The sequence below is a fragment of the Rhopilema esculentum genome, chromosome 6 (assembly GCF_057945365.1).
Source record: "Rhopilema esculentum isolate cy_ngs chromosome 6, ASM5794536v1, whole genome shotgun sequence".
Classification (NCBI taxonomy): domain Eukaryota; kingdom Metazoa; phylum Cnidaria; class Scyphozoa; order Rhizostomeae; family Rhizostomatidae; genus Rhopilema; species Rhopilema esculentum.
The window spans coordinates 10,705,049-10,966,019 of record NC_142820.1 but is presented as its reverse complement, the minus strand read 5'-3'; the positions used below and the strand labels follow the sequence as shown (position 1 = coordinate 10,966,019).

Genomic DNA, 260,971 nt, shown 5'->3' with positions numbered 1-260,971 from the left:
CCGAGCCAAGAACAACAGGTGTGAGAGTACCTGCGTTACTATGGTTAAAAGCAAAAGCAATTCACTTTCCTTCACATAAGTATTCTGCCAGAGACTGCATCAAGACATTGATCTCTTTGAAGCCATCAGAAGATCATCTATATAAAAAGGCCATCAGAAGTTCGTTTAGAACCAAGCCGTAAAACGTTCGTTAAAACGAAGCCGCGAGGTCATGCTACAGAAATCGCTATTACATACATCGAGGGATGATGCTTTCTACTTGGTTAGTTTTTTATGAAGATATTATTGATATTTCTGAATTGAGGGAAGAAATTTGGTCAAATTTTGGCCTTTTTTTACTTTTATTTTTATCGTAACATATTTTGCCATTTCAGTTTCAATTTCCATAACCGTTTTACTTGATGTTTTTGGTCACTGGCATTTTGTGCTAACGATTTTATGAGATCCCGTGTGTTATAGAACAAATTATATTTAGGTAACTTGGTACTTTTATTGAGTTTAAAAACCATAATCAAAACGACACACGCTCGATCAAGGGTTTTCTGGAGTTTCAAGATTAACAGATGAGGAATAATGTGGAGTTTTTTTAGGAATTTATTAGAGGATTGATCAGTTTTCTCTATTAGCACTGGCAGCGTTCTACCGTTGTAAGAGCCGAAGTTAACTTAAATACAGTAAGTCGAATTTTTCTGGAAAGAAAATTCTTCTAATTTTGAAAAATCTTATAAATTTGAAAAATTTATAACTAACCAGGGGAATTTTCGCCATGATGGGAATTTCTTTGAATTCTATATGGCCTGGTCTTTTGTTAATTGTGAATTTTTTTGTTTTACTTAAAATTTCATAGTAAGAGTTTTAAGGAAGGTACTAAGGAAGGATTGTTTTTCGTGAGGACCCCCCCTATTTTAGACGTCTTTTACTGTTTTAGACTGTTTTAGACGTCTTAGACTGTTTTTTCATGAGGACGCTCGCAACTTTCATACGTCTTTCTTTGACCCTTTTCGGAAAGATGAAAAAGAACTCTTCTAGAAGGGGTTTCATTGTAATTGGGGCCCAACTAAAATCTTAGGAACTTCAAAACTTTACTTTAGTAAGGGGCAATAACATTTGAAACACAGTGATCGTATCTCTTCTGACTGATATGACCAAATCACACCGACTAAATACGACCATGGTCACTAATGCCGCACAATAACGCCAACGTCTGTTTGGCGTATTCTACTAGAAATGATTTTGTAGACCTTTCCATATTTTGAGTAAATCTTGCACTTTCCACCTCCGCCCCCTCAAAGCATTGTTTTTTGTTGAGATATTGTGAAATAGTCGTGAATCGCGCATGCAAAGATCGTATACAGTAACAAGATCTCAACAACATCGCTGGAAAGAGAAAGGGGATTAAGTACCATTCTGGTAGATTACTTTCGACAAATTTGCTTTGATATCATTTCTGGTCTCAAAATATCTTTGATAGATTTTAGGTAAGGATGCTCACTTGCTTGCGCTGGAGCTTAAATTTTGAGTGAATATGTAATACATTGCAATGCAAAGGCTGAAATAATTTCTGCAGACACTTTTTAAAGGCTTATTTGAACTGTTTTCTCCTGACAAGCTGAATTGGATTATCTTCACCAAAATCGAATCATCTCTGCCTCCTCTCCTAGGGGACCTTTTGGCGGGTAAATTATCAAAATGGTAGCTGCAGTCAACAAGCGTTTCTTGCTTCAAACACAATGTGTACTCAAACTTTGTTTTTTACTCCTATGTGAAGAAGGTTGGAGGAAAAGCGTCATTCAAAACGAAAACAGGTTCTTGATTAGGAAAATGTATCACTAACGCCAGGTATCTGGCCAGTTCCACATATTGTTTCATGCACGGAAGCTGCACGACGGAGAAAGCTCTTCCCTCCAAGTCGGAGGGGGGGGGGGTAGTCTTTGTATTCCCTAAGACTTTATCGTAGAAAACTGGATAGTTTTGAATCTCATTCATAAGAGTTTTATCATTAATATTATCCTGTTGCTGCGCCATCCTCCGCACTGACAACAAACTGCGTGTAACTAGTTACCATGGCGATTAATAATGATTTTCATTGGCTAGTGCAGGTCATGTGTCCGCAAGATATCGCTGACATGTCAGCGATGTATTTTTCCAATAAATTTTAAGTCATCACCGAGGTCCCCAAAAGAAAAAGTTGAACTAGATTCAGCTTTCCCAGGGCATCGCCTACAGGTCAGCGACAACTTTGTGAGAGTGTTTCCATTAGAACTTCATTCGTCGTCGGCCTGTCGGCGATGCATCGCCGATGTTTCGCCGATGTTTCGCCGATGCTTTAAAGTTATTTGGAAGCCAGGTTTAAGTAGTATAGTTTCTTTGAGATATAAACTCTTTGAGTTTCTTTGATATATATTGTTTTTTTATTGGTAGTTATTCATAATATAGTTTGGGGAGATTGTTACAGTTTGAAAAATTTTTATACGACATTGAATTTAATGAGACAAAACACACAGAAACTCGAAAATAGCATTTTTGCGAGACAGAAGTGTTCTTCTCTATAGAAATAAAAATTGTTTAAGCATTTCCAGAGAAAAAAGATTAATCAGACAAAATGAAATATAGAAATTCTTTATTTTGATAAATGAGCTCGGTTTGATGAGTCAATATTAAAAGCAAATTTTGTGCTATGTCTTACATTTTAGTAATACAATACAAGGGCTCAAACTTATATGGTTTTTTTGTTATAAACATCATAATTATACCTTTTTAAAAATGATCTTCTAAGATAAACGTAATGACATAAAAATCATTTCGTGCTGGGATTTTAAAAAAGCATGTTGCAAATTTACAGCTGTATGCCCAATCTAAAGCCGAAAACCCACTCCGGAAAATGATCCGCGGATCGGATCAGATCGAGTTGATCAGATCCGAGGGGCATTTCACTTCAAAAAATCTCGTACACCTCCTCTGAAAACCCGAAAATCCTTTTGAAATCCAAAAATCTCTGCAAATCTTCTTGTGATCCTAAATCTACTCAAATCTTTCAAAAGTTCCATTAGTTACGACTTTCTTACCGAATCTTGGCAGAAGTTCGGGAGGTCTACGGCTAAATGGTGCGAAAACTTCAGCAATGCTCAATAAATACAGCAGAGATGTAGAAGTATAAAGAGAGGGTGCTAATATTGAGTTTGCTGCGCTGGAGCTTTTTTGGTTACCATAACTACTAACAGAGGTGCCCCTAGACAGAGCTGGTCCTATTTTGACCTTATGTGCCCCCCCCCCCCGAGCTAAGTTGAATGTTGATTAGGATTTAAGGCAGGATCTGCTAGTTCCTGTCGTTAATAAAAGAGGGGGCATAAATTTTTGCAGAAATCTTGGCAGAAGCAAACGAAACAATCTGAAACATTTCTTAGGGTAAATATTTTGCCTCGTGGAAGTATTAAGTGTGGAAGATGGAGAAGGGGTCTAAAATATCTTGCCCAAAGTTCTAGAATGCTTCCTGCCTTTTCTTTTTATTCAAAAGTAACAGCTCCCTAAGGTGATAAAATCCGAGAAGGGAGGGAGCAAAATAAGAGGGCTAAGATGGTTCGGAAGTACCCTATTTTAAAATATCCACTATACAATTCAATGCCATACACAACAATACAATACAAACTATAACAATACAAAACAATGCATACGATACAAAACGCTACAGACGATACAATACATGACAATAAAATATAGTAAAGACAATAAAACACAATACAAACAATAACAATAAAAACGATTCTGTTATCAAAGTCGTAGTCCCATGCCTTAAATTACATTTTTATCAAGTTATCAAATGATGACGTCACACAAATTTGGTGCGAGATGACATGCACAAGCTATAATCCGAGACAAAATAATTTTCAAGTTAAATTGATGTGTTCCTTTTCCTTTGAAAAATAGCTGATACCCTCCCCCGATTCAATGTTGAATGCATGATTTTGAAGCGAAAATGATAGAGCTACAATATTGTTTTGGGAGAAAAAGGGTGATTTGAAATTAAGGAGCAACGTAAAGTAGAAGGTAAAAAGAATTTAATTTTGTCTCAAAAATTTTGTCCTTGACAAGGCTAGTTTTCCATTAATTGCAGAAATCTCTGTAATTTTGTCTCTGTTCGCAACATAGCAATCCTTTTGCAAAATTCTAATCTTTCATTTGCCATATTTAACCCATTGCTATATATTTAACCGATTTTGCTTTTCTTGGGTATTTCATGCTATTCTTTTAGGTTATGCAGTCAACATTCAATAATTCTAGAAATATAAATTTTATGACGTCAAATTTTTTAAGACGTCACACTTGAGAACTTTTTTAAACGTCGTATTGTGTTACTCAGAAGATAAACGATTAGTTTACGATACATTTACACATTTTTAACGGTATTTAAGAATGTGTAACGTCCATGAAAATCCCTGGAAATCGTTAAAAAAACCAAGAAATCCAGAAATCCCCATCAAATTTTAAAAATCCCAAAAATCTCGTACGCTATTTCAGGTAGTGAAATGCCCCTCGATCAGATCACGCATCTTACATGGGTGCGAAAGATTTTTACGGAGAGAAAGTGGAAAGGAGAGTGCTAATAAAAGAATTGAAACTGCACGACCATGAGTTTTTTTATAAACAATTCCGTATGTCTCCAGAGAAACTTGAAGTTTTGCTGAATTCAGTTGGCCCCGGTGAAAGGCTCTGTATCACACTCCGTTATCTTGTGACTCGTGATTCGCATGTGATAATTGCAGGTAGCTATCGTGTTGCCCTGCGTGTTGGTATTACAACAGTTTCACGGATAATAAAAGAGACTTGCAAAGCTATATGCTATATGGGAGAGCATGCAAGAGGGAGGGGTTATAAAGGCACCGGACACACATGATGAATGGCTCAAGATTTCCGAAGGTTTTGAGATTGATTGGGACTTTCCCAACTGCAACTGCGATTAACGGCAAACATGTTGTCACCCAAGCACCCCCAAGATCTGGCTCCTCCTTTTATAACTATAAAAAGACCCATAGCATCGTATTGCTAGCAGTTTGTATTCACAAATATGAATTTACTTTGGTTTCAATTGGAGATACTGGTAGGGAGAGCGATGGCAGTGTTTTTTCTGCAAGTGGCATTGGTCATTCTTTAACAAATAATTTATTGAACATGCCACTCCCACGAGCTCTCCCAAGCAGTACTATCGAGTTACTCTTTGTTATTTTTGGGGATGAGGCTTTCCCTTTGAGAGTAAACATGATAAAACCCTATGCCTGTGCAGTTCTAGATGAAAGGAAACGAATCTTTAACTATCGTCTGTCGAGAGCCGGGCGAGTGATAGAAAAAGCTTTTGGGATAATGGCTTCGAGGTTTCGTATATTCCGAAGGCCTATTATAAGTTCGCCCAAAAAAGTAACCCCCTTTACTAAGGCAGTTGTTGCCTTGCATAATTTTTTGATTGCTGATAATGGCTACTGTCCTATGGGGTTAGCAGATACAGATGTTGAAGAGGTGACTGGCGTCAAGACATCTACGGATATCAAGGTTAAGTACCAGTTTCAAGAGTAGGTTTCAGGCACCCCGTAGCAGGGGGGGCTGGGGGGGCTTTAGCCCCGCTTTTTGCAAAAAATGCCAAATATTAAGTATCAAACTACCAGAAAAGCCTCTTTTTATACGGTTTTAGCCACCCCTCCACTTTTTTTAGACCCCCACTTTTCTCAACGCTCCGCGGTGCCTGGGTTAAAATAACTGTATGGACGACGCAAAGCTTGTCAGAAATAATTTTACTGATTATTTTAACTCTGAATAGGTGCAGTTTCCTGGCAATGGGATCATATTCATCGAACATTCGACAGATCTGACCAGTAAACAGTTTATATCTTTTAATGTCTTTAGCCAGCAGATAGATAGGGAAAAAATGTAAACGGTATATATGATTTGAAATTGAAAATGTAAACGGTATATATGATTTGAAAAACACAAGTTTTACAAACTTTATTCAAAGTTAAACAAGCTTAATTTTCGAATTGCAGTTCGTACAAAACTTGTTGTATTTTAATTTTTGCTAGAGCGTTTTTCTGTTTTGGCAAAGCCTTAAGGCTGTCTACCAAACTCAAACAGAAAAGTTCATCAGCATCTTTAGTGTCTTTTGGTCGGTTTACCCTCTGCAAAGTTTGCGCCAGGGCGGTGTCCAAAATTGACAGTTTCGATGCCTCTTCGCTCTTCCTTTTTTTTACACTTGGAGGATTGAACTCCATAACATCTTGTGTCTCATCTTCTTGAGAATTTTGTTCGTTTGGGATTGCAATGTTGCTTTCATCTTCTCTATTCACTAGCGTGTCTCTTAGAAAAGAGAGTTGCTCGAAAAAACTGCATGAGGGAAGCTTGCCCCCTCCAGCTCCTGATCTTAGTTTATATTCCCTTTTTTTTAAACATTTTCGATAGTTCTCCCTTAGCTTTCCCCACTCGTTTTTTACTTTATCAATCGGCATTCCAATTTTCGAACCTATTTCCTTCCAAGCCTGCTCTTTCATATTTATATATTTGTACGATCGAAGTTTGGTATTCCAGACACATGGATAATTTTGTACAGTTACAACAACTGCCTCAGAGAGTTTTTTATAGTCATCTTGTTCCTCCACGGGCCTTGGCGTTGGGGTTTGTGCTGGAGGAGGACTTGCAACATCGGATAATGGTGATGCAGGTGCCAATATTTGCTGTGTTGGTGTACATCGCTGTTGCAACACATCTCTTGCTGCTGGGTATAGTTGTAGATGCTTCCAAGCAGTAGAAATCGGCAATCTTGAGCTTGGTTGGTTGATTTCTTCGTCAGAAGGTTTCGCTTGAGCTGAAAAATTTTGAGGACTCGACATGCTTATTCTTTGCTGAAATTATTTTGCGCTTATCCGTCCTTCCTATCTCAATTCACAGTGTTTGTTTAAGACAATACACTATTGTACCTCTTTTGTAATAATGTAATAATGACCCCCAAATTCTCTCAAAATTTATATAAAGCCGAAAACCCAATCCGGAAACTGATCCGCGGATCGGATCAGATCGTGTTGTTCTTTCGATCCGCGGATCGTTTGAGATTGGAATACACGTTGACATTATCTCCACGGGATTCTCACCTTATGACGCAAGTGCTCTATTGTTTAAAGGGTTCTAATTTGATTTTGATCAAAAGAAAACTACTGTACCGGAACAATTGAAGAAAAAGTTGAAATGATTTCAACTTTTTTTTCGATCCGTTTCGATCCGTAGCGGATGAGTCATGTGACCATTTTTGCATCCAAACCGCGTGCACAACACAAAATTTGATCCGACCCACGGATCATTTTCCAGAGTGGGTTTTCGGCTTGAAAGATACATTACATCATCCCAGCTGGGAATCGCTCTTACCAAGAGGCTGAGGTTGCGAAAGTGCAAAATTTTTAGGTTTTCATCCTTTTTTATAAAAATCCTTCTGTTTAATGACGCTAAAACTTCCTAGCAACGTCATATAGCTATGCTATCAAGAGAATATTGATCCTCTGTTGACTACCGACAAACACAGTTTTCAATTAGCATGTTTTAATGAAAACATCGTTTCAGCAAGGAAAGGACGTTGGCAGTTGACAATGCGAGTAGCTGAATTGAACAGAACGCCCACTCTCCAAAACTGTCGCTAGTGTGAAATGAGTCGATTGCTATCTTCAGAAGCTGTGAGGTTTGAAAAGATTGTGCATGAGTTTTTGCTCCGTAACCTCTTTGTCATCGGCCTGTTTTTCAAACCGCAATTTTATAGTTTTGCTATTTCAAAACGTTTTTGTATGTGGGCTTCTTTCATCTAGTTTTACTTGTTCATTGTATTTTGATTTTTTTATGTAGGGGAAACAAGATACAAGATAAATTGTTTCTGTTGCCATAGCTTATAGCATGTATTAATCTAAGAATTTCATTGATTGGAATTCCACGTAACTGACCAGCTATGTCAGTTACGTGGAATTACTTCTACCTAAAGCGAGATCGTCTACGTAAAATTATATTCAATCAGGGGCATCAAAGATTTTTGACTCGCAGTTCTAAGCATTTAACGAATAAGGTATGGAAATGGAAAGGCTAGGAATATTATTTGGTGAATATGCCAGAAAAGTTAATGGGACGTGTGAAGCTTCCAAGAGTATGAAAAAGAAAGACTAAGGACATATCAAGGCTCGTGGCAATCAACATTGGTGCTAAAATCAGTGTCCAGGTTATTAAAACGCGTAATGTAATGGGAGATTCAAATTTTGTGTTCTGTTTAGAAGAAATGCATCACGTAACATTAGGCATGCAATACACCTAGACTTCACACAACGTATGTTTATATTCTATATCATTATTATACGCCATTAATAACACGCTGAATTGATAAAGTCATCCAATGCGTACAAATTTGTTAGGAACTGCATACTGTCAAATATAGGTATAAGACCAAGTTCAAAGTATTTCAGTAATATCCCTTCATTAGCACTAACGATTCTCCTTAGAATAGCAGATGATCAAACGCTCATTGCAAAAATAAAATTGACATGTTCCTTCCTTAGAATGTTTATGTAAATAATGAAAGTTTTGTAGTTCTTTGCTTTCAAACGTACGTAGAGTCGCGCTACTGTCCGGAAAGTGTGGATAAATTTGCATCCACCCCATTCAAACCTTTTTAAACACTCATACCAATTCACAAAAATATTGACAATGATAGCGTAGGTTGAAGTGAAAATCGATAAATATTTACATCAGAATCTGATGTAAATGCTTCCTTGAAGGAAATTTTTTAAGTCTTGGTAATTTAATTCTCCCGGTTTGTCTATCGGAAAATAGAAAGCGAATGCCCATTACGTTGGCTGTACTTCCAATTTCTGTACTTCTTGTCCCAGAAAATTCGAATCAAATTTGCAGCAGTATCACTACGCATTTTGCAGTCTTCTGAAAAATACTGACATGAATTGACGCCTCATTTGTCGATTAAATGCGATGAATACGATGGCATTTATGCACGATTTCAATAAAACAAACTGATACAACCAAGCACGAGTGGTCGATTGTCTCTCATTTATATAACTGTATTTGCTTTTGACGTAAACGTTATATGAGATGAAAGGCAAGTAACAAACCATCATTGAAAGAATGACAGCGATAATGCTTTTCATAAGTTGCAGATCGGGGCGGCATCGACTTGCTAGCTGTGAAGTCTCAACACGATTTCGAACAGCTACAAACATCTTTTTGTATAGGACTATGATGAGAGTGAACTTGATTGAGTAAACTGCTGTCATGAAAAGAGTAATGTAAGAAACATAGCCTCTAAGAGTAACAAATAGGTACAAAATTCCCATTGTAACACTTAGACCAACGATGCTACATATCAAAAAGTAAGATTTTCTTTTTGTCATGTGAGCATTGTAAAAATTCAAATATTTCAAGTGAAGATATCGGTCGAAAGCTATAGCAAGTAGCATTGATCCAGAGAAATGACCAAAAGCAACATAGACTGGTTCGAATGAATCACGAAGTTTTTCGGTCCCATTAGGCCTCAAAAGGTTTACAGTAAAATACGTTACCAGCATTGGTTGCACAATTGAACCAATACAGATATCACCTATCGAAGAACTCAAAATGAAGCGATATCCAGTGCTTTTATGAAGGCCAAGTTTGTAAATTCCACGGCACAAGAATGTGTTCATCGTTATGTTTACGACTAACAGCGTTACATTTGATACTAGCAAGGCGACGAGGTTTATGTTTGAGTATTTCGGCATGACCGCCTCTCTTATACGATGCTTCTTTCAAGGAAGTTAGTTAACGCACGTTTTACAGATACCTTTTTGGATTTCTTCACCGAACAATTTTTCTGCAGCTGCCAGTTGAGCGTCCTTGTTCCAAGACACCTATTATAATCTTTGCAATTGTTGCCGACAGCTAGTTTTTATTAGAGTCTTGACAGGTGATCTGATATCAAAGAAAATCGCCCGGGAACATTTATTGTTTTGAAAATCATCCAAAAATTACCAGAAATCTTTCAGAGAGAATTCCGATGTTTGTCAAACAATGATTATATACAAAGCCGCTGAAAAAGTCATCAACATAAAGTGAGAAGTTATAATTTCAGAGAACCCCTAATGACGATGTATAAGCACGATTAATACATTGTTCATGTCAAATCTTTGTTATAATACCATGGAAGATCTGTGTTTATAGCTCATGCCTACAATTTGGCGAAGTAAGGTTTGACATTATCCCTTTTTTATTTGATTTCCCCAATCTTCATTCTAATTTCAAATAATGTTTTATAGCATTGCACGATATAGATCAAAGGAAATGGGACTCATTAACCAATAATCATAGCATTTGCGTTCACGTTCCAACTTTTCCAAGCGATCATCATAGCATATTGCGTTTCCAAGGGACCGCAAGAAACAGTTTCAATTGGAACTGCTCACCGAGCCTAAGTGGTTCTACTTTCGAATTAGACCCCAATTGGAACAGTACTCGCGGAAACGGGTGGAACGGATCCTATTGGGTACGGATAGAAAACGAGAATCTTGGAAAATCCTCTCTTTTTTCTCTATAACTGGGTACTGTTCTATAAACAGTGCAGTCAAATCTTTTGCAATAAAGAATTGTCTCCCAGTCTTTTTCCTCATCAAACTTTGCAGTTTTGTAGTCGAGGGTTATCTAAGTAGGGGAGCTGTTTTTCCTTCCACACAGCTAAAAGCTTTAACTTGGTTTGCCATGCTGATTGCTTTTCGATTATTGGTCTAAATGAACAAAGCTCGAAGAAAAGAAATTGGGGCACTTGGCACTTTTGCCAGAATCAGTTCCAGAGGGAACAGGCCTCGTGGAAGCGCAAGGCCTAATCGTACCGACTTTGATACGGTTCCAAACAGAACCGTTTCAAGCGGTTCCGTGGAAATTCAGCCTTAGTTTCCGATCATTTTCGGTCATCGAGCACGCTTCTTACTTCAGAGCTTACTGGTTGGTAGAAATCGGAAAATGTTGTCAAATTCAGCAAAATTCTCAAATGACAAAGAATATGTCTAGGCTGTTTTCCACGTTATTGGTTTTTTAGGCTTATGCAGTGTAGCTTTGGCAATTTAATATCAAGATTATATTTGCAAAAATGATTATGCATAGACAAAGAAATTGAGGACAGTTATTGTATAATGTCGTACAAGCTACATTTGAAAACCAATCAATTAATTTTCCTTAAAACTCATTCAAGAACAAATACTTTACACAGCTGTATTTAACATTTTTCCTTTGCACAGACATGAATTGAAGCAAAAAATTATTGTTGCTCTATTTCAAAACAACTATTGTAAAAAGCCTCTTATATCAGCTTTTCTTTAATCTCAAGATCGAGTAAGAATAGAGGGCAATAGCCCAGGGCCCAGATGTGCCAGTTATACTGGGCGGTCAGTAGGGCCGCAGAGTGGGGAGCCAAGGGCGAATTGCCACAGGGCCTTAAGGTCTAGAGGGCCTTAAAAAGTAATGAAATCCATTTCAAGAATGGAATTTATCAAATGTAGCAGGCGTATGTCTACAAAATGTTAAAATGGTTAAATCTGTTGCAAGAAAATTACTGCAAGGATCATCTGGAAAAAATCGCGGTTCTGCCCCATAGCCTCCAAGATCTGTCAGCGCTGGCGGCCCTTGCCAAAGCTGGACACAGGTTTTCTAAAAGAAGAAAATGGCATCTACGGTTGGTTACTGAACCGAGATGGCCACGTTTCTGACTCATGTGCCAGTCAGTAAACCGAGGTCCAAGAAAGTGAACAAAGAAAGAAGGAGAAAGGAAGTGAGGGTAGTGTAACAAAGTCAGTAAATACACAGGCGAGCTAGGCAGTAAGTACACAGGCAGTAAATACACGAAAACATTACTAGGAAACTAAAACCAAACACTCACATACTAAAATGAATTGCATAAGCAGAACCCAAACATAAGACAGAATGTGGTGAAATAATATAAAACTAATCAACAGGAAAACAAAACACGTTACAGTAGGGCTCAGCATATCCTATCGTATGCTGCTCTACCCTGTTGCAAAGTAGTGTATCTTACATCCCTTGATGTTCCAGTGGAACTTAAAAAATCTATTATGTCATTGCTTTTTCACTATCTCGTATTACTTCTTATAAATCTGAGTTTTCTTCTTGCTTTAAATGGGATTTTATCTGATGCTTTCAGATTTTTTTCTGTTGATTTGATTTTTGACTGCTCGATTTTTAATTTTGATTCTTTTCATCATTTCTCTCTAAATACTTTGATATTTTCTATGAAATCTCTATAATTCTTTATGGTTTTTGGATAAAACAAGAATCTGCTCAAAGAACCAACTTTTATTGTACGATTTTTGGAAAAATTTACTCATATCAAAGCCTAAGCTTTTCGCCATTCTGGTCACAGAGCAAAGCTCCTGTTGAATATTCGACTATCGTGCAGACGCCACTACAAGGCACGAACTGTAGAAGTTTAATGTCTGTAAGTAGTATACGGGGCTCGGCGTATTACGACCAAAGACGTCCAACATTTAAAACGAGGTTATAGTTAGTGTGAATATATATATCGTAAAATAAGCCAATTGGGTGACTTACACAACTCGATAGTACAATGTATGATTCGTAATTGCTAAAAAAACCGTTCGTTGAGTTCAAATGTGGCCACAACTCCCTGCGTGACCGCTCCGTGTATGTTCGATTCTTGACTCTCTCCCCTCGACTGACCACACTTGTCCGAAGTAATAAAAAAGATAACAAAATGCAACAGCTCCCTAACCCGAGGGGCAATTCATTATCGAAAAAAGCATACGAAAATTCCATGAAGCCAAAGAACTTCAAACAAACGATGAGATTTCCTCAAAAGTTGTATGATTTTCTTATAGAGTGTTTATCCAACGCATTAAATCTGCCCAGTAGCCTCTTTTTACGAAAATTGCTATTCTTGTGAATTTCTGAAATAGCTACAATTTGATAATTATGTCACATCGAAAACGGATAGCCGTTGTATCAACGCCAATTATAGATAGAAAAATTAAAGGCGTGGTTATTTGTTTATTTTTATATACCCATTTCTTTTGTAGATATTTGGCCGCTTAAAGCTTATTAGGAACAGCTGTCCTCTCATCTTAAATCGTTGCACTGTGGTTTATGAAACCTTTCTAACGTTATATGTATATACGTATGTATGTATGTATGTATGTATGTATGTATGTATGTATGTATGTATGTATGTATGTATGTTTCATATCTTTAATGTACATAACAGGTCTAAGTAAAATACTTGTTTTCAGCCTGGTTTACAAAAAAGGGTAAAAGGCTAAAAAAATTAAAATATGTACTGTAAGTATAAAAATTTCAATGCAAATGAAGAAAATATTAACAATTACAAAATCCATCCATAGTTAAAACTGTCCATTTTAATCTTGTCCATTAAAAAGTTTTTACATGCCTGTTTAAAAATATAGCCAACCAGACATAGCCAACCAGAAATTTTTTGTTATTTTGGGCGGATATTTTTTGGCCGGTAATTTTTAGGGCGGTTATTTCTTTAAGTTTGAAAAAAATTTGCTATGAAGCGCCATTCAACTAAATTTTGCTCGCGCCCTACTGCCCGTGCCTATATGATGCAGTTCCTCATTGTTTCAGACAAACGGGTAGAATTAAGTCCACAAACAATAGGAATGTAGAGCCGTCTCCCCAACAAGAAAAAATAGGGGTTTTCTATTGCATAACATTTTTAGTCTCATTTGTTATATTGTGTTTTTATGGAGATAAGAAATGCTTTGCATTGTGGTTGTTGTTGTAGCATCGTTTAAAATTCTGTTGGGAATTGTGGTTGTTGTTGTAACATTTTTTGAATTTCTTTAATGGGTATAGCAAAATTTTGTTCTGCGTATTTAGTATGAAGTCGATTCTTAATGACAATTTCAATGATCTTGAGACTAGAAGTTTTCCATGTTAATAAATTCTTGAATTAATACTAAACTTACTACGAGATATGAAATGCATCTGAATCCGGTTTACTTGTTCTCACGACAACAGCTGGTCGATTCCACAACGAAATACTCAAAGTGTGACTGTTTCGACAACATTCAACTTCCTAACTGCAATATTGACGTAAATTTTCTCTCACGTAATGGGAATGCAATATGGCAGGTTAATGAAACTCCACAAACCTCCATCAACCACACCGGAAAGATCTCGTAGGAGTTGCTTTGGCCTTTAATCAAGTTTTCCATACAACGAAGTTCTTTTTCGTCAATTATATAAAAAATCTAGGTCATTTATCTACATTGGTCGTTGGTAAAAGCACTGAGGAAGAAATATGAACCGCAAAATGCAAATTAAATGACGACAAAACATCGAAGCATCTGAAAAATTTGTCATGAATTGCAAACTTTATGTCGTAATTCTTTAACAATATCATGTCCCTTAAACATGAACCATGAAACTATCTTTTCTTGAAATTAGCGCGACAGTCGCAAAGCATCATGTGTACACTTAAGGAAACCTATATGGACTACTTTGAACAGGTTGCAGTGTATTGCAATCTAGACCCGTCTGGAACATAAATTTATTACTTATAGATAAATCAAGAGAGGTAAAACTTTTTAGAGACACAACGTATGTTTGTGTACATTCCAAAATACTAATCATCTGATGTAATTATATATAATTGGTTATAAAAGACCATGTATCAAAGGGGCAACGGAATATGCAGAAATATATTGACTTACTGCTCGATTTACCAATTCAGAAGAAAGAAATTGGACTGATATTCTTATTTTGAAAACGGAGGGACAATCTGCGTTTTCCAAAATTTCCGAATACGCAGGGACGAATTCACCGCCGGGTGTAGGGGATTCGACACCCCCTAATAGTTTTGTGTCCTTCAGTTAAAATTTTTGAGGATTCGATAAAATGCATTTTTGGTGGACACTAGTAACAAAATAATGCAAAAATTATCTTATCTTCTTGACCTCGAAGTTAAAATGGGCGTTTCCAGCAATTTCCTGTCACCAGAATGTTGTAGCACCAAAATCCAATATTATATAACGCACATCCCGAAACATTGCCGCTCCAATCCGTCCCTACGGACACGTGGAGACGGACACTTCAGGATTTCTATGTTTGTGTCATTCTTTTGAATATAGCATTTACGCATTGGTGCGCAACTTTGAAAATAACAATCAATTATTAATCATATCGCTGGAAGAATATTCAGTACGCTGTTGTTGCAATTTGATTGAAGAAATTTCACCAAGATGTCTATTATCCTATCTCTATTAGTATATCTGTTATTGTGGGCAGAGACAGGGCACTGAACAGGAGGCTGACCGTTCCATTGTGTAACAATTGTTCCTGATGCGTAGGCGTCATTCTATAAACGTGAACATTAGCAGAGGGTATTTGGTAAGACGTAAGAAGGATCGCTGAGTATTTGTTTACACCAGGGTATGTCTAAAGGTTTCAATTATCAGAAGTTCTGCATCGTTTTCCTTGTTTGTATTTTAGGATAATGGTTGCTGGATAATTGGTTAAGTGCAGAGGAAAGCTGAACAATATGCTTCCTTATGGAGTTTAAATAAAGGATCTTTACTTTTCCAAGAACCTTATGCTACAAGCGAAGAGTTAACGGCCGAGCAGAGTTAACGAAAAAGCATCATAAATTCTTGACTTCATCAGTTCGCTTTTTCGATAGAAACAAACTTTGTTTGACATCTTTGAGGCCTTAGCTGGATCGAAACAAGAAAATTATGCGGTTTGACCTCGAAAACGCACAAGTTGGCCAAGTCTGTCGCAACCCTTACGTGGAGCTTGGGTCCGTAACAGGTATCCAAGGGAAAACACTTGTTACGCGAACAAGATCGGAGCCACCGTACTTGTCAAAATGGGGTAAACCCAAATTACGAGATGTAAAAGGGTATCTTGCTTCCTATAACGACGAACTACTCGGATGCGGTTCAAGTGCTGTAGCAAGCTATGGTGTTGGAAAATTGTTCCCGGTCATGCAAGATCCACATGAGAATGGCAATCCCGAGTATCGAAAGTCTATTATAAATCATGATGGATCATACCAAGGTCACCCTAGACCTCAGGACGAGCACATCCACGCTGAAAAAGCAAAACCCAAGTCAATGCGTTCGAAAGACACCAAGCCCCGCCATCGACGGAGCTCATCCATTACTGAACGTGAGTTGAGAAGAAGAATTTCGTCTCAAGAGCATTCCTTAATCGGACGTTTCCTTACAAGCAAAAGTTCAAAAGTGGCAAAATCATCTATCTTACAGCGTGGTAGTTTTTCAAATGCAATATTTGACTCTGGAGTTAATGAGCAAGAAGCAATCACAAGCCAGCCAGTGTCTCTCGATGCAGAATTGAAAGACCGCTCAGAAAGGACACACTGTTCACAAAAAGGCACCCAAAACAAAGACAGGTGTTTTCGATGCCTTAACAGACTGAAAGATACAATAAACTGCTGCACTTGCATTGTTTGCTTCGATGCCTTTTGTTACCATTGCTTCAAAGACGATGTCGGCTATTCAAGTTGGTTCCATGAAATGATAACCTGCAGTGGAGTTCCTTCAACAAATTGCAAAAGGTGGACGCTGTTTGGCCTCGCGACAATCATATTCCCTTGTATTTTGTTGTACCCTGCATTTGGTGGTGCTGTGAATCAATGCATAAAATGCAGACTACAAAAATCACAGTTGAAAGATTAACTTGGGACATGATTCACATTAACAGGACTAGGACGTAACTAAGACTAGTATAAAGCCAGGTGTGACCCACACTTTGGCGTTATGATACACCCCTCCCATATTCGCAATTAGCAATTGACAATCGTTCTTAAGTTCACTCGTGTACTTTAACAAGCACTCAAAAATGCATTTTTAAGAGGGATGTAGTGGAGAGCTGCAAACAGATATTTGGGGGAATTCTGTTTTGCATTTATCCCCAACCTCTCCCCAATAATGTTCTCTATGTCTCTAAACTGGAAATTACTTTTTGTTGCGGATATTAAGGATCTTTTGCTATTATAAAAGGGCTGTCCTAATGACTGTTTTAAAAATGAATTATGAACATAGAAATAATTGCAAAATGTTGTTATAATCCACGACTTTGTCTTCAGCGGAAGGAAATGTGGTATAATGAGCAAAGTAGTTAGTCTTAATTATCAAATTTTGAATCGCCTGACAATACACCCACTACAATGTCTAATTCGAATAACGTACGAAAATTCCTTCTAAATAATAAATAGTGTAAGAAAATCATGAAATGTTGTCTTTTGCCAGCATATTTTGGCAGGCCTTTTTAGAAATATTATCTGTCTCCTTAAAGTTAGAATCTCCTAGCCATTAAGTTACATTTTTGTATTTTTTCTTGAATTTTAAACATGTCTTATTCATGCACTTGGAATTCAAGAGCTCTCTTGATACAAGTAAGGTCACTTTGACCACGGATAGTGTTTTAATCGAATATTATAGAGGGAAAAGACATTTTACCGCAGTAGAAATGCCAAAGCAAATGAAAATGCGCCTTGACTAGGCCCCAAAGTAAATTGACTATGCTCTTTTCCCCATTACAAGCCACATCAACTATTTAAACAAGGAGAAACACAAAATTTCACAGGAGAAATTTTTAACTTAAAGTCAATTTTTGTGTATTTTCGCCAGCTACTGTGTGTACGTGCTACAAGTGATTCCCTAGTTCATGGATAAATAGTTAAGTTTAAAAACAAATCAAAGAGATTGAAATGTGAAGATGAAGGTGGCGAGAGGTTATTGATGGTTTTCTTGCTATAAAGCAATCCCTTATTTCACCAAGAATCAGAACTGGCTTGAACTTTAGTGAAGGTACACACCAATTTTGTAATAAAAGGCACATTCAAAAACGTTGTTTTTAAAGGTGAAGCACGCTGGAAGTTCTCACATCATTATGTAATTTTTACCCAGTCAATAGATATGCTGAAAATAGATTAAACTTGCTGCCAAAATAAAAATAGTTTGTATTTTGCATGTTTCCCAAAACACTCCGCCTTTTGGTATACCAAAGCGATAAACAACGCACAATCTTGTTAAGTATTAGCAAAAGAAGAAAAGGAGGCCACTTTTATACCTAATGCCCCCCTCCCTCCCTTACGAGGCAAAACATCCGCAAACTACCATGCTCTGACAGCTTCTGTTATGCATATTTTGATTATTTTGGACGTATTTTATTCATGTTTATTGATAATACATTGTGATTGTATTTAAGAGAGAGCTTTCTACTTCAAACATGCAACTCGAGTAAACAAGTAACACTTACTTTCAAAGCGTTTGATTAAACGATTATAAACACTTATGTAATAAGAGCATAAAAATGATTCTGCAGATGGATCGATAGCTTGCAATGCGTTTTTTGCGAAAGCTCCTTCATAATTGTTGACTAGATATGTTAAAATATTATCTACAAGAAAAAGCAAACAGAATTAAAGGCATGAATTGTTTGTACCAGCTTTTACTGCTAGTGACAACAAAAAATGTGCTTCTTGTAAAAAAACCGTGAGATAGTTCATCATTGCTAGTGAAACTTCTTGTCCTGTGAGGCTGAAATGGCCCAAAATTTCAGAACGAGCCTGACCACAAAAATGTGCTTCTTGTGAAAAACCATGAGATAATTCATCATCACGTACTGTAACACATAAAAGTGTTGTTTATAACTGCAAATAAGCACGTAGTACGGGGGCGACCGCCCTCAGGTTTTAGCCTGCATGTGCAGCGAGGGCAATATCTAGTACCAGGGTACCAATCTTCATAAGTTCGACGTCAGTAGTATGCAAGTGAAAGTTTAGTTTGTATAGGAATTTATTCCATAAAATATATCAAAGCAAAGACTCAGGGGCAAGGCGGGGAGGGGGGGGGGATGAGGACAAACTTGTTGATGGGCACCAAATACTTGCAAAAAAGTACATGTTTGATTACATATTTCACTTGATTAACTTTTTGTTGACACTAGGTGAAATTATTCTGAATGGGATTATGAACATTCGAATTTACTAAAGGGCACATACTGCCCTCGCTGTACCTGTAGGCTAAAACCAGAGGGCGATCGCCCCGTGCTTTTTTGCAGCTACACTTAATGTGCTATACAGTTTTTAATGATATCATGAAGTATATTTCTATCTGAAAAGATACGGGATATGCCCTTCGATTTTCTGCCTATCTGATAGAATGGTACTGTTCAAAATATACGGGAATTGACCCATTTGACCAACTGTATTAATTTATAGTAAAATTGTCGCATTCGTTAGATAAAAAATCATTTACTCTGCCGTAGAGTGTTTTCATCATGTCTATCCACTATTAAAAGCATTTTAAAGCTGCCTTTTGGATCTAAATGTAAGTTTAGATTACACTCTTTTTATAAGAACCAGTAAATTTAAGTCCAGGCTGACTTTTCTTAATTTTTTCTGATTCTTAATTCTTTAAAAATCAGAGGCTGAATTGTTCTTATACTTAGGTAACTCGTTCAGTTTATAAACCATAATTAAAAAACACACAAACACGATCAAAAATTGTTCTTAATGAATGAATTGTTCCTAATTTGTTCTTAAAGAAATAGGGTGTAAGCAGTGTATTTGCTAGATTTTTCGCTCTAGGCAAGTGTCCAGGCTTCATTTGCCAACAAATGAGTGCGACAACCTTCATTTTGGAAATTCATCGAAAAGCACTCACACATGGCTAAAAATCCTCGTTTTATGAGATGAAGCGTTGTTCAAAATTGCTTTTTACAGTAGCTTAGCCTCAGTATGTTCTTAATTTGTTCTTAACGTCCGACCAAAAAGTGTATTTCTTCAGTAATGGCCACACAATATACGCATCCCACTGTTTTGCTAAAATGTGTACGGCCAGCAAAAAGACACCAGTCAATGGTTGACTGACCAACTACTGCATTTAAATCTTAATTCAAGCAACTTTTTGGAGTTAAAATTTTAGGCATAGGGTACAGTTTTAGTTTTACAATGAAGTTTAGCTTTTAGTTAGCTTAAAGTATTACTTAATTTTGTTTCCATGCAAGTCACATGAAAATATAATCCATAACTTACATCATTTTCTATTACATCACCATTGTCTCGTGAGGAAAAAATTCGACCTTGAAAACCGGTATAAGTTCTCCATTTTTACGCTCTTAACTTTCTCATTCTTTTTTATATATATTTTCGCGGAAAATAAATTTCTTCAATTTCAGACATGATGATAATAACAAAGATGGAAATTGACCATTGCAACTGAATTCCATTCCCTTCAAGTGCTGACATTTCAGCCTGATTTACAATCATATATGAAATCTTCTCTAACTAACAAATCCCCTTCGTTCACAGAAATTGGGTATCGGTTGTAAGCTGACGGCTGGAATATCATAAACACAGTTTTGTGTCTTATTATACTTAGGAAGGTAACTTAAAAAAAGCAAAAAAAATCAACAATTGTAACTGAACTACTGAAATTTCACTTTCTGGTTTCTATCCCAGGGATTAGCCAATGAAGAAACTCAAAGTCTTTCTTTGTAAGCAACGATGGACATTTAATTGAGCGACATTTTAAGAGCAAAGTAAAAGAAAAGAAAACAGTTGAGTTGCTTTCATCTAGTAAGATAGCATCATACAATACAAAGTACCTAGTCATTCTCTACCAGAAATTATACATTATTGACTGAAACCCATTCCTCCTGGCAACTCTGTTTATTTACGAAATCAACAACAAAATGATTTCAAAGCAAATATGAAAATAATACAGTGATTGATTTTATTATAAAGATGCATAAGGATAAAACAAGGATGTTTGCAGATGGCTTAATGATGGAACAATTCTCAAGATTTACACCCCCTCCAAAAAACATAAGTGGCCTTTAACAGTAGCCCAGAATGTTACATAAATTTTGTACCAAATAATGATGGCCTATCCCTTGTAAAGAGCCTTATTGAGAAAAATCTAGATCTACACTCCCTTCCTTTTAAGTTGGACATTACTTGCACAAGTAATGATAATTATAATGGGAAGTCAAAACATTCAAAACACATCCTCTTTTACTTCTTAGCATAAAATCTATTAGTTGTCCATTGTCCTTTTTCTTTTAGAAGAGCAAAGTGCTCATTCCACCCATTTCACTCTGTTCCTTTACAAAGATCTCAAAGTATTGGTAGATGATAGTGACAGCCAAAAGTATACCAGTACCTGAACCAATGGCACCTAAGAGAAGAAACAGTCAATTGGTTAAAATGATATTCTCAAAGTTTGTTATAGCAAAACCAATTGTTTTGTTCAATCAAAATAAATAAACAAAAAATGAATGTGGCATGAGGTGGGCTGAGTCTTGTATTTACTGAAATACATTATTTTCCTGAGAACAATATTTTACATTTTTAGAGAAGGATTGTAGTTGTGTAGATAATGATGTAGGTACAGATGCAATGACTTATGATTTATGATGATGATGACAACGATGATGATGGATGATGATAATTGATGATAAGTTTGTCCATGAAATCTGCAATAATACATACCCATGAAATCTGCGATAACTGAAAGTGCTCCTATGCAGAGTCCACCAAAAGCAGCAGCAGTTGGAATGTATCTGAAAAGATTAAATATAAAAACCTTTCACTTTTGATAATTGGAAAAAATCAAATACTTCTGCACAATCCAAGATTCAAAAATTGTCACATCTGATTAGGAAATAAGAAATGGTTGGCCCACCGTGGGGCTAAATTACAAATATTTGTGTAACAAACATCCATTTTTCATATCAAGCTGACAAGAGATCTCCGTAACTGCCAACCAACTAAGGGTTTGTTAATTTAGTGTAAGTTCAAAAGTATGAGAGGTTTTTATGGGATGAATTAATCAAGTGAAATCTCATTCTTTCTTTAATAACAAATCAAATATATAAGACACCAAATAAATATTGCAGCAGGAAGAAACCAAAAACACAACAGTTGACTTGATACTTCAAAATATCTGACAAGAAGATGACTTATTTCATGTTAGATTTTCTTTATTCTTTGAAATAAAAGTAATTTGAGCACAAGGAAATATCTTGTTAAAAAAAATTCATATCTTGCACAAAAAACAAACATTTGCACAGGTGAAATAATAGCCCTTTTCAAAAGCACACACCTGTTACATTTCAATTTACATTTCACAGGTATCCCGTACCATTAGGATAAAATTCAGCATTTGGTAGCAAAAGTGTTTACTAAAGGAAAGAGCTTAATTCTACTGAAACATGTATTCTTTTTAACAATTTGATCTCTAACTTAACAAGAACATTGCTTATGCAATAATTGCAAACAGGAGCCAATAGAAATGTTGCAGAAATGTCCTATTAGCTATGATTTAAATATCAGCTGTCTCTTTATTTAAAAAATATCCTTAATATGAAACCATTAAATCATTCTTATCAATAATTTGGTACATAGAATTGAAATATCTAGGTTAAAAAGTAGACAATTAGGTCCAGGTGCATTTTACTGAAATGAAAAGAAGGTGGGGCTATGGTCAGCTAAAGCAATTTTGTCCTAAAGACACAAACCTGTTAAGCTCATGGATCATAGACTTCTCTCTGTGACCACGCATAACCATTTGCTGTTCTTTTAGCTGCTTTGCAACCTGAAAGTTCAGCAATAAAACATAACTACCAGGAATAAATTGAGTTATTCTTGACATCAAGCTGCAACAATTCTGTCACTCATTATTGTTAGGTTAGTAATTTTGAAAAAATATCAAATGTCCGTAAATCTTGTGATGCTGACTTTGTCTATAAGATTCATTCCTGTTCTTTGAAAGTCATAGCACTAACTACTAAGGTGAACCAGTACAAAGTAATTACAAAATTGAAGTTTCCCACTCTGACAGATACTGAAAATGAAGAGTAACAAGGTGCATAACAGATGTTACAAAATTTTTCATATATATATATATATATATTAATGTTTTTGATATAGCAAATCAAAGACTTTTTAAAACTCTTGCATCCTGTCTCTAGGAGACAATGTTTTCTTCTATGAGCAAAACAGAGTTCTTCTGCCATGAGACTTTTAATAACTCAAGCATTGTTTTTGTTCCACAAGACTCCTAGATTCCTTGATACAGTAATACAAAACACAAGACGTGCAATTTTACTCACATCTTTGGCAGAGGATCCAGACACATCAATCCATGTCTTGGAAAAGAATGCACATGATCCCAACATGAAAAAAATATAGACCATCGCATGTACAGGATCTGTCGCTATCTGACCAAGTGTTTCAGGTGGTGACAGATAATAACACATTCCTCCAGTTGGGTATGATCTTGATGGGCCACCACCATCCTACAAGCATCAGAAAACTTTGTAGTTTTGTATCATTATTGGCACACATCATAATATGAAAGATTAAAATGTATTTTTTTACAAAAGTTTGAGTTTGAGTTTTAAATCGGTCAATGGACCAAAGTATTTTCTATTGCACATTTCAAACTAACTTATGATACCATTTGAAATAGTTAAACTATGCTTAGGTTGTTTAGGTATACAATCTTTCTTTGAAAACATTGTAAGTGTGCAACAATCTTTTGAAAAATTAAATAGAATTACCTCCCAAGTTCCGAGAAGGTTGACCAAGAAGTTTCCAGCAAACTTTGCAGATAACATTTGTGAGATGATGTAAATGTTTGAAACCAAGGCACTCTAAAAAGCAGATTTGGTTATATCGACAAAAAATTAGATTTAGAATGTTGTAACTTGACATAATGTTTAGTCTGTCTTAAACAGTAGCTTTCTTCAGTAAACCTTCAACTTAGTCGAAAATCAAACTAGAAGCACCTCTTCTTGGCCTTTATGTACAACTCCAGATACTGAGATTGCTGATGTTTTTTTCAAATTAATTACAGGATAACCTAACTTAAGCCTTGCATCAAAACAAACAAAACACAAGCTTTTATGCTCTTTTGAAAAACTGGAATTGTGTTGCATTAAAAAAGAGAAAAACAAGACTACAGAAAACTAAACAAAACATAGTTTGAGAGATAAACCTGCATGTATAGAAATAAATATTACTTGGATGGAGACCATTTAAAGTACAAAAATCTTAGGTAATTTTTCATTTCAAAATATCTAGATGTGTGTCCATTCAGACAAATATATAACACAACAAAATGATTTACCTGCAGAATGATAGGGATATTGGAAGTGTAAAAGAGCTTGATGGGGTATGAGCTGTATTGTCCTCTGTAGCGGGCTGATTTGATTGGAAGATCAACTCTGAATCCCTACAAAGAATGAAAAGTAAGGTTTAGTAAGGTAATCACAATGCATTTTCCAGACATCATCATTTAGTATGAAAATGACTATTTGATTATGTCTGAACTTTGAAACAAAGCTGTTTATGCTGAATAGTTTTGACTTGATGCCATACTTATCAACTTCCTCTACTTGATATTATGGCAATTGAAAGAATAGATCAAACATCATGTCACTTTGATAAAATAAAATCATATCAACATATATGCCAATCTACCTGGAAATATATGACAACACCAAAGATGAATATTGTTGCAAGAAGGTTCATCAAATTTGGAAGATTCTGTCTGTAGAAAGCCTCTCTGAGTCCTCTAACTTTATCAGTACGTGTTGCAAGAAGATGGAACAAAGCAATGATAGCACCTTCAAATTCAGTTCCTGAAAATTTAGAAATAAAAAGGTTGCGTAAATAATATCTAAGATTTCTAATGGTATTTTAAAATTTTGAATATATATATAATTAAAAATAGGAGGTCATAATGAATAATTTGACTTATATTGATATCTGTATGCAAAATATTGACAAGAAAAAGATTTAAGCTTTTGAATTATGGTGCTACAGTTGTTAACTGCGCATCAGTTGAACCAAAAAAGAAAACCAATCAATGGGTTCTAGAAAAGATGGTTGTAAACAAGAGGTTACTAACAACTTAACACAGAAGAAAAATGTTTTTAATTGGACACATTTTAAGACAAAAGGACATAAGCAGTGATTTATTTCCACAAATAGTTATGGGAAGAGAGGAATACCATATAATATGTCTAATGAAGAGGAATATGTCTCTTTTTAGCCAATAACTTCAGAAGCAAAGAAAAAACAAACATATATTCTATAATTACCTCTTCCAGTATTGACAGTTGCAGGGCTAAAAGCCTTCCATACAATGGTTTCACAGATGTTGGTTGCGATAAAAAGGGAAATACTAAAAGCAAGAGAGATGCAAATATAAGTAATTTCTTTGTATCAGATAGAAGTACAAATAATAATATCAATGTATACTGCTCTAGCAAGGTCGTTTTCTATACGGCAAAAAATATTATTTACTATCAGAATGCAATAACTTACCCTGATCCAAGTCCATAGCCTTTCTGGAGAAGCTCATCAAGTAACAAGACAATCAAGCCAGCACAGAACAACTAAGGAATAACGCAATTTAACATTTATATATATATATTTAATTGTTCATCCATTTGTCAAAATTGTTTTCAAGATTCAAGGAGATGACTACTTTAGCATCTTCTTAATATAACATTTATACAAACTTCTAAACAAAACACTGCATAGCAACAAGTCCTCAGAAAACAATAAATAAACATTTGATTTTAATCAAGCCAGCATGAGGGATAAAACAAGTTGTTCTAAAGTTAAAAAGTTCTTAATCAGCTTGGCCTGGTTTAAGCAGCTTCTTAAATAACTTGGTTTTTAAACCACATCCATATTAAAGACTGAAAATAATTGCAGATTGATGGCAATGATAGCAATGGCAGCAGAGAACAACTGGTGACAGTGATTTTCATAAATGTTTATTTTTGCTCCAAGCAAAATATATATATATAAATACCTGAATAATGATCAAAAGACAAATGCCAGCACCAAGATCAGATGGGTCACCATACATTCCAGTCATCACATAAACAATGGATTGACCAATTGTGATTATCATACCAAATACTAGATGAGAGAAGGCATAGTTTTTAAAAAATTAACACATTGACAATATATTTATAAAGAGTAAACCTTCCTCAATTGAAGACATGAAGTGTCCTTTCGCTTTGACTTAACTCCAAAGTGCACTAAAAATACCTTCCAAATAAAACCAAAGTCAAATGTTTACTTTTATTTTATACATTTGTTAAACTTTCATCAGTAGTTTAAATAAAATGTGTATACAAAAACATTTAATTTGGTAAGAATAAAGGATAGATGCATAGCATGCAGTTTGGTTGCTAAAGACTGCTTACATTTTTGTGCTCCGTTGAAAAGTGCTCTGTCTCTGGGAGTATCACCAACTTCAATGATTTTGGCACCAGCAAGAAGCTATCAACATGAAGCAAAAAGATCAATTAACAAAAAATTGATGATGGCTGTTGAGTTCATTTAAAATCATCTATATAATTAATTTTTGAAATATATATACATATATATATATACTTGCTAAAAATAGAGGTTACCTGCATGATGAGTCCTGATGTAACAATTGGTGAGATACCCAACTCCATAAGTGTTCCTAAGATGCAATGCAATTAATAAAAAGCCTGATTACATATAAACAGATCATGATATTTTTTGGGTATGTAGATACATAGCAAACTACTTTGCTGGACTGCTTTGATGACCTTAAAAATTTGGGAATAGAAATAAACAGCTTTAAACATACAGGCATATTTATAGAGGGCTGAACAACATGAGAATGAAACTGAATAAGAAATACAGGGTAACAGCCAAGAACACAGACAATATATATATAGTCTATATAATGTCTATATAAATATATAAACTTAAAACATCTTTCTTACATGTTTCTCACATTTCAGTTACAAGCAAATCCGCTCCATGTATATATAACATTTTAGTAGCAATTAGACAAAAATTTGACCTACCCCTGTTTGAAGCCATGATAACTCGCATCCAGTAAAATGGATCAGCAGAGTCAGAGGACATGATACCAAACAATGGGATCTGTATTTCAATTAGAAGAAGAATTATAAAGAGACATATAACATCAATATAAGGCAATGGAATTCTAAATATTGATTTTTGAATAAAGAAAGCAAAATGACTTTGTATAAAAAATAAATAATAATTAAAGCTATCAGATAAATATATATATTTTTCAACATTGAAAATAATGTTCAAATCTCACCTGACAACACACTAAGAAAATGAATAATGTGATTGCTGTCCATAATACTTTCTCCCTAAATTGAATCTGAAAAGAAAGATAAACATGTTTAAAAACTGGGTAACATTATCAATTTTCCTATTCAAGCCATTTCCTTGATATGATAAACAAGTTAAAGTAATGTTTTTATAAACCTAAGTTCAGTTCAGATTTTAATACTGATCTGGCAGAATAGGATGGTGTTTACCAGAAAAAAACCCATTTCATCAAAATAACTTTTATACTTTGCTGTAGTAGCTTAAAGGGAATGCTTCTTTCTAGAATGATACTATATTACTCATTTCAGAAGATACAGAAGAAATTTTTTGATAACAAACATGATCTTTCATGTTAACATATATTCGTCTAGCCTCTCTGAATAAAAAGATAAAAATGGCTATATTCTGCTTTGTTTTGTATGTAGGCTTCTGGATTTTATGGCTTTAGGCTTTGTACACAAACATTTGACTGATACGCTTCTGGATTTTATGGATTCAGGCTTTGTACACAAACATTTGACTGATACGGACATTTATCGAGCAAGTTTAAAACATCCCAAGAAAAAAATTTGCAAAAACACTTAAAAAGAAAATCGAACTTTTTGTGAACTGCTTTTCGAGCAGTTCAATCGCGGTTGCCTTTTTTATCATTAATTTGAATCAAGTTAGAAAAAAGGTCTCGTCTAAAGGACACAAAGAACAATCTCTCAAAATTTTCTAAACGTTGGCGCAATTAAATTCGAAATAATCTCACCTTTCTTTCAGGCTTGGAAACCTCAGGCAACACAGATATAAAAGGCTTCAATATTTCAAGAAATTTGACTGAAAGAAAGATGTAAAAATTACAAAAATGTTCGAAATGAAAAGGGCCTAAGTGGCCTAAATGACACGTAAGCTTTAAAGTTGTTCAGCGATCGTTACCGATTAAAATATGATAGCAAGATGAAAACCATCGGCTACTTACAACCCATTTTCAGTTATGAATCTAGAAGAAACGTTAAGTCTTGTCCTTGATGAAGAGCGAATGTCGTCAACTGATTTGAAGGTGTCCTTGTTTCTTCAGGTTCAGTTTATTTCATGACCAGCACCAGCACAGGAAGCTTTGTAAAGAAAGATACAAGTTGTCTTCAATACCCCCGAAGGCTACGTCACGAGATACTGCATTATGGGTAATTTTGCTAGCCTCTAGTCGACCCAGATTTTCGCAAACGAGACCTTAGAAAATTAGTGATGTATTCTCTCGGGTGGCAAAATGGTGCCTGTTGAAGAACTTCTAACAATCAAATAATATTTGATAACCTTTCGAAAGACTTTATATTTTAGTCATTGAAATCTACTCAACTTTTCTTTCTTTTTGCTTTTAATCTACATGAAAAATCAATTAAAATTTATTCTCAAAACATAAAGGGGAGCAAAGGATTCTTTGGTATGAGATGGGCCTCATTTCTAGAATTTTTCCTTCCTGAAGGACTACACATTATGAGAAGTTTTAATTTTCAGAAACTTGCCTCCCACATATATAAAAGAACACACATCCAAATGAATAAAAGCCAAGGGGCTTATTTAGCAGCAGCCTGAAATATGTTTCAGAAGTATTTGAAAAATAGAATCAGAAGCAGGGACGCCTACACAAGGGGGGCTGGAGGGGCAGCTGCCAAAAATGCAGAGAATGAACAGTTTGTCTGTGACAAGGTCGGTCACATAGGGAAAGCGGCAAAGATAGTAAATGACAAACAAAAGATGTGTTCCCTCAGAAGTACTCCAGGAACCTAAGGAGGATAAATCGGTATAAAAACTTAGCGGGCAATCAAAATTTTACAACCAGCCCATTTATAACAGCTATGATTTTTATAAAACCAAAACTTGTGAATAGTGAGTGACAAAGCCATTTAATAACCATTTTCATTAATGGATAATTTCGTCAACATTTTCTTTATGTTTAGAATCTTTGTTGGTAAAAAACCCAGCTGAATGGGTGGCACATATTCAAGTTAATATTTTATTATATTACCCCACCCTCGCCCCCCTCCCACCTAGGAATGCTCGATTATGTTAATAGAAAAATTCAATGATTTGCCTTCGGCACCAACGCTGCCCCTCCTGCCTTAATCTTGTGCATGCGTCCCTGACAGAAGTATTTAAAAAAAGAATATGTTTTAATTCAAGCACTTTTTTCACACTTTTTAACAAGCATACTTTGAGCACAACAGCTAGTGACGGCCATGTCTTTCATGGGCACGAGATCAAAAGTTGGGGAGGGCTGAAAAAAACCAAATTGAGAAGAAATCCTCACAAGATTGGAAGCTTTTGATATTACTGTGAATCCCAAAATCGCTTGTCACTTTAAAATGCTTGCTAAAGGAGCGTCCGAAAGAAAGCTTTTTTAGAATTTTTTAGCGACCTGCCATGGATTTTTTTCAAATTGTTTTGTTTGTAATGATTGTACGAAAAACAAACCAGAAAGCCATCGCATGATACAGCCAGTGGTATTTCAATTGACCAAAATCTGTGTCACTTGTGTAACCTGTCTCATCGAAAACTACAAACTGTATATCCATCATTAGAATTCATTGGGCTCGCAAAAGTATGGAAACGGTAGGTCAAAATGGCGGCTCACAGTGACCAAAGGCCTACACTTACAGGTTTTTAAAACAGAAGTTTTGCGTAATTCCTAGGATTCTGAATCAAAATAAATTTGAAAGACTACCTTACTGTTTTGTGCGTAAAAAGTCAGGGGAATATTGGATCGGTGCTTCAGAAAATTTCTGGAAAATATATTCGATGGATTCAAAAATATGCCTCAAAGTAAGACCGAACTTAAAGGCATAAGGCGATTCAATTAAACTTGAAACTTAATATATGCGCCTCTGTTCTGACTTTAAATATATTACCGAGAAGATCATTTTGGCTGAGATATCAGGCTTTAGGTTATTAAAAGTGATATCAGGTGAACAATTTCTAAAACTGTCATTTAGTGATCAAAATAGCTCAAAATTTTTGATCAAGTAACTTAGACGGTTTGAGTATAGATCATTCTTTTCATTAATTTCAAAAGCATAATAAACGTTGAACGTTTTGCTTGCGTTTTTTATTGTTATTTGCTTGGATAATGAGCAAATCAGAATTTAAGATAAACAAGTCATTAACATCAAATCTAGAGCAACTCATTTTGTGTCAGTATTGAAACTTGAAAAATGTTCTTTGACTTGGGGAATTATGGGTATAGTTTTCAAAGTTTTTGCGGAAGAATGGGTGATTTTTTTCAGACATGTGCAGAATTATGGGTCTAAGGTTTTTTAACCAAATAGCAAATCCCCGTCCAAAATCAGGTTTAGTTCTCGAACAAGCTGGGGTGGACAAAAATAAACTTTCTCGGCCACGCTTTTCAGACTCTTGGAAAATCCTTTTTTTAATTTTTTGATCTATTTTGAAAATTTTGAACAAGCAACTTTCTTGAGCAGCACCTTTCGTAACGGTGTCTTTTTTCCCAGTGCGAAAATCGGGATTGATCAGATCAGCCCAACTCCCCCCCTCCCCCCCTCCCCCCACTTTCTCCAAAGGTTTTCAGGGGATTTCGAAGAATTAGACTAGAGAATCGACTTCTGGGAAAACTGGGGTGGACATGTCGTTCCTAGCCTGGGGTCTGGAGTCGTTCCCCGACACCCCGTGGCAATGACACTGCTTTTAACCCAAAACTCTCAGTGTGGAAGCATTGGATATTGCCTAATAGTAAGCAGAAAATATTTTTCTAAACACCTACCTTCGGTACCAAAAGCTTATCAACCTTTTTACAATAGAAATTATGTTTTTGACATCCTTCTTAACGTACATGTTTTTGTGTAATTTATTCAGTTGCCATCAAAATGATTATCTAATTCCTGAAATTTTTCTACTACTTAGTAAAATTTAGAAAAAAGGGAATTAACATGTTCGTCTATATTTACTTTTAGTTTTGTAATGGACAATCTGAACTTTCAGTTGTTGTAACAACGACCACAACACCACTACGGGTTGCCGAGGAACACATGATCACTTCCGGTAGTTTCCAATCCTCTACTACAAAATTTCAGATTGATTTGACTTCTGATTCGAAATAATTTGATTCGTACTACAAGTCGCTCCTGCCTGTCTTGTGGTTGTGCCCTTTAGTCGGTGGTTTGGCATTTTGCAGGTGGGTTGTTTTACCAATTTGCTGGTTCTTCAATTGGAAGAAATTATAGCGATTACGGTCTTTGTTCGTGTCATGCTCCCACCAGAGAAAACACCGTGGAAGGGAATGCAAAGACTGCTGCCTAGGCCAGTTTGAGGAATTGTCTTTATTTATTCCACACATGTCACAACAGTGAACGACATATACTTGTGAGTTGAAAACACTGCCCGATTTCAAAGATTTGAAGAAGTTTACTTGTAAACCAGTACAGCATTATCGGTAAGTCGGACTGCCTGACCAATTCTTGCAATGCGCTTTCAAAAACAATTTTGAAGGTATCCCGTCTGTTTATTAGAAAAGGGAACTGCTCCAATAGAAGTAAAAAACCCAAAACGGCTATAACATGGATGTTTCAAGAGACTCAGGGCGATATACGCCGACCTCAACATCTAATTTATCCCGCTCGAGTTCCATGCGATCGAACAGCAGAACCTCTCTCATACGGCGTAATCAGAGCATTAGTGCAAAACAAATCCGTTTTTACAGAAATGGTGATAAATATTTTGGTGGATTGAAATTGGCTGTTTCGCCAGAAAGATACAAGGAGTTCGATTCTCTGTTAGCAGAACTTTCAGTAAAATTGGATTTAGCCACAGGTGCCGTTCGTTTCATTTTCAACGCTGAGGATGGCAGCCTGATAACGGATATATCTCAACTACAATATGGTATACCATACGTTTGTTGCTCTGGAAACACATTTCGTCCATTAGACGAGGGGTACGGAAAGCAAAGTAGCAACAATTGGTCGATGAACAGACAGAGGCATGTTTCAAGGTGAGAAATATAGTAATCCTTCCAAGGAATTCAAGAAGGCAATATAAGAGAGTTGTTGTCCTCTGTCGTATTGCAAATGTAAATTCAATGAAAGTGAAATTTTTCTTTTGTCGTTTTAACGAGAAAGTGTGTAGCGCTTTCTAAATGTGCCAAAAGCTGGGTCGAAGGTGGTAATTGATATGACAGTTCATTAGTAGGAATTCAAGAAACATTTTCATTGTCAAACATCGATTGGGAAAAGTAAATTGGTTATTCATTATTTACCCTATCCTTAAACATTTCCAGGATACCCATTAACCTTTAGGATACCGAAAATTATTATTGACACTCATGAAAAATTTATGAAGGAGAATCGGAGCAGTTGGTCTTTTAATCTTCCGATTACAATGGGAAAATACCTGCAGACAAAGAATGGTTGTTTAGACCAGGCTGCCGTTGATAGACATTTTAAGGCTCCTTACCTCTACAAGGCCTTTCTACACCCAAGTTTGTCCCTTTTCAAAATAATTAGATACTTTTTATTTTGACTGGACATCCAGGTGATGATGAGTGGCTGTCAGTACAATGGTCTGTCCAGAGTTAACTCACTCCAAAGATCTGTGACAGGCTCTTAGCCTTTAGCACAGTTATAGTTATATTTATAGTATAGTAACAAATTAATGAAACAATCATCATTAATTCTTAATTTTAAATGTCCTATGTTATGTTTCAGCTTGGCATTTCTGTTGTAAAAATAAGCATGTACATGTCGAATGACTTTTAAAGACATTGAAAAACAATATTTTCCACCACTTTGTAAGAAAAGCAAAACAAATTTGTTTGCCCCTTAGGTCCACCAATGCCCTCACAAGCCTGGAAGCAAACACTCAGAGAGATGCACTAGTAAACATTGGCAACCATCGTGACTTTATCAAACCCAAACTTGTCACAGTTATCAAAAATGGGAAACCACCACAGCAAAAAGTCACCATGCTGTTAAACCAAAAGACAGCTGTAAGCTATGATCAAGTACTAGATCACTTATCAGCAAGAGGGTGCCTTGGAAAAGTAGACAAACTGTATGCTGTAGATGGAAAGCTTGTAAGTTCAGTTCACCAGAAGTCAACTGTTGTTAAATATTTCAGATCTGTGAATTTGTGTGTATTTTCTTAATAGATAAAACCAAAGAAAGCTTCATATGGTTATGATCAAGTCAACATCATGTCAGTGTGACTTAGTTTCTGAATTTTTTGAAGCTTACCAAATATTTTTTCATCTCTTTGGGTAACTTAAAGATTTCAATAGCCTTTGAAATGCATGATAAAATTTTATGAATAACAAAATTCCCTTTTGTTTCCTAATATAATCTTCAAAGCCTAAGTCCTGGATTAGCAAAAGCCTCATTGAAAGAAAATCATAAGTGTATTTTTTGAATCACTACAATGGATTAGATTCAAATGCTTTGTGGTATGGCCACAAGTCAGGATATTCAAGCATAAACATATTGTTGATTCCAGTGGGCAATGAATAACCCATATGCTTCCTCTCTTGAATAGTTGCTGCATAAAAGTCCCAATATTCTCTTGCTTACCAGGTTCCAGCTGTTCTGTACATATTGAATTGAAATGCTCAGTCTATAGATTTTGTACTTCTACCTATGACCTCGAAAAATATGGCTTTTTCTTCATTTGCCCTCTTTACTGAATGTAGTAATATAATCAGGGATTTTAATGTGCAAGGCTGGAATAATTTTTGGTCTTGGTTTTTCAAGATACAAGTAAAAAGGAGGTGCTTGTCTAAATAGAAGGAAGGCTGTATATTTGCTAAGGAGCTTAAGAACTGTCCAATTATAATTCAGATATTTTAAGGTAGCTTTTGGTTTGATCATCCATGGATTTTTTTAATTCCAATTCTGGTGGCAAACTGATTATAAATTGAATTTTTGGGCTTCTGAATGGACACAAGTTGTTCACTGTCTATGCAAGCAAGTTATAATTGTTTGTGATTAGGAGAGAAATTGGCTTTGTCAGAATGAGAAGTTCTGATAAGAAAAGTCATCTTAAAATGATCTTTTATGTTGTTGGCTATGCATAATTACACACAGGTTTTGTATAAGTCTACTTCCTATTGTGCATAAAAAATTCCCGAAATTTCATTGGTCACAAAAGTATTTTCATTGATAGTGACTGTCAAGGATAAAATTGATATCCTCTATATCGATATCACCACTCCCACGTGTTCCGCATAACAGGATATAATACTATGAGGAAATTAATTTGAAATGTTTCCTCTCTCATAGGTCCGTGATCTGCGGGATTTGTTCGATGATGACACCGTATTCATTGCATTTGCTTCGAATGAAAAGTTTCCCGAAGAAGGGATTGAGCTGGACACAAAGAGTAAGTAAACACACACTAAATTTTTTCATTGGTTTTGAATATACGCGAGTGAGATGAGCTCGTATTTTGATTACTGTCCTATGTAAATTGTTGTTTATAAACGTCTAAAATACCTTCTAGAGAAGTTTCTCGTATTTATGTAGACAGAAGGGGAGCCTTAAACTTCAATGTAGAGAGCAATCGAGTAGAAAGTGGATTGGCCATAGTGTCTGGTTGTGGCCCACCTTTGGCGCGGCGCCTGTTAATAATAAATTGATGGAATTAGCCAAGTTTGAATTATCAGGTATACATAAAGGTAAAAAGCCGAGTGCAGGACAGCAAAATTGAGAGCCTGGTTGTGATACTAATTAAAATACAGCAATACAGAATACATCGTTATATTACCGGTGCCTTGACAGTAATATCGGATTTCCTGATAGTATTGCCTATGGTTTGAAACTAATATTGACTGAAGACTGCTATTTGCTAGCGATATCGATTATTGATCGAGGTATTAATTTCCTGGTATCTGTATACGCAACACAGGTCCGATTATTCTAAAATAACTTGATTTACTTTCAATACTCTTATCAAGTATACATTTCCTGCCGAAGCCATGAACCTTTATACCCCTTTCTAATGTTTTTTTCTATTTCTTTACCCCCCCCCCCTCCCCCTCAAAGCATAATTGCTCTCGGTTTTGCGTTGCTTTGCTAAAATTATATTCCCATTACCTTACTAACGTAAAAGCACCAGAAATAACCACAATGAAAATATCAAGCGCCCGCCCCTCTTATTTAAGCACAGCATTTAAAGGCTATTTTCCAATCAGGTTTTCCTAAAAACAAAACCTCAAGATATTTCAAACCTGAAAGAATCATATCTTGTCATATCCCATAATCTTGGAAATATTATTATTCTCGTAAAATCCTCATAGATGGGTTAACCTAATGCTTTGTTTATTAAAATCTAAACAAGATACAACCTAAAATGATTCCAGAACATATCGAATAGGTCTTCTGATAACCAGAGGGAGTCTCAGTGTCTTATCGAAGAGATTTGAACAAGAAACGCCATATTCTATACAACTGCCGATAGACATGTCATCGTCTAGTGCAAATCACACTGATTCATTCTCACGTCAGCTGTCCGTTATTTACGTCACAACCAACATAAGATAAACTCATTAATCTGCGGCGTTCGTTTTTATTCTAAACATCAAGCATATTTTTGGTTTTTAGCTTATCTTGTAGACGCATTTCTTTTCAAATATAATTGCTATTGAAAACTTTTGCATGAAAACGCGCTAAGGTAAAACTCGTCGCTTAAAAATGTTAATATGGATTTGTTTTTTTTATTCCAAAAATTGAAGCCGATCCAAAGGATCTAAATCTGTGTATCACCCCTTTCAAAATTTGCACTGAACATAAATTAAGTGTTGGCATGCTGTGTAACTCGTCTAATTCAACCCCACCCCACCCCACCCCCTGTTAGCTCCCGATCGCCGAGAAAGACGCTGCCAAAGGCATATAAACTCTTAAATCCACTAAATATACTTTTATTGCAGAACCTGTCAGTTTATTTTATTTAGATAGGTTGAAATTTGAATGCTAAGTAGGTGTTAAAATGATCTAGAATGGAAAAAAATCTTTTGCAAGTATGAATCTAGGTATTTGAATTAAATTGTCAGCATTAGCTTTTCTGTTAATAAAAATTTAAATGGTTTAGTTTATAGTTTACTACTTTAGGACGAAATATTTTTCTAGTTTCTATATCGAAGTAAAGTTTATTTTAAAAGCTAGAAGGAAGCAAAGTTATTTTGGACTGCAACAAAAATGCTATCTTATTTCGTCCGGTAGTTTCGTCGTTTGTAGGTAGTTGATAGTGATATTTAGATCCGTTTGAGTCTTATTTAAAGACTGTTGACCTTGTTAACTTCAGTTCAGCTGCAGATAGATGTAGTGTAGAATAGTTTAGAGACAGAAAGAACTTATCTTATAGGCCCTTGGAGCTATGATTGGAATATTGCATATGATTACGTACCGTCAATAAGAAGGCGAACATACCAGGCAGTGTATCTTGCCGTTACGGCCATTAATGCTATGCAAAAAGCAGTTGATGAACATAAACTTCCAGCAGCAAAAAGAGTGAATGAAACTGTAGATACTCCAGAACAGACTAAAAGACCAAAAACCAAAACTGGTGTTAGCGTTAGAAAAGTCTCCCAGCCTAGTCCTGATATATCAGACAGAAACCCTTGCGATGTCGAACAGCCAGTAAGAGAGAAGTCAATAAAGTCATCATATGCTCAACCATCTGACAAAGAGCCGATGCCCGAAACTGAAGACACCCCAGCAATTAAGAAGCCAAACCCACGTGAAGAAACATTCCAACCTGCTAGGCCATCACAAATAAAGAAAGCACAAAAATCAGTAAGACGCGAAAAAATTCGTTTTGAAGAGTCAACAGCCAAAAAGAATAACTCAAGAGCTGTTGATGCAGCTACGGAAGCTGAAATCAGGGCGGCAGAGGAGCGATTTGAGGAAGTAAAGCAATCTATTGTTGCAGCCATTAACGAAGGAACAAATACAATAGCTCTGAGAAGAAGTCACATCCACAGCTTTCCGATTGAGTAATACTCTTTTAGTTGAGCAAGAAGTAGCTAGACCAGAAAGCTTAGATGCACTCTATATGCTATACGTAGTATTTGCTCATATGCTCATCTTCACAAATTTTATTCATAGATTTATCTAGCTGGTCTAGGTATGATTAAATGACTTTGATACTTTTATGATCTGATCTTTGACGATTGATCTTCTTAAAGTACTTCTCAGAGTACTCTTAAAGGGCTGGAATGCGTCTCAGAAGAAGTGCGCGCTTATACTGTGATTTTGAATGATTTTAAATGTGCAGTGTGCATCTCATTTTAAATGGATATAGAAAAAAGGCAAAATATGTGTCATTTCAATTCGTTGACATACCGACAAAGTTTTTCTTGACGTTGAAATGCTAATAACTGTAATATGCTGAGATTTAGTAAGTAAAAAAGACAATAAAAGTAACAGTTTTACGTTGGACAGCTTTAGCCGTAGTCAGCGAAAATGCAAACTGTCGCTTTGCGATTGTATTCACCAGTCTGCAAAATATATAACAGTTCGTTGATAATTTTATTTGCAAATGAGTGTAGTCCTCTAGATATTATTATAAGCTATCAAGCTAGCACTTAATATGCTTGCGGAGGAAACACCTTTTAGTTCTGACTTACCAGAACAAATAACATCACCTTGATATGATTTTTACACAAATTTTGAAGGTATTGCGAAGATATTGAGGGGCTATAGGACTAGACCGCGTTCTTGCTCTACTATAAAGGTAGCAACCTTGTGGCCAGAAGGGGCACAATTTTCTGAAACAGAAATGAATCTTTTTGCAACTCATGCAGGTGCCCCTTTTTTCCTAAATTTGCCCCCTCTTTTGGACCGCTTCCTATGTCTATTGACCCTACTTAACTGCAGAGTGCCACTATAATTATTTGCCTTGTCAGCAGATACACTAAAGTCGATTGTCAATACCTTCTTTTTTAACTTGTCAAACCATTTTAGCGTTTATTCACAATTGCGTGCCTGAAATTTGGTGTACGTTGCCCTTGTGAAGCTTTAGAATAACACTGATTAAAAGCCCCGCTGCTTAATCATAATCATTCAATTTCTCTGCATTTGATCTTTTATTGATTATATGAACAGATTAGAGATTCTGCCTTTGATTTTCTTATTCTGTTTGCGTTTTTGCATCGTTTGCGCAGATGACAATGCCGTTGAAAATTTCGGGGCAACTTTCTACGAAGTTGTGGTATCAAAGGAATCTAGAGTATCTTATTCAGTGGATTAAAGATCTAAGAAATGTTTAAAAAATACCACTGGGACTCTTATCCGGACAGGAATGTCTGCTATCGCCTTATATTTCTTTAAAGCGGTGATTTTAAGCTAGATTGAATTTTAAGATCAAAACATTCCAGTTTCAAAAATGGGTTTGTTGTTATTTGCTCATTTTAGTCAGAATGCCTCAATCATGAAGGGTAGGCGAAAGCACAAAGATGAAATCTTAAGCATTGGTGTAAAGCAGTGGTGTAGTGCTATCAAAATGACAAGGGGGCTCCTGCACAAAATGCTGCAAAAAACAATAGCAAAAGTAGAAATTTGCCAATTTTCGGCATGAACAATGGGAGCTCAGCCCCCCTGAGCCCCCCCTAGCTCTACACCCCTGGTGTAAAGACAAGATAAGGCGGATTGCTAAGAATAAATGCATATAATTCCATAGTTTTAAAGTATTTTGCGTCCGTCAATTGGTTTGTTTCCATTTTTCCTCCGCAAAATACACGTGCAGTTCTCCATGGTGTTGTAAAGCATGAGTTTATTGGCTTTATTTGTTATTTCATTCTACACGGAGTGAAAATAAGGGATTAGTTAGATTTCAGTCGAACCTTCAGAAGAACCCAGCAAGCATTTAGAAAATGTTAGTATTAGTAATATTCTAGTGCTTGATGACAAAGTTTCTGTTCAGATTTAAGCTTATAAACATGGCTTGAGCTTGCTAAGGAACTTTGCCTCTCGGCTTTTAATGTAACTTCTTATTAACACCCAAGGGCTTTCAGTGAAAACTGCTTTCAAACAAAGGGCGGTTTGTTTTATTGCCAAGCCAAGGTTATATCAAATACCCGAAAACACGACGGACTTTGCTCTGCAAACGTTGATTCAGTGCCCTATAAAGCAAATCAAAATTCTTTTCAATCAAGTGCAGTGCACTGTACTTGCGAGTACATGATCCAGCGTTACGTGGTGGACCTGTTCATTTCTTTTTGAGTTTTTGGTATATATGATTTATAAATAATGTATATATTTTTTCTAATAATGTTACAAAAGCATTTTTCAGCCACATCTTTAGCAGGGTCTTGTGACAACCTTTATTTCAATGAATGGGAGATGGGCGTGTTAAATGTGTGGCAAATCTATTACGTTTGCTTCCAGAAGCCTTCCTCTTTATGCGTGACCTAGACTCAAATTTCAAGTACCTCTGTTCTCTTTTGAAGGACAAAAAAAGAAAAATGATCCCCATATTGTGAGAAGGGAGGAAAATTTTTCCGGTTCAATTCGACGTGGTTCTCTCTCGGCATCAGATTTCAGCAGAAGCTATTCTATTCCTTAATTTTTCTATAGTCCATCGGTAATTATGTCGCAGTGATGTATTTTCTGAACTAGAGAACGATAGACTCATAGCAGCCTTCTTACGTATGTTTGTTATCATCCCATATCTGTCGTTTACAGGCTATCGAATCACCCCGTACAGAGAGTTAAAAAGGCCCAGTAACCTCAAGCGATCCAACTCACTACGATCAAGCTTGGGAAAATTCAGAGACGAAAACGAAAACATGAAAGGTAAGCTTATATTTGAAAGGAATGTCATCGTGTGGGGGACTTAACTCTTTAAGGAAGTCTGGTTGGGTAGTTAACTATTAGGTATTTGTGAAAAAGCTTAATGATATGATTTTCGGTTTAATTCTGAATTTAATCAATTGACCTTTTTTGAATTGAATAGATTCTTTTTATTCATCGAAGCCTATGTAAATACGATTGTGCGTGACTGTGATTTTTCTAACATATTTCTTTTAAAAGGAAAGGGGAAAAGTCCAAGACCAAAAAGTATTGGCCCAGGATCAAAGGTATTAAACGGCAATTTAATTCAATTTAAATAGTTTTGTATTTTCACAGGATTTTTTTCCCAGAAACGAAGTTGTTTGAAAAAGTGGTTTTTCTCATTTACCTATCGAAAGAGTACATGTACTCTTATTTTGGCAAGTATGTCTACGATGTTGGACACCACCGAAATTGCTATTTTTTGATTACAAATTTTGCTCTTATATTTCATTTTTTTTTTCTTTTTAAGTACGTCGAATCAGAAAGCATCGATTTCTAGATAAACCCTATGTTGGGTTTTTTTCTTTTGATGGTCATTAATTTCTTACTAGGGGAAAAATATCAACAAATGAATACATTCAATTTAAAAAGAAAAGCTCCCCCAGAAGACATCCCTCGTAAAATTAACTCTAATAAAATTTCATTAGAACAGCATCTAAACTGACAGTCAAAATACCAAGTCTGCCATTTCCCCGGTATTTATTGATTAAACACCTATTTTCTTGGAAAAATCCTTCCATTTGTTATTTATTCAACGGATATTTCCTATAATGATCAATACGTGTTGTTTCTATTTTAGCTCATGAATTCAGTCCCCAAATGTGAGTATTCTGATTTCTTGAATATGATTTTTAACCTCTTAATATTTTGTAATGGTTTTTAACAAATGTGTACGTTTCAACTCCTATATGTATATATCTATAAATTTTCTTTTCATTTTCCATCATAACGAAGATACATCCAATGTTGCAGATATTTTGACACTATTTCTTACTCTGACGGCCCTTAAAGCCTTTTTATCAATTGGACCCCCAATCATTGCTCTATTGATTTTTCGTAGCTCCTCGTGGGAAAGTCAACGGAAGCAAAAAGGTCAGCTCTTTGATAAAATAGTTTGACTGTTTCTTACCCAGGGCCCGCACCACCGGGGGGGGGGAGGGGCGAGGTGGCCATGCCCTCCACTTTTTTGCGAAGCAAGTAGTTTTAAAGCTACAGTAAAATGGGAAAGAAGCCTTGGGCCCCTTCTTTTGCTGGCCTTAGCCCCCACTTTCAAATTCGTGACGCGGGCCCTGTAACCATGATGCGTTTAGTAGTTGTGTACTACGGAAGTGTGTTCAACTTCCAGATGAATATCTAACTGCTTTAGCTGTTAAGTGTTTTTGTTACTTGCGTATAGAAATGACAGCGATAACGAAAATTTTGGTTAACCGTATTGAGCAGGTTGCACTACAGTGTATTCATCATTTACTCTATATAATTTATTTTCTTGCAATTTAATATAAGTTTGTAAAAATACATTTCTATCTATTTCTTTGAAAGCTGTTTTAAATATTGCATATTAGTAGTCTTGAAAGTAAACTGAAGAAAAACTCATTGATTCCGAGGGTAGGCAAATTAAGGCCTTCTTGCTGTCGTCAAATATTAAAGTCTCTGTCATGTCTCTGTTACCTGGCACGATGTCTATCTAAAACATATCTGAAATAGAGGTTTAAGTTGGGAATCAGACCTCGTAAAAAATACTTCTTTAAGCTTTTTTGTGATTTATCATAGAATCAGAATTATCCACTGTACATGTCATGGCGATATAAGCTAAATTCTGTCTTTTTCTGTCATTCTGGTGTGACTTCAAATGAAAAATATGAAAAATAAAAAATACATATTTCGTGGTTTTTTGCAGTATTAGTGATGATTTTTAATTTTTGCAACGAATTGATTCTAGTGTTAAGGATCAGTCTTTGAAGCATTTGGGTGGGTTTATTTACCTTCCGAAATAATTAAATCTTGTGTTAGCCTACGTTACTATATTTTTGTAACCAAATTTCATCATTAGTTTCATGATGTGGAAACTTATTTTCAGATGAACGGTGATGCTGGAAAGGAAGAATTGTGAGTTCCATTCTTTGATGCCTTTGTATATGTCGTTTAGAATTCTCCTCGACGACTACTAACAACGAGACAAAGCTCTCTGTGTCCCTCGAATTTATGTTTTATTTTTGCCCGTATGATTATAGCTTAACTCAACGCTTTTCCGCTCCTGCATGTGTCTTGTAAATACATTACTTCCTTCCAGGCAATATAGTATATTTGATGTAATCTTGGGTACTTTTGATGGAAATTGGGTCCAACGTGCTAATGTCTTTTGTGCCAAGAGTCATTTCATTGTATTCGGCCACAAAGTTCTAACCTGTCTTTTGGATACATGCTTCTGATCGTTTACAATATTAATTATCATAGTAGAAACATTTAAACGCCTGTCAGAAGCTCTTGAAATATCCTGTAGCTAAAGTGACGATTTTGATAGTAAACAATTAATGAAAACATTGCCCTTATAACAACCCAATAGGGCCATATTAAGCATGTTTGTAGCTGCGAGACTCAACGGAAAAGCTGAGACTTACAAATCAATGTAGTTCGAAGAAAGAAATGAATTAAACTTTTCAAAATCATTTGTACTTTCGGAATTCTTTTGGCAGGCATTTTACCCATTTAGCTAACATCTCAAAGCAAAGCAATTTTTTAAAGAATCCATCAGCTAAAAAACTTTTCAAATGCATAAACAGTTTTATTCAAGATTTCGAGCTACATTTCCAAATCAGCTTTATCCTAGACTGAACAGGTCACTATGTCAAATGCACTGTTGTTTGACCATTCAGACGTTTAAACTTTTTAATCTGTTGTTAATTAAGCCCTGATAAACAAATGTTTTTTGTATTAAGCAGTTTCCTTTTCATATAGGTATCCAACTGCGGTCTTTGAAAGGGAATCATCTGACTCTGGTAGGTTTTCCCCTTTTTACTATCTTTTGCTCTTAAATTCATACCCAAACTCTATGTTGTTGTCCATTTTATGGACCAAGAAAGTTTTGATATCTCAATTTGTTGTTTTCCAAGCAGGCAATCGTCGATAAGACCTCTATTTTGCTGCTCTAATTCGAGGATTTGAAAGTTATCGTCTTTGAACATAGTTTTGTCACACCTATGCGGCGCCTGTTCAACCGACCTGTCTAGATGTGTGAACGTATACTGGAAAATGCAACTGCTTTTAATGTTATGCAGTGGTTGGACGAACAATATATTTAATCAAAGTTGCATTGAATCACAAACTCAACCTCAAATTGTCGAGATGATGTTCAGAAGGTCACATACATGAAAGAACTTCATTTTTTCTTTAGGCCCAGAAAATACTTTAAAATCACCGAGCAAAGATTAATTTGTTGGAAAAAATTTTGGCTTTGTGGTGGTTTTCGTTTTGATGCACGTGCAAAGAATCAGTTGTTATTCTGAAGTCTGATTGTGTAACCACACTTTAATCCACACGTGCTCACCATCCTTAGTATGGTTTAGATCATCTGCTTGTGGCTAATCGTCAAATAAACCATCGCAACAGAACAAGCATCAAAGTAGGTAGAAAGCAGTAAGCCGTAAGAAGGACAAAAAACTGGTCAATATAATTAGAGTCATCGCAAATTCAAAAAATACTAAAAAATAGTTAAGCAGAATATCTCCAAATTTATCACCCAAATTAACTAAGGTTTTTTTAAAACTTAAAATGAATTCAATATTCTCCAGCTGAATCGACAGAAAACGAGATTTTTAACATTAAAGATGAAAATCAAATAAAGAAAAAAGTTTAAAAGATGAGCTTAAACTCGTAAAAATGATTAAATGTAGCACAAACAATTACCAAAACTAAAATAAGTAAAACTGTCTAAAGTTAAAATAAAGCAAAAATATAAGTGTAATTTGAATTCCCAATAAATTTCTTGCAGCCAAAAAGGTGATCCGTGGTGGTAGGAAGAAGAACAAACTAGCGAATCCGCCCATGGATATGTATAGCACAGTTTGGCTAAGTGATTACGAATCAGTTAAATCAGCTGATTCTCTTAATCAATCAGTGTTATCATCACTGAATCAAAGTCGATCAACTTTAGCCTTTAGCGAGACGACAACTCCGTTCGAGACGCCGGGCAGCAGTAGGCCTATTACACCGTCTCGTTTTCTTCCAATTCAAAATAACTCCATGAACTATTCTGTAGAAGAGGATCGCCTTTCTGTTAGTTCGCTGGGTCGGAGAAAGCTCCAGAGAACACTTAGTCTGCCTGAGTCTGAGTTCGCCACTCTTGATGCTAATGATTTGCAAGAGCGATTTACGAGGCTGCATCTCGAGCAAGAGAATAAAGATTTGAAAAGGCTTACGAACGACTTGCAGGATGCTCTCGAGAAACTCGAAGAACAATTCATAGGATATCTAGAAAAGCCTGAGAGTGATCAGGCTATGAATAGTCATGCTCTTTCCCCCGTGCCAAGATCGCCTCTCCTCGAAAAGAATAGGCTCGAATTTTCATTTGATGACGATCATGATTCTGTGATCGAATCTAAACACGAAAAGGTGTTGAGCAAAAGGAATGATGGCATTGATCACGGTTGTTGTAAAGTCCAGTAGTAATAGTGGACGCTTATTTTGTGAAGAATTATCTTCGATAATATCATAAACATCAAATGAATCTATGTGATTTTAGTGATTTAAAAGTATAAATTCAATCAAATTAATAATAAGTCGCCCAGGGGTGCAGTGAGGCCTTTATTTTAGGCTGTGCAAAGCTAGAATTTTTCTATCAAGATTTTTAAAACCTGAAAGGGGGCTAGTCAAAATGAAAATGAAATTTTTAAAGTTTTGAAAACTTTGTAAAACCATCTGCCATTTTCACTGCGCCCCTGAAACAGAAATGGAAATTCCATTTTAAACAAGTTGACAATAACATTTAAAATTGCATACACTCTTTTCTTGATGCAGGCCTTTACTCTCCTAAAAGCCCAGAGTATAGCGGGACCAGCACGGCAGCCATGTAGAGAGATCCCGTAAATGCCAGATCCACAAAGAATCTTTCAAATTGACGAATTTGAAATACATAAACAATCTGATGTAATGCGTCTCGTAGATAAAGCCAATCTTCAAGGAAGACTTTTATCCTGGCTTCTGTCGGCCGTAAACTGTAAAAATGAAATATATTAAGATTTAAGATAAATCAAATACCTAAAGGTTTTAAAAATATACAGGGTAAATTCCAGATTGGGTGGTTGTATCCATCTAATATAGAATTTGTTTTCTTGTATACATGATAAATATATCAATTATTTTTAAACAATAATGAATATGTTGCTTAAATTCTTATAAGTAATATAATCTCAAAACTATATGTATAGTGTGGTTTTAATCTGTAAGAAAGCTCTAAATGCTTTCTTCAAAAAAGGGCTTTGAAGTTAAAGCTAGAATTGATAGCCAGTTTATCTCTTAGTTAAATTAAGACCATTTTAATTAAATTGAATTTGTTAAAGTTCGTTTGCGTACCTTCCTTTAATATGTCATGTGACATAAACTTAAATTAAGAATTACAATTTATCTTTGAAATTATTAATCTCCTTGAATAAATGAGATAATCAAAAGCTAAACGTTATTGATAAACGTTTAAAATGGTTATTAAGTTATTCATAACATTGAGTTTGGATTAGGAGACATAACTCAAGATAAATTCATTGTATGTTATGAAACTTTATGTAATGTTGAAGTAAAATCATATTATTGTCTAAGTTGCAAAATTCGTTAGTAACAGATACCCTTCGTTATTCTTTTCAATATTAACACATAAAGGTCTCTAATTTTATGTCTCTAAAATCTGTTTATTAAAGACATTCAATTTCAATCATTAATCAAAACGCTAGTTTTCACATTATTATTGTGTAAAATTAAACGCTTCTAAAGGAATTCTCAAACCATAAAACTTCCTTCTAAAACTTACTTGGCAATTAATAGTTTGTTTGTATAAGGGAAAACCACGTCATGTCAACGGAATATTTCTTGTCGACAAGTTGATATTTTTTCACATTTTCACAATAAAATTCCAACCTAAATCGGCTTTCTAAGTATTCGAACAGTGAGTCCTTTTTGGAAAAATAGCTTATATATTAGTATGATTACAGCCAGTTAATGTTTTATATTATAAAATGGTTTGTTAAAATTTTATTTGGGTTGGCGGGCGTTGTGATTCGGCTGACGATTATTTTCATTTTAAAAATTCGTGAAATTTTTCAATACAATGCATAGATTCAAAAACTGGGTGAAAGAGTCTAAAAACGTCTTAACAATTGACTCACAGTGGTATGATTCTTTAAATACAAATGAAACATCTTGCTGCCAAAGATTTGCTAGCGAAATCAAGCTCATAAACAGTTATATTCCCACCTTCCAACATATTTCTGCATTCATTTTGTTTGGCAAAAGATCCTTCAAACAAGCCCTTTTGATTTGCAGAGCAGTGGGAGGGGAGGGGGCTGGATTTGTCATTGGTGTAGCTTGACTTTCCAAATAAAAGGAATACTGGTCATCAAGTGCTCATTTTACCGATTAAGACAATGATGGAGAAAAGTTTACCTCCTAAAAAAGCCAACGATTTTTGGGACCAACTGAGCGTTTACCAGCTAACTCGTGAAAAATTAAGGGGAGCACAACCACCTACAGCCACCTCCTTGTGGCAACGCTCCTGTTTTTTGGTCTAGGTTGGGTGTCTTGCTTTCGTTTGGTTAACGTCATGTAGATGTTCACGAAATTTATCCTATTCTGTTACGTATTCATCTTAAGCCAAATTTTCAGTGCTGTCACTTTTTGAAACCGGTCCGTTCCGCTCCAGAGTCAAGAAGCTGGAGGAAGGATTAGCCATTTTCTGCAATCTGTGCGTTCCATTCACGTGTGAACATACACGAAGCCTGTTTATCGTCTCCGATAGTTCAAACCCTTAAAATTCTAAAATTTTAACAATTAACAAACTGGTTGTGTCGAGTGGTTTTTGTGGGATATATGACACATCAACACGGTAAGTCAGACACATTACGAATATTCAGGATCAGCCTGCGTCATTTGTCGATTGTCGAGACACATCCGAGAATGAATAAATCTTCCATATTGATCGAGAATTAGAACGTTTGTTTGTTTCAACAAAAGTTTGCACATCAGTTTTGTGTGGACTCTTCGGTTGCTGGTTTTACAAGAAGCTAAGGTGCCAACACCGACACTTTCCTTGTTTTATATCTTTTGTTTCAACCTTCGTCAATAAGCACATTATCTGCTATGCACGTAAACATCAGAACATGTAAAATTAATGAAAGCTGCAGTAACCTTTTCATCAAGACTTCGACTGTTTGTTAGTCAGATTTCCAATGTGAGTTTATTACTTTTTTCGTTGTAATGTTTGTATCAACAACTATTCAGTTCTGCACATAGCAAAGGGTTAAGCAGATACTGGCCACTATTATATCAACAAGTGTTGGATTGGTTCGTCTCTTGAAATCGAATATCACATGAGTTACAAATATTGCCAACCTAGAGGCATTGCATGAACTAAACGATTAAGTTAATACTTTCTATTTTGCGATTTCCACTTTTCCGTGAAATGGCCGTTTCTTACTGTTCTAAAGCAGTATTCTTGTTGCACCTGGATCTGATATCATTTGGAGAAAATTTTTGTACACACTCATTGGCGGTTTATTTTAGTATTTCGTTGCATGGCCGAAGAGAGAGATGGGTAGGGGGTAAACATAAAGACATTTAAGAAGAGTTTTACAAGAAGTATAAGTAAAGTAAATTAAAAATTCTTCCTCGTTAAGCCATTAGAAAATATATTGTCATATAAATAACGAGACTGAAATTGTGTTTCAGTGTTTCCTTGAAACTGGAAAAAATGAGGCTCACTTTAGTTTGTATTGTTGAAGTGGGGGTAGTGTTGATACTGCGATTTTATGTTCTCGATCCAAATTATTTTTCAGCTCCTCCATCTTCATTTCCTAAGTCAGTCGTGGCTTTTTCATATTTAGTTGCCATTGTAGCGTGTGGTTTGGTTCAGAATCAACAATAAATGCACACCGCGCTTTCTTTTTCGGAAAGACCTCGGTATTCTCGGTATAAATATACTCATGCATGATTTATACATTGCCCCCTTTAACGACTGTCCCGTGCTTAATAGACGCACTTTAGGTCTCATCTAACTCTGAGATCGTTAAAAGAAAGCAGCGAATTTTGCAGAGCAATGAAAGACAAGATCGGAGACAAGTGTGAGTTTGCAAGCCATGTACACTGTATATATTACGCGCTTTTTTATAAGAGACCTAACTCAAAGTCTAGTTCCTCACTTCCCTTATTTTTGACCCTCTTTTATCACATGGTAGTATGAAAAATTCCTTCATAGTTCCCAAATTTTGACTGCACATTTAGCGCCCTGAAAATAGCTCAGACGCAAAGAAACGAGGCTAAGAACACAAGGAAGGCAAGAAAGAAGTTCGATTTTTTAATAGTACGTTGTCAGTCAAAAAGTAACGTCTGCTCTCAGGTAGTCTTAACTCTCATCTTTATACCTGGATCTGAATTCATGTGAGTTGATACTACATTGATGAAGATATTCAGGATTGGAAATTTGCTTATCGATTCTATCTTTAGTAGTATACAGTCATAAAATAAAGGATTTTAAAGTCTGCACTAGCCGGAACATTTTTACTTTTCAATTTCAATTTTTACCTGAGAGACTATTTCAATATTTAAATACTTGATACCCCCAAGTTGACCACTTTCCCAACAAAATCTAGTCGACAAGCTTGCCGGTATGCTCGATATTCAAAAGAAACAGAACACCGATAAGGTGTAAATTCTTTCGCTTCATGTAATTCAGAACTTTTCAGGAGGACAAAATGTTCTCACTTAAAGGATGAGGCGTTAAACTCCAGATAATTTTCTTAAAATGTTCAAGCACTGTTGACCCATTTTGCACCATACGGTGTAGCATTTTGTAAGAAAAATAGTTTCCTGTCATCCTTACGAATATTTCCAAAAACTTTAAACCACGAGTCCATTCCGTAAATAATCATGTTTTGCCTCCTCAAAACACAATACCTATTCGCGTAGCTTTAGAGATAAAGGAAGACTGCCAAAAACTTCAATTACAATGAATATAATAGTGGCCAAATACTACTGTAGGGGCAAAGTTTATAACGGCAAATAGCAGTTTTTTCGCAATGTAAACTAAAACGTACCAAATTGAAACACGCCGTATACACCCCGTTCTTTTTAACGCCCCCGTTAAAAAAGCGTCCCCTTGATAATGTTAAAATACAAAAAGGGAAAACAAAGAAAAGTGAGAAAGTGTTTTTAGAAGTAATCCGGTAAACGCCAATTCGTACAAATAAGAAGGTACTCGAGGATGACGCCGAATGACCTTGGGAAACAGTTAACTGTAGGCGCTTACAATTAGAATCAAGTCGGTTGGTGATTAGGGAGAAGAACCGCTAGACTAGAGAAGGTGGCGTTTTTCATTGCTTGTTAAAGCACGTGGTTTTATTACTATTAATCCCAATGGTACTGCTTTGAAGCCCGCAATCGGATCGTTTGGGTGCTGGACGCGACTGGCTTGAAAGTGTGATAACCGAGCTACAGCAGCATGTCCGTGGATTTATTTTAATGATAACACCAGAGATCATTGTTCGATCATTAATAATTCATCGCAGCAGTTTGGAGTGCTCGTTGTCCAGCCAACGAATGTAAGGTTGTGTGAAAATATTTGAACAGGTTTCAAAAGCCGAGGAAGGATTTGCTTTCTAACGGTCTCATATTCAAATATTCAAATGGAGCTGAAATTTTGTTTCCAGCTCCGGTCGTGAGTGTTTGACACTATCATTCCCAACAGACTGTTTTCGCTTGCTTCACCCAGTTGTTGTTCAATGGGTTTGCTAGAGAAGTTGATGTTGGCCACATGACTTAACCACGTTGGTGAGGTCAATAAGAATTTATCATTTCGTTGTCTGTAATTATTTATTCTTATCTGGTCATTTTCATGTCAGAAGTGTTTCATTCGCTGAACCTCTCCATTTTGTTCTCAGCTAGGCAATAGCCTTGAAGAATTCGGGTGTTTTATATCTAGTTCTTCTATAGGCCTAGGCCTAACGCGGCTTGAGGATAAGGGCTTGGCCCAATTTTAAATGCTTTCTGTAAAAGATTAATGATAAATTTCAACTGTCGCTAAATATTAACCGAGCAAAAAGTACAATTGAAGTAATATTGCATCGATTTTTGCAGCTTGGTTGAAATCTTTGTTGTGTTAGCTAATTACCATCTGTTTGCCAAACTTTTCTTTTGATCCGCCTTTAATGAATTTTGAATATTTGACCTGAAAGTCATTGTGTTAACATTTTAGCATCTCTTCTGCCCTTTAAATTTAAGTTTTGATCGCTATCAGTATCAAAGCTGAAATTTCGCGCAATTTTTCAAGATTCTCGATTTAGTGAATTTTACTTGTACACAAATCTGAAAATTTTAACGACTCGACCCAGTTTACGAAATTAGAAAAATATTTCTGTTGTGTACCAAAGCATTTTGACACACCTTAAAACACAATTGAGGAATGGAAGCCATCTTTTTACATCTTTTCATTCAGGCCTGACAATACTAATTTTTTATTTTCTTTTGACTTTATCAGAATTTTGATTCCAGTCCCATCTCCGAATATTGCTCCCTAAAAAAGTTAAGCCCCCCCCCCCCCCCCAAAAAAAAAAAGAATAACGGCGTTTGAACCGTTATACGCCCTGGGCTCATATTCGGAATTTTACGGTACTGTACGTTTATATCAATAACGGATGTTGCTTCACCATTTATGTTGCATGTACAAGTGAAATTATACTTTCCCTATCTTGTATTAGTTACGCCACACTTTACAAATGCCGTACTTCCTGGCTAGCGAAAGTCTCGCTTTCAGCTACCAAAAATTCGTTTTCACCTGCTGAGATCTCGCCTTCACCCGCCGCCATCTTGGCTGGATAAAATTCTCATCTCATCAGTTTTTGGTGATTTCTCGAATTTCTTAAATGAACATGCTCCAATAAACAATTTTCGTCAATTTTCCAACCCAAAATTTCTCTATTCGCTCATGCTCAAAAAAACTTAAAAATGACTTGAATTAATCCTTCTAGTTGATATATTCCTTCACTGAATTCTTTTTTCTTTTAGGTCTACAAGAAGACTTTAAAAACAGAATGCTAACGAAGCGTGAAAGACCTTCCATCCATGGCTTTTATAAAATCGGCAAGATAATTGGCGATGGAAACTTTGCTGTTGTACGAGAGTGTCGTCATAGGTGAGGTGTAAATCATTATTCAAATTTGAAAGCAACACATCTTGTTGAAACTTGCATGCCTGACTACGTTACTGACAAATTGCTAACTTTATGCATTTACAGTCTGATCGATAGACGCATGTGATAGGCCTTCGCAGGGCCATGAATGGTGATATGGGAGCCCAATCAGAATTCAAGAATATGACAATACACGTTCCTTGCTTCAGTCTCAGCCAACTTATGCTTGTAGGGCAACTGATTTTCGTAACGTTTCTGATTATTAAGTAGTGGAATATATCGTAAATGTTTTTAAAACATTTTTTGCAAGATGGTTGTCGATTGCCATTTTGTTTTAAATTCAAATTCCCAAGACTTAGGGAAATAGGCAGTGAGGCGGTGGCAGCTCAGACTAAAATTGGAAATTCCAGCAGCAAGTTTTGGGGCTCACTGCTTCTGAACCAGTGAATTCTACCTCGGTTTTTGGGTTTTCAATCAGTTAGATATTCAAACAGTCCAAAATGTATTGTGCTCAGGCTTCCAAAATCATGAAAGTGGTCTTCTTCCTTTTCAAAAGTATGAAATAAATGTTTTTGTGTTTGTAAATATTCTTTCTCTATCTTTTCTATTCTATCTATTCTCTCTTATTCCATATTCTTTTAAAATGTCCTTAGCTCTTCTAAGTTGACTACAGTCGGTGTCAATGGCATTTAATGGTTTTTTTGTGCAGGAAAAGTGGATTAAGTTTTGCCTTGAAAGTTATCAACAAAGCAAAAGTCAGAGGAAAAGTGAGTATTAATGAAATATTCAATTTATCTTATTGTATACACGACAGTCTGGTATCAAGTCATACTCCCTTTATTGCGAAGTTCTGTTTGGTACATCTAGGTATTTTTCAAAGCCAATAGATATTACCTGCTTACTTCAGATTAATACAATATATATAATATCCGATGTTTTTTATTCTTGCAGGAACATATGATAGAAAATGAAATACTTATATTGAGGAAAGTAAAACATCGACATATAGTCCAGCTGGTTGAAGAATTTGAAACACCGAAGGAGATTCTCCTTGTCATGGAGCTTGTCCCGGTTAGAATTTTTATATTCTTACCTTTAGCTTCAATGCGAAATAAAATCCCAAGTGACTAATGAAAGTGGTTCGCTTAAGTCAATATATTCGGGGTTGAACTTCTTAAGGGAAATATTTAAGGGAACGAGAATAATGTTTGAGGTTCCGGAGGCTTGAATCACAAGGATCATGCCGAAGTATTTTATAATTTGTTTTTCTTAGTTTGGATTTTATCATATGACGTTTTTGCTTCTAGCAGAGCCTAGAATGGTGTTTATACAGCCTCTTATCAAACCATTTTATGCTGTAGTTTTTGCGTGAAACTGATATCTCTTTTGTCTTTAAGAATGCGTTATTGTGAATTTAAGTCAGATTTCTCGGCTTATAATTGGTTAGTGGATTCTGTTTAGAGTACAAATTTTTCGCTTCTTGATGCCTGATGATGACTTCTGAATTATACGAGTGTTGTGTTTCACCAGGCACAGCCAATCTAAGTGCATGAGAGAAACAAATGAAGGGTCTACACTTTTTATATTTTTATAAGCCATTCAATTAGTGACTGGTACTGGAAACAACAACTTCAAATGAACCAAAGAAACACAAACAAGTCTTATTTTCTTAGTATGTACCTTGAATAGTATTTTTTATGATTCTCTATAAGCGATAATCCTATCTTGTGCATCGTCTTCAAACAGGGAGGTGACCTTTTCGACGCCATCGTGGAAGCAACAAGGTTCACTGAAAAGGACGCAAGCCACATGATCAGGGACCTGACTTCTGCAGTTCAGTATCTTCACTCTTTGCGGATTGTACATAGAGATATAAAACCAGAAAATCTTTTGGTTAGTTGATAAATATTTGGTAAAAGCAGTATCTTATCAATTAACAGCACATTGTCGTTTTTGTTTGTAAAGCTTTTATTATATTTTGTAATGTCTAAATACAAACTAATCAAAAAGGCCCTTTCATTCTCCCTAATTTCAACTTTTTCCTTTTAACAACGATGACGACTTTTACTTAAATCTTCTGGCTGTTATTTTGTCAATTTGCAGTGTTCTGTTGAACGGAATGATGAATACGGTCCCCTTGAAGCTATTCATTTTTATTGTCTATCTTTGGTTGACAATAGTAGCCTGTTCATCTCATTTTTAATATCTATTTTGTAGTGTAAAACATATACAGAAAGATTGAAGCACAGTGCGAAGTTTTTATTATTTTCTATTTTTGATTGAAACTTGCATGCCAAATTCCCGGTCAATGCTATTGCCATATTGCATTGCTGCCAACAGCACGGCATTCAACCCTGATACACTGTAATTCAAACTTTTCTTTTCTTTGTTCTTACCTTAACAAGTCTATAGCTACGACCTCCCCAAATTTCATGTTTCTTCAAATTTCGTTCAGGGTGGAGTAATTTTTCTTTGTTAAAGCACATCTTTTAAACCAGTCTTAATATTTGTTTTTTTTAATTTGTAAAAAAAATCTTTTGCTTTTTGTAGGTAGTAAATCGATCAGATGGTACCACTTCATTAAAGCTAGCTGATTTTGGATTGTCAATAGAAGTTAAGTCCCCGATGTTTTTGGTTTGCGGTACACCAACCTACGTAGCGCCGGAAATACTAGATGAGTCAGGGTAAGCCCTTTTTATTGACCATCTTATTTCGATAATATTGTAAGCCCAAATTTTAGTTCGACTTATATTATAACATACAATCCGTGTCAAAAGTCCTAAAAATGCGAAAGCCAGTTTTCAATGGCAAATTTAGCCATCTCCCTCTCCCCCTGGGAACGAATATGGTTTGCTATGAATGGAAGACGAGAATTGCTGGGTGTCCCAGGTAATTTTGGCTGGCACTATAGTATAATGTAAAAAATTATGAAAGTTCTAATGCAGAATGAAAGAAATAGAACGAGCTATATTCTTAGTCATAGAATTGTTGATTTATGTCTCGTAAGCAACTTCAAAAAAATTTAAGTTGAAATAAATGTTCTATTTAAAGGAAAGAAGATTTCATAAATTCAGATATTGATTGTATTTTAACATTATCACATATAATTTCGCACCTCGTAGTTTGAATCAATAAGACGTAATTCTTGACTCACGTTTAAGTTTTTTATGAGTAGTTTTTCCTCTAATCGCGAATAAATACAAACTAATGCGAACTTTAGCCATCATTCCTAACCTTAACCAATTATAAACGGAGTGTTGTAATCTAGAGTTGTTTTTAACTGAGCAGAATGTCTAATTCTTTCGTACTTTAAATGCTAATGGGTTAGGGTAAGACTTTTTTATCTATTCTTTACGTTTTATTTGTAGTTATGGACTCAAAGTTGATATATGGGCAGTTGGGGTCATCACATATATTTTGCTCTGTGGCTTTCCACCATTTAGAAGGTAAATTTTTTTTCGTTCTGATGAGACAATGCAATTTTTTCTTGGTGAGGAGATGATAAAATTGCTATTTTTTCGGAAGAATCTGTTAATGTTTATGTTATTGAATCTTATACAGTTCCAATGTATAGTAGACTGTAATTCGATAAAGCCATGTTGTATTAATAATGCATCATGCACAAAAGTCGTTGATTAAGAGAGCGCCATTTGTTGCAGAATTATTGAGACGGTGGCAAAAGGATTTTGACAATGTCGGGAAATCTTGTGATTTCCTATATGAGCAAAATGCCTGTTAAAAGAATTTGTTAGTGACCTATTTTTAGTGACCAACAAGAAATATTTGATGTTGTCAACAAGAAATATTTGATGATTAATTTTTTATTAGCTAGTCAGATCGCGATCAAGATGCAAAAGAAATTTACATTTTATAATGAAAACTAAAAAGAAAATATTTAATTGTTAATGGTTTGCTCAAGGCAAATGATAAAGTTTTTGTAGATTCAACTTTGCCAGGCGTAGAAAGCGTGTCTGTGTATTCCCTTTTACATTTTCAAATGTTTTTCAATATTTTGTTTTACACCTAGCCACAAGCAGGACCAAGAAGAATTGTTCGATAAAATTTTACGAGGGGATTATGAATTTCTGCAACCATTTTGGGATGATGTTTCTGAGTCTGCTAAGGTAACAACTACCTTTTAAAAGCAAAAAGACGTCTATAATTAGGCAGATGTTTCCTATTGATTTTGCGTTTGTACTTTTTGACTTTTGTCAACCTTTGAATTTGAAAAAATTAATGTTTACACAAAATATTAATATTTGAAATTCATCTGCCTTGCTCTTTTGCAAACTTGTCACAATTTTACATTATTATGAGATTAAAGAAGTATACAGCTAAAAGAATACGGCTAAAAGTACATGTCCTTTGCGGCCAACTGTTATGTAGAGATCTCCAACAAATCAATATTGTTTATCTATATATTTAAATGTAGCTGTTTATTCTATGTATATTGTTTTTTGAGCTACAATTTTCTGCTCTTCCATGAATTGCTTGTTCATATTCTGTTTTCAATGTACACAGGATTTGATACAACGTTTGCTGGTCGTTGACGTCAAAAAACGATACGATGCAGCAGATATACTTGAACATCCTTGGATCAAAGTACGTCTCTCTTTATTATGATATTTCCTTTACTAAAAAGAACAGTATTGAAATATTCTAGGTTATTAACGAGAATTTGATTAATACCTTAAACAAATTTCCTGATCTTGTGCCTGGTGTTTCTGACACTGATTTTTAATAAAAGCTTTAAGATTTCTGCCTAGGGGCAAATAACTCAATGAGAATCCCGTACACTTTAAGTTGAAATCCTATTGTTTTGTCTTATAAAATTCCTGGAAATCCTTTTTTGTTTCGTGGAAATCTCGTACGCTATTTGTAAGAGTGAATAGCCCCTCTATTTCTACAATCCTTCTGCATACTGGCTTCGCGTCTATCGAGGAATTAGGACCATAATTCAAATTAGGACCATAATTCAAATTAGGACCATAATTCAAATTAGGACCATAATTCAATTAGGACCAGAATTTAAATTAGGACCAGAATTTTAATAAGGACCAGAATTCAAATTTCGAACTTTTTTAAAGCGTGATGTGCTGTTCTGCTGATGCTCATACAACAATCTTGCTCGACCTACTGTCAACCTTATTGATACAAATCTTGGTACCACATGCTGCAACTTGGTTTTCAGTAGCATGTGATAATTTATTTCCTTTCCAGGGCCATACTGCAAAAAGCAAAAATTTACAAGAGAAATTATCAACTGAAATTGAAAAGAATTTCACCCATAGAAGAAGACTGCGTGGAGTTGCCTTGGCCATCCAGACGGTAATCTATTTATCAAACGTTATTAAGCGTAAGCAAAATCAGGGCAACGGGACCCGCTCGTGTGCTGAAATTCAGCGTAAATTTTCATGGGAAGAAGATCCTGTTCTAGAGGAGAAGCCGAATACAGCTTCAAGGAAACGCTCAGCCTCGTTCGAGGAGTCCCTTTCGTTTGATCGGTCGGACTCGTACGATGATGAGGTTCCAGCTTCTTTTCCATCTAGTCCGGTTCGAAGGGCTTCTTTAAGCAGCCGCATACCCAGGGCAAAATCAACCACCCCTAGTCAACATATTGCAGAAATAAGGAAATCTATTTCATCTTCAAACAAAACTTCAGACATTAAAGGGCAAAATTTAAAATCTAAAGACACTAGGAGAAATAGTACTTACAGACCAAGAGCTGATCAATTTAGTACAGTCAGTCTTGCTCACCAAAAGGTGAACTGTGAGACATCAAATAATGATTTAAAGCCGCAAAGTGTGACTCTACGCAACAGGCCATCTTCAGCCAAAGAGACATATTGTACAAAAAGACTAAGCGCTCCTGTGTTAGATAGTATTCCCCATACACAATCGCTTCCCTCTTCTCCTAAGCATGGGATAATCACAACCTTTGCTCCTGGAGTCAAAAAACGAACGCCACTGGCAAAGTGCATAAGTGTCGATGACAGTGTGAAGAACAAACCCTCCGCTATTCCTTCCTATATGCATGATACTGAAGCAAGTACTGTACATAGGAGAACCTCTGTTAGCGATGCAAAGAAATCGAGATACAGAGCTTCATATCCGAATCGAAGTCTCGCATCTGCTGCTGTTGAAACACTCACCGTTAAACCAAGAGGCCAAAGGAGAGGCTCTGTCCCTATAGAAGAACATGTCAAACCTGAACAACGCGAGCGGCCTTTGTCGGAAAAATCTGCTGGCCATGCGAGGAAAGGTTCTGTTGTAAGGAAGCGCCTGCCAAAGGCCATAACATCCTCGCAAGATTTGCAGCAACAGAACTGTACAAAAAGAAGCAAAGACACCGTGGATAATGCTGCAAGGACATCAACTTTGGAAACAGCGCCCGACAATTCCGATGTGGATTCTTCTAGAGATGCTGATATATCTATTGTTAAACAGTACAACAAAACCGAGAACATCAAAATACATCTTGGCAAAACTGTGGACAAATCAGTCGAGACTTCAACAACTGTTTCGGTAACGATAGACGGGGAGAAAAAGAAAGCAAGTTCTTCGAACGAAGTATCCAAGCAGCCATATGGCCTAGGCCGCTCTTTGCTCACGAAAGTGAAGCAACTTGCAGAAGAAATAGAAACATTAGCGATGTTTAATGCTCACGGAGAAGCAGCTGATAATGCATCCAGAGAAAGTTTTCCACATTCTTGCAGCATGCCTGTTCTCCATGGAGGTGACTTGGAAGAACAAATAGAATCGGATACAACATTGTCTTCGGATTCGAACTCACGTGATTTATCCTATGGTAACCGTTTGTTGTTAGAGCAGGACTCATTCAGTGAAACTGAATACCTCTCTATTAACATGAAGTCGCCAAGAAATGGAAATAGCCCGACCAGTATTGATCAGTAACCAAATATTTTATCTTCTAGCAATAGTTTAAAATTAAGATATTGTTCCAGTTTTTGTGAGGTTTGGATTTTCTGGGATAGTTGGAATATTTCATGTTTTACAAAATTTTGTTTGGTCAAAGACCTTAGATACAATGACGCTAGTATTTTTATAAAGTTGCTTCTTGTCATAATTTAAGTAAACTCTAAAAATTCAATAATTAAACATATTAATATATTTCGAAATAAATTTTTAATTAGGGTGTAAAGAACTTGCACAAAGTTAACGTATACCAACAAGCTATTTGATAATTCGATCAATTTTCTTAAAATGGTCAACTTGTTTCCCTAAAGCAAAATTTTTTAGAGAGCGATTTACACTCCAATTAAAATCTGCTTTGTCTTTATTTGATTGAAAATAAAAAGTCTTTGAAAAAATTTATAATAAATCATATACATATTTCACTTTACAACCGATATTACTTTTACTCCCACCATCGAAGCTACAAAACAAATAATTCAATCTCTTCAAGTAATTCTGAAATTTTTGTTAGGCCCAATTTACTGCATTTTTGTGTTATTTCGTAAAAATTTAATGGTGTATTTGCTAGCATAGTTGTGAATTTTTTTTATTATTTGCTGTCTCTCTATGAGAAGGTTAATGAATTTACTTTTAATCATAGGTGTTTGTTCTTTAATTATATCAAAGAAAATTTAACTATTAATTTATTCAGTATTATTTTTATGTTCTGACTTATTTATTTTGTATTGTCACAGTAAAATTTATTGTTAATGCTTTGTCAATCTTCATTGTTTTATATTTTTTGAGATTTGATAAATGAAATTGTCTTACGTTCGACTTAACTTTCTAAAGTTTACTTCATTTTGTGAATAACTTAATCCTGAATTTTTGGTGAAAATTTACAGATATCACTGGTTTTGTTGCAAAGGAGACATTGTTCTTTTAAGCAATAGCCATTTTCGATTTGTTTGCTACCTCCCATAATCAAAAGTGGATTTCCCTTTTTTTGAGCTAATCTAAAGTTAAGTTGGGTTCAGACATCGCAAATTCGTAGTGTTTTCTGGATTACGGTGGTATTTTTGCTATCTGCCATGTATATTTAATCTTTATTGATAGTTGCGTTCAAATTGTGTAAATATGTGTTATACATATGAAATTGATTTTTATACATGTCTTGTCAAGTTGCAAGAGAGTATCGTTTAAACAGAGTTTCGTTTTATCATGATATTGAAGTTTTCTGGTACAATTTGTTTTCATCTGTGTGTTTTCTAAAACCGAGTTAAAGAAAATTTCATCGAATTTAGGCCTTAATCTGGTTTTTCGTTTATGGTTATCCTTGTATGTTGTTTGTTTATGTACCGGTAAAGCACACTGTTCGTCCATCGTTGCACGAGTTCCCCATTTCACTGCTGTCCCTGTGCCTGAAAGGACGTTGCCAAAGTGTACCGTTCACAGTTTCGTAGCCATGTAACACGCGCTATTTTGTTACTGCCGCTAGAAGTGGCTACAAAAGAAACGTCATTGCGTTTGAAACAACTATCTTGGCTGCGATACTATCGTTATCAGCTTATGGCCTGTTTTGTAGAGTCACACTTACCAACGGTGAGCGGCGGATATTCGTGCAACGATGGATTCGCCGTTGCCTGATATAGAGCCCCTGTACATGTGATCATATGGTCGCGAGATATTTTAAATTGCTCTTTATGAATGAATGACTTTGATTTTTAAGAAGGAGCTAAGTTATGTAATCAGAATGATCTTCTCGATGCAATTTTACGTTCTGGCAGAGCGACAGTTGAAGCTGAATCTTGTAAATCACCCTGAACATTATCTAGAATACATGTTTAGAACGAATATATATCCAGATCAAATTTTATATAACGGAACATTAATAGGTTTCTCTTGAGTTACAGTATATTTATGAACAAAATAAATTTTAAATACAGGCAATTGCAACCAAATAAAGAACACTTTTTTTAATGCTTAAAAGTAACGGTGAAGCATGCGTTCTTTCAGACTAAAACTTTACTGCCTGATTAAATACAGAACAACGATTTATCACCAGTTTTGATATTTAAAGTCTTTCAGAATAACTACTGATATAACTACAGAATAACTAACAATAAGATAATATTTAAGTATTATTTTTGACATGACAAGAGACAACCTTTCAAAATGACTTCCAACGTACCTCCAACGGCTAATACGATTTTTTTAAAGTAAAGCTCTTTAATAATAGATCTAAACATCTTTTGCGTAACATAGGGGCACTTTCCATACAAAAGCCCTATGATTTTTCGCATTGATCTTGGGATTCATGTCTTCGGTCATTTCGTGTCTTGATGCGAGTCTTATCAGAATTCTGCAGAAGCGATTACTGGTAGGTATGTGTTTATATGTTGCATTGGCTAAGTATTGCTAGTAACTGAGGATACCATGCTATCCGTAAGTGTTCTTCAGCTTTGGTCAAAACAAGTTAGCAGATTTTCAAACATTCTGCTTATTAGAAACGTGCTTGTGTTACCCTAAACCATTTGTATCTAGATTTCAATTCAATTCGAAAAGATAGTTACAGTAAAAACCGCATAAAAACTGTTCTAAAAGATCCTTGATTCTTTTGAAAGGAGGGGCAAAGAGGGATCAGAGTGCCCATTTCATCAAAGTGCCCTTGAAACTGGCCTATTGTTATAATGAGAGAGATTCATGTGAAATTCTAGTTTCAGTGCCTAATTCATAATGATAATTCTCAAATGATTCCTTATGCCAAAAGTTAGCCAATTTTCAAGATACCCACAGAAGATCGGAATAAAACGGCAGTTAGTAGAAGGAATTAGTAGAAGCTGGGAATTATATTACAAAGGCTCTTTTACTTAAGCCTGCCCCCTTGCCCCTTGGTCAGGGTGTCAGAGAAAACCTAGGTTCTTTAATGTGGGTTTCTACTGTAGCTAGAAGAATATACTCAGTAATTTTTTGAAATTGGAACCATACTAGTCAAGCAAGCAAATGGCAAATGAAAGATCAAATGAAAGAAAGACCTTCTTTTCGTGGCAGAAAAGTCTAGACAAATCCCTTGAAAGATGTAATCATGTGGTCAAATCATTAAAAATCATTAACAATTATAAAAACTCTCAAATCATTAAATTCCATTTTCGTATTGCTGTGTTGTGTATCGAAATTTGTGTGTGCAGTTTTTCTACTTCTAACCATTTTTACCACTAACCCCTTATTATATGTTCCAGTAATTGTGTTTTGCTCTCCTAGCAGTGTCAAAAGCTGGTCCTGTTATTGTATTGTGTGTAATGTTGCTTCGTTTGTTCAAGGATCTTTACAAACAGCCTCTTGCTGAAGAGAGTGACTTGTCTCGTTCTAATGATTCTAACAAGACTAACAGCTCACAAGAATCCCTGGAGGACATTGTATTGGGAAACATGCTTTCAACTAAGAAATATAAGACAGTGCCAACAGACACAGATAAAGAATATTTTTAGGCCTTACTTGATAATGACTGTAAAATGTGTTCTGATTTATTTCCATCGGTAAGTAGAAAATATGGGAGGGTTGGGGAAACTTTAAGATGTATAGAATTGTAGATATTTTCATATTTAATATATAGAAATTTTAGCTGAAAAGTTAGTCTAGAAAGTACAATGTGTATTGAAGCCTATCTAGTAGTACATGGTTGATGCTGAAGTTTAAAAAGCTGTTTTAGTGCTTGACGTTTGGTAGAATATCACACAAAAACACTCATAGATATGGGCTTTGACCGAAACGTCTGAAAAAAGAACGCCTGGAAGGGGGACATGAAGAATCTGAATAGGATATCATGTGTGCTGGATGTTATATTCGTAGGAGAGCGTTCCCTGACCCTAGACGACCTTTGGTTTATAAATGATGTCAAAAAACCTCTCGACGTGTATGACACGAGGCTAATCGTATTCCTGACGGATAACCAATTTTGCCACCCTGAGCACTTCTTCCCAGAATTGTCCCTAAACACTAGACCTCTGTAGTTTGGTTCTCTGTTAATAACTTTCTGAATCGAGCCAAAATAACAGTAACCAATAGCAAAGCTTTTATTGGCCATATCTCAACAGATTTTTGATACGATGTGACATATTTACGAATTTGCATATTCAGAAATATTTCATGGTATGTGGTCAAAGTTCAAAAATTCCAAAAAGTTTTATGACGTCAATCCTAATTAAGAACTCTAAATTGTTCTGTCCAATTCCTCTTGTTTACATGACCTGCAGTCGCTTAAACCTCTGCAAACTAAAATCACTCAAAACTAGTCGGTAATACCCCGAAGCCATTACTAACCAATCTTTATTACTAATGCTTTTACTAACTAACGTCAACCTAACTTATCTGCTGAAACGTGTAAAAGGCACAGATTTTCTTAACCAGAATTCAACGACTGTAAGACATACTATCGTGTGGTCTCAGTGCCAGCCCTAGGGTAAAATGCAGTAAAATACATAGTATAATTTATCATAGACATTTACTTTCACAACAATAGTATTTTTAATTTAGACAATACATTTGTATCATGCTGTTTTAAAGTAACATCGAAATTCTAACTGCAGTGGCAAGATGCATTCTATGCCAACATTAAATTTTCTGCGAGGAGGTACAACATCGTGAGCAGCTTTAATAATTATCTTTTTGGATAATCATTTTTGTTAGGATTTCGTTTAGACCGTTTTTATAGGAGAGCAAGAGGTGGTGTCTGCTTAATTAAATGTGATTAAGAAAATTGGTAAAGAATATTAAGATTCTGATAAAGAGATCAGGCACTGTCATTATATTAATTTATCTGCATATTTGCAAATTTGAACAAACTAGAACTGTTTGTAAAAATTAATAAAGATATCCTTTTTATAACCTTGCATCAGAGTGACTCCCACCCGCCCCCAACGTCCGTGGGTGTCAAATCCTCCCATTCTAATATAGGTGTCGAAAATCAGGAAGTTATTGCTCCACAATTGAATGTTTCACAGAACTAACAACTTTGCCAATTGATATTCAGATTTTCCCCATGCTGATATTAATCGTTTATATCCTCCCATTGACATTCTTATTCATTTTCTGTGTAGATATTAACCACGTTGTTATTTTTCGTTGAGTGTAGTTCATTTTTACGTTCGTCCCTATAATTCGTTTTTTCTTCTGTTGCCTACGTTTTCACCACTTTTCTACGTATAGTTAGTATACAAAGACTTATAATTAGTCTTTTTCTGCCAACCTAACTGTATCTCCGTTCCAACTGCCTTTTCCATGTGACATGTCTATATACAAACCAGTCTTGGCACATATTTTGCTAATCAATTTGCAGAGGTGAGATCATAATTGAACATCATAAAATCTCGCTATCGTTTGACCCAGAACCTGAATGCAATTGAGCTTTTTCATTGATATGTTTCTATATCTTCATTAATAACTTGAGACGTCGATGACTTCCGCCGCAATGATACTGGGACCATTTCCTCGAGATCTAACTTGAGACTTTTCCATTTATAGCTTGTGAGTGTTTTCATCGCATCTCAATATCTATAATTGCTACTCGATAATTTATGTATTTTTGTGGTCCCGTCGATTACTTCCGTATTTTGAATTTTTAGGACAACTTAAAAAGAACATGAAATAACCCAGAATGTGAGATTTTCAAAGGTACAGAAAGTGTAAGAAAAAAAATATATGAGACATCGAAGTTCCATTATTTGATGCCCCAATGAAAGCAAGTTACCATGTTTTATTCACATGCTGTAAATGAATTCTAATGTGAATTATATGCAGCCTGTAGGCAGTATTTCACAAAGGGGCTCGTTTCTTGTCTAAAAGGATGAGGTCACGGCACCAATTGTTTTCAAGGACCCAGACACACTTTGGCTATTCGTTCTTATGAGTTTCTCCAGTTTTTGCTTTACATGTTTTACACTGGTTCTAATCGAGTTCTGTTTTTCTCAAATTCAAAAGGATCCTGAGCTGGAAAAGCTGTCAAACTATTTGAAAATTGACGTCAACAACAATAGCAAAAGAGACAGATGAAAGTGACAGTGACCGATAGTGATCTGAGACAAACAAACTAAGGTATGCGTGGTGTAGGTTACAAGGACAAAGTTTTTATAGTTAGACTGATTAATTCGAACGATGTTCTTCTATCTTCCGTTCTTTATAGGGGACTGCTTAGGAACAGCAACAATTGGCATGTTATGAAGTTTATTTTTTTACGCTAGGTTTTTTAAGAAAATTTAGGTAGACTAACAAGATACCAATCGAAAGGGATTTCGAGAATACGGCAATTATGCTGGCCGTTTTTCACAAGATCTTTATTCAGTTTGCTAAAGTACGGGTTTACGTCACAAAACAGCAAAACTGACAAAGAACATTTACGACTTATATATACATTAACATAGTAGACAAGGGCCAGTGACTATTCAGAATGAGAAATTTACTGGCTATACAAAAATCTTAAAAACGATACGTTATCTGGCTTTTTGCTTATTGTACGATTTTCTGCACAGAGAGAGATTTTCATAGTTATTATTATTAATGAAACACTTCCCGAGAAAAATACTGTTGTAAATAGTGTGGATTATGAGTGTTAGAGATGTTTATATGCAATGCACAGAAAAGTTTTATGAAAAGATATTTTAATTTTTGAAGTTTTTAAAATTCTTTTACTAAATTTCTAGGGTGACTTATCGTTTTTTATCTTGTTTTACTAAGACTAAATTACGTTGATAATGCCAAGTCCAACAAAAATTTTAGAGTGACATTTTACGCGTTATATCCTATTTTTCACATATTGAATGTTTAATTCATCGCCTTTTTGCTTACGTATATCAAAAAGGTCTTAGATTCTTATAGAAATTTCCTTGGCATTAAACCTCTACTAATGCAATTCCTTTTTTTGAAGAATAACTTTTTACGGCAAGTTAGAGGTCTAGAAAGTAAATATATATCTGCAAATAGGAGGCACAAGCTGGACCATTGAGTTATTTCAATGTGCACTTCATTCTTACCATTTAATGTTGCTTTAGCATGACAAATATTTTTGTCGTTGTCGTTCTTTTCTATAGGGTTTAAAATATAGTATTATATATTATATTTGTACTTTCCACGGTAGATGCTTTGGCGTTTCCAATACCTTTAATACCCCTCATTTTGTTTTGTCCTTGATAGACATTCAGTTTGGTAAAGAAACTATTTACTATTCATCTTTTATAATTTAAATATATCTTTGTGGTCAGTCACAGTTTTCTGTGTATCTTTATCATTGTTCTCTTGGATTTCTTGCGTGAACAATCTCCTAATACGAATTACTTTTATGCGCTTCATTTCTTCAAGCAAGATAAAATAATAGAACTAAAATAATCTAACTAAAACTCCTCGATTTACCTCCTTTTTCGCATCCCGATTCTAGGTGAAACGGGCTCTGTTGTCCGAAACAAGACTACTTTTGACAAGAGCAAGCCTTGCCGAGGCGAATGGGCCGCTGCTCTTGCATTTTTAGCATGTTTTAGTACGTTCTCTAGCCACCTTTTCTTAGCCAACTTTCGTGTTTTGTATACCAATTTGTATGAACTACGCCAATTTTATCTTGCTTCAAGTGACTGCTCAATCCTTTATCCTGATAACATCAAGTGATTGCTTACACATCAATATTTCATGGCTACCATGGATTCAATTTGTCACCACACATTTTCACATTTACTCCGAAACACACAACAAAACAAGGTTCGTGACGGGAATCTTAAACCTACATCTTTTAAAAGGAATGGTACTTTAAAAAGCGAAGAAGGTTTTCTAAAGTTTTAGGCCAATTAAATAATTCATTGGTTACATCATCAAAACCATTCAACCAGGACCATGTGATCCAAAAGAACATGTCCACCCATCTGGTGTCCTGTTTTGTCAATCTTTGTGATATTCCCCTTTTAGCAAGGGTTGAAGATGGAGCAAATGTTTTCAGATATCAACACTTGCTGCTGTTTTATTTTTTTATACAAGGACTTAATTTTCATGACATTGGTTTCTTTGGCTAGATCTCTTTCTTCGCATTTGAGTTTGAGATGCTACTTCATCTTAACTTAGCATGTGAACCCTTATACTTCCGAAATGTGGAACCCATATGATCTAATGCAGAATTGTTCATCAGTTTTGCGAAGATGGAGTTTTTTAAGACAGGGACTAAGACAAAACACTACATTGGTGTTTTAAAAACTTTTCTCCTAACAATCTAATTTCAAACTGGAAGATGTACCCATAATAATTTAAAAAGTAATAAATAGAGACTAAGAAATATTTGCTTTACACAAAATACTATGGAAAATATGAATAAAAAAATTGACTGAAAATGCTATAAAATGTATAATATAGATCTTGGTGCTCCAAAACATTCTTAAAAAGTTTAGTGGGACAGGGTAACGATGCATCATTTGGTTGGTTTCTATTTAGATCAATTGAAATACATAAGTTAAATGCATTACGCTACTGCTAACCCAGTCCTACGTACACATTTCTCTGTTGTTGAGCCTCCATTCTTAAGATATTTCTTGGCGGTATTCTAAAGGTATATCTTGGTGGGGAAAACGTCAGTACCTTCAAAACACTGTAGATATCAGGCGTTTCAACCTAGGAATATTGAAAATGGGGAGATTTTTAATACATTCCTGTGAAGTATTCAAATTTGGTCATTCCGCAAAAATTAATACCAGACTAAATTTGTAAAAAATTTCTACAAAAATAATTAGGTGATAAACTCTCTTACATCTAAATTTATGATGAATTTCTTCACTTTATCTTACTATATTGAGTACAACAGTTGATTGAAACTATTTTTTAATAAGTATCAACTTTCTATAAAAATGTCAAAAGAAAATTGAGATGACAAAAACATTCGAATGCACCGGTTCTAAAGCTCAAGTTGTTCTTTGTTGTAACTCATACATGCAGATTTACACATTTGCGAGGCAATTCATCAGAAAAATTTATGTTGTAGTAAGGAGTCAGGCATATTTTTGTCTCTAATATTATAGTTGGTTTTTTCTTTTGTGGCATAATTTACGGGAAAAACTGTTTTAAATCATTTGATTTTCTGAGAAAGTATATATTTTTGGTTAGCATAATGGGGAGTTGTGTTTCTTCTATAAAAATCCCTAAACAAAATTTATCTTTTCTCACGGAAAAAATTCTGCTGATATTTCCCTCGTTCGTCTCTCAAACAAGATACATTTTACCAGTTATAGATTAAACGTCAGAAATGTAATGGATACGGTAAATACGGTGACAAACTTCACGTACACTCAGGTATATTCTCTTTATTTGCACAACATGTTTTTCGAAATTGAATTTTATAACAGATTTATACTGAAAGCGGGAGGTCAGATTTGAAATCGGGAGACTCCCGCCTAAATCGGGAGACTTCTGCCTAAATCGGGAGACTCTCGCCTAAATCGGGAAACTCCTGCCTAAATCGGGAGACTCCTAACCCAGCTTTTACGACTATAAGCAATCTTTGGAGCGGAAACACGAGCGTTCCATTGGAAGAGCGTCACCACTCAAGCTCGACAGGATATGTTCCGGTAAGACATGCAGTGCAGTGTCCAACATTTTGTTCCTTTCCTCCTTTGATGCCTTGTTGAATGGCCTTTTTCAACCCATCAGTACTTAAATAAACCAGACTTGTCGCCCCAAGATGCTTTGCAAGTTCCTCTGCGTTCATCCGGTTAGCAATTAGTTCAGATTTTGTTGGTATGTTTATGCCCATAAAGCAGGGATGCTTTACTGGTGGAGAGGCTATTCTTACATGAACCTGTAACGATTAAAAACAATGTTTTACGGAATAGCACAAGGCTAGAAAGGACTGAAAAGCAGTTAATTTGTATACTGTCAACAATAAATTGATAATTACTCCATTTTATTTTCATCTTAAGGGTTGCTCGTTCTAATCTGCATCTAACTTTTTACGATGTTCGAAATCGGCTATTGTCAGGTGTTAAGTAACCGCTTGCCCTCCTTCATGCTGTTTATTTTGACTCCGCTAGTTCACTATTTTTCTGTTTTTCAGTTGTAACAACATTTCAAGTGTCATCTGATAAAATACTTGGGGGTCATTATTTAAAGAAAACGACGCGGCGTTTTTTAGGACAGCTCTCTTTTAAAAACTAGTAATGTGGATGTCTTTGCTCTTGTTTTATTCATAAAAATCATTTCTTTTCGCTTGCACAGTTGTTTGAAGCTTTGTGGCTAATCTATACCCCGTTTTAATATTATTTTAGAATACACGGAAGTAAATAGTTAGGAGTTTTTGCTGTAATGAACTACCCTTCTAAATCAATCTTCAAAGCAGTTTTGGAGTGTTGAAACAATCTCTTGGGGGTAGCTGAATCAATAGAAATAGAGTTTTCTGTACCTCTTTGGCTCCTGACTCCATAAGCAGTTGAATAATTGGCCCCATTGTATTGCCCCTCACTATAGAATCATCTAGAAGGACAACTCGTTTGTCCTTAAAGTTCTGCGTAAGCGGGCCGAACTTTGTTGTCACCCCCAGCTTTCGAAGATGGTTGCTTGGTTGAATAAAAGTGCGACCTACATAGCGATTTTTGACAAAAACCTGTGAATATGGTATCCCTGACTGTTCTGAATAGCCAAATGCTGCTGGCGTTGCAGACTCAGGAACTGTGCTTACAATGTCCGCATCAACTGGAGCCTCTATAGCTAACCGTCGACCACAGTTTTTCCTTGCTTCATAAACAAGCTGATTTTCAAAAACTGTATCTGCTCGTGCAAAATAAACATACTCAAATATGCAAAATGCAGGTAATGAGTCTTCATGTTGTCTTTGGACAATACCTAAAGATTCTATACCATTTTCTGAGAGTTTGATAATTTCTCCTGGCTTAACATCACGAACAAGTTTAGCTCTAATGGAATGAAAAGCACAGGATTCTGATGAAAGGATGTATATTGATGACTCTGTTATTTTCTTTTTGCCATTTTCGGTTTCATTTGGCACTGAAAGATCTAGCTTTCCAATGCAGAGAGGACGGTTACCATATGGGTCACGGACACCATAAAGACCATCGTTCGTCAAGATGACAATTGAATACGAGCATTTCGCTACTGTCATCAAGTGCTTGATCCTTTCTCCCCATTGTGGTCCACTAGGTTCACCACAAGGTGGCTCACTGACCATTAGTTGTGTAATAAGTTCGCTGTCTGAATCAGTTGACAAGCCAACACCGTGCCTAAGGATTCTTTTTCTCAATGATTGTGCATTGACAAGTTCACCATTATGTGCAACAGCTATTTTACCATGGATTGTATTGACAACAAACGGCTGACAATTGACAATTTCTGATTTACCAGCTGTGGAATACCTGTTGTGTCCTATTGCCATATGGCCAGCAAGATGCTTCATTGACTCTGGTCCATAAACATTTGCAACAAGTCCCATCCCTTTCTTTACAAACATCTCATTACCATTTGATGTCACCATACCAGTACTTTCCTGTCCCCTAGAACATTTAATAGCATTTTAATGTTGGTATTCATTAATGAAATAAGAAACCATTTTTCTACTTGAAAAACAAGCTTAAGAGAAATAGAAGGAATCATTGGACTTGACAAATACCTCAAAGTATTTTTCACACCAAAGGTCTTAGCAAAAAGTGCAACGATTTGAAAATTAACTTTATCTTTCTTAGAACAACCTTTGTGTAGGATTATTGAGTTTTTGGATCTATATCACTGAAAGCTTTTAAAACACTGCCTTCTGAAAATCACAACATTACCTAATGTTTGGTGCACAAAGACTCATTCCCATTTGGCAGAAGACGTTTTTATGAATATTCAGCTTTCTGAAAAAGTCAATGAAATGTACTATCCTTTCAACTAAGAGCACGGTTTCTTTATACGGAAAATTAAAGGTTAGGAACAATTGAAAATGGGTGCAACTGCCCTTTTCTAACAGGACTTGCTTGTGTTTATGGCTATTCCTGCTATACAAAGGAGAATGAAGTGCCTTGCTTTAGTGAAAGAAAAGGTTAAACTCCCATGATAACAGAATACATTATAAAGCAAATAGAAAATGCAAACACCAATTATATCTTTGCTGAAAATGTTCTGAATGAGCCTTCTATTTGTCTTATCACTGCGGGAAACAACTTCGCAGAAAAGTTATCACCCCTAGTTTCACCCCACACCTCGGCACGAAAGTGAGGCCACTGGTATTGGATAGGTTATCATTAGAAGGCAACACAAAATTAAGGGTCTGTCCAGAAATGAAAAGTTCAAAGTTGAAAAAGGCCAAATTTTCAGCTCAGGCCAAATCTATTTTCTCAGGCCAAACAACTCAACATTCCAATGCTATTTATCATCATGACAACATATTTTGTACAATAACCTTTTTCTAGAAAACTATCTAGTGTATTTCCATGCATGATTGTCAAAGGAATTGTATGGGGACTTGTACTTTAATCTACAATTCTTTGTAATTCCATTGTGTTTCTTTGGCAAATTCCTTTGCTTTGCATTGACTGTTGTTGATTTGGACAAGATAAATATTGTTGATTTTTTTGTAATAAATCACAGTCTGAACTCAGCAATTTATTGGAAGTTCCCCCTAAAGAGGTAGCAACTAGTCCCCCAGACTTCTTTTCCTTTGTTATAACTGGGCAGTGATGATGAGGCTCTTTACAAGTTTTTAATAATATCCCAGTTATTTTTGTGACTCTACAATTCTTTTTACTTGAATTATTGGTATATATAGAATACGTTAGATATATTCAACACTTCCTCCCAGGTTCAAATCAGGGCAGTGTATGCGAGAGGTTTGTGACATCCCAATCATTTGATATCTGACTTGCTATAATTGTGAAAAGTTGGTCCTTTCTAGGGCTCTGGGACCAGGTGAAAGCATCATAGGCCAGAGAGAATGCTCCACTGACAAGCGTAAAAATTGCCCAGACAAATTTTTGGAAAGAATCAGTCCCAAAAATTTGTGGAGCTTTCCTGTTACTTTTCCTACAAATCAGTGCAAAACATGGAGATATTGCGCAGAACAACTCCCTTGTGCAGAAATTGTGCAGAAATTGTTCAAAAGAAAATGGATTCCACATTTTACAACAACTTGAGTTTTTTTGCATTTCTGTAAATACATATACTCTTTAAAAATAGAGCAAAAATATTTGCTGTCCCTGTGTAAAGGACTATGCACCTGGAAGTAGTAGTCAAAAGGGCAGCCCTCAATATTCTCCCATCAATCAACCATGCCACACTTTGATGGTGATCCACTCCTTCTGGGAGTTACAATGTGCAGAAGTTTGGGTTTACCACAGACACAAAAGTTATTGATTGTGCAGGATGAAATGGAAGCTTGATCAGATGACTTTTTATACAAAATTTTACTGTGTAAGTAAACCTTAACTATGTCAGTTTTACAGAGATTTTTGCTGCACACTGATTTTTTTATTGATTGATCTTCAACACTAAAAAGGTAAGATTAAATTAGTCAGTATAACTGGAACATTTGTACACTTTCATAATTCTACCTCAAGGAGACCTTATTTTAGTATTTTTGAATTATCGGTGCAATTATCTGATAAATTAAAACCAAAATATATTTTGGGATATGCAGTAAATTCATGAGAGCAGTGCATTTAAATAGATTGGCTACAAAGTAGCTGTTTCTTTCTCAATTCTGAAATTGCTCTGGTATTTTTTGTACATGAAAAGGAAATTAAACAAAAACAAAAAAGTGGGCAAGGTCAAAGTAGGAAGCTTGTTACACATTTCAATAAACAAACATGAAAAAATTTCCATCATGCTCATTTTGAATTTTTGCATATTTGTAGAAAAAAATTCAGATTTTTTGTACAATATTGCCTTCAGTGCTGGAAAATTTGTTAACATATAGAAACAAGAATAAGTGCTTTTGAAGCCTTAGCTAATGATATAAATGCACCCTAAGTAGATAATTTATCTATTCAGCCCAGTAAAAATGAAGTAGAAGAAGTTGAAACTCAAGGTTTGTTTTTCATACATTCTTATATTATCTTTATAGGTTACAGAACGACAAGGCTTATGTAGGAAGGCAATCACTTCATACATTTTTGTTTTGAGTATCTTCTTAGATAAGTTTTGAAGAGTCCTTTCATTTCCTAAGCAAGTTGGTCTGACCTTCCTGACAAATCGCAAACTTCCCCCCCCCCTCCCTTGGGTTATTATTTGATTTGCGCCATCTTCCATTTGTGTGATGGTGCCTCAGGAAACAGATTCTGTGTATCAAAGACAGACTACAGCTGACAGATACAAGAGCCTGGGGTTTGAGTCCAGGACACAAGAAAAATGGGGTGCAGGGAACCACCCAAGTTGCTTTTTGATAGGCAAGGGGGAAGAGTGCCCTTTTCAATAAAATGCCGTTGAAATCGGCCAATTTTGTAATAATCAGATATATTCATTTGAAATTCTGAACTTCTTAAAAATTGTTCAAGATACCTACAGAAGATCGAAATAAAATGACAGTAACGTAGGAATTTTTAGAAGCTTTGAATTATCTTTCAAATGCCCTTTTACTCAAGCCTGCCCCCCCTTGCCGCTTTGTCGTTCCGGCGTCCCTGGTTTGAGTACCTAACATGCATGACCAAACTTTCACTTGGAGAGTCGCCAGCTCCCTCAAATTCCAAGCGTAAGAATCACGAGGTGTGGGCATATCATGAGGAATGATAAGGTCACTGCTCTATAAGTTCAGCTTCTCAGTGTCCTAAAAACGTATATAGTAACAAATACATAGGTATAAAACACAGGTTTTTCTCTCTCCACTTTAGCAGAGCTCTGCTTTTAGGGACTTACCTATGCTGCAAAGCCATTAGGCCGAGATACATGAGATTCGTCAAACTGAAATTGGCAACTGCCTCAGGAGATGCTACACAACCAAAAACAGCACATGAATCTCTCAGTACGTCATCTTCCTCCATCTTTGACCGATTTCTAGCAATAGCTTTTCGTTGTTCACTCTAACTGCTCTTCATCAACCATGACCCGGCACGTGAGAAACTGAAGAAGAAAATCCCGGTTATGCACAGGGAAACAGGACATCAGAAAACCTCCAAGTTTTTCTTTGACATGAGTAATGAGACTTTCTTTTTTATCTCATTCTTTGGTCATTTAAATCATTTAAACTTTTACGACAAAAAGTACCACCGGAAAATATCTTCCATCCATTCACTAGAAAAAAAGCGCTAAGAAATGGTTCACTGAAGAAATGGTTCAATTCCGTAAGAAATCATGTTCAGTCTTTCTAGAAAACATTTTTTCTAAACTAAAAGCTTTATGAAAACCCTGTTGATATCATCATAAAGTAATTTGTACCAAAAACCTTTCACGAAGTAAGTAGCAGGGTACTGGTCTAGAACACCCTGTCATAACAGGCTTCTCAAGGAAAGTTACTCGTGTATGGGATGTAACTAGGTGTGGCTTGAATTAGATATTTTAAACATATGTTCACTAAATTGTTAACACGTTTCTGGATTTTATGGTTTTGAACTTTGTGCATTGATTTCTTTTCTGGCCTTCGTATATCATAAAGGAAAAAGAGAGCTTCCCGCCAAAGCGAGGGCTTTCTAATCCTTTTCCAAGAAAAACAAAACATGTGGTGGCACGCACGGAAGGTTACACTGCATTCTGGGTAATTGATTTCCTTCACGCGTGTCTACCATACCACGCGGTCTTGTTGGCAAGGGTCCAAATAAGACGATTCTGACACGATGGCGAGCTCTGAAGGTATGATTTGTTTAAAATTACTTTATTTTGAAATTTTCTTCAATTTAACGCTTATCACTCAATTTAAAAAAATGCAGAATTCGTCTACGCAGTTAAGTTCCGCTAGGCCTTTACTCGTTATGGTGCTTTTTGCCTCGATTGATCTTTAGGCCCAAGGGCCTTTTTTCAGTTCAGGACTTTTTGTCCTAAGCTTTTAAGTTGTAACAGAACTGTTCTCCGATTTTCTGCAAGGATAATTATTTGCCTTGGAACTTTCATTTATAAAACTAGCATTTTGATTAAAAGATGATGTAACTCGCAGGGGCTGTAGGTTAGAAATTTTTTTGAAAATGTTACTCTAACCCCGGGGGGGGGGGGCTACTTAGTATATTTTGCTGACAGGATGTGCACGTCTTGCCGGGTATCATTTTCGGCAATTTATTCTAAGGCCGGGTATCTGTTCAAAGGATATAATCTAAAGCCGGTTGCCTGATTTTCGTATTTTTTCTATTCAAAAATAACAGCAAAGAGGTTTCCCGCCTATTGTTTTTGTGGTGTTCTGGCAACCATGGCAACTGGCACCAAAGCTTTTGTTTTCCTTTGTTCTTTTTTCCAGAAATTCTAAAGCCAGGTGTCATTTTTAGCTGGTTCACCAAAACAATCTTAGGAGTGCACACCCCCGTCGTTTTGGTATCCAAGTCCTAATTATATCTATTTTTATTTTAACTGATTTCTTCTCTAAATCAGACTATTTATAAATAACAAGTGAATATAAGCAAGTATTTTCTAAAAGGACAATTTTGTGGTGTTCTAAAGGGCGTGTCCTTAAAAGGTTGCACAGTGTCTGGTGACTCTTTGATGGGAGCAGGGCCACTGAGAGGCTTGGAAGGCCTGGGGTAAAACGGGAAGGCAAGGCCCCTTGTGTGCAGAAACATTCAGATTAGCCTAAAATGCATACACATAATTTTTTGTAAGGAACTAAGGTCCAGTGCTGGTAGGCATTTTTTTAAATTTTCCGTTCATTTTGCTATCAAAAGTTTCTTACATGTTAAATTTCTTAGGTAATGAATTTTTTAAACATGCTTTCAAGGTAAAGTAAATAGTTAACTCACATTCAGAGATAAACTAACAAAGTGATCAAGGGATTTTGTTTTCCTAGAATTACTAACTCTGTTGAGGTCTGTAAACAGTTAGGCTCAATGAACTTCATCAATGTAAAATTGAAGTCAAAACAAATTTTTAAATGGGAACTTCTTGAGTGTGCAATTTACTGAGAATGAATACAAACTGCATGTCAAGTGTAGTGTTGCAATATACAGTGATGTTAAATGTCAAGACTGTTTCGAGTGTCAACTTGGGAATTTACAACTGCCAATTATAAATGTTTCTTAGCTTTTTTTTATTTGGGTAGGGTTGTTTCTTAACTTCCGAAAAATGTCAGGTATTAAAATCACATGTTACTCAGATATGGCCTTCCTTGCCCTCTGTTTTTTGTGGCCCTTAGATCTTGCGAGAACCATGCACCAGCTTTAGATGATCTCCTTACAATTAAGATGAGCTGGTGCATGATAGTGCGAGAATCATGCACCAGCTCATCTTAATTGTAAGGAGACATGCTCAACCCATTTCGTAAGCAATTTTTTCCTGAATTTTAATGATGAGTTGTTATGAAATAATGGGTGTGATTTTTTATACTTTTCTGAATCAAGACAGCTATGACAAAAGTCTGCAAGAAAATAAAATATCAGAAGCACTGTGTTTGCATCAACAGTGATATTTGATGTGAGCCATTTTTTTCAAAATGGAAACCTGAATTTGGCATTTCCTTTCATTTACCAATGGAACAGTGTTTAGATCCAGGCAATTAGCCATGACATAATCTGGTGATATATGAGAATTAAGGATCATCAGGGAAATTTGTATTTTGTGAATATGTTTTGTTAACTTCCATTTTAATACAAGATTAGCTAATATTAATAAGTTTATAAATCATTATTCTTATTGTCTTCAATTTTAGAACTTAAACTTGGTAAAGTTGTCATAGAGGGAAAGACAAAAGTAGTTTATGAGCTGCCTGAATATACCACTAAGAGTTGTGTACTGTTGCAGTCCAAGGACAAGATCTCTTGTGGGGATGGAGCTCGTATGGATAAAATGGAAGGCAAGGCTGCTTTGAGTACTTCAACCACAAGTGCCATCTTTGAGTACCTCAATGCAGTTGGTGTTAAAACACATTTCATAAAACGCCACACTGATACATCATTTATAAGCAAGCATTGTGAGATGATACCACTTGAGGTTGTTTGCAGAAGAATTGCTACTGGCTCATTTCTAAAAAGAAATCCTGGTGTAAAAGAGGGATTTAGGTTTTCACCTCCTCTTCTCGAGACCTTCTTCAAAGATGATGCAAATCATGATCCACAATGGTCCAGAGAGCAGTGCCTTGAAGCTAGTTTGACACATGGAGGAGTAACAATTGGAAGACATGAACTTGACCATATGGGTGACAGTGCCAAAGCAATTTTTGAGATACTTGAAAAGGCTTGGAATAGCAGAAATTGTGCCCTCGTTGATATGAAAATTGAATTTGGTGTCGATGTTGAAACAAAGGAAATAATTGTTGCTGATGTCATCGATAATGATTCTTGGCGACTGTGGCAGGCAGGAGACAAAAGGCTCATGAGGGACAAGCAGGTGTACCGCAACTTAAAAGAGGTTACAACAGAGGCAATGGCAGAAATAAAGAAGAACTACCAATGGGTAAGCGACCAAGCCCAACAGTTGATTACTAGGCCATTTGCAAGAGTTGTGATCATGATGGGGTCAGCAAGTGATTTAGAACATGGGAAGAAGATTGAGAAGCACTTACAGTGTTTTGGCATACCTGCAGAGATCCGTGTCAGTTCAGCTCATAAAGGTACAGAAGAGACTCTCAGGATCTTGAGGTGGTATGAAGGTCATCAAATCCCAACAGTCTTTATAGCAATTGCAGGTCGAAGCAATGGCCTAGGCCCTGTCCTTTCTGGTAATACTGCCTACCCTGTCATCAATTGCCCACCAATCAAAGCAGACTGGGGAGCACATGATGTATGGTCATCCTTACGTCTCCCTTCTGGTCTTGGATGCACAACCATTTTGGATACAGAAGGAGCTGCTCTTGCTGCTGCACAGATTCTTGGCATGGAAAACCACATGATTTGGTGTAGGATGAGAGCCAAGCGTTTGAATAATGCTTTGAAACTGATGGAAGCTGACAGCAAACTGCTTTTCCAAAGCCAATAAACGGATAAAACTATAGTTGGTAAAAAATGATTACACGCACTTTTCTAATTTCAGTTCTAATTGTCTTTTTTTTATTTATATGTAGAATTTTGTAATGAGCTATGAATTAATAATGAAAATGTCCAGCTTCAAATGTGTTCAGGTTCTGTAAGTTATGTTTGTTTTGTCTACCAGCCTTTTTGTGATTCAAGAAGAATGAATTTAAAAAGGCACCTTTTTGCTGCTTTATAAACAGTCATTAATGAAAAAGAAAACTTTGTATTTTTCTTACTATTTTATTTGTCACTAGGCTATCATTGGATAAGAATCAAGTAGAAAAATATAAGATGTTGATTGATTAGATGCAGGGTAAATGAAGAATGCTTAGATTTAAAAGCTGCATAATGTCAACAGCTTAGTTGCACTTTAGAAACCATGTGCCTCGATCTTTGTTGCAACTTTCTGACTAAAAGGCCTTATTCAAGGTAAGTTAGTAGAACACCATTCCTAAACACCACTATTTTAACAAAGACAGAGTTTCTGTTTATATACCTTGTCCATTTTGGACTCTTGACCCCTTTGTAAACTAATGTGAGCCTTAAAAGACACCCAAAAGCAAAATGCAGAAAGTGAAAACACTCACAATGACAAATACCAAACAATAAAACAACAAAATAAAGCTGGCTTAACTGTGTCAGTGAGAATTCTTGCAGTTGAAAACATTGTAAAAAGTATGTAAATTCTCTTGCTTTTTTGACGAAACTTCAGCGGGACACAATTAGCATTGCGGGAGAAGTAACTAGAGTGAGTAAGGAATGTTTCCGATGAATTGGCAACCGCTGAGCAATCTGATTCGTCTGCACATGAGAGTCGCACTGTCATAAGCTTCTGCAAAGAGAAACTTTCGTGCAATTTGAAACGAATTAAGTCTTGAATACATATAACCAGTGCTGCCAACCATTTCAATAACGTAGTGTTTGCAATAAGCACGAAAAGGAAATTGGTGGAATAAACGTTGAAAGATTGCAGGATTGTTTTTTAAAGACAATAGAAACTTGAGTAACAAACTGAGTTTTTCCCTTCATAATAAGAACTCAAACCATTCTTATCGAGGCTTTAACTACGAAGTATTTTTCATTTTTCAAATTTAAGAGGGCATGAGACATTTTCTAGACTTCGATTCAAATCTTATGAAGATCTCTACTTGTTTACCTTATTACATAAAAATACCGCGATACATAGATTAACGCGAATTGAAAAATTCCTTAATTAACGCGAATCGAAAAACATCCGCGTCAATTAAACCCACGTTAATTTCATGACTGCGTAAATTTCTCATCCCTTATTAAATTACTAGCGTTAAAATAAGCCTTTTAATCGTTCATTTCATCCCACTTTAATTTTTAATGTCGCTTTTTAAAATTACAAAAAATTGCCAAGTTTTTTGTCTTTTCCCAAGTTTTTAAAAAAACATCTTTTCCTAGTTTGAGCAAGGTACAAGAGAAACTTTAAATCCACTTACCATTAACGCGAATTTTCGTGTAAAAAGGTACTTATAGATCTATGCATGTATTTATGTTTCCCTTTTTGTTAGGACAAAAATGACACATCTTAATGATACAAACATTCAATTTGTAGAAGCGTGCCACCAATGGGTTCTTACCATTAACTTGAACGGAAATTTTAGTCAAAATTGTACATATGATAAGAATCTTTGAGGGCAAAAATCCATGTGTGGATTATAACCGTGCTAAAAATATAAACAATATATTATTACGATTCTCCTCCGCCCCCGACGACCAGGGCCGCGGACAGGATTTATAGGCCCCGTGTCAAAACGAAAGATAGAAAGCAAGTGGTCCGAGGAAAATTTTTGAGACGATGGTTGCTAAAATTGCGGCTATTTTGGTTGCTGAAATTGCGATGGTGGCTATAACTTCTTTGGTAATTTAAAGGGGGCCTATTATAGGGGGGGGGGGGCAAAACCGTGCAAAAATCAACCAAATGCCGCAATCCGCAATGAAATTAAGCGCGAAGACGCGGCCGCGATAGCAAAAGAGCGCCTATTTGGGAAAATTGAAATATGAAATAATTAAAGTTTTCGGAGAGAAAATATAACTATTTAAATGTTTTGGTTTTGAAATATGAAATAACTTTGGTTCCCAGTATGAAATATGAAATAACAAAATAACTGAATACATCTTTTAATGTTGTGTTAGAATTAGCTATTTGATAACAGCATTGACTCAAGTGACTTTTGATATGTAGAGCTGTTAAGATACCATATTACGCCTGGGTTGCTCTTTTAAAATTCTCAAACTTTTTTGAGGCATCTTCTCAAAGGAGGCGCCCGCAAAAGAAGAGGCGGCCTTTCATACTTCACGATTAGTAAAAATGCCAATAGCATGGAATCTACCGCAAATAGTTTTGGCTTATATTATCTCAACAAAATAGACGGGAACATCAAATGGCATCATAAAAATGTTTTTATCTACATTAATTGTTCCACATCTTTATACTATGAATTCTTTCTAAGAACACTAAACAACAGTTTTTTAAACCATTTAAGTTGCAAAATTAATTTGCTGATAAAATCTTTCCTCTAATTCTTCAAAACTTTGAACAGATATTGTTCATTTTTCATTTTTTTTATCCAAGGCTAGACATATTCTATTCTAAACAAATATTCTAAACAGATTAGACGAAGCACGCAACACACCAATTCAACTTACAGCCTCATTTCTGCATTGAATCTACATAACACGCACAAACAATATGAAAAAATTGTATCCAGCCAATAATGACGATAAAGCCAAATCTGAACATAAAAAGGTCGTACATTATGAAGTTTGTCGAATTGGTGTATACTTGAGAGAAGCAAGTAGCCGATCTCTCATAATTTTAAAAAAATTTGTTTCTGACCATACTTTTTAATTCAATATGGCGCCAATAAACAATGCTAAAAACTGATAGATATTATGTTTTTGATGCAAGACGAAGTAACTATATTAGATCAAACTATAAGGAAAAATTATGAAAAGCCACGTGAAGGCAACCGTAAAGAGAATTCGGCCCACTACAGCTCCTGCTTTTTCACACTCGATGAGTACCCCTTGAAAAGACACCTAAAATATCTACTCTTTAGAAACATGTAGTCAATCTCTAGTATTTATAACGATTTTTTCTTAAGAACATCGAATGAGTGGATTTTGCTTAGTTTTGGCTTTGCATGAACTTTATTTTAGCATTTTTTCTTGCTATCTTATGCATCCAAGACTGCAAGTGACTAGAAATAACAGTATGACTGTAGTATGAAGAATTGATTAAACAACTGAATTTACTGGTTATTAGGGCTCTTGGCGGTTAGTAGAGCCAAAGAAGATATCCTAAAATATCCTCAAAGTTAAAAAAGTTCAGTTCTATCTGTGAACAAGCATAAGCATTTGAATTTGCAACGCTTATTTCCCAATCTTTTCATTGCATTAAGTTTGTTTCTGACTTTGCCTTCTAGTGTTGAATCAGGCGAAATATCGTCCAATAAGCTCAAATTCATTAAGTATTATCTTCGCTTTAACATTGACCAAAATAGGCTTAGCTCACTGGTTTCAATGTCCATGGAAAATGAAATTGCCGAAAAACTTGACTATAGCTCCATAATTAACCTTTTTACAGATGCAAAGTCTTGAAAATTGTTTTGTTAACTATCTAGACAATTACCAAACGCTACTAGCTCTGTTAAAGTTACATAAATGAGGTTAATACTATTGCTGCTTCTACCTTATTTTATTTTAAAGGCTTTATTTTTATTTTATTTTATTTGCGACTATTGTTTCTATCATTGAAAGGTTTTGATAGTGGAGAAGCTGAATTGCTACTTATCAACTTTTGACCAAGTTATTATCTGTGGGCCCATAAAGTCATGGGCCCCCGGGTCAGTGACCCCCCCTGACCCCCCTTTCTCCTCAGCACTGCCGACGACCAACTAGACTTGGTTAGAAAATTTTACGGTATGTCATCAGTGACAAACTTGCCCTTTTCTCTTCCCAACTCAGGCTGCGTTTACACGATGCCAATTGCTTTTCAGGTGCCCATGGTAATAAACGGCAGTGCTTTATGTGGCTTTTTTTGAAGTAGTCAGAAAATATCCTCAGTTTTTTTGAAAACTCCTTATAGACTTACTCTCATTTGCAAAATTCGTCAGAAAATACGATATCACAACTCCAGACAACTGTTTAATTATTAGTCCGTTTCTTTTATAAAGAACTTTGTATCAATGTAAAATATACTATTTTAAGCATAAAGTGCACATTATCTAAAGTTAGACAATATGAACTTGCGGCTAATCGACAAAGTAAAGTGCACAGCAACTCAGTGGCGGCTCGTGACTTTCACAGTTGGAAGGGCAGACCATCAATATTGCGATAGAAAGGTTGAGTTTGCAAATTTTTCACTGTATTCATGGTTCGATGTTGATCGTCATGGAGCGCAGAAGAAAAAGCATATATAGATGTGGTTGTTGTTTAGCGATGATGTCATTTTATGGGCAAAATTTTTCTTGCCCCGAATTCCTCCAAATAAGCCAATCACAGGCCACGTTTCGCAATGCTCGAGGTCGAAAATTAGCTTGTACGCATGTCGGCTAGGGGCAAAAAAAACTTTGCCCGTAAAATGACATCATCGCTCAAGGCACTAGCGGGCCAGAAGCGAGGCTAAGGATGAGACGGGATGGCAAGGAGCTTTTTCTAGAAGAGATACAAACTTATATAATTAACCACAGTAAGACTATCTTCAAAATTAAATATGAATATCATAGATTTCCTTTGAATCTTTTTGAGGGGGCATTGCCCCAGATGCCCATTAGCAAGAGCCGCCACTGCAGCAACTGGCAGTCAAGCTCAAGGGCCCTCAAGGAATTATTCAACAGGAACTTGATGGTATTGCAGGATAGTATAAAGATGGGAGCCCTTGCCATGATATTTAGTTTGATATGTTTTGTACTTCTTTACAATATCTGACATTTATTCAGACGTTGAATGCAGGATTTCTAACAAATATATTTGTAGCAAAATGTGAAAACGAAACTTTGGCACCATGTTTCCACTTTTGCCTTAGTGTCAACGTTCACTTTTTCAACAGTAAGAAGTCAAATGCTGACATAAGCATTACGCGCGCAAAATATTGCACTTTATCTACAATCATGTGGCCATGTGGTGTGACCCAGGACAAAGAACAGTTGGACAAAGATCATTAGCTGCTAAGTTTAAAGTCCTTTTATAAAACCTGTATGAATAAATAATTAGCAGTTAACCCATCTGCTCGCATATAGAAGTTACTGATTAAGAACTGAGCATTTCAACAGAAGAAAGAATCTGACAGCGAACCGAAGACCTTCATTTTGAAAGTTATTCTTTTCTGGCTAGGCCAGTTGTCAATCAGGAGGTACAGTGTGAGATTAATTATTTTCAATTGATTGCACACGTATGGTTTACAGTAATAGATAAGTTATTTTGGATTTAATAGCTGCATTACCAACGGGAAATTCGTTGTTTAAGTAAGGACAGAAAACACTTTTGCTATAAATTTCTTGACGTTGAAGCCTCAGTCCTAGCGGCAGGGGTGACATGGTTGGTTGGGCGTTCGTGGTTCTTTTCGCACGAAAGCTTTGTACTCATCAGCGATGCAAAATAGCAATAGGAAACCGGAAGACTTTAGATGCCATGTCATTTCGAATTTCAGGGGCTGTTGCTATTATGAAAATTGTAAAAGAAATGAATCAAGAAACTGTGTTGTTAATTTTTATAAAAGTTTAATAGAACTTCAGATAGAACTTTGACCATGTGTTGACAAGTGTTGATAACAGTATAATACACGTCATGCTAAAAAGTTAAGATTCTTTGTTCTCAAGATCTATAAATCCTCAACATAAGCACTTGTTTAGGATCACTGGCATGTTAGGGGTCATCAACAAATAATTTTCTTCCCATTTGAATAGAGCAGCTAAAGGGGGAATAAAGAGGAGCATAAGTTTGGCTGGAATATGTTAAAAATTTCAAATTTGGGACTCAATTTAAAACAATTTAATGTGTTTTATGCATATTATCAAAAAGTATTATGTAGCACCTTAAGTTCTTTTGGAAGCCAAAACAAACATTTTCAACAAGTTTTCTACAAGTATTCTAGTTAGTATGTCATTTTTTGGAATTTTCAAAAAGCAAATTGTCCTTTTGTATGTAGACCCAGTGAGCAGTAACAAAAGATTCACCCATTAAGTCCAGCTATCGACAGCCTAATTTTGTTAACTGCTACAAAAATGATATGTAGACAATCTTATAAACTGCTGATCAATTTTGAATATGAGGTTTTACCCAATAGAATCTCATATGCTCTGTGAAAGTCCCATTTGTCTCTTTGATATGGCATGTAGCAGAGGCGAATCCAGACAACAGCAACCTATGCAGAAGCATAAGTCAGATTTTCACAACAACAAAATATAATAAAAACTATCAAAACTTTTAATCAATAGTTTCTTTGGCAAATTCTTAAGCAACATCCGCCCTAGATCCGCCCCCGTTGATACCAACAATATGCAGAAGACAGCAGGGCATACACTTTGCTGACTACCTTACAGCCTCTGCACAGAAAAGTCGAGTGGCGATTTAAAGCATTTATCTGGTCCGTATTTTGAATCCAGAATCTTGTTTGTCCTCCGAGAGCCTTGCTTGACCTCTGCAAACGTCTTGTAAACCAATCAGAGTGTACTTCACCTCTGCAATCTTTGGAGGGAACATAGGTGAGATTTGATTTAGCAAATCAGAAGCCGAGCTTGCCTCTGCAGCGGTTCAGCCAACCAATAGGAATCAGAGTAGACCTATTCAATTGTTTAAAGTGGACCTATGCAATTGTTTGTTACAGCCAATGAAATGGCAATTGACAATCGCTGCTTCACCCCCTGCTAATCTGCTAAGGAAGGAACGTCTGTTTTGTGTTCTTGTGGTATGACCACTGTATTTGAAAAGTGGAGGGCCCTGGTTCGAATCCTACCGGAGTAGGTTTTCTCAATACCTTTTTCCTTCGAATTGCTGATAAATTAATCTTCTCTTTGGGAGTCATTTCCTAAGAATTCCTTTCTTGAATCCCCTACTCAATATCAGAGATAAAAATTTTATTGAGAAAAGTTTGGGTGTTTTCAGCACAAAAGGGTGTGGCTTCTTCTTCTGACAACCTTTGCATAGGTCAGAATTCAGGCTGGATCCGCGCCTGTGTAGGAGGAATGAATCAAAGGTGTCCCCTTTACTCTTTCAAAGCCTAACTTGTCAAAGTCCAAATGAATATGGATTGTCAATTGAGAGGCCAAGTCCTACTACTCGAAACCTACTTACTTACTACTTGCCCCTTTACTTGAATCACTTTTTGCACCCAGAATCTTGGCAAAAAGAGCTAAACTGATTTTACCAAGGCTGTATTTATCATTCTTGTAACCTAATATTGGATTACAGCTTATCTTAACTGTGACTTAGCTTTGAGGTAGCCATAATTCCTTTTTGGATAGCATAAATTGTTATTCTTCACAATGTTGATGATTGGCTAAGTTTCATACCTTTGTAATGCTGATGAAAACTCATAAAATTTTGTAAGTTCATCTCCAGTATTTGTTTGAGAACATTTTTTGCCACATGTCAATCTTTTCTTTCTATAGAATGGATGAAAACAGCCTTTGTCTTCATGTTCAATTTGAAGAGCAGGCAAAAAAGACACCTGACAAAATTGCAGTTGTGTCTCATAGTGGACAGGAAATGACATATAAAGATCTTAAGGAAGCTACAGATACTCTTGCTGAAAATCTAAGACATAAAGGCTGTACAAAGGATTCTGTTATTGGAATTTATATGGAAAGATCAATTGAGTTTGTCATAGCTTATGTGTCCATCCTGAAGGCGGGAGGTGGCTATTTGCCCATAGAGTTATCATACCCAAAGCCACTTCTTCAATCTGTGATTGATGACTCAACACCTGTCGCAATCATAACAACACCAGAGCACAAAGAATGGTTAGAAACTGATGCCCCAGTTATTGTCATCAAAGAAGGATGGAAAGAGAAGCTGACAGATGAGAATAAATCATATGATAAAGATATATCATTTGTTCAATCTCATCTAAATGATTTAGCATACGTTGTGTACTCTTCAGGAACTACAGGAAAGCCAAAAGGTTTGTTATGGTTCCTATAGCCACCCTAAGACACAATTTTTAAGAAACAGTGACATAAGAAATAAGCCTTTTATTAGTAGACTAACCTCAGTGATTGAAACCTACACATATCAGGTAGAATAACATCTATTGATGAACAAACACACATAAATCTATATTGCTAGAAATTCGTGAAAGCAATATTGCTATCAACACAGTATGATATGCGGTAGAAATAAAGTAGTATATGGTATATGAATAATTTGATATGCCAATATCACACTAATATGTTTTGTGATATGCCAATATGCCAATATCACACTAATGTCCAATGTCTATGTTTTGTGATTTACCATATTTAGTCATTATTTATATATGTCTTTGACATCTAATGATGATAAGTTAAGTCTGCAAGTGCTCAAATGCTTAAATGCTTTATGTATGCAGAATCGAAAAAGTTTTGATAGTTTTCATAAGTATTTAGGTTGTCTGATACTAGTTGTAGCTAGAAGCAACAGCCACTTTGAATTTTTATTCTTTTACAGGTATTATGTGTCCACATAGAGGTGCTGTATTTTCATATGCTTGGAGACATAAACATTATCCATATGAAGAGAATGAGAGAATTGCTTGTAATGTATTTTTTACATGGGAGCTGATGCGACCACTCTTGAAAGGTGCCACACTCTATGTCATTCCAGACTCAGTCATCTATGATCCCGTTTTGCTTTTGAAGTTTTTGAAAGAAAATAAGATTACAAGGGTGCTATTTACACCATCTTTACTCGGTGAGTTCAGTAGTTATTAAATGTTCTGTTATTTCCTTGCTTGAGATTCATAATTAGGTTGCAAGTAATAAAAATTCTTACATTGCTTGTATTTTTTAACCTTCTTTTAATTATCCTTCTTTGGTAAAACCAGTATATTTTGCATCAGGCTTCCAGCTTTTGCATTACATTGTACATGATATCAGTTGATTGCCAGACAACATTCTTCTGACATGTGCTTTAAACAAAAAAAATTGCATTTGAACATTCAATAAAGTATCTTGTCATTATTCTAAACCTTAATATATTTATCTTCACACTATAGTGTGTATCATAGTTTATAGTTGAACTTTTTTCTATTCCCAGTGTCAATTACATTCAATTATAAGCACATAAGTTTCAATAGTGCAACCAATGATAATTAAGTGTGGAATTACAGTGAAAACATTACTTTGTAACCTTCAATGATCATCTAAAGTGTTGGTAACCCAAAGTTTGTTGTAATTTATCCTAAAGCTAGAGCCTTGATCACACCGATAAATTGTGCAATAGGCTATCATGGTTCGTAAATCTTGTATTCATATTCTCTACAGAGACATTGCTTGATACCAAAGATGCTAACATCACTGAATGTCTTGAAACAATGAAGGTTGTGGTACTATGTGGAGAGGTGGTTACGATGGCATTGAGAGATCGTTTTGTTAAACTTCTTCCTAATGTCAAGCTGATAAATTTGTACAGTATCTCTGAGTGCCATGATGTTGCAGTGTCAGATCTGTCAGCAGGGGAACTTGAAAAGGTGCCATTATTGTCTATATTTTACTTACTACTCATCTTCTTCATAATTTTGCTGTAATAACTTATGATTCACATTTGGATCAAAATTTCTGCTTAATCAGTATCATTGTCTGATGTTTCTACTCTGGGGGGTGTCAATAAAAATGTACTTAAAAATGTCACGTTTCCCCTTTCAACATTTATTTTCATATTTTTCAGTACCAAAGGTTTGATTTTTTAGTATTCTTCAATGAAAGATGGCAAAAGGAGAAAATTTTGTCCTGTTGGAAAAGTCTTTGATGGTGTTAAAGTTATTATTTTTGATGAACACATGAGGCAGATGCCAATTGGTATGCCAGGAGAGGTAAAAATTTATTCTGATAAAAATCATTTTTGATTAATTATGGGTTTTCTTTTCAAAGAACTCAAGCAAAAGATCAAATGAGCATGGACAGTTATTTAGGGGTTTTAGAGGCTTTCTGTTGTAACAATGAATCAATTCCATTGCCATGTCTTGTGATATGCTGAAATTGGGAGGATAAAGAAGTACAGTGCCCAGTGTCTTTATCAACTGTGCCTGCGTCAGCAATTTCCCCAGCAAACCTGTGGTGGTTTCTCAAATTAAAATGTTGCCAAATTAATATGTTACTAGTTTGGTTGCCTTCTGTTCAGTTGATTTTTTTAGCACATAAGTTTAAACTCAAAGGCTTTTTTTAAAGAATGAAATATTCTTTTGGAAGATATATGTTGGTGGCCCAACCCTTGCACGTGGATACCTGAAACGACCAGATCTTACAGCAGCTCGTTTCATAATAACTCCAGAAGAGCTTTCTGCTGACGCTGGGTCTACTTTGTATCGTACTGGAGACTGGGGCTACATGCTGTCGTCAGGAGAACTAGAGATTTGTGGAAGATGTGATTCCATGGTTAAAATAAGAGGCTATAGCATCGAATTACAGGTCTGCTTTGAAACTACTTTCTACTATGTCTACGGATTCTTTAATGATATTGACTCAAGCTTTCACCCCTTTGTCAGATGGCACCGATCTGTGGAGAAAATTGGTAATGCTTCTACTGAACGGCTCAATACCGTTTTATAGTTTATTTTCTCGATAAATTCCAAAAAATTTCTCATACATCTTCCTTTTTATTCCATGATTTTTGACATCATTTACCAATTTTCAACCTTCCCTTATATTCTTGTCATTCCTTGTTATAAATATGCACGATTTTTCTCTTTCTATACTTCAGTTTGGTAACTGCGTTACGAACTGCACAATTCCCTAGCTTTTTGCTTTTGTTATTTCACGTTTCTGTTTCTATTTCTAGGCTGTTGAAGCAGCCCTCATGGATTTGCCGTTGGTAAATGCGTGCACTGTACTTGCCCATGGTGAAGAGGGCACTGACAAGTACCTCGTGGCTTATATTGTACCTAATGGACAGGTATCTAAATTTTTGTTGTTTCCAGTCAAATTATCCGAAAGAGCCCCAGAAAAGGCAGATTTGTCATGAACATCAGTGCCCGGTGGCTTCACCTCCTTTATTAGAATAAGCAGAGATTTTAAGGATCTTTTCTACGAGCTTGGTTTTTTATGACTCCTATCACGGCTATATTTTTTCATTGAATTTAGTAGCTTCCGTGCTGTACAATATAATCGAATAAAAATCGAATTTAAGTGAATTGTACTGTGAAAATTAATTAATTTTGATAACGGGCTATGCTCGAAACGTCGTAAGTGAGTTCGTTTATTTGATAGTTTTTTTCCTTGGGCGATAAAGAAGAATTAGCGGTCATTACACAGCAAATATGTATATCAATGTGATCAATGACATAACACCTTGAAAGGTCACAACCTTGCCCATTTTCATACCTTCTTAAGGTACTTCCTCTTGAAAATAGCAAGAATGAGATGTCTCTTTGGTAAAATTTTTACTTTATATTGTGTTTTGCCAATTTCAAGATTTTTAAATACAGTCTATTGCCTCGGCTTACAATTTGACCTATTCTGTTCGTAGGCTTCCAAAAAAGACATCCGTGCAGCTTTGAAAGCAAGATTACCTTTCCATATGATCCCGTCTTATTTTGTTTTGTTGACAAGGTGAGAGAATTTACTTTTTTATTTAGATGATAACTGCTATCAAAAATTGACTGTCTATGACACATAAATATTTGCATGAACTTTTTTCATCTTAGGGAATAGTAGATGTCGATCTTGCATTCTAGATTGACATTCTTGTGCTTTTAATGCCAAGATTAATTATAGCTTGTAAGGAATTAAAAATATATTGTTTTGTGCTCTTCGATTGCCCTCATTTCTCTTTGTGAGTACATTGACATCTGGTGAATAAGGTGAATACATGTATGAGAAACTACCGTAAAGGCTCTATGAAGGCCTCCTCGCTTTTAAGCCCCTTCCTATTAAGCCTCCTTTGTCAAGCAAGCCACCCTTCTCTATTAAGCCCCCCCCCCCTCTTTAAGCCCCTGATGTCAAACAAAGAAAGCATGTGCATTGAGTGTGTCTCTTGGCGGTCTGATAACGATAAGAATGTGTGCGTTAAATACGGCCCATGTAAATATTTACTTTACGCCTTGGAAGTGAGTCAAAATTTGTTTAGAAGACGTCCCAGGGGATATAAATTTATTCTGGTGACTCTGAGGAAGATAAGGACATTATAAGGACATCAAAAACTTTCGAGGCTGCTAGCGAAGTTTATGAGAACATTTGTGTGACATTTTTTTAACAAGAAATGAATAAGCACATTTTTACAACTTTTTTACATTCAATTTTTAATAATTACCCCTCTCTTTGATAAACCCCCTCTCTTTTAAACTCCACCTCTAGGAATGACAAAAACAGATAAGCCCCCTCCCGGGGGGGGGGGAGGGGACTTAATAGAGCTTCTACGGTATACGAAAAGTATATGTTTAATCGTTAAGCGATTTATGTTTTTTTGTGTTTTTTACTCCAGAGTATGTGGTGAAGAATTACCTACACTACTCTTAAGAACATGCCATACAACTTTAACCTGTTACACGGGGACGACTTACGCTTTTTTCTACTGCTTATAATTACGAGATAGAATACGCTGAAACGTGTTTGTATTCCTTATTTACTTCACAATTTGTTAGTCTGACTTTGTCCATAAAAGCGTACAGCTTGCTAGTGACAATGAATTAAAACAGAGAAGAATTTGGTGAATAGTAACATTGTAAAAAAATCTATATAAATGTACCTGTAGCCGTTGTTAGTATACGGAACCTGTCTGAAACGACAATTTGCGTTGCAGCGTGCCAATATCTGCTGCTGGTAAACTGGATAAGAAAGTTCTCCCAGCATTTGATCGGATTAAGGAACAAGAAGAAAATGACGAGACTGCACCAGCCACCGAAACTGAGAGAAAAATTAGTGAGATTTGGAAAAAAGTTCTTCAGTTAAAGTCACTGGATATTCAAGAGAACTTTTTTGATCTGGGAGGGTTAGTGTCACCTGAAATTTGAAAATATTGTGAAACACGTTGATGTTTTGTTGCACTTAGAAGTCAATCTCCAGAAATTTTAGCATCTTTCAAATCGATTACATTGTGTATTGTTTCTGTGATGATGATGATGATTTCTGATTGATGTAAGTTTGAGACCGTATAGTCGGATTAGTTCCGTGTTTATTCGAGGCCATGAAATCTACTATACACAATTATGTTCTACATATGTAAACAATATCTCCCGCCTAATGGTCTAAAACAATGTCAAAGGTCTATCCAGGGTTATTGTGTGATAAGGTATCATATTCTCAGACCCCAATGCTCCAATCTCTCTGTGTGTGCATCTTTTGTGCTATGCCAGTGGTGTTAATTTTCAAATGTTCTCATTCATCTCGGACAGGCACTCACTGTTGGCTGCTCGCATGCTGTCTCATGTCAAGGAGGAGATGTCAGTGGAAATTACAATGTCTCAGCTATTTAAGCACAATACAGTATCTGATTTCAGTGGTCTTGTTGATCAGTATTCTGGTAAAGGTGATTCGAACAGGTAATTGTCCAGGACGAGAAGAAAAGTGTATAGTTACTTGCTCGTGTCATTATAATGAGATGTTTTCTAGTTTTATCACTCTCATTTCATTATCTAGGCACATAATAGTAAAAGAGGGGACTAGTTGGTCAAGGAACCTCTCGGCCGATACCTTTTGTGTGACACTCTTCAAAATGTATTTTATGTCTATTGAATCGAAAAAATTCACTATGCAGTTTTGGAAAGATTTACTTATCACAATCTCATTTCTATATCAAACTTCTCAAAGCCATGCTAGGCAAAGATTCAAACTAATATTCCAGATATCGTTTTATCAATGATAAACCTGTGAAGATGTGATGATATTTTTAACGGTGTATGCTTTTTTTGTTTTCATTTTACATTTTGCTGTAAAGATGTATGTAATTGAGTTGCTAACATTTTCAGTAAAGCCATGAATATATTTTTACGCCTTAAAATATCCCGTTATTCTTATTGCATTTTCACTTAAATTTTAAGTTCTAAATTCATCAAGCATTTATCTATTTGTAACGTTTCTTGAATTTAAGGACAATTGTGGAGGACAAGCTTAATTTGGCTGATGAAGTCGAAAATCACGACCAAAGTTTTATAAAGTAAGTAAGGACATAAATTTCCTGTTTCAAGCTACTACCAATTTTTACTGTTCCATGCTTACCTGAATGGTCATAGTTACTGAATCATTTTATGATTTTAGTATCAAATGACATATGTAAAGTTTTCCCTGTTTATCGTATCACTGATTAAGGGTTCGAATAAATTATACTTTACGCATGCAGGGTATTTCCTTTGGTAAATTTGGCAATTTAATCTTTTTTTAATTTGGTGTGGTACTATCAGAAACTTTATATTGAAATCGGGGTGTTAAGTCCCAACCAGAAGGCCGTTTTTTATAGATAAGCACCTTATTCTATAGAGAGATCCATACAAAACTTTGAATATGTATTCAGATTCCTACATGGATTTTTAATGGTCAATTGTTTGAGATCCGGAATCGCTAGACTCTCCCTGCTAGCGACATCTCTGTTGTCATATCATACAGTTGAACTATGAATAAAATTGTCATTTTCAGTATGGACATTATGCTACGGGCATTTTGGCGTTCTTGTCAGTATGAACATAGATGGGAAAATGGCAGGGTTCTCTTGACTGGAGCAACAGGATACCTTGGTGCTTTCATTTTGAAGGATCTGCTTGAAAACACAAGGGTAAAACGTTTTGCAACCTCTCGCTCTTTGTAATGTTGCTTAAAAAAAGTGGAAGAATTTTCGTGATGTTTTCGATCTTTCTTCCTAAAATGTAAACAGATGATAGGAAAAGGGAAAGTTGAAAAAAGAGAAATAGAGAGGACGAGGAAGAGAGATCTTTGTCTTCCTTTTCATTTTTTTCTTCTTCCCTTTTTCGGGATCAGATAATAAAGTGTGTTATCCGACAGATCAGAGAACTAGACTTGGAGCATATTCAGGCTACACCTCCCCCCGGAAATGTGAATGAAGGAAGAAACTTTTCTTTTTCCATGTGCTCTATTCTATATTAATCTATCTTGGTACCCATAGTCGATATATGATCACATATTATCCATATTCTTGGAATTTAAATGCATCACATTTATTAATAGGGTTTTTTACGTTATGTTTAGCCATCAATAAAGGACAATGGCCAATGATTTTTATGCTAAGAATGGTTATCAACTTGTTTTTGTCCTTCTCAATATTACCTATGCAACAGCTTTTCTCTCAATGCCCTCAAATAACAGCCTTAAATAACTCTGGCTATACATATACTAAAGCTATGTATATATTTTCAAGTACATTATCTTTCAGGTTCATATATATTGCCTAGTAAGAGACCTGCCAGATGCCCCAGTTGAAAACAGGCTGATTAATAATCTTCAAAAATATGGGATATTGTCTTCAAGCCCTGAAAAACAGAGTGATGAACAAAAGCGCCTTGCACAACTGTTTCAGAAACGAGTCACAGCTGTTAAAGGTATGTTTTGGTGTCTCTTGGGACCTGGTTATTTTACCTGGGCTGATAAACTTCTCGGTTTGTATGCGCTATTGGAAGGCCAATCAAGCCGTTCTATTTTGTATGTAATCTTGTTTGCTCGTTTTCGACTTTGTTTTCCAATCCTTGCCAAAACAGTTGAATAACTTTCTTAAACATAGCCCACAACCCCACTTCCCCCGAAACCATATTGAATCTTTTTTAATTCTTCATAAAACATGTTAATCTTTCATAAAAATGCTTTCCAATATGCCAAGTTTTGTTTCAATTAAATAAGAATATAAATTTGCTTGTCAACAATATTTAGGGAGCGAATGAGGGTTGTGCGGTATTGGAAGTTGAGTTTTCCAATGAGATAGAAAGAGCGCAGCATTGCGTTTTTTTCAAGAGTTTTTGGCAAAGATTGTTGCTTAAATAGTTTTTTGCCTGGGCTGCCTGAGATCTTGTCTGTCGTTCCCATAAAAGATTGCGGGATTTTGTCTCAGTCCTTTACACAGGATAGCACTCATTTTTGATGAGAACAACGATTGAAAGTTACCTTATTCTCACCACTGATCATCATATGTATTTGACTATCCAAAATTCAGTTCTTATTTGTTTTTTTTTGCTTAAACAATTGTAGTGAATGTCATTATATTTTATCAGGCCTGTTTTTTTCAGATGTCAATAAAGTGTAAATTACTTTGTCTATTCATTGTGGTATTCTGCTGACTTCAGGGTACAGTATCTAGACATGGACAAGAGATAACTGCAACTGCACATGAAAGAGGCGTTTCTGAAAAGTTATTTGATTATCAAATTGCTTCAAAAGGTCCATGACTTATTTTTATCATTTAATGTTTCTCGTGTTTCTAGCCGATGTCAGTTTGATCAATTTTGGTCTTTCGGAGGAAGATTATGCTCATTTTGCAGTCGAGGTATCCCAGTTTTTCTGACATATAATATAAATATCTACAAAATATACAACTAAAAAATGTGAAAATCTAGTTTTCAACTTTTGTATGAAGTAGGAAGGTAGTATTTTGATAAAGTAGAAAAACGATGTGTTACAACAACCAAGTTGCTTTGTTATCGTTAACAAAACGCTAGTATCTCGTTATTGAAAAATCTTTTTAGGGCAAATAGCTCGATGGCTCATCTGAGTTCTTTTTATTTGCCCTAAGCTTTATTAATTGCAAGTATGTTTAATCATTTAGCCTGTATTTAAAAGCTTGAATTTATTATAGTTTAATTGAATTCTTGTACTCTCTAGATTGACTTTGTTATCCATGCTGCTGCTGCTGTCAATCTTATTTATCCATATAAGGTAAGGTTGTTTTTAGTATATTCTACAACAGTGAAGAAGAGTCAGGGATCAATCTTCCTATTCAAATTATCAGATGTATGCATACAAGTGGCACAAGTGTTAGCTGTATCACGTCCTATAGAACTAGTAATTGTTATGTTGATAATCTATGGATTGGCAATGATTTATGCATGCTTTGAGCAAAGGCCAGCTATGTATCATGTATGTGAAAGGCAATTACATTTGAGGGGAAAAGGCATAATGGCTTACCTCATTTGAAGTTTTCTTTCAATGAAACAGCCAATTCTCATTTATATTGAATCCTGACGTGGAGTAAAACGTAAAAGATTGACAAATTTTTACCATTATTTGAAAATATAGACCATAATGTTGCACACTTTGCGAAATTAAAACTTTGAAAGTAAAGAAGTCTTGATCAATCGCAATTATTATGCTGCCAAAGCAATGTCTGCATTATATTTCTAATATTCGCAGTAATGTTGCAGTTAGGTTTCATAATTCTCGCTCTATGTACATATTTATGATATTTATAAACAGTATTTAATGATTGTCTTTTATTGCAGTTTTCTAATTAGCATTTATTTGTTTATCTTCTGTTACCTTCAAGGCGCTCCACGGGCCAAATGTTCTTGGAACCCAAAATATTCTAATGTTTGCCTGCACGAGTAAGATCAAACCAGTTCATTATATCAGGTAGGCCCTTTGATATGCAGACATTCAAACGATGAGATATGTCTAGCAGTATTTCTTTACTGTTTTTTTTAAATCTAGTCATTTTCAATATCATGTTTTAAATGAATATTATTAATTGTATATATTGTTTTCTAGAATATCTTGATTATTGTACGGATACCCTTGTCGATAATTATTAAGAGCAATGCATTGTACTAAAGCAAAATTTGCTTTGTTGATTGATAATAAAGGTCAACGATTGAATCCGAAACCATTTTCGAGCTGGATAATTTTCTATTTCCTGTTCAGAAATCTTGAAAAAAATTAAAGAAGAACTTCGTTTTCTCCAAGCTACAATTCCTGCCAATATTCCTTGAAACGCCCAGTTGCTTGAGTGCTTTTGCTTAAGTGCTGAAAAAATTTATTGTTCCGCAAGAAATATCCGTCGCGATACCTCTCCCCTAAAAAATGTTGATTGTAGAGCTAAATATCATGACTACCTGACAGGAATCTATTGGACAACATCGAACCTCTTAGCATTACATATATAGCAACATTGTACGGAGGGGGGAGAATGGGGTGCAGTAGAAACTTTTTCAGAATTAAATGTAGTATACTAAGACTTTTGACAGAGATTTGCACTGGTGGTTATAATACTCAACATTGATAGCGCATATTTCGTCTTAATTGTTTACTGCCAATACTTGCAAATGGCTGGAAAAAGACACGAACAGCAACTAATTGAGATATTATTTGAGAATCATTGAGTATTCAAGGATATCAGTAGACACTGTGTGTAATGTTGTCTGAGTTCTATTGAGCAGAAGCATATGAGTATCATAGAGCAGAAGCTGATCCGAAATGAAAATCTTTGGATAAACAAGAGAGCTCTCTCTCTCTTCCATCTTTTTATAGCACAAATGCCGTTTTTCCATCAAAGTTGAAAGACTGCGCTGAAGAGGAAGATATGACAAAGTTTCACCAAGACCTTGCCGATGGGTGAGCATATTTGATTACGCTTGATTTACTTTTGATAAGGCAAGTTGATAGGGTGCAGTGTGACCGTTTGTATCCATCAAAATTTTGTTCTACCTAAGTGGTTAGACATTCGAATTTTGTTGTACTAGATACTCTCAGACAAAATGGGTGGCAGAGCAGCTGATTTCAAGAGCTGGAAGGCGTGGTTTACCTGTTGCCATTTACAGACTGGGTAAGTAAAAGTGTTCATTGTTTCTGAGAAGAACTCTTTTCCTACTCCTTATTTAGGCTTTGAGAAGTAGATATTTAATATTCATGCGAGGATTTCCTTTGATTTTCATGGCCTCTTGGAGATGGAAGTATGCCGACACTTGAAATGATTCACCTTTTAGAATATAATCTAAAGGAAATCAACAGACACTAACTTAGCTTGGACAATCTGTCCTATTCTATTCTACAAAGTGCTATTCTTCTTCTATGCTAGGAAATCTTTCTGGGGAGTCGAAAAATGCATACTGGAATCCAGCTGATTTCAACTTCTTAATGCTTGTTGGCTGCTTGGCTGTTGGGAAGGCTCCTAATGTTGACTGGCTGATAGAAATGACACCAGTTGATTTTGTCAGCAAAGCTATTGTCAAGCTTACGCAGGTATGACTTTTCTTGTAAATATGTATTTCAAATTTGTTCTATACTTATACTGTATGGTGGGGCTTTGTTCAGTGGAGTGGCAAAAAACCTTTTTTAACGTATAATGCTTTAGCCCTCTTGTGACTTTGTAACGAATCTTGCTCGTATAATCTTCAAACTTTTTATGATCTATAAGGTAGTGAATACTCTTCGAAGACCTCTCTTTTCATTTCTTTTCATTTTCTAATCACACGCACCTTTCCTGTAGCTCATTAGTCCTTATCACTTGTTGTTGGATAATAACCGTCTTTGTTTTTTGTTTCAGAAAATATCATGGTCATTGGGAAAGGTCTTTCATATTATCAATGCAAATCCTATCGATTCCAAGTAGGTTACTAAACGATTGACTTTTTCTATTACTTTGAAAGTCGAGTGCAAAACATTTCCCAACCCTTTGATGCTTCCAAAAAGTCGCCTTATTTTATTTCGACACACACATTTACAATTGCTGCATGTTATTCGTTTTTAATCTACAGATTGCTGTTGGAATGGATTTCAACGCATGGTTACCCACTGAAAATTTTACCATTTGAGGAATGGAAGCAAAGGCGAGTTGTTTTTGCGTAACTCTTCTCATTCTTGTCTATCTTTTCTAAAGCTCATACCATTCTGCTATTCACAGACGCTCAACGCATTCGCAAATATTTGCCATTTTAGCTCAGCATTCTGATATGCAACTTTTTTATAAAGCTTGTTTCTTTTCATTTCTTGCTTCAGATTATATCCTAGATTAACGTATCTCTGAATCTCATTCTAAACTTCTATACAATTTTTCTAAATTAAGTAACCCAAATATTATGCCAATCAGCATTACATTTTCAAACTAAATAGGGTATGATGGCAATATTATTCAATAAAGTATATGGCACTTACTTGCATTAAGTATCAATTATATATAATGTCGGTTTTTATTTTGATCTATCTTACAATGCCAATTGGAGTAATTTACAAGAGGCCTTTTGTTTCCTTAGCGTCAAAAGCTACAATGTAAAGAACAAAGCCAGCTCTGTTGGTTTGTTATCACAGATCATAGATTCAATGACTGAGTAAGCTATCTCTTTCAGTTTATCAAGTTAATTGGCATCTATTAATTACAGTTATACTCATTTACTGACTGCAATTCCTTTAATGTAGATGCACAGCTTAATTGATATTTCAAGACATTTATAGCATCAAAACTGCCCCTCAAAAAGAACAGCCTCCTCGATGTAGGTCGAAACAGTGTTAAAGCAAGTGATTCTGCCATCGGTCAACATCTTTTTGACAATGCAGATTGTGCTAAACTCTATAATGACGACATGTTTCGGATAATTGGCAGAGCCCGGTCGTCTTTCCATCTAGCAGTTTTGTAATCGATCTACATACAAACGAAAAAGCCGCCATTGTGTAGGCAGAAAGAGTTCGTTTTTCCTCATGGACTCCAGTGGTAATTTTTCTTTAGGAACGCAGCACTGATTGGTCAACTATACCGGTCATGTGCTCGCGTCTTTCTGATTGGCTTATTTCGATCCACAACTGGGTATATATTTTCTATCTTGTTCTTTCGGACCCTTTTCTGACGTTTTATGCTCTGAGGAGTGTCAGACGAAAACGTTTTTAGCCAGTATGATGTAAAATGTTTGCCTTTTTCAATACCCTCTTAGTTAGAATTGTAATTTTGCTAACAACAAAATGTTATACAAGATTGATTTTAATAGGCTTATATGATTTTTCGTTCTTTGTACGGAAGAAGCGTATCTTCTGCTCTCCTCTCTTATCTAAGCATATGTTGATTAAAGTGTTATTTTCTGTAAATGTTTTTATTTTTATCACGCTTTTAGATTCATTCTCATTTTTTAGGAATGAAAAATTCTTCGCAAACCTTAGCACTTATAAAAACGAACGGTTCATCAAGGTTTTAGAAACACTGGAGATGACATATCCAACCACAACATTGACCACGATGAGGCATTACATGAGGTGCCTTGCTGAGAGAAATGTGATACCGCTGCCAAAAAAACAACAGATTGGTAAGATTGATGAAAAACATCAGGCCTTTGCTAGGATTTATTTGACTGGATTTTGCGAGGCTGCATTTATTTAATGATTCATCTAGCTCGTTGGCCATCATATTCTGGCAAATCTGCTCAGGGCAAGCTGCTCCGGTATATTTCTCATACTGTACTTTCATAGACAAACAACGTAATCTCGAGATATTGTAAAACGATATGACAGAACAGCTCTTCAAGTATGACACCACACTAATATTGAAGTCAGCTACTCGTTCATCATATACAATGCCTGCCAAAAGTCTTGGAACACTGACATCAATTTCCAAGGTCAAAACCAATCATCCCCCTCTCCCCCACGGAACAATGTTGGTTTACAATCAAACGGGTTAGGATTTTAGGAAGCACTTTCTTTTGCGCTTCTTTTATGATATTTCTCTAAATCATCAACATTGTTTGAGGGGGAAGGGGGCAGAAGTAGTAATTTTTTTTCATGAAAGGAATGAAAGATATCAAATGCAGCGTTAAAAGCCTGGTGTTCCAAGTAATTTTGGCAGGCATTGCAGTTTTTCTAGGAGATTTTTACTCTTTCAGGACACTAAATGGCTGTGCCTCTGGGTTATATACGATTTTTTTTGTTCAAGAACAAGAAATTAGACCTAAAGCTATTACAGCTACTATTGCTAAATGATTCAATGATACCTTACTACTTTGGTTAACTGAACTCATAGGAGCATAAATCTCTCAATATTTATTTTCCTTTCTTCTGCTGGAAAACCAGTAAGAATGTATTTGTAAATCCTATGTTTTCATTTCATCATTTCATTGTTGTATCCAGTGTGCCTTTTTCTTTAACGTATGAGGGATATAAAGTGAAAAATCCAACATTTTTATATGCCTTACCGAAGATTGTGTTATTACCCCCTGGCACACTTGCTGCAGGGCCCTTTTCAGGTAAAAATGTAAGTTTTTGTCAAAGTTAACAACCCTATAAAACTTATTTTTTCTTCATTGTTTCTTTAGCGTCAAGACCTACAATCTAAAGAACAAAGTCCTATTTTTTGTTGTTTATATTTCAGAACCAAAGCGTCTTACTGGAAAAGTAGCTATAGTAACTGGAGCCTCGAGTGGAATTGGTGCTGCTATAGCACGAAAGTTAGCTGACTTGGGGGCCTCGGTAGCCATGGCAGCTAGGCGACTGGACCGGTAAAGTCTTCATTCGTGCCATGTCTCTTTGAACTGGCAAATTCCATTCAGACATTAAGTTGTTCTCAATTCTGCCGCTTTTGTTTCTTCACCTCATCATTAATATATTATATCAATTTGGTGAAATTGGGTTCTTTGACAAAACATTTGCTTTTGACAATATTATATCAAGAACTACATTAAAAGGGACAAGGAATAGCTTTAGTCTTTCTAGTTGCGAGAAAGGCTTTTCGTAAATAACAACAGCAGTGGTGTTGAAAGCTTAAGATAATGCTTAAAGTTAAATGTTCTAAGACCTTATGCAATTCGTATGAAAACGTATCGATGTTATTAGCTTTGCCCTTCTTTCTCAGAAAGACTCCTTTTATGCTGTTGGGAGTGGGCGCTTAGGTTGTAAGGCTTTTGGGATCTCATGAGAAATCGGGGTTTATGGGAGATTGAACAGAAACTGTCTTCAGTCGGCAAAGATAACACATTGTTATTCGCAAATTGTAAATTGATGCTTTCAATGCACAAGCAAAGCTTTTGCAAATGAGCTCTTAGGAAAACTGTATCTATTTCTTGTTGTGCAGTAAAACCCTGCATAAAAGAATCTGTGATTTTCTTTAACAAACTGAAATGACTTATACTTTTAAATAATGGTTTTTCTATTGAAGGTCCTTGATTGGCGAAAATTCAGCGTTTAGTTCCCTTTTATACGGGGTTTTGCAGTACATGCAAAAGTGTTTGTGGTTTTTGAGCAGCATGTCGCCTTTTTAATGCATGCTAAATCATTCATTCTGTTAATTGTAGATTGGAAGAAGTTCGCAATGAAATAGTTCAAGATGGAAACGTGGCAATTGCAGTGAAAGCAGACGTGGTTAACAGCAAACACGTGAGTCTTAACACGTTTTATATTATCAAGATTCGATGTACAATCCGTTCCAATTACTTTTAAGCTTTGCACCTTTTTTAAACCCTTCTTTAGACAGCAGGATGTATATTAGTTTTGTATCAAATAGCAAGCGTCGACTCCTTGCTTGATACAAGGGCATGCAAGTTGATAAATGATCGCTTTTTTGGATATGTTTTTCTTTGTACATTGCTGTACATTGTAATATTCTTGCATGAATAACAGAGCAGAATTGTTTTCACTCAAAAATTTTACTTTCATTATCATTAATGTAAAAACAGTTTCAAAGATTTAAGATTGTAGAAACAGGCTTTTTCAATGAGAATTTCTAAATGGTTGCCAGAAATTACTTTGGCTAAAGATGTTTGAATCGATTGGTTGCCTTGCAGATGTTAGATGTCGTGGCACAAACAGAACAAACCCTGGGCCCCGTTGATATTGTGGTTTGTTGTGCTGGGGTGATGTATTACACTATGCTGAAAAACTTTCACGTTGAAGAATGGGAGAGAACAGTCGATGTGAACTGCAAGGTACAACATTTTATTTTTATCTGCTGTTTGTATTTTAATTTTAGCAGAGTTGATTGGTAGCTACAGACATTGAGTGTCACAAACCTGTCAGTAATATAACCATTTATCAGTTAAAGTTCTGGAATGTTGTTCAGTTAAAAGTTTACATACTATTTTCAACCAACAGGTGAAAATTTTCATTTCCCGAACTTTCATTTTCATTTTTTTTATTTTCATTTTTAAGTCTGTTACCATACAATTCTTTTTCTCAATTAATTTACAACGCTGGTTACTCTAAAAGTAGAAAAACGTAAAAGGCGTTTTCTCGCTACCTTTTTATACCAACATATTCTTGATTGACAGAAATAATTAGCTATTTTGGGTTAATTAAATTGTTGCTGATAGTAATGATTTCTAATGGTCTGATTCCCAAAGGGTCTGACAAAAAAATGTTATGTTAAGTTTCCTGTCAAGCTAATAACCAAAGTCCTTCAACAAAAATTATACTTTGAGATGTAACTGCGTAAGTGTCTGTTCAACTTTGAACGAAGTATTGCTCACTGTTCTTTGCCCCGTGCATTAAGATTCTTTTTTAAAAAATTACATTTTGCCTAAAGACTTCATTGTAACTTTTTCGAATTTCGGAAAAGTTTATTTAGCGAGGATATCCACGGCGAGCAGTCATGCCACAGCTTTCTGCAAACGTTGTTGCATTACACATCTGCTATACGGCCACCGAGTTTTGTTGATGTTGCCTCTATATTTAGGGTGAGCGTTGATATTTTGAATACTTTCCATTGATAAATGCTTGCAGAAGCTCCTTATTTTTTTGTAAAATGGTTAACCTTGACAAACCAATCTTTTGTTGAATGAGCTTAAAATTGCATCCAACTCTTTATTGCTTTCCATCAAGGTAGGCAAGTTTTCAATCACTCTTTCTGTGTGCAAGCAAGAGCACCTCTCATTGCCTTTCCTTCTTGCACTATACTTAGGACATCAAACGTTCACTTCGTCAGAATAAAAAATTGTTAGCGTAATGCATGAAAGTTCGTTTTTAGCGATCCATTGGGATAAAATTTTGAGTGTGATTTGTTCTATAAATTAGCAACAGGGTACTCTTCGTCTTCCGATGACCTTACACACATAGATTTCAGTTGCAAATGCATTCGATGAAGCGAAGCAAAGGCGTGCTTGCGGACCTGTGGTTGCAAAAACACATAAAGTACGGGGTCAAATAAAAGATTCAAGGTATATAATATCGACCGAACTTTCTCGAAGGTCGCAGACCCTTTCATGTGGAGGGGTTTAAGTAACGTAGGGACAATCTCGAAGCAGAAAAAAGCCATCGTGAGGGCTGCAACGGTGTGCATGAACTTGTCCACATCATTGTTATTGGTCGAGCCTGCCCCTCTTTTGCGTTTCAGATAAAGGAAAATTGAAACATACGTAGCGATAAAAAGTATGATAAAACAAGAATCTATCGTCACCCAAATATAAAGATCAAAACGGTGTTGCAATGATTTGGTGTTGAAAAAGCAAGTGATCACAACGAACAGCATGGTGATTGTCCAAGACGTCGCTAAACACATGTAGATGACCTTAGTTCTGATGAACACTTTGTGTTTGATTGGAAAATTGCAGCCTAGAAAGCGATCGAATGTTATTAAAAAGATCGTTGCATACCACGTCAGATAGACACCGGCTCTTACACACCACAAAATGCCGTCAATCTTATCATCGTTTGCGAGGCTAGGGTCAGCTATGGATAGGATCACATTGCTGAACCAAATGAGTGCCAGTATTATATCGACAATGCTCAAGTTCATTATTATTATCATTTGATTGGTTTTTCTATCTTTCAATGATTTCAGCAAATAGATCCCTATGCTGTTGCCAATAACAACGAAAACCAAAATTATGTTTATGATGACCATCAGATAAACTGGCAACTGACCCTGATCTTCTTGAAAGCTACGATTATTCATATTGTTGATGCTAATAGCCAATCCCAACGTTGATACTTTCAATATGTATGTATTTGGCTCTTTAAACACCAAATGGAAATTCCAAATTCCGCTGGTAGTTCTTCTAATGCATCGATGAAAAACAACCGTTCTTTCTAAGCAGTAAAGATATTTGCTACAACTCTTGTAATTTAATGACAAGCCTGGACACAGTCACGAGTCAAGATACTCATATGATGGCACAATTTCTCTCGCGATCCTTTATCAATATACTTCGCAGGCAAAACTTGATGTCGAAATTTCAACAGCAATGTTTCCAAGCCAAATTCAGGCAAGCAAATATGTTGTTCGCAGAGTGTACTTCCACTGTCTAATTCTCGACTGTTCATTCGAGTGTGCCTAGGCTATCCTATAACCACACAACATATCCAGCTAGAGTTGCAGTGAATAACATGTATGTTGATCAAACTATATGCTTCCCGCTTTTGTATATCAAGCTTTCTTCAATTCGAGCTCGGTCTTTCACGGATTTCATTTTTATTGCCTCAATATTTCTATTTTATACGCTACTGGTTACCGCATTTAGAGCATGAATACTTTACTCGCGGGTTTCAGATTAATATTACAGGTACCTAACCCGCTCCGCCCGTTTACAAATTAAAATAATTAAGATCAATTCACGTAATCTTTCCGGCTTAATAATGCAGAAACTCTGCTTGAAGCATGCTGTACTTCTTAAGCTGTGTAGATCATCTTTAGATTATAATGTCACCACAATGCACTGGTTATGTTTGTGGTTATGGCGCTTTGTTATATTGGAATTATTGCATTTATATGAAGATTACCAACCAATTAACTTCATTTAAATCCCGCTATAGACCGGATAATTCTGTTTTACTAGGTCAGACTTTTGTCAAGTCACGCCGTTCTTAAGAGAATTTTACTGTTTAATTAATTTTGGACTTATGCTTCCACTATGATCTCCCACTAAAATGCTTCCACCAAGGTTCTTCCACTTAGGTGCTTTCACCAATGTGCTTCCACTAAAATGCTTCCACCAAGGTTCTTCCACTTAGGTGCTTTCACCAATGTGCTTCCACTAAAATGCTTCCACCAAGGTTCTTCCACTTAGGTGCTTCCACCATTATGCTTCCACTAAGGTGCTTTCAACAATGTGCTTTCACCAACGTGCTTCCACTAAATTGCATTTTGTCTCAACATTCTTTGTGAAAACACATTCAAATCTGTAGCCACTATAATGAATATGATAATAAATATGAACTTTAACATTATTCCTTGCATTTCTAAACATTATTTGTATTTCACAGTATTCGTATTTAGTTTAACTTATCCATACGTCATTTAGCTAAGCAGTTTCTGTGCATGTTATATATTTGATTTACGTTTTTCCACTAGGGCGGATACAAATCAAGTTTTATTTGCTTTTCAGGGTATACTCAACACTGTTGCTGCAGTTCTGCCCGGTATGCTACAGCGAGAATCCGGACACGTTGTAAATATATCCTCAGATGCAGGAAGAAAAGTGAGCCAGTTCTCTGCTTTCAATCTTTTAAGTCCTTAAAATGATGCTGGATAATGCTACTCATTTTTTAAAACTTTTGCAACAATCAAGCGCTAAATAAATACTTTGTGATTAATTGGTTTTTGTTGGTAATTTTGTAGCTTTCACATTTTTTTTTCACATTTCAGATTTTTTTATGATGGCCTTGTTATTTTTATTTTCTTTTTTTTCATTTTAACACATTATTTACGGTATATTTTCATTGTTTCCTGACTCTTCTTTTTTTCATGTTTTTAAATTGTTATGGACTTTTATGATTAATTTATAGTTACTGTAAAATTATGATTTTATTCTATCTTCTTTTCATCTGTCCTCAGACGTGTGTGTTATTAAAAATCTTACTTTAGACCTCTTCTGCTTAAATTCCTAACACAATCGACAAATCACCTCTACAGCGGATAATTTTGCTAATGTTTATAATGTCCAATAATACCAATATCCCATTTGTAAGTTTACCTTTCAGTCTCGCTTTCAACACAGCCTCCTCATTAGATTGCTTTTAACGAAAATGATAGTTTTAAGGGTCTGTCATGTAGTGCTCGATGCATGTTTCACGTCATAGCTTTTTATACCAACAGGTTTCAAGTTCAATATTCACTGTATGTTATAATTTTGTTTTAATTCATTCTTATAGTCGTATGTTGTAGAATTTAAAAGCAATTTTCTTCTAGGTTTTTCCTGGTCTCTCTGTCTACTCAGCCAGCAAATTTTTCGTAGAAGCTTTTTCTCAAGGCCTTCGTCTCGAAACCGCGGATTCGGGAATTAAAGTAACAACAATCCAACCAGGTGATTGGTTTTTATCTACCTGCTTATATTTTTCAAACCGACTTCCACAAAAATATGTTATTGTTTACCTACTGGTTTAAGATGTCATTGGTTTAAGGTGGACTTCCTCTTTACGGTATGGACGGAAAGGATATGCGGTACGAGCATGCGCAGAATATATTTTGACATTCAAAAACAGTACGCTTACCAAACGGCTTTCTGTTTTTGAAAGTTGAACATTTTCGATTTGTTCTTTGATTTGATTGTGTCTCTGTATTTTCTTACAAAAACATTGACCATAATAACCGACTGCTTGTTTATTGGCTGTTGAATTCTTTCAGGTGATGTGCGCACAGAGCTTATTCATCATACAACTGACGCGGAGGTTGGTACCTTTTTCCTTGAAGCGACCTTAATACGATCAAATCACTCAATCAATCAATCAATCAATCAATCAATCAATCAATCAATCAATCAATCAATCAATCAATCAATCAATCAATCAATCAATCAATCAAATATCTTTCAATAGAAATTTCTGCTTAGTGACTCTGGGGAATCAAGCAAATCGCTAGTTAGCCAGCCATCTCGACATCTTTAGTGTGCTAAATCATACGCGGAAGAATGTTCGGTATTTGGACGTGTACTCTGTGACCGTTTCTGTGCTTTTCTCTGGTGTGCAGACAGAGAACCGTTCCAGATTGGCGGATATTGGGCGAAATCAGAGTTCAATGTAAAAGTCATACTTTGCAACATTGTATGTCTTTAATCAAAAGCATCCTATCATGTCACCTCTTGAATGGATAATAATTGCAAAAGAGTATTAACATATCATTGATTATTTCACACTGTTGTAACGAAATAGTGAGTTTAAGCTCTTCAGTGTTTTTTCTCATTTTCATAACCAAACGTCAGATTGGCAATGTGTTGAGATAGCCAGGGGTAACACCCCAAGACTTCCTACATGTACAGGAATTTTTGCTCCTGGTATGCATCCCCAGTTTAACTTCGGGACACGAGGTTTCTCCCGATGACCCTTGAATTTTGTCAGTAGTTTAAAGAGCCCAAAAATGCAGTGCCCTTGAAGGGATAAATTTATTTGGGACACTTTTGTGAAGGAATTGTTCCTATTGCTCCTATCCTAAAGGAGATACATCATATGAAGTTTCTTATTTCTTTTCTTTTCATTTGTTAGGCAAAAAGTGAATACGACATGAGCGATAAAACTCCAAAGATATTAGAACCGGAAGACATAGCTAATGCTGTTGTATTTGCCATCACTCAGCCGGAGTATTGCGCAATCAATGAAATTCTCGTCGAGCCAAGACAAGCACCTACCTAAAGTGAATGACATTTACAGCAAGGGTTCAGATGGGGTATGTAATCAGAAATATAAATTGGTATTTGGATTTATAATTGTAGATAGAAAGTCGAAGACATGTAATGTCAAAGTAATTGTTATGGATGAACTGTAATTTCAATTTACGATCCTGTAGATCATTTCGTGTCTGATACAGTCCTTAGTGTTAAGGTCATCAAGAAACTAAATCGACGACCATCCCACATGCCATCCGCTTGATGAAATTCACCTCTTTCTTTTAACCAATTTATTTATTCAGGGCCCGTGCCACTAACCCTAAACTTGAGGGGCCATCAATTGCCCCAATTGTGGCAATCATTAAGCTGGCGCTGTTTTACTTGTGGACCTTTGTTCAATATCTTTGTTGTTTTATCTATATAAATACTTTAACTTTTATTTATCGAAAAAATGGGGAGGCCATGGTCCCTTGCCCCCCCCCCCCCCACTCTTAGCGTGGGCCCTGATATTGGCATTGTAGCTGCATGTTATCAATGTATAAAAACTACTACTCTATCGTAGACGTACGTTTGATGATGGCATCATTCAGATCACATTAATTTGCTGACGGGTTTCGAGTTGCCTGGTTTTGTTGATCTTTACCTAAATGTTTCTTCAAAGCTTACTTTTAATTCAGGGGCGTTGCGGCTACTAGAGAAGGGCCGGGAGAAAATGATCATAAGGGGGCCCATTCATTTATATGAAATCTCCAATCACAAACCACAGGTCGCCAAAAAGGGCACCTGAAAACCATGCACCTATGAAAAATAAAAAAGATCATCTTTAAAGATTCGTTTGCTATATTTGTTGAGGTGTATCCTCTTTTCTCCAGCCATGGTCTCTTTTAGACTGCAAAAATGTAGAACAAATCCAATGCTGTAGTGAACACCTGATACAAACACAAACGTGACAAGGTAGTTACGTGCACTGCGAGCGAAGTGAGCAGAAAAAGTTTTTGAGGCCATGCCCTTTAAATAAGCTTGAAGTACATTTCAGAATGTTTTTTTGCAGTCGTTTGCCATTTTAGGCATACCTTGTTGCGTTTCGTTAAAATTCAGTTCCTAAATTTGAATTCCTTGCTTTAAGAGGCCCCTTGAACTCGAAGCCCTGGCGCAGTTTGCCCCTTCTTGTCCCCCTCTCGGGGGCCCTGTTCATATTCCACGCATCTCTTCCACAGAAGTCCTGGGTTTTACAAACTCACTTGAAAGGGGCCCACCGGGAAATTTCCCGGTGTCCTGCCTGGCCACAACGCCCCTGTTTTAATTTAAATGACAGTATCCAGTAGAATATATATTGCAAAACTGATAATCAATGCAACGGATACGGCCTGTAGTGAATCCTTGTAAATCGATGCCGAAATTAATTTGCAACATTATCTGAAACCATTGTTTTCATGACCATGATTATGAAGCTTTGTCATTTTAATCCGTCGTTTTTCCTTCTCGATTCCCTCAGCATTTTAACTTTTTTTAAACATAAATGGCATTTATCTCAGAAATTCATTGGTTATTTAAACAAAGCAGCGATGTAAAATTGTCATGAAAATTAATTATTGACTACGTCTTCCTTGAAGTGTTGGTAGCCTCAAAAGGGCCATTAAAAATATTCATCTCCATCATGTATCGAAGTATGGTCCCGTCTAACTATTTTTTAATTGAACGAGGTTACATCATATATTGTCAATACTTACCAACAGAAAATAGCATGTTTGGAATTGTTAGGGTTCGCCCCTGGATCCCAACTAGGACCATTCTAAAGAACATCTGCAATTGGCAGGGGCAGGTCAGCTGTCAATGTTGCTTTTTCCACCTATTTATGTTGTAATATTGGGTACAAAAGTAAACCTTCACAAGAACTTTCTTCTCAGGCTTAATACCGTCAAAGAATGGTAAGAGAAAAGTTAATTTTGCTTAGAAGTAAGGTTTTAACACCAATTGCAAGAGAAAAGGTTCCTATTATGTACAATAATTTCACTAAGTTTTCCAAAAATGGGACCCTATCCGTTGGGTAACATTGCCCAGCTGCTGTGTTGGATCCCTTTCCCCATAAGTCAATGGGCCTTTAAAATTCTATTTTATTTCATCACCGCTAAATCCATAAACCTGGGTGCAAGTTCAAGTCAACAGCATGGTTCATCTCACAAAGTTCAAACACATTCTCCATATATCCTAATTGTGTTTATCTGCTCAGATTGGTTCAGAAGGGTCGATTCATTTGTACGCCAATCGGTCCAACTTGTAGTGACACCCACCCCCTCACCAAAAAAAATAAGTTTTAATTTGCGTCCCTGACTTCGTTATACTAAGATAATAAAATCCTGTAATGATAACATTTCTTTCTTTTGAAGTAAGATATTTGTAGTTAATAGGCTAATTGATTCGAAAAAATTATTTTGAATAAAATTATAAAATTGCTTTTTGATGGAGCAATTTACAGTTCCCATTTACTAACGTTATTAAAGGAACCAGGTGCATCTGTTTGCTCCTTGCTTCCATTCGGCTGCATCGAATCACATGGATTGGATTGAATTGAACATGATCTGAGTGGCAGTTTTGGAGCAATCTTCAATCCACGATTCAGGTCATCAAAGACACCAAAGGTTTTGTTTTCGATTGTTCGACATGTTCCTTGTCTCTTTGCCCTCAGGCGTAAAGTATGAAATCCACAAGAAACTCTATGACACATTAATGAATACTTTCGTTCAAAATAATCTTTATAACATTTTAATGGTAGTCGCAGAAATTTAATTCAAAAAGGGAAAATGAATTAAAGTCTATATAGCTATAAAATTTTAGAAAAATTCATTTTAACACAGTCATCGATTATTGTTTGAGATAAAGAAAAGGATGCAGAAAAGAAGGCTGAGTTTTTTCTATTGACTATGCTTTCACAGATATGCGAAGTTAGTGGGTTTTGATTGGCTAGCAAATTGTAAACAAAGCATCTAATTGGACGAGAACGAAATTCCGCCTTGCAAGTGCGGCGATGCGGCTATAGAAGGGCAAGGTTTAGCACAATGGCCGCAGCGAATGCTAAACGTTTTAGGGGGTTTGCTACAGCGCTCCCAATGTCTTCTACGCCTCGATAAGATGAACACGCAACAGGCAGCAATGGCGCACCAAAGCAACAATCCGCCGTACAATCAGCTTGGAGATACTGGCGTGTTTGTTGTTAATCAGCAGCCCCAGCCAAGAAGGCAATTTCAGTTTCCTATCAGGTTTCAATCTGGACCTGTTTTGGCCGTGTCGATTGTGAAGTGTATCATCGGGTCTCTTCAGTTCCTATTTGGCATTGTCAACATTATCTTTGTTCCCTTCTTCACCTCATATGTTGCATTCCCAATATGGTGCGGTCTTTTGGTAAGTTGTTGCCTCAGTCTGCCAGAATGGCCTGAAATACGTTCTATACAATCATGTAATATTTGTCGGTTTTTATTTGCTCTCTGTGTTGAGTTTTAAGTCTCGAGTGTAAATCTTCTGAGAATTCAAATTCAAATCTTTCATTTACAGCCTTTTTATGGAGCAGCAACTAAGCAAAAATTAAATTAAACAAAATGGGTAAGTAGTTAATTTAAGAATTTATAATGAGCATTCTTAGAACTTGGCATTTGACACCACAAGGCGGGGTCACAGTTCAGACATCGGTCAAGGAGGTAGATGACAGCGCTGGATGCTAGTTGTGGCAATGAGTCTTTACAGTTGTGCTGCCAAAATTATCAGACATACAAACATAGGAACAGAATAAACCAGATGAACGAGATTGAACACAATAGTGATATTCCCGGCTTATTGACCCTATTTGTAACATTGACCTCAAAAAAATGAGAATAAATAATATTAATTTGGTTGTAAAATCACAACTACCATTGATGTCTTCAGTAAACGTGGATGCAAAGACTGAGATACAACTTTCTGTCTGGGGGGAGGGGGGCAGCCCTGACAAATAAGTGTAACAACAGTCATATCTTACAAAAAGAGTATTTTGCTTAATGCTACTTAAGTTTTTTTGGGGGGGGGGGGGGGCATCCTTTTTGCTTTTCATAGACTACCCCGGTTAATCTACTTTCAATAGTTTCAAGAAACTTATGTTAATTTATTAGCCTTTTCCTGCAAATCTTATGTTCAATAGGTTTCAAGGAAATTTTAAGAAAACTATATTCCACCATATGGTGTAGAATGGGACAGAGATTTGATGATTATTTCTGCATTTTTTCGCATATAATTTTTCTAGGCTTTAATTTGTTTTTTTGGTATGTAAGTCCATGTTTCACAAGCATGCATAACATTTAGCTTTGAAATTGCTTTCTCAGCTGAAAACGTATTTAAAAACTTTTTAGTGAAAGCTTCTGGCTTAGTACAAAATTTTATTTCTTTAATAACACCCATAATAAATTTTGTTTATATGTCAGTCTCCTAGATATTTATAAGAGTCTCCCTCTTTATAACTGGACGTTTTTTTCTTTTTGAACTTGTTTATCTTTGTTATACTGCATCACTGTTTGTTAAATTTTATCCAAGTCAAAATCATGGAGGTTTGTTCCAATCTCTTCAGCAGTAGTAAAGATTTCCTGCAGTTTCTTGTGAGATATTGAGGAAATGAATATGTCATCCAGAGAGACCTGAGGATGTATCAGTGTTCCAAAAATTTATCCTTAGGTACTTGCTTCTTGTACACCTATATTAAGAGAATTGACAAATCATATTTATATTGTTGCCAAGATGGTTTCTCAATGTTTTCTTTGAAAAATTACCTCCCCAGTTTTTTATTAATTTTCTGTTCCCCTTTTTCCTATTATTTTAACAATTATTTAATAAGTAAATTCTCAAAAAAACTTCATGCTTATCAAGAATTTCTTTTCAACTAATTTGTTTCTTTTATCATTAATAACAACATTTATTTTTGATGTCAACTATCATTTTTATTTCATAAAACGCTGAAATTTGCACTTCAATCCTATTTAGCTTTTCAATGCTTTTTACTTCATTCAAACAACTTTGCTTAATTTTTTTTATCCTCAACAGTTTCTTGTTTAGTTGTCTTCTTCTAACTTACATAACAATTTTCCTGTTCACTGTACACTAAAAGTATTTTAACCCCTTTTTTTCCTTCATCAATGTCCTACAATGCTTTCTTGCTATTCAATGTTTTTTCATTTTTTAACTTTTCTTGTAGCATATAGTTATAATTTTACATAATTGTTTTCCTCTTTCGTTTTTTATGCAGGAAATTGGCTGCCCAGTTTTGTATTCTCTTCATCTTTCTATAACATAATTTGATATTTTCAGTTTAAATCATTTTAGCCCCCTCCTCTCTCCCAATTCATCAAAGCGTGTTTCGATTTCTTCATCTTCAGAGCTATATGATGTCATCTCTAAGTTTTCTTGGTCTTCTCTTCTGAGTCTCTGGTGTCTGCTATAAAACTTTTTTGACCCATGGCCTTTGACTTGTCTTCAACCACCCCAGTTGTGATTAGTTTTGCTTTACTTCCTGGTTCAGATAGGAGATTTCTAAGAAAGTCTCCACCTTTGGTCAGAGCTCTCTGATGCCATCTCTAGGCTTTCTTGGTCTTCTGAGTCTCCAGTGTCTGCTATCAAACCTGTTTGACCCATGACCTTTTTTTCATCTTCATTCACTTCAATTGTGATTAGTTTTGCTTTACTTCCTGGTTCAGATAAGAGTTTTTTAAAAAAGGCCCCCCCTTTGGTCCTGGTCATTAAAATTTAAGAAACAAGTTTTATCTATAGATTTTGCTCACAAATGAACCTTTGCTAAAACAATCACACACTTGAGCATTTTGCTGTGCCAAATGTTACGGCTGACAATTTGCTGGAGCAAAATTTCCCGTGTGCAGCGGCCATTTCGTAATCATTCATGACAATAGGTTCGAATTTCAAACATGTTTGATAATTTTGTTCCCTCGTGGCACGTTTCAGGCTTTTGATGTGTATTTGTTGCTTTTTTAAGTTGCTGAATATTTGTTTCCTACAAAATAAACTAAAAAACAAGGTTGAAACACAACATTTCTAAATATACAGAGCATGTGAAATAAGTTCTCTTCTCCCAAGCACGACCCCCTAAATTAACAGCATTTTAGATTTTATTGATTTTTTTAATCCGAGCGCTGTATTCATACTTAATTTAGATTGTATAGAGGTCAGTGAGGGGTTGCAACATGTATAAAGACAATTTAGTTTTCATTATAGCAGCCTATCGGTCTTTTGTTAAATCCATTGAATGGAACGCCCGTCTTACCGTGCAATGCGGAAATTTGTTTGCCTCCCTATGGTGTTGCTATTGTGAAATCTGAATACCTTCCCCGTGCAGAATGCTTTCATTCGCCGCACACGGAAGAAATATGCCACGAGTAAACATATTCTATTTTCAAAGCATGTTTGATATTCAAACTAGAAATGGTTGGCACCGTGCACCAGTCTAAAAGTAGGGGGGGGGCTAAAAAGGGCGTGACCGAAGTTTTGAGATAGTTAGAAAACGCCGCTTTTAGAAAATAATTGCTTATTTTCATTTATTATTCGTTAACGGTCTGATCCAGCGAAGATATCAATTACTATTAAAATAGATATAATTAGCCTCAGAAGATTAAACACCATGCAAGCCGAGTTAAAAAAACATGTAATTAAACAATATAAAACTCCAAGAAAATGAACAAAAAAGGGACTCCAGTCAAGAAGAACTACTCCTAGCTAGATCAATTAGACCAAACTTTTTAAAGTTTCGTTTAAGCGACCTTTTCAAAATTTTGTATTATTATTGCAAAAAGGTGGTGGGGGGAGGGGCTATAGCACCCGCTGGCCCAATTGCCGCGCGGTGCAAGAGCAGCGGCCGTCGAGCACAGAAGCTTTTTGCTTCAGGAAATTGTCATTTTGGGACTTAATGTAAACAACTTAATAAGCCATACAACTAGGCAAGTAAACAATTCAAGTGAAAAGTACAATTTTTTACTAGCAGTTTAGCACCCAGCTCATCGGTATTCAACGTTGCAATCAGTCACAACACTGTGATTTTCTTTTAAATTCCATCCAGGGATTTTTCATGAATTTTAATTATTCTTAAATACAATTTAATATGTATAAATGTACTATATTGTAACTGATCCATCATCCTCCTTATCAAATGATACTGAAGCAGGGATTACTCACTACCCAGTTATAATTTTACGTTTTTTAAGATATTGACCAAGAAAACTATTAACTAGGATATAAACCAGAAAACTTCGGAGCCAAGGCTGCATGGGGGGTAAATACACCAACCCTACTTTTGTGAAATCAAAGGTCAGTGGTGGCGCTAGGTTTCCTCCGACAAAGGGGCTAGCACTTCCGACGGAGGGGCTAATTTTTTTAGAGAACGATAGGGCTAGGGGGCGACAAGGAATTGTAAGGGTACTGGAGACCGAAGGCGAGCGTTGCGAGCCGAAAATTCGGGGGGTCCGGGGGTACTCCCCCGGGAAAATTTTGGTGGCTACACCCATTAGATTGGCTAAAAATGCTATCAAAATGGTGTAATCGTGTTTTTTACTACGTTTTTTGACATATTACTAAGGGCACGTTTGCCCCCTCCCTTGCCCCTCCTAGCAAAGGGCAGGAGGGGCGCTTGCCCCCCCGCGCCCCCCTTCTCCGGCGTCCCTGGAAATTTTTTTTGAAAGCTGCCTCTAGATAAGCTTAAAACTACTCTAAATCTTTACAACTCATCAAACGTTGCCAATTCAAGTAGGGCCTATCTTTGGAAAGTATGAATTTAAATAAAAAGCAACCAACTGAACTTAAGGAAAACTGGAACACAACGTAACTTTATAGGAACAGACCTAAGCGGTGGAATACGCACTTCTACATATCGAAAATTCAAGTCCAAGAATCAAAATTGTTTCACAGAGCAATTCTACTCTTCGGGAACTTAGCCTTAAATCTGTCTACTACTGAGTCCAAGTCAAGAGCACTTCCACGGGCACGATGAATACCTAGCATCATCAGACTGTCTAGACGCTCGTCCTTCATAAGTGAGCGCAGATCACTCTTGATGAGGCGCATAGAGCTGAAGCTGCGTTCACATTCGGCTGAAGAGACTGGCAAAGTGCATGCGATGGATACAAGCCGGTGCAGCTCAAAGAAAGCTTCATTTAGCTTTTCCAAGTGTGCCTCTAGTTGCAGAAGTGTGCTTGGGCGGTGTTTTTCTTCTTTTCTTGAGAGCATATATTTAAATGTGGCAATTTCACTGCGTAGTGCACCAATTTCAGACTGAAAAAGCTCAGCAAAATTGACAAGAGTTGTTGGGTCCAAGTAGCTTTTCGACTTGGGGGCCAATGCAGTTATGCCTTTCATGATCTTTATGTTTTTTTCGTCAAACCGCTTGCAAAGTTCTGCAGTTGTTCTGTTTAGTATTTCTTTGACATTTTGTACGTAGCCATCAAACCCGCTTGCTACTTGAGGCTCTGAAGATGCTTCCACAACAAACTCTCGAAGAGAAGCAGGCGTTGCCCTCTTTCTTGGTGGTCTTTTTTCTTCCGGCAATTCCAAGCGATCCGCTGCTTCTTCGGCAGTATCCCAGAACTCTTGCTTGGACTTCGTGTGGCGGGCAGCGTAATCATTGTTAAATACGTCATTACATATACTACATCTAACACTGAAACGGGTAACATTTGTTGCCATATCGCTATCGCACAAAAATATTCCGATGTTGTAGGTTGGTTATAGCAAGCAAGATTTGGACGAACTGCACTATCCATAACATAAGATCAAATTTAACAGCATGCGGAAAACACCTGGTACTGAACATCTAAACAACCAATTCAAACTTCTTATAACAGATTATTATTTACCATGAAATTGATGTGTCGATGAGTTGTTTTGGGATGAGCTTCCTGAATTCTGATAACAGTCCTTTTAGAAATTTCTATTTCCGCCAAAACTTAAAAAATTCGCTCCGACAAAAAAAATTCAAGCATAATTTATCTTCCGACGGAGGGGCTAGCCTCCTCCGACGGGGGGGCTGTAGCCCCCCCTGCCCCCCCTCTGGCGCCACCACTGTCAAAGGTCCTCGTGTGTCTTCTATAAACTGATTAAAAAGCTCTAGGTGAAGGTAGATTATGCTTGCTGAAGTAATACCAATTGACTTGAATAATCTAAAAGCACTATTCTGCAAATTTTTATATTCAGTTTCAGAAAAATTAAAAATGTCTTGAAAAAAATTTTTCATAATGGAACATTTGAGAGATTTAAGGATAGGATCTCTTGAAGATTTTCGCACTTCTGAATTTCTTTAGGATTTCCGAATCTTTAGGAGTTTGTAGAAGTTTCAATATTTTCAAAATCTTTGCAGTGATCTGATATGAGCGTCATTGAGGCCAATCGTTATCTGAAGTAGACAGTTAACAGATCGGAGAATATAAAGTTATCCATCACTGAAAGGAAATATTATTTTGACAAAACATCTGGAAATGATTTTGTTTTGAAAACTTTAAAAGCAGGTCTTCTTTCACTTCGTTCAGCAAAGCCCAGCTCTTACAAGGTCTTACTGACAACATTAAAGCGAGAATGTTGAATGCCAGCATCGAGCAAGCCTTGAAGCAGCTAGAGATTTTTGTGCCGGAGAACTGGCCATCTAATGTTGATGTTTTGGAAGCTGGCTGGATGGTTGGAAGGAGAAAGATTACTGGTAGAGTTTTGTCAGTGATTTAGCATTTCTAATGAGCTGCAAGAGCTGATCATTTAATTCAGAGATTATGTCTGTAATCCTTGAAAAGCGCCGAAGGCCATGGAAAACCTCGTGCCAGGGAATTTCCAATAAGTACCTCAGAGGCCGAAAGAACTCAACTATGAAAAGAACTACTGACCTTAAGTCATCAATAGATATGTGTTTCCGTATTATTTATTTTCAAAGTAAAGCAGCCACCGTAAAAGATTGAAGAACTCCAAACTTTAATAGTTATTAATGATTAGGAAACTGTTGTATATCAAGCAAGTCAAAAAGATTGTTCCTAGTATAATTCTAGATATTTTTAGAAATATGCTTACTTGGACAATTCTGTTACTTTTGAGAAAAATCAAATTACTTTGAATTTCCCATTTCATCAAAGTTTAATTTGTTTAATTTATCATTGGTTGTGCTTAAGAGGATCTTCACGCCTATCTTTTTTATATTTGAGCATTCCTTCCTTATTCACAGTTTCTTGCAAATGGGGTCATTGGTTGCATTCTTAGGAAGGTGAAATCGAAATGCTTGGTAAGTTTGATTACGCCACTTCATTTTGCGGCCTCGTTTTGGAAAACGCTCCCAACTTTATTGTACGACTTTTTGAGCTCAAATTCGGTAAGAGACAATTTTTTCGGCAGGATGCAGATATGGATTCAGCAAGATACCATTTTTCAGATACCAGATATAGATTCAGCAAGACAGATCACCATACCTTTTGGCAAGATACAATTTTTCATATTTTATGGTTATATTTTAGATTTTAAGGAGAAATGAAGTTTGAAAACTTGTAAGAGATTTGACCGCAATTATCGTTCTGGGTGAAACTTTACCCCCCTGGTCGCCAGTCACTCCCTTAAAAGATTTTTGTTTTATGTTGTCCTAAACCATTATAGGGAGCAATAACATAATGAAAACTTCTGAGTACACTAGAATCCATGCTTTTTATCCAAACCAGCGGTCAAAAAGTCTGTACAAAAAAAATTGAAGTATTTTTCAAAACGACACTGTAAGTTGAATTGATGTCTACATCAAAGCAAAGGATCGCAGCATGTGTGGACAAAGAGAGTTGGTTTTCTCTCTGGGACTCCACAACTAGATGAAAGTGAGCCGGTTGTGGTTGGTCAAAAGCGGAGAACCAATCAAATGCGCTTTCCGTTCTGTCGCGTCTCGATCAGAATGTGGATATATATCTTCTGCTTACCTTTGAACAATATCCGACGCTTATACTCTGAGGAGTGTTGGATGCAAAGTGCTTCAGTATGATATGTAGTAGGTAGTATGATGAAAAACCTTTAGTCTTCTTTCTAGTTTTTTTTTAATTTGCGATACCAAAGGCCTATTTGATATTGAAAATTGAAGTGTAATCATCATTGTATGCTATTTGTAATGGCTTATCTAATTTACATAATTTATCTATAACTAACAACATTAGACATTGCCCTCCATTGTACATTTATCATACGAACAACCCCATTGCGAGCCTAGAATGTAACAAGCTTTGGTTCATTTGTCAATAGAGACGACTGACTTGAAAAATCTGGAAAATGACTCGTATGAATTGATATTTATGTCGGTCGTTTCCATAGATTTTGACCATAACATTTCGTTTTAGCCTTCGTTGTAAAATAACAAATCTTGATGCTGGTTCTAAGTACCAAAATATCTTGACACAACCATTTTCCTCAATGTTCCTACACTTGGAGCCTATAATTATAAGTTAAAGTTCTTTGCAAGAGTTGTTCTTTCTGTTTCAAATAACAGATTGCTGCATTTTGTGGCCTAAGTATCGCATCATTGGTACTAACCGTTCTTATGCTGGTATTATACGTGATTTCCTTGGTTTACTTCATTGCTTTGGACACTGGTTTTACCAGCTGCGGCACTTATGGCTGTTCCTTCATCAGAACAATTGCAAGTTCCACTGTGGAGGCATCAATTGGTTTATTAGGCTTCCTGATGCTGTTGATCTTGATTGAGCTTGGTTGCTCTATTGCTGCCGTTTTTTACTCCTGCAAGGCCTATTCAAAATGCTGTTCAACCTGCCTCATCAAAGACTGTTGTGCCTGTGTCGGCTGCTGTGAATGCGATACAAGGCGATTGAATGATAACATTCAGGTATGTTGTAATTTCGAACAACTCTTTGACCCAAGGTCCCCTGATACATGTACGCAATACCAGACATTTCCAGTGCTCGCCTTTTCCAAGTCTCTTTGCCAAACTCACGAACTCTATCCCGAAACTCTTCCTTCCTCCCTAGAACTTGTAAACTTTGAAATGCTGTACCCTCTCCCTGCATCCCAGTCTTTTACAACCTGTCTCTATTCAAAAGTAAACAAGCTTGTTCTTTACTCCCTTTCTTCTAAATCCCTTCTCTCTTTCTCTTGTCAGGGCGTAGCTAAAGGCTACTGAGCCTTTCACTCTCTTAACTAACTTAAAAAGCTCTTGGTAATCATGATTGCGACAAAAGTGTTTCTAATTGATAATTGTAATTCATTGATGCTAATCTAAACTATTATTTTCTACTTCACTGTGTAGTGTGGTTAAAACATAGGTTTAAGATAATTATAGATTGGTTCGAAGGGGAAATTCTTGAGCTGACGTGAAGTGCCTTGAGACAGGGTTACCTTTTCCGATAAAAATAATGGGGCATGGTTTAATTAATTACAGTTCCGAAACGAGAACAGCCATGCGTATTTGCAAAAGCCAAACCGACCAAATAAAATGTGATTCGGCAATTGTTCAACATTTTCTCACAAATACAGTGTTCCAAAACGTATAATGATGGCAATTTCAAAGTCATTTGAAAGGCAAGGTCGTCTTTGCATTTTAGGAGTTTTCGAATCTGTTTACATCAAAACAAAGAATCTCTACTTGAAAAGACAGAAAGAGCTCGTTTTCTATCTTGGACCCTCCAACTAGGTGAGAAATTAGCGGCTGCGATTGGTAAAAACAAGGGAACCAATCAAACGCCCTTCACGTTACTTTCGATCCACACTTGGACAGAAATTTTCTGCTTCCTTTCGGTCATTATCAGACTTTTTATAGATTTTAGGGTATCTTTTATCGGTAACAATTTTCTATACCTTGCTTGCCATTCCTTGCTTTGATTCAGCCAGATAAAGCCGAAACAAATATTTTCCTTTCGACTAGTCTTCCATCAAAGTTTTAGAGATAAATCATTTATGGTGTTGGTTCTAGTTCTAAGCAAGGTAAATGGCAACTTTAGCATGTTACCGAGAAAGAAGATATATTTGTTCTCCAATCTAGTTGTTCCAAGTTTAGATGCTTTTGTAAAAGTTTCCGAATTAGGCCAATATGCAAGACCTTCACAACTTAGGTTTTTTTAAGAAAGCTTTTATTCATATCGAAAATTAATTTGTCTGAAATGCCAAAATTAGGTCCGAAAATATTTTCGCGGATGTCTATTGTCCGAAATTTTATCCGCTTAAAATTTGTATACTTATTATAGACAGTGTCGACCATAATCTTGATTGAAGATAACCACAAGGCGAAGCACTGTTGTTAATAAAAATAAAAAGTTTTAAGTAGAAGAAAGTTGCACCGGCTATTAAAAGTGGTTACAAAGTACAAAAACTGAAAAAAAATTTCCATTCAAGCCTGCAGCAATTGAGTTAGGAAGACAAAATTTCCAGTCGCCAAACCAATACGGGCGTGATAATTTGCCAAGGGCACACCAGCAAACACAACAGCAACAGCCACTGCCACAGCCACAGTCTCTCTCACAACAAGCACCTCTGTCACAGCAACAGCTTCTGTCACAGCAGCGGCTTCTGTCACACCAACAGCTTATGGCACAGCAACAGCTTCTGGCCCAGCAACAGCCACTGCCACAGCAACTGCCTCTGTTTCAGCAACAGGCGCTTTCGCAGCAACACCAAGCTTTTGGACCTAACCCGTGCAGTGCATTACTCAATGTGATTATTAACATGCCTGGAGCGTCTTATTTGGTTGACACAGCAAAACCAGGCCAAAATAATTTGCAAGTTCAGACAACGAGTTCGGCAATCCACCCTAGAGATGGAATGCAACCCCATGGAAGCAGTCAGCATACAGCGGAGGAAAAGCAGGCAGTGAACCCAAGTGCCCAGGTATAAAAAGTCCAAATTAATCTCTTATCAGAGTAACTATGCACTCTAAATTTAGGTATTTTCGAATTCATTTAAGGTATATCGAAGCTGCATCTCGTGTTAAAAACCTTTGCTTTTGAATTCATGCTTTTTCTAGCCCCGGTTTCAGAAATATGTTGGAGATCTCGATGAATTGCACCGGAGAGATAGCTGTAACTAGTTTGCATCAATAACGGCGTGATTGCTGCAAGTCTCTGTCTGATATTTCAAAGGCTCAATTTGTATAGCACTTCGTCAAAAGCTTTTAATTACGGTGTTTTTTTCTATTTATGGACAGCAGATTAACCCGAATTTTACTGAATCTTCTATGATGGGAGCCCAAAAGATGTAGCACTCCGCAAGAGGTTATCCAGACATGTTTGTCAAAAGTGAGGTACGTTCGTTTAGTATGCATGTATTTATTAGAATCGCTGATGAGGTAACTTTACTGGTCTCTACTGTATTTGTTGCAAATTTGCGCTTAGTGGAGAGACTCCAAACATTATCCTAGGATTTATGTTTTTTTAAAGTCACTAGCACTGTCATTGCAGAGGTTTCAAAACACTAGTCTTACCAAGTTCCGGATTAAAGATCATATTGAGCAGTATTTCATTTAGCCTTATTTTATTCTCAAAGTCATCTATTTGGTAATAAGCAGAATTGACACCAAATTAATTACTTATCATATTTATTTCTTTAAGTCCATTTTTAAGTTTTGAATTTTTTCTACCTAAGGCCGTTCCCTTTTACACTGTATCGTTTCTCTTCTGTTTGAGTTATTCCTGCATGTTGTTTTATGAGCTCTCAGTTGGCTTATGTATTTAGAAAAAGCGAATCGTTAGTAAGTGCGAGCGTAAAGCGCCTTCTGAAAACCCTTCGTCAGCGGCAAAATAATATACTTGCTGTTGGCCTGTTACTTTTTGCGCACATTCTTATGATTAAGATTTTTAGATTCCCCTTGTAATATCGAACTGTTGTTGTTCATCGTTTTTGTATATTTTATATGTATTATCGAACAATTATGGTGCAGTGATAAATGGCCTGTCCGGATAACAGACCGATATTAATAATCTGATTTTGGGAAAAAGAGGAACTGACCCAGCTTACTCAATTTGAACAAATACACACAATTCTATTGCGAAGAAATATAATTCACTATCATGTAAAATTATCTAGCCCATAAGTAATGCAGTATAAAATTCATTGCTGTGTCGCCAAAATCTTGTTCACGATTTTCTTCTTTCTTTCTAGGCCACGAAGAGGTTCTTTTTAACCGCGCGTTTGTTGTGATTTTATGTAGCTGACTAGTCATGAGATTGACCAATACTTAATATACTTTTTCATGCATGTCATTAATTATCTTTTATGCCTAATTAGCAGTCAACACATCTTATACAATTATGATTCACTTCATCAGAGGCTTCCTGTGTATTTTATATGTACTTTTCTTTTGAATTGAAACGCGTTTACGTTGTTAGCTTGACGTTTTCAGCTTGACGTTTTCAGCTTGATGTGTTAGCTTGAGGTTTTCAGATTGACGTTTTAGTTTGACATTTTAAGCTGGACGTTTTCAGCTTGACGTTTTCAGCTTGACGTTTTCAGCTTGAAAATAGATGAGGCTACTGACACAAAAAGAAAATATCCTTCTGAACTAAATTTTATGGTTTAAAAATGCTGTATCTTATTTTGGAGCTTACCAATGTCTTGGGGAAAGCTTTGTTGTTGACCAATCAGTGTCGCTTGCCTATTGAGAATGTTATCACCTTAGGACTCCATTGGTAACATTCTGAATAGGCAAGCGGCACTGATTGGTCAACCTCAACAGTCATGTGCTCGCGTTTCTGATTGGAAAGCTTTGTGTTATCTCGTTATTGTCGTCAATAGATGTGTCCTTTTCAAGCGCTCTGAAAAGTACTCAATGCTCACTGGACCAAATTTTTTCTCCACTGGTGCAATTACCATCGAAACATTAATCTGATTAAAAATCCTGTTAGCACTTTTAAGTGGCAGCCCCAACAATGATTTGTCAATGGGCCCTAATAATAATAATAGCCAATATTTTTCTTTTTTATGGCTCTACAGACTTCTAGCATTATAGTTAATTGAGCTAAATTAATCTAACTATTTACAAGAAGAAAGTAAGCATACCATGTAAATTTGTATGCTATATTTGATACAAGTATTGTCCATAAATTTTGGAATTTAAATTTTTCAAATTTTTAAAGTTTTTATTTGAATATAGGAGTAGATTAGGCTCTTTATCTTTATCAAGTCAAGCATGATGCTCCGTAAAATACCACCTCAAAATTTGATTGTATCAATGCTACTTGTTGTTGCAGGAATTTTGACATAAATCTTTTGTCCAAAGGCCGTTTTAATGAAGTAATCTTGAATTGAAGGACGAATTACGATAGTTGTGTGTTTTCTACATCTCAGTCATTAGAATACGAAGATTTTGGATATGCACAGCCCTTTTGCCGGCAATATTTTCTTGCGAACAAAATAGTACCTTGAAAACTCTTATATGTACTATAAGATTTGCTCCAACGGTATATAGGTACAATAGTTTTGTTTTTGCAGATCCAAGTCGCAACCATATCATATTCACTAATTTTTCCTACGAGGCTTTTACACACAGGGATTTGACGTGGTTTTTCAAGTTAAGTCCAAAAAATACTGCCAGTAGTTTTGATGGATTTTCGATCTTGAAATCTGAAGATTTTTTGTGTTTTGTGGATATAAATATACAATTTGAGGATCATTAATTGAATGTTGTTAGATAACGCTTAGATTGTATTATCTTCGGCAGACTATAGACCCAGAAGCCTTGATGGAGTTTAAAAAACATCGATGAAAATATTGAATAGTACGGGACCTGATACGGATCCTTGTGGGGTGCCTTTTCTGACATCAAGATAGCTGCTTCTAGTTGATTTCAACTTTACGCGCTGCTTACTATATATTAAGTAACTGCAAAGGATTTCGAGACAAGCTAAAAATCACAAGCATGAAGTGTTTCCATGAGTAGTATCCTCTGATAATTTTAAGCCGCGTAACATACTGGTCCGCGGCTTAACAGGAAGTAACATTTCCGGAAGCGTAAAAATGCACTGTCAGCAAAATGGTTACCTTAGAATTTTTATAATCTGAAGATATGTTCGTAATGATCTTGCAGAACTGAGTAAAGTAACCAAACACCCGTCTGATTGTCCTGTAAGCAAAAGTCATGGCTGTTGGAACTTTCTGTTTTGTGGAGCAACTTGCTTCTCTGAAGTTTAACGATATAGTATAATCGCATAGCTGTGGAGCTGTGCTTTTTATGGCAGAAGCATGAAGTTTGGTAGTACATAAATGAGTAATGCTGAATAAAATGAAATGCATATCAAGCTTTGAAAATGCCCCAACACTCTACTTTTGGACTTAGGTACTTGTACCAAGTCCTCTATTGAGTATAGCATTACAACGTCTAAACTTTTCAAGGGATTGTTATAGTGTCTTGTTTATTATTTTTTAGTATTTATAGCATGAATTTTTATGGCGTGAATTTCACTCAAATCTTGCAGCATTCAGTACGCTTATTTCCTGCTGTCATCAGCTAAAGAAATCTACTAAAGCCTTTGTTTGGCAAAAAATCGAATTCATAATGGCAAATCCTGGTTTGGCACTTTTTGACTTATTTATCTTACTTGCCTTGGAACCATGATGAAATAATATATTATCTTGTTAAAATTGAATCTTGCAATTTTTAAACTTATTAAAAAGCGAAATTGGGCGTTGCCCAATTTTGACGAGAGTCTAGGGCGTTGCCAGAAAATATGGGACCACATCCATAAAGGAACCCACTCCTAACCTTTGATATAGCTTAATAGACTCAAGTACAAGCAGCTTAAAGTTCTGGGCAGGGAATGGACAAGAAAAGTTCACTTTTCCCCATCAGGGAGCCGATGCACCAATCCTACCTTGGATACCTAAGATATGAAAGGGGAAGAGAAAACAGGACTGGAAGATAGAACCTAGTCTTTCCCAAGCGAAAAATAGCAAGAACTTTGAAATGAGTTTCGTGATAAAAATAGACTCTAACCTAGTTCAATAGAATTAAGATGGAATTGAAGAAAACACTACGCTTGATATCAAAGGGGGAGAGGGACGGGAGAGGAGAACAGCGTTGAAACAGCATACCAAATAAGCACTATCTGAGTCAAGGGACCTACACTTTCGCGTGAAAGCCAAGCGAGTCTGATGAAGCTTTAACTTTGTTCTGTGATACAGAAGCAGGTAACCTAGTAATATGAAGCTAATCTCAAATGTTGTTAAAAAGAAATTCAAAGTAAGTAATTTGAGAAGACTTCTCAGGATGTTTCAGACTGCTTCGAAATCTAAACCAGGAAATCTCGTTATATTTTTGTTAGCTGAATAGCAGCTTAGATACGTTTCGAATATTTCATAAATTCGCAAAGCAGAGCATGAAAGATGGCTCATACTTAAAGTCTATATATGACAAAAATCTAGGGAAGGAGGGTTCCCTTATTCGCAGGGCCGGATTATGGTTTTGTGGGGCCTTAGGCCAAACATATTCTGCGGGCTCTTAGAGTGTGGCAATGTGATGATGTCATCCAAATCTACTTCAGATTTTTTTGATATTGAACAAATGACATCAAAAAGGCAATAAAAAACTTCAAAATTTTCAAAGTCATCTAGATCTATTACAGCACGGCCGCACGCATCTTGAGTACAGACCTTTCCTTATGATCCCGGTTCTGAAATTTATGTCATTTAGATTTAAATTTGATTGATGCAATAACATTAATTACAATGATAACACTTACAAGAAATACTATCGAAGATAACATTTATATAATTTTTTCAATTTACAGTGATGTTGTAAAGGACACTGAGAGATTCCTGTTGGACACTGTAGTGTACGAACTTAGGTATTTCTGTATGTGTTTGGGCCAGGAGATTTTTATATCAGTTTACAATTTAAGGTTTTATTGAAGTTGAATAGTATTTTAATTATTAGAATTAAGAAACTGTAAGAAAGCAAAAATAAAAGATGAAGAAAGATACAACAAAAAAGAAAGATTAAGCAAAGAGTAAAGTATAAAGGCGACACGATATTTTTTGTTTTTATTGTAAAGTAAGGTCTTCGTAGACCAGGGCCGTCGAAACGTATTTGAAAGTGAAAGGGCCAAAATCTGGAAAGGGCTTAGGAATGGCCGCCACCATGGTTGGAATTTTTAGAATTATTGTATTTTAGGGATAACCAGTGATTGTATCTGAAATGGATTTTGACTGAAGGAAAATCTGGGGCAATATGTTTAAGCTTTGTTTAATCAATTTACTCCACTCTTTACAAAACACCGTTTCTTATTTGAGTCATCTGCATAGTCTCGTCTATTGTTATGTTGATTTGAAGCAGGAAAGGTCTTGCAAAGCTTTAGAATAACATTTATAATATAGCTTTATAATATAACTCTTTTTTAGATTTAAAAGTACCCAAAGAAAGATTGAGGAGAAAAGTAAATGAAACACGATTTAATCAAAAACATTAACAATGAAATATCAACAGAAGAACTTTCAACAAAAAATGAAAGATAAGCTTAAATTTTTAGATTTTAAAGTAAGGTGTTTTGTATGCTTTTTGTTAACAAATAGGCCTTGTGAGCCAAGCTTTGGCCGTAGAGAAAACGAAGCTAGGTCAGTTTATGCTGATACTAAGTTTTTCTGGTCAGCTTTCGCCATCTATTTTCTAAGCCAAGTTGTTATTACTCGTTGTACAACTTGGACATGATGACCGATTTCCTTGATAAAATTCCCACATTCAATGTTGCAAATGTCTGGAACAAAATTTGATATACAATAAAATAACGATTTTGTACAGGAAACGAATATTTAGTACGACGTTTCGAGAATAACTCCTCATCAATGTTTCCTATGGTAAGACATAGCAACCAAGCTAAAGCTAAGGACACATTTAAGAGAATACTAGCTAGGCACAGTTACTTACAGAATATAATACTACATTTCTTTTGACTTTTGCCTACATTTTTTTGCTCTGCAGAAAAGTGGGGAACCATGCCCCCCCGGCCCCCCGGGATAAAGTTTTGGAAGAAACCTATGCGCGATTTAGTAATAGTGACTATAGCATTTGATGTGCTTTGGCGTAATGGAGGCATCTGGAGACTAAGCAAAAAACTTCTAAGAGACTTTTTTCACGGACAGCAAGAAGATCCCATTTCAAACACAATAGAAAAAGATGAAAATGAGAATTATTTTCTCGTGAACTAGGGAACTGAGTTTTAGAGCTTCAGTTGAAGAGCTTTCAAAGTTTTCAAAAATTATTTGAACTTGGGCAAAGCATTAAAGGTATGGACGTAAAAGCACCCTTTTGGTCGGGGGGCCTTGGTTATCAAACTAAAGCAATGTTTTCAATCACAGTGTTACGACACACTAGCGTGCCTTGAGGTAAAGCCTAGTGTGCCGTGGAAAATTCTCCAATTTCACTTAATTGGTCTATAAAATTGAAAAAATAAATAACTATCCGCAAATAATGTGCCGTGGATAGAAAAGGTTGAAAAACGCTTAATCAAGGTGCCCTAAACTGCTTTATGCGACTGGCCCGTGATAAAGAAATGCAAACGTGAATGATATCCCTTTGACAAAAATCATCATAAAAGTCTGCTTCTTCTACAAATAGATTAGGAATTTCTGACCACCTTGAAAAAGTGTGCGAATTGCTGAAAGATAAGCAAAAAGTGTGCGAATTGCTGAAAATGTATGAAAGTTTAAAAATGTACATTAGTTAACATTATTTCAACTACGTTGCATTTTAATCTTTTTTGGCTAACATTAGAAGCCCACATGTATTAGAGTAAACTCCGTATAAATTTGGCGTTATAATTTTTCGGGCAAGAAAATTGCAGCCCCCCCCCCCCCCTACCTGAACTCACCCTGTACAATGAAATATCAGATCTGCATGACTTTAAATACATTTTGATAATTATTGAGAGGCCTTTCGACCTCTGCTTCCTTGGTCCCTGAAACCAGTGCCTGAAACAGGTGAAATATGGCTTTCCGTATCTAAATATGCAAATTCGAGGTAATCTGAGGATCTTTCGTGAGCTTCCAACGATTTTTACATGAAGTAAAGTGAGAGCCCTCGCTTCCATAATCTCAAATCAAAGACCGAACAAAAGCACCAAAAGTTTCAAAGAATCGTTCAAGGTGTGTGCCTGTGCAAGTGTAGCTTTTATCACTCGTCGAAGTACACGAACGAACTGAATAAAAATGGCGTACACGAGCACTGAATATTCTTCCCGACCACCGCCTTACAATCAACAGATTGGAGAGACTGGCGTGTTTGTCGTCAACCAGCAGCCTCAGTCAAGAAGGCAATTTCAGTTTCCTATCAGCTTTCCACCTGGACCTGTTTTGGCCGTGTCGATTGGGAAGTGTATCATTGGGTCTCTGTATATCATATTTGGCATTGTCAACATTATTGCTATCCCCTACTTCACCTCATATATTGCATTCCCAATATGGTGCGGTCTTTTAGTAAGTTGTTGGACATTTTACTCATCTCAATCTTCGAGATTGGCCTGACTCAAATACTACGTTCTGTCAATACTATAATGCAATCTTTGTCAGTTTTTTATTTAGGCTCATTGTTGTGTGCAGAGACTCAGGCGCAGTTCTTCCAAAAATGGCCTAACACAGCTGAAGTTACTTTTTCAAGTAGCTGCAAAAAATTTTCTATCAACAATATATACTATTTCATTTTCATTTCATTTCAAAAATCTTTACACACGAATTCCCTATCAGCTATAATACAAATAAAATAAACTACTTCTATTACAATTACTTCTCTAATATATATAAAATAAAGGTGTTGCTGTTCTACCTAGGGACCGTGTTTTGTTTAGGGAATTTATTAACTTTGCAAGAGTCCTTTCAAGTTTCTATTAAACATGGAAATTGTGGGGCTCATTCTGATGTTTCTTGGAATCTCATTCCATGTTTTGGCCCCAGAATGAAAGAAAATTTCCCTTGAGAATTCCAAATTTTGCCTTGGGATGTCAATAACAAGCTGATTCCTTGTCGAATACCTGGATATCTCTGATCTAGTAATAATTTACCTTTAAGGCTGTCAGGGCAAAGACCATTCATCATTTTGTACGTCATTATGGCCCTGTCATATTTAATTAGATTCGAAACTGAAAGCCATTTACAGATCCACCCGTCCTCAAATTTAGCATTTTCAATTGATGTTTGAGCCCTGTCTTGAAGCACTGAAGATGTTCAAGCTTTGTAGCGGACAGACTTCCCCATAATTCATCACCGTATCTTAGATGGCTCTCGAAAAGTGCCCTGTAAACCTGGTCCAATTTCAAGTGTGGGAGTATGTTTTTAATTTTCCTCAACGAAGAAAGACCACTTTTAAGTTTACACTTAAGCCTCTTGTACTGCTTGTTCGAAGATAGGTTTTCATCGATAGTGACCCCGAGATATTTTACTTCATGGGCTCGTTGGATTTTTTCTCCATTTATTTCCACATTTACCTCCCCCTGGATATGGTTAATTTGTCTTTTATGACCAATGACCATATATTCAGTTTTATTGGTGTTCAGACTAAGGCAGGAACCCTGGGGAATACCGCACTGAACCTTCTTTTGTTGTGAACTGGAACCATTGATTTGGCAGTATGTACCCTATCAGTTATGTATGATGTAAACCACTGATGAGGGGTTCCTCCTATTCCATACTTTGATATATAACTTAGAGAGCAGAATTTTGTGATCCACAGTGTCAAATGCCTTCTTTAGATCAAGGAATATGCTAATATTTATTTCTCGTTTATCGGCATTTGAGAACCATGAGTCAGTAACATTGAGTAATGAGGTCAACGTGTTGTGCAGCTTTCGAAATGCGTGCTGACATTTTCAGGCCTGGCCGTTTGAGGCGAGCGATAGCTCGCGCTCGCCTCCACGCTCCCCTCGCAACCTGAGGCGAGCTATGAATTGCTCTCCTAAACAGAACATGAAAGGAGAATCGCTCCCCTAAAATTTCCATTCATTTGCACTTTTCCTATTCAGAGAACCCTGAAAACGTACAAGGGTTAATTGGTTTATTTTTGTAACAGCGATTTCTCCCATCATTGCATAATTTGCAATTTACTTTTTGCTTGTTGGGCGGTTTTTGTTATGATAGGCATAAACTTCAATCTATTTGAAAAAGGATAGTTAACTGAAAGGTACGTTTGTAGCGATTACAACCTTTAAATCTCAAGAAAACAGGAATATTTTTGGAAGGAAAGTCGAAGAATTTGGTAGGAATTGTAGCTTGGGGATATAATAAGACAGCAGGTCCCTTCCAGCAATAGAAACCAAACTATCCCTCAAAAAGAAAAAGGTACTCTGTCTTGCAGATCAAAAACGACAACCAAAACATGGAATTCCACTATCCAGCAGCATTTACTGAAAAACCCAGAAAAACTATAACAGCGACATGTTTCGCATTATTGGCAAAGCCTGATCATCGTTCCATCTAGCTATCTACTATATAAACATGACAGACCGCTTTTGTGTAGACCGAATGAGTTCGTTTTCACCTTAGGACTCCGTTGGTAATATTTTCAATAGGAAAGCGGCACTGATTGGACAACCTCAACAGTAATGTGCTCGCGTTTTCTGATTGGCCTATTTCGATCCAAAACTGGGAATTTTAGCGAGTTTTCCATCTATGTTCTGACGTCTAATTCTCTGAAGAGTGCTATACGTATAACTCAAGTTTGTTTCAAAATTTGTTTTTCAAAGCCATTTTCAAATTTTGTGCAATAAAAATATTGTTTTGCAAGAGAATTGTTGTTTTTGTGTTGTGGCAGCTTTACATAAAACTGAAAGAGTCTGTTCTTTTAAATACTTCAAGTAAAGGGGGTGCCTAAGTCTCGGTTAAAGCAAATACAAATTGAAAGAAGTAAAACAGCACACTCCTGACTGAGGCTATTAAAAGCAACCAACAGATACTAAAGAGGCTTATTAAGTCATCTGTCAATTGTTTTTAAAGTACATTCTATGTGTTAATGATTTAGCTCGCCTCAGCAAATGAGGGGAGCAATTCACAGCTCACCTATAAAAATACAAACGACCAGGCCTGGGAGAGCATGCTTTTTTCCCTCAGAAAGGTGGAGACTTGATCATGTGCGATTTTCTCGATTAGCTTGGAGAATACCGAGAGTATGGATATTGGCCGGTAGTTGTTCAAATCACTTTTCGATCCGGTCTTAAAGACTGATGTTACCCTGGCTACTTTCCATATGTTCGGAAAAACACTGCTTTCAAGAGAGTAGTTGACTATATGTATATACTGCTGCGGAGCTGTAGATACTGTTTATGTATATACTGTGATTATAGTGATTCAGACCATAATTAGACCAGGGTTGAATCCATGTAAACCTCATGCCAGATAATGGCCAGTAAATTATGAAACAGTGGCAGAAATTATGGGGGTTGGGCCCCTGGGCTTTCGTCGGATAATTGACAACCGTTTAATGTGGCGAATTTACTGCAAGAAATCGTCCTGAAATCTATTTTAAGCTAATCTAAGTGGCATGTTCTCCTTTTACCACAGGGGCCTCTATAACCTCTCTGTGCCCTTTTTGCAAAATTTTAACATAGCATAGCGGATAAATTTTTTTTAAACCTGCTGATTTTGAAGGCAGTTGTTGAAGTTGTTTTATATGAAACTTTGATTCAATGTGTTATGCAGAAAATTAAGGATCAAAAACTACTCCATAGAGTGGCAGGCAATATTTTAACATTATTTCTCTTTTTTGTCTAATCAGATGATGCAATTTATGTTTTTATGCTGCATGTATCTATGGTGAATTGCTTGCTGAATCCTAATAGAGTCTCACTCTCAGGCCAAAAGCCTCAAAGTATTAGAATTAATGACCTAATACCTTGGGGCTCCATTACTGGGCAGCAAACCCCTGTATCAAAATACGAGTTTGCTTGTGTAGTTTTCCCTAGCCATCATCCATATGTTTTTTGTCGGACCTATTTTTCACTCAAAACTAATCCCATGGGAAGAGCTATGTCACCACACAGACATCAGTGTCTGGGAAGTGACATCAGGGATCAGTGCCTTCAAATGATTTTGTAAGATATGGTATTGTCAAAAGCTATTCCAAACAATCATATGGAAAAGGTCTTTTTTCCACCCTCTCAAATCAAAGCATATAAGCTCCACCCCTGTTAAATCATTTCAAGACCTTGAGTGGGGGCCTACCTATGTCTTAATTTCAGAGGCGAATACCAATACTTTTCTGTTCTCAGCCGCCCCTGCCCATGCTTCACTGTAAGTTTGTTTTGACCATTAACAAATGTCTGTAATATGTCAAGTTTGGAATTCGAAATATTTTTTCTTCTTCAAAACACCAAAGGGGGATCCAGACTGCAGCAACCTATGCAGAAACATATATCAAATTTTTACAACAACAATATAAAATGGAAACTATCAACATTTTAATCAATAGTTTCTTTTGCAAATTCTTTAGCAATGTCTGTCCTAGATCTGCCCTTGTTAATACCAATAACATGCAGAAAGCAGGGCATTATTTTGCTGACTCTCTTTCGGCCTCTGCACAATTATTCGAGTGGTGATTCTTATTATTTATCTGGTCCATATTTTCTGAATCCAGAAATTTGTTTATCCCTCAAGAGCCAATCACCACTTGTTTGACCTATGCAAAAGTCTTGTAAGCCAATCAGAGTGTACTTCACCTCTGCAATCTTTGGTGCCAGCATAGGTCAGATTTGATTTATCAAGTCAGAAGTGGAGCTTGCCCATGCAGCAGTACAGCCAACCAATAGGAATCAGAGCTGACTTATGCAATTTTTTACAGTCCACCTATGCGATTGTTTGTTACAACCAATGAAATGGAAATTGACAGTCACTGCTTCACCCCTGCTAAGCAACCCCCCATCGGCTTCCCCTTCCTTTTGAAAAAATGGCAAAAGAGTAGCTTTCCAACCCAAATATCCCAGCTACTTTACAACAAGCACCTATGCCAAAGTTTCATTTTTGTTTGCCATTTTCCGATCCAATTTGTTTCTGAGAGTCCAGATGAGGCAGTTAAGTCTTGAGATAGCTGTGAATAAAACAATAAAGTAAATAAGTGAAGCATTTTTATTTCTTTCTTTCTAATTTTTCTTCCTCTTGAAAGGCATGAGGTTCCCTTAATGTGGCCTTTCTATAAGATTTTAGAAACTAATAGTAAATCCATTTTTTGCATTGTTTATGGAGGCTGGTGTAACTGACTGGTTTTGAAATTCACAAAGACACCTTCCTATTAGACTATAGCCATGATAGATAAGCAGAAGGGACTTAGCATTTAAACTCAACAAACTTCACAGGAATGCTGTAGGAACTTAACTTGGCAAGATCTACTAAAATTAAGTCATTAACAAATCATGTGTTTCTTGTGTTTCTGTATGATCTATATCATACTTTCTGCAGTTCAGCTGTCTGGGGCTTTTTCTACATTCTAACAGGGGGGTCATTGTCCCACCAGCCCTAGTGACCTTACATTTTTTGCTATTGTCTTCCTCTCTATATAAACAAAGGCTTCATTGCCCAGCTGATTTCCCTTTGATTGGCAATGCTGCTGTCACAGTAAAGAATTTAACATAAATTTTTGGTCATCAAGGAATTTTGTGTATACCAGTTAAGCTAGCAATGCTGTATTGAAAGATAGTTAGAAAAATACTAGCTTATGCAATTCTTTCAATTTTGATGAAAATCAAACCACATCCCATGAAAATTTTGTTTTCTTCATTTTATAATTATTGTTATCATTTATCATAGTCATTCCTTATTCATAGATACTTGCAAATGGAATCATTGGTTGCTGTCTTTGGAAGGTGAAAACAAGATGCTTGGTAAGTTGAAAAACAGTTTTCAGTAAAGTCAATTAGTGACAATAGTATTATCTCTTGTGTATCAAAGGTAGTTAAATAAACTAATAAAAGGTGAGGTACAAGTGGAGGAGGGTGTGCGAAAAATTATTAATATAGTGCTTAAGTATATTGTAGTAATCAAGTAATCTTCAGTAAAAGACCCCAGTTTTCTTGGATTAGAAAATATAGCATGTCAGTCCTTGGGTTAGAGAAAAAGTTATGTGTTGCATTTAAATTTAAAATGGTGTGATCTGTGCTTCAGATTCTGAAGCAAGTAATAATAATAATAGTGATAATGAACGAATATTTAAACTGGATAAACACTTCAACTACCTAAAGCTGTTATAAATGTGTGTCCATCAAAGTACCATTATTTGGATCTTCTTTGCCCTAGGAAGCAATGAGGGTTAGCAGGTCGGGTGTGATTGTTGCCTTCAATTCTTAAGACCTCTACGTATTTGTTATTTAATCATTCTTCTTCAGTATGTGCTATTTGTAATTGGCTAATCTAATTCACATAATACATCTATTACTAGAAGCATTAGACATTTCATGAAGAGTGAACATATCATACTAAAGTACTTTATCGTTCAAAGGAAAGCTGAAAATTTATATTTAGATGCAGATCAAAAGTAACGCGAGATAAAGTAAAGTGCATTTGAATGGTTTTGGAACCAGTCTACATGAAACAAAAGATCCTCATTTGTGTTGAGATAGAAAGAGATGGTCTTATCTCTTGGATTCTTTTACCAGGTTCCAGATCAACAGTCTCTCACATTACTTTTGATTTGCATATGGATATAAATTTTCTGCTTACCACAATGTTTTGTCATAAAATTTCGTTTTGGCCTTCCTTATCAAACCCAGTGCTTATTCAATTATCCGGTCTTCTCGGGACACAGGATTTCATGATTTGTGCGGATAATCCGAAATTCTGGATAATTGAAAACATACAAATAACGGCATAAATAAACAGGATGGTTGTTGTGAAAGCTTATTTCTAAGGACACATTACAACCTAATTTACACAATACTCTTAAAATACTCATAAAATATTTAAAATGGAAAATGGAAAGCAAGAAAAACGCTCCTGATATATTATCAAATGTGCGGAAAAATTTTTCTAAGTTTTTTCACATTTTTCACGGACCGAATAATCGAAGTCCGGTTAAGCGGTGGGTCGGGTAATCGAATAATTACTGTAGCAAACCTTTATGTAAACTCTTAGTACAAAAAATCTTGACACGAGCTCTTTCTGTAGTGTTATTCTTCTTGGTGCCCATAATTAAAAGTTAAAGCTCTTTCAAAAATATTTTCCTTTCTGTCTCAAATTACAGATTGCTACCTTTTGTGCCCTAAGTATCACATCCTTGATACTGACAGTGATGATGCTGATATTCTACTCGATTTCCTTGAATTACTTCACCGATTCAAGGTTCTATTATTACACCTGCTCTTATTATGGCTCCTGTTACTACACCAGAGTAATTTCAAAATCCACTGTGGAGGCATCAATTGGTTTATTAGGCTTTCTGATGCTGTTGATCTTGATTGAGTTTGGGTGCTCTATTGCTGCTGTTGTTTACTCGTGCAAGGCCTATTCAAAATGCTGTTCAACCTGCCTCATCAATGACTGTTGTGCCTGTGTTGGCTGTGGTGAATGCGATACAAGGCCATTGAATAATACCAATCAGGTATGTTCCATTATAATCATTTATATTACTAATTCTTTGACTAAAGTTGGCAGTTAAAAGTATATACAGTGTAATCCCGATAGAATGAACCCTGGATATAACAAACTTCCCGGTGTAACAAACTAAATTTCTGGTCTCTTGCCTACAAACCCCTTACAAATTCCCTCATTATAATGAACCCCGGATATAATGAACTCACGTTATTGCGAACAAAATTTTAGGTCCCTTCATCATAAAAACCTTCGATACAACGAACTTTTCTTAAATTTTTCATCTGTTTTTTATATATTTTATTCTGGTGTTCTTTATCACTTTCTCTTGGGAAAAATCATTACTGTCTTTGGCAAAACATGCTGATGATACATTTCAAGCACTGGCTGATAGATTCAGACCATGAGACAAAAGTTTGATCGCATCAGAAATTACTGAGAATGAGTACATTGACATTAAGGAACAGTACCGTCGAGAGGGGGGGTGGTAGCCGGGGTGAATTCTTGGGGCCAGGGTCACAAGAAGGGCCCTCAAAAAGTTTCTCCCCTGTGCCATCCTGCATAAGGGCCTGTGTTGTTTATAGCCCCAGGGCCAGAACTGGCTCTTGGCGAGTCGCAAACGAATACCTTCTTACATATAAAACACTGAGACCTGGATAGAGAAGCAAAAGAGGCAAGTGAAGTGCTCAGTTAAGTGATTCCAGCTTTGCCAGTGTCTCGGTCCCAAATTATAAGAGGAACAGGATTTTCATTTTCGATGACTAGCCATTACTAATATTTTAATTCAGCTTGGTTTTTGGAGTAAAATGTGCACAGAAGTTTGAGATAGCCTAAACAAGCCCACCTAAAACAGTAATATTTTTAGGCGTGTACTGCGAAGAGACCTAAGGACGTCTTCCCTCGGTTTAACGAGCTCCCAATGTATCGAACTATTTTATGGTTCCCTTCAGAGTTCGTTATATCGAAATTCGACTGTAGCTCAAAAGCTAATTAAGGCTAACTATTTAAACAAAATGCATACAAATTGCTATAAATAATCACAATTAGAAAAATACAATTTATGATAAAAAGTCTAAGTTTAGATAAAATACCTTACATAATTTGTTGTTGCAGACTTTTATGCATTTATGGGCTTTAAAGAGTTTTTTTTAATATATGAAGGGAGTCTGAATTTTACATCTCTGGTGTTAGTGACTCCCATAATTTTTTCTCATAAATCAGACTGTATCGATTCCAAGACAAGTTGTTTTCCCTTTGGTAGTAGTAGTTTATCCGAACGCCTCAAACTGCAAGGTGTTTATTTTTCTTCCAAAACTTGCTTTGAACCAAATTAGTATTTAAATTTGATTTCGTTTTGTATATTTCTACCGTGAGCAACTGCAGGTTCAAAATCATCGGGTTAAAATAATTTTTCAAAACTAGAGACATTTTCTTTGTGTGCAATTCTTAAAGCTCTTAATGCCCATATTTGATAAATGCAGCAGGTGTTCGCCGTTTACCAAACATTTTATCATTTCCAGAGGGAAAGGGTCAGGACATGAAATTTGTTTTCCTCCCTGCGACCGGACAAAAATCATGCATAAATTTTCTGCGAGAATGTAAAGATAAAAGAAGAAAGGGTCACATTCTTACAACCATAATGATGTGTCACCAGTTTTATGAAAGCATAAGCTAGTTTACTATCACTTAAAAGTCATTTTTTTCACGAACGCCTAAATTGTTCTGGAATAGGGGCTTAGCTATAATTTTTACTCTCTAACTAGTGAGAATATCCACTGAAAATATCAAAGTTTACTGGAATGCAGTTGGAAAAGTATAAGTGGAGATCTAATTGGGGTAGATGCTATCTTTGGAAAATGGAGGCAAGCATTAGAATAGCAACATTAACAGAATGAGCTTAAAAAGATTAATCATATGATGTCCCTGTATCCATGGAAGTTTTTAACAAACTATTTGATTAAGATATAGGCCAGAATCCTGAGAAAAAATCAATTGCAACAAGCATAAGAGAACATTTGCTTTAATTAGCAAGAATCACTGTGATGGGCAATGTAGGGGCCTTGCATGCATCATCAACATAGCTAAAATTTGCAAAATTTTAAAGAATTTCGCAAATTATAACAAAGATCCTCAAGACAGATGAAAAACTGTAAACTTTTATCAAACAAGAATTTTTAAAAACATTCTCAAGGGTACTAAGGTAGGAAAGCCATTTTAACCATGTTTTTTATGAACATGAAAGAAACAAAGCTGCTTGTTGGAAAAGAGCTTATTTTAAAAAAAAATCCTGCAGAGCTTTATTTATGAAAAATTTCCTGCGACCGTCTGGTCACATGGTCGAGTGGGTTTTCATGCACTGGTAAGGGTAGCTAAATATCACGGTGGCAAAAAGTTTAGAGATTTTGGGGCTATAAACTGAATGAACCGTAGGAAAAACAACTAATCACTACGCAATTCTGTTTTCATAGCAATTAATTCTACCAACTACGTGTAGCAATTATGATTAGAAGAAAAATGCCCGAAAGCAATGGAAAAGTTCCGACAGGAAAGAGGTCACCCTTGCCGTATTATTCGCCTGGTCTAGGTAGAAACATTGTGAAGTCTTAAAATTTGAGTCGTTCCTTTCCTTATAGCAATTACGACAACAAGGTGGACAAAGTTTGCAGCCGCAAAACCAATTCAGCTATGGCCAATACCCTCAGACACAACAACAACAACAACCAGAACAGCAACAGCTTATGCCACAGCAACAGGCAACCATTGGAGTTACACAAGGAGCAAACCCGTGCAGTGCCTTACTCAATGTTATCATTAACATGCCTGGAGCGTCTTATTTTGTTGACACCGTCAGACCAGGCCAAAATCAGGGCCAAAATGATTCACAAGCTCAGACAGTGTGTGTGACAATCCATCCTAGAGATGGAATGCAACCCAGCGGAAGCAGCCAGCCACCAGCGGAAGAAATCCAGGCAGTGAACCCAAGTGCCCAGGTAAAAAAATATAGGCACCCAGGTGTCCATATAAACATTTCTACTTATCCTCCGATTTATTGCTTTCCCAAAACTGTTCAAAGTTGGCTTCCGTGGTGTTTGGGGCTTTGAACGAAACTTTTTGTGACCTTATGAAATTTTTAGACCTTTTTATTTGGCATGACATTTCACACTTCAGGTTGTATATAAATCCCAAATTTTGCAGACAAACACTGGTTAAATCGCTCGCAAAAGACTATTTTTATTTTAAGGACTAGGACCAAATTCAATGTTCTAAAAATAGTAGTTAGAGGAATTTTTCTCTTCTGACTCACCTAACGCTTGTGCTGTATTCATCAACATCATGGTTCACGTACTTCCTCGTTTGTTTTCCCTTTCTATTCTCTCATACTCTCCAGATCAGTCCGATTCTCTTGCATCTTCCCTGTAAATACTATCGAAGCTGTATCTCTTGTTTGTTTAAATCACCTTGGCTGTTGAAATCATGAAGATACATGCCTTCAAATTAGGCCAATCGGAAAAACATAAGTACATGAACGGTATAGTTGTCTAATCAGTACTGCGTTCCTTTAGAAATATATATTTACCACAACTGGGTATATATTTTCCATATATGCCGTCACTAGTTTTTCAGAAGTATGTTGGAGATCTCGATGAATCGCACCAGACAGGTAGCCGTAACTGACTTGCATTGATATAGGCGTGGTCGTTGCAAGTCTCTGTCTGATATTTCAAAGGCTTAAATACGGTGTTTTTCCTATTTATTGACAGCAAATTAACCCGAATTTTGCTGAATCTTCTATGATGGGAGCCCAGAAGATGTAGCACTCCGCAAGAGGGTATCCAGGCATGCTTGCCAAAAATGAGGTATGTTCGTTTAGTATGCATGGATTTATAAGAATCCCTGATGAAGTATCTTTTCTGGTTTATACTGTATTTGTTGCAAATTTGCGCTTAGTGGAGAGACTCCAAACATTATCCTAGGATTTATATTTTTTTGAAGTCACTAGAACTGTCGCTGAAGTGTTTTCAAAATACTAGTCTAACAAGTTCCGGAATAAAGGTAGGCATATTCTGCAATATTTAATTTAGCCTTATTTTATTCACAAAATCATCAATTTGATAATAAGGCAAAATCGGTACCTTATTCATAATTTATTTTATTTGTTCATTAGAACTTTTCTTTTAGTTCTTAAATATTTTCTTATCTAAGCCTATTTATCTTTAAATTGTATCCATTCAAATTATTCGTGCTCGTTATTTACTGAACTGTCAGCTGGCTATCAACCATTGACCCTCTGGGCTTCCAAAAAATTAATCTGACCAAGTTCCGGGATTAGATCAAGAAAATTCAACAATATTTTGTTCAGCCGAATTTTTTTCACTAGATCATCTATTTGACAGTAAGACCTTATTTCTTATTTAACAAACTTCTTCGTTTATATTCCTTTCTATGTTTTGAAATGTTTTAGGCCATTCCTCTTTACACTGTATCATATCTCTTTGGTTTGAATTATTCCTGCATGTTGTTTTCTGAACTCTCAGTTGGCTCTCGACCATAAAACCACGGTATTAGAAGAAACAAATCGTTAGTAAGTGCGCACATAAAGCGTAACAAAAATAAACGTGCTGTCTACTGACATAAACGCTGATAGTAAGCTTGCTTCTTCTTCGCGTGCAAGTAAATTCTCGTGATCTAGATTTTTATTTCCCGTTGTGATGGGTTGTTCTTCCTTCTTTTTCACAGTTTTTATGGATATGTCTTATCACATGATTCTAACGATGCGATCAATGGCCGGTTTTACCAAAAAAAGCAAATAACATGGCTGTTATTAATAGTCTGCTTGTATTAGTAAATTTTACTGTAAACATGCATAATGTAGAAAAGAGGACCCGACGTAACCTACTCAATTCTAACAACGCAAAATTATATTATGGAGGAATGCAATACGTTACCATATATAAAATAATGAAGCACATAAGTAATGTAGTATGAAATTAATTCTTGTGTCGCTAAATTTTTTTCAAGATTTTCTTCTTTCTTTCTAGGCTACGAGGAGCTTCATTATAAAGTATATTTCTTGGACCTTATATATAGCTTATAAGCCTTGCCATATGTAGATGTAGTGTTTGTCTGTTATTGCAGTGCTTTACATCATAGCCTATAATCTAATGATTTAATCTTCTCTAGTATGTTACATGTGATTAAGAATCGTGTAGTATTTTTCCTCCTAGAGTTAAGTGTGGTATAGAATTCTCGTTTATTGAAATTGCTTTTATGTCGTCCTTGGCTTTTTATTTACTAAAGGTAAATTAGCATCCTTTCCCGAAGCACGATCCCTAGGAAGACCAGCATGATATATAAATTAATCTTTACTTTTTCTTTTTTAATTTAGTAGCTGATAGGGTTTCTGTATATAAATATGATAAAATGAAATGAAAAGAATTCCAATTATTGAACCGATCTGCAGGTCAGCAAAAAGCTAGCAAAGTATATCTTCTACTTTCAACTTTTCGCTCATAACTGTTTTATCTTTACAAAAGGTTTTACTTGCAAGGCCAAATTGTCGTATTTATTCGTTTCAATAGGAAAAGTATAATTTCATGGTGAAACCCTATCATTATATTGAGTATATATTTTACTTGAGTTAGAAAACATCAGCATAATGTTTTAGCTAAAAGCTAAAAGCTTTGCCTTGAATAGTTTTTACAACGGCAGCATCAGCCTTTTGAGAATGCTGCCGATTGATTTTTTTCTTGGTTTCGTGATAATGCTAGTTGCAGTCACGGTGATCACCGATCAAATACATTATATTAGGCTTCAAGCAACGTAGATTGCCTATTAAAATGGACTTCAATATGTCATGTATACCGTTATAGATGTATGACATATGTTATCTTATACTAGACGATTCCTTAGTATTCTATCTGTACTTTTCTTGTGTAAAGCTTTGACGTTTTCAGTTTGACGTTTTCAGCTTGATGTTTTCAGCTTGACGTTTACAGCTTGACGTTTTCAGCTTGAGGTTAAGCTTGATGTTTTCAGTTTGACGTTTTCAGCTTGACGTTTTCAGCCTGACGTTTACAGCTTGATGTTTTCAGTTCGACGTTTTCAGCTTGAAGTTTTAAGCCTGAAATTTTCAGTTTTACGATTTTAGCTTGAGGTTTTAAGCTTGACGTTTTTAGTTTGACGTTTTTAGCTTGAATTTTTAAGCTTGACGTTTTCAGTTTGACGTTTTCAGCTTAATGTATGTAATTGACATTAATAAGAGAATATCATTCTGAACCGGATCGATTTTATCTTTGAAAAGGCATCAAAATATCTTGGAGAAAGCTTTGTCATCTGGTTATAGTCGTCCAGAAAGGTTGCCTTTTGAAGCTCTCTGAAAAGTACTTAAGGCACTCCGGACCAAACACTTTCCCCAGCCGATGCAAATTAACATCTAAACAATAATCTGATTGAATGGACAAAACCTGTTAGTGACGGCTCGACTAATCCGTTATATATAACCTGCCATTTTAAGTTGATAAAAAGTTCTAGTTCTGTATTCAAATGAACTAGTTTACACCAACTATTTACAAGGAAAATAAACCAACGAAATAATATTATACACTATATTTGAGGTAAACATGCAATGTTTTAATTTTAATGTTTGTCTTGAATAAACAGCCAACGAGGCGCTTTTTGTCAAATCAGGCATGCTGATCCATAAAATGCTACCTCGAAATTTGATAAAGTCAATGGTACCAGTAATACTTGTTGTTTCAAGAATTTGTCATAAATCTTATGTTCACAGGTCCTTTCTTTTGCAGGATGGACTGTTCTGTTTGATGTGCGCAGTCGTTTTGCTCTTGCCAGCAAAACTTCATGATCATCAAATAGTACCTTGTTATCATTGGCTGTTTTTCTACTGAAAATTGGCAATACTGAACACTTGATCTGTTTTTGGGGTTTTTAAGGGGCTCCAGGGGATATGGGAACAAACATTTGAAAATTTACAAAAAATGTGGGAATATGGGAAAATTGGCTCTTATCCAGAACTAGGAAAAATTAATTATGTCTTAATTACTTCTTTTCGAGCCTCATTAATAATCTGAACCTTATCACATTATTGGTATCCTACTATCATATTCTATCTTATCATATTATTGTACTATCATAAAGAAACCTATCGAGGAAAGCGCGTTTCCAATACCACCCACTTTTCATTTGCCAACAAAGGTCAACGGCACTTATGCTAAACTTGATAAAAAAACAAGGGGGGGGGGTTAACATTTTATTTCTTTCTTTTTAATATTATCGTTTCACGACAATCCACTCCCAGGGGGGGGGGGGGGCACTCTGCACATAGACATACGAGGGGGGGGGGGGGGTAAGTCCAAGAAATTTAAAGGCCACCCAAAAATATCAGCTCATTTTCAATAAGACCCAAAAATATCAGTTTTACTTATATCTTGTACCCAAAAATATCACAAATTGGAATTTTGGGTGAGATAATATGACATAGCTGTAATTTATAAGATCTGCAATTCAAAAAAGTCGTAAATAGTTGCCCCTAATACATTTGATTCGGATATGAAAATCTCACGAATGCCCAAAAATATCAGTGTTTCTAAATTTGATACCTAGAAATATCAGAATTGTATCTACTATTTCCGCAGGACCCAAAAATATCATTTCTGACAAATATTAAACCCAAAAATATCACTTTTGGCAAACATTTGACCCAAAAATATCGGACTGACCCCCCGTATGTCTGTGTGCCAAGTGCCCCCCCCCCCCCCTGGGAATCCACTGGGTGGTGTTTTGGGCCAGAATTGATAGAATTGGTCTCTACACCGTTCAATTTAATAAGATTCAAATTAAAAACATGAGTAATTTTCATGGGGACTAAAAGTACAAAAATGTCAACAAAGTAACAACTTTTCTCAGAGAAGCAGGTGAACAAGCGAACATATAACAGCGAACAAGGGATCCCACCTCCCCCTAATATATGTCGCATATAGACTTAAGCCTAGCGCACACAGCAGATTTTTGTCGCAAAAGACGAAGATTTTTGTCTCAAAAGACGAAAATCTGTAGTGTGCGGGGCAAAATCGCAAAGATTTTTGTCTTTTACGATTATCTTTGAGATCAAAAATGTTTGATATTTGTCTTTGTCTTTTACGACGAAAGACAAAAATCGTGCAATGTGCGGGGTCGAAAGACAAGTTTTTAATTTTTAAACCAATAAAACTTGGATTATATGGTCACGTGAATTCTGTGGAGCCTTTCTTTCCCGCCAAAAGAAAAAAGATCGAGAACGCCATGGAGAATACAGAAGACGAAGTCGGTATATGGACAGCAAGCAAAGAGGAGCAGCTTGTCGATCTGTGGCAAGAAAAGGCTTGTCTGTATATGGTTACGTCTCCAGAATATTCAGACAGAAACAAGAAGCTAGCAGCCCTGAACGAAATTGCAACTAAACTTTCTTCAAACGGTGAGTGAATAATTTTGACTAGCTAGCTAGGCTAGTCCTCTTTTCTTAGGCCTACTCAATTTGAAGTGAAACATTGCTGTACGAATTCATGTTTTATTCATTCTAGTGAATCAAGTAAAAAAAAGAATCGCATCTCTGCGCACGCAATATGCACGCTCCCGCAGAATCCCAAGCAGTGGAAGTGCACGACCAAAAAAGACGAAGAAGACTCAATGGATAGAAGACCGCCTTCAATTTTTAAGCCCATATGTATCCAACAGAGTGTCTATTTCTAATTTGCAGGTACAATACAACACTAGCTAGTTGAGTTCATTATTTTTTGTTGCAACCATACTATCTTGCCATGATACTGATCCAGATGTTGAGCAAAAATATTGTTTCAAAAGCTCACGCTGACCCTTAGCACTTAATGAACAGTTTCTGTTTTTTGTCTTCTGTAACTCAGTTAGAGATTTGTCTAATCTCCAGCTGCCTTGAAAAAGCTCATGGTTGTCTCTTTCACTGTCACATGCATTTTTATATGAAGGCTGCTCATCAATCAGCATGTTGTGCAGACAACAAATTGCCAGCACAATTTGCTTAGCCTTTTCAGGCTCCAACATAATCTTTGTCAGCATCACCCTGAACCTATTAGCCATGATACCAAAAGCGTTTTCCACAACCCGTCGTGCTCTAGAAAGCCTGTAGTTGAAAATGTGCTGTTCATGTAACAGTTGTCTAAATGGGAATGGTTTCATGATATCATTTCTCAAGGGAAATGCATCATCACCAATGATATGATAATGACATTTGATGCATGTTTCCCCAAATTGCTCAGCTTCTGGAAAGGCAATTGATTTGTCTTTCATCTGTTGATTTAGAGGCGATGTTTCAAAAAGTCCAGCATCACCATTTCTTCCACTTGCACCAACATCAACAAATATCAACTTGTAGTCATAACTTGCCAATGCTAGAAGGACTATGCTGAAATATCCCTTGTAGTTGAAGTACTCTGATCCAGACATTTTTGGTTGTTTGATTGCAATGTGTTTGCCATCTAATGCACCAACACAAAAAGGATAGTCCCATAAATTGTAGAAACCATCACTGATTGTTTTCCATTGATGAGATGTGCTTGGAATCTAAAATACAAAAATATTAAATTTTAGTCTTCAACTGAAAGTTTATCTGAGCCACAGCTTAACACTGGTGACAGTGACTGTGATGGAGACTTGGACGACAATGATGCCCCTGCTGCAGAGACACCAGTTTCAACAAGCAGGCCACTGGCTGCTGTTAAAAAATCCAAAACTGCAAAGCAGAAAAAGGAAGAGGAAGAACTCTCCATTCTGAAGTCTCTTGCATCATCTTTCTCTGCAGATGAAAATTTAGCTGCAAAAAAGGATGCAAAGCCAAGCCCTTCAGCTGCCTTTGGGGAATACGTTACACATGCTTTGTCTGTGATGGATGAGAAAACAAGACTTGTTGCAATGAACAACATTCAAAATGCTCTTTTTCAGGCACAGATGGGCTCTTTCTCAAATGAATTCAACAACCCATATCATGCTGGTCAACATGCTAGAATGCAGTCTTTCAGGCAGTCACTTGACCAGCAAGATATGAGTGAAGGGCCATCGTACGGACAATTCTAATCTTTAAAATTCATACAGTATATTGCTTTCACTGCACTCTTCAATGTTATGTGAGTTGGTTTTAATTAGCACATTAAATATTGTATTGAAAACCAAAAAGTAGAAAACAAAAAATGTTATGTACCTTAAGATATCTATCCTTAAGATTCTGATAAATTGCATCACAAGTTTCTGTCACTATTGATGAAATTGTTCTTTCTCCAAGTCTATATGAAAATCCCAGGCTGTGAAATGACTCTCCTGTAAAGATATGCAACATCTTATTATACCAATCAATATCTAAAATGATATGATTACCTCAATTTCTCCATGTAAGATTATCAGATTTATGATTGCATTCATTTTGATGATACTCAATTCAAAATGCTCATTATGATTGGCATTAAAGGTGAAATGGTTTGTGAAAGATATCAATTAGTAAGAAGTATTGTCATTATTGTTATTAAGTATTGCTACGAACTCTGTAGAAGAAACATTTAGAATATTTAAAGTTATTTTTATTATTCACAAATATATTTTTACTTTTCTCATTTGTATCCTATATTTTCTCTTTGAATCAAGCTGGCAGACTATTGTGAAATCTCACCTGTTGCTAAGTATCGTAGTGTGACTGCAAGTCTTTCTGCTGCACTAATTGATTTTCGCATGTGAGTGTCTTTTCTTTGAATCATTGGTCTTACTTTGGCAAGAAGAGATTTGAAAAGGTCTTCGTTGAGACGAAAATAGCGTTGGTACATAGGTTTATCCTCCGATGCTAACTCCTGAACAAGATTCTGATATGCTCCCAGCTCATTTCTACGCTCAATCCAGGATTTCACCCACATTCGTCTCGCAATTCGCCTCCTTCTTCTTCGTCTTATTAAAAGGATAATAGCCAACAGTGCTTTCTTTTTTGTCAAATTCATAACCTTTGTCAGTTTCTTGAGCAATTTTATTCGTGTTTGGAATTTTATTTTACGCGCCAAGAAGTTCAAACAATGTGAAAAAGAGGTCACAAAACTTAATCGAGGCACTAATCCGAAAAAAATCGTGCTGTGTGCGGGCAATCAGTTTTTATGAAAAAGACAAAAATCTTCGTCTTTTGCGACAAATATCTGCTGTGTGCGCTAGGCTTTAAAGTATGGAGCATTTTTCATGCTCTGCTTTGCGAAATTATGAAATATTCGAAACATGTTTCAGCTGGCATTCAGCTAACAGAAATATAACGATATTTCCCGGTTTAGACTTCGAGGCAGTCTGAAACAGCCTGAACAGTTTTCTCAAATATCTTGGTTTCAACTTCCTACTTACAACAATTGAGGTCAAGTTACTGTTACTAGGTTACCTGCTTCTGTATCACAGAGCGAAGTTAGAGCTTCATCAGACTTGCTTGGCTTTCACAATTTTACTACCTATTCTTGTTTTAAACATGGCATGGTCGAACCATAGCTACGTTTCTGGACCACCCCCTTACAATTATCAGCTTGAAGAAACCGGCGTGCGAATTGTTAACCAAGATCCTCCATCGACGCGGCGGTTACAGTTCCCGATCAACTTTCCAGTCAGGCCTGTTTATGCGTTGTCGATTGTCATATGTATCATTGGAGCATTCCAATTCTGTTTCGGCGTTGTCAACATTTTTCTTGTGCCTTATTTCACATCGTATGTTGCATTTCCAGTATGGTGTGGTCTATTGGTAAGTCGAGTGTTCTGTTGAAAGTTGGCCATTTCCTATGATAGGCAGCACATCACATATCCAGTTTACAAATCTTAGTATATTTATGTATCGGCTTTCTTTCTCAATTTCAGTTCATTGCAAATGGAGTTATTGGATGCTGTCTTTGGAAAAACACATCAAAATGCATGGTAATGTAATGAAAATTTGATGCTTCTGAACTGTTTTCTTTGTTAACGCAAAAGGTTGGTTCTCGGAGGGGTTGGGGGGGGGGTTAACTATGCCTAATTTATGATGGGGAGGTGCCATTTTGGTTAAACATTTCGCTTGAAAATTCGGGCGCCCTGTAATTTAATCTGGTTCAGTGGCAATTTGGTGGGCGCACTGGAAAATCAGCATCTTTAATCCCTATGGTGACGAACAGAAAGTAGCTAATTCCTTGAAAAATAAGACGAAATTGTACAAACAAGATTTCTCTTTTTCTACTATTCCTCATTTGCGTCTGCATAACAATAACATTTGTTTTACCATTACCATTTGTACTTACCATTTAATAATTCCATATACCAACCACAGTAGTAAAGAGGGTCTGCAAACAAAGTGAGACCCACGCTATGCTGAATTCTAAAATACCCCTCTTCAAATAAACTCTGTTTATAATTCATTTTATCATCAATCAACACATCAAGGACAGAGGACTCAATCCTGACAATAATCCTTTGCGCGCGTGGTAAATCGTCCAAGCGACCATCCAAAATGGCCGTAAATTTTTACGGATCACCAGTTCGGGACTCCATGCATGTTCTCGAATCTGACCTTGAAGAACACGAAGAAGGCGAGCAGTCAGCTCAAGAAAGGAGTGAGGCGCGATTGAGATGAAAGAAGCCATTGTTTCTCAGTTAGCTCACCGTCGCACTCTTTTTCGGTCCACCAAAACAGAATAGTGCATCACGCTTTCTCAATTTAGTTTTCTCTAGTAAGAGATTTCTATCAAGATGATTTTTTTACGAAGTACTTGTTTTCCCCGATACTTCTTTATCGGGAAATTCTTTTTTCTAGATTACTCTTTAAATTCAATACAAAGCTTACACAACAGAGACTCTACCACCACGATATCTTTGCTACCACGTGATCTTTCAGATCAAAGATTCCTTATGTAGTTTAAACAATTAAAGAGACAGAGCAAGTAACATAAGTTCAGGGCAAGTAATTCAGCGCCGATGGTCTCCTATGCACCGCATCGCCGCATTGTCTGTGACTATGGCCGTAAAATCCCAGGGGGACGGTGGGGACAAGAAACCCCAAAAAAAATCTGGAGCAAAACGATTTTTCTGAAAAATTATTATCATTTCCCGTGAAAGAAATATTTCCCTGGTAGCTGGGTTAGAACCAAACTACGTTTTTCTGTGTTTGCAACAAACCTCTGCCACTAAGTCATGGTGTCAAGTGCAAGTTGACTTTTGCTGATGGCCATTTTTTTCGTAAGTAGAGTGAATATTTTTGTAAGCAGAATGAGAATGATCTTTTTTACAAGATAGATTTTTTTGCTGTATTTTACAGTTTTCTACCGTTTAATTTTTTAAAACAGAGTATGAAATAAAAAGAGAGCAAACTGGTATTTTGTTTGACCTTTTTACTAACTTATTTACGTATATTTCTATTATTTGTCTATTATTTGTTTTTATTTAGTAAATCACTTTCTGTATCTATCATAGACTGTCTGATATCATAGATATCATAGACTGTCTATCATAGACTGTCTATCATAGACTGTCTATCATAGACTGTCTATCATAGACTGTCTATCATAGTCATAGACTGTCTATCATAGTCATAGACTGTCTATCATAGTCATAGACTGTCTATCATAGTCATAGACTGTCTATCATAGTCATAGACTGTCTATCATAGTCATAGACTGTCTATCATAGTCATAGACTGTCTATCATAGTCATAGACTGTCTATCATAGTCATAGACTGTCTATCATAGTCATAGACTGTCTATCATAGTCATAGACTGTCTATCATAGTCATAGACTGTCTATCATAGTCATAGACTGTCTATCATAGTCATAGACTGTCTATCATAGACTGTCTATCATAGACTGTCTATCATAGACTGTCATAGACAATCGGGAATCCGCAACAGGGATCATCGCAAACGAATTACGATACATGAGAACCAGGCTAAGTTCTTTCCCCCTTGGGGGAATCGGGTGTAGAAAAGAAAATAACTCTTTTCTACAACCGATTCCCCGAAGGAGGAGAGCTACTGTAAATTGATAAAAACGAATATCCACCAGAAATCAGGACAAAGATCTCAGTCTGCTTAGAAAAAAGACAAACAATCAGCTTTCGGTATCCTTACAGGGAAAAGAGCCTTCGGATTTTCAATAAAGCCATTTTGCATAGCATTAGCAATATGAAAATATTCTTTCCATCTCAAATTACAGATTGGTGCATTTTGTGGCCTAAGTATTGCCTCCTTGATTCTGACACTACTGATGCTGGTTGCGTATTCATTTTCCTTGAACTACTTCATCAATGGTTATTGGTATGATTACTACTGCACTTATTATCGCTGTGACTACTACAGAAGGATCTCTATATTTACAGAAAAATTTTCTATATTTTCTTCATCGTTCATGATGGTGCTGATCGTGATTGAGCTTGGGTGCTCTATTGCTGCGGTTGTGTACTCATGCAAAGCCTACTCAAAATGCTGTACAACCTGTCTCGTTGATGACTGTTGTGCTTGTGTCGGCTGCTGTGAGTGTGATACCAGCTTATTGACTCTGAACCAGGTAAGCTCAGAGGTTTTCAAAATTCAAGAATTTACTTATAAGAAAAAGCGAACAACAGTTTGATAGTATCAGAATTATCATAGTTAACGCAAAAAACCAGTTGCGGAAATTCAGGTTTTTATTTAGCCGCGAGGGTAGGGGAGGTCTCTGAACCAGGATTTTCCAGCAAGAAAACATCTTGAATTGATTTTCGACAGGTTAGTATTTTGTCAAATATCTTAGGGTAGCCTGGCAATTGCAGACCCAAGCCCCCATGCTCCCATGATTTCCTCTATTTGCATAATTGACTGCAAAATAACCGTAATTGTCTGATGACAATAAAGTGTGAAAATTAGTATGTGCGAGTTTAATTTCTAAAAGGTAATGGATTGTAAGTAATTGATCATTACGTTTCAAGACAAGTTCGTATCATCTTCGACTGATAATTATTGCTTTTTTTACTCGCAACGAAATTTTGTTGGGATTCTTTTGGAGCAATACTATTCTCGAATTTAACATAAATTTGAAAAAGCTATTCTCATTAAAGTAGATTAAGCGAACGTCGACAAAATTCTTCATTTTATCAGAACCTATATAGAATTGTGAAATGGAAAGGAAGATACACTGATTCGGAGATTTCTTTGGAAGGAATTAGAAGTAGGTTTACTATACAAAATGTTAATAGTGCATATTTCAGTTGTGATGATATACTTTTAATGTTTTGTATCTTGCAGCCATGGCAACAACACGGGCAACAGTTGCAGCCAATCAACCGCAGAAGCCAAGAACATCAAATGATTCAACAACAACAACAACTGCGAGAAGCGTTCTCCGGAGTTTCTCAAGGAGCTAATCCGTGCAGTGCATTACTCAATGTGATCATTAGCATGCCTGGAGCGTCTTATTTGGTTGACACCGTCAGATCAGGTCAAAATGATTCACAAGCTCAGACAGTTGCTGTAACAGTCCATTCTAGCAATGGAGAGGAAGGACAGACGTTGAATCAACGTGCCCAGGTAAAGAACTTCTTTTATAACGACAGCATAGGGTCAAGGACCTCCCTGGCATCGCGAGATTAAGAACTTTTGTTAATTTTACTTTTGTTTTCCTCAAGCTTCCTCATGTACAATGCCACTTTGTAAAATATTTTGCAAAGTCTCATTACATTAAGGATAGACTGTTTGGCTAGTGTGTATATTTTCACTTTTGGCTGAAGCTGTTTGGATGAGATGACACTGTATAGACAGAAGAGTTTTTGCTATTTTTGAAACATTTAAATGGCATAAGTTATGTTGATCAGTCCGTTGCTGTTAGAACCTTATCTTGTTCTTTGTTCAATACAGATGGAGCCTGGTGTTTCTGGGATTCAAACCAGGCGTGTTTGAAGCCTTTCAGAATGTAAGTAGCTGCATTCTTTACTTTTAAAATAAGTCCAACGTCGTACTGTTGCTACATTGTAACCTATTGGCTCAGAAATTAATAGAAATGGCCTTTAAGTGAAATTAAAATTCAAATAGGAAAAGAGAATTCGAGAAAAATGGTTATAAAAAACAGCTTTAAGAGATCTCAAGAGCCATGATCTAAAAAGGCCGATGTTAGAGACCTCGAGAATAACGGTAATGAAAAACGGTTAGGGAAAACGATTATTAGCGCTTCGAAGATAACAATATGCGTCAGCGATATCATTGCAAGTTACTGGCTGTACTGTGAGTACTGTGATTTATGTTTATCTCAAATTTATTCTAGAACCAAACACAAAGAGCTTGGCTACAGTTCATGTCCTCGTTAAATGGTTATTGCACAGAAGAACTGAAAGAAACTGGATATCAATTATATCTGTTAGTAGTAGTTCAAATGTGTTTTCTGGTGAACGATATATCTCTAGAGAGCACAATAGCTTATTTAGGCAGTGCTAAACGTATCTCTAGTTTGCAGTTTAGTTTCAAATATATCCTTTCCGACCTTATTTGTATGACTTTGGTAAAGAATGCTATCGAGGGGGGAGGGAGAAGGGAGAATTAAACAAATGTATTCCAAGAACCCAGCTTTTCTTTCAAAGTAAGTGCTGATGTGGCAACATCATTGGTCCATCTTATTAAAGGCTGCTATGTAATGAATTGCAATTAGAAGAATAAGGTTCTTGGCTTGCAATGTTAATTTCTTCAAAAGATGAATATCATGCGATTCATCTAAGTAATGTAGACACAGTGCTAGACAATTATATCTGCATACACAATGACATAGGTATTGGATATCGCTGATTGGCAATTCGTACTTTTTTATCAATTGGCATACAGGTCGAGGTGGTTTTTAACCTACTTACAACATAAAAATGTATAGCTACACAAACGTTAATTAACTAAATACAAAGAGCTTTCAAACTACCAATCTACAAAGCATAATATGCGATTTATTTTAATAATCTTGACATAATATAAAAATATAAAAAATTAGCATTTAATTAAAAATTTGTATAGTGTTCAATTACGATCCCCGTACAGTAATATAAATGCCTGATATCCCTATTCTATCAAATTACATATTCTTTCAATATCGCAAACTGTACCTTATTAATCAACCATGTTTGTTTGATAAACAATTACGGCTCATTTTGTTTTGATTTATATCTTCTTCACTAACTGCTATTTTATCATTTTTCGCAATACATTGATTCTTATCCTATTACAATCTCCCCGCTCCAAAGTCACTATCTTGGTGATTTCAATGCCCACAAACCAGTGGCTTACCATTCTCCTGATGTTACTAACCCTGCCACCTGGGATGACTTTGCCAATTTACACGATTTACAGGAATGAGGATGATATCGGAGCCTACTCGTCTTCCTGGTCGTGCAGTTCAAAGCAAATGTCTTTTTTGACAAGCAACATAAAAATGTTCACACCTCCTCTGAAAGATGCATCTCTTTGCCACACTGATCACTGTCTAATAACCTTAAAACCCTCTCACCAGGATAGCACTTTACTCTGCACCTTCTTTTCCTCGTGCTTTTGGACTTCAGGTTCTCCTAATGACCCGTCTAAAACTGTTACCCCTGTTATCGCCAATGGAAATCTCCTCAGCAATGACCATTTCCATTCCATCTTTCTGACAAGAGGTCTTGACATTGTTCCAACAGTTTCACCAATTAACAAACATTGCAAACGCTGATTTCCTCCAACTATGAAAATATATGTTTCACAGCTCAACTTGCAAAAAAACAAACAACAAGGTCTTGTAAAGTATCTAGGGCTTAAAGGTATATCAAAAACTTGTATTTCATAGGTTTTTACGTGACGACTACATCTAACTAAGCACATCAAATTACTCAATAAAACAAGATTTCAGTTTTATAACTTGATGCTGATCGAAAGAAATTTTATCAGAGTTAATTTCACGAGGGATGTAGAATTTGATTTGACAAGGGGCTTTTTTAGCTGATTTGTAGTAATCTCATTTGGGTGTCAATCGTCATGCTTCAGTTTAGTATCTAAGTCCTTATGCGCTCCTTTGATGCCATTCTGTAGGTTCTGTAGGTTCGGCTTCTGCACGAAAGTAAGGGACTCTTGACACAGATGGGTGTTTTTAACTGCCTTGGGTCGGCAATATCGTGCTTATTTGGTATGCTGTTTCCACGCTGTTCTCCTCTCCCGTCCCTCTCTCCCCTTTTGATATCAAACGTATTGTGTTTCTTCAATTATATGTTAATATTGTACTAGGTTAGAGCCTATTTTCATCACGAAATTCATTTCAAAGTTCTTGCTATTTTTCGCTTAGGAAAGACTAGGTTCTTAATTCAGTTATGTTTTCTCTTCCCCTCTCATATCTTAGGTATCCAAGGTAGGATTGGTGCATCGGCTTTCTGGTGGGGAAAAGTGAAATTTTCTTGTCAAATCCCTGCCCAGAACTTTAAGCTGCTTTTACTTAAGTTTATTAAGCTATATCAAAGGTTAGGATTCTGTATGGATAAGGTGAAGCAACTTGTGCCGATGCTCCAACGGCCCAACGCTGCTTCCTGTGATGAGGGAAAGTAGCCTCAAAACCTGATTCAAGGAGGGATGTGGCAACGTCTTCTGAAGGAGCTTTTTTATTGTAATTGATGGAATGCTTTTTTTGCTGTTTCTTCTCCGAATAAGAAATTAACATAGCTAAAAATTTACAGTGCAAGATCTAATATAAGACTTAGTACAAGCAGTGGCGGATCTAGACAAAGATTTGAGTGGGTTCCTATATGGGCGTGGTCACATATTTTCTGGCAACGCCCTAGACTCTAGACCAACGACCTAGGCAACGCCCAATTTCGCTTTTAAATAAGTTTCAAAATTGCAAGATTCAATTTTGACAAGATAAGATATTATTTCATCATGGTTCCAAGGCAAGTAAGAAAAATAAGTCTAAAAGTACCAAACAAGGAATTGTCATTATGAATTCTAAAAGAATGGTTTCGATTTTTTGCCAAACAGAGGACCTTAATAAATTCCTTTAGCTGGTAAATGCAGGAGATAAGCTTACTGAGTGTTGCAAGATTTGAGTGAAATTCATGCCATGAAAATTCATGCTATAAATAAAAACAAATAATAAACAAGACACTATAACTATCACGTAGAAAGTTTAGACGTTGTAATGCTATACCCAATAGAGGACTTGGTACAAGTACCCAAGTCCAAAAATAGCTTTTGGGGGCATTTTCAGAGCTTGATATGCATTTAATCCTATTCAGCATTTCTCATTTATGTACTTGAATCAAATAATAAACAAGAAAAACTTACAACTATTAACCAAGTTTGTCGAAAAGGGATAACGATGGATTAAATGTCGAAAAGCCTCTCATCATATATAGCAAACAAGCCGATATATTCAAAGTGCAAGTTATTGCATATGAAATCATCTTATCCCATTTTCTAAAGTTATTCATTTTATCGTGAAAAAGTTCTTACTCTATAGAAAACAATATTATGTATACGTCTTCAAGAGTTCTATAAACATTGCACGTCAAATGGAAAATGTCTTCGACATTCCTGAGCATCCTGCCAAGAATTCACTACTGCTTATGCAAAATCTCGTGAACATCATTTTACAACTATCTGAAATGGACTTTTTGCTTGATCCATGATTAAAAAAGCGTTGAATCGTCTTCAGGTTAGATAGGCCAGCCAAGTAAATTGAACAAATAGTTGGCGAGGCGTGTTGGAAAAGTTTAGTTCAAATTCATAGCACTCTTCCATACAATCCTTAAATTTCATTAAACTTCAGGTGCTGGTCCCTTCCCGTTTGATGGCTTAAAACAAACTCTCGTCATTGTGTAGTCATAGCCTTTCCTCGCAGCTTCACGTCCCCATTATGAAAACAGGACACATGCAAGAAAACAATGCTTCGGTTTCATCACTTGAAAAGTTTAGACGTTGTGATGCTATACCCAATAGAGGACTTGGTACAAGTACCCAAGTCCGAAAATAGATTGTAGGGGCATTTTCAAAGCTTGATATGTATTTCATCTTATTCAGCATTACCAATTTATGTACTTGTACCAAACTTCATGATTGTATTATAAAACGCACAGCTCCACAGCTATGCGACTAAACTATATCGTTTAACTTCAGAGAAGCAAGTTGCTTGGCAAAGCAGAAAGTTCCAGCAAAAGAAGTTTAGTCATCAGACAATTTTTATATCTAGCGATAGTAGTAGAAAAACGAGGCTACAGTCATGACGTTTTGCTTACAGGACAAACCAGACGGGTGTTTGGTTATTTTTAACTCAGTTTTGCAAGATTATTACGATAATATCATCAGATTTAAAAAAATTCGAAGGTAACCATTTTTCTGACAATGCATTTTTCACGCTTCCGGAACTGTTACTTTCTGTTATATACCAGTGTGTTCCGAGGCTTAACATCATCAAAGACCTCTACTTGATGATTTAAACAAATTTCGGTTAGGCAGATTTCTAGATGGTTATGCAATATTCCCTGTTGGCCATCGGAACGATGTAGAGCATATTTAGATGACAAAGCTGTTATAGGTACTAACCGAACTGGCAAAAGGATACGACTACTAATGAAAACACTTCATGCTTATGATTTTTAGCTTGTCTCCAAATCCTATGCAGTTACTTAATATCTAGTAAGCAGCCCGTAGAGTTGAAATCAACATAAAGCAGCTATCTTGATGTCAAATAAGGCGCCCGACAAGGATCCGTATCAGGTCCCGTACTACTCAATATTTTCATCGATGACTTTTTAACGCCATTGAGGGTTCTGGATCTATAAGTCTGCCGACGACAATACAATCTAATGACATTCAATTAATTATCCTCAAATTGTATATTTATATCTACAAAACACTAAAATGCTTCGAATTTCAAGATGGAAAATCCATCAAAACTACTGGCAGTATTCTTTGGACATAACTTCAAAAACTACGTCAAATCCCTGTGTGTAAAAGCCTCGTAGGAAAAATGAGTGAATATGATGTGGTTGCGACTTGGATCTGCAAAAACAAAACTATTGTACCTATATACCGTTGGAGCAAATCTTATAGTACATATAAGAGTTTTCAAGGTACTATTTTGTTCGCAAGAAAATATTGCCGGTGTAATATGCGTTTTGGTACCCTATGCAAAAGTGTAACATTGTGAAACGCAATGTGTTTCAAACCATGTGATTTCATTGTAGTGCGATATTATGACAAGTTATAATTAACAAATTGAACACAATGCTTTTTGAGTTTAAAATTTCAGACTTTTCAATCAAGAAAACTTTGGAGTCGCCATTAATGTTGTATTTTTTTGCATAAACTTAACAAGGGAAATCACAGCACCGCTTCTTGTTAGTACCCCTTGTTAGAAATAGTTCGATCGTTCTTTACATTTTGGACAATGTGAACCAGAACATTTGTGCTACCAGACCGGTTCGCATGCTAAATTCCGCCATTCGTTTCTGTTCCCTGTTTTTTAAAAGCTTGGGTACGTTTTTGTATAAGCAAAATTGCCATGCGTTTGTGTACAGGGACCGTTTTGCATGCCAAATTCCACCATTCGTTTCTGTTCCCTGTTTTTTAAAAGCTTGGGTACGTTTTTGTATAAGCAAAATTGCCATGCGTTTGTGTACCGGGACCGTTTTGCATGCTAAATTCCACCATTCGTTTCTGTTCCCTGTTTTTTAAAAGCTTGGGTACGTTTTTGTATAAGCAAAATTGCCATGCGTTTGTGTACCGGGACCGTTTTGCATGGCAAATTCCACCACTCGTTTTGGTACTCTATTGTTTAAGTGCTTGGGTACGATTTTGCATCACCAAAAATGCCATGCGTTTCAGTACCCGGACCGAAATGCATAAGGTTACCGAAACGCATATGACACCGGCAAAAGGGCTGCGCATATCCAAAACCTTTGTATTCTAATGACTGAGATGTAAAAAACACACAACTATCGTAATTCGTCCTTCAATTCAAGAGTACTACATTAAAACGGCCTTTGGACAAAAGATTTATGGCGAATTCCTGCAACAAAAAGTACCTATTACGGGTAGCATTGATTTTATAAATTTTCGAGGCTGTATTTTTCAGAGGCAGCATGCTTAATTAATATAGAGGGCCTAATCAGCTGCAATATCTAAATAAAAACTTTATAAATTGGAAAGTTGCAAATTGCAGAATTTGTAGATAATTTTTATAAAAATATAGCATACAAATTTACATGGTATGCTTACTTTCTTCTTGTGAATAGTTAGATTAATTTAGCTCAATTAACTAAAATGCTAGAAGTTCGTAGAGCCATAAAAAAGAAAAATATTTGCTATTATCATTATCAGGGCCCATCGAAAAATGATTGTTGGGGCTGCCTCTTACAACTGCTAACAATGGAGGTAAATAGAGGGGTTTTAGTTAGACTATCTTAGTTCTCTTATTTTATCTTGGTGTTATCTTAGACCAGCATCTTTTGTGGAAAGAGCACATAAACAAGATAACATCATCCTGTTTTGGAGCTCTTGCCATAGTAAAAAAATTAAAAAATATCACGACACTAAAACTGAAAAAGCAAGTTGCTGAGTTGCTAATATTATCCAAAATGGATTATGCCGATGTCGTATTTCATCCTCTTTCATTAAAACTGCAAAAACGACTACAAAAGGTGGAGAATGCCGCTGCAAGTTTTGTTCTAGGCCGTTACGTTGAAGAAAAGGATAACATATCATTAGGCTGGTTACCTATGCAAGAGAGACGAGAATGGCACCTTGTGAAGCTGGCTTTTAATTATATAACACATCATAACAAACCAGCATATATTGACATATCATTGAAAGAAAACAGTAAACATCTGAGATCAAACGCTGCACCACAAATTGCAACAAATTCTAAAATTATAAGTGCAGCTGAAATTTTTAACAAGATGCCAAATGCGATAAGAAATTCAAAAACGAAAGCCGAATTCTCATCAAAATCTAAAGAATATTTTCTTACTGAAGCAAAAAATAGGCTTTTAGTCTGATTCATAAAGAGAAGAACCTAACTTTTAATTTCAATTAACATTTTGTCGAACTTAAACTATTTTAATCTTTACTTTTCATATAGCAACTTTTACATCGTGTAGTATTTAACGACCAGATGGAGCCACCCTGTAAAGACACTGGTCATGATTCATTATTATTATTATTATTATTATTATTATTATTGTTATTATTATCATCATCATTCTTTGTTAACCTTTCTATGAGTGCCCTTGGCATTCTGGGAACCTCATCTACCTCTCTCTCCGACATGCTACATCAACTCAATTTTGACTCAAATCAAACTAAATCCATCTTGATGAAACTCATGAACATTTCTATCCGCTGCACCTACTATATCTTCTGTCGTCGAAACAAACCATGGCTAATCCCCGAACTGATTGACTTCTGAAAATTGTAATGCAGATAAGCCAATTATATGATGCCTGTAAAAGCGAGTCGTATAATTGTAAACTTAAAATGTATTCAATGAAAATGAGATGTTTAAGAAAATGAGATTATTATTAGTTTTCACCTTTTCATGACATAACGCAAGGAAAACTCATGTTTCACGCTTCACGTAGGAATCTCAATTCACGAAATCACGCATAAAAAATCGAGATTTCACGATTTCACGCACAAAAATATCGCCAATAACGAATCACGCAAAAATATGGGGGTGTGGGGGTTGCCTCTGAACAATGTCCATGACTACGAAAACACGAAAATTGAGCTTTGATTAAAGGTGTACCTGTAATGTAAAGTATTTCCAATAAAAAAGCTTCTCTTTGCACAAGCTTGAGAGATTTTGTTATGGTGAATTCAGAGATATTTACTTTGTGCTTGGGTGTCTAAAAATGTTTAATTTCCTTACGGAGCAACCGAAAGTTGAAAATCAAACTCAGAAAAGAAAACTAAAGCTCTTTTATGGGATTACTATTTTTGTTGAAACATTGTAGTCTGTGTAGCTGTTTCTAAATTCCAAAGCTATGTTTTGTTGTCCCACTGTGGTAAAATTGAGATCCTACTTCCATATCTTTTTCAAATTGCTCTCTTAATAGCTAGGTGATTTAGAAAGTGAAGACTATTTTTCTTTAATAGAAAAGACAGGCCTTACATAGAATATAGCCAACACCAGAAAAACTAGAGGCCTATTTTTTTGACTTTGAAAAACAGCCTGAGTCTGAAGGCCTGACATACATAGTGACCCTCTCTCGGGGTCCCCGATGATTTCAACCCTTGAGGCGATGTGCCTTAAAAATGATGTTCAGGCATGACACGCCCCGTTTATCAAGCATTACACGCCCTTTCGTCGGGCATCTAAGCTTCATGCCCCCTATTGAAAATAGTGAAGTTTCGCCCCTAATTGGGCTAGCAGGTACTATAGCCCCCCCTCCCCATCTTTTTGCAATAATATTAGAAAATTTTGAAAAGTTCACTCAAAGGCAGTTTTAAAGTAGCAGTTCTTCTTGACTGGGGTCCCTATTTTTGTTTATTTTCTTTGAGTTTTATCTTGTTTAATTATATGTTTCTTTCTAACTCGGCTAGGTTGGTGTTAAGTTCCCTGAGGCTAATTATATCTATTATAATAGTAATTGATATCTTCGCTGGATCAGACCGTTTACAAATAATAAGTGAAATAAGCAATTATTTTCTAGAAGGGGCGTTTTCCAACTATTTCAAAACTTCGGTCACGCCCTTTTCAGCCCCCCTACTTTTAGACTGGTGCGCAGTGCCAAACAATTGCTAGTTTGAATATCGAAAATGCTTTGAAAATAGAACATGTTTACTCGTGGCATTTTTCTTCCGTGTGCGGCGAATGAAAGCATTCTCCAGGGGGAAGGTATTCAGATTTCACCATAGGGAGGCAAACAAATTTCCGCATTGCACGGTAAGACAATAGAGTCTATGGGTAAGACGGGTGTTCTATTCAATGGATTTAACAAATGACCGATAGGCTGCTTTAATGAAACTAAATTGTCTTTATACATGTTGCAACCCCTCAGTGACCCATATACAATCTAAATAAAGTATAAATATAGCGCTCAGATAAAAAATTCGATAAAAATCTAAAATGCTAGTTTTTCAGGGGGTCGTGTTGGGAGAAAAGGACTTTTTTCACATCTCTGTATTTATTTTAGAAATATTGTGTTTCAATCTCGTTTTTTAGTTTATTTTGTAGGAAACAAATATTCAGCGACTTAAAAAAGCAACAAATACACGTCAAATGCCTGAAACGTGCCACGAGGGAACAAAATTATCAAACATGTTTGAAATTCGAACCTTTTGTCATGAATGATTACGAAATGGCCGCTGCATACGGGAAATTTTGCTCCAGCAAATTGTCAGCCGTAACATTTGGCACAGCAAAATGCTCTAGTGTGCGCCTGGCAAACTATCTTTATTGAAAAACACAATAGGCATGATTGTTTTAACAAAGGTTCATTTGTGAGCAAAATCTATAGATAAAACTTGTTTCCAAGATTGTAGTTACTTTATTACCTATCCTGGGGACTTAATTATTGGAATAATCCTGCTGCCGTATATATCAAAGGTGAACTTGTCGGTACAGACTTTCCAATGTTGTTATTAAATAGATCTATCGATAATTGTTCGATAACATAAAAACATAAAAGACATAAAAACGAATAAAATAAACAAAACGATGATTAACAGTCCAATGTTACAAGGAGAAGCTAAAAATCTTAATCATAAGAATGTGCGCAAAAAATTAACAAGCTTACAGCAAGTATATTTCGTTACCGCTAACTAAGGGTTTTCAGAAGGCGCTTTACGCTCGCACATACTAACGATTTGCTTCTTCTAAATACATAAGCCAACTGAGAGTTCATAAAACAACATGCAGGAATAACTCAAACAGAAGAGATACGATGCAGTGTAAAAGGGAACGGCCTTAGGTAATAAATAAGATAAATAATTAAATAATGTCAATGTGTGAGTGTGATTGTGAGTGTGAGTGTGAGTGTGCGTGTGAGTGTGAGTGTGCGTGTGCGTGTGTGTGTGTGTCTGTGTGTGTCCATAATGGTCCCTCCAGAGGTGTTATCAAAAAAATGTGTTCATGAAAAATGGATTTTGTATAAAAAAACTGGGAAAAAATTTATTCTGAAATTTTTTAACTAGAACCTTTTCGTTGGCTGATTTTGGGTTTTCAATAAAATATGTAGGGGCTATCCTCTTCATTTTGCAGATTTTCAAAGAATTTATCTTTGATCTTATGTTTGAAACTGTTCATCATCTTTGCAGATTTTAGTTCTGATGGGAGGCAATTTCACCCTATGTTTTTCTTTCAGAAAAGTTGATTCAGTTTGTTTTTAGATCCTCGAGTTATTCGGGTCTGGCCAACTGGTAGGAACATCTCTTATATGTAGGGTTGGGCTGCATTATCAAAAAATTTGAAGACCTTTACAGTCGTTCATTGTTCAAATCTCTGTTTCGTCGGGAGCCAATTTATACTTTTGAATTATTTTATTCCTATATGTTCTCTGCTATTCAGATTCAAACAAAACCTGATACATTTATTTTGAGCTGTCTGAATTCTTTTGTTAATCTTTTGTTTAAGAATGGAAACAAAGCACTACTTGCATAGTCAAAATTGGGCTGAATTAGTGCGTTTGCTATCAATCTGCAAGTCGAGAAAATGTTGCTTTCTGTAAAGAAATCTGAGCATGCCATTGATTTTACCTAGGATTCTGGTAGCTATTGATTCGCCAGACAGGTCTTCGTCGAAAATACAGCCTAGATACGTGACTGAAGTAAATTGTTTAATCTTGATGTCATTGCAGAGGTTTCTGCCTTATTACCAAATAGATGATTTTGTGAATAAAATAAGGCTAAATGAAATATTGATGAATATGCCTATATTTAATCCGGAACTAGTGTTTTGAAACCTCTGCAATGATGGTGTTAGTGATATTTACATACTAAGCATGACTACTAAATATGAATACTAAGCACTTGGATTCACTGCCTGCCCTTCCTCAGCTGTATGCTGGCTGCTTCCACTAGGCTGCATTCCATCTCTAGGATGGATTGTCTAACTCATTGTCTGAACTTGCGAATCATTTTGGCCCGATCTGGCTGTGTCAACCAAATACGACGCTCCAGGCATGTTAATTAACGCATTGAGTAATGTACTGGAAGTGTTTGCTAATTGTGTAGCTCTGATGGCATTAAGTTGCTGTAACAGAGACTGTAACTGTGTCTGAGGGTATTGGCCATATCCGAATTGGTTTTGCAGCTGCAAATCTTGTCCATCTTGTTGTCCTAACGGCTATATGGAAAAAATGATTCAAATTTTAAAACTTCACAATGTTACTACGGTAAATCCTGAAGGTTTTTAAGAACTGTTTAAAATTCTGAACATTTTCTAAATTTTTCATCTTGAATTCCGGGTAAGATTTAGATTGAAATAGAACCAGTGGCTAAAAAATTAGCCGGGTCGGGCTATTATGTGCAAGACGGAGCCCTTCCTGAGATTGAACATGCCCACTTCCAGATTTTGATAACATAACAATCATTTTAACTATTACTTTATAACATCATAGCTTGAATTCAGCTGCACGTTCTGGGAGTTATTTTACAGTACTTCACAAAACTGCATCTCTGTGTCCTTATTCGTGGCTGAAGTTGAATTGCCTGTTAGATAACTTAAAAATAACAACAAATAATATAACATTCAAGAAAAAACAACAAATAATATGAGTATACACATAAAGATCAAAAGGTATGTGACGCCATATTATTTGTCATTCATGTTATTAATACCCTAAAGGTTCAGGTCGGAATACCGGACTTATTAAGGGTGTTTGCGGGAACAATGAACATTGGACTTCTCCACATGCCTCTTAAACGTCAAGAGATTTCAATTAAACATTTTGTTTAGCTTAATTTATGCAGCCTTTAATTGAAATAATTACAAGACTTAGTTCCTTCTATACACTGTTGATAATTTTCTAAGATCTTCTTTGATTAACAGCAATGGTTCGCAAGAGGTCACCTTTAGCGTACAATTGAAGGTCCGTTCATATCAAGCCTTTTGGTAACATCTTATATTTTAATTTTTTTCAACATCATAACAGACTGAAACATTATGTAGCAGTTAATTTCAAGAAAATTGTATGTTCTCTTCTCTGCAAAGTATTCTATTATCCTTTTAATATTTAGTCAAATACAGGTGGGGGCAAGCCTATTGTTTTGAGAAGATGACGTCACATTTCCATATTGTTTTAGAACAAAAAACCATTGTTCTCCAAAGTCTTGGAGGCGACTGCCCCCTCGCCCCACCCCCAGTTTTAACCCTATGTTTTAACAACACTATACACCTACGTCGCAGTGTAGATTGTAGAAAACTTTGATTTCTGTGTGCTTCGATTAAAACATTGCAAGATCTTGTTGGCAACTGTAAATTTTGTTTATTTTTATCTCTAAATTATCATAAGCATTCTCTTACTGAATTTGTAGGAAAATAGTGGATCTGATATAGAACTATTGCAAGTAAACTTAGCAACGGATACTGTTGTATTGTACCTGCTTGAATGTATTTTAAAAACAGTGATTACTCACAGGGATCTACCTAAGATGAAACATTTTTGCCACTTTATCAAGGTTGACATCCCATTTTTGTTCACTGCTTAGTTAATAAGTACTTGTTTGTTACAATCATGATTATTAAGAATTGATTGAAATTGGAACATACTTGGTTAGGAATCAATGGACTGGTATCACACTCACAGCAGCCTACACAGGCACAGCAGTCATCACCGTGGCAGGTTGTACAGCATTTTGAGTAGGCCTTGCACGAGTAAAACACAGCAGCAATAGAGCACCCAAGCTCAATTACGAGCAATGCCACCGTGACGCTTAACAAACCAATCGATGCCACCACAGTGGACTTTGAAAGTGTTCTGGAGTAAAAACAATTTGCAAGAAAACTTTGGCTAAAGTAGCAGTTGTACTTTAAGAAATGTGATTTGACGAAGTAACGCAAGCCAATCGAGTAGAATGTCAGCATAATGGCTGTCAGTATCAAGGATGCAATACTTAGGCCACAAAATGCACCAATCTGTAATTTGAGACAGAAAGCAAACCATTTTAGAAATAAATTGCATCAAGGTTTGCTATTTGATAAAGAAGGCCAAATAAAAATTTTATGATATGAATCTAGGGAAACAGCAAGCATAAATATCAAATCATATTAGCTACTATTTAGATATATTCAAACCGGTCTTTGGTAACAAATGACCCAAAATTCTAGGTTTGCATAGTTGTGATCCATTGGATAAGTGCACAATGGTTGAGGCAGGGGAATCTTCAATAATATAAGCCATAGCTACCGCAAAATTTGAAATAACACAGAAGAGCAAAATAAATCATATCATCCTGTGTAAAAACATCGGATAATCTCCAAAGGTAAGCTGAATAGCCAGATATAGCCAGAACCACATAATATGTTACATCTGTTCTGAAATTTGTTGCTTGGAATATTTTTTAAAAAAAACATGGTTTTGATAAAGGACAAGCCTGTGACTTTGCGACTCTCCCTCTACCAATTCTGGAAATATTACACTGGTTTCACCTTTGCATGTTTTTATTAACTTTTCTTAAGATGGTAAAAAAAAATTTTAAAAGTGAACTTACTCTTGTGTCCAAAATCAATTTAGAACAATCATCTCAACCCAGCCAGGCTTTGGATTTTGTATAATTTAGTATATAAAAACAATACAAAAATAAAAGTTGCAAAAAACAAGGGAATCTTTGTGAAAAGTTACCAATAACGTTATCATAGAATTATACATTGGGAAAAAATGAACAGTGTCCATAATAAAATTACTGTTGGTTTGGCCCTCCAACACAGTTAATGTTTCTCAAGTGGCCGCTAATAAAAATTAATTGCTCACCCCTGTGTTACACTCTCATATTTTGTATTTGTGGGTTCTGCTATTCCAACATTTTGCTTGATGACTACAATATACTCTAGCACTATATCAATAATTTTTCTCGAATCCCCTTCCACTTGTACCTCACCTTTTATTAGTTTTGGAATACATCTTCTAGCTACCTTTGTATACACAAGAGATAATAACACTGTCACTAATTGACTTTACTAGAAACTTGTTTTTCAACTTACCAAGCATTTTGATTTCACCTTCCAAAGACAGCAACCAATGACTCCATTTGCAAGAATCTGTGAAAGAGGAATGAATACTACAATATAAAGGAAATGTTATTCTCCTAAGCACATACAATGATAAATGAAGAAAACAAATGAAATGCAAATTTCAAGCTAACTTGATTCTCATCAGAAGCAATGAAATTGCCAAAGTTAGCATTCTTATAACTATCTTTCAATACAACTTTGCTGGCAACATATAGTTTGGTTTGATTGATATAAAGAAAAGTTCATAGATGATTAATAAGTTAAATATGTTAAATTCTTTACTGTCTCCAGTTTAAGATAAAAGTTTTTAAAAAATCTTGCCTGTCAAAAACACTGTGAGAGACTGAAAGTATACTTCTGTTAGTTCTATGATTAATTTAACAAAATATTTTGCTGGTTTGTATATCAAATTGTTTGAAAGTCATCCAGTGGCATACCCAAGGGGGGGAATGGGGGGTCCGGACCCCCCCCCCCACCTTTCTAAAATATGGTCCTTGAGATTTGTCCAAAACGATGTAAAACTCATTGGGGGGGGGGGGGGTAGTATACTGTATGCTTGTGTCAATAACAATTATAAAATGCTTTGCTATTTACTGTAGCTAACATGAATAAAAAAATGGGACGAAATTTTGCAAAAAGGGCATTTCCCCGCATTCGCGAGTGTTTGAAGAGCGTGGTCCCAAAAAATATCTGGGGGCAACGCCCACTGCTGCAGCCCTTGGTATGCCACTGGAGTCATCCTTTAATTAACAACAGGCACGGTGGAGTGTTGAGAAAAGTGGGGGATCTAAAAAAAGTTGGGGGGCTAAAACCGTATAAAAAGAGGCTTTTCTGGTAGTTTGATACTTAATAATTGGCATTTTTTGGAAAAAGCCCCCCCCAGCACCCCCTGCTCCGCAGTGCCTGAACAATAAGTTTGGAAATTTGCTGAAGAAGTTCCTCTAGATAGCAAAAAACTTGTTTTTTTATTCCAGGGGGGCCTGCTTGTTTCTGCCTGCATCAAAACTGATCAGCATTAGAAAACATTATGAAGGACCTCTCAGCTGTTCTCCTTGAAAACAAAGACCCTTGAGATGTATGAGAAATACTTCAAAAATAAGTTCAAATTAAATTTTCAATTTTTAGGAAATGCAACAGTGGTATCACTGCATGTAAGCACGTAAGACCTGCCCTTTTAAAAAGATATCATCGCCTGCCTTTCATTGATGTTAAGTTTTATTGGTCATTTTCTCATTTAACATAGGATGAAACACGCTGGAAATTTATTTTTTCCCCTGATTCTGAAAACATATTTCCCCTTTAAACCCTTCAAAAAATTACCCTTTCCCCCTGTTTTCTTAGTCCTAGCCTAAGCCCTATTTACACTGTACACAAACTAACCCAGGTTCGCCCCCCAGGTTAAGCTAACCCGGTTACTTTCCGTAGTGTAAATGCAAACAACTTCACCTTCCAAGAATTTTCTATCCTATTATTGCAAAAAAGTGGGGGGGGGGGGCTGTTGCCCCTGCTAGCCCAATGGCTGCGGAGTGCCTGCTTCACAGAAGTGTATATTGTTGATACAAGATTTTTTGCAGCCACCCAAGTCCCTACACATAAAAGTGAGAAAATAAAAAACTGACAAAGATTGCATGATAGTACAGCACGTATTTCAGGACAATTCCGAAGATTGACATGAGTAAGATGTCCAACAACTTACCACAAGACCGCACCATACTGGGAATGCAACATATGAGGTGAAGTAGGGGACCACAAAAATGCTGACAAGGCCAAATATGAAATGAAGAGACCCGACGATACACTGCGCGATCGACACCACCAAAACAGGTCTAGGTGGAAACCTGATTGGAAACTGAAATTTCTCTTTTGACTGAGGCTGCTGGTTGACGACAAACACGCCAGTCTCTCCAAGCAGTTGATTGTAAGGCAGCGGTCGGGGAAAATATCCAGTGCTCGTGTACGCCATTATTATTCGTTTCGTTGGTGTACTTCGACGAGTGATAAAAGCTGGCTATTACTAAAACAGGGAATAGGGAACCAGGGATTCGGGGATTCGGGGAATAGGGGAACAGGGGAATCGGGGAATATCGAAACCAGTAGCCAATTCACCAGTTTTATACATTGTTCGAAAGGTCTATGCATAAATATTTCGTTTCTAAAGCCTGATGCACACCAGTCATATAACGATATTCTCACTGATTTTTCAGTGAACTTAACTGTTATCTCACTGGTGTGAACGCCTGAATTTTTTCTCACTGGAGCATTTTCAGTGAGATACTCAGTGAGAATAATATCAAAAAGTTTTGATATTTATCTCACTGAACAGTTGAGAACGCTAATCTCCATCCAGGGCGCGAACACAATTTATGACGTCTGCATCATCACAGTTTGCACTACATCATTCTGAACAATGGGGTTTTTTTCTCCTCGTTTCAAACAAATATTACGTTACTACCCTTCCTATAGGATTCAATCCTGAACTAGTGAGATAGCAGCGATTGGGAAAACAAATAAATGCAACATTTGTCCACGAAGCGCATTCCTTGCAGTAACTTATGGAACTGACCATACTGCTTTCAAACACTAAAAATATCCCGAAACCAAATCTTCCATTTTGTTTACGTAAACGTGATCTTCGAGATCTTTGAACCAAAACAAGAGCAAGGGCAGCAGCTTCGAAATCGTCGTCAAAATCACTATCCATTTCATAAAACCTGAGTTTTTTTTCTCACTGAGTGAGATAACTCAATGTGAACTTCCCCTATTTTGATATTCTTATTTTCTTATTCTATGTTGTTGTTTTGGTAAATTTTTTAGAATGTCCAGCCTCAGAATAATAACAACGATAATTTGTTGCTTCTCAAAGTTGATGTAAGGATACTTAAAATTTCAGTAAAGCGTCGCATGTGTCTTAAAAATTGCCTACATGAAAAATCATGGAAGACAATAATAATTTTAGAAAGCAGGGTGTGACCAGGAAGATGGTATGGTCTGAAGGGGGTGGTCGATCCTCTATCTCATTTCGGAGGTAGTCAGTTATTTGGCTGGATCCGCCACTGCCTCATGGAAACACTTCATGCTTATGATTTTAGCTCGTCTAGCCTCCAAATCATATGCAGTCACTTAGTATCATGGAAAAGTGCGTAAAGCTGAAATCAACATATAGGAGCTGTCTTGATGTCAAATATGGCGTCCTACAAGGATCCGTATTAGGTACCGTACTATTCAATAATTTCATCGATGTTTTTTTAACGCAATTGAGGCTTCTATAAGTTTGCCGACGACAATACAATCTAAACGTTATCTTATAGCTAACATTTAATTAATGATCGTCAAATTGAATATCTATATCCACAAAACACTAAAATACATTGAATTTCAAGATGAAAAATCCATCAAAACTTCAGGCAGTATTTTTGGACTTCAAGCTTAAAAAGTAAACTGAAACTTCCAACTTAAAATGTTAAGGTGAACACGTCAAGCTGAAACGTCAAGCTGAAAACGTCACGCTGAAAACGTCAAGCTGAACACGTCAAGCTGAACACGTCAAGCTGAAAACGTCAAGCTGAAAACGTCGGCTGAAATACAATGGCGGCTTTTTCGTTTTTATGTAGATCGACTCCAAAACTGCTAGATGGAAGGACGACCAGGCTCTGCCATTGTGTAGACAGAAGGACTTCGTTTTCTCTCTTAGACTCCATTGGTAGTTTTTCTTTAGGCTCGTGGCACTGATTGGTCAACTATACCGGTCTTGTGCTTGCATTTTTCTGATTGGCCTATTTCGATCCACAACTGGGTATATATTTTCCATCGTGTTCTTTCGGAACCTTATTCTGACGTTTTATGCTCTGAGGAGTGTCAGACGAAAAAGCTTTCAGTATGTCGTAAAATGTTTGCTTTTCTCAAAGCCATTTTCAAAATCATAATTGTATGCGTTGACTGCTAATTAGGCATATAAAATAATAAATTACATGCATAAATGATGTATATGATGTACACGGTGTTTATAAGGTATATGATGTACGTGCATAATGATGTAAATGAAGTACTGTACAATGTCATGACTAATCAGCAATATAAAAACATTACAAATATGCGCTTATAAACAAGCTCGCGTGGCCTAGAAAAAGGGAGAAAATTGTGAACAAAATTTTAGGGACAAAGCAATGAATTTAAACTGCATTACTTATGGGCTCGATAATTTTACATGGTAGTGAATTATATTTCTTCGCAATAGAATTGTATGTATTTGTTCGAATTGAGTAAGCTTGCTCAGTTCCTCCTTTCCCCAAAATCAGATTATCAAGATCGGTCTGTTATCCGGACAGGCCATTTATCACTGCACCATAATTGTTCGATAATACATATAAAATATACAAAAACGATGAACAACAACAGTTCGATATTACAAGGGGAATTTAAAAATCTTAATCATAAGAATGTGCGCAAAAAGTAACAGGCTAACAGCAAGTATATTTCGTTACCGCTAACTAAGGGTTTCCAGAAGGCGCTTTACGCTCGCACTTACTAACGATTCGCTTTTTCTAAATACATAACCAACTGACAGATTAAAAAACAACATGCAGCAAACAGAAGAGATACGATACAGTGTAAAAGGGAACGACCTTAGGAAAAAAAATATTTGAAATTTAAAAATGGACTTAAAGAAATAAATAGGATAAATAATTAATTTGGTGTCAATTCTGCCTTATTACCAAATAGATGATTTTGTGAATAAAATAAGGCTAAATGAAATATTGCTGAATATGCCTAACTTTAATCTGGAACTTAGTAAGACTGGTGTTTTGAAACCTCTGCAATGACAGTACTAGTGACATTTAAAAAATACGAATCCTAGGCACTTGGATTCACTGCCTGCCCTTCCTCAGCTGTATGCTGGCTGCTTCCACTAGGCTGCATTCCATCTCTAGGATGGATTGTCGAACTCATTGTCTGAACTTGCGAATCATTTTGGCCCGATCTGGCTGTGTCAACCAAATAGGACGATCCAGGCATGTTAATGATCACATTGAGTAATACACTGCACGGATTATCTCCTTGTTTAACTCCCATGGCATTAAGTTGCTGAAACAGAGGCTGTTGCTGTGTCTGAGGGTATTGGCCATACCCGAATTGGTTTTGTAGCTGCAAATTTTGTCCACCTTGTTGCCGTAATGGCTATATGGAAAAAACGATTCAAATTTTACACATGTTACTACGGTAAAATTTAAGGAACAAATTTCTTTTAAAATTGTTGACTAGGGGCTGGAAATAACCCGTGTTAGACTAATTTGAGCAAGAGGGAACCCTTCCTGGGATTAAACATGCCCACTTCCCTTTTCTGGTAACATAATAATCAATATAACTATTCATTTATGACGTCATAGCTTGAATTCAGTTGCACGTTCTGGGGATTATTTTGCAGTACTTCATAAAACTGCGTCTCTGTGTCCTTATTCGTGGCTGAGGAAAAATTTTCTGCCAGGTAACTAAAAAATAACAACAAATAATACAATATTCAAGAAATAACAACAAATTATATACGTATATGCATAAAGACCAAAAGATATGTGATGCCATTATTATTTGTCATTCATGTTATTAGCATGCCAACTCTTTGGGTCGGAATACCGGACTTCTTTAAGGGCATTTGCGGAAACAAGGGACATGGGAGGTAAATTTTTCCACATGCCTTTGAAGATCAAGCGATTTCAATGAAACATTTTGTTTAGCTCAATTGCTGCAGCTTAGAATTGAAACAGTTATAAGACTTGGTTACTTCTATGCACTGTTGACAATTTCCTAAGATCTTTTTTATCAACAGCAATGGTTCGCAAGTGGCCACCATTCACATACAATTGAATTTATATTCATATCAAGCTAGCAACTTAACCTGGATCATGATTCATGACAGCAAGTTTTGGTAACATCATACATTAAAACTTTTTGTCAACGTCATACTTCTTTTGAAACAGGATGAAGCAATCATATCCAACTGAAATATTATGTAGCCATTAATTTCAAGAACTATTTTTGTTGACAGAGGGTCTTCTCCTTTAGACCCATGTTTTAGCCCTATGCTTTAACCGTACTATACTCCTATGATGGATGGTAGATTGTGTAAAACTTTCTATTCAAATTTAGGCTTTTGATAATAATCACATATGCACGTGACTGAACATTGCTAGCAGATTCTTTCGATTAAAACATTGCTAGATCTCATTGCCAACTGTAAATAAATTATTCATTTCTATTTCTATTTTATTATTACTATGCTATAACTGAATTGATAGAAATAGTGGATTTGATATAGATCACTTGCAAGTTAACTTAGCAACGGATACCGTCTGTGCTGCATTTGCTTGAATGTATTATAAAACTTGAATTTAAACAATGATTACTCACAAGGATCTACCTAAGACAGGGGCGGATCCAAAGCAAACTTGAAGAAGGGGCAGTTGGTAGTGGGGTTGTTGAAAAATTTTCAAAGATTGATGATGAGAGTACGCTGTATACAACAATTTCAGATCCATTTTCGGAAAAAAACAACATAACTTTGAGTTAATCCTTGAAGCAAATTAACCTATCGGTCTCAGAAACTTTTTTCACCTGATTCTCATTTTTCAAAAGGGGGGCACAATTTCTAAAAAAGGAGCACCAGACTTGCTTCAGCTCGTCAAGGGAGGGGAAACTGCCCCTAGTTGCCCCCCCTTAAATCCGCCACTGACCTAAGAAGAAGCATTTTTGCCATTTTATCAATGTTTGCATCCTATTTTTGTTCACCGCTCACTTAATAAATATTTTAATTTAATTAAGTATGGTCCTTGCCAATATCATACTTTGAGGAGTTATAATTATCAATTAGCCACAAATACATGTTACAATCATACTTGCCAAGAGCTGTTTGAAATTGGAACATACCTGGTGAGGAGTCAATGGACTGGCATCACACTCGCAGCAGCCTACACAGGCACAACAGTCTTCACCGAGGCAGGTTGTACAGCATTTTGAATAGGCCTTGCATGAGTAAACAACGGCAGCAATAGAGCACCCAAGCTCAATCAAGATCAATGCCACCAGGAGACCTAATAAACCAATTGATGCCTCCTTAATGGACTTTGAAAGTGTTCTGAAGTTGTAACAGTAACCATAAGAGTTGCAGAAAAGGCCAAGGAAACTTGAATTGTCGAAGTAATCCAAAGAAATAGAGTAGAATATCACCATAACTACTGTCAGTATCAAGGATGTTATACTTAGGCCACAAAATGCACCAAACTGTAATTTGAGAAAAATTTATTTTAAAAAGAACTTTAAATTCCAATTATAGTCTCCAAGAATAGCGACATTGCATAAAATGGTTGTGTCAAGATTTTTCAAGGTTTGCTTTTTAAAATAAAGGCCAAAACAAAATTTTATGATAAAAACATTGGACAATGTTTAAAGGTAAGCAGAAAATCTATATCCATATGCAGAAAATCTATAACTCTGTGTCTATGGCCCCGGGGTAGTCATAGTCTTTTGCTCCTCAGGGTATCGTCCAAGTAGTGTTGTAAAGTAAATTTGTAAGTAACATAGCTTGTATTTATGTATTGAAACTTTTTAATGGATATAAAAAAAAAATCCACCAGCCACCCCTTGAATAAATCTAAAAAAATACCTAAGAAAAGAATTGTATAAGTCATCATAAATCTTGACAAATCAACATTACACAAACATTAATTACACATTTTTTTTAAAGAACTAGGATTAAGGGCAATAGAGCAGGATTGAGTAAAAGGGCATTTGAAAAATAATTCCCAGCTACTACATTGTTGTTTAGAAGAACACTATAGAATTTTACCCTGCCTCGATCATCTTAAGAAATCGTCTTGAGCCTAAGTAGGCCTATTTTTAAATTATTATTATATATTCAAATATGATATGGTTTCAGGATAACATCAAATAGAAATCTTGCTCTCGAAAAAAACACGCTTTTTGAAAAACGAGAAATGTTAGAAAAGCAATCATCTGTTATGAACCTTGTTAAACAGGAAACTACTGAAAAATATGAAGGAAATATGCAAGTAGAGGCTGAGCAATATTCCTTTATGTTATTCTTAAAAATTGGATGATTCCCAAGCCTGGATAACATTATCATTTATTGATTTTACTGGAAACGGTTTTTCCACGTACCAAGCATTTTGATTTCATCTTCAAAACACAGCAACCGACAATTCCATTTGCAAGAATCTGTGAAAATAAAAATGAATCAACAATTGGAAATTGGCAAGGCACTTCTCAGCACAACCAATAACCTAGGTCCCCTTGCCCCTCCTATCAAAAGGCAACATTTGACCCCCTGCGCCCGTTTGTAATCTTATAATAAACTTTCCCACCACCTTTTAAGCATTTGTATACTTTTAAACTTCTAATATATTTTGTTGTTGAATGAATTGAATTTTGAATTTAAATTCCCAAAGATTGAGACAACAACTTACTAAAAGACCGCACCATACTGGGAATGCAACATATGAGGTGAAGTAGGGGATCACAAAAATGTTGACAATGCCAAATATGAAAAACAGAGACCCAATGATACACTGCGCGATCGACACGGCCAAAACAGGTCTAGGTGGAAAGCTGATAGGAAACTGAAATTGCCTTCTTGACTGAGGCTGCTGATTAACAACAAACACGCCAGTGTCTCCAAGTTGATGATTGTAATGATTGTAAGGCGGTGGTCCGGAAAAATATCCAGCGCTCGTGTACGCCATGATTACTCGTTTCGTGTACTTCGACGAATGATAAAAGCTTCAGTTCCACATCCAAATACTTTGGTAGATTCTTCGGGATTTGAGAAGTGGATTTTAACAAGACTGCATTTTTGCGATCCACTTTTTTGTTTCCTGGTTGGAAGTTGAATTGAATTACAAAGAACTGAGAAAACTTCTTTGAAAGACAGCACTGAAAAGGTGGGCGGGGCGGGCAACAACAGGGGCATAGCCAAAAAGTTTTTTCGTTGGGGAAGTATTGCTTTTTGCCGACAAAAGGGCGTGTCTCACTCTTTTTGGGTGTGGTCATAAATAAAACAAGTAATTTTAAATGCAGCTTTTATGTATTTCTATTTATTATTCAGAGTTGAATCATTAAAATTTCAATTTGAAGATTTTGTAGTGCATACTTTGAAAGGTTTAGCGACTACAGAAATTTTAGCACGTTACAACTCTTTCAAAAAGATTATACTACAGGGTGAGAACAAAAATGAGGGGCCGACGGACAAAGTATGGGGAGAAAGTGCCTTCCTTTAGCGGCGCCCTTGGTGGGCAATGCCGAGTTAAGGTCTGCTTGTCAACTGAGCGAAGCGAAGGAGGTCGTTGCTTATTTTTTGAAGAACTTAAATAATGGAATAAAAGAACTTTAAAAAAATTTAATATCTTGCTATTGATACAGAGTCTGATACTGATTTATTATCTTGCACCGGATAGATAATTTTTGCAATGTGATGATTTTTTGTAGTCTTCCCTCACTGGCGGTTGAAACGCACACCTCTGAAGAGAAACCTTGTTTTCTATTACCTTTTTACAGAATTAATCAATAAATTAGCTGTAAAAGGGAACTTAACCATAATGATAGGTGCTACAGAGCCTTATCATTTCGTCTACTTGAAAGATAATTTTCAGGGTTTTGGCTACCAAATATTTAGAAAGTCATCAAACTGCAGTGATATCAAAGATTATCGTTCAAAATGAGCATAGCCTTCTCAAGGGAAACTAGCTGCGGGGGCGAACCTTTGCGAATATAAAGAAAGGGACAAGCCCCCCAGTCAGTATGACAAAAAAGCCCTGAAAATGAAGTACGCAAGCTGATGCATATCAGCAGTATGGTATGATCGACTCGATATAGCACTGTGTGGTCTGGTGCACAGTTGAAATTTGTTTTACCGTGAATGCACAGATGCACAAACTTATTTAAACCGAATTTCTTTCGACAGTCATAAAGAAAGACGCCGTTTTCTAAGTTTTTAGATGAAAACAAGGGGGAGGGGGATCCAAAACCATATGTTACCGACAGGAATTTTATTTGGCATAAAATTATTTTGTTATAAATAAAATTCTACCGATGAGCTCTTTTAAAATTGGGGGAGGGGCGTGATAGAACACAGTATGAAAGTTTGATTGCGTTAAAAATATCTGCGAATGAGTACATCGACACTAACGAATACCTTCATACATATGAGACATTAGCAATGAATGACACAAAATTTTATTGTGTGACCCAGAAGACGAAAAGCAGAAGACGAAAAGTAAGAACGCGAAGTAATCGAAAGCGTCATGCAGCCGTCAACTAGAAGTGAAGTGTTACCAGCTTTGCCAATCTCTTGGTCCCAAATTATAAAAGGAACATAAAAATTTTAATTTTCAATGAACAACTGAGCCCCCCCCCCCCCCAGCATTACACCCCTGAGTGTGACAACCTTTGTTTGCCGATTGTGTTGAATATTCACCGAAAAAGCACCTACACATAAAATCCTCGTTTTTGAGATTTTAAATGTGTCAACTTTCGGGTGAGGTATGACCATTGACAAAAGATAGATTTGAAGTTTGCTAACGGATTATTATCATTTTGGCAGCCTGTTCTTATGTAGCCATTTCTGCAGCCAATTCGTAACATACTTCTTACTGATTTTGCACGTGTTTAGAGGTATTTCGTGATGCTCTTTTTTTGTTGGTTAAGGGGTCCGAAAAAATTCTTAAAATGTTTGTTTGTGACGTCACCACTTAAGCCCTCTAAGGTTCTCGCACAGGGATACAAATATGCTAACAATGAAGGGCCTAAACAGTCCTTTTGAAATGGCTCAAGGAAAGACATGATCATGCATAGCTAAGTTTGGAATAATTACTTTATTTCAAAATTTCAAATAAAGTAAAAAGAGAATAGCCATCAAGACTGCTATAAGAAAGCTGCATATACTTTTACAAAGAGACTTCCTGAATAAAAGGTTAGGTAAGGCTAATTTTTATGACAGAAAATTATTGCCGTGTTTGTATGCTAATAACTAATAAGGGTGAGCCTTTTAGGCTGAGTGCGAATAGCAATCGTTTAAAAGATTGGCGGATGGTGCTGGTGCTTTCGACGTTTGAGTTCAAGGGACATTGAGAATTTTTCAGATGTTTAATTGATGCTTATTTACAACTAAACAAGTCAAATAAAGCCGCAAGTACGATCCGTATGTTTAAACAATGATTTCAACTTTCCAGGTGTGAAACTATATAGATTTATTATTAGTAAGGTAAAAGGTCGGTATGAAAGAATCACGAAACGATGTATGAGTACGATTGTAATTTTTGGAAGACCGATATTCAAGTTATGATTTCCTACCACTTTATATGTTGGACACAGTATTATTTTTTTTCTTTCTAAGAATTCGTTCTAGTTGGGCAAACATTTACGTTAAATAATGCTAGGAGAAAACCAATATGATGGATCATCTGTGGCTTGTGTGCCTTGTAGATGTACACTTGAATTTTGCAATTTTAGTAAAACGTTTGTTAATTGTTGGAACTTCCTTACAGAATTCTTCAAATTCAGAAATAAAGATATTGGTCTGAATGTTGTCTGAAGAGGAATGTAGATAATGCACAGAAGCTAATATTTTATAAACACTAAGTTCAGTTCAGTTCAGTTTTTGTATTTTGAAAGATTTAGTTAAAGATTTAGTTTTTATATACTTAAAAGATAAGTAACTCAGAGAAAAAGATTTGACCTTTGACCAAGAACCTTAATTTAGCTTGAGCTAGATAATTGCTAAAACACTTATTTTTATCATGAATCTTACCAACAACTTTACTTTTTCTTATTACCATACTAATAATTGCACATAATACATTAACAGGTAGGCCAGTATGGAATCCATGTAGCTTAGACTATGACGAGATATCCAGCGTAGACTAACAATTTCCCAGTGTCTTTCTATTGTTTATTGGCGAATGTCCGGCATGTGCTTCATGTGGATTCCACCCTGGCAGGTGGGTTAATGTGCAGTAGATAGGTAGATAGGTAGATAGGTAGGTAGGTAGGTAGGTAGGTAGGTAGGTAGGTAGGTAGGTAGGTAGGTAGGTAGGTAGGTAGGTAGGTCTGGTAGTTGGGTAGGTAGGTAGGTAGATAGGTAGGTAGGTAGGTAGGTAGGTAGGTAGGTAGGTAGGTAGGTAGGTAGGTAGGTAGGTATGTATGTATGTATGTAGGTAGGTGGGCAGGTAGGCAGGTAGGCAGGTAGGTAGACAGTCATATTAAGTTAATGGTTTAAGAACAGTTATCTGAGAACAATCAATAGATACTGGCTTGACTGGAAAAGACATTTTTTTAATGGAAGAAGAGTTTATAATAAAATGTTCTCTGGAACCATCTATGTTTTGTTAAATATCTATGCTTTGTTAAATATATTTATGCATGTGCAAGACAAAAAATTCTTTGTTGTTTAATTTTGATTATGATATAATTTTGAAAAAAAACACAGCTTCGTTTCTTGATAACAATGTTTTTGATTGACGTTAATATGATAAACATTTATGTATCTGAAAATAAATTTGTTTATTTATGGAATTATGAAATCTTAATAATGTTTCATTGTTTTGTTTCCAGCATTGCAGCTAAAGATAAATATTATGGCACCAAAAAGAAAAAGAAAAGAGGCATTTGATGAAGGCAAAAAGAATGTCTTAACAGACTTTGTCAGGTGTGTTTTGTTAATCAAATCTTATTTCCATGCTTTGAGAGAAAAAAAATACAATTTTTGAATGGTTTATAAGAAGAGTTGGAATATTTTTGTTTCATTGGTTATACATTCAATGTCTGATGATTCATATTTGAAGAGAAAGCAACAGTTTTTCAAGTTGTTTAAAGTTGGTCTAAAGCAGTTTCAATTTGTTTTTTATACGCAAAATAAAAAATTACAAGAATCAAATTACTATAGACAATAACTATGAACTGCTTTTCTTACATAACAAGGACAATATAAAGGAGAGCAAAATATTTTTATTTTTCCAACTAGGAACATTTTAGTCCACAGAGTGGACTTGAACCACTTTTTTATCCATCATTCAACAATTGTATCAATAATTTTTTATCTTTACAAAATAAGCCATTTTAACAAAGCACAACCTGTAGGTAATAAAGCTTGGTTTTTCATATATCACAAAGCATTGGCAATGTTACCTGATGCATAGCATCCCTGATTGTCTGGAAGTATCCCATATGGTCAAGGATTGTCCCCAATGCTATAAGCAGTTTTTGAGCACCCAAGCTCGATTTTAAATATATGTTTCAGAATATGGCTGATGGTCTAAGCTCAATGTTTGATGATAATCTTACCTTTGAGAAAAACAGCTTTCTTAAAGGCGAGAAATAGAGGGAGAGGAGATTCTGGGTCCTGAAAACAGCTTTAATTTCAAGAGTTAGGCCAGTTCCAAACACTGTAATAAAGGAGTTTAGGGATAATTTCAATGAGTAGAAAAAAAAAAAAGAAAAAACTGACAAATGCAAGCCAAAATTTCAACATTATTTATTTCAGCTTTTGTAAAATGAGTTTGTAAAAAGTTACTTCAATTTTTTGCAAGCTAAGAGACAATCCTACCTGAGTTACAAGTAATTTGAGATTAAATTGAGATTTGCCAAAGGTTCCTAATGACCATGTTTTCATATGTCCATGTTTTCATATGTCTTTCAGTTGTCACAGACTATAATGGGCTATCAGGAAACTGCAACGGGGATCACCGCCAATGAATTATGATATATGAAAATGAGGCTTGACCATATAGGTATTTCGTTGATTTGGCGTATTATGAATAGATAGATAGATAGATAGATAGATAGATAAGGATAATCATCATTGGGATTTTTTTTGAATTAGAAAAGTTATTTGGAAATCACCCTTTATTCATTATTGTCAAGATTTAAGGTATGGAACACTGAAGATTTGAATTATTGTTTAAGTAGCAAGGTAAACTGGAGTTTTATTGTTTGTAACTAATTTCAAATATATCTGATTTAAGATTTATAAAATAAAGTTGGTCATGAAATTTCCTTTCAGAACATCAAAAATATTTATTCCATCAAATGACCAAGACAGCGCATTCTCACTGAAGAAATGTGAAGCTTGGTTTCAGAAATATTGTGGTAAGCCTATTTCAGTAAAATTTAGTATTGCTGTGTTTTGAATTGGACTTTAGGGAGAGAAAGAAAGGGTTTAACTATTTAGGTTATACACCTTTTGCTAATGCATGCAGTTGAGAAATTGATATGAGCTTTTTAGTAGGCACACCCAAATCACTCTGCTTTCTGGTGCCTGGTTGGCAGTTTTGCAAGTAATCACATCATTATTTTAAAGTTTTTTAAGTACACCTGCTCAGAAGTTTAAACTTTTCCCATTTAACTATTTTGTTCGTTGTTTGTTTGTAGGCAGCTTGTACTGGGATTGAAATTCTGTAATTTTTATTAACATTCCTGTTTATTAACATTCCACTCTTTCACCAGTTGAGCCAGCAGATTTCATCTGTCAAAATTGATTGCATTATCATCAATACACATTGGCTTGTTGATAAAAAGCTTTTTATCCTAATAAAAACTTCTGCATGTAATAGATGATACCTCTAAGGGTCAGATGATTGGGCCTGAAGGAATTGAGCAGTTCTGTGCTGATCTAGGAGTTGATCCAACAGACGTAAGTGGGAAATTCTTTCTTATTCAATAATTAAACCTGTATTTCTTATTTAGTTGCTTAGGGTTTGCAATACTTAGTTTGCAAAATCTTATGTGATTAAGTTCTTATGATGAAAAGCTAAGTATGATGAAGAAACCATAAGAAATTTTACAGGATTTCACACTTGAATGACAGAATTGCTGCCAAAGGCTTGAGGAAATTGATCAGATAGGACTTGAACAAAGAATATTAAGATTATCTTTAGCCAAACACTTTTAGCACCTGTCTATTTACAAAGTATCAGATTTTAAGTTTTGATATTAAGAACTATGACTGTTGCTACTGAGAGAGTTCCTCCTTTAAATAATTCCCCATACATACATATCCCACCGATAATTTGTGTTCCATATCTTATTGTTATATTTATTGTTTGATATTTGATGTTGCTGTATTTTTATTAGTATTTTGTGGAAATGTATGTTGTGGAATTTAAAATAAAATGAACCTGAACCTGAACCTGAACCTGTCTACAATTTTGATAAAATTTAGCTCATGAATACCTCAAACCTTTCATCTTCTGTTTGCTGGCATTTTTTTAAATTGCTTTGAAACCATAATGTCTCTTATTTCTCATAGTCAAATTAATTTTCAAAACCATTCACCACCAAAACTTTTCTTCATTTTATACATCCAGAAATAATTATTGTAACAGTTTAAGCAATGTTTTATTTTCCAGATTGTAATGTTAGTGGTTGCTTGGAAGCTCAGGGCAGAAAACATGGGGTTCTTTAAACTCAGTGAATGGAAGTCTGGAATGTGCTGTCTTGGGTAAGTTATGGTAGTTTCAAATGATAGAGGGCCAATTTTGCAAATTTAGGGGCTTTTGTTTACCAAAAAAGCCTTCATATAAGCTCTCTCTATACATATGCAGTGTATCCCTGTATGGGGTTTAGGAATTTGGAAATTAAAATTTTTCCTGGTTTACAAAAGTAAACATAAATGCAGTGCGTTTCATTAAAACACCCCAGGAGTTGACATATGGATACCAGGCATGTTTCCCATTTGTTTTTTTAGTTTACCAGAAATAAAGCAAATTCATTTTGTTGTTAACAATAGAAATCCACGCCTTTAATTCTTTTTTTCAATAAATTGTAAATGAAATGTATAATTCTAGATATTGTTTATGAAAATATTCTGTAATAAATTAAATCGAGAACACCTTGTAAACAAGGATTCCCTGAAAGGCCAACCTCCTTACATTATTTGAAGACTGGGCATTCCAAAAACAGGCTGAACACCCTACAAAAACCCTAAGAACAAGCCATAAGAACTACATTAAAAGGCTGAGCACCCCATTGGGCATACAAGAATTTTTACAGTAGTTGTTTGAGTCTTGGCCTCCCCACTTTAATTTATGTTTCAGGATTTGTGAATAATGTTAATTATAGATGTAGAATAAATATTTTTTGTTGCCTTGAGAGAAAGCCAAAATTATTAATCATAATTATAATGATATCATTGTTTGCAGTTGTGATTCTCTTCTGAAGCTGAAATCAAAACTTGACATTCTTAGAGGATATCTGAAAGATAATTCAAACTTTAAAAAGATATACAGATATGCATTTGACTTTTGTCGGGTATGTATATTTTTTAAAATTGTGTAAAGTTTTTAAAGTTTTATTACAGTGTTTTCATTTATATCTTTTGTCAACAGCCCAAGCTAGATAAGCTCATACTTTCCTTGGGTCTTTTGTATTACAGTAGTTTTCTTCTTCTGTAGTATACAAAAAAAATTGAATGGAGCTGAATTGAGATTGGATATAGACTCTACTCCTTTTTCTTCTTTTCAGACTGAATAAATTCAGTTCACACTTGTTGCTAATTTGATATACTAACAGGGCTTCAAATTCATTGATTTTATTGGCAAAATCAAATAAGGGTCATTTGTTGAGTGGTGGTATCATAACAATGTAGTTTATAATTCATACTGATTGTCAACCACAATTATTAGGCCTGTTTAAACCATGTTATTTGATAAGCATGCTGATGCAAATATTTTATAACTTTTACAAATTAAAGGAGCTAAGCCAAAAGTTACAAACCATTCAAAACAGTTTGTAAAATAGTTTTGTTCAATGTGAGTATCAGCAGCAAAAATGTTCTTGTTTCATGTTATCTGGAAGTGGAACCATTCATATTTTGAAACTTGAATGTTAAAAGTCTGTTTTTCTCCTGCTTTCTGGCTTGTGAGGATAAAAACATGAGGAAACCTTATACAAAATCAAGCTGCCTACATATTGCAAGACATTAATTCAAGGGGGAGGTATTTTCATATGTCTTGGTATAGACTAAGGACTAATGTATGATTAAAGGCTTAAAGGTATTATTTTGTCAATCAACTTTTGTTTTTGTTAGGATAAAGACCAAAGAAGCTTAGATATTGAAACAGGAAAGGCTATGTTAAATCTACTTTTGAGAGATATCTGGCCACAGATTGACATATTTCTTGAATATATGAATGTGAGTATTGTACTTGTTTTGACTGCATGACACCAGGAATATATTAAATTTACATATTTATTCATATAAGAGTTCAATGACCAAATATGAATTGAAAAAAAGATTTGCAAATCTTAATTAATTATCGCAGTAAATTTAACAAGTATTGGCTCTCTTTGCCTAATGCAATTGTATCATTATCAACAAGGATGCTAGAGGTTCACATTTTTTTGAGATATTTCTTGTAACCTATACTATGGGGGTTACAAGTATCCATGCTAAATCACTTTATTACATGTAAAAATAATTGCAAATCAGGCTTTCAGGACACTGGAAAATTAGATTTCACGATCACGCACCCGAAATTCAATTCAAATGATTGGTTCCCTGTGCTGCCCTTTCTGTTAATTAGTCTCTTCTCGGATCCTCTGTTTACATTTGAAATTATAGACTAATAGTAATTCTGGGTACTTGATTGACAAAGTTGCCCAATTGTTACAATACTTCTAAATTAGATTCTGTATACTTCTGTCAAGAAACAAGATCTGAATTTGGAAGTCCAGGTTTTATTGATTTACTCAGCAATTTTAAATGGCTACAAAAAGTAATGTTTATTTATATATTCTCATTGCTCTATTGTTACTTTTGTAGGTTAATGGTAATGAGTAAACCTATAACTTGTCAAGTAAACTGTGGCAATATCTTCACCCATGTCTCACTATTTTCCAGCAAACTAAATATAAAGTAATCAATAGAGATCAGTGGAATAGCATTTTGGAATTCATCAGAACAGTTGACATGTCATTCTCAAATTACGATGTAGAAGGAGCATGTAAGTTTTAATATTGAAATTTTATCATCTTTCGATGATAATACAAATACACAATACAAATATGTATCATGTCAATTATTAGCCAATATCTATCATCACCATAATGTGTACCATGTGAATTATCACCCAAAGTCTATCATAAGAATACTGTTTACCATGTAAATTATCACCTAATATCTATCTTGCTTGCAAAAACTTGGAGAACTACCTTTCATTTTAGCATTTACTTTCTTTCAGGGCCCGTATTACTTGACGAATTTGTGGAATATGTGAAGGCAAAAGATGCTTCAAAATCTAGCCAAAAGCAGTGAACCCAGTCTTCAAATTACAAAAAAACGAATTTATTTTTGAGTCTTTAATACTTCGTTATTATTACGTAATGTAATTATTACATGTTAGTAGCCGTTAGCTTTAGTGTCTCTCATCAAACCCTCTTAGTGTCAGTTCTTAGCATTTATGCAATCATTTTAGCATTTTAATAATTTATCTACGCTTCATCTAGTCACTTAAAAATTTGAATACCTCAACATTCATATTGTTAGGATTGGCAAACAGATTACTTTTTTCCTATTTGCTATATTGGGTATAGCTAGAAGGATGCTTCAGGGATCGAACAATCCCTTTGGAGAATCAAAAAGGAACATTAGATTTAAGAAACCATCATTGTTTGTATCACTATCTTTTTAATTTTCCTTCGCTCTCTATCTGACTGAAAAGCATTACGGATATGAGAAGTCTGCAAGTAATTTTTTGATTCATCTTAGTTAAGATTATGGTCTTTTAGCGATTCGCCTACTATTTTCATAATTATCAATCCTCAGTGTACATTTATCAACCTGTCATAACGGTTTATGTTTATACTAAAACAGTAGCGTCATATGACGAAGCCCAGTTACTATAGTCAGACTCATTTGAATAATGCCAGTTTCAGTTTTAACCCTGTAGCCTGTGAAATATTTTGGCATAGTTTTTCTCTAATATCAAGTTTCTTTTGCTTCCGTTATGCATATTGTATCCTGAAACATTAATGTACAAGTTGCTTTATTTTGTGGACTGCTTTATCGATGAATATTCTGCAACATCCGCCTGGAGATTTGTCAATGCACCATGCCTTTAACGGGAATAGCTGCTATGGAAAAGCTGTATAGTTAGTTGCTGCTTTCTTTGCGAAGGTATTTTTGGAGCCCTCCAAAGTCCTTGATATAAATTATCAACAGAGGATAAGGCATATGTAATCAATTCGTTTTAAAATGACTTTGAAATATGCGAACATATTACAACATGGTTAAAGCTTTTTCGTCTGACACTCCTCCAAGTACAAAATGTTACAACTATGGTTGAAAAGATCAAGCTACACAATTTGCTTTTTCAAAACCATTTTCAGATTTTTTACCACCTAAATAATCTTATTTATTTTGCACATGGTTCAGAAATATTTTGGAGAAAGAGGCTAAAATGAAAATATAGCCAGAAGTAATTTGGCAAAAAAATGCAGAAACATTTACTTCTGGTTAAAAGATATTAGAAAATAAACACACACATGGTTTGATCACTATCTTCCAAAGGATTCGGGATACTTTTTTACAAAAATACTACAGGCTGAGAAGCAAAGAAAAAACCACTATTTGCAAGCTATGAATATCTAAATAAATATCTTAACACCATGGTACTACAAATGAAACAATATCCTATATTTTGTTCTTTTACCGTAAGAAAATGTTAAGATTATTTTTAGTCAAGTATTAAAACAAATATTTTACATTGATATTGAACGAGAAATGACATAATTTTTTGATCTAAATTACACCAGGATCTCTGACTCGCGAAACAACGGGGCAAGGTTCCAGCTATAGTGGGGCTCGAGTAATAATTAACATGCTGCTCTACCAAAGGGTGTGGAGCACGGTTTAATGGCTGTATTCTATAAAGAAGTTGTGATCAAAGGGCTACTTCAGGATGGAATACATAAGAATAAAAACACCTTTATTTCAATTAAAAGGACAGACATACAAATCTGATTATTTTGAAAAAGCACTTCCATGAGAAACACTTGCCTAAGCGTTTTCAGTCTTGGCATCTTATCCTTAGGCAAGAGTAGGGATGTTATCAATTTCATAAAGGCATACAATGCTGAAAGAAAAAAAGTTGCCATTTCACGTTTTGTTGTTCAACCATCTTGTTTGAGCGTCTGAAATGATTATTGAAAGAACAGCAGTCGCTGACTGCTTGAACAGAAGAGCAGACAAACACTTATGGCTTCTTTTTCTTGGGCCTTCCCCGGCCATCTGGGGTTCCATCGGCTTTTCTCTTCACGTTTGAGCCCTAAGAAAAATATAATAACATTAAGACATGCATCTAATAACGATTAATATTTATGATAAACCATGTATATATTAATGATAAAAAGATAGACACAATAAAAATGGAGGAAAAAAAATGCAACACCGAATGATGCAAGAATGTTATCTGCTGTCTATTAAAGGCAGTCTGTCCCCTCAATGATCGGTTAATATGAACAATCGTTCTTCCGTCTCTCTTTGGCTGGTCTAGCTGCGGTTGTGGATAACATTTGAAACTGCGAGCGAAAAGCTATCGGAACTTGCAAGAAGATTTAATTACTGGAATTGAATGATGATAATGGAAGCATTTCCTTTTTGCTGTTCACAAATCTGTCGCACAAACCAAACAGGGAACAAAATTTTTCTAGCCACAGCTTCACTACAGTGGCCATTCTCTGATTGGTTTAAATCGCTTAATCACCGATCAAGATCGACGGTGCCTGAATTTCACTCCCGTGAAAATAATGTTCAGCACAAAAGGGGACAGACTGCCTTTAACCAGTCAATGACAGCAAATCTCTTTATCGATCAAAATCAATTAACAACTAGCTATATAGCTATAAATTAGGCATACTCGTATAAAATAAACCAAATGTAACACGCAACAAAATGATGTAGATATTTTTATATGACCCTCTTTAAATATTGTAAAAGCAGAAACTAAAAATCATCAAAGAAATTCTATGACACAATAAAGGTCCACATTAAGGACAGTTAGATTCTTGGAAGAGAAATTTCAAACGATGAAAATTTTTTACCTTCGGTAGACCAGGCTTTGGACCACGCTTCCGCTTTTCCTGTTTCTCTTTTTCTTCTAATTCTTGGTTTTCTCTTTCAATCAGCGTGATCAGAGTGTTGCACCGTCTTTGCAATTCCTTTGAATCAAAATATCTTATAACTAAGGTCTATAGAATATCTTATATCTAAATATCTTATAATAGTGAATCTAGTCTTTGTAAGAATTTAAAGGGGATGAAATGCTTTCGATAGAGATTTAAAGACAATCCTGGAAGAGTGGATTTCTTTCAATATTAAAATGAGTGTAAGGTTAGGACATAAAATAGCGTATCTAGTCTTTGTACAAGTTTGAAAAGTTTTAATAGAGACTGAAAGGAAATCCTGGAAGAATCGAATATTAGTGTAAGGTTAGGGCATAAATAAAGCATTGGATAATGAGACAGGTATAGATGTTGCATAGATAGTTATAGATATATCCTTATATCTAGAATTATTGGCATATCCAGTAATCAGCTCCACTCGCTTGTTTAGAGATATCTGAGCAAAGTGTTTCCTACCACTGCTGTTCTTGACTTGATGAACCAGTCAAATCTAAACTGAGGGGCGCTTCTCACAGCCTGTCGTAGCTCTTCGTACACATTTTCTTTGTCAAAGCCAAGTTTATGGAGCATACAAATCTGCAACGGCATACATTGCAATTATTATTTCATAACAGATGAACAAAATAATTGCTTTTATCATGAATCAAACATCTAGAAAGAAAAACAATTTGGGATTCCCACACCTTTTCAACAAATTTGTGAGTACGTGGGATGACTTTTGAGCGCGCAAAAATAAATGCAAGGTTTTTTATTACAAAAATCAAGGAAAAATAGACAATATTCCCTGCGTCAAGGATGGAAGGGAAACGGCAAGCAAACAGAAAAGTAAAACCATCAAACATTACATAGCAGAATTTTGTACTGCTTTGGCTCTTAATGTTACTTTACTCAGCTCTAATGTTTCTTTACACAACTACGGAGACAACAATAAGATAGAAAAACAAATCGCCCCCCTCAAATAATTCATCGACTATTTTACAGTTTTACAGCAAGTCTGATAAATGATTTTAGAAATCACATTACCAAAAACCGGTCTTCCTCTTCAGTATAGTTTTTGCCTTTGTTAGTTCCGTATTGAATCCGCATTTGGTGGAATGGAGACTTGTATCTTGCCATCTACAATAGATGATAACAATGAAAGCATGCAATTGCGGCCGACATACTAAAGAATGAGCATTTGAGGTGTCCGCGTGCTTTTTGATAATGTAAAAAGGTGCTTGGATGCTCTGCTGGTGAATGGAAATAGATATAATACTGACGAAACAAAGAATACTAAGGAAGATGCTGCAGCCATACTTTATACTGGTCAATTTTAAATAAATATATAAAAATATAAATGTTCATTTCGAGCTAAATTATAACGAAATCTGGTAAAATGGCACATCAGCGCCGTTTGCACCTTCAAAGCATGAAAATATGGTTCAGTGGCGTAACGCAGTTTAGGGCACCTTAGTTCGATAACCAAGGGTCCCCGACCAAAAGGGGTCCTAAATTGTTTTTATATCTATGTTTTTATATCTATGTTTTTAAATCTTCAAAGTTTTAAAGCTCTTGAACGGAAGTTTTTATAACCCAGTTTCCTCTTGTTAACGAGTAAAATTATCATTTTTACATCTTCGTAATTTTGTTTTACATGTTCTTCACCCTTGGATGGGGCTTTTTGCAGTACGTAAATAGGACCCCCGTCTCAGTTTTTTCCTTAGGGCCACAGATGGCTCCGTTTCGCCACTGATATGGTTTCTAGAGAAATTACAAAACACGGAACCTTGGCATCCATTGCTTCTTTTATGCTGATTCTCCGTTGAATTTTCGCTTCACCTCGCTCTATTTGTCCCATTATACGATCGATATCAGTGAGCTCGTTACATCGTTCCCAAAACACGCCTGCATAAGCACGAACCTGAAAACGAAAAGCTGATTGTGAGAACGCAGGGGGTGACTAATCATGTACATCATAGACAATGCATCTAGACATTATCAGAAATGATTCAATTAGAAGGCAGCGCTTCTGCTGTTCTTACACGAACAGCAAATCATCAATATACAAAAATTTATAAAGCCTACTTCATCTGGGGTTTTGCCTTCCACATCTTTTGATATACTGTCCATGTCATCTCTCCCATACTTCTCGCATGCTTTGATGAACTGGTTGAAATCTCTTTTCGACCAAATAGTAAAACCCTGAAAAAGAGAGAGTTTTTGAGTTGGAAAAGCTTCTCGGTTTTACTTGTATAGGAAAAAATACTGAATGCACGTGGTACATTTAATGCTATGAAAAATGCTTTCATAACTCTGATTGACATTCAAAGATTATCAAAGTTTAAATATGCTAACCTTGAACCTCGAGAAGATTCAAACTGACATTGTTTATGCTGTGGGGTTTGTGTGAATTAGGAGGGGAACAATTAAATGCATCAGAATGCAGCGTTATAATGCATAACAAGTCATATCTTTCTACTAAGCATGATTGCTCCTCGATGCTCGCCAAAAACGGTAGTTGCCCAAGTTTTTTTAACCAGAATGATCTACAAGCAACAACAACATTAAATCACATGACTCTACGATGTCACGTGAGCTTAAGAGCATTCTTATAATAGCGGGCTTTAGATTTTATACCAATAGAGTTAAGATTTGGCCATTGTATGTTCGGTTACCTCTGTAAGAAGCTCTTCCTTCTCTTTGATCTCCTCTTCATTGAGAGGTTCTGCTTCGTCTACACGTCTTTGTTCTTCTTTTTGTTTCGTTTTGGCAGTTGCTTCTGGTAAGTCCAATTCTTTTGGGACCTAAAAAGTACTTGGTGCTTGAAAAGGTGAAAAGGGTGAGTTTGAGGCCCTGAAAACCTGCGGTAAACGAGTTTTGAATGAAAACATTCTTTTTTGAATGTTCCATAAAAAAACAGGCAATAAAATGGGATCAAAAAAATCCCAAAAAACATTTTCCAAGAAAGGCTCAAAAATTTGGTCATAATTTCAACTGATGGTTTTTGCATTCACAAAATAACGATTTTACCTTGTATCCAACACTTTTCCTGTACGCATAAATTTCTTTATCTAGCAACTCAAACAGCCTTGGTGGAAAGAATTGGAAGTCCTGTACATTGGGCTGTCTTGGTGGACGTGGTGCCTTAGGGGCTTTTGGGGTATCACTGATTCGGAGCATTTCCTTGAAATATGCATCTACGGCGTAATTGGCTTTACGTTCACGCTTCGGTGGCTCGATCCAGTGGGCGATGCCAGCAGCCTATGGATATAACACAAGATGTTAGTTTGGATGGTTATATAGTGGAGAAGTTGAGTGGAGAAATTGCAACGGGCCTATGTTTACATATAGATATGGCGTTTTCTGATTGGCCTATTTCGATCCACACTGGATATATATTTTGATGTTGTATGAAGTGTGTCCGACGAAGAGCTTTACCATGTCTTAAATTTTTGCTTCTTTCAAACCTTTTTTAAATGCTGTACCTTCAAAAAAATTGTTGAACAGATTATCTTTTTGATGCCCCCCCTTTTTTCTCTTTATTTCCCTTGAAATGCGTACCAGTAACTAAAGTGGAAACACGCACAGGGAACAGAACAAGCAATGGAGCCAGGTGTATCAGGAGACCTGAATCAGTCTTTGGATGTGAAATAATAAATGGTCAATGATGTCTGCAGCCTGCTTAACAGTATTACACGGCAGCTTTTAAATCAAATAACCAAGAATTATTAAATGAAAGTTCCGAACCTTCTCTTTGTCTTTGTAATTTTCCCCTTCAAATTCATATATACTTTGAGGACCATCCATAGAAAAGTTTCGTAAAGCACTTTCGCCATAAGTTTTCATTTTATCTTCTATTTCTTTCGTCTGCAGGATAAAAGTATAAACACTTGATGAATTAAACCATAATTCAGTAAAAATGAGAACATTTTTTTAAGAAACAATTGTTCAAAATATACCAAAAAAAAGTCTTATACACGAAAGTATTACAGACTTTTAAAGATAATATGAGAAGAGTTAACAAAACCCACAAAGGTCAAATGGAGAACAATAGACAAGTAATAAATTGATCTGTCTCCGTAAAATGGGTCAAAGACGTAGGGGGCATTTCAAAAGTGGGAGGGGGGAGGGTGGGGTGGGGTAAGTCTAGCCGTATTGATAAACCCTGATGAGGGGCGAAACAGGTCTACAACCGACTGTTTTTCTGAGTCGGTGGCTTTCTTTGTTTCACACTTTACTGCAACCTTGCAGGATGGCTTACAGCTCGCCAAAAATTAGCACTGCTTTGCGGTGCGGTTCTTGCTGATATTGCTGTCGAATCTCTAAGGCTCATGCGCAGGAGTGAAGCACTATCACAACAACAGGAAAGGTTCTTGCGCAAAATGTTGCAAAAACAATACCAAAAATAAGAAATTGGCTGTTTACCCCCTGGCCCCCTAGCACTACACTCCAGTTTGCGCGTAGTTCTTTTCTACGTCACCTTCGTTTGTGAAAAGGGGGCACGCGCCCATAGTACTCCGTGGTTCCTATGAAATTGATCCATAAGAACGAGAAAAACCGGTAAAGTTGTTTATAAACTGAACAACAGTCTCACCTTGCGTTCACCTCTTTCCAAAATGGTTATAATGTCCTCATCAGAAATAGTGGAGTCTTTTGACGCGAAAATATGATTGGCGCCATGCCGAATCATTGTCAACATTTCCTCTTTTCCAACTTTAACCGTTGGGTCCACTAACCGTCCTGTAGAGGAAAAACTTGTAACGTATCTACAAAGGTTTCTTATTCACTGTTGATCTCAGTTTCTACGGTCTGATAAGGGTAGATCTACTCAATAAACGTGAATGGACTTACAATAAACATTGCTATTAACCGATCAATAGCAAATTGTTAGATGCACGGCCCTGATATGCTACTCTGATATTAACATTCAAAGCAGTCATCAAGCCTTAAATCTTCCAGATCTTCTTCAATCAAGATTTTATCATCTCACCATGAATTTTCGTGCATATTAAATAGAGAATGCTAAATAAAAGTAGATGACGCCCATACCTTGCTGGATGACAACTGCATCAAGCCTCAGCTTCATCTCTGCTCTTTCAATGATGCGGTCTTCAACTGTATTTTCTGTTATAAACCGAAAGACGCGAACTTGCTTTTTCTGCCCAATACGATGAGCACGATCCTGTAGAAAATGGTAAATTTTTAAGGCACATGGAACAGAAAAAGATGATTCACGAGAACAAATTACACTGTTTCTATTAGTTTGGACCGAAACGACATAACAATGCCTCGATACAGAGTGAAGAGTGCTCAAACCTAAACAAATGACTTAACAAATTACTAAATTTGAATCAAGATACTGTTTGACGCCAGAAACTGGTAGTCTAGGATGTGTTGGCTAAAGTGTAACGTAACACGTGGAAAACCAAGCAAATGCATCTAAAAACTAAATACAATTAAGGCTGGTTTTCATATAACTTATTTTAATGTATTTCATCGCAACTGAGAGTCTACGATCAACTAAGACTATTTCCGTTATATGAAAACCGACCAAATTATATGAAAACTGCCAATCGTGAATAATCCTAATAGAACGTAATTCAATGTAATTCATCGGAAGAAATCGAAAATTTTTGTTTCTCCCGCATAATACGTCGATTTACGATTGAATTAGGATGAAGTACGTTTTTTGGTTTTCATATGCCGTGAAAATCGTGGACCCTGAGTAGCGATGAAATGTTCTGTGGCCATTTGAATTTTGGTTAGCTAAAAAATTTTTGCTGCAGTGCCGCCATTCCTGTCTCAGCCTGTGCAATAGTTTTGCTCACTTATTGTAGTTTCAGGTGTCATGTATTGATTATGTGATTTAGTAAATCGTTGGTCGAAGGAAATACTCAAAAATTAACTCATCTCACCATAGCTTGAAGATCAACTTGTGGATTCCAATCACTGTCATAAATGATAACAATGTCAGCAGTGGCAAGGTTAATGCCCAGACCCCCAGCGCGAGTACTAAGCATGAAAATAAACTTGTCGCTATCAGGTAAGTTAAATGCATCAATCTGTGCTTGTCTCTCTTCGTGGGCTGTCTGTCCGTCCAATCTACAGTACTGGAATCCGCGCCACATGCAATAATCTTCCATTATGTCCATCATTCTTGTCATTTGACTGAATATCAAAACCCTTGATCCTTGCTGCTTTAGGTACTTCAACAGTTTGTCTAGCATGACCATTTTACCGCAGTTATCAACAAGATGATGGTCAGTTGTGTATGGAGGACCTGCAGAGAGAAAGTCTCACTTTTAACAGAATCGAAAGACAACAGAAATTGCATACATATATATAAGCAGACTACGTAGTAACTTATAGGTATATGTAAGTAGAAATGTTGATGAATTGCTATGAGAAAACACTAATTGTATGTACCTAAAATAAATACCACTGGTCTATGTTTTTAATTTTTTGGCAAGTTACATATCAGTCATAGAAAAAAAACTTTAGTTAAAGGCTTGATAAAAAGATAACAGTTCTCTTGTATTCCCCCTGCAGGTTTGTTTATCAGACCTCCTAATTAGATGCGGGATTATTAGTGAGGTGGAATTATTAGTGAGGTGGAATTATCAGTGAGGTGGGATTATCAGTGAGGTGGGATTATCAGTGAGGCAGGATTATCAGAGAAGCTGGAATACAAGAAAGAACACAGTATATACAGACCTGGTTCAGCACCATCAAAAAGGTAAGGATGATTGCAGCATTTACGCAGTTGCATAAGTATGTTCAAAAGCCTCAACTTGTCTGATTTCCCAGCACCATTTACAATGTCAATATCTTTCATCAATATGTTTGTGTACCTGAACACACAAGCGGCAATCAATCTTCTAAATGCAGACAGGCAATATCATTAAGGCTGTCAGGCTCCTGCATCTTATTGTAGTTCTATCTTAGTTGCAATAATTATCTCATAATATATATATGTCATGTTAAGATTTATCAGATATCTACTTTAAGGTACTTAAAGGAAACTAAGAAGTATACATAACATAAGTTATTAAAAAAGCCTTAAACATATTCCACTTGTGTCAAATATTCAAACTTGTGTCACATTCAAATCGATATTTCATATACTTTATAAAACGCAGGGACATGAATTTGAATGTAAACAAGAAGAACAATTTTTTACTACATAATCATATACATCATACTTACCACTGTCGTTGCATCTGGCTCAGTCCAACGTAAATCTTTATCTCCTTTTTAGGCAGCAGTCTTCTTTCTACCTCTGCTTTAAGTCTTCGTAGAAGAAACGGCCTTAGAACCTAGAACACCAGTAAAATTTAGACAGCAGCCATCAAATGGTGACAGATCCCTTCATAATTCAAGAGAAATTAGGGTTGGGAAAAATTATGAAAATATTTCAAAGGAAAAATGAAACAACTAAGAGGCATAGACCACAACACTCAAATACATAAGATCCAAAAGTATTTCAACTAAAAACAAACATTTCATCATCAACTCCGGGATTTGAGAACTGGAATTTATCAACTATAAATTGCTCTGTGTATTTTGTAAGTATGGTAGTCATTTTACAAAACCAATCTAAAATCTCATGATTACTTATAACAGGTTCTCTCAAAAACTACGAGGAAACTTACAGCATGTAAACGAGAAACTAGTTTACTTTCAGTACCATCAACCACATTCTGTGTGTTAAACCAAGCATCAAAATCCTATAACATAAAGTAACAAACAAGAATGTTAAGAAAAAGTAACAGGAAAGAAAATTTTCAGTAGAAACGGTTTACAATAGCTGCTAGTAGTCTTAAAGTTGCAGGCATTAGCAATTGCTTCAGCCTCAGCTTGGAATATTCAAAAAAATATTAAATGGAAGTAGAGTGTATAGTTTAGAAGTAATGTTTAAGTTATCTCCTACACATGAGATTTTTAAAAAAAATATTTTATAAATTTGATCAGTGTCTTCGGAAACTTATAATAGTAATACTATCACATTTTCAAGAAAGACAAACAATTTTTAAAATCTGAAAGATAAAAATGTCACAATGCTACTGACTAAAATTTCAAACAATGATCTTTATAGATAAAAAAGAATAACACTTTGGTTCAAGAACTAAATGATAAATACTTCTTCAAAAATCAACACTTTTCAGCTTGAAAAGAGACAAAGCTTAGTCAAAATGAATCCCTACCTCAGAAGAACTGAACACATCAGGAAGGAGAAAGTTGAGCAATGCCCACAACTCATGCAGATTATTTTGCAATGGTGTTCCAGTGAGAAGCAGTCTGTTTGCAGATCGAAATTCTCTTACTATTTCCGAAAGCTAAAAAGAATACAGGTATAAGGCTAGGCTTTCACATATATCTATTCAAGTTGTGAACATATGTCTTTGAATTGCAAAAGCTTGACTTACCCCACTAGCATCTACCCTATATTTACAAGAACTTTTGTCTGTAAACAAAACTTCTGAGCTTCTGAGGTGCAAACCTTTAAAGTATTCTAAAATACAGTTAAACTTAAGATATTGAAAGACTTGCAAGCATTTCTTGGTGTTTGATTTTTATGTTCAAGTGCTTAGAGATCTAAATGATAGGGCATAATTTCGAAATGGTCTTTATAGAATAAAACTACCGTGTATTCTCTGTCAATAAAGGGCATTACATACAAATGACTAGATTGATAGAAACTTGTATCAACACACAGTTTGCCACTTAATCATTACAAGTGCACAGGCAGTATTATAACGATATAGTCACAAGGGCAACAAACAAAAAGGCCTGAAGTAACTAAATAGTTTAACAACCTTTGATTCCCTTGAATATTATATAAATTGATTGCAACCTAACTACTAACGAGCAAATAACTACTAATAAATCAATGTATGTACAATGACTGTAGCTCAGTGACAAAGGGTTTTCATTCTTATATATACTATCAAAATTTCTGCTGCAAATTGAATCAAATATTACAAACAACAAATGGATGCAAAACTGAAAAGGTTCTTGATAAGAAACATTACAAATAAAAATCATAATAAAAAAAACACACAAAGGCTATAATATACATATACCTTTGATTTTTCATTTTTAATCCTGTGGGCTTCATCAATAACTAAATATCTCCATGCAAATTTCTTCAGAACTGCCTTTTCTCTAATGCACATTTCATATGACGTCACAAGAACATCCCATTCACCAGGTAGAAGGGTTTCTCTGATGAGTGCAGCCTAAAAATGAAACAAATGGAATTGAAATGTCTTCTTGCTAATGAAAGAAAAACTAAATGAAAGCAAGCAACTTTTACAGAACCATTGAAAAATCCATGTATATAAAATAAAACAGAATTTAAACAAAAAATTCAACAATAATTGTTGATGATTGTATGAAACATACTCTTTGCTCTTGATTTCCAATCAAGCACACAGCTCTGAGTGAGGGACACCATCTTTTGAACTCTGCCATCCAGTTGGTTAAAGTTGACTTGGGACAAATGACAATATGAGGTCCTGGCAGATTTCTATGATGCTTCATATACCCAATCAGTGAGATGGTTTGCAAGGTTTTACCAAGTCCCTTTGAAAAAAACATACTGCTATTGAAAGACTGACATTGTGGCATAATTGGAATTGTTGTTGCTATAGTGCACAAATTTCTATATATAATTTGTGGACATTGTCAAGGGTCCATTCTTTTTTAAGTGCAAGTATATTTTGGTTGAATAATAATGTGAAAGTGACCAACATCACAAGCAATGAAGCCTCATTGGTGGCAATGATTTTTCATAGTGTAGGCTTTCAGTGTTGACGTTATAAATTTGTTTTTCAGAAATCTAGAATCTGGATCTCATACCCTTAGAGCATCAAGAAATACCGTAAATCCTTGAATTGCCCCCCCCCCTTGAAAAAGCTCCCCCTCGAATAAGCCCCCACTGCTACTGTAAATTTACGAATTGACCCCTCCATTTGATGATTTTTGCCATCTGAGGTTGCCTATGGTGTTTTATTGAATTACCACAACAAATTTATACTTTTGGTAAGAATTAATTAAATGCATAGAAAGAAATTCTTAGTATTCCTAGGAATTACGGTACCTCAATTATGTCCAAAATCAGTTAAAAGAAAGGGCCAGCCGAGCACAGGCTCTTTCCCTATCAAACCTCTGTATTCTCTGTTCATAACTTTATGAATAGTAATCGGTTGGCAACCTTCAAATCTTTCATTGGACATGCCATATTATACCTTATTTTTGATATATATATTTAACTGACTTTGCATTTTCCAAGTATTTCTTGGTGCTCTTATAGGTTATGTGATAAAAATACAAAAAACTTAAAAAATATCTTTATGATATCACTCTTAAGAACTCTATTCAATGATAATGCAAATACGAGAAGGAAATGTGCCATCAAAACTGGGAAATGTTTTATGATAGTACCACCTACCATTTCATCAGCAAGGATTCCATTAATGCCATTTTCAAATAAGGAAATAAGCCAATTTAATCCCCGAATCTGATAATCTCTCATCTGTCCACCTTTAATATCTGCCAAACAAGGATATTCTTATCACTCCCAACAAGGAACAAACATTATTAAAAGCATCATTATCAATTTCAAGCAGACCACTAAATTAGGAAATGTTGGTTCTTTGACCAAAATATCTACTCTTATGTAGCATTGTACCTTGTGACTGAAATTAGTTCATCTAGTATTGATAAACTGACATAATGGATAGCTTTTCATCTATTTATGTTTTCATGCTGAAGTTCTATTAATTAATATATTGACTTACAAGTAGGGGAGGACTCAAAGTGTATCACTGATGTTTGGGAATGCCTTCCCTCTTCAAGTAGTTCTTTGTCTTCTTCTTCTTCTGTCCTTCTATGACGATGGCTAAATAAAAGATTGGATGTTAAAACAACTGACAGATTTGTTTCATTAATTAGGTCAACAATGATATAAATCTAATTTAATGGTATTTCTGGCACACTGCAATGTATGCATAAGGACTTCACTTTATGTAATTTTCTCAAAAACTAGTTAAAGAGCTGTTTAAAGATATTCCTCCTTTAACTTGTACTTTCTACATAAAATAGCTTGATAGTACTATTTCCAAATTCCTTTAAACTTACTCTCCAACATCTGCTTTTGAACTACTTGCTGCCTTTTCAAAATCTGGCATTTTCTTCATTTTCAATGGGCTGGTAGGTGGTTTTCTTCCTGCTGCATTCAAAAAATGAGCAAATATTTCCGTTTGGGACAGTAGGTACTGGAACCTTGTGGCCTTGTCGCCTTCAATTTTCTTACTGTAATCTTTCCCAAATGAGTAGTTCGGATTTTTAATCGGTGGTAGTGTTGGCTTCTTCTTTTTCTTCTCTTGTTCCTTAAGAAAAATTGAAACTTAAAATTTAATTGTTGCTCAACAAAAAACTTAGCTTAACTAAAGGTAGAAATAGAATCAAATATGTCCCAAATAAAAGTTGATCCTTGACAATCAGATCAAGAAGATAAAAGAAGTCGTACATATTCAAGAAAATAGATTATCTAGTACTGCTATTCACTAAATTTAATGTGTTACTTCATCGAAAACACCCTGAAACTGAACTAAGGAACTTCAGCCGCAGCTTTTATATTAGGCCCTGGCCTCGCCAGGCCTAAACAAAAAACGCACATTAGTGACAACCTTGAAAAAATTTCAAACCAATTACCGAATCTTCATCTTCACTTGAATTTTCGGAAGAACTGCTTTCTTCCCTCTCTTCCACAGGTTTTTCAGACATCTTTACCCAGTATCTTGCTACTTTATCACGAAAATAACTAAAACTTCAACGCATTCGGCAGTGTGCGCGCGTTTTACGATTGAGCGCGATATCTTCTTTTCAATGGAGCACATGCGTGAAAACAAAAGCCGCTGATCTGAAGCATCGCCCGTACATGAAAAGAAAGAGAGGTTTTTTCTAAAAACTTTTTTTATATAAACAGTTTCAGTACTCTAAGAAAATTTTTATTCTGAACCTGAATATGTTCTTAAAGTATCATCACTTTTTTTCAAATCTGATAAGGTTTCAGAGGAATATCGTCCGCTCTCCGATAGAAACTACGATTTTTGAAAAGACGAAATATGTCAGTTCTGTGATTCCCTGTTATTGTTTATGAAGATCCCAAAACAGGGGAAGTGCTGAGAAAGGAGATGCAATTATGTGAGCTGAAGCTGAGCAATATTCTCATAACATTCTTGAGAATTTGATGATTCTGAGCCTGTATATTCTTATAAACAAAATTCTTATAAAAAAGGTTTTTAGCGACATTCCATAAGTCTAAATTTGAAAAATGCAATAATTTGGACAATTGAGAAGCTGCAAAAGTGTGCAATGGCAGCTATAATAAGAAGAATAGAATATGTCTTCTTACACAGATTTTTTTTGTTAATAGAAACTATGAATAGATATAAATTGGCAATACGGATTAAATTTGCTCGATTTTTTCATACTGTCAACGAAACTCGCTTTGACAAGACCAAATAATTTTGTGCAAGTAGAGGGCTTTTTCAAAGGGGGGGGGGGGCAATTCAAGGATTTACGGTATTTTCTGATGCTCTAAGGATATGAGATCCAGATTCTACATATCTGAAAAAAAAATTTGTGACATCAACACTGAATTAATTAAAAACTTAAAGCTCTAATCTCAACCTTGTAATTTTATCTTCGCAAGGTTCAATTCAGCTGGCGTCGAAGCAGAGGTCGAAGCAACACTTGTTCTGCTGCGCAGCTACACTTGCAATCCAGCTTTGGAATTCCCGCCATTTTCGTGTTCAGCAAAGATGTCTGCCATGTTTTCAACGATTTGTCAAGCTCCGATTGAGTACGCCAAGCACCAGAATGGTTTTTTGAAATAAATAATGTTTTTGAACGAATGAAGAAGAATCGAACCCAACTGTTTTGCAATTATCTCTCTGATCGCATTTTGGTAAACACGGGATGAGAAATTGACTTGCCGTTAGGTTGGAGTTTCTGAACCAACCCACCCGAAAGAGTGTTGTTTGGTCGATTGTTATAACTCACAATATCTATCGAGGACGAGGAAATAATTTCTGGAAGTTTATTATATTTTTGCATAGATAAAAAAGACTTGAAATGTCAGACAGAAGATCTGCAAAGAAATCTAAATCCAAAGAACTCACTGAGCAACTCTCCAAAGATGAACTCCTCAGGAGGCTCAAGGTATGCAGATATCTTGGCAGATCTGTTCAGGATTAATATTATCTTCCTCTTGGAGATTTGATTAAAAATTTTTACGATTTAAAATTGTTACATTTTTAACAAGACTTTTTGTAAGCTGTTGCTGAACTAACTAACTAGGTTGGTTTCAGCAGTGTGCATCATGCAGCATACAATTTTCGTTTACATAACAGCTGGTGCCTTGTGTTCAACCCAAAAAGCATGATTATAAAGCATTAACAACGGCTTTCTGTGAAAAGGAAACGAATCTTAAGACAAGAAGAGACAGGATGTTGCAAATATACAAAATACACGCTAGAAAATTTCTTCTGAGTCATAACAGAGTTTTTGTGGACTATGCCTCTTTGATCTTACAAGTCATAAAGCATTTGAAACATAAATTTTGACATGTTTCAGTGAAATCTTGGTTGTTCCAAAAGCTTCTCAATAGAATTGGGCTGTGGAAAGTAGAGCAGATTTCCATTCAATAAGAAAGTGCTCTCCATAGTTAATCCAGATATATTATCCAGATGGAAGGAGTGTGGCCTTGTTACTGCATGCAAAATCAATCTATTTACTAAGTGAAATAAAAAGCTTTCTACAAAATACAGTGATATCAGTTCAAGTCCAACTATTCAACCACTTAGTTTATACTTTAAACTAAAAACTAAAAAAATTGTTCTTGTCTTTTTCTTTTCTGTAGTCATTTTAACTTATTTCTCAGAGAAATTCTTCACAAGAAATCCCAGGAAACCTTCACTGCACATTTCCATGACGTTATTGGCACAAAATTTGTCACATTTTGCTTATTTTTTCTCACTTGATGGAGATTAGGCTTTTAATACTGCAAAAATACCAAGAGATTCAAGGAGATTAAATAGACTGTGTTGCTAAACACCTGATAAAGGCAAATGCATGCATACTTATCCATGCTGTGTAGAGATGCAATTAAACCTTTTTTTGAATAACATAAACTATGAGTTAGTTTTGATAGTTTAAAAATGGTTTGTTAGTTTTGATTAGGAAAGTGAAAAATTTGACAAATGTTGGCAAATCCATAGATGAATGCCTTTACATTTCTTAAATATGTTGTTCTTAAATTTTCTTTTCTTTTAATAGTCTATCATGGAAGAGCTTGCCAATGTCGATCAAGAGGAGAACGTAGAAAACTATGATGAGTTAGCAGCAGTTCTTGTGGCTTCATTTTTAGTCAATCACAAAGATAAAGACGTCAGAGTTTGCCTTGCCTGCTGCTATGCAGATATTCTTCGAATATATGTGCCTGAACCACCATATAATTATGAGCAGCTCAAGGTATTTAAAAAGTTAATAATACTAAGAGGTCTACATGACGGGAAACAACTCTCACTTTAATCTATGGTATATGGCAATTGACACTGCTGATAGCAAGTGATCCTTTTGCTAAGCTGCTGTGAATCCCCAGAAAAGCCAACCCTAAGAATTAAGGAACCTTCAGATACATAGAGTACAAAAAATTTCAGTGAGATTTATTTTTGGTGAATTAAGGCAACTGAAGATTTATCCCAACAAATTTTTTTAAACTGAAACTTTTTCTTATCAAAGTTTTTAAATGCTAGAAAAATCTTGTTTTCCACTTATGGACTTTCAAAATAACAAAACAATTGTTCCTTGATATTTTCTAGTATTCCTTTGCAACCTGTACATATCAATTTTCAGTTTCTGATTTTCCTTTTTCATCAACCAGTGAGAAAGCCAGCTCATCTTAATTTTCTTCCCTTTCACCCTCCACATTCACGAATTTTCAAAAAGATGTCCAAAATTTTTTCCACTGAAATTTTTAGTGCTGAAATTTTTTGTACTTAATGTAGCTTTGCTTTGATTAAGCTTAGCTTGTGTTTTGAGGCTTAGAAATATTTTATGTTAGTTATATTGAATTGGTAAAAAATTGAGACTTTTTGAGCTTTTCTCTGCTTAATGGAAAGAATAGAGAACCTTTAAACCTGAAATTGCCATATATGAATCTTTAAATTGGCAAGAAAAAACTTTCTGATTTGTGAAATAGAAACTTATTTCATTTCAAATTATTGTCCATTTTTCTAATCAATTTAGAAATTTTAAGGTATTTATTCCAACAATTTCAAATGTATTATCATTTCTGTTGTAATAAGTTGTCTATCAGGACCTTGTACAATTTTTTTGCTCTTGTTTGTTTCTTCTGCCAGCAGGAAATTTCAAGGTGATTCAGTTTACCTTTTTTCTAGGTGATTTTTGACCTTATCCTTAACCAGCTAAAGATAATTGAAAACCCAGAAAGTGCACTCTTCAAAAAGGCATATTATCTCCTTGAGGTATTCACTTACATACTTTTACATAGATTCCATCAATGTTTTGATATGTGCTTCTTTTGAGCAGTCAGACAAACAATAATCTAAATAATTAAATCCAGACCTGTTCTGAAATGCTGAAATTATGATGCTATTGATATAACAAGTCAAATTATGTTATTTTTTATTTATTCTGGATCACTAATGCATTTTAACCAGAAAAGTAATGTATATGCAGCAAATTTAGGCATCAGGAAAATTTATAAAAAAACCTTATGGATTTTTGCAGAGTCTGGCAATTGTGAAAACCTTCAATGTATGTTGTGAAATGGATGCTCAAGACCTGGTTGTTCGCCTCTTTAAAACATTTCTCAAAATTGTGAAGTAAGTATGATATCAAAATAGAATTTGTGCATTTTTTAAATGACATGTTGATTTGAATTATTTCAATTTTATGTTGTAAGATATTTTCCTTCAAAATTGCAAAAACAGAGTAAGGGAAATGTGAATGCAGTTGCTTTGTTCTGTGATGACATGCAATAAACATAAAAGTCTGATTACATACATCCCATATAATTTTGAAACAGGTATGCAAAATCCCATTATGCCTTAAATAGATTAAAAGTGATAAGCAGAAACAGAGTAAAAGAACAAATAACAATCCAAAATTTTGTAAAATAGAATTTCAAAATAAATTAAAAGTAGTCAACCAGTGAGTGTGATTCCACTTACACATTCATTGGTTGGCTAATTTTGATTGATAGATGGTTTAAGCATCTTTTGTATAAGTACATTGACTTTAAAAGTAAAACAACTCTTTGGCAACAGCATACAAGGCCTCATTTGTGTTCATGTTTAAATAGTCTAAATGGCATTCTTTTTCATGCAAATCAAAAGCAAACACCTTCTAATTATCTAGTATTTAACATTTTTGGAAAATGGAAAGGTTTTTTTAGGTTTTGCAGGTTAAATGTGGCGTTTTTGTGAATGCCTAGTTTATATGTTTCTCATTTTAATTATTTGTAGTATTGATCATGCTATATGTTGTTCCTTTTGTGCATACACATTTCCTATTCTATTGCAAGTTTTAGCAGATAATACAATAGATTGATAAAGTCTATATTATCTTTGTGTTCAAGCTATGATAAAGCCTATATTATCTTTGATTTCATTTGTTTAATTATCAACTAGTTCATCTTGTACAGGAATATCTCAACTGATTTGAGTCTGACAATTGATTTTAAATATTACCTTTTTTACTTCTCAGTGAAAATTTTTTAGAGGCTGCAAAAAAGTAGGAGAATAACTGTTTGTCTCTTTTTTGTTATGTAAAATTTGCAAAGTTTTTGTGAAGCCACACATGAAGCATTTTGATGTCCAAGTTGTATTATTTTCAGTGAAAAGCAAAATGCGAGAGTTAAAGGCTTTATGCTGGATGTAATGTCATCTGTCATTCAAGACAGTGAATCATTATCTCAAGATATACTGGATGTGATTTTGATCAACTTGGTGAACCCAGTAAAGGTAGCTGTTATTTCATTGGTTTGTTTGTAAATGTTTGAAACTAGTTGCAGCACTCAAAAAGCAACAACACCTGAAACACCTCAGCTCTCTGAAAGAACCTCTGAAAGGTTTCATAAAGTAGTTTTATAAATCTTCTCTCCTATGTAATTTGTCTTTCATTGTTCTTGTTTTGTTTTGTCAATGTAGTTTGTCCCTGTTTTTGTTTTAACATCCAAATTGTAAATGTTTTTAATTATTAGTAATCTGTTACATGTAATTTGCAACATTTAATGTAACTCTAATTTGAATCAAATATGTTTAATGTAATGGCCACAGAGTTGCTATGTATTTCCATGCTCCCTGTGGTATTGTCTTGTAGTTGTCTGTTTTGTAAAATTTTATGAGAATATAAAAAAAAACACCTCAGCCTGTTGAATATTTTAGAACAGTTGTTAAAAATTAACATTTTTGTACTAAAGGCATTCTTCTTTCATTAAATTTCTTGTCAACCTCATCCATTTGCTAGTCATAACTCTACAGTGTTACAGAATGTTTCTATGCTTCATATATAAATGAAATGCAATTTTTAATTCTTGCTATCTTGATTTCCCAGTCATCAAGGCCTTCCTCTTACAAACTGGCATCAAATTTGATTGAAAGATGCAGTACTTCACTGGAACCTTATCTTCAAGTGGTGAGTTTTGTATCTCAATATACTTTATAAGTCAGCTATAATATAACAACATGTGTATTTGTGATCGTTGCATAGATTATTTCTCAATTGATATCTTTTCAGTGAAAAGATAAACTACTTTTTCATGAAGATAACATCTGTTTGTATTTAATTTTAGTTTTTCAATGATGCTCTAGTCCTTGGAAAAGAAACAGAAAGTGACATGAACAAGCATATGTACGACCTTATTTTGGAGCTGAACAGAATCAGCAAAACAATTCTCCTTTCAATCTTACCACAACTTGAATTCAAACTGAAGGTTTGTTTTTGCTCTCCATATCTTTTGTAGATACACTCTTCTCCTAATCTAAAATCCAGTACTTTAAATTTCTACATGGAGGAGTTTGGAAATGGGCTTTGGTTTCAAAAGAGAATCCAATCAGGTGTTTTTGCTAAAAATGGCTCTTTGGAAATTTCCAAGGCTTCTCCAAGTGTAGCGGCAGTAATATTTTTACTTCATTGTATTCAAGAAAAATTAATTATTAGGTAAACTGATTCTGATTCTTTATCTGATGCTAATATGATTCTCTAAACACACAAGGTGTTAGAAGACACTGATTTGTCAAAAGTCCCTTTAAAGTATGGGCAATCCTGGAAGCATACCTTTAGACAGATGTCGCATAATGAAGTTTGAATTGAGCTGCTCTGTGAATTATGATCTTTTTCACAGCTTTCATAGACTCAATACATCGTAAAATGCCTTTACATTTTTTCTAGAGCGTCGAAGAAGATGAGCGTCTCGAAGTCGTCAAAGTTTTAGGAACAATGTTTTCTGAAGAAGATTCAGACCTTTCAAATATGAACAAACCTCTATGGAAAAGTTTTCTCGACAGGTACTGTTTGGAAAATGTTCTTTTATTTCAATGGTTTTTTAATTTTAAGATAGGATACATGAGATATTCCTAATGATAATGTATTGACTCCTTCTTCATATGAATATTTTCCTTCTTCATAATAAAAGTGCCCTTTAATTGATCATAGTCAAGGAATCACCCGTTTTGTCAAAGCTCATTTAATAGAACTGTCCCTGTTTAAGTAATAGACATTGTCTGTGCCTGGGGGTCGCTTCTTTAAAATTCCTGTCATAGAACGAAACTATTAAGACAATATCATTGTTCTCGGTATTTCGAGCTGTCTGGTGTTTTGTTGAATGTCAGCTAAAGTTAAAAACGAGTTTATATTTTATCCTCAAAGCTTTGCAAGAAAGCTCCTTTTGATGGCTTCATCACTTGACTTGATACCTTGAATTCAACTGTCGAGACAAACCCCTAAACTTATACTGTATAACATTTCTGTATAGCAAATATCAGAATTATCAGAATCCAGAGATATCCCAATACCTTCCGTCTGGGATTATAGACGTAGCCACACACGTTTTGTGGCTAGCAATTTCATATGTATCAGACGCCTCAACTTTAAAGGAAAACTATTGTTTTTCTTCAATTATTTAAGGTTTCGTGAGAACGTGAGCCAAGATTAATCTGTTAAGATTTCAGATGATCTCCCGAGAAAGGCTTTTTAATGGACGCTAAATCTTGAGAAAGTTATACATTATCCTTATTTTTTATGTGTAATCGTTTTCTTGCTGAGTTGTGGCAGAATATAATTACTTATTCACATATCCATTTAAAATCTGGAGTCTTAAATTTTATAACCAATTGAAATCTCAAGTAGATGCAAATAAAGTTTTAGATGTTTTAGATACTCTAGGGCTCTGGACATTTTTATTGCAAAGCGCCAAAGATGGATAAGCTTTTTATTTGGTTTTGCACTATATAAGTTTTAATGTTTTATTAATATTATTATTATAATGTATGTATATTGGGTATCAAATTCTTCGGTGGCTTCTTCATGTAAGAATAATTTGGTTTTTGCAGATTTATAGATATCAGCACTGATGTTCGTGTTGAATGTTTACAAAGTGGAAAGCAGCTTCTTGTATCTAAACCTGAATTGATGAATGACGTTGCAGGTGAGTTGCTTTACATCGATTTGAAATAGTAAGTTATGACTAACTGCATTTTCAGCGAAAAATTGGAGTATATTCATTTATTTCCTTTTTTATTTCAATATCCAGATCGTATTCTGGAGCGATTTCACGACACTGAAGAAAAAGTGCGGCTACAGGCTGTCATTTCTGTTTGTGAAGCAGCAGCAGAACGAATCGACTCCGTTCCCGAGAAAGTAAGACTTTAAACTGAATTCAATCAGAGTTTGTGTGACATAGCGTTTTACCAAAACTTCCTATTTAGTTTCCTACCCTTTGTACGAAAGCATCGATTGGATGAATTAGCCTTATTACATGCATCTATTCTTGAACGAAACATCATCAGCCAGTTTCAAGCCCTCATTGTCTGGATCGACGAACATATATACAAATGTACGCATAATATTAGGATTTGCTGCAAAGCTGCTGGTCGTAGTCTAAACGAAAACAAAACGTACGCCTTGTCTTCATAGCCAGAAGCATTGAAATCATTCTGTTGGTGTAAATCACAGTTCGTTATATGAATAGTCCCTTTTAGTATTATATTTGAGACTTTATCAAGTTGGATTCACTGTTAAATTTTTGATACAAGTCTCAGAAAAATTAATCATTCAGGCAATAATCTAAACCAGTTGTTGTCACTGTTCCCATTTTCATTTCTGTTGTCTGTTTATGTTTTCATCATTTCTATGATTATTTTAGCTGATGTCTGCTGTAAAAGAACGGATGCGGGATAAAAAGGTATATATAAAGTTTTTTTGTACATTTTCTCTAACAAGATGTTTTGCACTCGTTTTTTGTAAACGGGAGAAAATAATATTTTTCATGCAAATCTTTAGTTGGAATGGAAATTTACCTGTTCCTATTTTACATGTTCACGTTTGGAAATGCTCACCCGCCAGGAAGTTTTAGAGGCAAATGCTTCTGCATGGAAATGTATTTATTTTGGATTTCCATATTTATTGAATTAGGCCCATGTGAATTAATATATGTACGCATAAACTTTGAAAAGTGATACCAAAACTTGATTACTGCTTTTTTGTGGAATTTGTAGAAAATGATAATTTATTTGTATAAAACATTGAAAAAAGGGGAAGTAGAAAGCTTCTAGGAAATTTGCAAAAAGTTCTTTCATAAGAGCCGCAAAAGAATCAATCCAATTGAGCAACAGTGTATTTTATAGTAGAAAGTTATTTTGCAATACTACGATAGGTAAGGAATTTATTTACAAATCGTAAGCGTCCAATATTTTTACGCTGTGAATAAATCGAATCTTAGTTCCAACATAAAAACATAACAGAGATGTATGATGTTTGTTTCAGTGGCCTGTGAGAAGAGCAGCCCTGACTTGCACTGCCAAACTTTATAAAGGAATAACAATCAGGTTTGTTTTGTTGTTGTTGTGATTGATAAACCAGAGATGTTTTATTACTTTGTCTAAGTAATAAAGTTTTATTGCTTTGTTATTAATCATGTTTTTTCACAGCTATTTAAATGTTGTTAGTTTCAGTAGCAGTGACAAATATTTGAATTCTTTTTAGCTCAATTCATATTATTTTCGCTGATCATCAATCGTTTGTTTCCATCCATCCCCTCTCCCGATTAGATGGGCCCCTTCTACTCGCATTTGAATATAGGCCTAAAACTATCAGGAAGTTGGTTAACACCTTACCAAAAGTCGGCTATAATCTTTCCTAGTCAGCTTTTCTAGTCGTTAAACCTAAAAATTGATTTCTTCATTATTTTTTTGTATTAGTTCGGTATAGTGCATTTAGTATGAACTTAAATTAATTAGAATTTTTGTACCTGTTTGGGAGACAGGATTAAGCATAGGCACTTTAAATGCTTGATATATCCGTTGTTTGTACGTGCGGCTATAATTCTATGAGTTTGCACGAAGACAACAATTACACATGAGGTTTAATCATGACATGAATACTACGATATAAATTGTATCGGACATATAACTTCACCAGTAATAGTCTGGTCATTAAGCTAATGAATTTATTTATTACTGATAAAAATATGCCCGAAACGTGTTGTTGTAATATCCATGGCTAGAAATCTTATTATCAATGCTAGTTTGAAAATAGAGAGTTATAACAACACTTTCTTTTGCCAGTGAAACGCCAGATCCGGATGCAATCAAGAGGGTTTCTTGGGTTCCGGACAAAATTTTGCATTTATACTACCAAAATTCAATAGAAGACAAGTACGAATCACATTTCATTTTTCAAACAGTCACATTTTCATCATTACTGCACGATATGTATAATACGATGTGTATGTATTCTTTACGATACGATATAATATGGACAGTATGTATAAATCAGTCAATAAGACAGGAACTTCCAAAGACAGGATAATTTTGTAAACATAATAAATACTCAGCTCGTCAGATTGTGACGACAATGGGTCAGTTTATTTGTGACAGTCAGATCTAACATTTCGTTATTAAGAGTGTTAAATCCAAGTTATGTCACGCTGTATTCATAACATGCCTCTGTTATTACGAGCTGTCTATACATTAGCAGTACGACGGGACTATGCAGAGGGAAAACAGCACAGAGATTTTGTGATTTAGCCTTTTCCTAACACTGCCAGTAACAGCAGAAGGAAGTCATCATTTTTGTAGCTGTCTGTGAAATTTTCTTCGTTTTTTATCCAATCTATGTTACTAGCTCTTGATCAAGAAATGCGATTTAATTTCGTGTCTACATCGTGAATTTTTAGATACAACAGTTTGTTGCCTTGTTGCACGATTTATAGTTAGATATATATCAGTTTTTTCGCCAAGATATTTACTTTCTACGCTCTCAACTTGCAGGTTGTGCGTAGAAAGGATTGTTCACGGCTGCCTCGTTCCAGTCAGCCTCGAAACCAAAGAAAGGATGAATGTTTTACTGAACCTTTATTCATCATTAGAGGATTATGCTCTAAAAGCGTTCGATTTCTTGCTCAAACATCGATCTTCGATGAACTGTGAATTCAGAAAGCTGCTTGAACTCCATGAAAATGATGAAAATGGAAAAGAGAAGTTAATGTTTACAAAGATACTCATTTTGGCTCGCTCCTTACCTGAACCTTTCAAGGCACAAGAAAATCTGAAGAAGTTTGTGATGATGTTTAAAGATAACTCGCTTTTTAATTTACTCAAAACGTCCACTGATGTTCAGCAAGGCTGCGATAGGATAAAAAAGGCAGTGGTAAGATTACTTCAAGGTCGTTAATCATTATTATTCTACGAATTCCACTGAGTCAGAATACATGGCAGTCACGCAGCTGATTAGCAATTTCTCATCTTGTTTTCGTGTTCTTTTTTAGAAACTGGACTCTTTTTATCCCTGAAATTGCATTGATTTGGTGTTTTACAATATGACATAGTGGAAAAACGTGTCTTGTCTTTTTAAATGTATAAGCCAATTCATGCAGTGTTTTTTGCTACTGTATTTAGTTATATGGATCTCCAACCTAACTCCTGGCTGTGCTACGGAACATTTGAAATATCTTCACTTTTCTGTAATTTTCTGTTATCTGTTTCTTTATTGTCTTAATATCACTGCATTAACATCTTAACACTAACAGAAATCATTACCTTAAAATTTTAAAGCATAACGCAAGACGTTTGAAAATTTGAACAGTGACAAATGTCATTAATTGGAATTTTGAGATTCTGACATTAAATTTTTGATACAGCATAATTTCATTATTAATAGTTATCATAAAAAATGAACTCTTGGTTCAAAGATTGGTCTCCATTTATTTTATTGGTCGCAGTCACTGCTTCCAGCATGAACAGTTTCTCTTGACCTTGTTTAATGGCTGATTTACTGTTCTACTCTCTTTGATATTTTGTTCTTTTCGCCAACAGTCAGAAATTGTAATGAAAATCTCTGCCAAGAATCCAATTATAGAAACCGTGAAGGCGTTACTGGACCGTAGCTCCCCCATGTTGATTGATGCTCATAGCATCAAGGCTTTGTTTCAATCCGTGAAGAAATCTGTTGAAGGAATGGATGATAACGATGATGAAGAAAATGACGATGAAATGTGTGGTGATGAAATAGTTTTGAGCAAGAGAGCAAAGCGCGGTCTCTTGCTTTTGCAGGTGAAAATTGTTTGAGTTTTAGAATTTCTTTTATTTTTTGGGGGATGTAGGTACTTCCTTCATACAACTCAATGCATTTTACTTCTTTTGATATGAAACTGGCTATGAGAAGGTAGCCGGCGATATTACGGAAGGTCCAAATACTTTAACGCTTGTCCCTTTAAACTGGTATTGCTATTCTACTACAACAGTAGATGTTTTTGCTTAATATTTGATATTCTTTCTCCACAAGTCGTATATAACCAAACTGTTTCAGGCTCCTTCCAGTTATCATTTTCTCATTTAAGTCATTACGTGCTTTACTCAATGTGTATGTTGTTCGTAAATTGTGTTTTTGGATAGCATGTATGTACTGTTTCAAATACATTATGTAAGTTCTTAATTTATTTTCATATGAAATCGTTTGACAGTCGCTATCAACTGTGATGCCAGTGATCTTCAAGACGAAAGAATGCTTCGAAGAATTATTGCAGCTTATCAAGCACCAAGATGACTTTGTAGGTTAGTGGATGTTCTGTTTTATACAAGCTACGCTAAGGTGAAGGCTTACACTGCACTCATGTTTGCTGCTTCACATGAGTTATGATTCCAAGAGGCATAGCAAAGCTCCTACACAATGGAATCAGCTTTCAATGTTGTTCATTGATGTTCAGTTTGACGTTTTAAAACGCTTCAACATTTTCATTCAACGTTTAAACGGCCAGCCATAACAGTACAGCTCAATATTTGATTAGTTCATTTGCTCTCAAAAACAAAGTTTTCTTGGACTGATTATTGCTAGATGGTGTGTTATGGAAAACGTGCTAAACGAACCCTGAACAACACATTTACATTAAAACATTTTCTCGAGTCACTGAAAATGTTAAAAGTTGTTTAAGAATTGGTCAGCAACACTATAGTTAAGTCTTTAGAGCGTTATAAGGTCTAAATTTTATATCCTTGAATACCATATATTTCAAAATTTTGTCATGTTTGCGAATCATTTCAGTATATAATTAAATCATCCATTTTTTGTATCAATGTCTGCGATCACAATCAAACCCGTCCTCGCCTTTAGATGACTGCTAATAATTATGTCTGGGTATTATTCTGATGTTAATGGAACTATAAAGATTGTATGCAATACATTATAATGGTTCAACTTTTTATAGAACTGGTTCCATTTTGCATTCATTATCATCTAATTATCCTATTTGATCTCTGCAAAGAATCTTTTTTCTTGCAGTGGAGACTGGTGTAAAAATATTGTTCAATGTTGGCGATGATCTTGAGTCGTTCGACCGAAGCCTCTGCTCGTGAGTTATAAATTGTCGATTTCAGATAATCCATGGTCTCATTCTGAACATTTTTCTTACGTGTAGGGCTTATGGGAGATTTGCAGCTTTCTGAAAAAGGATCGTTGCATATGTTTATCATTATAGTTTGACGACGGGTTATTCATTTTATCATGAATAAGCACATAAACTGTATGCCAAAATGTAGCATCCTGGCACTGAATGATTTTTCAGGGTTTTTTTAATTTAACCAGGTGGTCCAAATACCTCTTTTACCATTTTGATGAACGTCCCATCGGATTATGTTTTTCTTGGAACAGTCTCTTTTGAGGGGTGGGTCTCCAGGACGGCTACTGGTTACTAGATAATCGGCCATATTGATAGGCAGAGATGAATCTGTAACGAGGTAGTTTCAACTCGAGGTCATCAGAGAAAATCTGAAAGTCGTGCTTCTTTATGCATTCATTGAAAATCTGAAAATTTGAAAACTTGGAAGTTGTGTAAAAAACCTAGTGAAATTTTACTTAGAATCTCTGTTTTAGTTGAAAGTTTGACAAGCCTTAGTGCAACTGTGAACGTTCTTTGATAAAAAGCTACAACTTTGATGAATTTCTACAATCATTAAATTTGGCGGTTAATACACACCATAAAAAATTATAATGGGGGTCATTTCACTCTTAAAAATGTATCCCACTTTTCAGATGCTTTCAACCTGTGCTAAGCAAACTCGCTGTCTCTGGAACACGGAAACAAGCCATTTATTCTATTCGTTGCCTTTCAAAGACGCTGAAGGATTCATCTGTGGTGATGGATCGACTTCTATCCGTAAGCATTCAGTTCAGTTCAGTATTTTATTTTAAATTCCACTGTATACATACATATGTTGCAAATTCACATTAATCTTAAGTTTAAAAGTATAAACAATATAAAAGGAAGTTCAATAATACAAACATAACAGAACAAATACATAGAAGAGAAACAAGTTAGAATTATACACAAATAAGCATTAAACCTTTGCATGGTAGTACCTTCCTATATGATAAGTTCTCGTATTAATGAACCCAAGTTAAATGCCTTTGTTAGCAGTGGCGGATCTAAGGGGGGCATCTAGGGGCAGTTGCCCCTCCCTCACCGAGTTGAAGCAAGTCTGGCGCCCCTTTTTGGAAATTGTGCGCCTATTTTGAAGAATGAGAATCACATGAATACGTTTCTGGGACTTATAGGTTAATTTTCTTCAAGGATTACCTCAAAGTATAGAACAACTATTTTTTACAAAGTGTCAATTATCTTATAGTCAATCATCTCTTAGAAAATTGTCTTACAAAAGTGAAAAGAGAGCCTTCTGTCAGTAGTTAGGGTCTGAAATAGCTGTATACAGCGTAAACTCGTAACCAATTTCTGATAATTTTTCAGCGCCCCCACTACCAACTGCCCCTCCTACAAATTTACTCTGGATCCACCCCTGTTTGTTAGCATGTTTTTATAAAGTTTTTAGAAAACACATTCCAGAATTCCAACATTCCACATTCTATGTTTAAAAGATAGCCATTATGTTTGGGTTATTACCGCGTGCTGTGACAGTAGAATAAAACATTTTGATAAGTTGTTATGAGTCAAAAACGATGATTTTGAAGGAAATGTCCTTCTTGCTGCAAATTTATTTGTCCCGTCATTGAAGCCGGGAACGTACCTTGGGGAAAAAGCACGTAGATGTGCCTGCCCGAAAAAAATTATGACTCTGTCCTGGAATGATTCTCTGCAAACAATATGGTTGTCCTACAACAGGATTAAGGAAACTGACGTTTTGTCTAGAAACCATTTTACCGAGAATAGATTTTGTGAATTTATCTGGAAAGTTAACATTTTCTTGAATTTCCAATTTAAGCTATAAGAGAATAACTCTATGAAGTGGATACAATTTTTTAAATTTATCATAGGTACTTTACGCTGGAAGTGCAAATGTTTATAAAATTTGATCGTTAAAGATTGCTCGCTGTTTGGCCGATTGAAAATGGCACACAGATTTTGATACATAATTCTGCTTGAGAGCTAATACATAAATGCATAATTTATATTTGATATAAAACTAAGACTTGTCTTTGAACCTAGCCTTGAATGTAGCAAATTTTGCTACCTACCAGTGCTCATTGCCCAATATTGTCAGCGTTTCGGTATAATTTTTAGCCAACAGTGAAAATGGTCGGAATTTGTTTGAATTTTGGTTTCTGCATTGTTCAGCACAATCATGTCAACCAATATCTACCACCGATTCCTCCAAAGTTTTTCAGTATGTCTTTGATAGCACGTGAGGAGGATGGAGTGCAAATCTCAGCACTGCCTGCCCAGGTTGTATAATTTAGGCTTTTTCAAGAAATAGCTTTCTTTTAAGGCAATTTTCTTTGATGAGAGCATTATAATCATAGTGTAAATAATTGTGTAAATACAGCTTGAAAAAGACCAGTTAGGTAAGATACACAATTGATAATATCCATGTAATCATTTCCACCCCAGTATTTAAATATCTCCCGTGTGGTCTAGTGGTTAGGATTCGGCGCTCTCACCGCCGCGGCCGGGGTTCGATTCCCCGCACGGGAGTAGTTTTTCTTTCGGCTAGAAACTTTTCCCTCATCTTTGATCCTCCTTTCCAGCAGATGGACAAATTTTTTCGACTTTAAAAAGTGATTTACAAAAACTGATATACAGCTTGCCACTAAAAATTAATTATGTTAATAATGAAAAACCTGACAAGAATGTACACTACAAGAACCAGTGAATTAAAGTTCAGTCTAAGAAGTTCAAGAACAATTTTAAAAGAACACAAACAACACTGGTCAAAAGTTAAGAAGAAATTTAGAACAAACTGAGGCTAAGCTACTGTAAAATGTAATTTGGACTATGTTTAATCTCAAAAACGAGGTTTTTTGCTATTTAGGGGTATTTTTTCGCTGAATTTTCAAACTTGTCGGCAAACGACGAATGTCTCACTCATTTTGTTAGCAAATGAGGCCTGGAAACACCCTCACATCGCACTAGCTAGCAACAGTTCAAGGACAAATTAAGAACAATCCAGCCATTTACTGGTTCTTATAAAAAGAGTGTACATTGGGTACAGTGTACAAAGAGTCTAAATTGAAAAGAATGTACAACGTAGTATTTGAAAAAACAAGTAAAGAATAGCAATCATCATATTGTTTTTTTCTTTCAATTTAGGCTTTACTAAAGGTCTTGGATTATAATGCAGAAAACCTTATGACCACATTGGCCTCTCTCGGTGAAGTCGCCACTTTGGCTCCGAACATTTTCGAAAGCAAGCACAAGGAAGTTATTATCCAGTTCGTTGTAAAGGACCTTATCATCGTGGATAGGGTATGAGCTCAACATATCTTCTTCTTTTTAATACGATCCTTCAAATTTCCATGCAGCTAGTTGTTTGAAGTTTAAGTATAACTTTTAATTGGTACTTTTTATAAACGGCGAACTTTGAAGTGCAAATACAAGGCCTGTCGTGCGAAAATTCTTCTTTTTTGTAGAATATTTTTCAGCAAAAGGAGCTCACACAGGCTCACTATTAATGCTACCACGAGCGACAAGTACAGCCTATGGAACCGACTCATTGACCTTTAGAGGTAGCACCCTCTGGAATAGCCCACCTGACACCCTGAAAAGCTCACCCTCTCTTGCAGGCTTAAAAAACTGATAAAAATTGGAAGGGTGAAAAATGCACGTGCAAAGATTGTTGTAAATATTTTCTTGATAGTTCGTCTGAATTAGGTATTTTATACGCGGTTGTCAAAAGCCAACTGTATACAATTAAATAAAAAATGATAGAAATAGTAATATAAAATATGAGTTATGTTTTGTTTTCAAGATTAGTTTCCTTCACTCAAAAAAATCTGCCATTAAATATTACATTGTGTATCAAATGAAACAAGATTATTGCTTAGGACATTTTATAATTGAGACTCGAATTTGTCCCTATTAAAAGTTCATTCAAGCTCAATTTTGCCGACAATTTCTTTCTTCAAAGAATTATATAATACTTTAAAATGCCAAAAGAAGGGAAAGTGTTTTAAGAAATAAGTGAATCTCAAGATTTTCTTTTGGTTCTATTGTGCTGTGCAAGAAAATGCTCTAATTTCTTGAGCTAGCAAAGAAAGTATTCCCCTGGCTAGGCTAAAGTCACATCTCTACAAAACCTTTGCAAAGTGTTTTAAGTTGCAACGGTGAGCTTTTCTCCTTCCTTCTTTTCTTTGCATTTTTTGTCCAAAAGAGACTATAAAATTTCTTTTAACTTCGCATTTTGGTGTGTAAAAGGTGTGTAAAAGTTTAAATTTGATTATCAAATCGTTCTGCTAATAATTTGTTGCTTTAGATCTTAATTGATTCTAGTTTGATTCCAAAACCTTTTGTCTTCATTTAGTGTAATTTACCTGAAAGTTTTTTTGGGTTTAGGAAAGTGCCACCAGTTCACAAGAAAGTGACGACGAATGGGGAGATGAAGAAGACATTTCAAATGAGACTCAACTTAAGGTATCAGTTGATTTCTTGTATTATAAAATATTAATATTCCTTAACCTCATTTAAATTTTCATGGAGCTCTTCAGATTTGTGGTAGGTATCGTCAATCTGCAGCACAAGTAGCGGCATGTTTACTTCGTCTAGTGAATTTTTGACATAGATTTTCTTCTAAAGACTGAAAGGAACGATTCTTGTACGCGGCCCCTAATGATCTCTATATCAAGTTATGTTATTTTAAATTAACCATGAAATTTTCAACTCATGGAAATATGAAGTTTTGAAGCTATTTTTTATCGTAACACAACTCTATACTTCAGCTGTTAAATTTTGAAAATATCACTCCTATGTAATGCATCAACGTCTTCAAGTTTATTAGATCTTAACTAAATGACTCCGACAATTATGAGAAGATGCAATCACACTTTGTCAAGAGACTACGATAACGTAGACCTCAAAGTCGACTTTCACGAGACAAGGCAATTAACTGTCAGATTACGTGAGGCGTGATTGTTTTTTCAGGCAAAGTTAAAGATTATTTTTCTTGGTTTCTTTAGAGTTAACATTCGATGATAGTTTTTACATTTAACCTACTGTAACCTACAATTTGACGTGAAAAAACGTGAAAAAACTGTTGTCATGACCAAGTGACTCGAGTCGAAATTATTTCGTATCATTTGTCAAATTATTTCTGTTGACGTCTTTATTAAGTCAATTTTAAAATTGCAGGAGATTATCATTTAGTCACGACTACTAGACTGTCCTTCTTGATCTAGGGTAGTCATGGGTAATGTCGGACACCTGTAATTGTTTTGCCAATCTTTCATTACCACTATTTCTTTCCGATAACATTGTTTGTTCGTAGGACACCGTATCTATAAGGAATTTTCTGATGAGTTTATTTTTGTATCACAATACTTTTGTTGTTTTTCTGAAATCGGTGCTGGTCACTTCCTTTGGGTAATGTCGGACATCCGTGGGTAATGATCCTAACGTCTTTTGTTTGTTGTTATAGAGTTGGTTTAGAGTTTTTTCTCTGATTCATTATGTATTTATTATGTTTATAATTGATAGGCAGTAGCATAAAAACATTTGTTTGCTTTTGTAGATTCAAGGTATTAAGCTAATGGTGAAATGGCTTCTTGGTCTTCAGTCAAACTTTTCCAAGGCAGCCACTCCTGTTTTTCGACTGCTGAACACCATACTCGAGAATGATGGTGACGTCAATGAACAAGGACTGCTCAGGTTGGTATCCTTTTCGCATGACATTTAAAACAGTTAATAGTAAAATTAAGAACAGTAAGGATTCTTTTAGGAACAAGTTAATGAAAATCTCATTGATAAGGGAAAGATTCATCTTGGCTATTTAGATATCCTTAAGACTTAGATCTTGCATCAGCAAAGTTTATTTGAGATCTTTTCATAATGTTTGGGTAAACCCTTTTTATTTGATGATGAAGAAATTTTCAGCTCGTATCACTTGATTAATGAACTGCTAAAAGTTTTATTTCCGGTGATTGCTGACATTTCCTGAAAGTTTAATGAACCTTATACATCCATATTTCAAAACTTTGAGGTTGATCTTACAAACTTTGTGAAGTTTACATTCTGGTTATACATTTGCGATGAATTTTTAAAAACTTGGCTCAGTGATTTAGTTATAATTCCTCAGGTTAATATTGAAAGTTTTGAAAATGAATTAGCTTAACCTATCAGCTTAACCCATCTAACAATGAAGTTGATTCAAAATGGCTGATGAAGTATTTTGTTACTTCCTTGTTTCTTCGTTAGAAGGTCAGTTTAACCGGAAGCGAATACATTCATAGCTATTTTTTACAAGTCTCTTAATAGAAAGCAAAACCAATTTCCCTTTATAACACATGTGATGCAAAATATAATGGTACCAAATAGATGATCTGTTAAACACCCCGAAACTTCCCGAAATGACGTTACAATGACGTCACATGTCTATAAAATTATACACTATAGGCTATGTAACTATAAAAGTCGAATTGACATGTAGCCAGATAGCAGGAACGTTTGGAGCTGTCTGCTTTTCTAACTTTTGATATGGTTTGTATGATTTTCCAATAGAAACAAAGACAAGTCAAGAATGCGGCTGGCTGCTGCCAATGGCATCTTAAAACTTGTTGAAAATGTCCATTATGCTGACGTCATTTCTGTTAAACAGTTCTTACGGATTGCCTGGACGGTTCAGGTATATTGAACACACTGTGCTTGTCTAGAAATTACTTAAGGAAAACTTGCGCTCAATTCATAAGCATTTTCCTTCAAAGATTCCTGTATGTTTCCAGTAAAATTTCCAGTATGTTACACTACACGCAGAATACAGCTTAACGCTATGTCTTTGTAATGCTATGACTGCTAAGGCTTTTTGTAGATATATATATATATATATATATATATATATATATGCTTATTTACTCTCATGTCGCCTTAACTTCCCCTCTCTTTGGTTGACGTCATTTACAGATTGTGGCATCTAAATGCCTATATAAACGGCATCATACCAACTAGGTATGTTAAACGTAGAGACAGACGTTGTTCCCTATATTAGCCAAAGCTTAAAACAATGGAATTCATCTAGAATGGGCATTGATTACCTTGTCTGATGAAGCTTTTCTTAGTAGACAGATTATCAGAAGACTAGGGGGAACTGAAAGCCAACAAAACTTTCTAGGTGTTTTTAGTAAAATACTCTTAACGATTCTACTATTTTGTTTGATTTTTTTTACCAATGTTCATCCCACTTTTCTTAAAGGATTCGTGTTATGAAGTGCGTCAGAAATTTTCAGTCAAGCTTCACAAGGCCCTTGAAGTACTAAAGCTGCCTTTAGACTATCTGGCATTTTTCATGCTTTCTGCTGTCGACCCATCCAAGGATCGAAGGAATCAGGTATAATCAATAACTAGCTGTCTTCGTTGACTATTGTTGTGATCATTGAACTTTTGTGATAACGGACCTGTCAAACAGATAGATGCAACTCTTTTCATATTATTTCATAAAATAATATGGACATGGTACCAAAACATCACATGGGTTCCCTCTGGCCCCCTACCTTGAGCCCCAATAATGTTTTGTGCTGCGGCCCTTTTACTCTATGTCAACTGTGTCGGTTTTCTCTAGTTATTGGATTTGAAATAATTTTCACCGATCCCATATGAAGGCTATCGATACGGGCAAAAATCTTTCCTTTTCGCAGAGAGACCTTCTGGTAGGTGATAAATGGAACCCTAATCAAGCGGTCTAAATATCATATCTAATTTAATCCATGTCTGGACTGCCCCACATAGCATTAAAGGCTAAGGCTATTATGCATTGCTGTTAGGCTTACACTTTAATCATCCCCCTGAAAATTAATAAGAGTTTCAATAATGGCAGTAAAGGGGCTACGATTCTGACTGCTGCTACCAATTTCGAAAGTTGGATCTAAGGTTCCTTTTCGATCTTTCTAGAAAGGATGACCTAAATGCTAGGCCTTCTTTAGCAATGTTAGGATTTAAGTAAGGCTATGAAACAACCTTTTTGTTATCGTGTGCGGAAAAAGTTCCTGGCTTTTTTGGCTACAGCTCGCCCTGGTTGATCTGTAGGCGAAGATGCAAGTGGTTAAATCACTTGACTGCATTGCAGAAGATTGGAATCTTGGTTCGGTCCATGACTTTGACGCTCGTCGCCAGTCCCCCTAGCACCAAATGGATATCTGGTTGTAACATCGTGGAAACCTTTGCCAGCCAGTAAAGGATTTGGCCACCAGACCTCAAAATTAATTAGTTCCCTTATAGGAACTGTTGGCAGATCGAAGTTTGAATGCACCCTTACCTTTTTGGCAGATATATTGTTTTCAGATTCTCAGTTGAAACAAAAAACATTAATTCATTCTACATAATCAGAGATGTCAAGAAATAACCCAGGTTTCGATCGAATCTCGTGCTGATACATTCTTGATCCACTTTGATTCAAACGGCAGTCGTGAATGCAAATCCATATGATCGGATTGAATTGTTTTTTTTTAGGAATCTCTGATCAATATCTATTTCCAATAAAAAATGTCTCTATCGTTCAAAACTACCAATTTCAGTATCTGTTCATTATTGAATTTCAGCGTTGTAGATTTTACGAGGACTGTGAAAACCACTAGTTCAAGTTAGATTGCTATGAATGTGCCTGTCATAGTTAAGCCACCTCTGCCACATAGTCAGACCATCATATATTGACATATATTTATCCCAACAGGCACGCCAAATGATTGCAAAGAATGCACAGACACGTAGAGATTACATCAAGCAAAACCCTAACGTTGCCAGTATGTTGAAAGAATTTTTCGAACAGAATGTATAATCGTGTTTGTATGGATTTAAATTCCTTTAGACCAGGTCAGAATGCTGTTTAGGTAACTTGAAGTCAACACTGCTGTAGGAACTTTGGCCCTCGTAATCTATTGCTCTGATTAGGTCCCTCAATCTCATTTTACACAGTTTATATTCTAGACTTTAACGTGAATTAATCGAAAACTGCTAAAATACGCATTTATGTTGTTGTTATGTCATTATATGTTAGTTTTATATTTTCAATGATAGATAGAATAAGAACACACACAGATACCACGAAGAAAGGTCCTGGCGATTTTATTTAACATTTTGATGCACAATTTTGCAGTTTCTGAGCTTAAATCTATACATTTGAGGCAATAAGTCAGTTCTTGCTAGTTATTTTTCGTTGATTTTATGTTAGTTTTGTTGCGTTAAAGATTTCTTTTTACTTTTTATCGCATAATATTCGCGATAAAAAGTAAGTCGTGTCTAGTAATTTTGCCGTGTCCTTGAGTTTTCTTTGCCATTTTTCAGGTCGGCCCTATACGATTCTGCCAGAGTACGCACTTCCTTATGTCATATATCTGATGGCGCATAACCCCGATTTCGATCCGAAAAAAGGAGATTCTTTGTCCGAAGCAAAAGAGTAAGCCTTCAATGATTTCTGCATTCACTGTTGAATCCAATTCATTTTATGAATTCAGCCTAAGGATCAGATTAATGCTTAAGCTAGGGAAAGAAAATGAAGACTGATTATATTGATAAGTCTTATTTTGATTATTTCCTGTTAGATAGACAGCCAAGTCAGACAAATTCAAATCTAATCTATTGTGGCTTGAGTTGAGTGCCTTCCTAAATCACTAATGTATTTAAAGGACTTATCATCAATATTTTTTGCGTTCTGATGTTTATTTAATTGGTTAATTTAGGCAAAAGGTTAAACAGCGCCAACCCTCCTTTGTTTAAACAGATGGTCTCAGGCCTCGGTTTTTAAACAGTTTTAAGTCGTTGTCGTGGCAAAGTCTTATATACCTTAAATATTAGCAAAAACCTTAATTGGAACTAAATTGCGAACGAAAATTTCTTCATAAAAGTTTTGCGGCTGAATTTAGCCTTATAGGCTTGTAAGACAATTATCTTAACCATATTGACTTTTATGACCATATAAGCCCTTTGAGTTTTAAGTTTATTTAGTTCTCGATTTGGACAAATCAAAATACGATTTTAATGGACGTCTTTCTGATTTAAGAAATAGTTTCATACTTAAATTCTAGGATGTTGCAAGCAATGACTTGCTTGCTTCGGTGCAACCCACTGATATTGATTCATATGCACTTCCATCAGTTCATACAAGAACTTATTAAAGTATTCGTTTTTATTTTGAACAGATACTTGTGGTTTTTCCTTGAACCTCTTCTCGGCTCGAAAGCAGAAAATTCAAGCTTCTTGAAGAAGCTAGCTGAAAACATCAAACAGGTTCAAGATGCCGAGGACCCTGACAATGATGTTGCAAATGAGGTATATTCCTTCATTTTAGAAACAAGAATACATGTTTAAGTAGCTATCTGCATTAAATAATATTGCCAATCTCATCATCAATCTATCTTGCTTTTATTCGCATGTCCGTTGCTCATATTTTAAGGCCATGCCTTAGGACTATTCCCAAACACTGTATAAATTGGACAATGGCCTAATTCAGTAGGAATTTGATGACATCATCATGAAGACCGTAGCTGGTGAGGCCATTTGTGCGCCCATTTCTTGACATTTGATCGCCACCACTCTCTATCTCCGATAACGCGATGATTATTTTTCCACAGAAATTATACGTCATTTGCGATATTGTCATTTGGCTTTTAACCAACAAGGTATGATTGTTTTGGACTGTATTAAATGCTTAGAGATTTATTTACAGTTTTTCCAATGCTTTGCGTTCCAATGCTTTCCAATGCCAAATAGCTCTTCTTGTTCCTCAATTATGATATTTCTAGAAAGGCTTAGTACATTCAAGTCAACAATTTAGGCTTGATTCTTGTATCATCGACATACTCTTTGTGGCCCTTATTAGAGCCATTTATGTATGTTATAACCTATTTTGTTTATTCAAGATCGGTTTTTCGTTTTGAACCCCCTTTGTTGCCTCACGAGCATCGTGCTTCGCTTTTTCGTCAAGCAATTCTTCTCTGTAATCAAGAAAAGTCATATCTTTGTGTCTTGTGAGATCTTTTGAGACCAGGTTTTCCTGTTATGTGAGCTCTTTCCCTGACTTATTATGTTTCTGCTTTTAATCAGATTCACACACTAGTTCTAAAGGATTTTCCTGGTAATCCCGTGCTTCCTAAAAAGTTATTCCATGCCGCAAAGAAGCCAGTAAGTCATTACTGTAATCACTTGATAAATGCCCTTTGCACCGATTTTTAATTTGCTTTTGAATGAAATATGAACTTTTTATCAGAAGAGTGAAATTACATGTATATCGAGTGAACTTAAAACTATACTTTGAGCGACAGGGTCAGATGTACAGCAATTTAACAGAATAAATGGGCTACTGGGAAATTTGCTAGAATAGAATGCTTCTTGTCATGCATTTTGAAATTGTCTTTTAGATATGGAGTGTTTTGAGTTTTGTGCTAATTGCAGTGTTTTGATAGCTCAACAGGTTGTTTTTACAATCTTGTTCGAAATTGCCCTTAGAACAATCGAGAGTGCTTTTCAAGCCATTTGTACCAAAGCTTGAAAAAATTCCGATATTATCACCAATTTCTGCAAATCATCGGATGTGCTTATTCCTGCTCTTGGTGCAATTCATATTTCTGTTCATTAAAATTAAGGTTTTCATACATGTGCAAACCTGTTGTTGTATCCATATTTGTGCAACCTTGACTGAGATCTCTTGAATTGCAGGCAAAGCCAAATACGAAGAACTATCTTCCTGCAAGTTTCCACCTTCCGCCCAAAGTAACAAAGTGCTATTCTATTCTTTTGCAAAAGTTACAATTTTCACCCTTTTATTTAATCCTTTCCTCAGAACAAATATCAAACCTGTTATTTTAAACTTAGTATTGCTGCGCAGAAGAATGAACCCAGTTTTTGTTGTTGTTGCTGTTGTTGTGTGTTATTTTTAATAGTAATTATTCAAAATTTCTTTTAGCCTAAAAAACCTGGTGTCATTGAAATGAAGCCGGTTCCCACGAAGGTTTCTTCGTCGAAAAGGTGAGGCATTGAAAAAGCTCTTCGTAATCTTTTGCATTTACTTGGCATCAATTGTTTGGATACCGAAAATAAAGGCCTGGCCAGACGGACCAAACGTCTCTTGGTTGGGGTGGTTATTCGAGGGGGGCTTTTACGAGGGGGGGCTTTTACGAGGGGGGCTTATTAACAACCTCGTATTATTAAAATACCTCGTGTATTTTAATAGGAATTTCTTTATGAAAATTTCATTATTACCAAAAGTATGAATTTTTGTGGTAATTCATAGGCAACCTCAGATGGTAAAAATCAACAAATCGAGGGGGGGACTTATTGGCAATTTATAGTTCTAGGGTGGGGACTTATTCGAGGGGACCAATTCCAACATACGGCATTCTTTAATAAACTTTTTTTTAATTACCCTACACCTTCTTTGACCGTGCTCAACTACAATAATACTTGTGAGCCATACATGCGCATCACAATAGTTTATGTTGAGTTGACAGTCTCTGATTTTGGGCGATACAAGATAGGAAAAGAGGAAATTTATTCTATCGTTAAGAAAACTTAGTAATTGTTAGCGTAAAATTGCTCTTTGCATGAAACATTCAAATGGTCTTGAAAAAGGGAATCCATTTTGTAAGCAAGAAGGATCTTTGCCTTTATCTTCATACTTTTGTTAGCCATGCAGTTGGTATAGACAGTAATTTTTAAACCATGCAATACACAGATCTGTGAAAGAAGTCTTGTGTTTGTGTGCTCTTAGACCTTTTTTCAAGAAGCAAATCGTTATATGTTTTATTTAGATTATCAACTGCTCCGCTCCAGCAATCCTAGTTTCGGTTATAACAGCACCTAGCTTCCTTCCTTTATTAATATCTTACTTGAATCGTTTTTAGATCCACAAGAGTACGACTAAAAGGGGACGAATTCAAAGTTTTGATGAGCAAAGTGGTTGAAGAAAAACAGGATGAGAAGGACTGCCTGTGAGTTTATATAATTTTACCCTCTAGTTTCGAAGAGAGACAAACTTTGTTTTGGCAACATATTTCTAACTAATTGTTAGTTTCTATCATTTGGTACCATGATTGACTTTCTTAAATAGGCATCTGCCTTGAAATGTATTTCATGCAGACCTAAACAAGCATTACTGGAGGTAGCCACAAGAATTGCTTTAAAATTATTTGCTGCAAATAGTTAATCACAAGCCTGTAAGAAACACGCCGTGGTCGGTGATCTGACAGCCAGAAGTAGTGATGCTTTTGATATAATTTTTGAGACCTTGTTGTAAAAGTCATAGGATCTGTCTAATGCTTAATGTTTGAGCAGGCAGGGTCATTATGTAGTTGTTTTTTGGGAGGTATTCACTAAAAGGAGATGGACGTTATTTGGAAATGTCTGTTATAGGGGATGTCCGTTGTTGGGGGTGGTCGTTATTAGAAAGTGCCCGTTATTAGTCGGTGGTCTTTATATGATATGTCTGTTATTGGGATGGGTTTATTAATTAAGAGATGTGTCCGTTTTTGGGAATTGTTCGTTTTGAGTGGTGTCCGTTATTTGAAGTGTCGCATTATTGGAATATGCCCTTTGAAGGCAGTCTCAATGTATGGCTAAGTAGTTCAGATGTAACAAAGTCTTGGCAGACATTCTACAATGACTGTCATTCTGAACAATCCCTCGCAATGACATTTCAACTAAAAAATGTTAATCTGACTTTATCTTGTTTGGCGAGAAGCAAAAACCAATCATTTTGTAGGACTTAGGTGTTGTCCTCGAATTATATTTCCAGCTCGTCTAGCAGAGGTGACTGAGCTTAAACGACCATTAATAGAATTTGCCTGATCAGGTAGAGAGAAAATCGCCATCCTCAGTGTAAATCAAAGGGTTTTTAAGTAATATTGATACACCTGTGAAAGCAATCTTGCTCAAGATATTTCTTGTGGGAAACTGCCAAAAAATGAACATGAATTTTCAATTGAAATATCAATCTAACTTTTATAGTTTGTTATATCTGCTTAGCTACTTTGCTGTCTGTGTGGCCTTGAGGTGTCGAGAAAAAACAGAAACAATCCAGAGTCATTTGTTTAAATAAGTTGTCAGGTGTTTCTTATAAAATTATCATTCGCAATAGTTCTAAATACTGCACTGTTTCCTGTTGCCAATGCTTTAAAGATGTTGGAGATAATGACGAGTCTTGCTTTAAAGCTTTTGTAAACATAGCGCATTCTTTGAATCATAATTAGGATGTTACCCCTTCTTTGGCATTCTTCTCGCAGAATTTGTGGCAGGAAATATTTCTAGGAAATATAACACAAATTGTCAATGAAATTTATATCAAAAACCGCGAAATAGATATCTGTAAGCCTTTGAGACGCCCTAAGTGTAACTGCAGGCCTCGGTTGTGTAGCTGTTCTTCTGCGTCAAAAAGCAACTTCAGACAAGAGCCTTCTTTTTTCAAGAGCTAGGTGGCCGAACCTATGTGAAAACCAATTCATTCTAGTTAATTAACAACTCAATCGGGTATTGTAACAATCCGCTCAAAATGGTTTTAAGATGATGAAAAATGCCCGAGAAAATTAAAAACGATGCAAAGCCAGGCAATGTTTAGCAGTTCTCTATTGAACCTTTCCCAGTTTTTTGAAGATTGTATTGGCTAAATGCGTCACTTTCTGTCTTCTGCGACGTAAGCTAGTTAGCTAGAAACTCAAGGTATGCTTGAGGTAATCAAAAATAATAAATAAGGCAGTGACGAGTTTAAAAAACATGAAACTAATTATTGTTATCGGTGCTAACGTTTACCTGTTTTTTCAGGTTTGACGTTTTCCCTCTAGCTAGATTTATGAAGTCAGCGTTCTCGTTGAACCTTAAGTCTGCTTAGATTTGAAAAGGTTAAGCCCGGGATTTTATTTTGATATGAATTCCAATACATTCTAAGCCCTTGGTTTATGATCTGGTGGCTCTTATCATTTGTACATGTCTGGAAGATTTTTATCGCCTCCCTTTTCCGGGTCAGTCACAAAAACAATTTCCCTTGTTGTATTCAATATTTTGAAGCAAAAATGTTTTAAAGATAACACCAAATTCAAAACAATATTATTGCTAACAATGGCTATCTTTTTAAGATTTTCCAACCTTGAGATACAACAGAGTGTTGTCAACAGTAAAGATAGAATGTTGCGTCATAGAAACATTCTCGATATAATTGTCAAACAAAAGTATTATTCTTATAACATTATGAAGCTATGGCAGTTTTGTTGCAGCTGACATTTGAGTCAGTCATTTAGAAAAGGATTTCTTAAACATGTATTAATAGCTGTGATGTGAAAGTTTTTAATGATCAGATATGTTCTTAATTTGGACCTTTCACGTTAAATGGGACGTACGGCTGTCATTGGATCGAATTTAAACCCGTCCTTAAGCTTGGTCAGAATTATTTTAAATTGGATATTCTTTGAATTAAAAAGAGCCGGCTCTTATCCAATACTTTGAATAAACACAGTGAATTGTGGTTAACTAGCTCGACCTTTAGACGTGTCGTTGCAAATATCCTTAAGCATACACAGGGAACACCTCTCTTCTAAACTCTAATCCCATTTGTAGGAGTATTACATTGCATTCGCTCTTAATTGATGGCTGTAACTTAGCCGATTTTACAATGTCCTTGCTAAAGCTAGAAGTTGTTTCTTATTCCAGCGCTGTCGTCTGTCCTACGTCCTATACCAAAAGTAGAAGAAATAGGCCAAGTAAAGCGCTATGAATCATCTAGAATATAAACGCAAGACTGGATTAATCCAAAATAGTCTATTCAGCATTGCTAATTTCATCACAATCTTTGCTAAAAGATCAAGAACAGGATATACAATGATGTTAATCCTTTACGACGGAAGCTAAATCGAATGTATTAAAATGAAGCGTATCTGCTTCGACGCATTCCCGTAAATTTTACACAATACTTGCTAGATGGCTCCCTACCAGTTTTTATTTAGGTTTTGCCATGTTTTAAGCACAATCCAGAAGAGATTCGGTCCCACAGCAAACAGTTGTAAGGGAAGTTGTGAAAAACAAACGAATGTAGTTCCCACCCTCACAGGTTTTGAAAATTTTGGTTCATAGGCCGGGGGCAAAAGGAACAGAGTTCAAGATTTCAGTTTCCAGAAAGTTCGTTTGTGTTAAGACGTGAAGGAACAACTAACAATTACTTGCGTCATATACTTCAGCGCCACCCCGATAAAATTCTAGGTCCTTATGGCTTTCCTTTGAATAGCATTTATCTTGATATGTTTGATAACCAGTTTAAAACTAAGGAAAACTCAGAAAACTCTTGGAAAACTTACTTATACTAGCCATATTCAGCTAGATATATTTGTTATCTTGATTTTATTGCTGCAATTAATGTTAACTTGTTTCCTTTTTGAAGGACTGTGGAAGACAACGTAGACGACAGTTCTGCAGAAGAGAACATTTCAGAGGAACCAGGCTTGGACGATGCGGTCATTTCAACGAACAAAGTTGACGAAAGCAACGAGCAGGAAACGGTTGAAGTCCAAATAAAGGCGAAAGGGAAGAAGTCAGATTTAGAGGATGATGGTAAGTTAGAAGACAAAATTGCAGATCATTCGGATGCAAGTTCCCTGATGGCGGAGTCTGTGGAGGAGCTTGCTGAAGAGGTAGCAGATGTTCTGGAGAAAGAAACGAGGTAGGATTGTTTGCATTATGAAAATGGCCTTTATCCTCTTGTGAAACTACTCGAATCGCCCTTATGTTTAATTGGATCTGCGAAGATGTGGCTCTTACATTAATGTCTTTTTCGTTGGTAAACCAAGACTTAATGAGTACTATAGGTCTATAGGGATAATAACAGGAGTGTTTTATTCTCATGCACTTATCATACAGTATTTTTTATAGGAGAGAAAATTCGCGTATGTTTATTACGCAAACAGAACGGATAAATAAGTTATCCTGATTAAATGTGCCTATCCAGTATTGATGCTTGAAGCATTTTCATGTGTCGGTAATAGCAAATAGAAAGGACGCTTATATCTTTGAAGTCCTTTAGGCGTTAACCCTTGTGTACTTCATAAGTAACAGAGATGGTGTTGATCACGTTAAAAAATCGGAAATTAGTTCCTTTCAGAGCTGCAAGCTTTTCTTGTTTATCGTGGATAATGTGGGGTTATTCTCTCAGGGAAATTAAAGTTTGTTCTCTTTATGTTGACAAAAAGCCCCTGCATAAGCAAGTCCCTACGGAAAGCCAGTGTAACCACTCAAGATTTCCGATCACCTAAACAAATTACAATTATCGTTTAACAAATTTAATTTGGTTGTGGAGAATTGGTGGTAAGAGACGGCATGCCTGCGAGTTCTTTAAAGGTTTTAAAGTGTCTTCGCTTTAATACCGTTGATAAACCAATAGATGCTTACTGACGTGGAATGAAGACCTTGATTTTAACGCACACTTTTCTCATCAGATATCACATAATTGGTCCCAAAAATAGGCGATAAATAAATTTTGATAACGCTACTGTTCATAAGCGATTGTTTCAGCTATAGCTGTGTAGGTATAAGAACATACTTGCTGCCTTGAGCTGTGCATTGATCTTGTCTGATGAAGTGATACGCAAGCTTAGAGCAGTTTTTATGTCAAAGTGTATTTATTAAGGTTATTGCTGCCTGAGCCAAATAGATGGCGTGCACTTTCGACTGCCTTATCTTTTATATAACTACACATTTGATTTGGCAGAAATCTACGATTGGCTGGTAATAAACGAAGCAAGGTAGTACCCGAGGAAACGCCCGCTGTTTCTTCAAGAAAACGAATGAGCCAAAAGAAGATTGAGCGGTATGTTTTATCATGTCTCGTTTCTGTTCTTCCTAGCTGCCATGCTCTATCAGCCTCATCTGCGGTCTTTGCTGGCGGTTTCCTGTACAAGTTGGCATACGTTATGTAATGTTCTGTACTGTTTATGTACTGTTTATGTACTGTTTATGTACTGTTTATGTACTGTACTGTACTGTACTGTACTGTACTGTACTGTACTGTACTGTACTGTACTGTACTGTACTGTACTGTACTGTACTGTGCTGTGCTGTTCTGTACTGTGCTGTTCTGTACTGTACTGTTCTGTGCTGTTCTGTTCTGTGCTGTTCAGTTCTGTACTGTACTGTTCTGTACTGTACTGTACTGTACTGTACTGTACTGTACTGTACTGTACTGTACTGTACTGTACTGTACTGTACTTTTCTGCACTGTTCTGTTCTGTACTGTTCTGTACTGTACTGTTCTGTACTGTACTGTTCTGTGCTGTTCTGTGCTGTTCTGTGTTGTTCTGTGCTGTTCTGTGCTGTTCTGTGCTGTTCTGTGCTGTTCTGTACTGTTCTGTACTGTTCTGTACTGTTCTGTGCTGTTCTGTACTGTAATGAAATGTACTTGCTATTTCCAATATTCGCAAAAATATATGTCATGAAGTAGCATAAAAGAAACCTGAGCTTAAACTCTTTCTGTACTGTTTCACAATACTTTCATTCTGCTAATAATCCTTTGAGGTGGTCTTTTCTATGAAGAGTCAATTTCCAATTTCAGATATTAGTTTTCTCGGCTCACCAAATGGTTTGTCACCTCAATTACTGAATTTTTTGTTCATGGCTTTGATACCAGGAAAAACCATTAACGAAATTTGGTGCCAGCCTTTAAAGCAGGTCATATTGCCTCAAGTAGTCTACCTGCTTTTCCCATTCAAGGAATGCAAGAGCGACACCTTACACCACGACTTTTACTGCCTTCAACTTTTTAAGCGGGTCTCGTGTTCATGCTGCGACCTGCCTGACAATGTAGATACTTTGAGAAGGGGTTTTCTATGGCCGCACCTTTTCATTTTTTTTGCATGTTGGAGAGCAGAACCCGACAATCTGAATAACGTTTTAAAGAATATATATAACCAAAAATTACTAGACAATAATCGTAGGGAAGGGCCGTATACTATCTATTCTCTAAGATCCAATCGATGGAAGTATTGAGATTAAAAAGCGTTTTGAAAAATATTCAGATTTGTCTTGTTTATTATGTGCAGTATCTCCACTGAAGGGAAACCTCTCGATAACAAACACTTTCAAGCAACGAACAAAGGAATGTGTCTTGTAATTTATTTTCTTTGGTCAAAGTCTAGAAGTTATCTCCATACAACGGGCACCTCCATACAACCTTGAGTAACCCTGCGCCCACTGGTGTTTGTTATAAGGAGGTGACAAAAACTTATAAATTTTGCCGAATCGATTATTTATCCTTGTTGTGTCTGAACGACACCCTGGCAGGCAACATAATAATGTCGTGATTTTGGCCTCACAGAACTCAGTCCACTGACAATGACGGAAGTGTCGAGGAGGAAGTAGAAAAAGAACAGGAGAAAGAAGTTTGTGAAACTTTGACTCGTTATTTTTAGCTTATTATCACAATTTATACATTGTGAATTGTTACATTTCATTTCCCTCAACAATCCCAAGGGTGGTTGATATAGGTTTTTTGCCATCTTCTTTGTTGTTCTTCACCTTCGTTTTTCTCTTGCTCTATTTCTTCGTATTGATCTTCCTTATCTTCTTTGTTCTCTTCTTCTTTCTCTTCTTCTCCCTTACTCACGGCTACCTCCACTTCTTCTTCTTTCTCCTTTTATCCTTCTTCCTCTTCTTCTTTATCTTTTTCTTTATCTTCTTCTTTTTCTTCCTCTTTCGGCTCTACCGCTCTTGTTTGCTATTTTTCAAGAAAATGCTCTTCAGTAACACTTTGTTAAACGCACTTTAAACTTTAAATGTCTACATATAGTACAGTCATTATTGCACTCTAAAAATCCACTTAATTACAACCTACTTTTGCCACATAACAACAACACCTACTTTTTGTTGACCTATCACGGCTATGAATTTGTCCGACTAAGTCCCATCCAACTGAATCTACCCGACTACGTACTGCGACTTCACCCAAGTTTAAGGCTACCTGACTCCACACACGTTTTATGCTACCCAACTCCACCCAAGCTAGATTCTACCCGTATTAGTCTTTCTCTGCCAGTATACTGATATATTGACGCCCTAAACCTCTGATAAAAGCTTTAAAACAGAGTTACACAAGCCGAGCCTTTGCGCAAATGCTGGAATTTCATGCAGACAACGTGTGACAGTAACATATGTCTTTGTGGATTTGTGCTACTTTAATAGAACCTTGAGAGTGTGTTAATACCAACTGACTGTCATGTTAAGATTTACTTATCTCCATTGGACTGCCTTTATCATAGATTTTGACCAGCGTTTGGATTTGCAGCTGTCGTTCACTCAGTAATGCGTGTGTGTTTAGAAAAGGTTCAGTCGTTTTAATAAATCATTAAGTTGATGGGCCTCCGATGGGCAGACACAAACCTGTCCCTTATTTATCTGCTTGTATTTCATGTGAACCCAAAACGTGCAGTGAGTCATAAATCAACTAGTTACTATATCATTTCCTTGCAAATTGTTGCTAGTTTTCCAAGATAAGTTCATCTGAGTAACTCCCATCGTTTGTTAAACATATTTCGTCAACAATTATTTCATAGCTTTTTGAATGATCAATAGTGTTTAATAGTTTGCACTACTAATTTATAATATATTTTTACCAATTTTCAGGCTGGTCTATACCGAGAATTTTTTTTATAATCCTAATGGATATTCATAGGTTGAGTAAGCCTCAGCGATGTGCTTCCTCTCGAATCCCAAATGGCAATTCTGCCTTCAGATCATCGAATGTTTATGGTTCTGTATATTTATGATCAGCTCTCTTACATATTTCATGCTTCAAATTCCATTAAAGTATCCTACTTTAATCTTCTTTTCATCTTCCCCCTTTTAGGAAAGAGAACCGAAAATAGTCCCTGAAGAGAGGCCATCTGAAGGGATGAGTGTAAGTATTTTTCAGTAATCTTACTTTTTGTTGCCACAAATTTTCCATGTAACTTGGAAAATTGGCTCCGACTATTTTAGCTGTGACAATTATGTTATTAGATATTTGTAACATTTTCTGTCCTCTTGTGTTTTAAAATTGTGTAAAATGTAAACGGCTTTTAGAAAACGATGAAAAAGTCAGGCCATTTCAGAGCCTCCTGGATGACTGTTCTGCTCAATAACAAAAGACCTCTATAACCTCTTCTAAAGAAAGTTTCGTTGGTAGCATCTTCAAGTTTTTAAATATTTTTAAGCACCCCCTTTTGCTTGTCGTTGTTAGTTGATAATTTGTTTATATTTGTGCATTCAGTTGATGCAAATGTTTTAAATTCATGTTTCATTTGCTTTAATGTTAGGTAAAAAGGAAAAGACGCAAAAAGTGAGCAGCTAAATTCCTCCGTCGCAAAAACGAAGCAGACAATAATCTAAATATATTTGGATGAGCCTAAAATATGAACTTTTTCAGGTGAATACATGATGAACACATATTTTTAAGTGTTTCTTTAAAGATAAAAAACGTTTGATATGTACAGTTATTAAAGAGACCTTTATTTTATACTTTGATACAAAAATATTGTGCATTTTAATAACTATTTCTCGTAAAATCCCTAAAGATCCTAGTACGTTTGCTACGATTCACAGTTCTAGGTTGATGTCAACTTCTACTAAAAAACAATAATAAAAACGTCTCAGTTGGGTAGCAGTTCCTGTCCAACTTTTTCTGGGGTGCTCCAAAATTATGACAGATTTTTTAACTTCCTTTAACTTAATACTAGAGATATCAAGTTAAATGTTCTCTCAATAAAAAGCGTGGACAACAACAGCTGAACCCTATGTACCATTCCGACACCCTTCCATTCCCTCCGTTATAATCCACTAGAAGCACTGTTTCGTCGCGTTTAACGAACAGCCAACTGCGAAAGTTCCGTGACTGGATATTGTGCTCCTTACTTCATTGTTTGTAAGTTGTAACGTTATTTTGCTTTCAGTTATTTTCATGTAGTCTTTAGTATGTTAACTTGTTGTAACTAATCCATTTGAAACTAGTGTCAATGTTTTGAAACTATGTGACTCTTAGTACCACCGTTCGATGCAGTTGTTCCTGTGTATTTTAGCGTTTGATGTTTCCATGAACCGTTCTGAGATTTATCCCTTAGTTCGTCAGTTGAATTCTAATCTTTAATGGCAACAACTTGTAAAGATTGCTTTGTAAGAATATTTCTAAGCTTCTGTCAATAATATTTTCATAGGACTTTGTTATATCAGGGTATGAACTATGTAGGACTCGGCCGTCCAGAAAATTGGTTGTGCTGATGGTTCCAATAATGAAAGTTTCCATAAGACAGGTTTTCATTTCAAGCCTAATATGGAAAACTGCTGTTTCCCTCATACTATATTATATGAACCCATCCACTGGTTGATATATCACTCTGTTTACATATATTGAATCCGCGGCCATATAAAATGAGCGGCCTCTATTGTAATAGGTTCGGTCCGTGGATAAGGAGGATAAGGAAGGGGTGACACCTTGCTGCCCAGTCTCCTGATAGGTGAAAACTTCGATATCTCAATTGGACTGTTGAAGGCAGAAAGTCGACAAATGATAGATAGACAGTCGTTAATGGTGGAAGTATCAAATAATTGTTTTGGTTCGATAACACTTTTTTGTAGTCAGTGATGATAGAGAAAGGGCCAGGAGCCTTTAGCAAAGGAGCCTATAGCAAAGCAGCCTATAGCAAAGCCCCAACAACACCGTGATAAATTCGGTTGAACTGACAATCATGATTCGTGCGTTCAAATAATGGGCCGTTCAGCGCACAATTGATAATGTTTCATGACTGATTTAATCAACTTCGCAAGTTCAGCCTAAGTTTTTCACGCACCGCCCTCTCCTCTTCAGCTACTGAACTGACACTTTTATCTTGCAACCACTAGATTTCTGCAACAGATCTTTTCATTACCCTGTAGCGTGCTTCTTTGTGGTGCCTTATGCCTACGCAGGCTCATCCATAACGAGGCTCCACTTCTTATCATCATGTGTAAGGCCCGAGGGTTGGGTGTGCTGTGGTTAGCCCACTCAGGCCATCAGAATTCGTGCCACGCCACTCTTTACTGTTTGATTCATGGTCTTAGACTGTTATCAAGGATTCTACTGTCTCAAAGAAACTCCTAATTATCATGATATATTCCGCAGACGTGGTGTTTACTTAATTTCAATGCAACTTAAGATATTTAAAGCGTAATCCAATTTACTTTCACATTTCCAAACCGTTCTTATCTGCCCTTAATGTTACGTTTTTAACAAGATAAAGCCTGCAGTAGGAGAGATACCCTTCAATTTGTGCTAAGCTTTGAATCAATACGTTCTCGACGTCGACAACCTCGACACCCTTGAAAAGTGTAAACCTGTAAAACTGAGACTTTGTTTCGCCACACCTATAATTACCACTCTAGCATAGCAGTCCTTACATTGAGACCGATGAAGTTTAGGTAATCGAAAAGTTTCATGCCTCTTGATGCCTACAAAAACATCAACACGCACAGGCATTCTTAGAAAGTGATCATTCTTTATCGGGCTCATGCACTTCAAAGGATCTGACCCTACGTTTATTTGGCTTGAAAAGACTTTTATGTGAGTAGAAACATGACAAAATGTGTACGTCAGTCCCAACGTCATTTGCTGTCAATTCTTATTCTTTGGAACCTTAGTAACCATAAGGTCGCTTTATTCGATTACAAGGGTCTAAATTATTGTCCTGTTCTAAACTCGAGGTCTCAACGAGAACTGGTCGAGAGAGGGGTCAGAACAAAACTTTTGATGCGTACCACGGGAAAAACTAGAGAAATTATAATAAAGACTGTATGAATTGATTCAACGAGATAATGACGACTCGATACAATTATAGGCAAAGGATATCTGGTTAGTCTGAAGATGTTTGGTCTTGAGGAGTTGGAACCCGTTGGTTTATAATAAACTCTCTTAAAAAGAGATTTTTGTTACCACAACCACGTGTTATGGTTTCGAAAACAGAGAATCGATTACGAAAAGAATCAACTTTATTTTGTAACAAATTTATATACACTTACAAATGCGATAAATTTCTATTACATCATTAACGTTGTTTAGCAGTCTAACCTTTTGATATTACAGAATTTTCACACAACGGTTTGCGTTAACATAGCAGAGTGGCATTTTTTAACGTTTTCAGGCTGTTTCATAACTTTTTCAAGATTTCAGCCATTCAAAATTCTAATTAGTTGAAAGATATACCCACCGGAGCGAAAACAATAGTAAGCGCGAAAACTAAACCTAACTCGATGAAAATTTCATAAACTGAGAAATAGATCGTCTTGCAACTGTAAAAAAGAAGACTTTTGAAGAAACTTTAAAACTATTCCAACAAATTTGATTTAAATCTCGTGCAACATGCTTGATCCTGATTTTCGAAAATCCCCAAGGCTAGGTATGTTTTGGTTACTTTTTGTTTTTTTTCTATAATTTTCTTGCAGATTATATGAATAAGATACTTCCAAAGGTAATCAAAGGATACAAGCTATGGATCTTGAGACCAACCATCCATTTTCAACATTAAAACAAATAAATAAGATATCGGTTGCAGCAAGGGGGGAATTAATGTGCCATCCCGTGCAGAAATGTCAGAAAAACAACCGCAATGGTAATTGAGGGAGAGCGAATGAAACAACTAAAAATTCGATTTCTTGGAACGATTCCATGTCTTTAAACAAATCAAAGCACAACAAACAAAGGGACGCTTTAAAAAAACATCAATAATAAACAACAGCAATTTCATTGCTCATGCTTGTATTTTCCTATAAACTAAACGAGATGCGTGAAACGAACTTATTAAAAATAGCATTAACAATTAGATTCCTTCCCAGGCTACTCCAGCGAGCAACAATCGGACATGCCGCCACGGAAATGCGACAGGAAGAAATTAAGACTATCTGGCGAGTGCAGGCCGTTCTTACTCGAAAATCTACTTATAAATTTCTGCGAGTTTTCTGCGATCAGAAATTGGATTGTAAGTGTGTGAAGATACCGCTTCAGCTGAATCATACATGGATCGTTTAATCCTTCCCTGAGCGAAGAAAAATTCATTGAAAAAAATCAGCGAAGTTCTCATTTGAAAGCAATGCGTTTATAAAATGCAAATTCTGAGTATTTAAGCAAAAAGGATTTCAAGCTGGATTCTGTTTCAAAAGGATATCGCTTCCTTCTTCCACTTAAAAATTTAGCGTTCTCATCTCGGCTGTAAATACTGAAGGCATCCTATTCCCATTTGTAACAATTTTTCAACAAAAATTGATTGACAAAAATTAGAAGTTTCAGGTCGACATGATTGTTAATTTATTGAATGATTATTTCTTTGTATTTATTAACAATCGTGGGCAGACTCGTTATGATTTTTGGAAGGGCTCCTAACACCAAAATCCTAAGAACTCTGAAAAAATAAATACATTACAGAAGAGAAGGATGTAGCCATTAAAATGTTTGCCTTTTTTCGTGTATTGTTAAGTCTAAGCGACATTTGCAGCTCTGAATCAGTGTGTATGAGAATCAATACAGCCACCATGTCACCATGGATTCCTAAGAGCGATCTATCAACTGTGATCGCTTCGCGGTGGCGGTGGCACATGCATCATATATTGTTGCTGAGGAGGAGACTGCAGTATTAGTCCGGTTGAAGTTACTGGAACCATCCGCACCATGTTTGGGTCCGGCATGTAATTGAGAGGAGGAGGTTTCATGTACAAGTCAGGCGGATAATTCATCCTTCGTTGTCCGTTATATTGATTTGGAATTGGATAATTGACGGTATCTGATGAAGAGTCTCTTCCCTGAGTCACATTAGGTCGCATAACTAGTTGCGACTGCGGCATAGCGCATCGATCCGCGCGAGGTAATTGAGGCGACCCTTTGCCATCCATCAACGGTTTCTCTTCTTTGATCCCGTTCGCGTTTTGTTGTCCCTTGTAATCGAATTCCGTGCTGAGGTTAACTGCTTCATTAGTAGCATCAGAATCACTAGAATTTTTCCTATGATGCCTTCGAACTGCAAGAAACACGGCAACTAATATGATAACGATAACACATGCCGTAATCCCAATGATCGCAGGCACGTTCGGCTCTTTGTCACTGTGTCCCTCTAGGGAATTCGGCTTGTTGCTCACCGCGCTATTATCGTCCTTCCCGCCATTGCCTGGCTGGTTTGAGTTTGCTAAAACGACAAAAATATGTCAGCAAATGGTTCAGAAATTGATTTTAACGTTAAGTTAAATCTTTAACCTTTCAGAAAACTGTTTCTAATGGAATTGATACTTGGAACAAAGGAGCAACATCAAAAACATTACATACACATAAAGAGTTTATGGACAATTTTTTAGCGGCACAAAATTTGAAAATGGCTTTGAAAAGACCAGATTCAAGAGCTTAAAAATTCAGAATAAAGGCCGAAAGCGAGCACGTGACCACATTTGTGAAGACTGAGAAGTTCTTTTTTACTCTTGGACTACAAGTGGTCATGTTTTCAAGTAACTGCTATTTTTCAAAACCATTTTCAAATCTTGTAAAAAATACAGATGATCTTAAAGACAAATATGGAACACAGTACTCTCATGAGTAATTCTATCAACTGTCGGGAGTTCATATCTACTAAGGGAAAGAAAATTGATCTTGTGTGACAAAAGTAAGGCAACCCTTTAAAGAACTAGACACTTGGCAAACATTTATTCAAACCTATTACTAAAAGTTCCAAAACAATTTCATATATCTGACACAGTTCTTCAGAATTGGACATTTGTAACAATATTTACGACAAAGCTGTGTGCGAATGGTTAGAGCTTTTAAAGCCCTTTTAAGTTTGTCTTGCTTATGTGGTTAGGTATCTGAGACTGACAGTGGATTGCAATGTCAAGAGGAAAGGTAAAAAATAATTATCATCCCTCGCCGAAGATAGTTTTTTTTCTGCTGTCCTTTAAGGGAGTCTAGCAGATAGGGTTTTAGCATTTAACAAGCAAGCTAAAGCCATACCTCGAATATGTTTATATTTTGCTGCCAGGTACGTATTGGAATCCACATTGCCACTTGCATCTGGGTATGAAAGCAACTCTAAAGTCATCAGATTTCCCTCTGACTTATACTTCCATGGGTAAGGAGGCTCAGGGCCTGGCTTAAGTAGAGTCAGTAGGGTCTTTTTGCCACTGGCAATACGCACCCAACCCGCCTTCAAAATAAGGCGAGTTACATTTAATGATATTGTCGTTCCCTTAGGTGCAAGAATTCGCCATTCACAACTTTTGGTCTCTTTACTTGGCAGCTGAGATAAGATTTGGCCTTTATTTTCCTCCAGGGAACATCCACAGTTACAGGGGAGAACTTTGTCTTCTGCGCATAAATTAAAAAAGAGGTTAAAATTAGAAGCCTGGTAACCTGTGACGCTGTCTAGCATGGAACGAGACAACTAAGAATGGCAGACAATCACTGTAAACACATTTTAATTATTGTTCTTGGAACAGCCTAAAAGTTTTTAAGACTGAGATGCAACCATCTGAATGCAAGTTGAATCCTAAGAAACTACAAACCTGGACAAGCTAACATTTGACATGGAGCATACATTTCTTTAGGCCCAGGACAGGTGCCTGAAGACGTCGGAGAAGTTATCATGCACTGTCTCTGTCGTCGCTGACGGCCTTGCCCACAAGTAACCGAACATGCAGAATACCTGGACCATGAAGACCACATCATTTGTGCTACGAGGAAAAGAAAAAATTTCATGATCCCATGGCCTAAAAATTATATCACGAAGTCGTTCTAGTCTACTTTTATCCTTGCAAAATAATTCTGCTCTTCTAAACCCTATAACTGTCAGATGACAGCAATAGAAAAATGAAAAAGATCTGCTGTCGGCCTACATACAAGGTGTTTACCAAATTCAGTGGGGACAATGAAATATGAAAACTAGGGCACTCTGCTCCATGAAAATGTGGGCCATGAAAATGTGGGAGGCACCGGCCCATACAAACAATTCAGCAAAGAAGGAATCGCATGAATATTAGACAAATAACTAGATGTTAGATGTGGTTCGAGATAAATTGCAATAGAACTTCATCAAAGATCATGTGTCCCAGTGATTAGGAGTGAATGAGGTCGGCGTAATCAGCAACACCTATTTAGGATCACAATCTTCTCTGAAAATGACTCTATGTCCTCAGCATTGCGTGAGTATCTCATTCAGTCGGAATTAGCACGAAAGCATGCCGTGATGCTTTTCTATCAGTAGAGAAGACGCCACTGTTAGGTATAGGCAGCAGAGCAGAAAAAGCCTTGCGAAGATTACTGACAGTCCTTATATCTTCTAGTCCATGATATGTGGGTTTGGTAATGTGCAGATGAGGCATGCTCTTAACCATTGAAACTGCTTTAATAAAAATTGAGGATGGAGCACGGCACTTACTGCAATCCTCATTATTTTTGCGGCTTTGGTCCAGTACCAGTACCCAGGTAACTGGAACTTTAAAGCTTTTAAATCAAAGCTCTTTTAAAATCGATTGTGTATTTGAAAATCGGTGGCGAGTGTAAAAAAATGTCAACATGGTGGCGTATTTTACAAGTCTTAAATTATAAGATCTAGCTTTGCTATGCCAGGGCAGTATATTATTATTTTATAGGGTTTTTAAGATGTTAGGCAGTAAAGGGAGTGGCTTCAGTTGGAATCCAGTTTCAATTGTGGGAAGCCTGTTTGGATTTTGCGGTCAACAATAGATAAAAATGATATCAAAAGCTAATTCAAAATGAGGTTTTCTGGTACCAGACATGAATAAATGGTTTTCTGGTATTCAACAATAACACAAGATAGCCTGAGGTGCTTAGACTAAAAAAAGCCCGGAAAGGTCATGTTAGCAACAGAAAAATGAAGGATTCTAAACATATTCATTTACTTCAGCCCTTCCCGCTTTTAATTTTGCGTTTAGGGCATCGCATACTTCAGCCTTTCCCGCTTTTTATTATACGTTTAGGGCAGAGACATTAATAACTTTAGTAACAGAGGCTGGATTCATCGTTTTTAATGAGGATATTAAGCAAGTTAAACCTTTACGCGAGGAAACAGATAGGCCTAAGACAGTTCTTGAAGATGGATGAGATGAATTTAAGAAGATGATGCTCAACTCAAGCAGGATAAATGAGAAGTTGCTAGCAGCAACCAGGAAATTACGGTCGCCAAGACTCCTCCTTGTGACATCACTAGTATTTCTTTAAGTGTAAATATTGTTTTGACATGAAAAGGCTAAAGGATATATGGTTAGGCATAGCTGTTCCTGTAGGGCAAGTATTTCAAAGAATAACTGGATCAGCTTGTTTTCAAGCAGAGAAAAATTTACGAAGATGTCGTATGTGCCTGAATACGTATACGCCGACGAGTTCACTTTAACAAACTAAGTGTCACGGGAAGCGGGATGCTCATGGTCGAAGAAGTCGTATCAGCTGGATCCCATTAATGTTAAAAGGTTTAAAATGTAATCAATGATAACTGCGTATCACTAAACAGAAAGACGCAGATTATTTGCAACAACAAAACCCCAAATTTTCTAGCGATTTTCAATTGCATTTTCCCTTATAATTGCATTAACTGTAGTCGAAGTCGTCGTTACTGTAGTTGACAAGATGCCATTGCATGAACGAACTTAAAAGTACACGATTCAATCAAGAGTGACAGTAAAAGTTTCACTGATTTCAGTGAAACACTTTTCTTTTCCAGCAATTTATTATAAACCATAGTTAAATGAGAAGCAGCAAATATTTTTGAAAGAAATTTGCGAAACAAACGCTTCAAGAATATTAATGGCAAATTCCTACATGTCCTAAATAAACATACCCCCAAGTGGCATATCACTCTACGAAAATCTCGTACACCCTTCTTATCCTTTTATTTTCAAGAAAAATCCCCCAGGATCCTATTTTTCTAAAAAAATCTCGTAATCTGTTTGAAAAGAATGGTACAGCTCCTCTCCGTATGTACCATATATAACAGTAGGTATGGTATGGTATATAAAGTAGGAATAAAGTATGTAAATAGTATTTATGTATAAAGTATGTATAAAAGTGTACAAGAGACCTTTGTTTTGTCGTTCTCCAAAAATGTTTATGGCTTTCACATGACCTTCGATAACTACATTCCCGCGGTCCAATACCTTACGTAAACCTGGAAATGTTTTCAAGATGTTTGGATTATCGATAAGAGAATAAAGCATGATGGAATGTTCATATAACCACCATCAAAAAAGTTTGGCTTAATGGTATTACATCAGATTGTTTTTGTTTTTTTATTATCATCTGAATGGTGAGCATCTAAACCTTTCAGATCAAGAGTTTGCAAGAAATGGTGTTTTAAAGACAAAAACTTGGGGTTCTTGAGGTCCCAAAAACCAGATACAAAATATCTAGTTTTTTTAAATGTGCAGTCTTGCTGTGCAAGTAAAATGCATTTACCATCTTTCCATCGACCAAAAATTGCACCATAAGGCAAATAACGGGAAAATGTAAGGGGGACTGCACATGTGAAGGATCAGCGCTTTCGGCTGTGGACCTCTCTTTCCATCTGCCTTGTAGCCACAGGCCAATGCCTCAGGATATTTTTTCTTAGTTTTGGCTTTTCGTTGTTACGGCTTTAGAGCAGAATAGCAGTAAAGTCATAGATTTTGATTGGCTGAGAGCTCCATTATCTACCATCGGTGTTAGCCAATCAGCAAGATTCTATCAATATATCCGTTTCGCAGATTTTGCCTTATCAGCTTGTTCTTACGACACTAATTACAGAAGGCATTGCACATCTCAAGAACATGAGTTCGTTATCCTTTATTTGCTTATTGACCTGATAGCAAAGGAAATGCAACTTACGCGGTGAATAGGCCTAATTTTCGGATTAAAAAGGCCCTGTTTCATTTATGCACAATGCCTTATGGCTCATATATATCTGATGTTTATATCGACATATCTATGTTTCTACGGCTTGTTTGTATCTGAGTACCACATCAACGAGGATAATGCTTAGATATAAAGCGACCGAATTTCATAAACTTTGCTCCTAACTGGTGGACTTTAAAATACCGCGGGAATCTCTTTAAAAACAATTTCTTGCACTATTGAGATCAGAGAAAATACCCAATGGAAAAAAGGACAGAGGTATGAAAGCGCGTCACGGATACCCAGGAAAAGGAATTTAAATAGGAACCCAAACCCTCTGCTTTGGCAACTCTATATTTTAGCAACCCTCTGTTTTGGGCCTAAAAGGCTTGCAAAAACTTCAACTATTGCAAAAACAAAAACTTCGATCAATTTTGGTAGACCATTATCTTCGTGAATACTGGCGAAGAAGACTGTAGGCTTCATTAGACTTCAATGCCAGTTTTAATAATTCTTCTCTTTGATATAGATATTGATGCTTCCTTGCAATTAGAATGAAAACACCAAGCTACTTGATGTTGACTCCAAACAGAAGAGAAATCTGTAGCATTAATTGACATGTTAAGGCATCTCTTCGCCAGTATGCACGAAGATAATGGTCTACCGAAATTGATAAAACCGGATTTGGGTTTGCCCACGCTAGACAAACACCGATTCTGCGAAAGAGACATGCATGCATTAGTAGATCACTTGATTAACCGCAAATCGCACGTATGTGTTACAGTGTAAACATTTGTTTCGAACTTCATTCCAGATATAACAGGAGGTCACTAACAAGGTTACTCTAGGAATGAATAAGATAATAAAACCTGTAAAAAAACATGGGTGGTCAGAGGGAAAGTCAACTGGCACAATGTGTAAAGAAGACTGTAGGCTTCATTAGACTAAAACATAAACCCTGGGAAAATGTTCCATACCAAAAGGATTTCCTGCGTTTTATACTTTCGGTGTTCATACAAGGCGGAATGTAACACTTTACCTTGACCTGGACACCATAGAGGTATTACGTGTAAGACAGGCATAGATTTACAAAGCTGTGCTAACAACTATGATAGCCTTCCTTGGAACCTCCAGTGTATGGGTCTGAGAGCCAGTGGATTAGCTTGCTCAAATCCTCATTCAATCCAATGTGATCACAAATGGCTTAGAGTCAAGGACCACTGAACGATTTGAGAAAATACTGCGTGAAATGAAGACCCAGTTATAAATTACAATGTCTCTGGGAGCATTGGCATGGAGGTGTATGGTTTATCAAAGTCAAGTGACATGTGACGTCAAAGACGAATGAACTGTCCATGACAAAAAAACTGATTTATCATCTTTCTTATTTTGAACATAATTTACTTTTCTAATGACGTTTGTCAGAAAAACGTTCTAGGAAATTGTTTTATTGAAAAAGGTTTTGATTTTAATTATCATAAAATGGAGTAGCTTTCAAAGATCCAAACTCACAATGCTATTAAATTGAATAGCATCAGTGAAATCCTTCAAACGTAACGGAAAGGCAGTTTGGGAGGTTTCACACGTAGATTTTTTCAAGATTTTTTGACATTTTACAACACAGTCACCGATTTAAAAATATAGTACCATGTGACTGTGTGCTTAACTACAAATGCTTAACTACAAAGAAATTATGAAGAAAACATTAAGAAATGTAGGCATAGATGGACAGGCTCGCAGTGACGAGCTGCTTTTTCAAAGACGTCGTAAAAGCAAAGGATTTGTGTACTTTAACAAATGTTCCCCCTTTTGTTTGCAAAATTTGGAAACCCACTACAATCACTTAAAATGGCAGCATAGCTCCCAAAAGTATACTTGAAATCTGGCTAAAAGCTTGGACTTTCTTTGGAACAAGTGTGTGACAAGTCAAGTGCCCTACAATGACACACCCAGCTTAAAGAAAAAGTCAATCTTGCCAGCAATAAAGCAAAATCCAGGGAATCCGGATTTCTTAAAAAATGCCAAACAGGAATTTGTTAGTTCAGGGCCCCCAAATAATAAGCATTTGAAAAACAATATAGACAAAACATAAAATGCTAATCAACAGACTTTCTATTCAAACAGACAGAGATATCATGCGGGCTTGGGCCCGTTAAACTCGTTAATAGCATCCAGAATATCAGCTTTACAGGAAAATAAACTAGAAATTTTTTTTGATGGTGGCCCTAAAGGTAGGGGGGCCTTGTCTTTCGAACTAAAGGTAACTTTATTCTGTTACGCCACTGGTCCAAGTCAAAGCAAGTTTTTCCTTCAGTAGTTTTGGAAGCTCTAGTAGCACTGTACATCGCCCTCATGCAAAACAATACTGGACTTCGACAATACTGGAAAAAGTCTCGCTTTGAATGCAGGAATTGCCTCGAGGTTGCAATGCAACCAGAAAAGAAACAGGCTACTTTGTTAACAGTAAAATCTCGACGATGACAAGCAGACTTACTCTTGATATCTCGGTTTAGATTTCTGCCAGGTTGGAATTAACACATCAGTAATCAAAATACCATAAAAACCAACCAAGTTAACTTGCTTCGATTAGGCAAATAGGAAAGCAATTTTGATACAACGTTTCTCTGTTCAAGATGACATTAATTTCCAGGGAAGGTCATACCTAAATATGATACTTGAATTGGAACATCACGTAATTAACGAAAGGATACTCCATGGAATGCAAGAGGGGATTAGCCTTTGTGTGGAAATTAACCAGTATGCATTTACATTATCCATGTTCAGAAAAAGAAGTGATAAAATGTGAAATAAAGCCTGTCGTAGATAAAGATTAACTATGACCAGAGAATTATCCTCACCCACAGAAATACATAACCTGGTGCCCCGGAGACAGGATCATGTCTGTGGCTCGGATGAGCTAATTCATGAAACAATTAACCGTCTTTTGGACTTTAAATAAGGACTCCCTTTTAGAGTTGGTCTGAATTGAAAGTTAAAATGACAACGAGGCTATATAGTATTTGTGTAAGGTCAAATTCACACGGCTGTATGACACTGAAGCTAACCAGTACAATATATTGTTGTTACTCATCATCGAGTTGCCATAACAATACCGAATACCTCAGGACATATCCCTGGCATTTCCATTCCAATATTCAACTCTGTAAAAACAAGCTTCTTGGCAATAACAAGCGAAACAAGAAACTGTGATTTTAACATATTTAACGGGTAGCTTTTTCGAGCGCAAGTGAATTATGGCTAGCTTTTTAAAGAAAATTCGCCTTGTTGCAGATAACAGATTTTGCTTCAAGGGTTGACAAATCAGTAGTTTGGTAATGTTTGATACCCTGAAGCACAGCAAGGTTAACAAATTATCTTAACCTCACACAAAAGAGCCGATAGCAACGATAAATATTAGGACAAAAAAGTAACGTTTTATAATTATGGAATTTCTTGTAACGTAACTGAGTTAGGTTATCGCTAATGGTGTGCATGGTTTATTCGCCTAAATTCTCATCCGGTGGTTAATGTGGCAACAATGCCTCGAGTTATTTTGTTCTAAAAGCATGTACAAATAATTGTGTTATAATTATCGACGTTTAAGAAATTCTTTCCAGGTCTTTTTGAAGATACCTGGAATGCTCGGCACTGGTTTCTTGCTCGTTTAAAACAAATCTAATCATAAATATTTTGAAATTAGTACAATCAAGATGAATTAAAACAAAACAAGTTGTCAAAAGATATGCTTTGTGACACCCATGTCTAGGTGTCCCGGCATACCCTGTTCTATTGCATGACTGTTCTTTATTATGATGTGATTCAATCGAGAAAATTTTTTGGTGCCTTCAGTTGAGATGTAAGCTTTTTCAATTCCATAGTTTTTGTGCTGTTTTGTAGATTTTATGAAGATATGAAGCAGACAAACCTTATTTGACGACGAAGATCGTTTCGAGTGAAAATTTCGAGGGGCAATTACACTTGCAACTAGCGTACGAGATTTCTGGAGCAAAAGCCTGGAACAAAAGGATTTCTGGAGATTTTTAGATCAAAAATAGGATTTTCTCAAAAGATGACGAGATTCTCTTAGAGTGCTTTGCCCCTCGAAAAATGTTACCCCCAGTCAATCACTGTAAGTTAACTTTTTGTTTTCCTAAAATCAATATGACGACCGCTAGCCTCATGAAAACTTTTATTTAGATTAAATTTTGAATTAAATCTGAATTAAAAATTTGAGTTGGATTAAAAATTTTAGCAAAAGCTTTTGAAGTATTCTTAAAAATTAAGGTAATCAGTGAAGGTAACAGTTAAACATCTAAACACAGGTTGGCTACTATTGGGGATCTCTAGACGGCTACTTCCACCTTTGCCTAAAATCCTGCGTTTACCTTTTAGTTTAGAAGAATAACCGTAATCCCTGTGAATTGTACCACAATGGAGAGATGCACGTGGTTCGGATAAAGATGGAAGATGAGGATCCATAAGTAGATGTGACAGTAGATTCACTTTAAATATGAGCCGCGTAGAGCACAGTTGAATTTAAACCACAGTTTCAGTGCGAATGTATTTTGGGGAACAAGACGTTACGTGACGTACCGGTAGCGATCCAGGGGACCATGCCGTCCAAAAAACCGGGAATCCCTTCAAACCACCAGGTTTATAAAAAATAATTTTAGCATTTAACTAGCCCTTTTAGCTGTTACCCCTCCACCCAACCCCCACCCCCCTCTGTTAATATTACGTTCATTGCTCTGTCTTTTAATTGTTAATAAAGCAACCTTGGGCAAAAATAACTGAAGAATAATCTCAGGCTGGAAATCAGTTGTTTTTTCAAGAAAATTGAGGCTCAGCAAAATAAAAAGTATTTAATAAAAACGTGTGTACCCTTCGAAAAGGCTTTGAGCAAAAATAAAGTGTAGCGTATCAGGACTATGGGCAGGATTAGAGCTTAAATGAAACTCGCTGTGCTATTTTAAGTGATAGCGTTTACTATCCGTTAGTAAGTGCTTCTATCTAATATCCTTCCTCGTTGGTTCAAAACTTAATTTGCGATAACAAAGACTTGGTAACCAATTTCTAAAGAGATTTACTTCTCCCGGTTTCTTTGCAAATTAGAATAACTGACAATGTTATTAAACAGTGGCATGCACTTTTTAATTACAGAGCAAACACGCACTCTGCTGAGGCTCACAAACTCTTAGGAAAATGGTTTATGTCCTAATTATTGTACGTGGTTCTTGCAATAGAACCTGCCGTACTTGCAATAGAACCTGTGTGCAGAGTTACAAATATTATTTTCTGTAACTATTATTTTCACAAGTCATTTGGTTTTGAAGAAGCTTCTGGCGCCTAGAATTTACTTTACACGTCTTTGAAATGCACACAAGCGTGGACCAACAAACGAAATCATGTTGGCAGCAATTAATGGGTAGTTTGTCAAACAGCTTTCGAATTTAGTTACCTGCAGTTATTAAGCATGTCACATTCTAGATTTTGTCAAAGATATATCTGTAGTGTAATAGCGGGTATTTTAATTTTAAACTACGTGATTTTTATAGACAGTGTTTTTTGGAGTGAAAAGCTATGGATGGCTGTATGATTCAGTTAAAAAACTGCATGATCTATGAAGAGAAAACTCTTGTTCAGAGAGACTTGAGATATTTTTTTTCACAAAAGCAACCATTGACCATCATTTATGTCAAAAAGCAACGATTATATTTAGAGATTAGGGTTATTTTGTTTTAGTCTTATTCAGAATACCTCAAGTAGGGGACTCCTTAAAGCATGCAAAAACAAGAACGTCATTTGAAAAACAAGAACGATGCAAAAACTAAAATGCAAATGTTCATAATCTTGCTTTAAATAAACCAGTTTAATCAAAATCGCAAGGATAAAAGTGTTTTTAGAGCACGGTCTGTTCACAAGCTTTCGATGCAAGAGGCGTCGTGTACATTTGCATTGACGAATAACATTTTTAAAATCATTGATGAACAGATCGGCGCAAATGATTTGGATCAACAAGTGAATCAACTATTGACCATAGTGTATCCTTTGGTCTAGTTGGCTACAAGTTAATACAGTTTTTGCAATTGGAGAGAATCAGGTGGATATTAAAGCCATGAAAGAACAAATTCAGCGGAAGATTTTTGTTGACACGTTTAATCTTAATGGGTATTTACGTTACTTGAAGTTCTATCCCTTCAAGAATACAGGAATACTTGGATCATGAGAGCCTTTAAGGACATAATCCTTCAAAAGCCTGGAAAGCAAGGCGTTCGGAATTGGAGAACTTCAAGTTCTGTTTTATGTCTGATCCAAAATCTACGCTTTCGTCAAACAATTTCGACACGCCTGCTTCAGACACCTCAGCTTGCAGGAGACTGTGCAAACATATTTAGGTGTCATCCACCCACCTTGGCACTTCTACAAACAGTCCTCCTCTTTCATAGATCTTTTTTGTCAAATGTCACCACCTCGCTAGACATGGTCGATCATTTCCTGATATGAAACTCGTGGCGCACAATGCACGCAAAACAAATTTGCTAAATTCTGTACAGAAATATTTCCTTTATTGTCTAAACTTTGTGTTGAAAGCAGTTGAGACAGCTGAATTCTTTATTTGCATCACGTCTTGTTATGCCTAGACCCTTTCAGATTTATTTATATTATTAAATGAAGCACTTGCCATTAATTGCATTAGTACAGCTACTCAAGAAAGCTTGATTGAGTTACGATTTAACCCATTGCGGCGTCTTATTATAAAGCATGTCCATGAGAAAAAACTTACAAACAAAACACTTGATCTCGATGTAGCAGAATTGAAGTTATTTCTTCGAAAAATAAACTCACCTGATAGACACTGAAAAATAGAGGCGAGCAAAATAACCAACCACAGGCCACTAATTTCATTTGCAATCATCATTTTGTTAAGAATGTCTTTCTTTGCGAAGCTGCTCTATTGTGAGTCGTGCACGCAATCGAATAAAAATTTATTAACCCCAATGTCGCTTCACAATATAGAAACGAAAACAGTCCGTTTGCTTTAGCACGGCTGTGAGAAAACTTTTATGATCTTCTGAGACTCAAGTATGTGTTCAAAGATAAGACCCTCACGCTCTGTAGCCAATGTTTTTTTCACTGAGAACTGTATCAGATGTCTCGCACCGCAAGCCAATTTCGCTGAACTGACAACGGAAATTGGAAACCTCTTTTTGATTTCTCGCAACACCGCAATTTCAGCAACCAACTCGACGCGCCGTCGACGACGTCCGTTCGGCCACAATATTTCTGCATCTAGCACTGGCTATTCACTGCCGGTTTTCAACCAGCCGTCCTCCACGAACCTTCAACGCGATTTGTTTAACAGGTTTACGAATAGATTTTTCTTCCCATAGCAATCTTGATTGGATTAGGATTTGGAATATGCTTCAGTGGATTCTTAAGATCCGGACCTTCGCTTGCAGCCAAGCCAAATCCTTTTCAAGAACAATTATCAGTTATCTTTTAGGTAGATGTTGGGAAGGCGCCTCGTGGCTTGCGTTTCTCTAGACCATCATGCACGTTATCGTATTTGCTTAAGTTTTCGTAAATATCTATTTGCAAATATGTTGGCTGAGGTAGTCTTTGATCACTAACAAAGCATTAGAAATAGTGAATTGCAGAAATATTTATTTTGACCTTGAATGTACTGCGTGCTTTTTTATAAGAATGAATTTTACAAAAATTTGTTGCTGAAGTTATAAGGCGCGACATTGTTGAAATTTAAGATTTAATCAAGAATTATAGTCGGAATAATTATATACTATAATCCGTTTGAGTTTTTTAGTAGTTTAAAGATTGACGAACGAAACACTTTCTTAGCAGTATACAGATTGACGGTCGAAACACTTTTTTCTAAGTACTAGATAATTTTTTGCCCTTACTTGGTGGTGTTATTTTTGGATAATTTGATGCTGGAGTGACTTTAATATTGTTTTTATTTCATCGTTGATTTTTCTTCAAATATATACCATCAATTGTTTCTTAGGTCTTTTTTGACGTTCTACATGACTTTTTCAGTAGTATGGTTGATTTGCGCATAGAATCTGCTCTGTTTTGCTTTCATGAGAGAACGCTTTCAAAAAACAAATTGTTTTTGTCTTCTAACTTTTCATACGAGGCTGGGCATTTTTATGGTGTGCTTATTTTATGGCAAATCAATCCCCGGTGTTCTTATAAAAAAGAATGTAATGAGAAAAACACCGATCATGATCAGATTCACATATTGAAGTTATAATTTTTGGGGGCTGGGGGGGGGTCAATCGCCCCTATTTCCCTTTGATAGGAGAGGCAAGGGGGGTCAAAGTATCCTTTTAATAGAATTGCCCTTAACAAAGGCCGTTTGTATTTATCAAAAGATTCATAAGAAATTCTGACTGTACTGCCTTAGTCGTTACGACATTTCTTAAAGCTTGTAAAGAAATCTCTTATGCCAGAAGTTAGCCGATTTTCAAGATACCTACAAAAGGTCATAACAAAATGACAGCTACAAAAGGATTTTTAGTAGCTGGAGATTAGTTTCAAATGCCCTTTGCTCAAGTATGCCCCCCATTGCCCCCCTGGTCGTTCCGGCGTCCCTTGAGTGGACTCGGTTACAAAATATCGACTCTAAAATATACTTTCAACCATCTTCTTATTTTGATGAAACAAAGAATTGGACTTTCTTTCTCGGTCCTTTCTAAACTTCACGATGTCCTTCAAAAACGATGTTAAAATATTTTTGGGCCTCGAAAGCAAAAAAATTTAGAATTTCGAAAGTCAGCAAAAAAATTTCCGGCAAAAGGGTGTGTGGCTATAAAGAATAATTTAGTACCCTTTATTTCAGTTGACATCCATCATATCCACTGCACGATGAAATTGGGTTTTGCAATAAATATTTGATAATTCTAAGTGACAAAAAGCGTCGCTATAAATTAAAAGTACACAATAAAAATCCTTTGTAATATTCTAAACCCATGTTTAAAAATCCAACGTAGAGCTCATCTCATTTTTTCATATCTTAATCAAAATATTGGCAACTAGGCTTTGATTAGGATAACATGTTATCACTTTTTATCTAAGACGCATGCTTTTGATAATTTTCCGAAGGTAGACTTTGCTTGAACTACACGGGGCCTTCTTGTCACAAATACAATCACTGTCAAAAGCCTTGGAACACTCGATAACACTAACTTCAGTTTTTAAAGGCAATTCAGCCACCCCGACTCCCGTAGGGACAATGTTGATTTATTAAAGATAAAAAAAGATGTCATGGAGTAAGCTTTTTCTTGTGGCTTGTATGTTTTTTAAACTACAGAAAGAACCCGCATGTAAGGAACCGCTTTTTAAGCTGAGGCCTCATAAAGTTCCTTATTAACAGAGACTTTCATCATCAGCGTCTAAGTTATCAATGGGTACTGTCAAGTAAAAACCAAGGCAAGCTATATGACAGTACAGTCTATGGATGTGTATTCAATACTACTGGTAGTAATGTATAAGACATAATCTACTGTATGATGTTTCATATCAGTAAAATACACACACTACAACCATCCTAGAGCATAAACATACAATATAAAATTCTTGAAAATAAGAAACATTTTAATTTCAGGCCTAGAATTGTTTCATATAAAATGAGCCCCTTTTGAAGAAAACAAGGCTTGTTTCTTACACAAGGATGCTTCTTGTACGCGGGTAGATACTCAATGTATCAACATTGTCTTGAAGAGAAAGGGGGATGGAAGTAGTAGTATTCGGGGGGGGGGGGAGAAATAAAAAATTGAAAAACACAGTGCATAGTGTTAGATGTTTCAAGTAATTTTGTCAAGCATTGTAGAGCACCACTTGAATATTTTTAGCCGGGAATGATATTCCAAAAATGAAGAATCATTTATTAAGTACAAAAGCACTATAGGGGGCAGATAGATAGGGGGCAGATTTCGGACTGATAAAAAATGTTTAGCGGCGTGTTTTCATGGGTGCGCCTTGAGAGGCCGCCTTTAGCACAGCTCACCCCAACTTTTTGGAACGGCACCCCTGTGCTCAGGGGCAGATTTAAGCAACAATGATTAAGGGGGGGGTTTAGACACTTACTTTGGTGCCACACCCTTCAGGTCACTGGTAAATGATAGAAACGTCCATTTTTAAAATTTGCTCTTTAACTGTGACGTAGCCAGGTTTGGAAGATTGGTAGGCCAAAGAGAAAAAATATTTTTGCCGATCACAACCCTAAGAATTTGGGAAAACACCCATTTTGTAAATGTGTTTGAAAAAGCAAAGCAAAGCATGAAAGCAAAACAATTTCCCTTTATTCAATGTCATAGGTGGCTGACCATGTTCTACGATTGACTATTTCCTTCACAATTCCACTAACGTGTATAGCCTGAATTGTTTGAGGCGAGGAATCTTTACGTGTAAAAAGTGATTTTCCGAAGTTGTAAGCAAATATCTAAACAAATTAACAGTATTCAAAAATTTTAAATCAAGTCTGTTTTCCTTGGAGCAAAGTTTATGACAAGCATTTCAGAATCCAATTTCTTCTAAGGATTGGACAGCTTTAGCATTCTAGGTTCTATTTTATCAGGAATGTCTAAAGAACGTGAAAGACTTTTCTATACAAACTTCAAAACGAGGGGAAATTACTGAACATTGAGGCTCTCCTGCGAGCGATGCGAGCAGAAACTTTCTGCGACGATGCTCTTGAGATTAGCTTAAAATACATTTGAGAATATCCCCCCGCTACGCTACTGATAAGAAGATAAATACTGATAAAAAATCAATAAAGTAATATCTTGGCGTTACTTTGTTACTACTGACTAACAACAAATGATTTTTACCGAATGAAACTAGATTTACCAAAGGACAGGAAGGGGTGTCGCACCCCTACACCCCCCGCTAAATCCGTCCCTGCCTGTGTTTATAAAAAGTAATTCTGAAACCACAGTAGTATTGACAAGAAGGCTATAGAAAATATTCAAATACTACGAATAAACATCAGCTCGGTTGAATCTACAGTTATGATCGAGGGGCAATTCAATCTTAGAAAAAGGGTAAGAGGTTTCAGCCAAGACAAAAGGATTTGTATGAATTTACTGACCATAGGCTTTTTGCAAAAATTGCAAGAGATTTCCATAGAGTGATTTTTTCCTCGGCTGTAATGTTGATAATATTTTTTAAAACTACTTTTCACCCAGCATCAAAGGAACCACTACCGTCATGGCTATTTTGTCATTATCTTTTCTTGCGTTTTTTTCAGAGACGCTCTCATTCAGTTAAAGGCAACACCTAATTATATTGTATACAATGGTTGCATGGAGCTATTTTAAGTGGGGCGTGAGACGCTACCTTCATCAAATTCCGAGAAAAATATTAAACTCTAGATGACTGATTCACCTTCAGGCACGAGAACTCTCCTAAGAAACGTTGAAAATTACTGTTTTACAGGTCTGTCTCAAAATGCTCAATGCCTCATAGGCAGGGGTGTAGAGCTAGGAGGCTCAAGGGGGCTGAGCCCCTTGTTAATGTCGAGAAACAGCCAATTTCAATTTTCCCTCTTGTTTTTTGCAGCATTTTGCGCAAAAGCACTACACCGCTGTATTTAGGCAGACCTGTAAAAACACCTTAGCACCGTCCTGTTCGATACAACAAAGCGTGGATGATGATATGAACATGTATCTGCTGTCAATAAAAAGCAAGTTTGTACTTGTCCCATTTTCAAAAGGTTTGCTTATATTGAATGTCGATAGAGCTTCCTTTTCCATTTATTTTTGAAGGCATGAGAACTAATTTTACTTTTTCAGTTATCAACGCAATTCTGCTACTTATCACGAGGAATACTACCGGATGTTTACAAGATAAAATCTTGATATTTAAAAGTTTTTGTCAAAATCATCGACAAGCAAGTATTTTTTGAAAACAAGTATTTTACAGGGATGGTCTTCTGATAGAAACTCTACTGACTAAGTTTCGTATTTTGATTATGTTTTCAAAAAAATAGCTGAACAAAGTACACAAACTTGTCTAATACAGTGTGAACGAGAACATCCAATCTTTGTAGATTTTAAAGGGCCATGGCTGCTTTTTTTATTAGAGGGTCTCATGCCAGGGGGAGGTACTCCCATTATGGCTTAACAGGGGGTCCAGTCAGGGTCAAAGAGGGCCTATGCTAAAATTTTGAAAAAAATGCCCTCAAATGGTAATATTTTTGACAATAACCCTAAAATGGTAGTATAAAAACCAAAATTATGTCCTTGGTAGCATCAATTTCTTTGTGCTCCCCTTGTCCTTTTTAAACAAATTTCTTTACAATTTACTGTTATTGTTTCGGGAAGGATAAAATCTTGTTCCGTATCTAGAATAAATCGCAAGCTAAACTAAGCAGTTCAGTTATTATCGAAAATGGGCCATTTGGTAGCCATTTGGAAAGACCTTCAAACCCCACTTTCAGGCCTTGATGGGAGTACCCTCCGGGGGGCTCTTCCCCCTGAAAAAATTATAAAAGTCATTTCTTTCGAATGAACAATCCTTTGGCTCATATTCTTCTCAAACAATAGTGCCTCTTTAATAATTTTCTCTTGAATAATGTTACTGGATACAAGAAAGATAACAAATATCAGGAGGACAGGATGATCCTGGCCCTCCTTCGCACTGGAAAGGAAAGTCTGCACATAGGCTATTAAAAAATCAGAAGATGTTTTCATCTTTTTGCTTAGCTGATCATCGACCAACTTGGGTGTTGGCTGAAGAAATGAAGCCTGATATCTTGAAGTCGAGGAGTGTGATCATTAATTTAATCCTGATAAAGACACGGAGGGCCCGCGCCACGAATTTGAAAGTGGGGGAGCCAAGGCTAAAAAAGTAGGGGGCCAAGGCTTCTTACCCCTTATACTACAGCTTTAAAACTACTTGCTTAGCAAAAAAGTGAAGCGGTGCCGCGGGCCCTGACATGGTGTGCAATACCTGCAGCATATTTAACCTATTTTAGACGAAGTTGTTCAACACGAAGGCTTGACGAAATATAAAAAAGCAAAGTGACACCCTCTGGCATGATAGGTTAATGGGACATTCAATCTCTTTTTACAAAACCATGAATACTAATGCCCGAAATATCATTTGCTTAACGACATGATTCGATATAAATCCACTGTATAGGATTTTACAGCGGCAGCTAATACGCCTTGAGTAGGAGCCTAGAGGTTAAGCATAAGGATGATCCGTTATGAATCTGCGTAATTCGTAACTAGGCCGGCACTTTCGTTTGATTGGCATTCATTTTTGATTGACTAATGCGTTCAATCAATGGTAAACGGATGCTGGGTCATGATAGATGCTAATTTTAGTCAAAAAATACACCCACATTGAAAATTCTGTCTTTATCAGAACAGTATCATCCCCGATTCAAGCAATTGAAATCCCCTCAAAACCGGGGGCATTTTGATTCTTCAGAAATGTTGCACACCTAAGGCAATACACGTTTTTATATAAAACTGGTTCATAAGAAACTAGTACTAGGATGGCCAAAATTATAAGAATTTCAAGATGGTTTTGAAAAAAGTAAACATTTTGAATCGTACTAAAGTTTCTCGTCTGACACTCTTCAGAGTATAAAGGGGTCAGAACATAGATGGAGAACTCTACGCTAGGAAATATATATACCCAGTTGTGGATCTGGGTATACATTTCTGGGAATGTATAGTGCTCTTTTCAATATAAGTGTGAAGCATCTCCAAATCATTGTTAGAAAGTCATTGAAGCTACAAAATCCTTTGAAGACGTGCTAGAGGATGTATTCTACGCCCAGTCATAACTTAATGTCTGACGCAAAGTTTTTACCTTTCTACCTCACAGTATCACTAACAAATAATGGTTCCTTTCAATCTTTTTGAGCAAATCACAAGTTAGCCATAGGTACCACAAAATACTGTTAGCTGCCACGATCCTCAGTTGCAATTCCGAATTTCACCCTTCCTAACTAAATTTATGGTGTAAAGAAAAGAACTGTATTTTCAAACATTGTTATTAGCACCTCCATGATTTGGACGCAAACTGATTATTCAAAGTCAAATAACAAAGCAGGTTTTGTGCTGCATTTACTCGATCAGGCTCATACTACTGATGTAAAATTTAACTTGTAATACACCTTTTTTAATAATTTGCAAAGGTCTGCTACGTGGCATATTTTCAAGAATAACCGCGAAAAAGTAAATAGACAGGGCATATACCCTAAAAATCTAACAAACATGCTAACCTTCGTTTTCTCAACAGATCCTGTTAGATGAAGCTCTAAACTTGAAAATTTCATTTATAACTTTCTTGAAAAAATCTTTGTTGTCACGTGATCGATGACCTTATTTATGGTATGATTTTAATGCTTAAATGATGTAAAGCTTCTTATGAACCTAACTTAAACGATATTCCACAAATGACAATAAAACTTACATATAATGAAAGGTCTCAAAGAGCTCTTTCCATTGATGTATACATTTTTACTATTTGCTCAAGTCAGTTGCAATCATGTGGTTGGTAATTTTTGTAATGACCTTTAAAATTTCCAAGGTTTAAATGGTAATATATATGACGTTAAAACTTGCATGAAATACAATATCTCAAAGAGCTCTTTTGACTGATTTAAACAAATTAAGTATTTATTGATTTCAACGTTTCTATTATCACGTGACCTCGAAAAAATTGTTCGTGAGATACTGCTTTCTTACAACATTTATGAATTAAAAATTACAAATATTTCAAAAAATTGTCTTGTTTTCTCTGTCGATGTTATTTTTTCTCTCAAAATGCGTAACAGATTTCAAGCAAAGATAAACGAGATTGTTTGTTTGAAGTCATACAAAAGAAGCAGGTACCATTTGTCAGAAACTAAGAAAAATGTTGTAACACTACTCGCAATGGACTTGGCGTTGCAACACAGCCATTTGTCAGGAGAGATCTGATCCTTTGCTACTGTATCTAATAAGCATCCAGAGACCGAAAAGAGACGCAGAAACTGATGGGCATTGGGGGCATCTGCCCCAATCCAACTTTTCACAAATGTTAAAAAGTGTTCTCAAAATTTAAAACATGCCCTTTACCACCTGAATAGAAGAAACTGTGCCTAAGATTTTCACGTAATATGAAACGTATTTTTTTCACATTCTGTGTTATCCTGCTCGGACCTCCCTTCCCGTTACCCATACCTGTCTGCAATGGATCTTGCTGAGATCTAGGCGCACGTGTTTGTGTATCGAAGTTAAAAGGGAACATCCATTTATCATCCATCTCAAACCTTACAATCAAAGAATCGTTTAACCCAGAGGCTTTTAATGTTTCGACATTGGCGAATTTCGTTGTCTAGAGACCAAATCGCCTTAGTATTCCAAGGTCTAGGGGGCCTCCCATAAAGTAAAGAATGGATTCAATCAAATGTGAACAACAGTATGCCTAAAGAATAGAAAATGATTACAAGAAATCTATTTGAGCTTATCTTAAGCTTAAAGGCGTGGTTGCAGAAATTTTCTGCTCGCCCCCCCCCTCAGGGGACCTCTTCTTTGAGCTTTCCCACAGGGCTACCGAACGCTCTCGCGTGGTCCTAATCAGAAACTGGTCCTGATTGCCTGAAGGCAGGCTGATGGAACCCTCGAGGAATTATCCAAAAATTGACAATTCTAGCGAGAAATAATTTTGCTGGGCATTTAAATTCGACACGGGTTGTACAGATGCTACTTCCAGAATCACGCCAAGATTCATCTATCAGCTCCAGCAGAAAGATTATTTTCGGTCCAAAGTAGATTGACTCCATTTCTTAGGAGAACAGTGACTGAGAAGTGATGTAACAATTTACTTATTCTTAATATACAAAATATAGAACAGACAAATATAGCTTAGATATCGCTGAGATAGCAGAAGATAGCGACACCTCAGAAGGCAACATTTTTTGTAAATATTAGAAAATAACTTTTTTCGCGCTAAATATTATATATCTGCTCAGTTCCATATTTTTCTCACTTTTCTGAATATCTTTTTACATGTTTGGGCGTTTTAGTAGAGCAAAGAGCTTGATTAAAGTGCCCCTAAGTCTTCCCACGTCTCGGATACCGAAGGTGATATGGAGTATGAGAAAGTGGAAGCAGAAAGCAACAGTAAATGGGAAAGTGACTTCATATCTAACGAAGATTAATTTTCTATCTCGGGGCAGAGGTTACAGTGCAAGTTGTAGAGCAAAAATGCTTCCTCTGAACAATATGCCATAGACATCAAGAGGTCAACCGTAAGGCTACGTTCCCACATCAAGTAGATTCATCCGTACAACCTACTAACCCTAACAGGAAGAGGTTACACAAACAATTACACAAAGGCTAGTTAACACAAAAACCAAAAGATAAATGATATTAGGAAGGGAATGAACAACCTTCGATTATGAGAATAGCGTGGAGGGGGGGGGGGGGCAAGAGGGGCCTTCCCCCAGAGAAAGGGCTATTACTTCAGAGAAAAACAGTAAATTAATACAAGACCAATGATACAGTTTATTTATGATTTATTTTGAAAAATTTCCTCTTCTGGTATCACTTTTGCCCCAACGCAAACATGCCATTATGGTTATGGTACAAGAGAAGCATAAAGATTGGACAAAGTCTTGCATACAGTTATAATTGGGTTTTAGTTTCAACACCTTATCATCATCATTCTCACAAAAAAATTAAGCTAAATATTAGTACCAAAGGCGAGTAGCACTACCAATCAACAAATGAATTTCACGAGAAAGTGTCCTTAAGAACTGAATATGTACTAGTTTAAGTAGATAGACTAAAAAAAATATTCTTTTGAAAGCATAGTTCTAAACTCAACAAAAAGTTCATACGTCAGTGCCATCGAAATAAAATTCATATTAGGGGGGAGGGGGGAGGCTGCCCATTGTATTGTTTTTCATTCAGTACACTGTTATGAAGGAATTATAGTACAGTTTGACAATTACTGCTCCCCCCTTTTCCGACAGCCCGTAACGTCACGGTAGATCACTGTTATATGTCGTTTCTGAATATGACCCATATACAGTTTGGTTTTTCTATACACCAAAAATATAAAATGAAATAAAGCATCAATTAATAAGACCTTATTGATGCACAAGGATTCTTGCTAATCGAGCCATGACCGAATACTTGAGACATGAGATGAAACTTTTTATCTTTTGAAGGTGTATGTTTTAAGACGATATGTGAAGGAAATTTAGGGAGAGATGATGAAAAGTACGGACATTTTGTTGAAAAGCATTCTCCATAGACAGTGGTTTCTCAAGGACTTCGAAAGGTTGTGTCCCAAAAAAAATTGATTCCTCCCTTCTTAAATTTGAATTGATCACAGACATTTCTCGTGGCATGTAATTTGAGACGGACTATAGTAGTTTATTTTAACCTCTGTGTCTATGGCCCCGGGGTAGTCATAGTCTTTTGCTCCTCGGGGTATCTTCCGAGTAGTATTGTAAAATAAATTTGTAAGTAGCGTAGCTTGTATTTATGTATTGTAACTTTTTAATGGATATATAAAAAAAATTAATTTCCGACAGGCATTGATCGAGAATTTTACCAATTATTTGGTATCAAATAGAATTTAACTATCTATTTCAAAACTAGTGGGTAAGCGAAAAATTACCAATGCCTTCCTAAAAATGAAGGAGGGTAACACCCACCTCTGACTTTCTTTATTTGAGAACGCTCCTGTCGATGGGAAAAAAGCTGGTAAGAAGTGGATGGATCTCTTTTCTGCAGAATGTACAATGAAATAAATTTTTACGTGTACAGCTTAACTGCAAACCTTTATATCTGATTCGACAAGGGTTTTTATATTAGTAATGTAGGATGGGTAGAATTTATAAGGGCACAGTGGTTTGAAACTAATGGGGGCTACAAAGGAATTGTATATATTGGAAACGCAAAATTTTCTAACTTTTTGTTGTTGCAGTAGTGGCGCTACATGCTTTGCTATTATTTGCGCAATCCCCAATGTGATGACAAACATAAAAAATTATGCCAAGAAGTTGTTGCT

The 260,971-nt window shown here is 35.9% G+C and overlaps 15 protein-coding genes and 1 non-coding gene across 28 annotated transcripts; 9 read left to right on the top strand and 7 right to left on the bottom strand.

Moving 5' to 3' along the window:
• Nucleotides 1-634: 634 nt before the first annotated feature.
• On the bottom strand, nucleotides 635-8,306 carry LOC148960132 (uncharacterized). Its single transcript, XM_089108815.1, has one exon. The coding sequence runs from the start codon at nucleotides 6,867-6,869 to the stop codon at nucleotides 6,012-6,014; it is 858 nt and encodes a 285-aa protein (XP_088964941.1). The 5' UTR covers nucleotides 6,870-8,306; the 3' UTR covers nucleotides 635-6,011.
• Nucleotides 8,307-20,629: 12,323 nt separating this feature from the next.
• On the bottom strand, nucleotides 20,630-28,343 carry LOC135686348 (protein transport protein Sec61 subunit alpha). Its single transcript, XM_065202558.2, has 16 exons — nucleotides 28,185-28,343; nucleotides 27,975-28,042; nucleotides 27,204-27,269; nucleotides 26,941-27,019; nucleotides 26,512-26,567; nucleotides 26,302-26,377; nucleotides 25,902-26,011; nucleotides 25,406-25,476; nucleotides 25,180-25,262; nucleotides 24,557-24,717; nucleotides 24,204-24,308; nucleotides 23,635-23,727; nucleotides 23,185-23,370; nucleotides 22,591-22,667; nucleotides 21,563-21,633; nucleotides 20,630-21,248 (listed from the first exon to the last, which is right to left on the bottom strand). The coding sequence occupies exons 1-16, from the start codon at nucleotides 28,189-28,191 to the stop codon at nucleotides 21,133-21,135; spliced, it is 1,425 nt and encodes a 474-aa protein (XP_065058630.1). The 5' UTR covers nucleotides 28,192-28,343; the 3' UTR covers nucleotides 20,630-21,132.
• A 2,939-nt stretch (nucleotides 28,344-31,282) lies between these two features.
• Nucleotides 31,283-67,702, top strand: LOC135686370 (serine/threonine-protein kinase DCLK1). Of its 6 annotated transcripts, none has more exons than XM_089108778.1 (19): nucleotides 31,285-32,204; nucleotides 33,035-33,284; nucleotides 34,483-34,582; nucleotides 39,883-39,993; nucleotides 40,231-40,277; nucleotides 40,832-40,853; nucleotides 41,093-41,124; nucleotides 42,083-42,138; nucleotides 42,988-43,028; nucleotides 51,292-51,418; nucleotides 52,125-52,182; nucleotides 52,367-52,486; nucleotides 53,162-53,308; nucleotides 53,966-54,099; nucleotides 54,784-54,861; nucleotides 55,443-55,539; nucleotides 55,937-56,017; nucleotides 56,636-56,743; nucleotides 64,307-67,702. In XM_089108778.1, exons 1-19 carry the CDS (start codon nucleotides 31,774-31,776, stop codon nucleotides 64,376-64,378), a joined length of 2,112 nt encoding a protein of 703 aa, XP_088964904.1. In that variant the 5' UTR covers nucleotides 31,285-31,773; the 3' UTR covers nucleotides 64,379-67,702. The 6 variants fall into 6 exon arrangements, with proteins under 6 accessions (XP_065058655.2, XP_065058656.2, XP_088964904.1 ...); XM_065202585.2 differs by lacking the exon at nucleotides 64,307-67,702 and adding an exon at nucleotides 61,651-63,455; XM_089108779.1 differs by lacking the exon at nucleotides 64,307-67,702 and adding an exon at nucleotides 61,595-61,645.
• Nucleotides 66,542-73,418, bottom strand: LOC135686372 (amidophosphoribosyltransferase). The gene is made up of 3 exons (XM_065202586.2): nucleotides 73,187-73,418; nucleotides 68,748-69,852; nucleotides 66,542-68,147 (listed from the first exon to the last, which is right to left on the bottom strand). Exons 1-3 carry the CDS (start codon nucleotides 73,309-73,311, stop codon nucleotides 67,887-67,889), a joined length of 1,491 nt encoding a protein of 496 aa, XP_065058658.2. The 5' UTR covers nucleotides 73,312-73,418; the 3' UTR covers nucleotides 66,542-67,886.
• Nucleotides 73,419-73,960: 542 nt separating this feature from the next.
• Nucleotides 73,961-77,514, top strand: LOC135686374 (multifunctional protein ADE2). The gene is made up of 2 exons (XM_065202591.2): nucleotides 73,961-74,116; nucleotides 76,113-77,514. The coding sequence occupies exons 1-2, from the start codon at nucleotides 74,101-74,103 to the stop codon at nucleotides 77,375-77,377; spliced, it is 1,281 nt and encodes a 426-aa protein (XP_065058663.2). The 5' UTR covers nucleotides 73,961-74,100; the 3' UTR covers nucleotides 77,378-77,514.
• Nucleotides 77,515-82,555: 5,041 nt separating this feature from the next.
• Nucleotides 82,556-108,470, top strand: LOC135686369 (uncharacterized). 2 transcript variants are annotated; one of them, XR_010516065.2, is made up of 31 exons: nucleotides 82,556-82,795; nucleotides 85,053-85,564; nucleotides 86,089-86,331; nucleotides 86,904-87,109; nucleotides 87,329-87,451; nucleotides 87,828-88,046; nucleotides 88,417-88,530; nucleotides 89,104-89,186; nucleotides 90,376-90,564; nucleotides 90,968-91,114; nucleotides 91,663-91,728; nucleotides 92,205-92,340; nucleotides 92,956-93,121; nucleotides 93,995-94,056; nucleotides 94,392-94,445; nucleotides 95,053-95,138; nucleotides 96,033-96,116; nucleotides 96,245-96,327; nucleotides 96,580-96,743; nucleotides 97,048-97,109; nucleotides 97,259-97,330; nucleotides 97,754-97,828; nucleotides 98,622-98,791; nucleotides 99,850-99,976; nucleotides 100,769-100,850; nucleotides 101,258-101,398; nucleotides 104,792-104,884; nucleotides 105,595-105,709; nucleotides 106,030-106,073; nucleotides 106,884-108,005; nucleotides 108,057-108,470. XR_010516065.2 is itself a non-coding variant. In XM_065202582.2 (30 exons), exons 2-30 carry the CDS (start codon nucleotides 85,054-85,056, stop codon nucleotides 107,028-107,030), a joined length of 3,864 nt encoding a protein of 1,287 aa, XP_065058654.2. In that variant the 5' UTR covers nucleotides 82,556-82,795; nucleotide 85,053; the 3' UTR covers nucleotides 107,031-108,470. The 2 variants fall into 2 exon arrangements, 1 of the variants encoding a protein (XP_065058654.2); XM_065202582.2 differs by having other exon boundaries at nucleotides 106,884-108,470.
• Nucleotides 108,471-110,053: 1,583 nt separating this feature from the next.
• LOC135686373 (uncharacterized) lies at nucleotides 110,054-141,419 on the top strand. 4 transcript variants are annotated; one of them, XM_065202590.2, is made up of 7 exons: nucleotides 110,054-110,404; nucleotides 116,545-116,711; nucleotides 117,222-117,278; nucleotides 118,512-118,865; nucleotides 120,368-120,859; nucleotides 121,176-121,271; nucleotides 122,129-122,295. In XM_065202590.2, the coding sequence occupies exons 2-6, from the start codon at nucleotides 116,661-116,663 to the stop codon at nucleotides 121,227-121,229; spliced, it is 1,008 nt and encodes a 335-aa protein (XP_065058662.1). In that variant the 5' UTR covers nucleotides 110,054-110,404; nucleotides 116,545-116,660; the 3' UTR covers nucleotides 121,230-121,271; nucleotides 122,129-122,295. The 4 variants fall into 4 exon arrangements, with proteins under 4 accessions (XP_065058662.1, XP_065058661.2, XP_088965224.1 ...); XM_065202589.2 differs by lacking the exon at nucleotides 116,545-116,711 and having other exon boundaries at nucleotides 110,058-110,404; nucleotides 121,179-121,271; XM_089109098.1 differs by lacking the exons at nucleotides 116,545-116,711; nucleotides 117,222-117,278; nucleotides 118,512-118,865; ... (1 more) ...; nucleotides 121,176-121,271; nucleotides 122,129-122,295 and adding exons at nucleotides 133,759-133,815; nucleotides 135,171-135,527; nucleotides 138,151-138,507; nucleotides 139,279-139,374; nucleotides 140,557-141,419 and having other exon boundaries at nucleotides 110,087-110,404.
• A 2,228-nt stretch (nucleotides 141,420-143,647) lies between these two features.
• LOC135690256 (uncharacterized) lies at nucleotides 143,648-146,139 on the top strand. The gene is made up of 3 exons (XM_065207761.2): nucleotides 143,648-143,987; nucleotides 144,094-144,269; nucleotides 145,136-146,139. The coding sequence occupies exons 1-3, from the start codon at nucleotides 143,648-143,650 to the stop codon at nucleotides 145,616-145,618; spliced, it is 999 nt and encodes a 332-aa protein (XP_065063833.2). The 3' UTR covers nucleotides 145,619-146,139.
• Nucleotides 146,140-146,909: 770 nt separating this feature from the next.
• LOC135686379 (uncharacterized) lies at nucleotides 146,910-152,719 on the top strand. Its single transcript, XM_065202597.2, has 6 exons — nucleotides 146,910-147,293; nucleotides 147,407-147,463; nucleotides 149,727-150,077; nucleotides 150,791-151,072; nucleotides 151,400-151,454; nucleotides 151,803-152,719. The coding sequence occupies exons 1-5, from the start codon at nucleotides 147,027-147,029 to the stop codon at nucleotides 151,439-151,441; spliced, it is 999 nt and encodes a 332-aa protein (XP_065058669.1). The 5' UTR covers nucleotides 146,910-147,026; the 3' UTR covers nucleotides 151,442-151,454; nucleotides 151,803-152,719.
• A 6,331-nt stretch (nucleotides 152,720-159,050) lies between these two features.
• LOC135686377 (uncharacterized) lies at nucleotides 159,051-168,465 on the bottom strand. The gene is made up of 4 exons (XM_065202596.2): nucleotides 167,407-168,465; nucleotides 165,681-165,737; nucleotides 164,250-164,615; nucleotides 159,051-162,824 (listed from the first exon to the last, which is right to left on the bottom strand). The coding sequence occupies exons 1-4, from the start codon at nucleotides 167,671-167,673 to the stop codon at nucleotides 162,588-162,590; spliced, it is 927 nt and encodes a 308-aa protein (XP_065058668.2). The 5' UTR covers nucleotides 167,674-168,465; the 3' UTR covers nucleotides 159,051-162,587.
• Nucleotides 168,466-168,520: 55 nt separating this feature from the next.
• LOC135686376 (uncharacterized) lies at nucleotides 168,521-174,622 on the bottom strand. Of its 2 annotated transcripts, none has more exons than XM_065202594.2 (4): nucleotides 174,185-174,622; nucleotides 173,880-173,936; nucleotides 172,602-172,982; nucleotides 168,521-170,885 (listed from the first exon to the last, which is right to left on the bottom strand). In XM_065202594.2, exons 1-4 carry the CDS (start codon nucleotides 174,458-174,460, stop codon nucleotides 170,562-170,564), a joined length of 1,038 nt encoding a protein of 345 aa, XP_065058666.2. In that variant the 5' UTR covers nucleotides 174,461-174,622; the 3' UTR covers nucleotides 168,521-170,561. The 2 variants fall into 2 exon arrangements, with proteins under 2 accessions (XP_065058666.2, XP_065058667.2); XM_065202595.2 differs by having other exon boundaries at nucleotides 168,530-170,885; nucleotides 172,629-172,982; nucleotides 174,185-174,618.
• Nucleotides 174,623-176,493: 1,871 nt separating this feature from the next.
• Nucleotides 176,494-187,467, top strand: LOC135685910 (DCN1-like protein 4). 2 transcript variants are annotated; one of them, XM_065202006.2, is made up of 9 exons: nucleotides 176,494-176,690; nucleotides 178,326-178,419; nucleotides 179,773-179,858; nucleotides 180,323-180,402; nucleotides 181,118-181,209; nucleotides 181,910-182,018; nucleotides 182,797-182,901; nucleotides 183,610-183,712; nucleotides 183,950-187,467. In XM_065202006.2, exons 2-9 carry the CDS (start codon nucleotides 178,349-178,351, stop codon nucleotides 184,021-184,023), a joined length of 720 nt encoding a protein of 239 aa, XP_065058078.2. In that variant the 5' UTR covers nucleotides 176,494-176,690; nucleotides 178,326-178,348; the 3' UTR covers nucleotides 184,024-187,467. The 2 variants fall into 2 exon arrangements, with proteins under 2 accessions (XP_065058078.2, XP_065058077.2); XM_065202005.2 differs by having other exon boundaries at nucleotides 176,495-176,685.
• On the bottom strand, nucleotides 185,337-198,754 carry LOC135685908 (SWI/SNF-related matrix-associated actin-dependent regulator of chromatin subfamily A member 5). The gene is made up of 22 exons (XM_065202003.2): nucleotides 198,588-198,754; nucleotides 198,012-198,262; nucleotides 197,672-197,772; nucleotides 197,323-197,423; nucleotides 196,275-196,454; nucleotides 195,953-196,108; nucleotides 195,074-195,205; nucleotides 194,522-194,596; nucleotides 194,076-194,185; nucleotides 193,584-193,720; nucleotides 192,785-193,149; nucleotides 191,919-192,051; nucleotides 191,464-191,609; nucleotides 190,617-190,736; nucleotides 189,900-190,130; nucleotides 189,545-189,673; nucleotides 188,955-189,071; nucleotides 188,656-188,790; nucleotides 187,914-188,006; nucleotides 187,347-187,466; nucleotides 186,810-186,926; nucleotides 185,337-186,034 (listed from the first exon to the last, which is right to left on the bottom strand). The coding sequence occupies exons 1-22, from the start codon at nucleotides 198,657-198,659 to the stop codon at nucleotides 185,963-185,965; spliced, it is 3,093 nt and encodes a 1,030-aa protein (XP_065058075.1). The 5' UTR covers nucleotides 198,660-198,754; the 3' UTR covers nucleotides 185,337-185,962.
• Nucleotides 198,755-199,624: 870 nt separating this feature from the next.
• On the top strand, nucleotides 199,625-234,153 carry LOC135685907 (sister chromatid cohesion protein PDS5 homolog B). Of its 2 annotated transcripts, XM_065202000.2 has the most exons (36): nucleotides 199,626-200,099; nucleotides 201,216-201,410; nucleotides 202,340-202,426; nucleotides 202,692-202,786; nucleotides 203,800-203,926; nucleotides 204,519-204,599; nucleotides 204,757-204,897; nucleotides 205,356-205,471; nucleotides 206,516-206,610; nucleotides 206,716-206,822; nucleotides 207,328-207,366; nucleotides 207,948-208,009; nucleotides 208,748-208,837; nucleotides 209,453-209,831; nucleotides 210,497-210,733; nucleotides 211,144-211,234; nucleotides 211,959-212,028; nucleotides 212,709-212,832; nucleotides 215,218-215,373; nucleotides 216,460-216,537; nucleotides 217,631-217,767; nucleotides 218,617-218,740; nucleotides 219,305-219,439; nucleotides 220,778-220,847; nucleotides 221,389-221,500; nucleotides 222,243-222,372; nucleotides 222,675-222,722; nucleotides 223,147-223,224; nucleotides 223,759-223,812; nucleotides 224,006-224,067; nucleotides 224,943-225,029; nucleotides 228,461-228,739; nucleotides 229,784-229,882; nucleotides 231,386-231,449; nucleotides 232,913-232,963; nucleotides 233,361-234,153. In XM_065202000.2, the coding sequence occupies exons 1-36, from the start codon at nucleotides 200,013-200,015 to the stop codon at nucleotides 233,385-233,387; spliced, it is 4,014 nt and encodes a 1,337-aa protein (XP_065058072.2). In that variant the 5' UTR covers nucleotides 199,626-200,012; the 3' UTR covers nucleotides 233,388-234,153. The 2 variants fall into 2 exon arrangements, with proteins under 2 accessions (XP_065058073.2, XP_065058072.2); XM_065202001.2 differs by lacking the exon at nucleotides 231,386-231,449 and having other exon boundaries at nucleotides 199,625-200,099.
• Trnae-cuc (transfer RNA glutamic acid (anticodon CUC)) lies at nucleotides 214,531-214,602 on the top strand. Its single transcript has one exon. It is a non-coding gene; the product is annotated as a tRNA-Glu (tRNA).
• Nucleotides 234,154-236,043: 1,890 nt separating the features above from the next.
• Nucleotides 236,044-250,464, bottom strand: LOC135685909 (uncharacterized). The gene is made up of 4 exons (XM_065202004.2): nucleotides 249,773-250,464; nucleotides 239,608-239,775; nucleotides 239,057-239,410; nucleotides 236,044-238,244 (listed from the first exon to the last, which is right to left on the bottom strand). The coding sequence occupies exons 1-4, from the start codon at nucleotides 249,843-249,845 to the stop codon at nucleotides 237,628-237,630; spliced, it is 1,212 nt and encodes a 403-aa protein (XP_065058076.1). The 5' UTR covers nucleotides 249,846-250,464; the 3' UTR covers nucleotides 236,044-237,627.
• Nucleotides 250,465-260,971: the final 10,507 nt, after the last annotated feature.

Bases quoted from the DNA above. Each gene is read 5' to 3' on its own strand.
- LOC135690256 (XM_065207761.2), top strand. From the start codon at position 143,648: ATGTTTGATATTTGTCTTTGTCTTTTACGACGAAAGACAAAAATCGTG. The intron at 143,988-144,093 runs GTGAGTGAATAA...TATTCATTCTAG, and splicing joins AACTAAACTTTCTTCAAACG to TGAATCAAGTAAAAAAAAGA. The intron at 144,270-145,135 runs GTACAATACAAC...ATTAAATTTTAG, and splicing joins TGTCTATTTCTAATTTGCAG to TCTTCAACTGAAAGTTTATC.
- LOC135686369 (XM_065202582.2), top strand. From the start codon at position 85,054: ATGGATGAAAACAGCCTTTGTCTTCATGTTCAATTTGAAGAGCAGGCA. The intron at 97,331-97,753 runs GCGAGTTGTTTT...TTGTTTCCTTAG, and splicing joins TTTGAGGAATGGAAGCAAAG to CGTCAAAAGCTACAATGTAA. The intron at 105,710-106,029 runs GTGATTGGTTTT...GAATTCTTTCAG, and splicing joins AGTAACAACAATCCAACCAG to GTGATGTGCGCACAGAGCTT.
- LOC135686348 (XM_065202558.2), bottom strand. The intron at 23,371-23,634 runs GTAATTCTATTT...TGATGCTTGTAG, and splicing joins ACCTTCTCGGAACTTGGGAG to GATGGTGGTGGCCCATCAAG. The intron at 21,249-21,562 runs GTATGTATTATT...TTCTTCTCTTAG, and splicing joins AGTTATCGCAGATTTCATGG to GTGCCATTGGTTCAGGTACT.
- LOC135686379 (XM_065202597.2), top strand. From the start codon at position 147,027: ATGGCATGGTCGAACCATAGCTACGTTTCTGGACCACCCCCTTACAAT. The intron at 150,078-150,790 runs GTAAGCTCAGAG...TGTATCTTGCAG, and splicing joins GCTTATTGACTCTGAACCAG to CCATGGCAACAACACGGGCA. The intron at 151,073-151,399 runs GTAAAGAACTTC...TGTTCAATACAG, and splicing joins CGTTGAATCAACGTGCCCAG to ATGGAGCCTGGTGTTTCTGG.
- LOC135686377 (XM_065202596.2), bottom strand. From the start codon at position 167,673: ATGGCGTACACGAGCACTGGATATTTTCCCCGACCGCTGCCTTACAAT. The intron at 164,616-165,680 runs GTAAGTTGAAAA...CTCAAATTACAG, and splicing joins AGGTGAAATCAAAATGCTTG to ATTGGTGCATTTTGTGGCCT. The intron at 162,825-164,249 runs GTATGTTCCAAT...TTTTCCATATAG, and splicing joins GTCCATTGATTCCTAACCAA to CCGTTAGGACAACAAGATGG.
- LOC135686372 (XM_065202586.2), bottom strand. From the start codon at position 73,311: ATGGAGGAAGATGACGTACTGAGAGATTCATGTGCTGTTTTTGGTTGT. The intron at 69,853-73,186 runs GTAAGTCCCTAA...TAAATGTTCTAG, and splicing joins CTAATGGCTTTGCAGCATAG to GGGACAGGAAAGTACTGGTA. The intron at 68,148-68,747 runs GTACAGAAAACT...TAATCGTTACAG, and splicing joins TGGAGTCAGGAGCCAAAGAG to GTTCATGTAAGAATAGCCTC.
- LOC148960132 (XM_089108815.1), bottom strand. From the start codon at position 6,869: ATGTCGAGTCCTCAAAATTTTTCAGCTCAAGCGAAACCTTCTGACGAA.
- LOC135686370 (XM_065202583.2), top strand. From the start codon at position 31,774: ATGGATGTTTCAAGAGACTCAGGGCGATATACGCCGACCTCAACATCT. The intron at 52,183-52,366 runs GTGAGTATTAAT...TTATTCTTGCAG, and splicing joins AAGCAAAAGTCAGAGGAAAA to GAACATATGATAGAAAATGA. The intron at 53,309-53,965 runs GTTAGTTGATAA...TGCTTTTTGTAG, and splicing joins TAAAACCAGAAAATCTTTTG to GTAGTAAATCGATCAGATGG.
- LOC135686376 (XM_065202594.2), bottom strand. From the start codon at position 174,460: ATGGCGTACACGAGCGCTGGATATTTTTCCGGACCACCGCCTTACAAT. The intron at 173,937-174,184 runs GTAAGTTGTTGT...TTATTTTCACAG, and splicing joins CAGTATGGTGCGGTCTTTTA to ATTCTTGCAAATGGAATTGT. The intron at 170,886-172,601 runs GCAAGTATGATT...TTTTCCATATAG, and splicing joins CCAATTTCAAACAGCTCTTG to CCATTACGGCAACAAGGTGG.
- LOC135685907 (XM_065202000.2), top strand. From the start codon at position 200,013: ATGTCAGACAGAAGATCTGCAAAGAAATCTAAATCCAAAGAACTCACT. The intron at 220,848-221,388 runs GTATGTTGAAAG...GCCATTTTTCAG, and splicing joins GCAAAACCCTAACGTTGCCA to GTCGGCCCTATACGATTCTG. The intron at 223,225-223,758 runs GTAAGTCATTAC...CTTGAATTGCAG, and splicing joins TCCATGCCGCAAAGAAGCCA to GCAAAGCCAAATACGAAGAA.
- LOC135685908 (XM_065202003.2), bottom strand. From the start codon at position 198,659: ATGTCTGAAAAACCTGTGGAAGAGAGGGAAGAAAGCAGTTCTTCCGAA. The intron at 190,131-190,616 runs GTTCGGAACTTT...TTATATCCATAG, and splicing joins ATTACAAAGACAAAGAGAAG to GCTGCTGGCATCGCCCACTG. The intron at 189,072-189,544 runs GTAACCGAACAT...TCTCTTTTTCAG, and splicing joins AGGAAGAGCTTCTTACAGAG to GGTTTTACTATTTGGTCGAA.
- LOC135686373 (XM_065202589.2), top strand. From the start codon at position 110,075: ATGCTAAACGTTTTAGGGGGTTTGCTACAGCGCTCCCAATGTCTTCTA. The intron at 110,405-117,221 runs GTAAGTTGTTGC...CCTTATTCACAG, and splicing joins CAATATGGTGCGGTCTTTTG to TTTCTTGCAAATGGGGTCAT. The intron at 120,860-121,178 runs GTATAAAAAGTC...TATGGACAGCAG, and splicing joins CAGTGAACCCAAGTGCCCAG to ATTAACCCGAATTTTACTGA.
- LOC135685909 (XM_065202004.2), bottom strand. From the start codon at position 249,845: ATGATGATTGCAAATGAAATTAGTGGCCTGTGGTTGGTTATTTTGCTC. The intron at 239,776-249,772 runs GTGAGTTTATTT...TTTTCCTCGTAG, and splicing joins TATTTTTCAGTGTCTATCAG to CACAAATGATGTGGTCTTCA. The intron at 239,411-239,607 runs GTTTGTAGTTTC...ATTTATGCGCAG, and splicing joins TCAAATGTTAGCTTGTCCAG to AAGACAAAGTTCTCCCCTGT.
- LOC135685910 (XM_065202006.2), top strand. From the start codon at position 178,349: ATGGCACCAAAAAGAAAAAGAAAAGAGGCATTTGATGAAGGCAAAAAG. The intron at 178,420-179,772 runs GTGTGTTTTGTT...ATTTCCTTTCAG, and splicing joins GTCTTAACAGACTTTGTCAG to AACATCAAAAATATTTATTC. The intron at 182,902-183,609 runs GTGAGTATTGTA...ACTATTTTCCAG, and splicing joins TATTTCTTGAATATATGAAT to CAAACTAAATATAAAGTAAT.